General features: G+C 42.1%; 7 protein-coding genes and 2 long non-coding RNA genes across 22 annotated transcripts; 4 read left to right on the top strand and 5 right to left on the bottom strand.

Moving 5' to 3' along the window:
• The first annotated feature begins 4,586 nt into the window (after positions 1-4,586).
• Positions 4,587-108,374, top strand: abca2 (ATP-binding cassette, sub-family A (ABC1), member 2). Of its 2 annotated transcripts, none has more exons than XM_084946047.1 (48): positions 4,587-4,955; positions 21,779-21,872; positions 31,728-31,839; positions 32,253-32,416; positions 33,196-33,302; positions 34,828-34,941; positions 41,042-41,260; positions 52,227-52,597; positions 55,227-55,386; positions 56,034-56,162; positions 56,323-56,490; positions 58,495-58,591; positions 59,376-59,549; positions 60,872-60,974; positions 61,219-61,333; positions 65,129-65,319; positions 67,787-67,937; positions 68,067-68,271; positions 68,361-68,525; positions 69,019-69,199; positions 69,536-69,748; positions 70,008-70,204; positions 70,450-70,623; positions 71,217-71,410; positions 73,580-73,700; positions 73,804-74,094; positions 76,184-76,405; positions 77,949-78,051; positions 78,821-79,146; positions 80,621-80,834; positions 83,645-83,750; positions 83,831-83,942; positions 84,038-84,098; positions 85,804-85,978; positions 86,073-86,188; positions 86,746-86,893; positions 87,142-87,265; positions 87,568-87,700; positions 91,717-91,837; positions 91,980-92,158; positions 92,343-92,484; positions 99,314-99,448; positions 100,155-100,258; positions 100,361-100,453; positions 104,694-104,796; positions 105,769-105,906; positions 105,990-106,199; positions 106,978-108,374. In XM_084946047.1, the coding sequence occupies exons 1-48, from the start codon at positions 4,890-4,892 to the stop codon at positions 107,011-107,013; spliced, it is 7,377 nt and encodes a 2,458-aa protein (XP_084802173.1). In that variant the 5' UTR covers positions 4,587-4,889; the 3' UTR covers positions 107,014-108,374. The 2 variants fall into 2 exon arrangements, with proteins under 2 accessions (XP_084802173.1, XP_084802172.1); XM_084946046.1 differs by having other exon boundaries at positions 33,196-33,317.
• On the bottom strand, positions 12,319-24,224 carry LOC146375548 (uncharacterized). Of its 6 annotated transcripts, none has more exons than XM_084946052.1 (3): positions 21,035-24,224; positions 20,846-20,934; positions 12,319-12,560 (listed from the first exon to the last, which is right to left on the bottom strand). In XM_084946052.1, the coding sequence occupies exon 1, from the start codon at positions 24,207-24,209 to the stop codon at positions 22,971-22,973; it is 1,239 nt and encodes a 412-aa protein (XP_084802178.1). In that variant the 5' UTR covers positions 24,210-24,224; the 3' UTR covers positions 12,319-12,560; positions 20,846-20,934; positions 21,035-22,970. The 6 variants fall into 6 exon arrangements, with proteins under 6 accessions (XP_084802178.1, XP_084802180.1, XP_084802174.1 ...); XM_084946054.1 differs by having other exon boundaries at positions 21,693-24,224; XM_084946048.1 differs by having other exon boundaries at positions 20,846-24,224.
• On the bottom strand, positions 12,319-26,679 carry LOC146375547 (uncharacterized). Its single transcript, XR_014801805.1, has 2 exons — positions 25,865-26,679; positions 12,319-21,860 (listed from the first exon to the last, which is right to left on the bottom strand). It is a non-coding gene; the product is annotated as an uncharacterized LOC146375547 (long non-coding RNA).
• Positions 108,375-115,851: 7,477 nt separating the features above from the next.
• On the bottom strand, positions 115,852-117,008 carry LOC146375545 (uncharacterized). The gene is made up of 2 exons (XR_014801771.1): positions 116,876-117,008; positions 115,852-116,267 (listed from the first exon to the last, which is right to left on the bottom strand). It is a non-coding gene; the product is annotated as an uncharacterized LOC146375545 (long non-coding RNA).
• Positions 117,009-122,375: 5,367 nt separating this feature from the next.
• Positions 122,376-135,907, top strand: hmgcra (3-hydroxy-3-methylglutaryl-CoA reductase a). Its single transcript, XM_084946594.1, has 20 exons — positions 122,376-122,556; positions 122,855-123,028; positions 123,122-123,233; positions 123,318-123,405; positions 123,489-123,573; positions 123,655-123,760; positions 124,284-124,390; positions 124,476-124,592; positions 124,672-124,832; positions 125,105-125,358; positions 125,433-125,593; positions 126,915-127,109; positions 128,020-128,178; positions 128,294-128,451; positions 128,655-128,760; positions 129,232-129,402; positions 130,531-130,671; positions 130,758-130,916; positions 131,942-132,096; positions 135,602-135,907. The coding sequence occupies exons 2-20, from the start codon at positions 122,867-122,869 to the stop codon at positions 135,651-135,653; spliced, it is 2,649 nt and encodes an 882-aa protein (XP_084802720.1). The 5' UTR covers positions 122,376-122,556; positions 122,855-122,866; the 3' UTR covers positions 135,654-135,907.
• A 6,486-nt stretch (positions 135,908-142,393) lies between these two features.
• Positions 142,394-158,708, top strand: fxn (frataxin). Of its 2 annotated transcripts, XM_084947122.1 has the most exons (6): positions 142,397-142,611; positions 142,696-142,776; positions 144,388-144,479; positions 144,574-144,694; positions 150,833-150,930; positions 157,763-158,708. In XM_084947122.1, the coding sequence occupies exons 1-6, from the start codon at positions 142,405-142,407 to the stop codon at positions 157,899-157,901; spliced, it is 738 nt and encodes a 245-aa protein (XP_084803248.1). In that variant the 5' UTR covers positions 142,397-142,404; the 3' UTR covers positions 157,902-158,708. The 2 variants fall into 2 exon arrangements, with proteins under 2 accessions (XP_084803249.1, XP_084803248.1); XM_084947123.1 differs by lacking the exon at positions 142,696-142,776 and having other exon boundaries at positions 142,394-142,611.
• A 2,847-nt stretch (positions 158,709-161,555) lies between these two features.
• apba1a (amyloid beta (A4) precursor protein-binding, family A, member 1a) lies at positions 161,556-211,884 on the bottom strand. 3 transcript variants are annotated; one of them, XM_084947119.1, is made up of 13 exons: positions 211,759-211,884; positions 204,954-206,564; positions 194,248-194,346; positions 194,127-194,166; positions 190,230-190,375; positions 184,547-184,579; positions 180,846-180,932; positions 180,223-180,408; positions 179,970-180,149; positions 179,514-179,726; positions 173,942-174,061; positions 173,698-173,838; positions 161,556-166,420 (listed from the first exon to the last, which is right to left on the bottom strand). In XM_084947119.1, the coding sequence occupies exons 2-13, from the start codon at positions 206,484-206,486 to the stop codon at positions 166,349-166,351; spliced, it is 2,850 nt and encodes a 949-aa protein (XP_084803245.1). In that variant the 5' UTR covers positions 206,487-206,564; positions 211,759-211,884; the 3' UTR covers positions 161,556-166,348. The 3 variants fall into 3 exon arrangements, with proteins under 3 accessions (XP_084803245.1, XP_084803246.1, XP_084803247.1); XM_084947120.1 differs by lacking the exon at positions 211,759-211,884 and adding an exon at positions 211,398-211,717; XM_084947121.1 differs by lacking the exon at positions 184,547-184,579.
• A 6,191-nt stretch (positions 211,885-218,075) lies between these two features.
• ptar1 (protein prenyltransferase alpha subunit repeat containing 1) lies at positions 218,076-233,276 on the bottom strand. The gene is made up of 7 exons (XM_084946533.1): positions 233,141-233,276; positions 226,663-226,832; positions 226,364-226,430; positions 224,471-224,575; positions 223,782-224,025; positions 221,921-222,276; positions 218,076-221,599 (listed from the first exon to the last, which is right to left on the bottom strand). The coding sequence occupies exons 1-7, from the start codon at positions 233,224-233,226 to the stop codon at positions 221,221-221,223; spliced, it is 1,407 nt and encodes a 468-aa protein (XP_084802659.1). The 5' UTR covers positions 233,227-233,276; the 3' UTR covers positions 218,076-221,220.
• Positions 233,277-253,716: 20,440 nt separating this feature from the next.
• LOC146375540 (ubiquitin carboxyl-terminal hydrolase 37-like) lies at positions 253,717-261,425 on the top strand. 5 transcript variants are annotated; one of them, XM_084947223.1, is made up of 19 exons: positions 253,717-253,870; positions 253,971-254,148; positions 254,238-254,322; positions 255,886-256,220; positions 256,519-256,784; positions 257,274-257,329; positions 257,649-257,739; positions 257,849-257,932; positions 258,027-258,127; positions 258,251-258,307; positions 258,408-258,539; positions 258,632-258,755; positions 258,841-258,992; positions 259,098-259,197; positions 259,338-259,414; positions 259,592-259,700; positions 260,310-260,367; positions 260,537-260,694; positions 260,781-261,425. In XM_084947223.1, exons 5-19 carry the CDS (start codon positions 256,680-256,682, stop codon positions 260,784-260,786), a joined length of 1,410 nt encoding a protein of 469 aa, XP_084803349.1. In that variant the 5' UTR covers positions 253,717-253,870; positions 253,971-254,148; positions 254,238-254,322; positions 255,886-256,220; positions 256,519-256,679; the 3' UTR covers positions 260,787-261,425. The 5 variants fall into 5 exon arrangements, with proteins under 5 accessions (XP_084803349.1, XP_084803351.1, XP_084803350.1 ...); XM_084947225.1 differs by having other exon boundaries at positions 254,231-254,322; XM_084947224.1 differs by having other exon boundaries at positions 253,717-254,148.
• Positions 261,426-278,905: the final 17,480 nt, after the last annotated feature.

Here is a 278,905-nt window from a genome sequence, read left to right as displayed (position 1 = left end):
GTGAGCACACTGCTCCGATGTGCTACGGTTATGAGCTGAGTTATGTCGCAAGTTTTGTGAGGTGCGTTTTTGATATTTAATGGATCGATTACATTTTTTATTTCTCTCCGATATCCGATCCAGTAATTTAGGTCAGTATCGGACCGATACCGATACGTAATATCGGATCGGTCCATCTCTAGTTGAGGCAGGGTAAGTGATGTCAGCCCTTTTTAGCCATAGCCAGTGACTGGTCCTCTCAGCAGTGGTAGCTAATTCTCTCGTTGCACCTGTCCTCTGACCCCAGTCTCTCTAAGCATTTTTGCTGTTGTACTGGCAACAAAGCCTCCTAGTAAAAAATAGGTTTAAACGTTTTGTGTAAATGAAAGATGCAACAATGTGATTATTTCCTTATTACAAAAGAAGAGTTAAAGTTAAGTTAGACTTGTGGTTGTAAATGAACCGTCCCATGTTGTGTAGCTTTCTGGATTTCAGGAGTCTCAGCTGACTGCTGGTTTCCAACCTTATGAACAGGACATTTGCACAATAAGTGAAATAAGCCCAATGAATCAACAGTGGGGTGTGAGGTCAGTTTAGGATCATTAATATGATAACTGTCATGACCATTGATCAACAACTAGGGATTTACAGGAACATTATGTTAATACTTTATTGAGAGGGATGAGCTGAAAGTGTTGAAACCCTTCTCCTACGTCACAGGTGAAACTTGAACATGAACATTAACACACATATTTTGGCAGGAATCCATTGTGCTTTATATATTTTCATAAATGTCACCAACACTTGAAACACTGTCTGAAATTCTGAGGCTTCAGAGTCATTGCCTCAGTGTGCACGTGATGAAACACTTCCTGGATTTCTTGACACATGCTCTGCAGCCTCTGCACAGCGCGTCCAATCACTGCATCTCAGCTCCTTCACTCACTCACCTGGCTGTCTCCCCCACAATCACTGCTCTATTCTACAGCCCTCAGTCCTCAGAGAATGTCCTCCCAACCCAACTGTTCAAATTAAGTGGAGTAATCTGCCTCTGCTGTTTTTCAGTGAACTCCTCCCCTGTGATGCTCACTCCCTGCATTTCCCTGTAAACCAAGTCTTCTGTGTTTAATAAAATCCTCATTCAGAGCAATCAGCTGCTCATTGTGTCTGCATTTGAGTCCAGACTGTGTTATCAGCCTTCAGGGGCCCTGACATTTTATGTTTTTGGTTTGTTTTGAAATGCAAATGTCATTTTGGTCATTGTTCTGTTAAAGCCTTTGTAATAATGTTGTGATGCTGCACTGGGCTCACGGCCATGACAACATACACATATAGAGATTTTGGCTTCTGAACAGTTTTCCAGCCCCTTGAAATAAGAAATTTTAAACTTTTTAAAAACCTTTTCAGTCAATAAAAATGCAGATGTGTTTGAAGTGTTTTCAGTGCTACAAACACACAGATTTGGACAAACAGTGAGAAAGAAGTGTGCAGAAACTGAGCAACAGTTTCCCTCTGATTAAGTCTTCTTCTGGCTGAGCAAGCTGTCATGTCTGCGATTTGTTTCTATGACTTTAAAAGACGCAGGATTTTTACTGTCTCGTTCCTTTTAATGGAGTCAAACTGTAAAAGGACTATTTTGATTCCAGTTAGTAAATAATTTCAAATTAAATGATTTTGGATATTAGTTTAATTATGTTAATGTGGAAAGTGGACTAATACGTGTGTGTGTGTGTGTGTGTGTTTGATTCAATTCAATTCACTTTTATTTATATCACGCCAAATCACAACAACAGTCGCCTCAAGGGTGTGTGTGTGTGTGTGTGTGAGAGAGACATCACTTTGTAAAACTGACTTCAGTTTTCATTTAAATGTAATAATTTCCATAAATCTGATTTTGGAATAAAAATGTAAAATAATGACAAAAACCAGTTACATGTTCCACATTTAAAGAACTACCTAAAACTTAACTGCTGTATCTTCTTCTTCTTGTTCTTATTATTATTATTAGTATTATTATTATTGTTGCCTAAGAAGAAAATAAATTTTTTGTTTGTTTGTTTTTTTGGTCCTGTTTGTGTGTGTTTGCGTCATCATTATGTCAGCGCACAATAGCTCAAAGCGTTTTGAGTTATTTTTGATAAAACTTTGAGGACATATAGAGATGGGTGATGTCAACCATCCACTAACATCTGGCTTATGTCCACAGAGGTCTTCAGGGTCTTTTACTTAGAAACACATATGTTAGAAGTGTGTATGGATGTAGAAAGAACCGTGTCCTGTGTCAGGCTACTTAAAACTACATGTGTCATTGTTTGTATTGTCAACATACAGGAATATGTAGGGAATGATAAATTGGGATTTGAAATAGCACATAACTTTATTATAGCTTTGTTATGTACATTACAGTAACAGGTTATAATTGTTTAAATACGAAACTATTTCACATGTTTACTTAATATTTAATAATAAACATATGAAAGAACTTACTAAACAATGAAATGAATGCTACACATGTTCTACAGGGTGGGCCATTTATATGGATACACCGTAATAACATGGGAATGGTTGGTGATATTAAAGTCCTGTTTGTGGCACATTAGTATATGTGAGGGGGCAAACTCCTCAAGGTGGGAGGTGACCACAGTGGCCATTTAGAAGTCGGCCATCTTGGATACAACTTTTGTTTTTTCAATAGGAAGAGGGTCATGTGACACATCAAACTTATTGGTAATGTCACAAGAACAACAATGGTGTGCTTGGTTTCAACGTAACTTTATTCTGTCATGAGTTATTTACAAGTTTCTGACCACTTATAAAATGTGTTCAATGTGCCGCCCATTGTGTTGGATTGTCAATGCAACCCTCTTCTCCCACGCTTCACACACTGATAGCAACACCGCAGGAGAAATGCCAGCACAGGCATCCAGTATCCATAATTTCAGAAACCAAGCACACCATTGTTTTTCTTGTGACATTACCAAGCGGCATTGTGGTGGGGGCGGCATCACGGGCATCGGCAAAAAAATAAATAAAAAATAAACAATTGCTCGTACTCATGCTGCCCCGACATCAGCCAGCGCATATTGGGAATGGCATAGGCACCGATCGGTTTTCTATCGCCCATTTGCGGGCAGTAAGGGCGCCCTCCGTTTGCGAGGTGCGCCTGCTGCTTGCGGCACAGGGAGGAGAGGGCGGGGCGGTGGGGGATTCACTGGCTGGCTGGAGCAGCATCTAATAACCAACTCGCAAAATAAAACAAAATAAAAACAAAACAACAAACACGAAAACACCAGACATCCTGATACAGACTTATAATTTACACCGATTTTTTTTTTCCGAAATTCTATACGCGAAAAGTGAGCGCGAGAGCCCTCGGTGCGCCTGCTCGCTGCTGAAGTCAAAGTAAACTTTATTGTCATCTCCGCTACATACAGTCCAGAGAGACGACGAAGCTTCAGTTACAGCAGTGCAAGTAAACAAACAATAAATATAAGAGTAAGAAAATAAATATACACTTTAGGACTCGAGGCAAAGGGATCAATAACAATTTAAAATTTATAATTTACAGTTTGATGATTTAAAGTCTCACACACAACTCGTTGAAAGGGGAGGGGCCGGCTGCTTCCAAATAGAGCACATTTCATTCATAATGATGTAAATCCAAGGCCATCATGTATTCATGATTTGAATCCTGGGTTGTGTGAAATCTCAGAAAAGCACCCTACACAAAGTGAATCTGTGAACTAAGGTGTAGGTCTATTAGGTCATGTTGTGGTGATCCTCGAGTTGGGGGATTTGTGTTCATACTGGAGTGCAAAATTAAAACCAATGTAAGATGGACAAGAAACATTCAAAGCCATCAGGTGCTCAGTTTAGAAAAAAGAGAAAAAAAGAGGAAGAGAAACGAGCAACAGATGCAGGTAAGCAGATGTGTGATTGGATAATGGCAGGTCATCCTGAAACAATCAGAATCAGAATACTTTATTAATCCCTAAGGAAATAATGTGGATTACAGTTGCTCCAAAAATAAATGGTAAAAATAGTAACAGTAACAGACTAAACTCCAAACAATACATTATGTTACAGATTTAATATTAATTAGTCATTGTCAGTTGTTGATTTGTCCTGTTCTCATTGTATGACGAATTATGATGGCTGTTTGGTAGCTGTTTGCATACAATGCATACTCTCTCTCTCTTCATGTGTGTGTGTGTGTTTCTCTGGCGAAATTCAGTATGGTTCCGACAACAGTTTTATGTTAATGTACAATCCTTAATATGTTTTATGTGCGTGTGTGTGTGGGGGGGGGCGCGCGCCAGAGGGAGTGTTCGCCGGGGCGCCAAACAGGCTAGGACCGCCACTGGTCAGAGGACAGATAAAAGGTTCGTCCAGTAAAGAGGATCTATTCACAACTTCTGTAGAGGGAAACAAGTGTAATCTTCACATTTTGACTTTTTAATCCAAATAGATTTGACTACTTTATTTTCGTAACGATGAACAGTCTTTCTTTTCGTAATGTGGCTCTAATGCTCCACCGTCCAAATCTGAGTCAAGAGGCTTTTGTTTTGAAAGGTCTATCGGAAGTCTGTGGTTTGGAGCTTGTCAGGCTGCTCCCAAACTGCTTTCCTGTTCCAACTCCAGCAGTTGCATGATAAAGCAAGACTGTGAAGTGTTTACAGAGGATGACACACAGTCCCGTCACGCATTTTGCCGCCGCTCTCGGATAAATGCTCATTTTTCCTTCCGCCTGCGCTAGAATAATAATAATAATATTGTTATTGGCTGAATCGGATCCAGGATGCCCAGAAACGGGATAGAAATCCCCTTGTTTTCTAAATCCAGCGTGACGTCACCGCCGTTATGCTAATTTGTTACATTTAGGACACCGTGAAGTAAAAGTGGAAAGGAAAATGGGATTCCTGCACCAACTCCATCTTCTGCTGTGGAAGAACATATCTCTGAAGAGGAGGGGGCCGGTAAGTGTGGCTGTGTTCTGCCCCGCTGCTGCATTGCCCACAGATGATATTTGGACTAATTCTACCTCCGCCCGCTTCGGTCTGCATATGTTCCCATCAGGCATTAGGATAATACCGCAGCGTGAGAGTGGCTGGGTGTTGCTGAGCAGGAACGTGTACTGTGCGTGTGCCCGTGCTGGCGAACAGGTTGCTTCGACATAAACAACTGTATGAATTGTGAGCAGGCCTATGCAGCGTCTGTGAGCCATGTTGGCGTGGACTGATCACGATTATGATTGTGATCATATTCAACAGCTGTTGTAGTATTTTAGAAATATTACAACATGTTTGATGTCAGCCTGAGAACGTAGGCTGTAACATGTTGTTGTCATTGTGGAGCTACTTCAGCACCACCCAATGAAACATAGATTTCATATGAACTTTTCTCACATTAAGATTTATGGCAACAGGAATATTGTGAAGCTTAATTTTGACTGCAGTGTTCAGGTAATTCATATATGCTGTGTGTGACATAATGGTGATGAAATCATTCTGCTCGAGCAGGGACAGATATTTCAGCTTCTTGTTCGTGGAGTCAAACTCTGGAGTTGCTTTTGCAGTATGCTTTAGGTCGTTGATCATCACCAAATCACAACAGCAGTTCCCTGAAGTGCACTTGCACTCAGACAATCCCTTCTGAGTAAGTATTTGGCAATGAAAGACGAACTGGGACAGAACCAGGCTTAGGGAGGGCCCAGGACCGTACTCTACTCTTTATCAGTTATATCATGTATACACACCTGTAACCCAGTTCCACTGGCGGCCATACCTGTCCATGTCACAATAACGCATCCATCATGTTTGACAGATAATGGGGTTTGCTTCTGGCCTTTTTGTCATCATTCAGGTACAAACTAATCTTGGCTCCATCGGTCCGAAGCTTTCCTGTGCTAAATGTGCTGGTTATTACAAAGCTTTTCAACTTGAGCACTCAAACCACTTGGAGTACAACACACACGTACACTGTGTTATGAAACCTTCTGTATTTACATTTTTACACTTGATAATGATACTCCCACCTCCTTCAGAGTGTTCTTGACTTGGACAGTGTGTTTTGAAGGGGTTTTCTTAACCATGGAAACATTTTTGCTGTTGTCCACTATATTTGTCTCACATGGTCTTTTTGGTGTTGCTGGAAGACACCAACAAAATGTAGCCATGTCACTGATAGGTCTGAAGGGAAGCGGGCCTCGCCTGGTCACAGAACTGCTTGATCAGTCGGTAGTTTTAAACTTTAAACGTAGCCGAGGCACCACGCGGCAACAACTCACAATCTTACCGATTATATTTGACTTATTTCTAGTCAAAATAATCTCATGACACTTAAAATTAAAATTCCAAACAGCACAAATTATATTCAAAGCAAAAAATAAAGAACTGCCAGGAAATATTCAGAGTATGTTTTTTTTGAAAGAAGGAAGTTATAATTTAAGGGGTTTTTGTAACTTCAAAACAGGGAAGGTACGTACTACAAGAAAAAGCTTTTGTGTTTCTGTGCATGGAGTGAAACTGTGGAACAGTCTGAAAATGGAATTAAAGCAACGTCCAAACATAAAACTGTTCAAAAAGAGTTATAAAAATATGATCTTCTCGAACTATAAAGAAAAGGAAAATATTTAAATTAATTGAATGTCTCTATTTAAAAAAAAAACAAAAACCCTCATGTGATATTATAGTATATAGTATATCAGAAATCTGTTCACTATTTTTATTACAAATTATAAGTAAGGAAGCTGACTAAATATTAACTGATAATTTATGGTAAAGGGGTGGGATTAAATAAGTGTTTACTTCCTCCCTTTCAACATGTAAATTAATCAGGACGTTTTTTTGTATGTATTTTGTATAGTATTTTTTTCTCTCTTATTTTATTTTCTAAATGTACCTGTATATTGTTCACATGTTGAAATAAATTACCAATCAATCAATCAATCAATCAATCAATCAATCAAAATAAGACACAATCAGCTACAGAGAAACATTTCAGTAAGATATAGGAACTTGTTTTTAGACGGTGCATCTTGTATTAAGTGAAAAAAATCAGCCAATGGAATAAGTGAAAACTCTCCAGTTTCGAGATGCACCTTTGTGTAGATGCACAATATAGAAGGCATACATACATGTGACAGTAATGAAACCCAGAGCTCTGCTGTAATGTGGTGTCAGTCTGTGGTACCAGCAGCTAGCAGTGTGTCTGACCTAGATCTAGTAAACAGAAGTGGGCTGGCATGGTATCTATGAAGACCACGAATAGCTGAGGACTCGTAGAAAAAGATTTTAAATGAAGAGATAACACAAAAACGGAAACACAACAGGAAAGGGATAAACCATCTGCACAAGAGAAAGGAGAGGATACGAGAGAGAAAGACTTTAGAGATGGAGGGATGAGGAATGAAGCTCCTGACTGATAACAGAGCGAATCTGTAGAGGAACGTTTTAAGGACCACCGAGGGCTTGCACCGGAGACGTGACATGACCTCGAAATCCTTGGGTTTCAAAGTTCGACTCGACTTCAGGGCATTTAGATGCAGTTTGAGCTTCTGATTGTTCTGCTCCACACATGGATGAGGTTACTGAAGAGGTTCGGATCTCCTTCACCAACTGTGTGTAATTTACATGCTTACAGATGAGGCTGTGTTCCTTACACAGACACATCCACAAGGCCTGACAGTGTGGTATAGGAATATTAACAGATCTGCAGTGTGTGCTATGTAATACATACAGGGAGTGCAGAATTATTAGGCAAATGAGTATTTTGTCCACTTCATCCTCTTCATGCATGTTGTCTTACTCCAAGCTGTATAGGCTCGAAAGCCTACTACCAATTAAGCATATTAGGTGATGTGCATCTCTGTAATGAGAAGGGGTGTGGTCTAATGACATCAACACCCTATATCAGGTGTGCATAATTATTAGGCAACGTCCTTTCCTTTGGCAAAACGGGTCAAAAGAAGGACTTGACGGGCTCAGAAAAGTCAAAAATAGTGAGATATCTTGCAGAGGGATGCAGCAGTCTCAAAATTGCAAAGCTTCTGAAGCGTGATCATCGAACAATCAAGCGTTTCATTCAAAATAGTCAACAGGGTCACAAGAAGCGTGTGGAAAAACCAAGGCGCAAAATAACTGCCCATGAACTGAGAAAAGTCAAGCGTGCAGCTGCCAAGATGCCACTTGCCACCAGTTTGGCCATATTTCAGAGCTGCAACATCACTGGAGTGCCCAAAAGCACAAGGTGTGCAATACTCAGAGACATGGCCAAGGTAAGAAAGGCTGAAAGACGACCACCACTGAACAAGACACACAAGCTGAAACGTCAAGACTGGGCCAAGAAATATCTCAAGACTGATTTTTCTAAGGTTTTATGGACTGATGACATGAGAGTGAGTCTTGATGGGCCAGATGGATGGGCCCGTGGCTGGATTGGTAAAGGGCAGAGAGCTCCAGTCCGACTCAGACGCCAGCAAGGTGGAGGTGGAGTACTGGTTTGGGCTGGTATCATCAAAGATGAGCTTGTGGGGCCTTTTCGGGTTGAGGATGGAGTCAAGCTCAACTCCCAGTCCTACTGCCAGTTTCTGGAAGACACCTTCTTCAAGCAGTGGTACAGGAAGAGGTCTGCATCCTTCAAGAAAAACATGATTTTCATGCAGGACAATGCTCCATCACACGCGTCCAAGTACTCCACAGCGTGGCTGGCAAGAAAGGGTATAATAGAAGAAAAACTAATGACATGGCCTCCTTGTTCACCTGATCTGAACCCCATTGAGAACCTGTGGTCCATCATCAAATGTGAGATTTACAAGGAGGGAAAACAGTACACCTCTCTGAACAGTGTCTGGGAGGCTGTGGTTGCTGCTGCACGCAATGTTGATGGTGAACAGATCAAAACACTGACAGAATCCATGGATGGCAGGCTTTTGAGTGTCCTTGCAAAGAAAGGTGGCTATATTGGTCGCTGATTTGTTTTTGTTTTGTTTTTGAATGTCAGAAATGTATATTTGTGAATGTGGAGATGTTATATTGGTTTCACTGGTAAAAATAAATCATTGAAATGGGTATATATTTGTTTTTTGTTAAGTTGCCTAATAATTATGCACAGTAATAGTCACCTGCACACACAGATATCCCCCTAAAATAGCTAAAACTAAAAACAAACTAAAAACTACTTCCAAAAACATTCAGCTTTGATATTAATGAGTTTTTTGGGTTCATTGAGAACATGGTTGTTGTTCAATAATAAAATTATTCCTCAAAAATACAACTTGCCTAATAATTCTGCACTCCCTGTATTAAATACTCATTCCTGATCAAAACTAAATATAAACCTGTCCTTAAATACTGAAAACCTGGTTTCACAGAGAGAGTGCAGCACTGAACTTTCCTGCATCCAGGTGTTTGTTGGTCTGATCAGATCAGATCTGATATCTAAATATCAATGGTCAATAACGGTGACGTGAGAACACATTCGGGTTCTGGTTGGACTAAAATGTGAGGAATTAATTGTGAATTTCTGTTTAAAGTTTTGTGCACAATGAAAGAAGTGTGTAATTTTTCAGTTTGTTTGCTGTTTTTTGGATTTATCACAGTTAATTGTTAAAAGGACAGTTAACCTAAAAAATATCTAAATATCTCTTTTCTGACAAATATCGAGCTTGTTCCAAATGGGTTAAATGAAGACTTGGTTATTTTTAAATATTCACACCAGGCTGTCCACAAGGTGTTTATGCTAAGACTATTAAAGCAGTTCTGATGCAAAATACTGGAGACAATGAAAGGCAGCTCAGAGCTTTGTCCACAGAGTGCCTGTTGTGAATGGACGCTGAGTTTCAGGAGCTTGATATGATCCGTTATGAAACGTACTGCAATCTGTTGGTGAAGAAGTGATGAGAACAATTTGGTAGTTCTGGACCATCATCATCTTTTGCCTTTTGTGATGGTTTGCTTTTCCACAGAAATGTTAAGATGTTTCAGTCAGGTGACTTAAACCAAGAACTGGAGGATTTATTAGGGGTCAGTGAGAGTTGATTTTAGGCTGAAGGTAAAGACTTCAGTTTTAACTGTTCAAATATCAGAAATTCAAAGTCAAGCAAGGAAAAAATGCATGGAACCAACATTTTGGGGGGTTTCTACAGTATGGAAGAAGTATAAGTGGCAGTTATGTTATGTTTGTGGAGTGCATGGATGAGGCCAGAAATAGGTATATAAAATAAACAACATAGCAATTGATGAAATAAAACTGTCAGCACTGAACCACCTGACTGCCTTTCCAAGTATGCCAGCCCTGTCTCATAGCCTGTTGAGGAAAACTGCATGATCAGCTGTGTCAAACACTGAAGTCAAGTCATGTTACTTAAGTATTGATTAAAATCCTATTCATAATCCTAAGCTTCTTGTGAACTGTTTTTAATAGTCAGACTGAAATGAATCAGTACGTTTCTGTGTTCCACTAGCTCTATAAGCTGCCTGCTAATTATGTTTTAGGGGTAATTTGCAGATTGGAAGGTAGATATGATAGAATATATAATCGATTTCCAATTAAATATTACAGAAACCTCTCAGTCTTCAACAGAGGTGGCACTGACATTCGCTGGAACATGGTTAACTAGATTTTTAATGTTGTTGAAGACAAGTTACAGGTTACGTTTCATAGTGGGAACCATTTGATGTTAGTTACTTAGTCATTAAAAAAAACACAACTGTCTCATATAAAAGGAGGTAGAGCAGGTCATCTGCTGATCAGAAGAACATGTCTATGCAGGTTCTCAGTCATCCACATCATCGTAGTCTAAGGACCTTGGACATGAAAGCAACTGGACTTCTTTAAGGTTCTTGAAGACATTTCAGCTCTCCTCCGAGAAACATCTTCAGTTCTAAAACCAAACGGTGCAGAGTCCCAGGCTTTTAAACCCTAGTGGGAGTTTTACCTATTGATCATGTACCTCATCACATGAGCCAAGGTGTGAAAAAAGGGTGTGGGTTATTATGGGCAGAGGTTTCGGGTGCAACCATTGTGAGACCTTCCCTCACTCTATCATGTGATCACCTGATGATGTAGATGTGAGTGGATATTAAAGCGTGTGGGTAGTGATCTCAAAACTGCATTGTTGGTAGCAGACAGTTGTTGTTGGTTTAGATTAGGGCTGCCACGATTAGTCGACTACTCACGATTACGTCGACTATCAAAATCGTCGACGACTAATTTAATAGTCGTCGCGTCGTTTGAAGCTTTGTAAGATCCCAAAAGACGCAGGAATAAGTAGTTTGGCTGAGATTAAAGTTATAGTTTTCACACAGCTGAATAAACGTCAAGCTACAGCTGATTATCAGAAGTGTGAGATGCTCAAGAATTTACTCCGGTGTCCTGTTATATTTTAGATAGCAAGGAGTTTATTAAACTTCACCGAAACAATCTGCAAATTTCATTACAATTTAATAAACTATCATCTTGTCTTTATTTTTAGTTAGCACATACCTGAAACACTTAAAGCTGTAAGCTAATGATAGATATATAAGAGCAGATGCTGCTGGTGCAATAAGCTGTACGTTTTACGTCCAATGGATGATGATCTGATTAGTCGACTAATCACAAAAATAATCGGTGACTAGTCGACTATCAAAATAATCGTTTGTGGCAGCCCTAGTTTAGATGCAGATGAACAGCTGAGTCTTGTCCTGTCACGGGGCTCTTCTATGTTGTGCCATGAGTTCATGCAGTGGCTGTTTGGTTTCTCTGAGGTCTGAGTACTACTTGTTGTACTGCACAGCATACACTGTCTATATTAGGTTATGTTTGGGAGATTTGTTCTTGGGATGAACCAGTGTTTGTCTGAGGGTGTGGCTGGGTGACCAGGATGTCATGTATGAGCTTCTCTGATAAACCTGTTACATAAGGGATGACAGTGTTATTCCTTTGCATGGTCCTAAATTACTCCCAGTTTGTTTTCCAGAGGGTGGTGGGAGTGAAAGAGGAGGTACTGGTTTGTGTGTCTGGGCTTCCGGTAAACTTCAGTGTTGAAGTTTCCATTCTCCTCAATGTTTACAGCACAGTCCATAAACAGGAAACTGTTATCTTTATGTCTTCCTGGTGAACTTTATGTTTCTATCCACTGAGTTGATGTGAGCAGTGAAGAATTCCACTTTTTGAGTTTTTATTTTGACACAGGTGCCATCCATGTATCTGTACCAGTGGCTGGGTACTCTCCCTTTAGAAGAGCCAAGAGCCTTTCTTTCCTTTTTATTTATTTATTTATTTATTTATTTGCCTGTCCCGTTTGGCTCTTTTGCCATCAGAATTATTGTTTAAAGGCGAAGAAAGATGCCCAACGGATTTACTTTACCAAATGGACCATCCCAGCCTTGCCGTAATGGTCTATTTGATTCATCTTTTATTGTTTTTTTTAATTTTATTTTCACTTGTTAAATACGGGACAGATTTGACTGGGGAAAAGAAAAGGGAGAAAGAAAGAGGGAAAGAAAAACAGCAGGGAAGAGGGATGGAGATAAAGGGCAAAAAACAAAAACCAACAAAATAAACAGACAAAAAATACATCTATCAATCACCTGGATCACCTGTTGAGAAAGAAAAGAAAACAAGCATTAGAAAAAAAAAGAGCAACATAATAAACAACATCACGATGATCTATGTGAATATAACAGTAAATACTAAATATTAAACATTATTGTGCAGCACGTAAGATCGACAGCGCAGTTTGCTTTGAGGTAGGAGCCAAAAAGGGTGTAGTTTGTGTGTGTGAGCACCCGTGTGTACACCTGTGAGCATGGACGCGCTTGTTTTTAAAAGATTCCTTCATGTAATGATCTGCTAGAGGGTGTGGGGGGGCCACAGCCCCGTCCTCCAGGGCATGAAGCAGGTATGGAGGAGATCAAAACTCCAGACATCCAGAGGCCCTCAGAACACAAGAGACCAAGGAAGACCAACAGAGGGGCAGCCGCGCCACTATCCCAGAAAGAGCTGAGGAGAGTCCCAGATGAGGGGTCGCTCAGCAGCCGCGGAGCAGAAGCCAGGGGGGGTTGCAGTGACGTGCCCGTGAGCTCCGTCGGCAGCCAGCTGTGCCTGAGTGACCGAGCCCCAGGCCGAGAGGCCGAGGGCACCCCACCCCCGAAGTGGCCCGAGCGAGCCCCAGGCTCCAGGCCCCGATAAGCAGCCACCAAGGAGTGAGCCGGTGTGTACCTGGACGCCCATCCCCGGACACAAAGAACCACCAACGCCCCAATTTCTGAGGGAGTCCGCCACTGGCAGGGGAAGTGGTGGGGGGAGATAGGCCTCCAAACCTTGGAGGGCCGAGATGTCCCCAGAGAGGTGGCGTCTGATACCCAACCTGACATATAGACACAGACAAACAGGCACACACAGATACAGACATGCTCTCATATGCAATTACTCCACACTCAACCAACGTGGAGACAGACATAGAGAGACACTGTACACACAATCACACTCCCCAAGCGTACTCTACGAACCGGGTCTAGTACCCTTGCCCCTGGAGGGGGAAACTGCACCAGACCCAGGTGGTGTTACCCTGGGGTGGAGAGAAGCAGACCGCCCCGACTCGGCAGCAGCAGGGAGGCCCCACACTCCAGACCCCAATCGGACGGCCAACTTCTCCTCCAAGCCCCCCCGCTCCAGCAGGCCGCAGAGAAGACTCCAAACCTCCCTCCGCCCGCTCATATGTAGTGTTGATGCATGTGTGTTCTAAGGTGCATTTATAATGGATTGCATTTATATAGCGCTTTTCAGGACCCCTCAAAGCGCTTTTACAATACCACTATTCATTCACTCTCACATTCACACACTGGTGGAGGCAGCTACAGTTGTAGCCACAGCTGCCCTGGGGCAGACTGACAGAAGCGAGGCTGCCATATCGCGCCATCGGCCCCTCTGGCCAACACCAGTAGGCGGTAGGTGAAGTGTCTTGCCCAAGGACACAACGACCGAGACTGTCCGAGCCGGGGCTCGAACCGGCAACCTTCCGATTACAAGACGAACACACAACTCTTGAGCCACGATATTTAAAACCCAGGAGGGCATGGAGCTACCTGCCAGAGAGCAGCAGGTAAGCGCATAGCCCCTCCTGATAGCCCTCAATGTCTACGTGTATTTAAAATTGAGAGGTGGGCAACGACACCAGGGGTGAGGTGTACACCCTGATGGTCTTTTGGAGTCCGTGTGGCGTGCCCACCCCCAAGATCCTATATGTATGTGTTATGAGAGTGTGAGTAATGTGAATGTCTAAGTTGTGAGATAAAATTGAGGCACAGACAGCCAGAAGGGGACGGGGACGGGGGGGGGGGGGTGCCTCCCCTGCACCCTGGTGACACACCTTTACCCCAAGGCCCTGCATGTGTGGGTGATTGTGGTGGAGCGGGAAGAGGGAGGCAGCTGGAGATGGGGAGGGAAGGAAGGGAGGGGCAAGTGACCCCTCCCTGGGGCCAGCTCCCCCGCTGACCCCAGTAGGCACCCCCATACTCTGCAACCCACCAGGGAAAGGGGGCCCAGGCCCATCCGGACCGGGGCCCAGTACAGCAGCACCGCCCGGCCCCACAGAGCCCGGGACAGCCCACCCGACCCCACCTCAGAGAAAACTGCACCCACCCCGTCATCCACTCATCTTCCAGACTACATAAGACAATCGACGCCCAGGCTGAGATCTTCCTCCACCTCTCCTGTATCTCCCCCTCCTGCAGAGAGAGTTCCTGAAGAGAGGAGAGCTCCTGCAAGATGTAACAACCTCCCCCACCAGTTGAAGAGCCCCCCAGGTGGCTCGATGCACCGGCGGCACCCTGCGCCAGGGCTGGGCCCCCATACACCCACCCGCCCATAACCCCGGCAACACACCAACCAGGACCCAAGCCCCCGATGCCCATCCAGGGCCCCAGCCCAGAGACGGAGCGCCCCCAGAACCTCACGCCCATCTCGGACCCACCCAGGGGCAGCCAGGCTACCAGGTCAGTAACCCACGTCCGTCAGCACAGACCCTCCCCTAGCCCCGCTGCACGCAGCCACGAGGAAACCGTCACCTAAGAGCCAACAGAGCCCTTAATAGTCCATGACTGCTACCCCGGGTTGACCCCTCCAAGGAAGATGCCTCCGGGGAACCCCCCGACGCCCTAAGCCTGTCCCTACCCCCACACCAATCACAACAGTGAAGGCGGGACCAAACTATGACCCCCCACCCCCACTAGGTGATGGAGCTGATCAAAGGAGCCCAGAGCAATTGATCTGATGTGGTGGCAGAGGCTGTATCAGGACTAATGTAATCTAATAGATAATTTCTATATTGGTTAGAATTAAGATTATTTTTATTTTTCCAGTTCATGAGGACTGTTTTCTTGGCTATGCATAGGGCAGTGAAAACCATATGGGCTATATTCTTATCTGTAGTGACATTATCTAAGCTGCCCAGCAAACACACTAAAGGGGAAGTTGGAATGTTACATTTCAGACACTTTGATAAGTCTTCACATATCTCGCGCCAAAACTTCTGAACTGGTGGACAGAACCAAAGAGCGTGGATATAATTGTCCGGTGAATTGGTTTGACAGTGTGAGCAGTTGTTGGTAGACGTAAAGCCCATCTTGAACATCCGAGGACCTGTATAGTGCACTCTATGTAGTATTTTGCATTGAATTAATTGAAGACTGGGATTTCTGATTAGATGAAAGGTTTTTAAGCAAATCTGAGACCAGAAGTTTTGGTCTAAGTTAACTGATAAATCCGCTTCCCATTTTGCAATAGGAAGTGATATTGATTCATCCGTTTTAGAAAGCATTCTGTATATTTTGGAAAGTAATTTGGGGGTTTTAAGAGTAAGAAATTGAACCACACTTGGTGGTGTTTGTAGTTCAACTTGACCCGGTTTAAATTTCTTTTATACTATGGATTTAATTTGTTGATATTCTAAAAATCTTTTCTTGTTGATCCCATATTGTGTAACTAGTCTGTCAAATGGAATAAATTCTGTTCCTTCTAATATATGTTCTAAATATTGGATTCCTTTACCACTCCAAGCTGAAAAGTTTATCATATTATTGTTTTGTAATATGTCAGGGTTGTTCCAGATAGGTGTACGTTTGCATGGGATTAATGAACTCAATTTTAGAAACTCCCACCATGCTGTCAGAGAAGAGCTGATGCTGACGCTTTTAAAGCATTCATGTCGTTGGATGTTTGAGCTGATAAATGGTAGATCTGAAATCTCTAGATTATTGCAAAGTGCTTGTTCTACATCTAGCCAAGGTTCATCTAAGAGGGTATGTTTTAGCCATCCTGAGATAAACTGAAGCCTGTCGGCTAAGAAGTAGTGCTGAAAGTTAGGTAGTTCTAATCCTCCTTTATCCTTGGTCTTTTGTAGTGTTTTTAAGCTTATACGTGGGGGCTTATTTTTCCAAAGGAATTTGGACATATATGAATCTAGAGATCTGAACCAATCTTGTGGCGGTTTAGTTGGGATCATTGAGAATAAATAATTTATTTTTGGTAAGACCATCATTTTTATAGCGGCAACCCTTCCCATAAGTGATATGGGTAAACATTTCCATCGAGCCAGATCACCTTCTACTTTCTTTAAAAGTGGGATATGGTTTAATTTAGTTAGGTCTGCAAGCTTGGGAGAAACATTAATACCTAAATATTTTATATTTCCCGAATGCAGTGGTGTAGAAGAAGAATTATGAAAGGAGCAATTAATCGGAAGGACTGTAGATTTTGACCAGTAATCTGATATTCTTGCAAAAGAGTTTATCAATTCAATCACCCCAGAGATATTGGTTTGTGAGTTTTGGAGAAAGAGTAACACATCATCCGCATAAAGGCTGATTTTATGTTCCACGTTCTTGCATTTTATGCCCTTAATTACTGAATTCTGTCTAATTGCTGCTGCTAGTGGTTCGATAAAAATTGCAAACAGTGAAGGGGAGAGTGGGCATCCCTGCCTGGTGCCCCTCAGGAGACAGAAGCTGGAGGATGTCTGGTCATTTGTTCTGACACAAGCTGTTGGGGAATTATATAATATTTTTAACCAGTTAATGAAAGAGGATCCAAAACCAAATTTGTGTAAAGTTGCAAATAGAAATTTCCAGTTAACTCTGTCAAATGCTTTTTCTGCATCTAAAGAAAATATTGTAGTTTCAAGGTTTTTACTGCATGAGTAGTCTATCAAATTACATAATCTACGTGTATTTGTTGATGAGTGCCTACCTTTTATGAAACCTGGGCCGCGAGAGTTGAGGCTCGGGTGTGAAATGTATGGTTTTCAGGGTTTTCAGCATTATTTTGTTATCGTTTTTATCATTAACTCGGTTTTCCTGGGTCTTTTCACGTGTGTTATGAATAAATCTTCTTTTTTTCGGTACCGGTACTAGTTTTATTTTGTTGTATTTATCCGCGACACTTTAAAGGCCGGTCCGTGAAAATATTGTCGGGCATAAACCGGTCCGTGGCGCAAAAAAGGTTGGGGACCGCTGCTCTAGGGCAAGATACTAACCCCAAGTTGCTCACTGATGCATCCATCAGAGTATGAATGTGTTTGAATGTTAGATAGAAAGCACTTAAGTATAGAAAAAAGTGCCTTTGTGAATGAGGCATGTTGTCTAAAGTGCTTTGAGTGCTCTGGGAGAGTAGAAAAGTGCTGTTTAATTGATGATGTTGACTATATAAATTCATTGACGCATCATATACTTATACCAAAAATGTTTTTTTGTAACTGCAGTACACTACAGGTAATATTACAGTAAACCTTTTACACCTAACGTTGTTAATCTGTGGGTTGGACTATATCAATATTCAATTAAATAGTTTAATTGGCACTGAACAGTGCTCCACCTGAGAAACTATAATATACAGACATTAGTATAATTAGTTTTTGTAGTAACATGTAGATGAGACTGTCCTGTATAGGCGCATGCACCTCTCAAAGTGCTGAAGTCATGACAGAGAGCATCTTTAGCATGTTATCAGCAGCTGGGAACATCACCTCAAAGATAAGAGCACGCCTCACTCCAGGGCATGTCCACTGCAATCGTGAATTCATGAACTGAATCATCTGTAAGCTTCGGAAAATTGTTTCTTTGGACTGGAAAATAAAATCTTTTTGATTCCATTTAAAGCTTTATTTGAACTTATGGACAGAACCCATTTTAGTTTCCTATTATTTTTTTTGTTTGAATACTACTAGCACTTTAATTTGTATTACCTGATATTTTTATTTATTTCATTCTTAGTGTGGCGGTCCTATTGAGATGTTAAAAGTACATTTGATTATTTTTAAATTCATGTGTTTCCTGTTTTAATTTGCTGTGGGATGAGACAACATGGTGATATTCACAGGTGGGCAGACGTGAGCAGATGAGTCTTATTTTAGAATCAATCCTTTTACACTTCCCTTTTGAACAAGCATGTGGCAACAGTCGGAAAGGCAAACTTCCTTTTAACAGGACGAAACCCCGGGTAGAACCAGGCTCAGGGAGGGGCAGCCATCTGCCACCACTGGTTGGAAACATAGTTGGTAAAAAAGAAGTAGTGCATCATGGGATGTGCCCAGCAACGTCTTGCGCTAAATAACTAAGAGAGAATTTAGGATCACCCGATCCAGCCCTAACTATATGCTTTAGCAAAAGGTAAAGTTTTAACTCTAATCAGAAAGCAGAGATAGTGTCTGTCTCCTGAATCCAAACTAGGAGATGGTTCCATAGAAGAGGGGCCTGTAGAGTGTGGGGTTAAATGCTTTGGTTTATCCTGCCTCTTGCTCAAACAGGAATAAAAGTGCAACCTTTATGACAGCATCTTTTTTTGTAGGATGAATCGAACACTGCTCTGTTTCCTGTGCAGCCAAAAGTGCCGTAAAAGCACCGCATTGATTCTGATAGTACAGGGTGAGCCATTTATATGGATACACCGTAATAACATGGGAATGGTTGGTGATATTAAAGTCCTGTTTGTGGCACATTAGTATATGTGAGGGGGAAAACTCCTCAAGATGGGTGGTGACCACGGTGGCCATTTAGAAGTCGGCCATCTTGGATACAACTTTCAATAGGAAGAGGGCCATGTGACACATCAAACTTATTGGTAATGTCACAAGAAAAACAATGGTGTGCTTGGTTTCAACGTAACTTTATTCTTTCATGAGTTATTTACAAGTTTCTGACCACTTATAAAATGTGTTCAATGTGCTGCCCATTGTGTTGGATTGTCAATGCAACCCTCTTCTCCCACTCTTCACACACTGATAGCAACACCGCAGGAGAAATGCCAGCACAGGCATCCAGTATCCGTAGTTTCAGGTGCTGCACATCTCGTATCTTCACACCATAGACAATTGCCTTCAGATGACCCCAAAGATAAAAGTCTAAGGGGGTCAGATCGGGAGACCTTGGGGGCCATTCAACTGGCCCACGTCGACCAATCCACTTTCCAGGAAACTGTTCATCTAGGAATGCTCGGACCTGGCACCCATAATGTGGTGGTGCACCATCTTGCTGGAAAGACTCAGGGAACGTGCCAGCTTCAGTGCATAAAGAGGGAAACACATCATCATGTAGCAATTTCAAATATCCAGTGGCCTTGAGGTTTCCATTGATGAAGAATGGACCCACTATGGTTGTATCCCATATACCACACCAAACCATCACTTTTGTTGTTCCAACAGTCTTGGAGGGATCCATCCAATGTGGGTTAGTGTCAGACCAATAGCGGTGGTTTTGTTTGTAAACTTCACCATTCACATAAAAGTTAAAATCTTCTGCGTGAACTGAGGGTCCTGTTCCAATTTTTGTTTTGCCCATTCTGCAAATTCTGTGCGCCGATCTGGGTCATCCTCGTTGAGATGCTGCTGTAGCTGGAGTTTGTGAGGGTGCCATTTGTGAGTAGCTAATATCTGCCGAAGGGATGTTCGACTAATGCCACTCTCCAGTGACATGCGGCGAGTGCTACGCTGTGGGCTCTTGCTGAATGAAGCTAGGACAGCCACTGATGTTTCTTCATTAGTGACAGTTTCCTTGCGTCCACATTTTGACAAATCCAACACTGAACCAGTTACTGCGTTCACCAGATATCAGCACAATTTCGATCCGCTCCATTGTTGTTCTTGTGACATTACCAATAAGTTTGATGTGTCACATGGCCCTCTTCCTATTGAAAAAACAAAAGTTGTATCCAAGATGGCCGACTTCTAAATGGCCACCATGGTCACCACCCATCTTGAGGAGTTTGCCCCCTCACATATACTAATGTGCCACAAACAGGACTTTAATATCACCAACCATTCCCATGTTATTATGGTGTATCCATATAAATGGCCCACCCTGTACTATACTTGTTAGAACCAACAGTCACTTGTGAGGACACACAACCCGGTCCTCACAAATTTGAAGGCATTTAAAGGCATTTTTGAGGCTCAAAATGTGGTTTCAGTGTGGTTTACCATTAGGTTATGGTTAGGTTTAGGGTAAGGGGTAGGCATTCATTTTTAATGGTTAGGGTTAGGTTAAAGGGCAAGGGAAAGCATTATATCAATGAAGGTCCTCACTAAGATAGCTGAACGGGGTTGCCTGTGTTTGTGTGTGTGTGTAGACTCAGACACTCTGAGAAAAAAACCTGTTGTTTTGTTCTCCAAGAAATGAAAAGTAATACAGTTTTAAAATCACATTAAAATCTCCTTATTTCTAGCATTTTTATTTTCAAGTGTACCAAAGTTGAGATGTATGAGAGTGCTGTCAGATTAAATGGATCATCTATAACAGAACTTGATATGTGAGAAGAGACATTTTTGTTTATTGTAACCTGTGTGTCAGTGGACTCTTGTGTCTGTCTAAAGGGCCTCTTTGTCTGCACTAACCTTCACAAACAGAACGCACACGCAGCAGCTGGGTGTGTATCTGTGGGCATCCAAGACAGAAGCACAAAGACATCATGGTTCCAGTAGTTCTGTGTGGACAGTGTTACGAAAGAGGAGGCTGTCAGATTCAAGATGATTCATGATTCCTGGAAAGAATTGAGGCCTTCATTTGGCTTTGTTAGCACACACCTTTGTTTTAGATTTCATTAAATGAAATGCACTGCAGCTGCAAGAGGTCCATGTCCAGGTGAAATTCAGGAGTGTTGAAAGAGAAGATGACAAGAAGTTGCCCTAGATGCCAAAGAGCTTGATGAAATTGCCTTGAAAATTTCTGGAGTAATTTCTGAGAATTATTCTGGTGGTCAGAATGCACCCTGATCATCTCACATTTGTAAAGAAATGTGAGGTGATAAGCACGCAATCTACTGTGAACCTTTGTTTTAAACTATGGTAGTTTTGTCAGCATCTTTTCATCTCATCTCCTCCTCTGATTGTGAGGCACATATCTTGCAATGGACTGTACAGCAAACGTGGCCTATCAGCCTGTCTCTGATGGTGTCTTTAATCTGTAACGCGGCCACAGAGCAAACTAAACTGCACTGCACAGCCTGCTTTAGAGTAACGGCCACATAAAAAGGGTTTGGCATTGCAATGAAGAGGAGCTGTGCAGGCTGGACATCTTTCTCACTCCCTCACCGATGTAAAAGATTGATATCTTAAAGTAAGCAAACTCTTACTTTAAGATATCATTTTTTGTGAAACATTGTGAAACATGATGTATGAACTGTGTGATGGGAACTGACAAGGAGAGTGTAATGGTAAAGACCCATGACTCAAGATCACTGACCTGAAACTGGGCTAGGTTTAGCCCAGATTTCATTGAAATGGAGTGAAAAAATAATCCTGTAAATTATCTTTCTTGTTCCGATTCAGTGGGTGCTGGCTTTTGAGATTTTCATCCCGCTCGTCCTTTTCTTCATCCTCCTGGGTCTGAGGCAGAAGAAGCCAGCAATTCCTGTCAAGGAAGGTAAGCAGAGTGTTTGAGAACTGTTGAAACTTGTTCGATTTGGGTAAGAGAAGTAAGCAGACTGAATCCAGGTAGGTGGCCAAAAATAGTGATCTTTATTTTACACACTTGCGCAGAGTGTGGGAAGAAACTTGCAACAACAATCTTACAATCTTCCTCGAGCAGACCGCTCCCCATCCTTATATTACCCTGATGACATCACAGTTAGATCTTACTGGAAATGATAACAGTTCAAAAAGTTCTCCTTATATAGACATCCGAGGCTACTTTAGAGACAAACAAGTGTGTGATATGTTGTGCAATTTTGTGAGACTGTGTGTCCAACCGAGAGACTGTCCTGAGACGACCTCCCTGTTCTTAATACGTGCGGGTGTGAACGTGCGTGTTTTCCATGACTCTCTATGTGCATGTTGGTGTAGGCCTGAATATGTGTGTAAGTGAATGTAGAAGGCCCTACTGGACCCACAGCTTCGAGAGGTGTGAATACAATGATATGGATACCATTTGCAACAGCTTAAGCAGATAGAAAGAATGATAGAGAACAACAATAGACTAATTAAAGTGATCAGATTACCATAGATATAATTCCAAGGCCATAATCCAAGGTTTCCACAGCTGATACAGTCTCAGAATGCCTTCATCCACCAACCGACCCCAGTAAATGTCAGCTGTCGTTTGTTCACAGTCTTTCAGCAAGTACTGGTTCTTTGAAAGTGTCCCCAGACACAGAAACTCTTTTCCTCCTGGAAGTGTAACTGTTAATCCATCAGCTGAGCACATGACAGTGGCTCCCAATTTAATGAGCAGGTCCCTGTCCATCAAATTCACTGGCACCTGAGGAGACACCACATAGCTGTGCTTCAATGTCTGATTTCCCAGCACCGTCCGGGCTGGATTGGTTATTGGCAGAGTCATTGGAACCCCAGAGAAACCCACCACACTAACCGTGTGTTCGGAAAGTGTGACACTGCTTGGTCTTTGTCTCAGCGTTGAGTAAGTAGCTCCAGTGTCCACAAGGAAGGTCATTTCAGTCCCTTCCACACTCATTGACAACATCGGATCTGCCATTCCCATGTCGTCTTGTCTCTGTGGGTCCCGTCAGTACAGCTCCTCCTCTCCGCCCCAGTAGGCCAGGGGATACTGAGCCACCGGCGCCATGCCTGGGTTTGGAGCTTGATGTCCCCTTGTCTGGACCACTCTGCCTCGAAGAGCTCCCTGTGCCTGGGGTGGAGATGGATAACCAAGTTCTAGCTGTCGTGGTGTAGGACAATCACGAGCCCAATGTCCTCGTCCTCCACACCTTCTGCATACATTCGGGTCCAGCATAGGTCCCCCCAGACCACAGCCCCTTGGTCCGCCTCCTCTTTGAGATCCACCACGCCCCCTCAACGACCTAGTAGCCCCCCAATTCCCCGCGGGTCTTCCTTGCCTTGGTCCATTGGCGGGCCATCGGTCATCAGGGTACAGAACCGGATCCAAATCTGGCCAATCAGGCCCCGGATTGCCCTGTGGCTGCGCCACCAGCATCTCCTTAGCTCCATCTTTGTTTTCCTTTTTCTTTTCGTTTAGTTTTTCTCTCGCCTCAGCCAATTTCAATTTTACTAACTGCCCTTGCGCCTCCTCCAGCTCCTGTTTTTTCTTGTTCACCTCATCTCTTTCCAGCTCAAGTCGATGTATGATATGCCTCTCCCATTTTGCTGAATCCGCCACCGCAAAGTCTGGATTCTTCTGTAGATCTGCTCTCACTCGTTCTGGCAGACCTGCTAACACCGCACATCGGAACCACGCCCGGGGTTCCCCTTCCTGTACCCAAAGAGTGCCACCCTCCAGGGTCAGCACTGGACAGATGTAAGGAGGGGGTGGTGCACTGGGGAATTCCTTCAAGCTGGGATATAATGTTCCCTCAGCCTCGGCTTCCTCTGCCAGCCCTGGCGTGGGGTCCTTGACCTTGTCTTTCATCGAGGGGGAGACACCTCGGCAGACAATCACATACTTGCAGTACTTACTCTGTTTCTCCATCATCAGTTTCTTTTCTACCTTCACTTTTCTCCCCTTAAAACGTCCCAAGTGTTCCTCTTCAAGCTCTTTGATCCTCTTCTCACATTTCTCACCTTCAACTTGGAAGATGGAATGAAGAGGGATTCTGTCCTCCAATGTCTTCTGTTGATTTTCACATAATTCCTTCACTTCTCTTTCCAGATCTTGACACTGGCGGGCAATCTCCTTTGAAGTCCCCTCAGCAGTAATTTTAATTGCTTTCTTCAATTGCTGTATTTGCTCCTTCAGTGGCTTGTATCTCTTTCCCCCATCAGGGGTCGCCTTTTCCTCTTCAGCCATTTTGCTTTTCGACCTCACTTACCTTACCAAAATGGCCACTCTTAGGCTCCTCCCTTTGGGGTTGCCTCACTGTAGTTCCCCTTTCGGCAGTCAGAATCCCACAAGCTGGTCAAGCTTAACATCCGCTAGGCTCTAGCCGGGGAGAGACCGCCCACAGACACACATACACACACTCTCTAATCCTCCTTTCAAGACAAAACTTCACAAACGTCTACTGCAACAATTTAAGCACCCAAGGCCAGCAAAAATTCACTCTCACATTCACTTCCCTAGCAACTACAAAGTTTTCACACATGAGAATAATCCAATCAATCTACTATGCACGCCGTTTCCCTCCTTATAGCGAGAGACTCAACCGATCTTTAAAAGACTTTATATACACAACATCAAAAATAAAGCACACACCTCTGCCTTCTCCAGGCCGAGGAGGAAATATGACCCAACTCACATTAGGAAATCACAAACACAAGACTACAAGGTTTAGTTTATTTAATATACTGAAAATCCTTTAACCACACTTCTGAAACACACCTTCACCTACCCAAAAAGGAAACTGAGAAGCAGAGAAATGGAGAAGTAGGGAGATGGAACAAAGCCAGCAGCTACACACACACACACACACACACACACACACACACACACACACACACACACACACACAGCTCCCCACAGAGCCCCCTCGCCTCCTCTCAGAGAGAGAAAAGAAAGAGTTTTCCTTTTTTCACTCTGCAACCACACAGGAGAAATTCAACAGACAGTTTATACCACTAATTTACACTTTATTTACACACACACACGGGCCCATATAAACGTATGAAAACACCAGCTTATCTTCTTTATTTCTCTACTGATATTCCTAAGTTTTTCGACTAATTTAAAAGCATCTTTCAGCCCAGGGCCGCGCCTTGCTAATCAATTAAACCCGCTTCGAGGACGCCCCCGCCGAGAGCGGTCAGATTCCTAAGCCCTACTTAATTTATAACTGCTTCCCGCCAGGCAACAAGGACCTCCACCAGCCGCGTGAAATATCACAGTTCACGCTTTTGGCTTTACTTAAAGTTCACAAGTCCCCGACGTTAAATAGTCGCAGCCGGGTCGCACCCTGTCAATCAAAACAGCACAGTAAGGAAAGTGATCCCCTTGATCACTTTAGTTTTTAAGGGGGGCTCGAAATCCCCCGGGTACCACCCGAGCTTTTAACCTGACCGTGCGTCCACGATCAGGGGTCGCCGCTACACGCTGAGCAACTGCGCTCTTAGGGGCCACGCCCCAGTCCTAAGACAATTTATTCAAGTGTATTATAAGCATCACTGCGGGGTCTTAGCCCGTGGTTATTTCGACGCCCGAACCGCGTTCTGCTGATCAATCAGACCGAATACCCTAAACTACTGGTTGGCTGGCTGGCCTCCCCAGTCAACCCACATCACTTTAAACACACACCGTATTGACTTAGACACATAACCTCTTAACTCAAAATTCGCCCCCAAAATAAACAGCAATAAATTTAGTCAGTCCAATATTCCCTGCTTTTAGCACTAATTACCCCAAGATCACTATGGACAGACACCAGAAGCCTATACTGAGTGAATATTATTAAATTTAGTTTTAACTTCCAATTTAGCGCCTTTGGATAAAAATCAACAGGTGGCACTCACCTTCTATTTCGCCTGGCGTGTCACTCAGATAAGCTGCTGGCCTTCTGTCCCTTTGGCACCTCCAAGCCGCACGCTCCTCTCTTCCCCAACCGGGTTTTCGGCACCAAGAATTGTTGAAAACTGTCCCGGGTTTCGGCACCAAGAATTGTTGAAACTTGTTCGATTTGGGTAAGAGAAGTAAGCAGACTGAATCCAGGTAGGTGGCCAAAAATAGTGATCTTTATTTTACACACTTGCGCAGAGTGTGGGAAGAAACTTGCAACAACAATCTTACAATCTTCCTCGAGCAGACCGCTCCCCATCCTTATATTACCCTGATGACATCACAGTTAGATCTTACTGGAAATGATAACAGTTCAAAAAGTTCTCCTTATATAGACATCCGAGGCTACTTTAGAGACAAACAAGTGTGTGATATGTTGTGCAATTTTGTGAGACTGTGTGTCCAACCGAGAGACTGTCCTGAGACGACCTCCCTGTTCTTAATACGTGCGGGTGTGAACGTGCGTGTTTTCCATGACTCTCTATGTGCATGTTGGTGTGGGCCTGAATATGTGTGTAAGTGAATGTAGAAGGCCCTACTGGACCCACAGCTTCGAGAGGTGTGAATACAATGATATGGATACCATTTGCAACAGCTTAAGCAGATAGAAAGAACGATAGAGAACAACAATAGACTAATTAAAGTGATCAGATTACCATAGATATAATTCAGAGATTATTCTATCAACAGATTCGACAATGATGAATGATTGATCAATGATAGTTCTGATTATAAATTGTCACCATAAGAATACAAAATAAAATATCTCTTGTCCACAGAACCTAAAGACAGCAGTGGGAAAATTGTATTACCAGTAGACATGGGGGTGGAAGCAATACATTTGACTGAAGTTGCTAATAAGCAGGATTAAATGTCTACTGTATCTATCCTCAGAATCAACAACATTTCAGCTCTCGTACTGCATCCTGCTGTTTACAGCAGTGATTGCAGCACAGGTATTCTTAGTGTCTCCATGATTAGGTTAATCTAGTCTGTCAAAGCTACACAAACATTTCATATTCAAGTTCAAATTATTTTTACTTTCAGCATGTTTAGAGAATATTTTTATATATATTATCAATTATAATAATCAAAAAATGTTAACCTAAAGATACATAAAAATGACTAGACCAGCATAATAACTGTGTGAACAAAAAGTGCAGGTATCTACCAGACAAAGCAAATCTTTGAAGCTTCCTGTCGGTTATTTCATTGGTTAATCGAGTAATTGGATAAGAAATGTTTTTGTTTTATTAATGAACATAAAATAAATATTTAAAGAGAAAAAAACCAGCTATTTCAAAATGAACTGCTTATTGGTTTCCAAATTAGAAACTGGTCATAAAGGACTGATTTTACAATTCACTCCGTGTATATATATACATATATATTATACATATTTTTTTATGTGGGCGAAACTTGTTTTTACATGATGATGACTGAACACGGTCGTGCATGAAACACAGCACTGAGGATTTTGTATAATTGAGTTACTCTAATTACTCGATGAATCATTGCAGCCTTAGAATAAAGTATGCCAGTGAAGTGGCCAATACTGACTAGAATAAATGTGTTTCTATTTATGGCTTAAGTTTACCGTAAAGGGGGTGGAGTTATGTGCACTGCCTTAATTCTCCTCATTTTTGGTCAGTACTATTACCAGGAGGAACTTAAGTAAACTTGATATCATTATTCAGCTCCTGCTTCGTGGTGAGGCAGCAGCTGCTGTACCTCACTGCCTTCAAAGGTAAAACATGCAACATGAAACGGCTTTTACTAAATAAAAAACGTTGGAAAGGAAGCTGCAGACCACCCGACAGTAATACCTGCAGCATCATACCAGCAGCTAATTTAGTCTTATATGGACCCTTTATACTGTCCTCCCACTCGATCCACCAAAAGTATGAGATCAACTTCTGCAACATTTCCTGTTTTTGTGTTTTTAGTTCATCTCCTAGTCTGTCTGCTCAGCTGTTAGCTGGTTTTTCATGTGTAACTGTTCCCTGTAGCTGTCAGAGAACCCAGTTTATTTGATTTCTTTGTCTTTTATTCTTTTATTTTACATTTCTTTCTTTCTTTTTTCTGTCTTCCTTTCTTTCTTCTGCATGATGCATGTTCTCAACATTTTGGATGGACCAGTGTGTAAGTGTCATTGTGCATTTGTTTTATGCTAACAGATTATATAACATATACTCTGTATATTGGAAGGCCGAGCTCTTCCCGGGACCCGGATTGATTCTTTGGCTGTTGGAGATTTCTTTCACTTTGATTTAAATCGCTGTCAGATTTGTTTGAGTGATCATCTTAAACTGTCCCTTCTGTTATCTCTTAAGGTTGATTTTTGATACAAAGTCAAGAAACGAATTCATGGTTTAACTATAAATGGAGCATTTTAAATGCAACACAGAGAAAAGAGTGATATTTGCACCACAGAATAAAAGACTGAACAGGCAGCCAAGTTTGATGCATCTTAAATGTAGTGATGTATAATCATGTCTCATAAAGGAAACAAATGAGCAGGTGTACACACACATTGGTGTATATAGTTGTGGTTGCAGTTGGGCACACTACACACAAAACCAAAGGATGTAGATTGAAAAAGCCAGTTTCATATTCCCTCTGAATCTGTACATTGGACACATTTACAGGCTACTCACCACATTAGATGGTAAACAGTATTGTTGCCCAGTCAGGAGCCGGTACGGATAATTCCAACAGTGCCTTTTAAAATAACATGAATAACGAGCATGATGTATTTGCTCCAGGTGCATAAATGAATGAGCTCAGCACATACAGAGTCGGTAAAACAGTGCAGATGAGTCTGATGTCTAAAACTTGGATTGCAGAGTGACTTCAGTCCCCAACATGATGGTTTAGTCCTAGCATAGTGGATGTTACCGTTCTCAGTCGGGACTTTACGTCTGCTCGCTGGAACGTTTTCAACTTTATAAGATGCAAAACAAAAAAAGGTAATGAAGGGAGTTCATCTTACTTTTTATCTCATGAGCTCCTGAATTATCTGGGTTGTAATTTAGTGCGTGCACTCAGGTAAAAAAGCTCACCTGGCTCCTGTGAGTGTGCTCCGCTCAGGCTTACTTAGTTCCTCTCAGAACCAGCACTGTGATGCACACTGCTGGTTGGCGGACACAGAGAAGCACATCTGTATTGTTATCCAATGGAATTACGAGAAGTGATCTAATCCACAACAGCGCTAACAAATATTTCTGTAATTACTGTTGAATCTTTTCACCATGTTCAGTGTTTCTGACCAGGCTATGAAAACTTAATGAGCTGCTGTTTAGTACATGCTAATTCTGTTTCCTACACCATGCTGTGCACCTAACACTCCCTCAGTAAATCTACCAGCTTGTGACCTGATCAGAGAGGACAGATGTCAGTGAGCTGAAGAATGAACTGAACTGTAGGGCACATTTTACATACTTATATTTTCACACTTCCATTATAGAAATGCATGATGGCATTATTCACTGTGGACTCATCACTGAATAAATGATGTCTATATATACTTGGTGACCTGTGACATGTAAAGACAATCTTTGCTGTTGCCTGGATCTCGTATTGACCCTGTGATCTCCACACAACCTGTGGACTGGCAGTTAAATGCAGTCATGAGTTTAAGGGGGACTCCATAGTTTCTTCACCTTTTGTTTCATCGATTTTTCATTTGAAAAGGGAACATCTGTAAAAGTCAGCTTTTTGTGTAGTTAAAATGTTCCCACTGCGTCAAAGGGACATCTTTTATGTCATTTTGGACATACGATTTTAGTCCACTGACGAGGTTGTTTTGTAGCTCCAGGTGACGTCTTTTTTTATACATCTATTACACTTCTAGTGTTGATGTCAGTAGGACCTCTGTGGACGGGCTTTTTATAGTCCAAATCTGGTGGCTGTGGACGTCGTTTCAATGTCAAACTTAGACTTAAATTAGATGGAGTTTTTATAAAGCTTCCACCTGTATAGGCTCTGTAGTCCCATGTTTCCACAGGTAGAGGGCACTGTACTGAAACAGTAAGCAAATGTACTGTTTATGAGAAACCTGCAGTCAGCTGAGACTGAAGAAGTCACCTGGATGATGATGAAACATTTCTCCCACTGAAGACGTCCAGATGAACAGAATCAACCTTTTTGGATGGATTTCAATGTTTTTAATATTTCACATTTTTTAAATAAATGGTCGTTTTAACCTAATTACAAACAAATAAGTTGAATAATTAAAATAAATAAACCAGTTAAGGAAAAACTGGAAAACTTAAAATAACAAACAAAACAAAAACCCCACATGTTGTGAATAATTTGAGTAACACAGAATAAATCGTGTTTGTTTATCTATCTTACGTCCAATGTTTAGTGGGTTAGGTTAATAAAACTATTCTGGAAAAACTATTTTTAGTCAAGTCAAAGGAGCTTGCAAAGAAAAGCGTCTGGACTTCTTTAAGTTGCTTGAAGATGTTTCACCTGTCATCCGAGAAGCTTCTTCAGTTCTAAGGTCAAATGGTGGAGAGTCCCAGGTTTATTTTTAGCTAAAACAATCATAATATGATGATTATAGTTTTTACTATAATCAGTCCGGTAGTTTATTTTAATGCTGTAGAGTGTATTTGGGCACACAAAAGGAAAAGGATAAAGGGGTGGAGCAAGACATTGAACGATGCTTCTTCTTGGTCAGACTCAGTTTGTTACAAATGAAACCATATTTCACTGTGGGTTTGTCTTCAACCCACCATGATATTCTGTGAAGTGTGTTAGTTTACATTTTTCTTTTTCTTTTGACTTTTTTGTAGCTATAAAGCGTAGTGTTTCAGGGGATTTCCCTAAACGTAAACTTTTAAATGCAATACAAATGAAACATTCAGCTTTAGACCTGCAGTGACACCAGGGTAAAACAACGAAGGCTACAAACTGGCAATAGACACCTTTCTTTATGAGGGCAGCAGGTGTAAGAGTATGTAATCCAGAGACTACGACAGCCGAAGGCAACCGTTAAAGAGAGAAGTTCAATTCAATATAATTCACTTTTATTTGTATAGCACCAAATTGCAACAGTCACCTCAAGGTGCTTTATATTTCCTTCCAAGGTGCCAGGACCTTCCAATAATAGAGAGAAACCCCAACAACCAGAAGAATCCCCACCCCTATGAGCTAGCACTTTGGGGAAGGAAAAAAGAGGAAAAACTCCCTTTTAACAGGAAGAAACCTCAGACAGAACCAGGCTCAGGGAGGGGCGGCCAACCGCGACCGGTCGGGGTGAGAACAGGATAAAAGACATGCAGAGTGGTTATAAACATGTGGTAAGAAAGAGAAACTGTAAGAATGGCATAGCTGGACAATACAGATATGAGAGTGAGCAGGAGGACAGTGGGAAGTGTTTCTGTGGGTAGGATGAATCCACACCCACAGGCAAGCTTCAGGAGCAGAGTAACCATGGAAACCTGGAGCAATTAGCAGGAACCAAATTTTCTTTTATCTGTGAGATGGTCGAGCTAGCATTTATGAACAGAAGTGGGAAAATATCACAGACCATGACAACATGATGAAAGGCTTCATATTCAGCATTGACATGTGGGAGCCTCTTTGGCCATTAACTGCTGTGCTGCCTGACAGCTTTCCTCCTTTCTGACTCTAACACAATCTCTCCTTCTCCTTTTTCATGCTCATTGTCCTGTTTGGTGTCTGATTTTCTTTACCAACCCTTCATATTTACTCCCTCTGTTTCCCTCGTCCCTCTCACTCTCTGTCTGTGACTGTGTCTTTTTCTCCTTCTGTGGCACCTGTCCCATTTTTTCCCTCCCTCATGTCCAGCCTTTTACAGCGCTGCGCCGCTCACCTCGGCTGGCATCATTCCCATCATGCAGTCGCTCTGCCCAGATGGACAGAGAGATGAATTTGGTTTCCTGCAATATAAGAACTCCACGTGAGTAGGGCTCTTCCACAGTCACTTGTTCATTTGTGTTTTGGCTGACTTGTGAGAAATACGTTCACTGCTTCTCGAGCACACTCTAAGGTCAGTTCTTCTACATATGATGGTTCCAGTGCAAAGGCCTCTGACCCCCCCAAGCCCCTCACATTTCCCAGCACTGAAACTAGGCCTTGCTGCAGCTGAAGAGGCTTGAATTGAACGCTCACTTTTGTGATCAATGTTGCTAGAATGTTACAACATTATACATTTTTATTTATGTTAATAGTTATTTTAGATTTGAAAGATCATAAATGTAGCATATTTTCTGCTGAGGCAACATGTACAACACTGTTAACTCCTGCCTGTAGAGAGACTGTGTTCTTCTTCTTTTGAGGTGTGAGAATGTTTCATGTCTGAATCTGTTTCAGTGTGACCCAGCTGCTGGAGCGGATAAGTGAAGTGGTTGAACAGAATCAGCTCTTCACATCTGATAGACCTGGTTTAGGTCAAGAGCTGGAGACCCTGCAGCAGCACCTGGAGAGCCTCAGCTCCACCCCATTACCACATGACCACAACTTTAACAACAGCCAAGGTGTGACTTTTACACTTTAGACTTTAGAGCTGTTATTGTCATTGTGCAAAGGTGCAAAGTAAAGAAAACAATATACAACAAGGAAAAAGCAATATATATGTATACATATATGTGAGTAAACTATATACATGGTGTATGCGTAGAAACATTGAAACAGACACATTGTGGGGCTGTACACAAGCAGTTATATGATATCATAAATAAATAAGGGTGGAGGGGCTATGGTCATTCAGGGTGGGGGTGGTAATTCCACTGAGACCAAAAATATAAATAAAAGGAAAGACTGAGATATTGATCATGGGATGGCAGCAACATAGTTGATCAATAGCAGCGTCACAGTGACTTCCAGCTGTACTAAATCCAGTTTGACTGTTGCTTTGTGGAAGTCTGTGCTTCACCATTTCGGAACAGTTCTTGTGTTTTGAATTTCCTTTTGAGAAAGAGGACAAAGTGTTAGCGAGTCGGTGCAAGATCCTGCATTGGGACAAGCCACAGTGTGTTTTCTTCTTCCAGCGATGACCCTCAAAATGAAGATGAACTCAGTTTAGCTCCACAGTGAAATTTCAAACCGACATATGCACAGTTGGGAATCTAATCTTATGTAGCAGGAGAGCCATGAGCAGAATGATGGCGCTCGAGAAGAAGAAACTCGTTTCCTCTGAGTGCAGTAGTAGAACGTCTCGATCATACATCATACATATATACATGTTACTTTCAAAACTCTTGTTTTACTGAATGACATGAAAGCGTTGACATGATTTCGTGTGTTTTGGGTGCAGGCTTCACTCTGGCCAGCGTGTTGAAGAATGAATCAGTTTTCCAACAGTTCCTGATCAAGAACCTTTCCTTGTCTGACTCCATAGCCAACCTTCTGCTCAACACTCCGGTGAGCCTCGCAGAGGTAATTTACCATTACTAACAGAAAGTCTTCACTCGGTCTGTTTGGTTTATTCAGTTCATCTCAGCTCAGGTAAATTGCTGTTATTTTATAATATGTCATGCGACCCTTTTGGGTTTGTTTTTTCCGAGTTGCTATGGTAATTTTTCCCATCCCATTACAAAATCAATTTAAAAAGCAGCCAACGTCCAAAGGACAAAACCTTCATAATGCCCAGAAGGCAGCTATAAAATAATTACAGTAGGTAAAAGTCTGGGAAGATAAACATGAATCTTCAAGACTTTTTGAAGTTTAAAGAAATGTAAAGGATAAATCCAAATATAAAGTTGTAAACTAAACGATAGGTGATGCTCAAAATTCATCAAAATGTTTTTGTGATGCTTTTGAATAATCATACAATATAATCCTGAATTAAGTGAAGGGTTGGATGGCATTGGTGCAGTAAACTCATGAACAGCTGTTGCTTAATGTTTGTTGTAATCATTGTGTTCTGCTTTGATGAGAAACTGCAGTTTCTGTATCCACCAGATAACTCATCCATATCACCTGAAACACCTTCTCAGTTATTTCAACTACTATTCAGACAGTATGTTGTGCTGGTGTGTTCATGAGTTCATTGTTGCATTGTTAGCTTTAGTACTTTAAAGAACTCTGTTAGTGTCCTGAGAGGGAGTCAGAGGATGGATGGATGAAGGATGCTTCCTTCAGTCAGGCATTAGCATGTGGCTGCAGAGGGGAACTGGATTCCAGTAACACACTGGTCTCTAACTCTTCAGAAGGATATGCACTGCAGGGAATCCAGTTAGCTCACACAATACTCCTGCAAATGTGTGTGCAATTAATAAGCTAGTTTAGAGTAAATGTCTTTAAGCCAACCCAGCTTCAAGTGCTGGATTGAAGCTGGAAAGAGCAAAGAAATATCCCGAGATCAAACGTCCATTACAAAGTTGTTCAGTAAAGATGGATAGCTGGTAGTGTCCACGATCTGCAAAGTCTGTGCAAATTACACCTGTGAAGACTTGGCTGTGAAGCCCCTCCTCTCAGTCCCTCCCAAACATGCCAGAGGAGTTCCACGGAGCATAAAAAGAAACTGTTTTGCACAAAAGTAAAAATAAATAAATAAATAAATGTATTTTAAAAATCCCAAAACAACATTTTTGTATTATTAACGTTTGCTTTTTAAGTTTTATCTTATCCTTCTATACCAGTTTGTTTTGCAATGCCGAAATCAAGTCACACAATTCTGGCCATCAGTTTGTGGCCTGAAGTTCAAGCACACAAAGGCTCTGCAGCACGAGAGTGATTGGAAACACACCAACAACTCCACGGCTGAGTGGTTAAAAAAACAAAAAGTTTTTGAGTTGCTTAGTCAAAGTCCATACTTAAATTTGGCTTGACGTTTAACGGGCCTTTCATACTCAAAAACCCTCCGGTGTGGCTGAACAGAAAGCACTAGAACAGTGATCCAGAAGCTCCGCAGTGACTCACTGACAGTTTTGTGTGTGATCTGTAGGTTTACAGCCTTATCGTCGGTACACATTTCGGAGATGGCGGAGGAGCCCACAGCTGGATTCAACAGGCCAAGGGCACCACACAAAAACCTAGAGACAGAGTCCTTCAGTTAGAAGTAAGTGCTTCAAGACTTCAAGGCTCATGTGGGCAACGACAGTGAGACCTGGAGGGGTGTAACTGGGAGGAATGGTCTGCTTTATCTGCACCCAAGCGGTGTTGCATTATCTGACTTCTGTGCAAACAGTTTGTCCATAACAAACACCATCTTCCATCATTATGGTGTCCATACATGCACATGGCCCCAGGACATCCTAGGCTGCAGGTTAATGATCGATTTTGTAATCGCATCATCAGGTCTGAGGCCGTATGTTCTGGAGCAGTCATTCTCAAACTGTGGTACGCATACCACTGGTGGTACGTGGGCTCCCTCTAGTGGTATGAGGGAAGTTTTCCCCAAAAAATTAAGATTAAATAAAATGCCATGTTCTGATTTTTGAAAAATTTAATCGTACAGCTCTGCTATCACTTTAACATAAATTAAGACTAAACAGCAGTGGCGTTTGTAGGGTTACTGAGGTTGGGCTAGCTGGGCTAGCTGCTTCACTGAGTGAATGGGTTAAATGCAGAGAATAATTTCCCTACAGGGGATTAATAAAGTATACAAAAAAATGTGCTACAGATGGTTAGCTACAGAGCTGCTGCCCCAGCATGTAACAGCATACAGGATGGCACTGGTCACAAAGATGATGTTTTAAACACTTCAGCTGCCTCAGAAAATAGACACGACTCTGGCCCGTCCTGTAAAGTGCAGTGGTTTTCTAAACCCCGTCCAGTTTATTATCTATGTGCACTCCAATGTATTTATAGTCCTCCACAATCTCCACATCAACCCCCTGGATTGTAACAGGGTTCAAGGTTTCCTGGTCTTCCTAAAGTCCACAGTCAATTCTTTAGTCTCTCTACTCGCACCACGTGACAAAGGAGTCCTCCGTCTTATCAACCTCAGTGATGCATCCAGCCATCCCAGAGTCATCAGAAAACTTCTGAAGATGGCAGGTCTCTGTGCAGTCTCCAGAAGTTCTCTGAAGGATGCATGACAGACCTGGCGCAACTGAACGTATAGTGACGGTGCTCTGGAAACACCAAGCAGAGGCCTCGGTCCACAAGATCTTCAACTTGCACCTCCGGAAGAGCTACAACAGCGTTCTGAGAGAGACAGGGGACACTGAGTCCGAATGGACCATATTCAGCACCTCCATTGCTGAGGCTGCTGCACTGAGCTGCAGCTGCAAGGTATCTGGTGCCTGTCATTATGGTAACTCCCGAGCTAGATGGTAGACACTGGAGGTGAAAGGAGCCACCAGGCTGAAGAAAGAGTCCTATCGGGCTTGGTTAACCTGTGGGGCTGGAGGCAGCCAGGAGGTACCGGCAGGCCAAGTGGAACGTGGCTCTGGCAGTGGCTGAAGAAAAAACTCGGGGGTGGGAGGAGTTTGACGAGACTTTCAGACTGCCTCAAGGCAATTTTGGCAAATTGTCAGGTATCTCAGGAGGGGAAAGCAGTGCTTTATCAACACTGTGTTTGGTGCTTTGAACATATTGTCACACTGTGGAAGGAAAACTTTGAGGACCTCCCTAATCCCACTGGCACGTCCTTCATAGAGGAAGCAGACTGCGGCAGTTAAACAACAACTTGGAGGCAGAGCCCCTGGGGTCGATGAGGTGTATCCTGAGTTCCTGAAGGCTCTGGGTGTTGAAGGGCTGTCCGGGTTGACACGCCTCTACAATATTGCTTGGCAATCCAGAGGCAGTACCTCTAGATTGGCAAACCGGGGTGGTGGTTCCTATCATTAAACAGGGAGACGGGAGGGTGTGCTCCCACTATAGCTCCTCAGCCTCCCTGGTAAAGTCTATGCCAGGGTGCTTGAAAGGAGAATCCATCCGTTTGTCAAACTTCAGATACAGGAGGAACAATGCGGTTTTCGTCCGGTCGTGGAACACCGGACCAGCTCTTCACCCTCGCGGGGATATTTGAGGGTGCATGGGGGTCTATCCAACCAGACGACGTGTTTTGTGGACTTGGAGAAGGTATTAGACTGTGCAAAAGAAAAAGTAGTCAATCTGACCTGTGTCCTGGAGAAAACTCCGACCTAGATGAATTCCCTAGCATGAGTAGCGGTCACATGTAAGCAAAAAAGTGTATTTGAATTGGCTCGGGACAAACCGAGCCAATTCTGTTATGCCTGGCGAGCGGGGAAAATTGTCAATATGGTGTTTGTGACATTTTGTATGGTGGTGTGCCGTGTGATTTTTCTAAGGTGAAATATGTGCCGTGGCTATGAAAGGTTGGGAAACAGTGGACAAATCTGTCAATTATTCCATGGATTGGAAAATCATTGGAAAATGGTTTACTATAAGATACTATTACTCCTCAGTCTACAAATGATGGGTGCACTAGTAGAGTGTGTCTGTAGTTTACTGTAGAATGTGGTATTGCACACATCGCCTCAGCAGAGTTTGTGTTGTCACCTGGAATCTCCGCCTGCCGGGTCGTGCATCCCCCGCCGGCCTCCGGCCCAATCTTGATTAGCTTGGCTCTGATTAACACTAGATCACTAGCTAACAAGACCTTCATCCGTCCTGATTTCTTCACCTCCCGTTACTTCGATTTTTTATTCTTGACTGAAAATTGTCGAGTTATTGAAGTGAGTTAAGCCCTTTCTCTGAACTCATGCCCACTCCTGTGGGAAATTGGTTGCATCTGTTTTTTAAAACTGTTTAAATGCCGACAGCTCACTGCTGATATTTATGGCAGCTTTGAACTATTATTTTGATGGATCTGTCTTCTCCTGTGCTGTGTGCACTTTTGTATCATCCTCCCAAGTTTAACAGGGATTTTATTTAAGGCTTTTCCACCTTTTTATCTGGATTAATATCAATATTTGACAGAATTCTTGGGGATTTTTATATTCATGTTTGCTGTCCCACAAAACCTCTTGTGAAAAACTTCCTGAATCTTATTGACTCTTTTAATCTTGTTCAATCAGCCAGGGGCCCCACCAATGAGCAGTGACATACTTTGGACTCTGTGCCATGTCCACCAGTTAAACCTCTTTTGCAATCTCAGCATCATCACTCCTGCTACTGCTGGAAATGTTTCTGCTGTTTGTTAAAATGTTAGTGCCCCTCCCTCGGATGGTCACTCTCTTAAGCTGAGTGCTGATCATCTGCTCACTTTGTTCAGATGTTCTCCATCCTTTTGCTCCTTTTAAAGCTAAGTGTGTTAAACCTAAAATAGATCCCTGGCTAAACGATGTAACTCGGACCGAGCACAAAGAAAATGGAAAAAAGATAAACTTCAGATCTCCTGTGAATGTTAAGGGAAGCGCTGCTTCTTTACCAGGATGCTGCTAGACAAGCAACAAGCTATGTATTAGATATCATCTCTAATAACCGTCACAGACGCTGTTCACCCACCACACTTACCAGTGTCTCCAGCCACCTGTGAAAACATCTGATAGATTTTTGTCAGTAAGGTTGCTACCATCTCATATCACTCCTCCAGCTTACGATTCTTCTGTTCCCCCAAATTTATCAGCTGTATTAGCATCTACCCCAGTCCCCCACCAACCAAGCCGGACACACAGACACCCTAAAACAGCAGCTGCAGCTCTCCAGGCCCCAGGAAGCCACCACAGACAGTCCCAGAGACCACCTTCATCCACCAGCAAGGCGACAGGGAGACAGAGCCTTAGCCGACCACGTGTACTCATGGAATTGCTCAGTGGTCGAGATAAACATCATCCAGTTGTTATTTTGAGGAGGCAGATATTCTCTGCAAACTTATGTGATCTAGGAAGAGATTTTTGTACTTCTTCAGAATAGTTTTCTATTCTGAGAGAGCGACCGGTGCATGATCACTGATAGTTCCAGGATAAATCTGAGTGCCTATAATAGCCCTCATCATGGAGCTGCCAACTAAAAAGTAGTAAAGTAAAAGTGTGAGTGGTGTACTGGATGACCCTGAGAGAGGTCAAGGTCAAATTTATTTATATAGCACATTTCCAGACAAACAATGCTGCACAAAGTGCTTAACAATATAAAATGCCATTAAAAAGAGACAATGTAAAACAATAATAACAATATAAAACAATGATAGGACAATAAAATAATTAAATCAATAACTAAGAATTTTAAAATAAGACCAGAATGTTTGGGTCATAGTGTGTTAAAAGCCAGGGCATAGAAATGTGTCTTTACTAGTGATTTAAATTTGCTCAAGTGTTTGTGCAGATCTAATATTTAGGGGGAGACTATTCCAAAGTCTGGGACCTGCCACAGAGAAGGATCTATCACCACGAGATTTGAGACTAGTCCGTGGCATGGAAAGCATTAATCTTGAGCTAGACACGATGGTTTTTCCTGGAGCATAAACAGAGAGGAGCTCAGACACATAAGAAGGGGCTCGGGCATTAAGCGACTTAAAAACAAACAAGTGAAAGTTTAAACTGGATCCTGTAGGAGACAGGAAGCCAGTGTAGAGAAGCTAAAACTGGGGTTATATGCTCTCTCCGTTTGGTACCAGTTAGCAGGCGAGCAGCTGGATCTGAAGACGATGGATGGAGGCCTGGTCAAGACCAAAATACAATGAATTGCAGTAGTCCAACCTGCAAGTAAGGAAAATGTGAATAACACATTGAAAGACGTTAGCTGGGAGGTATGGCTTTACCTTGGCCAGCTGTCTTAACTGAAAGAAGCAGGACTGAACTACTGCACTCACCTGCTTATTCACTTTAAAAGAACCATCAAGGTAGACACCGAGGTTTTTGACGTGTGTTTTACAATACGAGGAAAAGGGGCCCAGAGAGCTATCGAAAATGACAACATCAGCTTTATTTTCATTTAGCGTTAGAAATTTAACGACATCCACTGTTTGATGTCGTTAAGGCAGCGTAATAAGAGCTGCGGATGGTCTGACCCTGCTTTTAAAGGGAGATAAATCTGCAAATCATCAGCAAAACAGTGAAATGAAATGCTGTACCGCGAGAAGATGGAGCCCAATGGCAGCAAATAGAGGGCGAATAGGGCAGGACCCAAAATAGAGCCTTGAGGTGTGATGATCTTAGGTTACTAACTACCGCAGTCAAGTCATTCAGGGAGACGGGATCAAAGACAGCTGAGCACACAGGAGAAAGACTCGGATCTGAGGCAGCAGACGACGAGACAAGAGCCCTGATGGATAGGATCTTGTCATTAAAAAATGCTAAAAAATCATTGCACATACTTGGTGAAGAAATGACTCCAGCATTATCACGTGAACTAAGAAAACGATTAAGGACATTAGAAAGTACCTGAGGCCTGTGACTGTTTACTGACACCAAGTTTGAGACAAACTGTGTCTTTGCAGCTTTTACAGCTTCTTGGTAAGCAGAAAGACGAGACCTTTAAATCTGTAGGGAAACGTGCAATCTGTCCTTTTTCCATCTCCGTTCGGCGCGTCTACAGTCACGTCTAAGGGAGCGCGTATGTTCATTCAACCACGGCTCTGATAATTGCTTAGTGCGCACAGTCCTGAGCGGAGCAATAGAGTCCAAATTATCAGTGCAGGTAGAATGAAGAATGTCCGAAAGGTCCTCAACACTTTTACAGTTGGAGTTCATTATTCCAGAGTCCATAAAGGCAGCAGAAAAAGCGGCGCTGTTAGAGCATTAAGCGCTCGCTTTTTGTGCGCTGGGGCGCACGGCTTATCTACCGAGCAGCGCAGCGTCAGAGTGAACAACACAGGAAGATGATCAGAGATGCGCAACTCAGATATTTCCGTGATGCACACATCCAGCCCGTGGGAAAGCACCAAGTCCAGTGTGTGACCTTTTTCTTGCCTCTGAGAGGGATGTGGACGCCACATCGCAAAGACCAAAATCACATGTGTGCTGTTCGAGTGTAGACTGTCAGTTCCTCTGACTCTTGCTGTCAGAGTGAAGGTGAAGAGAAGAAGGTATGAAAAAAGGAGGGGTCATCAACATTTGGCCCACATATACTAACAATGAACAGATCCATATTTTCAATACATATATTAAATATTAATACTTGCCTTCTTGTGTGTGTGTGTGTGTGTGTGTGTGTGTGTGTGTCACGCAGAGCCTGAAAGTCTTTATGAAGACTTTACCGACTAACGTATCAGGACCTTTGGACATGTAAAGTGTTTCTGTTGTTCACAGGACAGCCTCTTAACTGCATCCACACTTGAGGACCTCACCTGTGGGGACAGGTCCTCTGAGCTGAGCAAGATTCTGCTGGTACCTGAGAAGCAGCGACCCGTGATCCAGGCGTATCGCAATTCTGTGTGTAGCGAAGGGGCGGAGCAAAAGTCAGCACGCTTCAGGCAGCTGAGCCTGGAGCTGAGAAAGCAGATCAACATGCAGAGTGTCACCGAGAAGGTAACATGGAGGACATTGTCCATCAGGCCATTTTTAAACATTGGTATACTTACAGTTATCATTGAGAAATAATATTGTTAACTATATGCATGTTTTTCATTTCCAAGACCTACTCTACTTACTGTTTTGAGACCTCCAGCCCTGGAGTTTAGGGATAGGAATTGATAAGAATTTAGCGCTTCCGAATCCATTATCGATATCACTTATTGATTTGATTCCTTATTGATTCTCATTGGGTTCTCATTGGCTCTGTTTTCAGAGTACAATGATTGCTAAGCAGTAATAAAGAAATTACATTGATGCAAATTAATTGCATGACAGTCTTTCTGCTTTAGAAACATGAACAGGTAGAACGGGAGTTTTCAGCTGCTCATCAGCTTGTTACCTGTTGAAGTTCAGGGTCTGGCTGCTAGGGTCGGCATTCACTTAGCTTTCACTCTGGGCTCTTGGCTAGCTTAGCATTAGCATGCTGTCTGTGCAGAAGCTTGCAAAGAACCAGAGTTGTGTTAGCAACATAATGCGGTTGTTTATGTCCTGGATGAAATTGCAAGAACCCTATTGTATCCTATTGTATCTGATCCATTTAGTGCGAAACCCCTATTCTGTCCGCTTCATTCAGTTTTAGGTCTTCAGCACAAAGTGCAGAGGCGTTATTGTGTCTGCTCCGTGGATTATTATTATTTTATGGAATGAATCAACTTTCTAAAGTCATGACCGTGTGTGCACATGCTTCAGTAACAGAGAAAATGTTCATATTTTATAGGTTTCACATACTGAGACTACAGGATGCTTTTTTTGAACTTTTTGAACTATATTTGCTCAGTTTCACATACATCATCCATCTGGACCAAACCTGTCATATGGGTCCATCCCTGAACCCAGTACTATGTTAGCTTTTAACAATAGTCACAGCACCACATAGTGGTGACAGAAACTGTCATGTTTTATATTTTGAGGTACAGTTTCATGGTGGTTTAGCAGAATCATATAACATTTGGTCAGGAAAGCCTTAATGAGTTGATGTTACTTGATTTTAAAAACAACTGTTTTTGTTTGGTTTTTTGCCACAGGACACTACATGGTTTCTCAATTGTCAAGTCTGTCAAAAACTGGGCATGCTTGAGTCCAAACTGTCAGATGTCTAATATTGGTCACTATTATGGCGCCACCTAGTGGCAACAGAAAATATGCAGTAGATTATAATCATCATACCATCCATCCATCTGTCCATTTTCTTCCACTTATCCGGGGCCGGGTCGCGGGGGCAGCAGCCCAAGCAGAGAAGCCCAGACCTCCCTCCCTCTCTCCCTCTCCCCCAGCCACCTCCTCCAGTTTATCTGGGGGAACACCAAGGCATTCCCAGGCCAGCCGAGAGATATAATCTCTCCAGCGTGTCCTGGGTCTGCCCCAGGGCCTCCTCCCGGTGGGACATGCCCGGAAAACCTCGCTTAGGAGGCGCCCAGGGGGCATCCTTGTCAGATGCCCGAACCACCTCAACTGACTCCTTTCGATGTGGAGGAGCAGCGGCTCTACTCTGAGCCCCTCCTGGATGGCTGAACTTCTCACCCTGTCTCTAAGGGAGAGGCCAGCCACCCTTCGGAGGAAGCTCATTTCCGCCGCTTGTATTCGCAATCTCATTCTTTCGGTCACTACCCACAGCTCGTGACCATAGGTGAGGGTAGGGACGTAGATCGACTGGTAAATTGAGAGCTACGGAACGGGTACTGTCACTGCAGCCGCTGCACCAATTCGTCTGTCGATCTCCCGCTCCCCCCTCTGCGAATCGCTACCTTATCGTGGTGGAGAGGTTTGTGTGTCCCAGGGATCCCAGGGGCTATGTTGTCTGGGGGCTTTTGCCCCCTGGTAGGGTCTCCCATGGATGAGGACCAGACAAAGAGTAATTCAGAAGACCCCTATGAAAAGACCATCAAGGGAACAGTTCACCCTTCCCGGGATAGGGTTACCGGGGCACCGGCCTGGAGCCAGGCCCGGGGAGAGTGGCTGAGGGCAAGCATCTGGTGGCCGGGCCCGAAAAAGGGACATAGGCCCATCTTCCTGCAGACCCACCACCTGCAGGAGGCACCGTAGGGGTCGGGTGCAATGTGAGTCGGGCAGCGGCCAGGAGCGGAGGTCCTGGCGGACCAATTCCCGGCTACCAATACTGGCAATTGGGTAATCATCATCCCATGTAGGTGAAATTTTAGTTGGTGCTTCAACACGATATAGATCAGCAAGACATGCAATAGTGAGTATTCTCCATTGCACCTAGTAGTAGTAACATAACAGGAAGTTATGTTGATTTTAGTCATTTTACCATTAGGACCTGATAGAGACAGCCAATCAAGTACTCAAAAGCAAAGGAAGTAGCTGTATGGCAGGAACTGGAGACGACCTAAACTACATTCTTCACTCACTACGTCTAAAGATTTTAGAAACCAGTACTGTGATCACCCAAAGGGGGATTTGGCTAGAACCTGGGAGGAGCATGTACTGCAGAGCTCTTAAATGGATGTAACGTCTGAAGATAATTAAAGTCTCCGATCGTATATAACTGGTTCCACATATAAGTGTGCATGTGTGACCCCCATAACTAGCACCTTTGCTCATGTATCTTGGGCTGGCCTCTGCCTCCTCCTTTTAATTGATGTGTTTTAAGGTTTTATTCTGGTACCTGTGATTTCATGTAATCTGAATAAAAACCTGCTGAAAGTGTATTTTTTTATACAAATTATATATTTATATATATTCAATATTAAGGTACTAAGCTCAATGCCATATTTAAATGCCATATGTATAAAATAATAGATGTCTGTTAATTAACTTCTATTTTATCATGTGTGACAAGTATTCTGGGCTTCAGTCTCAGTTTATGCAAATTGGAATTATTTCAATCAAATGGAGGATGCTTTAATTAATTTTGCTTTATCCTGAGGCTAGGGAGAATTAATCCTTATTTAAATATTTACATTTTGGATGATTAAATCTCTATAACTTGCTATTGTGGATTGGTAGTACTACTTGTATTTAGACTGTGATCTGAATGGCACGTTTAACTGGCAGATATAAGTTTTTTATTAGTCATACTAAGCGTGGGTGTGGACTCTTCCAACTGTACGATTTGATTTGATTTTTGTCTGGATCCTTTTCTTTATTTTGTAATTCTCTGGGAACCATGAAGACCCAAGCTGCTGCTACAAGTTTTTTTCACTGTCCAGGAGTGTGAATGTGGACTAGCAGCACTGTCATTGAGGTCAGCGTGAGGTTGTGTGGGTCCAGTTTGCAGAAAGACCAGTTGATGCCTGAATGTGTGTCAAAGAGGCACACGACTACAGAACAGACTTTGTTACTTACACAAAGAGTTTCTGAAAGTCGGCCTTGCGAAAGACAGTTGTAACAGTACTGTGTGGTTCTCTGCCCCGAGACATCCACAGTGCTGTCAGATGGTAAGCATGTCTATTATAGTCTACGCTTCATAATTGTCTAGCAGCCTTTGGACATGCATTTGAAATGCAACAAGTCTCCTAATCAGATAGAAATATTAACAAATTTACCATCTAGTCAAAGGAAAGAAAAAGCAACTAAAAGCTATTAAACAATGACGATGTTCAAAAATTTAAATAAACATGCATTGAAGTCAAAGTTAGTGTTGAATCATTCCTTAATTTGTAGAAGCGCAAAGACTTTACATTTGTCTTTGGTTGAATATAAACCTGCTGTAATGATCGTCGTTGAGTCATTTTTGTTATCTGTTTGTGCTACTTTTTGAAGGAACAATCAGATTGGTTATTATTGCCAACATTTTGGGCTGCTTCTTCTTCCAACTGTTGTTTCGGTTGGTCAGTTTCTCTCTGTTTAACTACTAAAAGCTCCTGGACCTGGTTCAGTGTAGTTTCTTCATCTTCTCTCTATGGTTGAGGTGAGTTCATTAATCATTTGACAGATTGTTATCATTGTCACCAGAAGATCTCTCGTTATATGAGCAACAGGCAACTTAAACAGGCTCGTTATAAGGAAAAAAATAAACCCAGAATAATACAGCTCACGTGACCCCAAGTGTTCGCAAACCCACTGGTTAATACCAGGAGGTCCATGCCTTGTCTTACCCATCCCGCATTGAAGACAGCGGGGAGACTGCGCACAATGATTTTAGTGAGAGGTAATCGAGAATATATGCTGACTGCACCTGTGCTGCTAAATAGTGAAGTCAGTGGTCACCCTTCCCTTTTGTTTGACTGTTTGGCCTTGAGACATGCATCCACATGTGTGTGGAATATCTGGATGCCTGTGTGCAAGCCCACATCCATGATTTTTGGGACTCCCAAGATTGGGAGTTAATTATTTTGTTACCTTTTGCTAGCAGATTACCTCTCCAGGTTGCCGCACTTCACCAACCTGGAGAGGTAATCTGCCACTATATTACACTTGCTGAATCTAAAAGGCTGACGTGAGAGTTACCATTGTAACAGGCAGCTGTTGTAATTCTGTTAGAATTGATCCAAGTGGCTGCTTGGTGGTCAGTTTCCAGATCAAATTCCTATCTACACAAATAATATTGGAGTTTCTCCAGTGCACACTTAATGGCCAAGGCTTCCTTCTTCACAGTGGAATACATTGTGTCATGTGGCTTCCGGCCAAGATATAGGACTGGATGTTCTTTTCCATGGTCTCCTCGGGCCAGGACTGCTCTAGAGTGATCTGTGGAAGCATCAACAATCTTCAGCTTAAGTCAGGACTCCTGCAGAGAGGTCTCTTAACACATAGTGAGTGAGAAAGGTGACTAAAAAGGAAAAACTCAATGCATCATGGGAATCCCCCAGCAGCCTACGTCTATTGCAGCATAACTAAGGGAGGATTCAGGGTCACCTGGTCCAGCCCTAACTATATGCTTTAGCAAAAAGGAAAGTTTGAAGCCTAATCTTGAAAGTAGAGATAGTGTCTGTCTCCTGAATCCAAACTGGAAGCTGGTTCCACAGAAGAGGGGCCTGAAAACTGAAGGTTCTGCCTCCCATTCTACTTTTAAATACTCTAGGAACAACAAGTAGGCCTGCAGTGTGAGAGCGAAGTGCTCTAATAGGGTGATATGGTACTACAAGGTCATTAAGATAAGATGGGGCCTGATGATTTAAGACCTTGTATGTGAGGAGCAGGATTTTGAATTCTGGATTTAACAGGAAGCCAATGAAGGGAAGCCAAAACAGGAGAAATCTGCTCTCTCTTTCTAGTCCCTGTCAGGACTCTTGCTGCAGCATTTTGGATTAACTGAAGGCTTTTCAGGGAGTTTTTAGGACTTCCTGATAATAATGAATTGCAGTCGTCCAGCCTGGAAGTAATAAATGCATGAACTAGTTTTTCAGCGTCACTCTGAGACAGGATATTTCTAACTTTAGAGATGTTGCACAAATGGAAGAAAGCAGTCTTACATATTTGTTTAATATGTGCGTTGAAGGACATGTCCTGGTCAAAAATGACTCCAAGGTCCCTCTCAGGGTTACTGGAGGCCAAGGTAATGCCATCCAGAGGAAGAATCTGGTTAGATATTATATTTCTAAGATTTATAGTAACTTCAGTTTCGTGTAAATTTGAGAAAATTAGAGGTCTTCTAGTTTAACTAATTGCTGTGTGTTAATTGACTTGGATAGATAAATTTGGGTATCATCTGCACAGCAGTGAAAATGTGTGCTATGCCTTCTAATGATACTGCCAAGGGGAAGCATGTATAATGTAACCTTTTACATTTTTGGAGTACACATAGATAATAAACACCAATGCACTCTACAGGAAGGGCAAGCGTCGTCTTTATTTTCTTAGGCAGCTGAGGTCTTTTAAACATCTGTTGGAAAATGCTCAGGATTTTCTATGAGTCTATTGTGGCCATGCTATCCTTCGTGAGGTTGCATGATGGAGCTTCAGGTTGAGGGTCGCAGATGCCAACGGACTCAAACTGGTCCGCAAGGCCAGTAATGTTGTGGGGATGGAGCTGGACTGCCTTAAGGTGGCGTGTGAGAGGCAAATGTTGTCCAAGATAAGGACAATGCTGGAAAATACCTCCCACCTACTCAATGACGTGCTGGCCAGTCGCAGGGGCACGCTCAGTAAGAGGCTGGGATTACCCAAATGCAGATTTAACAACACAGGAAATCATTCCTGCCTGCAGTAGCACTGCATTGGTACAAGATGATAACAGTGGAGAATTATACCCTTTAGTTAGTTACAGCACTTTCAGAAAGACGTCTACTGTGAGAATATCTGTTCTCAATGGTGTGTAATCTCTTATTGTAAATTTATTAAGAAGTGATCAGAGAAAAGAAGGACATTAGGGAATGTTGTTAAATATTCAGTTTCTATGTCAGAACAAGATCTCTATTGTGATTAAAGTGGTGGGTGGGTTCTTTTACATTTTGAGAGAAGCCAATAGAATCTAAGAACACATTAAATGCCATGTTGAGGCTGTCATTACATTGGAGATTATGTATCGGAATTTCAGGAGCGGGACCACGCCTCCAAACATGCTCCTTCCGGTTGTCATCTATATAGGTTCCCCCCAGTTCTGCAAACTGTTCATTCTCGTTTACGTGCAAACAGGGTCCATTCTCGGCAAATACCTTTAAACACAGCTCATCTCTCAGGAGTAACGTAGTTTTACTCACCCTTTGCTACAATCACCCTCTCGTCCGTCAGCGCGTCAGACAAACAACTACTCAAGCTCTGCATCCATCGCTTTTCCTCCGGCAATCCCAGAAACACACCAAACGTCACAGCGGCGCTTCCAAAAAACCGAATCCTGATGACCTTCTAGCAGTTTTCTCTACGTCCATCCATCCAGTTGGTTTATCTCCGCTAAATCCAGTCATGAAGTAACTCCGGCCGCCCGCCACTTCAGTGAAAACCAGCGAGGTCGCCCGCCAGCAGAACTCACAGTTCCTCTCACGTTGCTCCGAAACGGGTCACAGGCCGGGCGAGTTAGCCATCAGCGCCAAACCCACGCTTCCAAACAAATCGCAGCTCCAACAGCAAAAGCTACAGCGTACTTCGTAGCTCCACCCACCGGCCAGCGCCAGGTAGCAGGGAGAAGTTCAGCTCTGTTCTCCATCCTACTAACACCATTTAATGCAAGCTGGAAATCTGTCGCTAGCTCCATACTCTACTGTTCTCCATCATCGTGATGTTTCCATCCCTCCTTTCGCTAAATGCTTATGCATAACCCTATCCGCCATTCGCAAACGCAGCAGCAAGCTCCCTACCACCGAACTGCCAGTTTCTCAGGAAAGACGACACACAAAACAAAAAAACAAACTCTGCAGCAAACGTCGGCACCGAGTTGCCAGGTTCTCGGCCACCCATCTCTCCTTCGCAATTTTCTGCAGCAAACCTTGGCGCAGAGTTTCCAGGTTCCCAGCCTCTCATCCCTCCTTGGCTAAACTCTGCAGCAAACGCTGGCACCGAGTTTCCAGGTGCTCAGCAACTCAGCCCCCCCCCGCCTCCCCTTCGCAAATTCTCCACCTAACCTCGGCACCGGGTTGCCAGGTACCTTTCTCCTTCATTCGCAAAAGCAGCAGCAAGCTTTTCGACCATCGGGTTGCCAGTTTCTCAGCATAGTTAAGGGAAAAAAAAAAAAGGGGCACAGAGTTGCCAGTACTCCTTCCCTCCGTAGCAAATGCAGCATGCTTCGGCACCGGGTTGCCAGGCTCTCAGCCACTCATCCCTCCTTTGTAAAATTCTGCAGCAAACCTTGGCACCAAGTTGCCAGGTTCCCAGCCTCTTCCATCTGTGGCTAAACTCCGTAGCAAACGTTGGCACCGGGTTGCCAGGTTCCTTTATCCCTCATTCGTGAGAGCAGCAGCAGCTTTTCTACCATCGGGTTGGCAGTTGTCTGCATGGACAAATAAATAAAAAGGCACCAGGTTGCCAGGTTTTCTTTCATCCCCCATTTGCATGCAGCATCTAGCATCCCTACTACCGAACTGCCAGTTTCTCCACTTCTATCATTGCAAGCAGCAGCAAACCCTTCTAGCACAGTGGTGTCAGGCTCTTGCTATATCTGCCATGTGCAAACCGCAGTGACAAGCTTCTTACCCCTGAGTTTCCAGTTCCTGTCCATCCAGCATGGCTAAAGCAGCAGAGAATCCTTCTAGGTGGTTCCTTCTATATCCATCATTCGTAATCGCAGCAGCAATCTTCTTCCACCACGTTGCTAGTTTCTCGGCATCCGTTATTGCAAAGCAGCAGTAAACCTCTCTGGCATCGAGATGCCAGGTTCTCTCTTTATCCCTCATTCGCAAACGCAGCAGCACGCTTTTTAATATAGAGTTGCAAGTTTCTCTGCTCGGCACCGAGATGCTAGATTCACTGCCATCTTTCCTGCCTTCGTAAAGCACCGGCGAACCCCGTGGCACCAAGATGACAGGTTCTCTCTTTATCCCTCATTCGCAAATGTAACAGCATGCCTCCGGCACCGAGATGCCAGTTTCGCTGCCATCTTTCCTGCCTTTGCAAAACAAAGGTGAACCTTTGTGGCACAGAGATGCCAGGTTCTGTCCTCTATCGCTCCTTTTAAGACATCCAAACTGCGTCATGCGCATAATTCTTCATGGCGTGCCTTCACATCTCATGTGCTTTCACCAGCATCATCAGGCATCCACCCTCGACACAATCATTCGAGACCACTCTCTAAGTCGACTCACGGTTCTGACCGCGTCTGAACGACTTATCATCTCCCATGAAGTCCAGTGGACTCGCACTCTGCTCTCGGACGATTTTGGGGGTTATTATTGCAGAGATTATTTTCCTCTAATCAGTCTTTCAATTCATCAACTCTTCCCAAGCTGCTGCTGTCACTTCTGTTAATTCAGAAATCAGCTCAGGCGTTATTGCTACCTTATCTGAAGTAATTAACCAGCTAAGCACCCCCTCTCCATCTTCTACTCAAAGACAGGCTTTTTGAGCCGCCGAGCCCTACCTCAAATCTCAAATCCAGCATTCTTCTCTGTCAGAGCTTCAGCTCAAAGTTGAGCCACGTCGCTACCCGATCGAGGGTTCCCCTCATTCATCCATTAAGATTTCCGTTGTTTGCAACTTCCTTTGATCTCTCCTCCTGCCATTCCTTCCTAATTGTCCGAGCTCATCCTCTCCACAACACGGAGCGACGTTCGCTTTCCATGCGATCATCTTTGTCCTCTTCTCCTTCTCTCTCCCCAACCAATCACAGCAGATGGCCCCGCCCCTCCCTGAGCCTGGTTCTGTTGGAGGTTTCTTCCTGTTAAAAGGGCGTTTTTCCTTCCCACTGTCACCAAAGTGTTTGCTCATAGGGGGTCATATGATTGTTGGGTTTTTCTCTAGACATCATTGCAGGGTCTTGAGGCGTTTGTCACTGTGGCTCGGTGCTGTATAAATAAGTCGAATCGAAAATCAAATTATTCCGCTGACGTCTTCGACCTTCGTATCGCACAGTTATTACTGCTTCTAGGGGATGCCTTCTTTGGGGATCTGCCAGGCCCGGGAACTGTCGCCAGGCCCCTTCGTGGCCTTCCCCAAACCGCAGCTCAATTAATGTCCAAGCATTCACCTTTACCTACTAAAAAGCTGCCAAACCTAAAATGAGGACGTGGGTCCAGCTAGTGAATTGGAGATTATGTATCGGAATTTCAGAAGCGGGACCACGCCTCCAAACACGCTCCTTCCGGATGTCATCTATATAGGTTCCCCTCAGTTCTGCAAACTGTTCATTCTCGTTTACGTGACCCACCCTCCCTCCCTCCTTGTTCTCAATTCTTTAACTCCTTCACTCCTATTTAGTACATGGGGATCTGCCAGGCCCGGGAGCCGTCGCCAGTCCCCTTCGAGGCCTTCCCAAACCGCAGCTCAATTAATGTCCAAGCTTCACCCACTAAAACGCTGCCAAACCTAAAATGAGGACATGGGCCTAGCTAGTGAATGGCCCACAATAATTATTTTATCTGAGCTGAGCACTAAGTCAGATAAAAAGTCCCGGAAATCAGACAGAAACTCTGTGTAAGGCCCAGGTGGACAATAGATGATAATAAATAAAACTGGTTTTTGAGTTTTACAGCTGTGGTGGACAAGACTAACCATCAGGCTTTCAAATGAATTAAAAGTCTGTCTGGGTCTTTGGTTAATAAGCTTGAGTGGACGATTGATGCCAAACCCTTCTGGATTCTGATGATTACTATGACTGAGGGACATTCATTCATCTAAATTAACATTATGTTGAAACCAGGTTTCTGTAAGGCAGACTAAATCAGTTTATTGATCAATTGTTAATTTATGTACTAACAGGGACTTAACGGGAGACCAAATATTAATCCAGATTTGACTGTTTTACTCTTTGGTGCAGTCATGGATACTGTATTGTTCTTTCTTTGTGATTTCTTTATGTTTAAATCATTTTTTCCGGATTTTTGGTGATTTGGGAGTAGACATAGTCTTTAAGGGGATTTTGGAGGGATAAGGGATAGAGAGAAGCTGCAGACAGCTCTGTAAGACTCTGTCGCTTTTCTGGTAAAGATGTTGGACAAATCAGTTCATCTGTTTGAAGCACCTCTTGCACCTCTAGTTCTTCGGCATCTCTGGCTCCACACTCATAATCCAAACATTGATTGGTCACATAACAGCATTTCTGGTTAGATCACATGGCATCAACCCAACTGCATAAAATCTGCATCGCCACCCTTATTCTCTTTCACCTCCTGCCGAACCACCAACTGATGTGAAACTTTCAAAATGTTTTCAGTTCAGGTATAGTGACAGCACAGGGAGGATTAAATTCATGAATTTAGTTATTCATCTACATCAGCAGGGGGTCTGGAGCAGATTGCAGTTGTGTTTTCAGGCAGCTTCAGTCTTTATTTTGAGTAAAAATGTGCATTGACATTTGAAAACAGGGTCCTTTGTCATATGTCTGCTGTAGCCATCATGTAATTTGCCCATTTCCTCCTTTCTTCCCATCCAGCTTCACCTGCAGCCCAGCTCTTCGGCTCTTCTCTCTCAGTCTAACGTTGGGGCTCTGTTGAAGGAACTGGCTGATGTAGAGAGGCTTCTGAAGGATGTGGACCTGCTTTCTAGTCTGGCTCGCCTGCTGCCCAAAGGAGCCTGTGCTGGTCGAACTCCAGCATCGCCAGCAAACACAACATGGCCTCTCAATGCCACCACATGGGGCCCCAACACAACTGACATTCCCGGAGAGGGTGATGAAGGAGGAGAGGAAGGTGGAGGAGCAGGAAGTGGGAAAGGGAAGAAGGAAACGGAGAATCCTCATTCTCAGTTTTCAGCATTTGTACAGTTATGGGCTGGACTGCAGCCCATTCTGTGTGGGAATAACAGGTGGGTATGACGAAAACTGTCTTTAATTGTATGAGGAATGCTTTTGTCATGTTGTTTTAAATGAACATACATTTAAAGAAGTGCCCACGTGTTTAGACTACTCCTTTTTACAAAAAAGCTATCCAACAGAAGAGAAACAGAAGCAGCCACAGGTTTTATCTTTATATGAACAATGGTCAGAGTACAAAGTATATGCAATGAGTAACCTCCTCCTCAGCTTCTCAACATAATAAAGTTCTAGCACATAAATTAAATACCAATCACATCAAGAATATAAGAACAGAGAGATTGTTAACAGCTTAAATGGGAAGAAATTAAAATACCAAAATACCTGGATATCAGCATCAGCAAGAATGTCAATTAACTGTTTGTGAAAGTGAAATAAGAGGATTACTAGACTTGTAGACAGTAAACTGTGTGGAATTAAATGAACTACAACTGAGCTCTAAAAGGTTAAACACTTTCTAACATTCACACACACTCATACTCTGATGGATGCATGGGAGAGCACCTTGGGGTTAGTATCTTGCCCAAAGATATTTAACATGCAGACTGGAGAAGCCAGGGATCAAACCACCAACCTTCCCATTAGTAGATGACCTGCTGGATCTCCTGAGCTACAGCTGCCCCACCTCTAACTGATATAATTGTTGTAAATCAAAGAAATTATTGCTAAAACCACAAAATACTATGATAATAAAAAAAACATTTAATTATTTTCAAACTACTCTGCTGTCCATGCACTCTATCGGCATACCGTTCTTTATGTAGTAAACAAAGAAAGTGTGAAATATCTCAAAACATGCTTTATATTTTAGATTCTTCTAAATAGCCAACCTTTGCTTTGATTACTGCTTTGCACTGTGGCATTTATCTGGGCTCTAATCTGAGCTGTTAACTTGTGATTTCTGAGGCTGGTGACTGATGAATGTGTCCTCAGCAGCAGAGGGACTCTTGGTCTTCCCTTCCTGGGGCGTCCTCATGTCAGACAGTTTCATCGTAGAGCTTGATGATTTTTGCGACTCCACTTGGGGACACATTCAAAGTTTTAGCAACTTTTTGACTGACTGACTTTCAGTCCTTAAAGTAATGATGGACTGTTGTTTCTTTTTACTTAGCTGATTGGTTCTTGCCATAATATGAATTCTAACAGTTGTCAAATAGCGCTGTCAGCTGTGTCCCAACCTGACTGCTGCACAAAACAACTGATGGGCCCAGTGGCATTAAGAAGGCAATAAATGAACAAATGGACCCTGACAGGCACACCTGTGAGGTGACTACATCATGAAGCTCACTGAGAGAAGGCCGAGGGTTTGCAGCGCTGTCAACAAGACGAATGGTGGAATCTAAAATATAAACATATTTAGAGTTATTTATCATTTTTTCTTTGCTTCCATATATCTGGCTTCATCTATTTGATGTCTTCAGTTTGTATCTACAATGTAGGAAGGGTAGTAAAAATAAAGAAAAAACATTCAATGAGTAGGTGTGTCCAACTTTTTACCTGTAGTGTATAACCTAGAAGATACAGATCAAATTCCAAAGTACTGTCAGTTATAGTAGGGCTGTCTTGGTCGACACGCCTCTACAATGTTCCATGGAGATCAGGGGTGGTAGCTCTGGATTGGCAGACCTGGTGGTGGTTTCCATCTTCAAAGAAAGGGATCGAACGGTGTGTTCCCACTACAGGGGAGTCACACCCCTCAGCCTCCCTGGGAAAGTCTATGCCAGGGTGCTGGAAAGGAGAGTCTGTCCGTTAGTCGAACCTCGGATACAGGAGGAACAATGTGGTTTTCGTCCTGGTTGTGGAACACTGGACCAGCTCTTTACCCTCTCAAGGATACTTGAGGGTGCATGGGAGTTTGCAAACCAGTCTACATGTGTTTCGTGGACTTGTAGAAGGCATTTGACCGTGTCCCTCGGACTGTCCTGTGGGAGGTGCTCCGAGAATATGGGGTGTCTGGCCCATTGCTACGGGCCATTCGATCCTTATACAACCGTTGCAAGAGCTTGGTCCAACATAACCGACAATAAGTCGGACTCGTTCCTGGTGGGTGATGGGCTCCGCCAGGGCTGCCCTTTGTCACCGATTCTGTTCGTAATTTTTGTGGACAGAATTTCTAGGCGCAGCCAAGTGGCCGAAGGCTTCACTTGATTGGTCTCAGAATCTCATCTCTTTGAGTGATGGCCTCCAGCTCGCAGTGGAACGGTTCACAGCTGAGTGTGAAGCAGTGGGAATCAGATGAGACACGCATCCAGTTCAGCCATCCGGGAGGGACTCAGAGTAGAGCAGCTCCTCTGCATCGAAAGGAGTCAGTTGAGGTGGTTCGGGCATCTGACAAGGACACTGCCTGGACGCCTCCTGGGTGAGGTGTTCCGGGCATGTCCCATTGGGATGATGCCCTGGGGCAGACCCAGGACGTGCTGGAGAGATTATATCTCTCGGCTAGCCTGGGAATGCCTTGGTGTTCCCCCAGACAAGCCGCAGGAGGTGGTGGAGGAGAGGGAGGTCTTGGCTTCTCTGCATAGGCTGCTGCCCCCGCAACCCTGCCCCAGATAAGCGGAAGAAAATGGATAGATGTTACTTAGCAGTACAGTCTGTGCTCTTTAACCATAGATCTTGTTGCAGGATAATTGAACCGGAGGCTTTGAAGCAGGGAAACATGAGCTCTCTGGGATTCACCAGCAAAGAACAAAGGAATTTGGGCCTACTGGTTCACTTGATGACTACAAATCCCAAGATCCTCTACTCTCCTATTGGCTCCCAGGTGGACAAAGTGATTCAGAAGGCATGTAAACAGCACTCTCTTTCGTGTATATGTACAAACAGATTTGCATTATCAATCAAGTATGAACAAAGCTTTTGTCATAACCAGCAAAAATACACTGTCCAAGCTATTAGTGTGTTTTCTTCCAAAACACTGGGAGGCAGAATGGACTGAATGAGTATTATGTAGATCACCACCATCTAATTTTTAACCCTAACCTGATACAATGTTCATTCAGAACATTTTCAATGTGTTTGTGCAACATGATCTGTGCAACACTCCATAATGACAAAGCAAAAGATGTTTCCATTCACTTAGAATTGTTGAAAAAAAGGCTGATATTTTGCATTCATACTATTAATACTTGGATATGACTGCGCTCTGTTGTCTGTGAAATGCTTTTAGAATTGGATTGGAGTCCACCTGTCATAGAACATAATTGAAAAGGCCAGTGAGACAGGGCTGTGTCCAAGCACAGATCTGGGGAAAAATATATTTAGGATGTTTAAGACCACGGTACCCTCCACTACTGTAAGAACTGTGTTACTGTATTGGAAGAAGAAGAAATATAATAGAAGACATTTTATTTATAGATATACATATATTTGTTTATACAGATTCATACAGATTGTAATGAAAAACTAATGTGTTCACTTTTTTCTTTAAAGGCCAATGAGACATTTGCATTTGTTGGGAATGTGACACATTACACCCGGGTGTGGCTCAATATCTCCTCCCAGCTCAGGAATTTCCTGGAGGAGGGCCAGTTCCACAAGCACCTGGTGTGGCTGCAGCAGGTACATTTACAAAAGATCCCACTGACATGACGCTGCAGTACTGTCTGTGCTGTAACATTTTCCCTTTACATCCATCTTTTCCTAGAATTAGATTTTGAGTCAGGAGCCTTTTAATTGTGCTCTGCTTCTGCTTCATTCATCTTGTTTTTCCTTGCTCAAGTTGTTCTCAGATCTTCAGCAGCACCCTGAGTTGATAAATGGCACAGACACTGAGCTAATGCAAAGTCTGATGGAAGGAAACTACAGTCTTCCCAACACTTCCACCTTGCTAGAACAGCTGGACACCATTGACAATGCTGCCTGTGGCTGGACACACTTTATGTCTAAGGTCAGCACAGTTTTTATCTTAAATTTTACAAAGATAAAACAATGCATCACTTCAAAAACTTAGTTTTGACCTTATAAAAAAGCAGTACTATAAATTCAGCCACATGACCACATGAAAGCAGCGGCCCAGGTTTGAGTCTGATCCATGTATGTCTTCCCTCCCCCTCTTGCTCCGCTTTTCTGTCTATCTCTACTATTGCTATCCAATAAAGGCAAAAAAATAAAAACACTTATGCATCCTGGATAACTATGCATAGTGTGGATATCGAGTTCAGAAGAGAAAAAGAGTTCTCATTAAGAAGAAAAATACAACAGATGATTTAAGAAGGGGCCTCCTGGGCACTGAATATGGAGCTGGGACAGGTTTGGACCATAATCCCAGAACCAACTGGTGGACATGGGAGGTGATCAGGCTCAAGAAAGTCTTACCTGGCTTCGTTAGCCAATGGGACTGCTGATGCAAAAACGTGGGTGTGGGAGGAGTTTGGGGACATAAAACAAGACTTTTGGTCAGCATCAAGGTGATTCTGGCAAACGACTCAGGAGGGGGATGCAGTGTTCCACTCGCAATATATAAAGTGGTCGCAGAACACAGAACAAGCTCTCTATCCTCCTGAGGTTATTTGAGGGTGTGTGGGAGTTGTACAGTTGTCATCACGTCCCACGGGGTCAGCCCTGGGGTGTCTGGCCTGTTGCTGTGGGCCATTTGCTCCCTCTACCACTGCAGCGCGAGCTTGAACCATATTGTTGGCAATAAGTAGGACTCAGTGAGTGTTGAACCGTGCCAGTTCTGCCCTTGGTCACCAGTTTTGTTCATAGTTTTATGGACACATTATCTAGCCCTAGCAGGTGATGGAGGCTCTTGGGGTCTTGTTCATGAGGTCACAGATACAAGTGGTGGAAATTAGTTTCTTTCAAAGGGTGGCTGGGTTCTTCCCTTAGAGATAAGGTGAGATGTTTGTTCATCCGAGGGGGACTTGGAGTAAAGCCTCTGCTCCTCAACATCAGAAGGAGTCCTACTTGATGCCTCCTAGCCCAGGTGTTTCAGGCATATCGTACTGGGATGAGGCACCAGGCCATACCCAGGATATGCTGGAGAGATTATATCTGTCAGTTGACCAATGCAGTGTCCCTCTGGCTATGCTGGAAGAGGTGGTCAGGGTGAGGGAAGTCTGGGCTTCTCTGCAAAGACTGCTGCTCCTGCGAGCCAAACCTGAATGCAGGGCTGCAATAATAATGACAACAATATTCATTTTTATCTGCTTCACAACAACAACAACAAAGAAATAATCTTTCTTTATTAATGTTACTTATAGAGTGGGGTCATTATAAGACAAGTGACTGCTATCAGCTTATAGCTACGTCTTTCTTTTTCTGTTTAATCACGTACCAGTATTTCAAATGTTTGGATTACACATGAAAACACGACTGGTATGCTGGTTTGATATTCACGTGAATTAACTTCTTTTTTTGCTTGCTTGATTCCGGTGTCAGTCACAACAATCATGGATGACTCTTTGTGTTTATATTTTATTAAAATTGTTATTAGGAATCCACAGATAAATGCAAAGTCATTGCATTAAATCACACTGAGAAGTTTTTACATTCTATTTAATATCTTTGGACTTTGTAGAGAAAACAGAGACAACAACACACGATCCTACTGCGTGCTGTAAATATGTAAAGACTTTAATAAGCTCATATGATGGTTTCATCTTGGTGCTAAAACACCAACAGCCTTCTGCAGTAAAACATGATTTGAGTAGAATAGAATAGAATAATCCTTTAATTGTCCCACAAGGGGAAATGTGGTTGTAACAGCTGCAAAAAACAAAACAAAAAACCCACACATGTACAAACAGAACAGGACACAGGACAGACACACACAATTTTCACATATTTGCATCATGGACAATAGTTACCAAACAGAGCACTGTACAGTTCTTAAAATTAAAGTACAGATAAGTGGCAAACCCAGGTGTGTGTCTTTTACTTGTGTTTACAGGTCAGTGTTGATGTCTTCAAGGGCTTTCCTGATGAAGACAGCATTGTCAACTACACCCTGAATCAGGCTTACCGGGACAACGTTTCTGTGTTTGCCAGTGAGTCGCCTTTGCATGTCCGACTGTAATCATAGTATCTAATGCATTTAAAGTGCAGGAGTGAGGTGGACATGCTCTAGATTTTCACAATGTCCTGTTTGTGCTTTGCTTGCAAAAAGGTCACTTGCGTACCCACAGACCTTAGACTGCTTCCAGCTAGAGGTCAGCTGACAGGAGTCAGCTGACTTCCCTTTGGGCATATCTCATTCCACTGAAGAAGCTTCAGTTCTAAAACCAATCGCTCCCAGATTATTTGCCGTAGTGAGAGTTGTCCATTATGAGGGTCGTTGACCCCCTAATGATCCTCTAACTAATCACATGAGCCAAGGTGTGAAAACGAATGTAGGTCACAATCACCATTGTGGACCCACTGTGAAACCTGGCCCCACCCAATCGTGTGATTTCTGAGGTCAAAAGGCCCAGGATGTGAGTGGGCGTTAAGGCATCTGGGAAGGATCTCAAAACGTATATGAGTGTGCCCCACACTGCTCCCCCTGGTGGATACACATGACATTACCACTTGATTTCCTAATTGCCGTTTAGGGGCGTTACTACTCATGGTTGCATCATTCACATCACAGGCGGGGATATCACTGCGCTCACCCATCAACCAGCAATCAGTCAGGATTCCTCACAGTCCTGTCAGGGATGAGGCAGCTGTTTCAAGTTTCTGTTTCTATATTATTCAGTCTTTCATAATCAAATGAAGCATATTAAATGCCCACATCAGAGTTTTGATGCAAAATTAGATTTTCTTTACCATTCTAATGTTTTCTTTCCCCAGGTGTGATTTTCCAGACTAATAAAGATGGCTCCCTTCCACCACATGTTATGTACAAAATCAGACAAAATTCCAGCTTAACAGAGAAGACCAATGAAATCAGGAGGGCCTACTGGCGCCCTGGCCCCAACACTGGGGGGAAATTCTATTTCCTGTATGGCTTTGTTTGGATCCAAGGTAAGGAACTGAAATTCACTTACCTCCCCAGTGCTGAGCTTTTGATTGTTTGATTTGTTTCCCTCAGTGGTTGGAATGAGAATTCTCAGTCTTGTGTGGTTTTTGAACAGTATGTAGATCAACGGTTTTATGCACAGGACCCAAGGGGTGACGCACTGATATCAGTGCAGTTTCATTTGTTTTTATGAAGTAAAGGTAACATGCTTACCTTCCTTGTGTCAGATTGGCACCCTGTCCAGGATGTACCCTGCCTCTTGCCCTGTGGCAGCTGGGATGGGTTTCAAGCCCCCTGCAACCCTGACCTGGATAAGCAGAAGGGGATGGATTGATGGAACGTGCTTACAAAGCTGCAGCAGTAGCCTTTTCTAACTACAAATCATATTTTATTTAGGTTGCTGAAAGCAGGGAAGCCACTCAACTGACACAGAATATTGAATGATGAAATCAGAGTGATAGACGTGTCTGAAGACAGCCAACGCATGTAAGGCTGTTTAGCCAGGAGAGGTCACAGGCTCTGACAGGGTTGGATCATTATAAAAAGACTACAAATCAAACTTTCACGGTCACGTGTGTGGGAATGGAAGGAGAGGACCCAAATGCAGGACTCACGGGTTTATAAGTCAGACGACTTCCACCTCAGCTCTTCCTCCAGAAAGGAGAGTGGTGCCTGCTCCTGCTCGTAGAAGTCTTCATGGGTCTCATCAGGCTATAGCATAGAATGAAATTACAATAGACTTTTATTGGATGTCATTCCTATGAAAACTGGTCACACTACAAGTGTGGTAGCTCTTTAAGGGTCTGTGGTCTTTATTACTGCAGTTTATGTTAAAAGGAAACAGTTGTTTTAAGTTATTAGAATATTTCTACTTCAGTTCATCATCAGCCTGTTTAAAAAATGAGCTTTTAGCTGCTCTCTGTTTATTACCCTCATTCATAACTGAGTACAAGTCACGTGCTGATGTGTAAGCCTGCAGAAGACAGCAAATATATATATATACATATATATAATTGAGTCCCTTATATTTTATAATGTTCTAGCTCACTCTTTCTCCATATTTATGTCGAATATTGTCACTGAGTTTCCCATGAAAAATGTTTGAGCATAAATATAAAATAAAGGTTATATAATTCTACTGTATTTTATATTTCATCACGTGAATTAAAAAAAATCTTAATTTTTCTTAAAGTGATTAATTTGTAAATCAGTCTGACTCACAACATCCTTTATTACCCAAACCGTCACCATCAGCTGATATACAAGTATGTAACATGCACGCTGGAGAGAAATACGAACCCTGCCTCGATTTTTTTCTCTTTTCCAGATATGATAGAGAGAGCGATCATCAACACATTTGTGGGGCATGACGTGGTGGAGCCTGGCAACTACGTTCAGATGTTCCCCTATCCATGCTACACCAGAGACGAGTAAGGAACGGACTAACACGTAGCCCTGTACTTTATTTACTGTGATTCTGTTTATGTGATAATAATAAACAAAATAATGACACGTTACCATTAGAAAGTCGTGTAAAAAGAATGTCTTAAGCAGTTTGAAAAGCTCATTTAAACGTGACCAACGATCAGTTTGGATGAATATATTCCTCCATCATCACATCTGTCTGTTACTGTGATCATCAGCTCATACCCTGTGTTACTGTTGTCGTTGCAGTTTTCTCTTTGTGATTGAGCACATGATGCCTCTGTGTATGGTGATCTCTTGGGTTTACTCAGTGGCCATGATGATTCAGCATATTGTAGCTGAGAAAGAGCACAGGCTTAAAGAGGTGAGTGTTTGTTAGCGTGACTGGTCCACATGACAGCGTGCTCACTCAAAGATTATTGGGGATGGGAGCAAACAATTAGTTTTAAAACAAAGCAAAGATTGAAACTTTAAACAAACATTTGAAAAACAGGGCTTGTATTTACAAAAAACATACAGTGCAGCTCAGTGATAGAATCGCTCGCAGCATTTCATGCATGTCAACACCCCCCAAACAAGTCCAGCTTATTGCTGGTAATGTGGACCAGTGTCTCACAACAGTTGGACAGGGATGGACAGTGATTTCAGTAATGGGCCCAAGCACTCATGTACCTGAGGGACATGATCGAATGTCTCCATGTCCACACCCACCCTAAATAGATAAGAAGATAAAGAGCTGGTCCAGTGTTCTGCAACCAGGACAATAACTGCATGGTTCCTCCGGGATCTGAAGTCTGATAAGTAGACGAACTTTCCTGACCAGATCCCAGATGAAGCGACTCTCTCCTCCCCTGGTAGAAACCCGTCATACAAGCAGCAAGCTGAGGGAATACAAGGATACTCACCCTGCCTGTTACCTCTCACCAAGACCAGTGGAATAAATGTGCACGAGCAAGCAGCTGCAAAGAGTCACCAGTGAACTGCTCCCAGTATGTGTGCAGCTGTGTGGCTCCTTTATTTTTCCTTTAGTGTTGAAAAGCAGGGTTGCTCCAAAATCCATGGCAACATTGTTTCACGCTGTACATCAGCGTGCGGCCTTAGTGTTGCTCTTTGCTGCCTCCTCTCAGGCTACTGCGACCACGCCAGCCTTAAAAACACAAACATGGGTCCATGTTCTGCTTAGTAAACTTATTTCTGGATTTTGTGCCACTTTTTACATTTTCACATTTTTAATGATAAGATTATAATGGTTTTTTTTACATTGATTAATACCTTACACCAAATATCGTATTTCCCGGACTACAAAGCGCACCTGAATATTAGCCGCACAAGCTAAAATCAGGGGGAAATCCTGTTTTGTACATACATTAGCTGCACCTGACTAAAAGCCGCAGGTGTTTCAATGTTGACTTATCATATGTAAGAGAATATGCACAAAGGGAATTGTCAGGAAAGAGATGGCTGTTTGGAGACACGCCCCTTTTATTAATATTTTGAAAACAAGTTATGGGTACATATTTGCATAACTTTTTAGGTATATGTACAAGTAGCAGTAATTACAAGTACGAAGCATGTACTGTGCTTCATAAATGAGTAAGAAATGTAGTACATAACAATAACCTACAGCACACCAGAAAAATAGATCCGGCCTACCTTTTAGGCTCAGGTGCAGCGACACGGCTTTAACAAGAAGAAAAGTCAGTCATTCACCACCATCTTTCTCTTCTTCCTGCGCACTAAAACCACCAAAGTCCTCTTCTCCAGTGTCGGATACGAACAGGCTCAGGATGGCTTCGTCATCCACTCTCAGCTTCTTTCCTTCGTTGTCACTTTCAAAACCAAAGAAATCCTCGTTGTCAGTGTCAGAGTCGAACACCCTCAGAAGGGCCGTGGCGGTGTCCTCCTCTCCATCATGCAGCAGTCCAGCCCTTCGAAATCCGTTGGTGATCGTGGATGTTTTCACACTTTTCCACGCTGTCAGAATCCACTGGTGGAGTTGAGCATAACTTGCTTTTTGCAAGTTTATCGCCGCTCATCATCCACGCCTCCCGCTGAACGCGTAGCGCTACTTTGAAGTTTGTTTTTTCGCGCTACTTCGTACGGCACTACGTTGCCTGGTGGACGGACATGTGACCAACATACCACTCTTGAACCCCGATACTGTGTGTCTGATCACATGCCCTTCCGCCAGGCAACATAGTGCCGTACAACAGCGGAACAAACAAAACAAATCGTCTTACGATATGACAAAAATCATGGACAATCCATAGAAAAGCCGCACCTGACTAAAAGCCGCAGGGTTCAAAGCTTGTGCAAAAAGTAGCGGCTTATAGCCCGACAATTACGGTACATATTATATGTTAACTTGTTGAATGGAATTAAATTTTATAAAACAGTGTAAAAGTACTTTTACTGCTTAAGTACTTTTAAAACATGAGAAGTTTTATTCAATCTTACGCTGATAGGTTAATAAAAAAAAGACGAACTGCTGTTTCTCCCGGCAGTCAGGGACTCGTCATCACTTTCCTCCTGCTTACGGTGTCTCTGTCTGATCTTTGACTTCGGTTTATCGTACACTCGCTCACACGTCTCAGTGTGCGACAAATCCTCTCTGGGCACCAGCATAACTCAGTGGGCGACCATATGACACATGGACACAAGGCAGCAGCCTGGGCTCTCTCTGCTCACCTGTCTGTCGTCACTACTGGTGTCAAATAAAGACAAAATACCAAAAAACAGGGGGCGATCGTGGCTCAAGAGTTGGGCGTTCGTCTTGTAATCGGAAGGTTGCCGGTTCGAGCCCCGGCTCCAACAGTCTCGGTCGTTGTGTCCTTGGACAAGACACTTCACCCGTTGCCTACTGGTGGTGGTCAGAGGGCCCGGTGGCGCCAGTGTCCGGCAGCCTCGCCTCTGTCAGTGCGCCCCAGGGTGGCTGTGGCTGCAATGTAGCTGCCATCACCAGTGTGTGAATGTGTGGATGACTGAACGTGTAAAGCGCTTTGGGGTCCTTAGGGACGAGTAAAGTGCTATACAAATACAGGCCATTTACCAAAAAAACAACATTAAAAAACCAAAAACGCTCTGTGCAGACTGATCATGATGATGATCTGTCTTTATTTGCTTTGTTGTGAAGCAAACAATCCCTGCAGCATAAGTCGGGGCCCAAAACCAAAAGCCACCAGTGGAAATATGTAGAGAATGACCCAGAATTTACTTCAGCTTAGTGAAATACACTTGGACATTATCCTGAACTCTGTGTGTGTTACATTAAAAGACCTCAAAGTGCTGCAGGTGTGTGTGAGTGGGTAAACGTGGGTTATAGTGGTCACTAGAAAAATAACACCACTCCCATTACTTCACAAAATTCACTTTCACAAATTTTCCAAATTTATCATTAAAAAATAAGGATGTGTGTGAAACAATGAGTGACGGAACAAAGTTTCTCAGTCTGGAAAAGGTCAGAAAGCCGTTTCCAAAGTTGTGGGACTCCAGCGAACCACAAATGCCAGAAACACACAATAGTGGTGAACAGTGTTGGTCAAGTTACTTGAAAAAAGTAATCAGATTACAGTAACGCAGTAACGCATTACTTGTAACGCGTTACTGCCCATCTCTGGTGGTGACCCCTCCCGGGAGGAGCCGACCAACCAGAGTTAACCCTGTTTTTCTGTCTCAGGACCTGAAGACTTGCTGTGGTAAACGGAAACAGGATTTCTGCCGTCTGCCAAAACATCCAATAAGGAAAATGTCTGTCCATCTGTTTGTGACCTCAAGCTGAAGCACGCTTCAGCAGGACAATGATCCAAAACACAGCAGCAAGTCCACCTCTGGATGGTCTAAGAAACACAACTCTGACCTGACTGAGATGCTCAAAAACCCTCCAGTGTGGCTGAGTTACAACAATTCTGCAAAGACGAGCCAAAATTCCTCCACAGAGTGTAAAACACTCACTGCCAGTTATCACAAACACCTGAGTGCAGTTGTTGCTGCTGAGGCCCAACCAGGTTTAGGGGCCGTGTAGCTTTGGGGGTTTTGTCCACTTATTCATAAATACTTTTATTTAGAAACTGCATTTTGTGTTTAGTGTGTTGTATAAGGGTCAAAGACTTTTTCACACTACTGTGCATACTTGCAAGTAACCATAGTGTCTCTGTCTCAGGTGATGAAGATGATGGGTCTGAACAATGCAGTCCACTGGGTGGCGTGGTTCATCACGGGCTTTGTCCAGCTGTCCATCTCCGTCACTGCTCTCACGGCCATTTTAAAGTACGGCCGGGTGTTGCTCCACAGCGATCCCTTCATCATCTGGCTGTTCCTTACCATCTATGCCGTGGCTACTATCATGTTCTGGTAAGACTTTGTAAATTCCTCACTTCTGGCTCAATGCCTCAGTGTGCACAGCTTCACGGATAATGTTTAGTACAGTTCAGAATAGGAAGGGGATACTCTCACCACAGGGTCAAAGGTCAGTTTTGCCCAGACCTCCAATATATCTACTGGTGTGCATGAGATAAACTGCTGAATTTATGAATTGAAATGCTATGTGAATATAGCTTGTAAAGCATGGTGCATTTAAGCCTAGAAAAATAAAACTCATTGAAAACAATTAGGTTAGTTAGCATTTATCGGTACAGTGGAGAACGCATAATTTAATTTTTACCTCTGACAGCAGTTTGATAAAATTAAGCACTTCCTTCCTACAATCTGCAATCAAATCTTATTTGATACTCGCTGGTCATTCTCACTTAAACAAAAGAGTGAATGAACTTTAACATGTGTAAGTCTGGCAGTGTTTTCATTAGTTACAAGAAGCACTCTGAGCACAAACCTCCACCAAGGCAGCTCACTCTTTAGGTTTCAGGGAACAAGATTATAATATGCATTTATTATTTTTACTTTATTCTTTTAAAGAATACTTTAAGACATTTGCAGTGCATGAAGAGTGCAGGCGTTTGTTATTTGTCCTGTTGAAACCCACTTATACTATTTTATTATTTATTTATGTAGCAAGTACATGTGTAGCATTCATTACACATTTAAATGTTTCGTTGACCTTGACGAAGAGGTCAGACGTCAAATGATATTTAAATATTAATTAGATATTTTCTATTTGTTGACAATACACACGACTGTGAATATAAACTCTCCACCCATTTAACGTTTCATTTTAATTGATTCAGGACTTATCGAGGCATCATGTTTACAGACATAATGACAGGATGAGATGCATGCAAACTCTACCAGGGAGGTACTTCATTACCTGAAGTAACTTTATTACCATATACCAAATAAAATGTCCATCCTTCCTGCGAGCAGTCTTTATCCTCGGGTCCTCTGCCAGAGGCCTGGGAGCTTGAGGGTCCTGTGCAGTATCTTTGCTGTTCCTGGGCTCTGCTGAGGCCACGCTCCCTGTTGGGGATCACTGCCCTGAGCGCTCCGATTAGGACTGGAGACCTTCACCCTCCAAAACTTCTATTCAGTTTTATTTATACGGCAACAACAGTCGCCTCAAAGTGCTTTATATTGTAAGGCAGACCCTACAATAATACAAAGAACACAGAAAATCCCAACAGTTAGATGACCCCTGTGAGTAAGTGCTTTGGCGACGGTGGGAAGGAAAAACTCCCTATTAACAGGAAGAAACCTCCAGCAGAACCAGGCTCAGGGAGGAACTCACATCTGCTGCTATTCGATGGGGATGAGGGGAGGAAGACAGGACGAAGACATGATATAGAAGCGAGACAGAGATTAATAATAACTAAATGCAGGGAGGAATGAGAAAGGTGACTTAAGAAGAAACACCCAGTGCATCATGGGAATCCTCCAGCAGCCTACACCTATTGCAGCATAACTAAGGGAGGATCCAGGGTCACCTGGTCCAGCCCTAACTATATGCTTTATCAAAAAGGAAAGTTTGAAGCCTAATCTTGAAAGTAGAGATAGTGTCTGTCTCCTGAATCCAAACTGGAAGCTGGTTCCACAGAAGAGGGGCCTGAAAACTGAAGGCTCTGCCTCCCATTCTACTTTTAAATACTCTAGGAACAACAAGTAGGCCTGCAGAGTGAGAGCGAAGTGCTCTAATGGGGTGATATGGTACTACAAGGTCATTAAGATAAGATGGGGCCTGATTATTTAAGACCTTGTATGTAGGGTCTACCTTACAAGGCGCCTTGAGGTGGCTGTTGTTGTGTTTTGGCACTACATGTAGACTGACTGGGCTCCCAGTTGGATTTTTGCAAAAAGGTGGTGTTCCCACCAGGGAAGAGTTGCTGTCCCAAGTGGAGGAATTGAAGTATCTTGGCGTCTGTGATGGAAAACAAAAGATTGACGGATAGATTGGGGCCATTTTTGCATGTAGTCCTACCTGGAGGAGGCTCAGGGCACGCTGGAGAAATGTCCCTCCAATGGCCCGATAATCCCCTCAGTGTTTCCTGAGATGAGATAGACGAGGTTTCTGGGGTGAGTTAGGTCTGTGTTTCTCTTGTTAGGCTGCTGTCCTTGAGACATGGTTATTCATGGACGGATGGATGGATACTAAGCTGTCAGTATGTCAGTGTAAGAGGAGTTTGTAGTCAGCCTCCTGTGGTCAGGACTTTTGGTTCTCAATGGCTTTTTTTCGATCAGTGCTGGAGGTTTCTGCCAGACATGGAAAACCTGGTGTCTTGAGTTTTAATGTTAGTGAACATTGAGTGATGATTATTTTTGTAAAATTGTGAACCTTGTCTTTATATTTAGTGATTTTGCTGCACATCTCATTGTATTTTAAAAACTTGTGGAATATGTCATGAAACAAATGAAGCGTACCTTTTTTTCCCAGTTTCCTGGTGTCAGTAATCTACTCCAAAGCTAAGCTGGCTTCTGCCTGCGGAGGAATCATCTATTTCCTCAGCTATGTGCCCTATATGTATGTGGCCATTAGGGAGGAGGTGGCTCACGACAAGATCACTGCCTTCGAGAAATGCATTGCTGTAAGGCATTTTACATGTTTTTCCTTTTTCACCAATCAAAACTCTTTGAATTTGTGGTGCGTTGGTAAAATGTTCTTTATCTGTTGTTCTGTGAAATCAGATAATCCACATTGTTTCCTTCTCTTTTAGTCTCTGATGTCTACCACAGCTTTTGGCCTTGGTTCCAAGTATTTTGCTCTATACGAGGTAGCAGGTGTTGGCATTCAGTGGCAGACCATAAGCCAGTCACCTGTAGAAGGCGATGACTTTAACCTCGGTCTCTCCATGATGATGCTCATCATTGATGCTGGCGTGTACGGTGTGCTGACCTGGTACATAGAGGCTGTGCATCCAGGTGTGAAATCCTTGCTCTCTCAGGTTTTCTCCCAACAAACGTTATTTAGGAATCTTCTGCTGATTAGATTTTCCCTAATTTTCCATTAGGAATGTATGGGCTGCCGCGCCCATGGTACTTCCCACTGCAGAGGTCCTACTGGTCTGGCAGTGGCCGTGTCGAGACCTGGGACTGGCCTTGGTGCGGAGGTGGAGCTGCCAGGCTCAGTGTGATGGAGGAGGATCAGGCTTGTGCGATGGACCACCGGAGGAATGGTAAAAACCAACAACATGGTGCTCGAGGACATATTCTGTCAATCAGCTTAAAAACACTGTAATACACACCATCCTAAACTTTAGTAGAAGGATAAATATTATTTATCCCTCCATAATATCATAATAATATTAAATATTATTATTTCCTTACACAGGAACCTTTCCAAGTTTGCATGTTTGACCAGGATTATGAATTTCCAGATTCCAATGTGACACACGAGACAGTTCAGTTCAAGATGACATGAAGCCACGCCCCTTTTATTTCCTTATTTGTCCCGAGTAAATAATAGTGCTGAGTTCAAATCGCCATGCAGAAACCACAGGGTCTCTCCCTGTTTCAAGCATGTGATTATTTGCCTCTCCTCTTAGTGCTTTTAACAAAAGAAGTGGAATTAACGATGGAGAAAAACTGAACACTTTTTAAATCGATATTTTTATAAATGTTTCCGATTTTGTTCTCACTGCTTTTTCTTCTGTGTCATTCCAACTCCAGAGGAGATCCGCGGGATAGAGGAGGAGCCCAACCACCTTCCCCTGGTGGTGTGTATAGACAAACTGACCAAGGTGTACAAGACAGGCAGTAAACTGGCCCTGAACAAACTGAGCCTCAACCTCCATGAAAACCAGGTGGTTTCCTTCTTGGGACACAATGGAGCTGGGAAGACGACTACAATGTGAGAGGCAGTGTGCAGCATGTAGTAATGGTTTTTATTGTGCAGCTCCGGCACTGGAGAGCTCAACGATTTACTCTTGCATGGTTTTTTAGATCACACTGAGACATGCAGGTTTTATAAGACTTATATATATAATGAAATATAAACATCCATGATCTGTTCCTAAATGTTCAGCCTGCTGTAGCTACACACAAACAAACAAAAAAAGAAGAAAATAAAAATATGATATTTTTTAAAGTTAATCATCACTAAGATATATTGGACCAAACAACATTTAAGCAACACATCCTGGTTAATGTATCACTGTGACCTGTAATCTCAACTGTATGTTCATAGGTCCATCCTGACAGGTTTGTTCCCGCCCACGTCTGGCTCTGCCACCATCTATGGCCACGATATCCGCACTGAGATGGAGCGTATTCGACAGAACCTCGGGATGTGTCCGCAGCACAACGTCCTGTTTGACAAGCTGAGTGTGGAGGAGCATCTGTGGTTCTACTCTAGGCTCAAAGGCATGGCTGAAGAAGACATCTGCAAGGAGATGGACAAGTCAGCTGCTTTTATTCAATTCAGTTTTATTTATGTAGCGCCAAATTACAACAGCAGTTGCCCAGAGGCACCTTGTATTGTAAGATAAAGAGCCTATCCTGAACCTTTATGGAAATTCAAACTGTGCATATGTAAAGGCACTGAGGTCACAGCACAGGCTTAATGCTGTTTAGTTGTTTGGGACTCATTAGGGTTTAACTTGCCTCACAACTTTTCACCAATCAACAGAACACAACTCTCTCTGTCTGTGTGTGTCCAGGATGATTGTTGACCTGGAGTTGTCCAATAAGCGTCACAGCTTGGTGCAGACATTGTCTGGTGGGATGAAGAGAAAGTTGTCTGTCGCCATTGCCTTTGTTGGTGGTTCCAGGGCCGTCATCCTAGACGAACCAACCGCAGGGGTGGACCCCTACGCCCGCCGAGCCATCTGGGATCTCATTCTCAAGTACAAACAAGGTGAGTGACTCCTAGGTATCGTGCAGAGTGACATGACATCAATCCAGGGATTTAATCCTCACCAAAGATATTTAAGTGTTGTTCAGTCTGTTCATATTTCTTGTATGCACGTGGGAAAAAATGTCCTCTGCGTTCAGTTTTCAGAATATTGTTGCAGAGGCACGCTCTATCCTTTTTTTGATGTCCTGCATGGTAAATGTAACCCAAACCACCTCCTACATATGTGTGTGGCTCCTCTGCCCTAGGCCGCACAATTCTGCTGTCTACCCACCACATGGATGAAGCAGACCTTCTGGGAGATCGCATTGCCATCATCTCACATGGGAAACTCAAATGCTGTGGCTCCCCACTCTTTCTCAAGAGCACTTATGGAGATGGATACAAGCTGACACTGGTCAAAAAGCAGAGCGAAGGCCGAGGTGTGTGTGTGTGTGTGTGTGTGGGGAGCCCCTTAATGATACATATGGTCATGATTTATGAATGCATGTGTGCATTGGTATACACAGAAGTGCAATCATATACACTGCATACATTGTTTGTCTACTATATGATTTGTACATTTGGGATTTTATTGATTTTATTTAACATATGTACAACCTTTGTCTATATTTTGGTGAATTACAGTAGAAAATACTTACTGGCATGGTGTTCTGGAATCATCACAAATGTACATCCAGCATTCACTTCAATAATCTGATTATAATATAATAATGTATGAGGTGAGAGTTCAGTTAAAGGAGCCCCTCATAAATGATGTTCATTTTATTCAGTGTGTGCGTGGAGTTGAACTACACACAGCAGAAAGATGTTAGAAGCAGAGCAGTAACACGATTACTAAACCTTCAACCAAAACTGCTTTTAATAGAAAGGCAAAACAAAACCACACAAGCAGAAGAGCCCTACACTATGCAAATATGACCACAACAAACATGTGCCCACCACCCCCACCTACCCACCACCATGCAAAAAACCAAAAGTCTTCATGCTTTGTGTTTTTTCTTTCAATGCTAAGGCCAGGCCAGCCAGTTCCAGCCTCCGTCTCTGTCTCCGTCCTCCTCTCTGTCGCCTTGCTCAGAAGTTCAGGTCACTCGGTTTATTCGTCAGTTTGTGGCTTCCTGCCTGCTGGTGTCCGACTCCAACACTGAGCTGTCCTACGTGCTGCCTTCTGAGGCTGTCAAGAAGGGCTGTTTTGAGAGGCTGTTTCAGGTACATTTACACAAGCAAAGAAAACTCTTCTGTTACAGAATAAACTCACAGCTATTGATCGCAAGGTTGGTAGTTTGATCCCTGGTTGCTCCCAGTCTGTATGCCAAATATCCTTGGCCAAGATACTAACCTCAAGTTGCTCATCAATGCATCCATCAGGGTGTGAATGTTTGATAAAAAACATGTAGAAAAAGAATAGAAAAAAGTGCTGGTGTGAATGATGAGTAGAAAAGCAGGTCATTTACATCTTTTCTGATGCTGCTGCTGATATGTTTAAGTTTGTTAGCATTCTATATATGGTCTGGCTAATTGCATAAAAGACAATGTGTTTTAAATGTAATCTAATTCAATTCAGTTTTATTTATATAGCACCAAATTACAACCACGGTTACTTCAAGGTGCTTTTGTAAACTAACAACTCTACAATAATACAAAAAACAACTGCCTTGGTGGCTGTGGGAAGGAGAACTCCCTTTTAACAGGAAGTAGCTTCCTGCAGAACCAGGTTCAGCCAGGAGCAGTGATACTCTGTGATAGGTCGGCCGTGCAGGGAGGAAGACAGTAGAACTGTGGAAGAGGGCCGTGGATTAATAATCGATGGATGGATGAATGGGTGGATTTGGCCTGCACCAAGCAGACCCCCCACCGGGCACCAAAGAGGCCCAAGCCAGGGGAAGCAACTACAAATGAGTAGCAGTAGGGAGGGGAAACCCCCAACCTCCATGACCATGGCCTGCAGTGGGCAGGGCTCAGCAAGGCCCAGGCTCAGGCCTAGCCAAATATACATGTTCCCAAAAGGAGACGAGCAAAACTGAGAATGAAAAAACTAAATGGGATATAATAAAAACTTAAAATGACATAAATAAAGGACAAAGATGTGGAAACCACACAAGTAGTACTAAAATGTTGAACTCAAAATGCTAGTACAAAGACCCAGGACTATCCCTGTAAGTGTGACATAAAAAAAACCTTTTTAACAGTGTTGTAGTACCCCAAACCTTGGCAGATCTTAGCATGGTGTGCAGTGTCCTCAAAGAAGTGGACAAAAGAAGACCCATAAAGGCCGACAAACTTCAATTCAATTCAGTTTTATTTATATAGAACCAAACAACAGTCGCCTCAAGGTGCTTTATACTGTAAGGTAGACCCAACAATCATATGACCCCCTATGAGCAAGCACTTTGGTGACAGTGGGAAGGAAAAACTCCCTTTTAACAGGAAGAAGCGTCCGTCAGACGCTCAGGGAGGGGCGGGGCCATCTGCTGCGATTGGTTGGGGTGAGAGAAGGAAGACAGGATAAAGACATGCTGTGGAAGAGAGATTAACAACAAGTGTGAAAACCTCCCGGAGCAGATAACCAGTATCTAAAAGCCACGTCCTTTAGAAACGGGGAAAAATACAGCACCTGACACAGGACCACGTGCACCCGGCCCTTCATTTGACCTACTGTTTGCTGAAGTCTCATCAGAAATGATCTAACTGTAAGAGTGGCTGTCAAGAAGCCATTCTTAAGGAAGTATGCCAAGTTGTGCAAGAACTAGACTGAAACAGGCCTTAAGAATGAAGTGTTTCATTTTTGTATCAAATCCTCAGTTTGTAGCAATCAAAAGAAAGCTGAGCATATTTATCGACCTTTAAAACATCTTGACATAAATGTGTTATGATGTTTTACGGGTCGATCTCATAGTTTAATGTGACAATTAAGCCAGCAGTGTTGCCGATATTGTTCAAATAGATGGAAATATGAAAGGGAAAAAGTACTGACAGGTTGTGATCTATCATGGAGTACCGTCTGGTAAGCATTGGCTTCATTTTTTAGTGATCCCAAACACACTGCAGTGCAGTAAAAGCATATCTGGGTAGACAAATTCCCAGTGAAACACTATCAGCCATTCACTGACCTGCCCAGGAACTCAATGTTATTGTAGCGGTGTGGAATCATCTTGACAGAGAATGAAGCAAAAGGCAGCAAACAGCCACAGATAAGCTTTGGAATATCCTTCAAAAAGCCTGAATAAGTATACATGAAGACTGCTTCAAAATAAAATTCATTCTTCATTCTGTGCTGAAGAATAAAGGCGGTCATACATAAAGACAGACTTTGTACACTTCTAACAATCTTCAAACTCTCATTTTGCCTTATTTACTAATTTGCCATTGTGCCTCCAGGCTTTAGAGAAGAGCTTGGACTCCCTGGCACTGACTAGTTTTGGGGTAATGGACACCACCTTAGAGGAGGTCTTTCTCAAAGTGTCTGAAGAGGACCAGTCTCTTGAAAACAGCGATGCTGGTGAGCACATGTTTCTTATATGTTCATATGTGTGTTTTGACTTCATCAGTTGGCACATGGCTGACATGATTACCTTCTTCCCACCCCTATTATCTCTGAGCAGACATAAAGGGTTCGCCAGGGGGGAGCTCTGTAGGGAAATCATCAATCGGTTCAGAAGGTTTGGGGGGACCACAGGGTGAGACAGGATCCCAAGTGGAGCCTGAAAAGCCAACGGTGGAACTAAACAATCTGGTGAAGTGTTCCACACTAAGCCAGAGCCAGTCTTCTCTAATGTCCTCCTCATCTGTCGGCTCAGTAAGAGGCGATGAAGGAGGGCTATATACCGACTTCTATGGAGATTACTGTCCGCTCTTTGACAACAGACAGGGGGCTGACTCTGCTAGCCTCCAGGGTAAGACAACAACAACAGCAGATGTACTCTTGTTTGATCGTTCTTTGCCACATCTTTCATGAATTTATACACAAATTAAAAACATTTTTGTTTGTTTGTTTTTTGCTAGTTTATTAAAAAAAATCTTTACAAAACCATTCTCTTACTCTGCTGAGGCAAATGATGGTGTGGTGCACTCTATTGGTTTGAGCATCTTTAAAATGTGTCAAGAAATGATGGTTGGAGAGCAGATGATGCAGAGTGACAGTGAATCCAAAATTTGGGAAAAAATGACCTTAATAAAAGAACAAGTCAATCATCCGTCCATCCTTCCCTCCCTCGTTATGGGGGCAACAGCCTAAGCAGAAAAGCCCTGATCTCCCTCTCCCCAGCCACCTCACCCCACCAGTGTGTTATGGACTTGCACCAAAGCCTCCTGCAGATGGGTCATGCTGACAATATCTAACCTAGGAGGCACCCAGGCAGCGTCTTGCTCTTGTTCCATCCTGCATCTGAGGTTTGACTAATGGACAAGCTGTCCCTGAGAATAGACCTTTCTAGGGAAGCTGAGGAGTGTGACCCCCTTGTAATTATCCACAGCATGTCTTTATCCTGTCTTCCTTCTCTCACCCCAACCGGTCGCAGCAGATGGCCCCGCCCCTCCCTGAGCCTGGTTCTGACGGACGTTTCTTCCTGTTAAAAGGGAGTTTTTCCTTCCCACTGTCACCAAAGTGCTGCTCATAGGGGGTCATATGAATGTTGGATTTTTCTCTGTAGGTATCATTGTAGGGTCGACCTTACAGTATAAAGTGCCCTGAGGCGACTGTTGTTGTGATTGGGCACTGTATAAATAAAATTGAATTGAATTGAAAGAAACCCTCTGACCCCCCCCCTTCTTAAAGATGGGACTCACCACCCCAGATCTCCCAGAGCGGAGCCTCTGCCAGGCATTCCCAGGGCACTCTCACAATACATTTAGGCGTGCCAGGTTCAATATCCTCCCCCACCACCTGATCCTACTCATTACCAGGCGGTGGTCAGTTGACGGCTCTAGCCCTCTCTTCATGCAAATGTTCTGGATAGATCAGAAATCTGATTATACAATAAGACAACTGATCATCAACCTACGGTGTCCTGGTACCGTGTTTGTGTATGGGCACCCTTATATTCAAAAATAGTGTTTGTATGAACAAACTGTGATTTGCACAGAAGCCAAAAACAGAACCCTGATCTGGTTCGGATCAGGCCATTCCTCCCAGTCACCCCCCTTCAGGTCTCACTGTCCACGTGAGTGTTGAAGTCTCCCAGTAAGAAGACAGAGTCACTAGATGGAGCAGTGACTTGAACAGTCCAGGACCTCTCCAGGAGACTGGTTCCAAACCAAAGCCATGTGTTGAGCCTGCTATAGCCAATATCTCTCAACCTCACACACTAACTCAGACTCCTTCCCCACCAGAGAGGTGGCATTTCATGTCCCAGCAGCCAGCCTCGATATCTAGGGATCAGACTGCCACAGCCTCCATCCCTGACCACTGCCTGACACATGCGATGTTTGAATGGATAAAATGTCAGCCAAGGCACGGACAGAATATCTGTGGAGGGATATAAAGATGGGATTCACAGGCACTTCCATGCATGTCAAACAGAATTTAAGATAACTGAACAAACAGGTGGTAAATATTTATCTAAGATGACTTAAAGTTGAACACGTTTTTAAAGGAAAGAACAGACTTTTTGTTTTAAAAACACACAGTTATCACTCTCATCATGAGTTTAGATGCTTCCATCAGAAAAGACGTTTGTGCTCGAACCCATGACTCTCATGGCTCGTTTCAGGTTTTAGTGACTTATATTGTCAAAATTTAGATGAATATTTTCATCAGTTTATTAGTTAATAAATGCAAGTGACAATGCTACAACATTAAATGTGTTTTTCTTAGTTTTTGTTTTTCTTTAGATCTTTTTTCTTTTCATGCTTCTTGAATAAAAATGCTCATAGTGAGCAGAATAGTGTGAGCACTAAAGAATCATACAGACCAGTGTTGTGATTACTGTTCTCATCCAGATTTTGTCAGTTTGTCTATTTCATGTTTTAACTTTTTCACTTTAGGAGATGCAGAGAACCCCTCGTCACCAGAGCCGGAGGTGCTGGAAGGGCAGGGCACGTTCAAGCTGGAGGGTTGGTGGTTGAAACTGAGCCAGTTTCACGGACTTATTATCAAGAGGTTTCACTGTGCCAAGAGGAACACCAAGGGTCTCTTCTCTCAGATCCTCCTGCCTGCCTTCTTTGTCTGTGTGGCCATGACCGTGGCCTTATCTGTGCCCGAGATCGGTGAGATTTTACTCGTCCTTTGGTGGTTTTAATATTGCTGCCGTCCTGCCTTACCAAGAAGATGAACAGGATTGCAGAAGTTGTCTGTATACTGTTAAACAGTTCAGTATTTAGATTATGGTGAATACAGTTTTGTACAGCGCTCTTAATACTTTAACAGTCTATTACAAATAAACTGCTGAGCGGGCTCTCAGCAGTTTAGATGATATAAGTTGTTGTGATTTGGCCACATGTAAATAAAACTGTATTGAATTTCACATTCATCGAACAGTCTTTGCTCATAAACATCTTCCTAAAATAGAAAAACTTAAAATACGTGGATCAAACTTTACAAGACAAATGTTTGAACCAAAGTATTAAAATGAATCATGAAGGTGGTACACTAAGATTAGCAGCAAAGAAACCGAGCAATAGAATAGAATAGAATAGAATAGAATAGAATAGCCCTTTACTCCTGCACGATTGACAATGACAATAAAGTATCAATGGTAAGACAGCAGGAACAAATATATACAAACAAGAGAAAGGCACATATTGGAGAACAGGTTGCAAAGCGCTTAGAAGTAGTGATAAGGACTCTGAGTCCACGAGTGATGACTGATGAGGGTTACTCAGACCAGATTGTTGAGCTGGGTTGGCAGGGTGGGGTGTGGGGGGATGGTGTCTGAACGGCACAGGGGAAGCAGCTGTTTGTGAGTCTGGAGCGAGGAGGAGTTTTACACACAGTGCCAGAGATTCATGTCCGTGTCCTGCAGCGATCACCTGAAATATTCAGAAAAGAGCCCCCATATTTGTAGCAGAAACACATACATATGTGAGTGTGTTTCATGTTTAAATTTCACATTTTATATAAGAACAGAGCAGCGTAGTTAAATAATCATTTTATGCTTTCATGCTTAGAAACGGAGGGCATCAATAATCATAGACTGAAAGCGTCACTTTGTCGTCTTGTTGTTAAGTTTGGCTCATTGTGACTCGTGTTGCTTTTTGTGGAGCTCCTGCAGCCAGCTATGAAGAATGTGTGATATACCAGGGTGGAGGGTAGCAGTAGCTGGTGAGCATGCTCACTTCAGTCGATATTGAAATTATTTGTTTATTTTATTCATTCAACAGTTAAAACAGTGGAGCTACTAAACTAATGAAATACATGGTAAATGGACTGGTTCTTATACAGCGCTTTTCTACTCTTCTGAGCACTCAAAGCTCAGAAGAGTAGCACTAACCCTAAGTTTATACAACTTGTGCATTCACCCATTCAAATTTTTCTAGGTGCTTTCTAAGTAACATTCACACACATTCATACTCCGATGGATGCATCGGAGAGCAATTTGGGGTTAGTATCTTGCCCAAGGATATTTGGCATGCAGACTAGGGGAAGCCAGGAACCTTCTGATCAGTAGATGACCTGCTCTACCACCTGAGCTACAGCCACCCCAAGCGGGTTTCTAGAGCTCATTGCACTTTATTTTTACAATTAGCTGTAAAATCTATGTAAAAAGATCCCTGATTAATGGATGAATGTTCTGTGTGGATTATTTTACAGGAGATTTGCCACCCCTGATCTTGTCCCCATCTCAGTATCATAACTATACCCAACCAAGAGGCAACTTCATCCCTTATGCCAATGAAGACAGACCCCAGTACAGGTAGAATGATGTTTAATTTACTGATAAACTTATATAACTCATGCAGATTTTTATCATTAAAACTAAATATTGCAGATGTTTCTTTCATGTTTTCAGCAAATAAAAATTCAACATGCTTGATATTATTTATACTAAACTGTCTGTCAGGTTTAATTAGCGTAGATGCCGTGATTGTAACTGTCCACACTGCTGTAGCAACTTGTCTTTTGCTTAGTAAACAGCTGCATATAAGAAAGCTCTACCAAGACCTATAAAGGGTTTCTGGTAGTGAATCATCTCCACATCAGTAATGAAAGGATTAGTTTCAGTATATGTGGCTAAATTGTCAAGTTGTGTGATGGTTGCAGTGAGACCAGGGAACTGATTTCATCTCATTTTTATGATTGAAGATGTATGTGCTGATTGTTTATGCCTGCTACTGTCACCCTTACACACAACAGCCAAAGTGACCTGTGTTAAAAACGATATAGCCTTGTGTTAGCAGGACTGTCAGCGATGAGTGTGCCAAGCATAACTATGGTTCAGGGTCATGGACTAACTCAATCACCTTATATATTATTCCATGGAGTCCTGTCACCTCGACCTGTAGCAGAGCTTAGCAAGGTTGACCAAAAGAGATCTTATTAGTCCAAATACTGGAGCCTTTAGACGCTGAAATAAGCTGTTACTTTAAACAGAATCCTGGTGCACAGCAGCATTTTGCTCAAGTCAACATTGACACAGTGGAATAGAAAGAAATGTGACTGACACATCTTTGGTCCACTCTCAGGAACAAGCTGTCACCAGACGCCAGCCCACAGAAGATCATCAACACCTTCCGCCTGCCCTCGGGTATCGGTGCTACTTGTATCCTCAAAACCCCCTTCAACAGCACCCTGGACCAGCTAGCACAAACCCTCAACCCCAATGCCAATAACTCCAAAACCCTAGCTGCCAAATACTTTGATTCTATGTGTCTGGACTCCTTCACTCAGGGCGTCCCCCTCTCCAACTTTGTCCCCCCACCACCTTCGCCAGCACCTTCAGATGACCCAGACTCTAATTTTGAGGACGGTCTGTGGAACCAAACAGTCACTCCTCCAATTACAGTTCATAGTAAGTGCTTCCATAATGTGCATGCGGCCCATTTAACATATGTAGCTCTATATCTGAAAATCAAGACTTGACTTGAAACAAAAAATAAATAAAGGAACATTTTGGAAACACATCATCATGCTGCATGTCTAAGGTGATGTGGTCCAGGTAATATATTAGGAATGAAGGATGACACATCATTTGATGAAAATGATCAATCTACAGAGGGCTGAAGTCAGAGTGAAAAAATGATGCAGCATGCGAGTCTGTTTGGTGGAAAAATTAATTGCAGCAAATGCATGCATGTATGCATGCCTGACAATGTCGAAATATGCTTCTAATGAGATGACAGTCTCCTGGAAGATCTCCTCCCAGATCTGGACCAAGGCATCAGTGAGCTCTTGGACAGTCTATTTGAAGGGAAGACTGGGGACCACTAAGTAGTATCAGTTCCTCTGGGAATTGCCTGGATGCACCAGGAGGAACCCAGGACCCAGTGTCAATGACAGCTGCCTAGCCTGCGTAGGCTTGTGTATCTGCCTGACCATCACTGACTAACCAGCAAACTGGTCATACTGGTTGATGTTACAGATTGCATAACTTTCTCTATGGCTTCTCCAGACCCGTTCACGTCTGTCTCACAGTAATAATAACAGGGCACCACTGCTGGACCTGCCAGTTCTGGTATGGTTAAAGGCCAGTCAGGCTCCACAGTGCTGGGCAGTGACCACAGGGCCCCACTAAAGGACCTCGGGCTCTCAGGCCCTGCTTATGATTGTTGGGTTAGAGACACTGACAGCAGTGGGCTGCTGGCTGTCACTTGTAGGTCTCTGGCAGCACTCATCCTGTTCCACCTGCAGAAAGGAGCAGATACTGGTACAGCTGATGGGTTAAGGACTTTGTGCGGTCCTGTCCAGCTATCCTAGCCTGTGTCTCACAGCATGCTGAGACACAGATAACCTCTGATAATGAAATGTATTGATGTGCCTCGCTGTAGGAGTTGGCCTGCCTGTGCAGCCTCTGTAGGGTGCAGGTAGTACTTCATGCCACCAGTAATGACGCTGCAGTCAGAAAAGATAAGGAGACAAACACTGTCAGTGGCCTTAATCTGAAAACCATTTCTGTTTGGGGGTTGTCTCGTTGTTGCCCATCTAGTCCACCTGTTGTTAATATTATCAGCTGAAACTGATCCCCCCTCTGCTCCTTACCTGACCAGATCACCAAGTTTAATTTATGTGATGCCAAACTGTGATTACAAAGTGTTCCTTTCACGTTTTTAAGCAGAATATTGTTATTGTCTTATTATGTTTTGCTAATATGGACCAATAGACTGATGCCTACATTTCACTTTGGACAGTGTCTTGGCTCATTGGGAGAGCTAATAAATAATTTCTAACGCAGTTTATTCCCCCTGTGTTTTCCCTGTTTTGAGAAGTCCACGTGGACTAAGAAAAAGATCAGCTGAATGAATGATGACTCTTTCACTTTTGCTTAGAGCCTGTTACATCTCCACCTACCTTTCCCTTGTCCATCCATGAGCCGGTGCGCTGCGTCTGCTCTATGCAGGGGACAGGCTTCTCCTGTCCCAGTGGGGTAGGAGGACAACCCCCTCTCATGAAGGTGGTGACCGGTGACATTATGGTGGACATCACAGGCCGGAACGTCTCTGAATATCTGCTTTTCACATCAGACAGAGTGCGGCTGCACAGGTAGGACTGCTGCTGGAGCAACTCTAAGGAAACAGCCACACAACAGAAATACTGACAACATACTGCAAACTGATGCTTTGACTTTTCAGTGTAGAATCTAATTACACAAAATACTAGTTGGATCACCTTAGTTTAAACAGAATTATAACTTTGGGCTGCTACTGGGACCTCCTGAGCCTGAGTAGCTGCGAGCTCCCCTCAGAGTACACAGCAGGCATCATTGTTGAAACGTGTGAACACAGAGACACAGCATATAAGGCAAAAACAGAGTTTGTACAGTTCTTTATTCTTCCACACAGCCTAAGCTCTCTTAGGTAATCTTCAGGAACAGTTCTCCAGGCTTCTTGAAGGATATAGCAAAGCTCTTCTTTGGCTGTTGGCTGTTTTCATCATGTTCTCTCTTCCAATTTTTGTCAAGATGATCCCACATTGCTTCAGTAATGCCGGGCTCCGGTTAGTGTTTTTTCTATTAAGGTTTGCTTAGTGCTCTGGCAGTGTTTGGGATCATTTTGATGTCTGTGAAGGTTCTCAGTTCAGGTCATTATAGTCTAAGGAGCTCAGAAAGAAAAACATCTGGACTTTTTTAACTTGCTTGAAGACGTTTTATCTCCCATCTGAGAAGCTTCTTTAGTTCTAAGAGCAACTGGTGGAGAGTCCCAGATTTTTAAGCCCTATGGGAGTGTCTCTGAGAGAGTCATGGACCCGGTATTGATCCTCTGCCTAATCACACAAGCCAAGGTGTGAAAACGGATGTGGATGAACCAGTTTGTGTCTGAGTGTGTGGCTGGGTCTGAAGTACACTGGGATGTCGTGCTTGGAGAAAACTCCTGAATTTCTCTAATAAACGCGCTACATGAGGGCTGACAGTGCTGTTCTGTTTGTCCTTCCGATTTTCTCTAGCTGGTGTCTGATCTTCTTTTCTGTGCATCTTTGCTGACTTGATGAGCTTCCTTTACATGTGTGTGTTCCTTCTTTTTCCCTTCAGGCTTAGGGCTGTGGTGGCTGTGGCTCAGGTGGTAGAGCAGATCAGCTACTGGTTGGAAGGTTGGTGCCTTCCCCAGTCTGCATGTCAAATATCCTTGGACAAGATACTAACCGCAAGTTGCCCTCCGAAGTGTTCATCAGAGTGTGAATGTGTGTGAATGTAGATTAGTTTGCACTTGTGTTTAGAAGTGCTTGTGTGAATGGGTGAATGAGGCATGTTGTATACAGGGCTTTGAGTACTCTGGGAGAGTAGAAAAGTACTCTATACGAATCAGTCCATTTACCATCAGGCTTAGAGGGAACATGTTCTGCCCGGTGGTGTAGGGTCCTGATTACTCCAAGTTTGTGTTCCAGAGGGTGATGGGAGTCAGAGAGGAGGTACTGGTCCGTGTGTGTGGGCTTCCGGTAAACCTCGATGCTGAGGTTGCCGTTCTCTTCAATGTGCACAGCGCAGTCCAGGAAAGGCAAACAGTCGTCCTTTGTGTCTTCCCTGGTGAACTTGATGTTTTTATCCACAGCGTTGATGTGCGCAGTGAAGGATTCCACTTCTTGTGTCTTGATTTTGACCCAGGTGTCGTCTACATATCTGTACCAGTGGCTGGGTACTCTTCCTTTGAAAGAGCCAAGAGCCTTCCTTTCCACTTCCTCCATGTAAAGGTTGCTGCAATAGGTGACGCCGGGGGGACGATCTGATATCCTCGTGTTGTTCCCTCGTCATCATAAATAATGTTGTTCCAGGTTCAACATTGCAAGTGACCAATCACCTTCTGCTGACGTCATCCGCGACCTCGAAAAAAACAAACGCCTTAAAAAAATCTACTTCACTTGCGAGAAGAGAAAGCGCCTCTGTAAGGACAATATAATGCTTACCGTTTATGAAAGGAAAGTATCCTGAAATGCAAAGAATTCAAGTCCCTGGATCGGCGGACAGAAGCGGTTTCTCTTCTCGCAAGTGAAGTTGATTTTTTTAAGGTGGTATTTTTCAAAGGCATAAAAGGGGGACGTCACAACAATGTGATTGGTCACTTGCAATGTTAAACCTGGAACAACATTTATTATGATGATGTGGGAACAACACTGACACGAGGATATCAGATCATCCGACACCAGGGAGCCCATGGCACAGCCATGTTTTTGTCTGTAGAAACCCTGTGGTGGTAAAGCAGAGCTCTAACACTGTGCAAATCTGATCGGGGGTGAAGCTGGTTCTGTTTTCTAAGCAGGCGTCTTCCTGTAGTCGTTTTTTGACTGTCTCCACTGCCTCTGTTGTAGGTATGCAAGTGAAGGACACCATGGTTTCATCTGGGTCATGTGTAAGTTTCTGGACCTTGTTGATGAAGTCGGTGGAGTTCTTGATGTGATGGTGGTGTTCCCTACAAGGGGCGCTAGGATGGTGAGGTGAGGTGTTTGGCAGTGTTGTATGTGGCTGAGTTTATGCTGCTATCAATGGGTCTGAGTGGGACTCCTTTGTGGATCTTTGGAAGTCTACAGGGTATTACATCCCCTTCGTCATGTATGATGAAGAAGCTTCTCGGATGAAACGTCTTCAAGAAGCTTAAAGATGTCCAGATGCTTTTCTTTCCGAGCTCCTGAGATCATTGTCATGCTGAAAAGTAAATCCGTTATCAATCAGACACTTTCCAGATGTTATTAATGGTGGATCAGTATTTGCTGGTACTTTTCTGAATTCCTAAGTCCATTAATTTTGCAAGTCATACGCTCTTATTGTAATTGTGCATTGCTCTTTGGCTACATTTCGTCTTGATTTCACATGGATACAGTAACATGCACATACTGGTTTTTCTGTCAAATTAATTTTGTTACAGATATGGTGGTTTAACAGTGGGCAACATTCAGAAATCAATCCCAACATCTTTTGGGAGAAATCTTCCACCTATGGTTCGCAAAATAGCGGTGCGCAGATCAGCTCAGGTAAAGACAAAGACGCAATGACTCTACACTGGACAGGTACAGTATACAATACTGCTAACAGTGCAACTTACTGTGTCCAGGTTCTCTACAACAATAAAGGCTACCACAGCATGCCAACGTATCTGAATGTCCTCAACAATGCCATCCTGCGTGCCAACATGCCTCCCTCCAAGGGCAATCCTGCTGCCTACGGTAGACACGCCAGATATAGCTGCTGAATAAAGTTGTGCCAGTTTGGTTGGTTATTTTTAACTACACAACGGATTGTTTGTTCTGTTTGTTTGCAGGAATCACAGTAACAAACCACCCGATGAATCGCACCAGTGCCAGCCTTTCTTTAGACTATTTGTAAGTGTCTGTGGCTTTACCTCATATGTTTATGTGATATATTCACATTTCTGTTCACGTAAACGATGAGTCTTCATTGTTGGTAGCTCTGGAAGAAGAGCAGACCATCTACTAATCAGAAAGTTGGTGGTTCGATTCCTGGCTCCTCTAGTCTGCATGCCAAGAATCCTTGGGCAAGATACTAAGTTGTTCTCCCATGCATCCAACAGAGTATGACTGTGTCAATGTTATATAGAAAGCACTTCAATAGATGAAGCACAGAAAAAGTGTTTGTGTGAATGCGGCAGGTTGTATAAAGTGCTTTGAGTGTTCAGATCGAATAGAAAACCCCGATGTCAGAACCAGTCCATTCACCATTCATCAAACAGAAAAGTTAGTCATAGACTTCCTTAACCCTCAGCTGTAAAACACTGGGGGTCGTCACCCTTCATGGACACGCTACTTTGTGAACACGATAACTCAAGAACAAGGCGACATATGATTTTCAAATTGATACCATAGGTGCATCTCCTAAAAATCTCAGATGAGTTTGGATCCTGTTGACCTTGACCTCAAGTTCTGCTAGGAGGCGTAGGAGTAGCGCTGGCAGCTGCTGGTGTTTTGTCTCTTCTCTTCATTGGAGTTAAAGTATCTGAATTTTAGGAGCAGGACCACGCCTCCAAACAAGCTCCTTTAGCTTCTTATCTATACGTGCTCCCCCAGCTCTACAAGCTGTTCTTCTCGTTTTCGTGCCCCACCCTCCCTCCCCTTTTTCAATTCTTTCACTTCTCATTGGTTCATGGGGGATCTGCCAGGCCCGGGAGCCGCCACCTGTCCCCTCTGAAGCATTCCCCGAACTGCAGCTCAGTTCATGTTTAAGCCATTCACCTTTATCTACTACAAACACTGTCAAACCTAAAATGAGGACGTGGGTCCAGCGAGTGAATCCAGCCATATGGCTGATAGCTGCTAGTCCCTGAGCCTGGTTCTGCTAGGCCTCTCTTCCTGTTGAAAAGAAGTTCTCCTAAAAGGGAATGCTTCTCCTGGGCTATTGTCTATTAAACCCCTTTTCCATTCGTATCTACTCAGATCGACTCGGCGCGGTTTTCAGGGTTTTCGGTTAGGTTGTAGTACCTGGTACCAGGTATGTTTTTAGTATCTGCTCACCCGGGTTCCAAGCAATCCGAGCAGGTACTAAAATGTGACATCATCAGACTGAATGCCACCGATTGGCTGGTCAGTAGTATCACTTAATGAGTCATGAGAGCGTCAGTTTCTATCACATTTAACTTAGCCTACTCACAGACGAAATGCTGGTTTGGCAGCACGAGGCTCCAGATGCTTTCAGTGTGAAGTAACTCCAGACGTCTCACACACCACAGCTGCTCTATCACGTGACGCATACTGCTCCGACGTGCTGAGGTCACTACCTGGGTTACGCCATGTCGCGAGTTATGTGAGGTACTGATATCAGATCATTCCATCGCAGTTATAACTGTGCTTCGGAAAAACAAATAGCAGAGGAGCCACAAAGAGGCCTGAGAAGAGGACAGAGACAGAGAGAGATTCCTCCTTTACTGTAAAGATTGGTGTATAGCTTTAACTTCAGAGAGTTTTGCATAACTTTATGAATTTTTCTGTCAAAGGTGCTTTGAAATGACTGTTGAGAACCAAATACTGTAAACTGAAATTGAACTAGCTCTTCTCCTTGTTTTTGTACCTGCAGGCTCCAGGGCACAGATGTAGTGATTGCCATCTTCATTATTGTAGCCATGTCCTTTGTCCCAGCCAGCTTTGTGGTTTTCCTAGTAGCAGAAAAATCCACAAAGGCCAAACACCTGCAGTTTGTCAGTGGCTGTGACCCAGTCATCTACTGGCTAGCCAACTATATTTGGGATATGGTGAGGATGTGATGTTGCAGATGTGAATGTCTTACTAAATGCTTTAACGTGTGTGCAGCTCCTGAACACGGTTTCTCCTTTTATCTGTCCTCAGCTGAACTACCTGGTACCTGCTACATGCTGTGTTATTATTCTGTTTGTGTTTGACCTGCCAGCCTACACCTCTCCAACAAACTTCCCTGCTGTCCTCTCCCTCTTTCTTCTCTACGGGTGAGACATCTGTCTGCACACACGATTTTTCACCTTGGTTCTGAGTCTCTGCTCACATTGTTATGTAGTTTAGTTGTATACTGACTTCCATTAAATAGACAATATACAGAAGTCAGTCCACTTCCACCACCTGCACTTTTCCTTGTAATTGTTTTAGCGCACAGTTCAGATGATTGGTGCTAATGCATTATATAAAGTAACATTTATAGGGATGCTTTTATTACTGCTAACATATTATCATCACTTTGCCTTTCTCTGATATCAGCTGCACACTTGTATTTTTAACAGCTGTAATTTTATAGCATTAGCAAACTATTTTCACAAACAGGGAAAAATATTAAAAATCACATGTTGTGGTGGTTCCGGTACAGTGGATGTCTCCAGGAGCATATTTTGTCATACTGACATGCAAACTCAACTCTAGTATCATGCTAGGTAATGTCCTGTTTAGGTGCAGTTTTCACAAAACTCTACTAATTGTCTAAATGTAAATTAAATACTAAGATCTTTTTATAAACATGAAAACATATAGCAAGTTTCTTTCTTCCCCTTTCCAGTTGGTCGATCACTCCCATAATGTATCCTGCATCCTTCTGGTTTAAGGTTCCCAGTACAGCCTATGTCTTTCTCATAGTCATCAACCTCTTCATAGGCATCACTGCAACTGTTGCAACCTTCCTTCTACAGCTCTTTGAACATGACAAGGTCTGTTGGATTCTTATATCTTACCTCAGACACATCTTGACAAACATTCTGTGAGCTCAAAGCCAAACGCCATCACTCGTTTCCCCTTCAACAGCAAAAGTACAAATTTGGAAGAGATGGTGATCTTTGAGTTAGATCACCTGCTCTTCCACATACTGGAATAAATACTACAAAATGGAAAAGTATCTGACATGACCTTTGCTTTTTACTGTATTTCTTTCTTTTACTTCTTTTTTTTCTTTTTGCAGGATTTGAAAAAAGTGAACAGTTACCTAAAGTCCTGTTTCCTCATCTTCCCCAACTACAACCTGGGTCATGGCCTGATGCAGATGGCCTACAACGAGTACATCAATGAATACTACGCTAAAATAGGTACACTAAGCACCGAGCTGGCTAATTACAATAAAGTTAAGAGAAAATCTTAAACTACTACGATTTATTTAACAGAGATGAACCAAGATGAACTTGCAAGAACCTAAAAGTTGTGCTATACATACTTAAAGATTTATAGGGGTATTCAGAACACATTCTTAGTTTGGTGCTACAGATTTTATCACAAGATTTGTTGACAACAAAGATTTACAGTCTTGCAGGCTTTTTTGTTTTATTCATAATGATTTTAGGAGATTGAAGTGCAAAGCTGCACATTAAGTTGTTGTAATTATGTGTTTTAGGGCAGTTTGACAAGATGAAATCACCATTTGAGTGGGATATTGTGACTCGAGGACTTGTTGCAATGACAGTCGAAGGCTTTGTTGGCTTCCTCATCACCATCCTCTGTCAGTACAACTTTCTGAGGAACCCCCCGTGAGTTTTCTATATATAGTTTTGAACTGGATGCCTACCACTTAGTTACACAGAGGATCGTATGCTGAGAGATCTACAGTTATAGTTGGCTGAGGACTGTACTAAAAATGTACTTACAATATAAACAAAGGGTACGTTAAAAACACAACTAACCATGAATGACTTAACAACAGGAAAAAGGGGGAAAAACCCCCAGAACTTATGTACTGTACCAAGCCGGCACCAAAGCAGCTTTCAGATTGATGCTTCGTATATAAGACAAATAATGTAGTAGGGTTTCCTGCTGTTACACAGCTTTAAAATATCAGTGTGGCAGGGCGTGGTCTGAGGCACAGCTGCTTAAAAAAATAAAACAAAATAATTCCCCTCTCGCCCCTGTGAGCGGTCCAGCCTTCATGCTCGGGTCCTCTACCAGAGGCCTGGGAGCTTGAGGGTCCAATCCAAATTTATTTATAAAGCAATTTAAAATACCCAGCACAGGACCAAAGTGCTGTACAGAAAATAAGTTAAAAACAATAGAATAACAGAAAACAGCAAAAATAAGTAAATAAAACACAGGGTCCTGCGCAGTATCTTAGCTGTTCCCAGGACTGCGCTATTCTGGACAGACAGGATCTTAGCTCGCACCCTAGGGGGCGTCTCCCATTTTGACTGCCAGTCCATATTCGGCACAGATGTTTCTGTACACTGTGCCGGCCACTTGGTTATGGCGTTCCACGTATGTCCTGTCTGCTAGCATCTTGCACCCTGCTGTTATGTGCTGGATTGTCTCATCTTTACACAGCCTGCACCTGGGGTCTTGCCTGGTGTGATAGACCCCAGCCTCTATGGATCTTGTGCTCAGAGCTTGTTCCTGTGCTGCCATGATTAGTGCCTCTGTGCTGTCTTTCAGTCCAGCTTTGTCCAGCCACTGGTAGGATTTCTGGATGTCAGCCACCTCCTCTGCTTTCTACCAGTGGTACATAACGTGCACCCTTCGCAGAGAGCTCATTTCCGCCACTTGTATCTGCAATCTCGTTCTTTCGTTCACTACCCAAAGCTTGTGACCATAGTTGAAGGTAGGGACACAGAGAGCTGAAGGCAGGACATAATTAAGAGCTTCACTTTAATGCTCAGCTCTCTCTTCACCACAATGGACTGGTACAGCATCCGCATCACTGCAACGTTTGTCAATTGGATTGACTGCAGCACTCCCCTCGCTTGTGGATAATTATTATTAAACCTTTATTTAACCTGGAAAATAGCACTATACCCTAAACAAGACCTCAAACAGCTGCAAACAGCTGAGCTGGAGGCCACCACCTGATGAAGCTAACAGAAACACATCGTCTGCGAAAAGCAGAGATGAGATTCTGAGACCACAAAACGTGAAAGCCTTCTGCCACTTGGCTACACCTAGAAATTCTGTCCATAACAACTATGAAAAGAATCGGTGACAAAGGGCAACCAAGTCCATCACCCACCGGAAACAAGTAAAACAAATTGCCGGCAATGCAGACCAAGCTCTTGCAACAGTTGTATAAGGATCGAATGGCCCGTAGCAATGGGCCAGACACCCCATATTCTCAGAGCACTTCCAACAGGACAGTCCGAGGGACACGGTCGACAAAACACATGTAGACTGGTTGGGCAAACTCCCATGCACCCTCAAGTATCCTTGAGAGGGTAAAGAGCTGGTCTAGTGTTCCACGACCAGGACAAAAACCGCATTGTCCTTCTGTATCTGAGGTTCGACTAGCGGACAGACTCTCCTTTCCAGCACCCTGGCATAGACTTTCCCAGGGAGGCTGAGGAGTGCGATCCCCCTATAATTGAAGCAAACCCTCCAGTCCCCTTTCTTGAAGATGGGAACCACCATCCCAGTTTGCCAGTCTAGAGCTACCGCCCCTGATCTCCACACAACATTGTATAGGCGTGTCGACAAAGACAGTCCTACAACAACATCAACTCAGGCCAAAGCTTATTTACCCCAGGGGCCACCAAGGAATTGTTTAACTGCCTCAGTGACCTCGCCCACGGTGATAGACGACTCATCCCCCTGGTCCCCAGACTCTGCTTCCTCTATGGAAGGAAGAGGTGGGATTAAAGAGGTCACTGAAGTTTTCCTTCCACCGTCCGACGGTCCAAATCAGCAGTGCTCCACCCACGCTATGCAGAGTGTGGGTGGAGCATTGTTTTCCCCTCCTGAGTCACCTGACAGTTTGCCAGAATCTCTTTGAGGCAATCTGAAAGTCTTTTTCCATGGCCTCTCCAAACTCCTCCTACAGTTTAAGTTTTTGCTTCAGCCACTGTTAGGTTTAAATTGTTAAATGTTATCATTGTGTTACTTAAACTTGTAAGTCTTGGTTCAAACTGTATGATCAAAGACATTCCTTTGTTTCTATTGACCTCCCCAGCCTGTTGACTGGTGGGGGAGGCTGTAGTGTTTATTATAGGCACATCCTATGTGAGGGTTCTGTTTTCTTGTTTAGTAAGCTTCCTGCTTTTATGATCCTTTTGGGGGCAGGAGGTCACACAAACGCACCCCCAAACACAAACACACACACTCACATGCAAACACACACATTTTCGCACATGCATACACACACACACATTCTCACACAGGCATACACACACACACACGTGCTTACACACATATGGTACCTTATCTTTTATAACCATAGGGGGGTTTACAATGGGTGGTGCTGTGTGTACTGTAACTGTTTTCAATAAAAGGCGGCAAGCGGAGGCCGGTTCTTCGAAGTGGTCTGAACGAGGGCAGAAGGGCTGCTCTGAGATCCTCCCTTGCGCAAGTAAAATCGCTGTTCGTCTTGCTTCCTTGCTTCGTTAATGGGAATAAGTCTCTAAACCAGTGGGGCCTGTGGAAGCACAGACCCAACAGCCGCTGCCCGAGCCAAGTTCTGCTTGGCCTTAATCTGTGTAATTTGAGAAGCCAAAATCAAAATCTCAATGAAATTGATTTTCACTTTTCTTTGCTTCTCACGAGAAGTGGCTAACGTGAACAGAGATGGCACGATACCACTTTTTTATGTCCGATACCGATATCATAAATTTGGATATCTCCCAATAGTGATATAAATCCGATAGAGCATATTTTATAATCAATGAAACGTTTGGGTATTTTTTCAATATCTTGCTGCATTTTGCATAAATTCATACTTAAGTTTAAAAAAACTAAACTAAACTAAACTAAAGCTATTCTGTTATACCTGTATGCAAAAAATACACTGCAGCCAAAATCTTTCATAGTTCAGCAACACTGATCAATCCAATTTACTTAAACCTGCACCTCCTCCTCATTCTGGTATTTTAAAGAGTACTTAGTGGAAATATTAAACAACCTAACTAACATGGTTGCCAACTCCCAGCAAAAAAATGAATTAAAAAAAGGGAACCACCCCCCACCCTCTGCCTTATAATGCTTAATTGACGTAATCGAATTTAATTTAATGCACATGTAAAAGAAAATGCACAGAAATCAATTATTTTTCTACAATAATTAAATAGATTCAACATCTTTCTTCAACAGAACTGCAGACGGCACAGATGGTTCCCAAAGGAAAAAGTACTATAGCTTACTAGGGTATATTAGACTTAATAGTTCCTACACAATAATAATATTATAATGGTCTCGCATGCCACAGCCGCTCTATCACGTGACGCATACTGCTTCGACGTGCTACGGTTCTGAGCTGAGTTACGCCGTGTCGCAAGTTTTGTGAGGTACTTTTGGGATATTTAATAGATCGGATTACATTTTTTATTTCTCTCCGATATCCGATCCAGTAATTTAGGTCAGATCGGTCCATCTAATTACACATACTTTTAAAATACAGATACATTTAAAAAATGTTGTTGTAAAAGTCTTCACAATACAGTTCTGTAACCGCAGATCAAGGAGGAACTATGCTCATATCCCCCTTCTTGTAGTTGATAAAAGATATGTAAAGACAAGTGGAATTACTGGCTGACATAGAGTGAATACGCTAAAAGATGACTGGAGTATATGTGCTTAGGAGGGTGCCGGTCAGCTGCAAGCCTATCGATGACGATGATGTAGACGTGGCCTGTGAGAGACAAAGAGTGCTGCGTGGAGACGCTGACAATGACATGCTGAAGATCAAGAACCTAACCAAGGTTAAACTTTAATATGTACTTTGCTAACTTTTACACAACTACATATCTTAAACTATTCGTTCAGTTATGCCATTACTCTAAAATGATCCTACTCTGTTAAAGTGGTCATTACTATCAAAAAGTTACATTGCTTGATCCTCAGGTATACAAATCCAGAAAGATGGGACGTATCCTTGCAGTGGACCGCCTGTGTCTGGGTGTCCGGCCCGGAGAGTGCTTTGGATTGCTCGGAGTAAATGGAGCTGGGAAAACCAGCACCTTTAAGATGCTGACAGGAGACGAGTGTACTACTGGAGGAGAGGCTTTCATTAACAGAAACAGGCTAGTGGCTGAAATCACAGAGTGCACTGTAAATGTTACTGTAACATTCTTAGCAGATACTTTAGCAGCAAATGACATCAGACATCAAATACATGGGCACTGACTATAGTCTGGGTTTGTACTGCAGGACCACTGCTGAAGTGATGCCAAGTGTGCTTGTGTGTGTGTGTGTGCATGTGTGCAGTATCCTGAAGGACCTGTTACGTGTGCAACAAAGTATCGGCTACTGTCCACAGTTTGATGCTCTGTTTGATGACCTGACAGCCAGGGAGCATCTGCAGCTTTACACTCGCCTCCGTGGCATTCCTTGGAAAGACCAAGAAAGGGTTAGTCTCTCCCTCTCTCTCTCTCTCACACACACACACACACACACACACACACAACTTTAGGTTTACTAACAGAAACTGTAATCAAAATCGTAATAATAGAAAAAAAAGTATCAGAAAGTGAGGATACGCCAGCATGTTGATCATGAAGATTTTGGCCAGTCCTCACTTTCTCAGTGAAGAGGATAATGCCTCATATTCATGACCAAACTCATTCTGGGTCCGGGATTTCATAACCTTCCTACACACAGTTAAAGTATCACTGGCTAACTTGGAAACATGGATATATTTCCTCGGGCAGTCGCTGACCCACTGCTAAAGCCATGGTGAATGTAAAATGGACTGGTTCTGATATAAAGCTTTTCTATTCTACCTGAGCACCCAAAGCAGTTTCAACAACTTGCCCCATTTACCCATTTATACAAGCACGTTTTTCTGTGTGTGCAGGCTGTGTAACATTCACACACATACAGTTGTGTTCAAAATAATAGCAGTGTGTTTTAAAACATGAGTAAAGCTCAAAATATAATAACGTTTTTTTATTTCCATTCATTGGGAACACTGCACATTCCTGTGAATCACTAAGCTAATATTTAGTTGTATAACCACTGTTTTTGAGAACTGCTTCACATCTGTCCTGCATGGGGCGATCGTGCCTCAAGAGTTGGGCGTTCGTCTTGCCGGTTCGAGCCCCGGCTCCGACAGTCTCGGTCGTTGTGTCCTTGGGCAAGACACTTCACCCGTTGCCTACTGGTGGTGGTCAGAGGGCCCGGTGGCGCCAGTGTCCGGCAGCCTCGCCTCTGTCAGTGCGCCCCAGGGTGGCTGTGGCTACAATGTAGCTGCCATCACCAGTGTGTGAATGAGTGGATGATTGTGTATAGTGTAAAGCGCTTTGGGGTCCTTAGGACCAAGTAAAGCGCTATACAAATACAGACCATTTACCATGCATGGAGTTGCCCGGCTTCTTGCACCTGTGAACAGGTGCGGCAGCCCAGGATGGTTGGACAACTTTCCACAATTCCTCTGCATTTCTTTGTTTTGCCTAAGAAGCAGCATTTTTGAATGTTTTAAATGTGTTTGGGTTCGTTGTCTTGTTGAAACACCCATTTCAAGGGCATTTCCTCTTCAGCATAAGGCAGCATGACCTCTTCAAGTGTTTTGATATAAGCAAATTGATCCATGATCCCTGGTAAGTGATCAATAGGCCCGACACCTTAATAAGAGAAACAGCTCTATATCATGATGCTCGCACCGCCATGCTTCACGGTCTTCAGAGTGTTCTGTGGCTTGATTTCAGTGTCTGTGGCCCTTGGACCCAAAAGGAACAATCTTACTTTCATCAGTCCAGCAAACGTTTCTATATTTCTCTTTAGGCCAGTCCATATGTTCTTTGGCAAATTGTAGATTAGTTTCACACAAGCATTTTCTAATTGTCACAGTACTCACAGGTAATTTCAGACCGCCTCTGATGTCCCTGGAGCTGATTATTGGCTTAGTCTTTGCCGTTCTGGTGTTTGTTCCATCCATTCGAATGGTAATCTTCTGTTTTCTTCCACGTCTCTCTGGTTTGGCTTTCCTTTTTAAAGCATTGGAGATCATTTTAGCTGAGCAGCCTATCATTTTCTCCTCTCCTCAATGTTTTAATTAAATCTCACTGTTCTCCTGAACACTGTCTGGCACGACCCATGTTTCTCAGGTTTTCAGAGACGATTGCATGTACAACATGTGCTGGCTTCATCCTTAAATAAGGGCCGCATGAATGACACCTGTTTCTTCACATAGTGAATGACCTCACTGATTGGACTCTGCTATTACTTTGAACACGCCCCTTTCACTTCATTATTCAGTTACACAGACTCAGGTGCATTCATGTCATGCATCGATTTCAAGTTGAGGTGAGTGTCTTGCTCAATAATACGGCACAGAAACCAAACCAGTCTGCATGGAGGGATAAGAAAAGATGATCTGTGCCACTGCTTGAAAAAGCATTCTCTTTTCTTGTTTCCTCTCCCACGCACCTGCTGTCCTCCATCTTTGAACCAAGGCAGGTGTTCTTAATGGTTTATATTTTTGTATCTGGACAGATTGACATCCATCTGTTTATCATTCATTTTCTGCTGTGGCAACAGCAGAGATGCCCCGACCTCCAACTACACAGTCACCTCTGAGGGGACATCAAGATGTTTCCAAGCCAGCAGAGACATCAGCTCTGTAGCGTGGGTTTACCCCGGGACCTCTGCCCAGTAGGACATTAGGGCTGTTCGATATAACGATGTATATCGGATGACGATATAAAAACATCTGTCGTTTGTTTCGTGGTGTCGCAAATTAAACTGTTTACAGCAATATTTTTCATGGTTTTGATGGTCACTGTAGTATTAATTTCCTAAAGTTCTCTCTTTCTCTTATATTTAATATAACCCCACTACAGACCGACAAGCACCTGTTTTTACGTGTTGTCGTTAGCAACAATGACGGTAAAACCATCGCGTGGCTCCGCTGTCCGCTTGTTTGTTTTCCACGTAAACCTTTCACAATAAAGCTCAAGATCCTGTTGAGATTTTTCAAAATAAACTGAATCAGGTGAAAGGGTATGCAGAGTGTTTACGGATGAGAAGCAAAAAAGAGCCGTCAGGTGCTAAAAAATAAATCTTAGACTCAAACTTTGAAAGAAAATGGTGGAAAGAAAACACTCGACTCCAGGTAAAGGACACGCAGCTGGAGACACTTCACACAAGTCGAGCTGCCCGAGATTCACAGAATTTACAGAAAATGTTACATTTTTGTGATTTATGTAGTTGTCAGGACGATAAATGTCTTATATCGGGATATGAGATTTTGGTCATATCGCACAGCCCTATAGGACATACCCTAAACCCTTTACTAAGGGGGCATCAAACCAGCTCATCTGGCTTATTTTGATGTGTAGGAGTAGCAGCTTTGGTGGAACCGTACCCACAGCTTGTGACCGTGGTTGAGGGTAGAAATGTAGATGAAACAGGTGATCACTTTTATCCTCATCTTTCTCTCCACTACAGTGTCCATCCGCTTGATGTTGTCAAATTAACCACAACGTCATCTACAAAAAACAGAGATTATCTCATGACCACCAACATGCAAACCCCTCTGCCACTTTCCTGCGCCTTGAAATGCTGCCTGTAAAAGTTATGGCAAAGAGCAGCCCTGGTGGAGTCTGACTTCAGTGTCCCACAAACAGCATGAACACCACATTGGGTCCTCCTAGTTCCAAGATTTGACTAACTGGTAGTCTCTTCTTTCCAGCACACTAGCATAGATATTACTGGGAAGGTTGAGAAATAAGTTCCCTCTGAAAGCTCAACCTCTGGTACAGTTTTTTTGAAAAGGGAACCACCAGAGCAGAATGGTTCACTTGGACTTGATGCCTCCAGCCTCCCTCGAAATGCTGTCAGATCTCTGCCGATGGTCTTAATTGAAGCTCTCATACAGCAAGTCCGCTGTCATACTCTCCCAGCTTACCCACACTATGCCACACCATGCTTTTGGGATCACCATGCCATGTTCAGCATCCTCTCCTGCCCCCTGATTCACAACCAGGTGGTACAGCAGGGGCTAGGCATTGGCATTGAGCCCTGGCACCACCTGTCACCTCTCGGCCACCACCCAGTCACAACTAGTCGTGGGGGGATGTGGCGGTCCCACTTTAGAAATCCAATATATTAAGCCTGAAGGGTTCTAATGTTATATTTATACTTTTCATGCTTTTTAAAGTTCTGCTCAGTTAAAGTTCTGTAAACTCGCGTTTGATTTGTTTTGTTTTTGGTATTTTTTTTGTGAAGCACTCTGTGATGTTTGTCTTGAAAGCTGTTATACAAATAACATTTTACTTCCATCAGGCATCACTTTGAGCAAGATAAGTGAGGCGTGCAACAGCAACAACAGCTGATGATATGCTTCCCATTTCCATTGAGATTAATAAACAGGTTCTTTTGGTGTTACAGAACTTATCGCTTCTTTTGTTTGTACTTGAGCAGAGACAGAAATCAGAGCTAGTTACATACCTGCTATCTGGTTGTGTATCATTGTACAACTTAAGGTTGAAATTAAGGTTTGTACTAATCCAGATCTCTTTCACATATGTTACATATATGTTACATATTACATGTACAGCGTATGACCCTCCTTTTAGAAAGGCCAGTAGATACTTGTTTAAGGGTTGCCCAGCTACATCTTTCAGCTTATCCATAAAACAGGTGTGAAATCACTGATTGGTTGATCTCCACCTAGCAGTCAACTGCCCCGTGTGTTCAGTCTCTGTCATTACAAATGTGGGTGACAGCATTTAGTCCTTCCAAGATTGCTGTTTGTTTCCTGTGTTGACTCTGGCTGTGATAGCGTACCAGCGTATTGCTCGCGTGCTGTGTGGGAGCTGACTGTGGTGTAGACGTTGGTGGGTCAGAGTTTCTCTCTAGCTTATAAAGAGAGCCCAGTGGGTTGCTCATGGAGTCACGCGTTTGCAGCCTTAGAGTCTTCTGTAACCTGTGGTCCTTACTGGCGTGTTGCTCGTGGGTTATGAGTTTACATGCTGGGTGGGACCTTGATTTGGTTCAGTAATCTGTTGGTCAGTGAGGGTTCCTCTCCAGCCTGCGAAAAGAGCCCAGTGTGTAGCTCAGGGAGACACAAGTTTGCTCAGCACCTCCTAACATTTAATATAGGTTGGTTGTGGCCCCTTACCAGCGTATTGCTCGTAGGTTGCACGCTAACACACTCAGTGTGGTGCTGGAGTTCTGGATTTGGACCCAGATATATTAGTTTGTATGTTTGAGAAGCTTGTAGATTCACGTGGTTGGTCGGATGGTGAACAGACTTTGTTTCTACAGAGTCTCAGCATCTGTTTGTGCTGTTTAAATGTTAATGTGTGGTGATACAGGGATGTTTGGTAAAGCCTTAGATTCAGCACCAAGACTCCTCTTTCACAAGACTGCGGCCTCTACCTCATCTTAGGTGGTGCTTGAGAGGAAGGAGGAGTATTGGAAGATAGGATGCTGCAACATCATCTTAAAAAAATTGGTGGGAAGCTCTGAGCAGCTTGTACATTTGGATGAAGATAAACCCGAACAACTGATTGACATCAGACAGTTACATACACTGAAAACGCTGCATCCAGATGAACAGAATAAACTTTTTGGGAACATTATAGAGTCTTATCTGTCTCTGTTCTCAGGTACACCATCTTGTGGTCATTTAGTGGACCATGATATTGATGATGCTCAGCCTATTAAACAGCATTTTTACCGGTCATCTCCTGATAAGCGACAGATATTAGAATCTGAGGTAAATGGTAGAAAATGGTGTTGCCTTCTTCCTCTACTTGTTCATCTCTGTGTTTGCTGATGTAGAAGTCAGATTTCAAATTTAGGTCTTGCACTGACTTTTGCTAAATTAATGGCATCATACAGCCAGGTGCATATCCTCTTCCCAGAATGAAAGATTGTATTGACCAGGTAGCCACGACAAACTTTGTGAGCAAGTTTGACCTTTTGAAAGGGCATCGGCAGGTTCGTCTATCTCAGAGAGCCAAATACATTTGTTCTGTCATCACTCCTTCAGGTCTGTATTTATATGCTGTCATACCATTTGGTCTTTGAAATGCAGTTGTGTCAGGATTATAAAGCAGTGCAGTTGATTTAGATGATGTAGGTGTTTACAGTGAAACCTGGGAGGAGCATGTAGAGCAAATGAAGACACCTGAACTGGTTTGACCATCAGTCTAGCTAAATGTAAATCTGCTAGAGCCACTATTACATGTTGTTTTTGGTTTTTGTTTTCTGCCCATGGAGAAAACAAAAACCAAGAACATGAAGGCTCAGTAAGCTGAACTATAATCACAGACACCAGTCAGGATCCAATCCCTGACATGAAGGGGAAATAACTCTTTCCTCCACTAGGTTGAACCCCAATTCTCTACTGAATCAGGGGTACTCAGAGACCCTCGACCTCAGGCTCTTGTCCTGCCAAAGAGGTGATGTTAAATGGTCATGTTTGCTAACTGGCCAGCCTACCGTCAGAGCCTCAGCTCCTGACAGCCACCGAATTCACAAAGCCCCGACCCCCTCCTGTAGTCATGTGTCTGCAGCCGGTGAGGTCCATCTAAACTGATAAAACTTAATTGCAACTTTTTTGTGATGACTGAGTGTTCGGTTCATTTTTCGAGCAGGTGAAACCTGAGTTGACTCATTGAGCTAAAAACGACTTCACATTGTGACGGCAGTTGTTGGACTTTGTGCAGTAAGATAATGAAAAGAATATCCTGTGCATGATAAACTTGCTCACTCTGTGTTACTGACGCGGACATTTAGAATGTGAAGCGTGTTTTATCACCGTTTTTTGTGAAGTAATTACAAAGAAAAAGAGCTAAAGTTTAGTCTTATGCAGTAATCTTCTTCCTCTGACCTTTATTTCCCAATAACTTTTATAACTGCTGTTTTATACAACAGTTAGTTATTTTAATTGTGTTATTTTTTTTTTATCAGACTCCACAGGACTCTGTGTAGCTTGTAACTTTTTGGTGTCTTGTAATTATCCACTTAACACAGCCAGCAAAACATGGAGACATGTTAACCTACAAGAACTTTTGCTGATTGCGCAGTTATTTAGTAAAAGACCAATACTTACGGTCAAGAGTCAGACCCAAAATGTTGGACAGAGAATACAAACTGAGGATCAAATATTGGAACAATTCAGCAAATGTTATGCAGTTCCACATTAAGGGGGGATATCCTACCGTTGTCTCCTTCATCGCCTGAACAGCAGAATTTCAACGGCTCACATTACTCTTTACCCCCTGCAGGTGGTGCAGTGGGCATTGGAAAAGCTGGAGCTGTCCAAGTATGCAGACAAACCAGCTGGCACTTACAGTGGAGGAAACAAACGCAAGCTCTCCACTGCCATTGCTCTCATCGGGTACCCATCACTCATCTTCCTGGTAAGAAGAATAGATGCTCTCTGTGCTCGAGGCAGCGTAACAAAGATCAGAGGGTCAATCCGCCGGTTTCTTCACATTCTGTTTGAAGCTTTAGTTCATTTTTGGAAGCACGTTTAACATTGAAATGGAGCCGTTAAAAGTACCTTTGACACAGTTTGTGATAGAAGTCATAGAATGAAGGACGATGTGAATGTGTGACTATGGGGCTTGTAGTAAAGTTTCTAATCAGTAATCTGAGTGATCATTTATAAATATTTTTATAAAAACTTGATAGTTTTGCATGCATGTATACAAAGTATTACAAAAGTAGTGATAGTATTATATAAGTTAGTTACTCTGCGAGTTCTACTCGTACCTTGGATTATATTTTAATGTCTGTGTGCAACACAGTAATCTTTTGATATAAACATCATAATATATGATCATTTTTAATGATTAAGTGTAACATGGATACAGAAAATATGCAACCAGTTTTACTTAAAGACTGCAGTGAGTGTCCCTGAACAGCCTGTGGAGACAGCATCAACCCAACATCCAGTTGGTCAAATAGTAAAAAAGTCCAGATTAAAAAAACCAAACAAACATCAGAGTTGTCCAACATTTCTACATCACACATGCCAGCCTATCAACGTCCCAGGCAGTAAGGTTCAGAGTCCATCCAGAGTCTATCGCTGTTTTAAACATTGTTGTGTTTGCTTGTGTTTAGGATGAGCCCACCACTGGGATGGACCCGAAGGCCCGCAGGTTCCTCTGGAATTTAATCCTGGACATAATCAAGACCGGACGTTCTGTAGTGCTGACGTCACACAGGTTATAAAGCTTAGTAATGACATGCATGTTCCTCTGGAAAACCTCCTGTTATACCATCTGTGTTACAAATGTTTCACCAAAGTGTTTTCACTACATCTGCAGCATGGAGGAGTGTGAGGCCTTGTGTACCAGACTGGGCATTATGGTGAATGGCAGGTTTAAATGCCTGGGGAGCATCCAGCACCTAAAGAACAGGTCAGGACCTTCTTTAATCATAGTTACTCATAGTTATATAGTCCAGGTTTCTGAAGACACGGTTACTCAGGACCTGCAGCGCTGAGATTTGGCACATCCAGAGGTTTGATGTGTGACATCTCGAGGGTGCAGCAACACATCAAAGAGTCGTCGTCGTTAAAGATTCAGCTCTGCAGGAGAAACCAGTGGACACCTGAACAGCTGCATTTAGGGCAAACTGGGAGTCATGAATTTGTCCCACTGTTTATGTCTGGTTTCAGTGTAAGAGTCTCTTTTTTAAGGTGCAGTTTACTCTTTCCACAGCACTGCTCCGAGGATGTGTTCATTTGCAGGCAAAATTCCATGTTTGGGAATTTTGTTTTGAGGAGACAAACTGGGTTTCATGACTTCCAGGAGGACAAATCATGGATCAGATAGGGGCCACTGTGTCAGAGCTTCTGATGTTACTTTCTTAAAGAGAATAATCCTACTTACCTGGAGTCGTGTCAACAAAGACACTTTGGTTGATCTTCTTGGGGGATGGACCCATCACATACACCCCTAGCAGCCTTTGGACCATCGTTTGTTGGTGTTTGCCTGCTGGTTTCTGGTTTTGAAGTTTGTACAATAGAACACATTACAGTTTTGCACATTCTCCTGAACATCCCAGCTCGGTTTTAGCCAGCAGACCATTTCTGCAATCGTCAGTAGGTTTGGTGTCTTCCCAGATGTCCTGGGGAAGGATTGTGGCTGGCACATGGTCTTGTAGGGAAGCTTGAGAACACGATAGATAAGGCCCTTTGTGGTGGTTTGGGATGAGGTGGAGTAAATCTGAGGTGAGACACTGTTCTCCTGTGATCTCATCTTTTTCCAGCTGTTTTTACAACCTGACCATGCTCATCCACAGCTCTAACTTATCATTTTAAAATCAGCTTGAGTACTGTGAGGTCATTAATATCAGGTTTCTACCTTTGGTATAATGAACAGTACATATAAGCTTTCCTCCTGCACTCTAGCCCTGTCTCCACTAGTTCATCCTCACAGTCCATGGAAAAACAGGCAGTCCTTAAAATCAGATGAGGTTTATGTGGCAGCTGCACCAGATCCTGCCGTCTGTTCTGTCCAGGACATTGCACACAGCTGCCATCATTTCTTTAGCTATCAGAGGATGCAAGGACAGAAAATCTTTACATTTGTCCACATTTAGAAGCAGCTCTGCTTCATCATCCATACTCCCATAGAAACTGAAGCTTAATTGGGTATTTTCCAGGGAATCCCACAGGCAACCGCAAAAGACCACCCTTAACCTCAGGTCTCATAGTCAAAGGAGCTTGCAAAGAAAAGCGTCTGGACTTCTTTAAGTTGCTTGAAGACGTTTCACCTCTCATCCGAGAAGTTTCTTCAGTTCTTTTTTTTTTTTTTTTTTTGCCTGTCCCATTTGGTCCTTTAGCCGTCAGAATTGTTGTCTGAATACCAACAAGGATACCCGATGGATTTATTTTGCCAAATGGATCATCATGGCATTGCCGTATTGGTCCATTTGATTGACCTTTGTTTTTATTTTTTATTTTATTTTATTTTCAGTTGTTACAGACGGGACAGACATGAGTGAGGGATAGGAAAGGGAGAGAGAAAGATGAAGGAAAAGAAAAACAGAGGGGAAGAGGGACAGTGAGAAAGGGGAAAAAAAAATCTCCTGGGTCACCTGTTGAGAGAAAGAATAGAAAACAAGCAAAAAAAACCAAAGCAACATACTAAACACAACACCATCGCATTAATCTAGCTAAGTGTAAACAGCAGTAAATACTAAATATTGAATGTTGTTGTGCAGCACGCAGGACCGACAGCGCACAATGTGCTTTGAAGTAGCAGCCAAGAAAGGTGTGATTTAAGTCTACGAACAGTAAACACCCGTGTGCACACCTGTGTGGATCAGCGTGCTTGTATTCAAAAGGTTTCCCCATGTAACGGTCTGCAAGAGGATGTAGAGGGCCATAGCCCGTCCTCCAGGGCATGAAGCAGGCATGGAGGAGATCCAGGCTCCAGACATCCAGAGGCCCCAGAGTGCGAGAGCCCAAGGAGGACCACCGGAGGGGCATCCGTGCCACCCTCCTGGGAAGAGCTGAGGATCCCCAGACGAGGGGTCACCCAGTAGCCACCGAGCAGAAGCTAGAGGGGGCTGCACCGGTGTGCCCGCCAGCTCTGCCAGCAGCCAGTTGTGCCAGAGTGAACCGAGCCGCAGGCCCAGAGGCCAGAGGCCCGAGGGCCCCCCGCGCCCCGGAAGAGGCCTGACCGAGCAACAGGCGCCAGGCCCCGCCAAGTAGCCACCGGGAGTGAGCTGGTACATACCTGAGCGCCCAGCCCCGGACACCAAGAACCACCAACGCACCGACCCCTGAGGGCATCAGTCACCAGCAGGGAGTGTGGTGAGGGGAGATAGGCCTCCACACTTTGGAGGGCCTGGGAGTTCCCAGAGAGGTGGAGTCTAAGACCCGACCTGACATATAGACACAGACAAACAGGCACACACAGACACAAACATGCATTCCCACCCTCATGCACACATATACAAATACTCAGCACTCACCCAACGTAAAGATTGATATAAATGGACATGTACACACAATCACACTCCCCAAACATACTCTATACCCCGGGTCCAGGTACCCTCGCCCCCAGAGGGGGAAACGGCACCTAGACCCAAGAGATGTTACCCTTCCCCCCGGGGTGGAGGCAAGCAGACCGTCCCAGGCTCCGCAGCAGCAGGGAGGCCAATCGGACAGCCAACATCTCCTCCCAGCCCCCCCGCCCCGATGGCTAGTAGAGAACGGGGGTGTGTGAGGACCCCATACCTCCCTCTTCCCGCTCATGTGTTGTGTTGCTGCGTGTTGCTCTAAAGTGCATTTAAAACAAGGGAGAGCATGGTGCTGCTGCCAGAGAGCAGCAGGTGTTAGCACGGCCCCTCCCGAGAACCCTCAATGTCTACATGGATTTAAAATTGAGAGGTGGGGGCACCGGCGCCAGAGGTAGGTTTGAATACACAGACCGTCCACTGGACGCCGTTAACGTGGCCACCCTCAAGGCCCTATATATATATATATATATATATATATATGTGTGTGTGTGTGTTATGAGAGTGTAAGTAATGTGGATGTCTAAGTTGTGGGATAAAATTGAGGCACAGGTGGCCAGAAGAGGACAGTGGGGGGGATGTCTCCCCTGCACCCTGGTGACACACCCGCACCCCAAGGCCCTACCTGTGTGGGTGGGTGTGGTGGAACGGAAGAAGGAGACAGCCAGGGATGGGGAGGAGTTTCTTCAGTTCTAAGGTCAAAATGGTGGGGAGTCCCAGATTTAAACCCAGTGGGAGTTTCCCCCCACAGAGGGACAAAAGGACCCCCTGATGATCCTCTAATCACCTGAGCCAAGGTGTGAAACTGGGTGTGGGTCCCAATCAGCCAGGGTTTCGGGTAAGCTCATTGTGAAACCTGGCCCCACCTTATCATGCGAATTCCTGAGGTCAGATGGCCCAGGATGTGAGTGGGCGTTAAGGCGTCTGGGCAGGATCTCAAAACTGGATTATAGATGGCAGAGAGTTGGTGTCATAAACCACCGCCTCTGTTCAAAGATGGTCGCTCACAGTGGACATAGATGCTTCTTTCACTCCTCTTTCAAACCATCTGTCCTCTCTGTCCAAAATGTGAAATTTCTTCAAGCAACTTAAAGAAGTCCAGACGCTTTTCTTTGCAAGCTCCTTTGACTACGATGACCTGGATGACTGAGAACCTTCACAGACTCAGGTCTCATAGTTGACTACAGATGTGCCAGCTGTCAAAGGGTGAGAGCCAGGGTGCACCCCAGTCAGGTCGCCAGTCTGTCTGACAGACAACCATTCACACCCATGAGCAATTTGGGATTCCCCATTAAGCTGTTCCCCACTAACTGCATGTGTTTGGACTGTGGGAGGAAGCCAGAGTACCCAGAGAGAACCCAGCAAACACTGGGAGAACATGCAAAGTTCTTGCTGTGAGGCAACAGCGCTAATCACCACGGCACAGTGCTGCCCACGTTCATGAGGTTAAAAAAGACAAAGGTATATTAAAAAAATCCTAATTAGAAAAAAGTTTACAGTTCTGTCTCGCTCAGTACTCATATAACATATGTTGGGGCGCTTTTTTTAAATGGGCAGAGTTGGAGAACTTTATGATCGTACCATTATGTCCTGACTTGGCACAGTCATGTTTCTCTTAACATGTTATAGGTTTGGAGATGGCTACATGATCACAGTGAGGACAAAGAGCAGCTCCAGCGTCAAAGAGGTGGTTCGATTTTTCAACAGAAACTTCCCCGAGGCTCTGCTGAAGGTACGTTACAGCAACTCTCCAGTGTCGTCATTTTACCCACAGAGCACCAACCTGACAGACGTAGCACCAGACTAAACCTCACTATCAGTTCAGTTGTGTTTTCATGATATAGTGTAAATTCACACCAACAGCTGCTTTATACTGTAGATCTAAAGATCCTCATCAAAGAGAAAATAATACCACTGTTTAATAAATATAATAAAGAGCAAATATTACCTGAATAGTGTGGTTATATACCAAAACTGGTGGTAGATCTTTAGCATCGGCATAGAATCGATTCAAGAATGTGAAGTTTTGTGTGGTTTAATTAGAAGATCTGTATTGTTTCCTTAAGCTACTTTGCCTGTGCTATATCACTGTGATAAAATCTCTGCACATAAAGTCTGACGATGTGGACATTCACCAAAGTACTTACCTGTCCATTCAACAAGTGCAAGGAGCCTCCTACAACTGGTACAGCTGTTGACTGTCCCTAACTTTAGGTTCTAGTGGGGTGCATCTTTGGCTGGCTGTAGCTCAGGATGTAGATGATCAGAAGGTTGGTGGTTCAGTCCCTGGCTGCCCCAGTCTGCATGCCTTCAGCAAGATACTAACCCTAAGTTGCTCGCCGATGCATCCATCCGACTATGAATGTGTGTGAATGTTAGATAGTAAGCACTTAAAGCATAGAAGAGAGTGCTTGTGTGGATGTGGCATGTTGTATAGAGCGCTGTGAGTACTCTGTACTCTTTATATAAGAATCAGTCCATGTACCAGTCTGCTGAAACAGGGCAGGCATCCGGTCGTAGGCAGTTAAAGCTAGGCCAGTATCCTCAACACCAGCTTGAGTTAGCTACTAATTACTAACCTAATAGGTAATACCCACAGGATCAAGAGCTGGTCCATATCCCTATAATTGGAGTCACTGGCCACAGTTACAATACCACAGCTGAAAAATGTGGTAAACTGTAAACCGTGTTATCATATTTGCAGGAGCGTCACCACACCAAGGTGCAGTACCAGCTGAAGTCTGAGCGCATGTCCCTGGCTCAGGTCTTTAGTAAGATGGAGCAGGTGGTGGAGGTGCTGGGTATTGAGGACTACTCTGTCAGTCAGACTACTCTGGATAATGTGAGTGACTCAGTTTCATCCAAGACTTCAAAAAGGAATATCTTAAATAAAAAATTAAATACAGGATCTCTTTTTCCATCCAGGTGTTTGTTAACTTTGCCAAGAAACAAAGCGATAACCTTGAGCAGCAGGATGTGTCGCCCCTGGGCAGTGGAAAGTCCCCCCTGCAGCGCATCTTCAGCCTTCTAAAGTCTCGAACGGCCAACACAGAACTCAACGCTCTGATCAGTGAGGCGCCAGAAGAGCTGGAGAGCGATGATGATGAAGGTCTCATTAGCTTCGAAGAGGAACGGGTGAGCAGATCCTGCCTAGAGTTTTCTGTTTCTCTGTTCATTGAAGTTCAGAGGGAGGGGTACACAGGTGAAGGTGCAGCAAGCCCCACATCTGTGAAACAGTCTGGAAGGTCAGTAACATGAGACAAACAGAGATATCGTGTGTGGAAGAGATATCACCCAGAACTTGGGCTAGGAAATACTTTAATGTTACCACGAGATGTTGTAGCATCACTGTAGCTTGCAGCAAGCAATGGAAACACTGCTACTGCTAGGACAGGTACTCAGTGACCCTCATCACCACAGCACAAACCTCAGGAGACAACAGTGAAGAGTTAACACTGGAGTAGCTTTTCACCAGCAGAGTAAACAAATGTGCTTAACCAGCATGGTTTCCTCTACACGTGTAAAAGCTAATGATTTAAACACATTCAGCCTGTTTTCAATGCAGCAATGGCCTCTAAAGGAGCGAACCATCTAACGCTGACAGTGTTACATGAATGTAAGTGTTCACACAGGATCTCAGCCCATCTATCATCAGGTAACAGAACAGGATTGCACCCTAAACAGGTGGTTAGTCTGTCAGACTTCAGACTGTGGAACAACACCGAGCAGGTAGTATGTGCAGACTCTGCAGATGAGCTGCAGGTCTGAACAAAGAACATTCTCACACTGTTCTCAAACAAACACTGGATTTTCTTATGCACGCTCCCATCATTGTGAGCTGACAAAGACATCACCACTACGTGTTAGCACATGTAGTGATTTTCTGGTGTGTATATTTGTGTGTGTTTGGCAGGTGCAGCTCTCTTTCAATACAGACACCCTCTGTTAAAATGAGCTACTTTCACATCAGAGAGCAGAGGGGAGGGCAGAGGGGGGACCCCTGATCCCACTGGTCTGAGCTATGCGTTCCTGAGAGTATGGCACCGCGACCCTGAAGAGGACCAAAACTCTCTGAACACAGCACCTGAGGTTCAGTATTTCAGGCTTCAGATGGACTCTGCACTAGGACGGCAACATTATACTTTGAGTGTGTGAATTTGAACCCTTTATGAAATGTTAAAAACCAAGTCTTTGATTCCACTGGTGTCTCTGAGCTGACTGGAATCACCCCCTAATCACAAAGGATCCTTGTTACTTTGTAGACCTGCCTTGAGAGCATGCTGTGATGATGATAATACACCCTGTTTTTCTGTGGTAAGATTTATTTTGAAGGCAGCTACAAACTGCTGGGCTTTTGGTTTGTTTGTTTAAATCTTTTTTTTTTGCGGGGGGGTGCACCCTGTAAGGGGGCGTGAGTGGACCTGTGGGGGGGCAGGAGGCCTTGCCTTCTTTGATGTTACCAGGTGAATGTACACGAATGTTGTCATGGTGATGCCTCCTCCTCTCGGTTTGTTCTGACACTGTACACGTGGTCGCTTTCTTTTCTGTTTTACATATTAGTATTTTTATTTAGATTGTTATTATTTTTATGAATATTATTATACATGTTATTATGTTGTGCATTCTGGTGAGAAGATCCTCTGTAAATGGGGCACTGTGTATAATAAGAACAATAACTCCACCTGCAGTGAACATGAGCAGCATTGTAACAGCCTGAATGGTGGATTTGAATTCCTGACAACAACTGCACTCCTATCACTGTGACACTAACAGGGACCTTCAGATCACATTTGCAGTAATATGTGGGTACGCTCCATGTTTTATGATTTGCAGATGAACTTGTAATTTTTTTATGGCTTCTGGAATCAGCACATTACAAAAATATGGCTCTCTCACTGACCGTGTGTTGATATGTTCTTTAAACTGATCTCTCATGTTTCGTGATAACTGAGTTGTCCTGTCATCAACAACTCCTGTGTTGCTTCTTCTTTCACAGCTAGCTGCAGTCCTGGTTTGGTTATTACTCTGGTACTGGTGGGCTTTTTTCCCTGTTGCAGATGTTATCATTAAAAAAGAGTAACTGTCATCCTTTCATGTCTGAGATTGTGAGCTTGACGGATAAAAGCAAGTCTGTCATGGACTTTAACAACTGTATGTCACCTACAGCCACTGGAGTTTTGAGCATTCATAGTTTAAAATAAATCTAAACTGTATGTTTTGGGATGTAAACATCAGATTCATATGTGAACTTAACCTTTAATAACGCCATTGAAGCGTATGTCTGATTAAACGACTGTTTCTGAACTGTAACTTACACTGAACAGATGCTCTTCTTATGCTTTGTGTTTGTTGCAACAGTGAGCTTCGTCCCACACATCTGCAGCTCTGCTGCTGTGAACCTCTCGCTCTGATTATAAAAACGAGTCACGTGCCCAATGGAGTCAAATATTTTGAGCTTCTTCAAGACACAAGTCATCTTTTCTTGGACTTTTCTAAAGTCTTCACTCCTGGACTGTGTGAAAGCTACACCACGTTTGCATGTTCCTTGTCATGCATCCATATTTTGATGAAATATGATGTCATCAAACATCCTTTTAGTCGTTTGATGACATCATATTTCATTCTAGTTCATCGAACTGGTGCAGGCCAGTCGCATTCTTCTAGTTTTGGCCTTTTGCACATTATTGGACTTATTTATTCTTTTATTTAATTCACTTTTTCTTTCTTACTCTTGTGATGCCTGTAACAAAGCATCCTCCCAGATCTGGGATTATACCTTTCTTTTGGTTGAACATTTTGAATATTGATATAAATATGATGAGCTGGGCTCCACTGGGAGAAGACAGCAGAGAGAGAAGAGAACAATATTTTTTTATTAACTCTGTACTATGAAATGTAAATTTGCTATTGTTGTTTTAATAGTGAGAATTAATTAGGCGATTACACGGACTGAGACGGAGACTGCCACGTGGGTAATCTGTTGGTGTCTGTCTCCCTCACTCTGTCCTTTACAGTGTCAGCATTCAGCTATGGCGCAGCTTTCACACAGTCCAGGAGTGAATAATGCAATAAATGAATGGCAGCATTCAGTTGTTGCATCTCTTCACTGCTCTCCGATTTTAGGTCTTTGCTTTTTTTAATGAAAAGCAACAAAAGTGCTAATCTGATTAGTAACTTGAAAAGAACTAATACTTTAAACATGACACCTTATAATATGTTTAAATAGCATAACAAAACACAATAAAATGTGGGGTTCCTATTTTGGCATGATACCACCTGCGACTAAGGCCCTAAGTACGCTTTAATTATTTGTAATTCCAGCATATTACAGAAATTACAGTATAACTATATTTACCTACTAATACTAAGGTATTTACATTCAAATAAGGGAATCGAGTCGTTTAACCCTATCTAACGTCCAGATGTTTTACTGCCTCCTTTAGTTCATCCCTTTGTGTTCTGAGTCCTGCGTTTGCGTCCTATTCCTGTCGCCTGCACAGCACATCATGACAGTGATCAGTAAAGCAGATAAAAGGTCTGGAGCTGGTTTGAGGTGTGGTGCTTGCATGTGGAAGATTTTACTGTGAACAGACAACACGGAGTGGAACAAGCCATCCGTAAACTGCCAAAACAGAGAAAATGCATCCAAGAAACTGCTGCAATATTAGAGTAGCAAACTCTACAGGTTGGTACATCCTGAGAAAGAAAGAAAGAAAGACGTTTGACCTTTAACAAACACGTTTATTCATATCACAATTCAATAATACAAACAAAACACTCACAAAGTCAAAGGAAGCATCACAAAAACACCACCCAAAAACCACACACACTTAGATCCACGTGTAGTTATCAAAACAAATACACTGAATAATAATATTACTCTAAAAATGCAAAACAAGTGCACCATCCTCCCTCAATGAACATAAAACATTTTGAATACACCACAAATCTGTACACATCTGTAGATTACAAGTAACACTATAAAAAGCATCCACTTTCAATCTTGATGCAACTAACCCCTTAAAACTAAGTGCTGCATCAGTCCAACCCTGTCCAAGCATTTCATTTTTCCTCGTTTTCCAAATTGCGAATTTTGCCATACCAAGAAGGAAATTGATTAAGACACGAGTCTTCTTTTTCAAAGCTCTGTACTTAAGACTAAAAACAAAAACTGCCATAGAAAAACGCTCACCCAGGGCTTCCACCCATTCCTGCAATAAACTAAACAGGCTTTTTAACCTTACACAGTACAAAAACAAGTGTTCCAGCGACTCCTGTTCTTCACAAAATAGACATCCACCCCTAGTAGTCGGGTCAAAGTGAGCTGTGTGTCTGTTCGTAGCTATAAATCCATGTATAATCCTCCAGTGGAGGTCACCAACCTGTTTCTCAACAGGTGGCTTATACAGGACCCTCCATCTGCCCTTCGGGGCAAGGTCTGAACCAAAAACCTGTGTCCACCTCGACTCCCTGACCCCCCGAGCACAAGTTCAGCACCTTGGCACAACTTTGATACAAGTGCTTCTTCCCACATGAATTGAGAACACCCAACACCAGTGTTCTCAGAGAGAGAAGCAGTCCATTCTCCTCATGCCATCCATCAAAAGCTGGCGCAGCTGAAAGTACTGGAAATGCGTACTCGTACCCATTATGCCACCGGTCAGCTAGATTGCAATTTTCAGCAAATACTTTCAGTGACACAGGTAAGGACTCCAAGACCTCTTCCAGGATCCTCTTTAAGATTCTGGTGGACTTGATGTTAGTAAGGTCGCACATCCTTTCTATCGATAGTTTTGCGAGGTGACCCAGTTTCACAATCCCAGCTTGAATGAACTTGGTCCTTATTGTAGGTGATGACAGCAAACGAAAAGTCATTGTGAAACAATGGTTCCTCAAAAATCCCCAGCCAGGTCTAGGGTCAGGATCACGGAAAATCTTCAGCGTTTTCCAAGCATCCAACACTGAATGATAAAGAGGTGTTAAACCCATCATATCAAGCTCTGCTGTTTTAAGCAAAAACAGATGCTTATCCAGTCCAGGATTTCCAGCTTTCTGGGGAAGCAGCCGAGCAAAGGGCAGCCAACAGTAACTACTTCCATAAAGCAGCTTCTGAGCAGTTTGTAATCTGAAGGCAGTGGCCTTGGCCATGATATCCACAAGTCCTTGACCTCCCTCTGACACGGCAAGAAACAGTACAGATGCCTTAAACCAATGCTGCCCGGACCAGAAAAAATCCACAATGAGACGCTGAACAGCCCAGCAGGTGGAACCAACACCACAAGCTTGTGCCACAGGGACGAGGCAACCAGATTATTGGCAATCAGAGCCCTACCCCTATATGACAGCTGGGGTAGCAACCATGTCCATTTACACAACTTGGACTCAACTTTTTCCTGTACGCCCCTCAGTTCTTTTTCTGAAATTGTTCGTTACCTATAAAAAGTCCCAGTGTCTTAATACCATTCCTTCCCCAGCACATATTTCCTGGCAGGGTTGGACTGTTCTCTACGCACCAGTTACCCACCAATAAGTCCGGGACAATCACCTGGACGCCGAAACTCCTGGTAGCCAGGAGGATGCGATCCGCCTCTTCCGCAAGGGAGCGGTAATCCTTCGTGGCCAATAGCGGGGAGTCTGTAAGGCCAGCGCGCACTGGAGCCGGCAGCTGTCGGAGAAAGAGGTGGGTGAAGAGGAATCCTCCGTCATCCGCGCCCAGTAAGGACAGCATGCTCTCCATGAGCTCGAGAGCGGTGCCGTCGCCCAGGCCCGCGACGGAAAGGAGTTTCTCGGCCCGCTCAGCATCAGAGAGGGAGTAACGCCGCAGCAGCGCCTTGAGGGCGGTGTACTTGCCTTGGGCTGGGGGGTCCCGGAGGAGAGTCATCACGCGGCGGTTTGACAGCGGGTCAAGTGAGGCCACCACATGGTGGTATTTAGCAGAGGTGTGGACTCGAGTCACATGACTTGGACTCGAGTCAGACTCGAGTCATTAATTTTATGACTTTAGATGTTCTAAGACTGTGACTTGACTTGGACTTTTACACCAGTGACCTGGGACTTGAATTGGACTTGAACCGGTTTACTTGAAAAGACTTGATATTTCACCCCAAATATAAAAGTTAACATGCATATTATATAGAAAGTGTGCACCATTAATTCAATTCATTCATTCATTTATTCAAACCACACTCCGTACATATGTGTGCGTGAGCTGTAGCACAGCCAATCAAATTAACCAGATTTTTTTTTTTAAAGAAAAAAAAAAACGCTCAAAAATGCTGCAAAGAGTTATTTTTTTCAAGTACATAAACTATGAAGTAGTCAACAAAAAACCGAAATGCAATATGCAAAACATGTAAGAAGAGAATCACAGACAGAGATGGAACTTCCAACTTTGTCCGACAGTTGAAGTTGCATAAAGAACGGTAGGTGGTGCTTCTCTTTTGCTACGATGAGATAGCTGACTTCATCTAACTAGCAAATGTTGTCCAGGCTCCGTTGGTGATACAGTTTTTTTTAAATGTGTATGATATTTTTGTCATGCAATTTTAAAGCCGGTCCTACAAGCGCATCCAAGAATAACATGCAGCTTATCTCAGAACTGTCGGTGAAAATTATTCTTGGAGCTAAGTTTAATTGAGCTGCATTTTATAGAGGTGCAATTTCACAATTTGTGTATATTTTCTAAGTTCACTATTTCGTCATGTGTTGAGAAAAACACAGATTTAAAAATTACATGGTCCAACCTTTTTTGCGCCACGGACCGGTTTATGCCCTACAATATTTTCATGGACCGGCCTTTAAGGTGTCGCGGATAAATACAACAAAATAAAACTAGTACCAGTACCGAAAAAAAGAAGATTTATTCATAACACACGTGAAAAGACCCAGGAAAACCGAGTAAACGATAAGAACGATAACAAAATAATGCTGAAAACCAATAAAAACCCTGAAAACTATACATTTCACACCTGAGCCTCAACTCTCGCGGCCCGGTACCAAACGACTCACGGACCGGTACCGGTCCGAGGCCCGGGGGTTGGGGACCGCTGGTCTAACATTTACATTTAGCATATAACTGCAACATGCTTTTTTCTTTTTTTTTAAAGACTCGAAAGGACTTGAAATTCAAAGTTTCAGACTTGTGACTTTACTCGGACTTTTACACCAGTGACTTGAGATTCAGCCATCAGCGGAGGTGGAAGTCCGGCAGCAGCCGATGCTTCCAGGCCGGAGCTGGCTTCGTCGTCGAGCCTTAGCATGTTCGCCACAGGGGTCACCAATGTGGAGGTATGTAATAACGACAGGAGAGGTCTCAATGTCTCACTCCAACTTTATTAACTGACTCTGTAGCAGAGGCGGAGCCAGACATTTGAAACACCCGGGGCTTAGCCCTAAAGGGTAGTATGCATGTGGGATTTTTTTTTTTTTTAGAATAGGTAGAATAGGTAGAAATGACTGAAAGATTAATTGGCTCTGTTTTGAGTTTTGTTCAAAAAAGAATGACTTTATATAGGGAAAAATATATATCACATGTGCAGGACACCTTAAACTAGTTTTTTAATTAAGCAGCAAGGCAGAACAAAATCAGGGCTGTATCAAGACACGAGGACTAAACCCCAATTCAACCAGACCAAGAACTGATCCTGAATTAAAACAGGACTACAACAGTTCAAAATCAGGACTACTTAGGACTTAACCAAGACAGAACCAGAATCAGAACTAGATGATAGTAGCACTAAAAATCATCATAGACCTGCACTACACTTATTTTTTAATTCTACCAAAGTCCACTATTTAGATTTAGAAAAGTTTATATAATTATTTAGCCTTGTTGTGCAAACAAGCCTGCATAACTTAATAAATATAGAATTTGAAAAATAACAAACCTAACAAGAAACACTAGGTACGAGATACATGAGGACCTATGATACGGTGATACTTTTGGTAAACAACCATTTGACTAACATGTCTGTCTCTCCCTCTCTGTTCCTCTCTCTCCCTCTTTGTGCTGACAATCATCAAATATACAGTTGAAACCAGATATTTACAAACTCTTCAGATAAAAACACTTTTTTAATTGTAACATCAAATCAGACTAAATGTTTATTTTTTTTAGATTGATAAATATAAAAACATATTTGTTAACTTTAAGAGTAAAGAGAGAAACTGTCTGTATTTCTTAATTGTAAATGGCACCAAATTGTATTCAAAATTGAGCCACACTTATGGAGCTCCACAATTCTTTTCCTGGTGTTTTGGTTGACATCTCTTGATTTTCCCATGTCACAGAAACAAGCTCTGTGTTTTGCCTTATATGCATCCACAGCTGTATGGGCAGAAATCTGTGCCATCAGAAACTGAATTTGAATAAGTTCAATTTGAATTTGAATTGCTCAGATTGAATCTGAATTGTAACTTGAATAAATGCTTTTGAAAACTGAATTTGAATTAGTCTAATTTGAAATTGAATTTATGGTTTGAAAATGAATTGATTTGCTTTGAAACTGCATTTTATCCTTTAAAAATTCAGCTCTCGAATAATTTCAGTTTCACTTCTCACCATTCAGTTTCAGTTCTACAATTCAGTTTTTTGGAACTTACATCCGGTTCAAGCGCAGATTAATAGAACTACGTTTTACTAGCGGACCGAAAGTGTTACTGACGGGAATCTACAGCGTCTTGAGCTGAATTAAGACTTCAGAAGTCATCCGTCATGTCGAATGACCAGCGGATAAACTCTCAGGTTGGTAATAAATGTATTACATGTATAAGAACAAGCGTCATGTTAACAAATGATAGCCGTAAGGTAACTTTTATGCTTATTGTAGCTGTTAGCTAAAAACGCTAATTTAGCGTAGTTTGCCCTGAATTCAGCTTTGACAAACAAATATGATCGACTGTTTCTAGTAGAATTCCAGAGTTGTCATCTTGGACCCTCTCAGAGTACCCCCTCTGTATGCTTGCAGAGACCCCTACAGTAGGGAAACATGCAAAACGGTGCCCAAACCTTTGTATTTTAGCTTTATTTATGTCTTACACAGCATCCCAACTCTTTAGCTAACTTAATAACTTTAGCTAAAGTGAATAGTTAGTCTAATTCATTAGTGCAGCATTACTGGATCATCTCTGTTTGAAGTGATATAATATGATATACAACTATCACTGTGTTTAACTACCATAATAATTCTTAGGGTACTGAGTGCATGCTTAATTAGATTTTTTTTTTAATTTATTTCTTTTTTTAAACATACTGCTCCATTAATATGTTTGACAGGCTGAAGTTGTCGGGTCACCTCCTAAATCGACCATCTCTTACAGGTGTTTTGTGCCAGAAATGGAGTGTCCACTGAAGACTGAAGATACTGAATCTCTACGCCTTGCCATTGATCCCTCTTGTGCCTTCATCTAGACAAGAGACATTAACTTAACCACTCTCACATGCTCTGTACCTACATCACCTTCCCTGACAGTTGTAGCTTGGCTCATCTGAGGGTGAAATTATAAGAATGTGTTATTTTGCAAAGTGCTCTCTAGGGTTCCTAAATAAAATATGGCATTGAGGTCATTTCTTTTGAATTAATCCCTTCTTCTGAAATATAAGAACCTCTCCTGGTTTTAATGGCACTTTGGATTTCCTTACTTTCTGTTCCACTCCCAACCCCAAATAGATGCTGACAAGCTGACACAGTAACATGGAAGAGGGAAAGAAGTTGGAAAGGACTACTACAAATAAACCTAATGCCTAACAATGTAAAATAAGAACAATAATAATAATAAAGATAAAAGATGAAGTAACAAGTTTTTAGTTTATTCCAAATGATCATCCAGATGTCTGTGACATGTGATGACAAACACCATAATGGAAGGCCTTAGTCATCTCATGCTTAAACTCATCATATATTTTTGCATATGCTGAACAGGCAGTCAGACATGCTGTAACTGTGGGGTAGAAAACAGCATGAACACCATACGGCAGGGGTCTCAAACTCCAGTCCTCGAGGGCATGGAAAAATTGCATGACACTGGCCCTTGAGGACTGGAGTTTGAGACCCCTGTCAGATGGAATATGACAGGTATGGTTGAACTGCATGAAGAAGTTTCTCTTCTCTTCTGACAGGACAGGAATGTGGCCTTGTCCTGTGAGCCACTGTAAGGATGTACTTAGAGTAGAACTGGACTGTCACCGGCCTCAGGCTCTTCACCCTTTTCAAAGACAAAGCAGTCATTTAGATAAAATATTAGATATTGTTTACCTGTAAATGCACAAAGAGAATTTAGAAATGTTATTATTGTCAAGAGTGAACAAGCACTGATAGTGTAATCTACAGCTGTGGCCAAACGTTTAGAGACTGAGAAGTGTTATTTGTTTATTTACAAAGTTTGCTGTTTCAGTGATAGTTGTATATCATATTATATCACTTCAAACAGAGGTGATCCAGTAATGCTGCACTAATGAATTAGACTAACTATTCACTTTAGCTAAAGTTATTAAGTTAGCTAAAGAGTTGGGATGCTGTGTAAGACATAAATAAAGCTAAAATACAAAGGTTTGGACACTGTTTTGCATGTTTCCCTACTGTAGGGGTCTCTGCAAGCATACAGAGGGGGTACTCTGAGAGGGTCCAAGATGACAACTCTGGAATTCTACTAGAAACAGTCGATCATATTTGTTTGTCAAAGCTGAATCCAGGGCAAACTACGCTAAATTAGCGTTTTTAGCTAACAGCTACAATAAGCATAAAAGTTACTGTACGGCTATCATTTGTTAACATGACGCTTGTTCTTATACATGTAATACATTTATTACCAACCTGAGAGTTTATCCGCTGGTCATTCGACATGACGAATGACTTCTGAAGTCTTAATTCAGCTCAAGACGCTGTAGATTCCCGTCAGTAACACTTTCGGTCCGCTAGTAAAACGTAGTTCTATTAATCTGCGCTTGAACCGGACGTAAGTTCCAAAAAACTGAATTGTAGAACTGAAACTGAATGGTGAGAAGTGAAACTGAAATTATTCGAGAGCTGAATTTTTAAAGGATAAAATGCAGTTTCAAAGCAAATCAATTCATTTTCAAAATATAAAATTCAATTTCAATTTAGTGATGATCATTTTCAAACCATAAATTCAATTTCAAATTAGACTAATTCAAATTCAGTTTTCAAAAGCATTTATTCAAGTTACAATTCAGATTCAATCTGAGCAATTCAAATTCAAATTTAACTTATTCAAATTCAGTTTCTGATGGCACAGATTTCTGCCCATACAGGTGTGCCACCAATTTACTCACATGGACTCTACTAACCTATCAGAAGCTTCTTCAGCTCAGAATGGAATCGTCTGGAGGTTTCTTATTAATTAACAATAAACTTAGTGTATATGTACTCCTACATTTGATGAAAGTGATAAAAATAGACAGCTCTGTCTCTCTTTATTCTGACATTTAACTAATTCAAAAGATATTTCAATATTTATTTAACCAAAACAAAACAAGTTTACTCTAAATTGATGTTGTACAGTAAAAAAATGTTCTTGTGTTTTCCATAAAGTGTATGTAAATATCTAGTTTCAACTGTGAATATACAGGGAGTGCAGAATTATTAGGCAAGTTGTATTTCTGAGGAATAATTTTATTATTGAACAACAACCATGTTCTCAATGAACCCAAAAAACTCATTAATATCAAAGCTGAATGTTTTTGGAAGTAGTTTTTAGTTTGTTTTTAGTTTGAGCTATTTTAGGGGGATATCTGTGTGTGCAGGTGACTATTACTGTGCATAATTATTATGCAACTTAACAAAAAACAAATATATACCCATTTCAATGATTTATTTTTACCAGTGAAACCAATATAACATCTCCACATTCACAAATATACATTTCTGACATTCAAAAACAAAACAAAAACAAATCAGCGACCAATATAGCCACCTTTCTTTGCAAGGACACTCAAAAGCCTGCCATCCATGGATTCTGTCAGTGTTTTGATCTGTTCACCATCAACATTGCGTGCAGCAGCAACCACAGCCTCCCAGACACTGTTCAGAGAGGTGTACTGTTTTCCCTCCTTGTAAATCTCACATTTGATGATGGACCACAGGTTCTCAATGGGGTTCAGATCAGGTGAACAAGGAGGCCATGTCATTAGTTTTTCTTCTTTTATACCCTTTCTTGCCAGCCACGCTGTGGAGTACTTGGACGCGTGTGATGGAGCATTGTCCTGCATGAAAATCATGTTTTTCTTGAAGGATGCAGACTTCTTCCTGTACCACTGCTTGAAGAAGGTGTCTTCCAGAAACTGGCAGTAGGACTGGGAGTTGAGCTTGACTCCATCCTCAACCCGAAAAGGCCCCACAAGCTCATCTTTGATGATACCAGCCCAAACCAGTACTCCACCTCCACCTTGCTGGCGTCTGAGTCGGACTGGAGCTCTCTGCCCTTTACCAATCCAGCCACGGGCCCATCCATCTGGCCCATCAAGACTCACTCTCATTTCATCAGTCCATAAAACCTTAGAAAAATCAGTCTTGAGATATTTCTTGGCCCAGTCTTGACGTTTCAGCTTGTGTGTCTTGTTCAGTGGTGGTCGTCTTTCAGCCTTTCTTACCTTGGCCATGTCTCTGAGTATTGCACACCTTGTGCTTTTGGGCACTCCAGTGATGTTGCAGCTCTGAAATATGGCCAAATTGGTGGCAAGTAGCATCTTGGCAGCTGCACGCTTGACTTTTCTCAGTTCATGGGCAGTTATTTTGCGCCTTGGTTTTTCCACACGCTTCTTGTGACCCTGTTGACTATTTTGAATGAAACGCTTGATTGTTCGATGATCACGCTTCAGAAGCTTTGCAATTTTGAGACTGCTGCATCCCTCTGCAAGATATCTCACTATTTTTGACTTTTCTGAGCCTGTCAAGTCCTTCTTTTGACCCATTTTGCCAAAGGAAAGGACGTTGCCTAATAATTATGCACACCTGATATAGGGTGTTGATGTCATTAGACCACACCCCTTCTCATTACAGAGATGCACATCACCTAATATGCTTAATTGGCAGTAGGCTTTCGAGCCTATACAGCTTGGAGTAAGACAACATGCATGAAGAGGATGATGTGGACAAAATACTCATTTGCCTAATAATTCTGCACTCCCTGTACTGCTGTGTATATACTGCTGTGTATTGAAGTTCCTCTTGTTTTGCATAGAAATATACTGAACAACATACAAAGCATAATATATAAAATACTACCTGAGTTTTTTCTTTGAAAGAAGCCCCTTATGTACATTCTTGTATATCAGCGCATTACTGAAACCGATTTATTCAGCCGTGGAGGGAAACAACTGAAAATATGAAATAAACACACATGTAAGCTAAGACTCTCTAAAGAAACAGCGTTGTTGTTGTTCGGCTTTTCATTTCGCCATTTGTTGATTCACTTGAAGAGCGAGTAACATAATATGGGTCAAGTGATCCGTTTGATATCAATCTTTGGTGATTCACCGTCATATTTACATTATTTGTACAGTACGAATGATTTGCTTTGGTACCTGGTCGAACTTCAGTTCTCCTCTGTCTGCCTGGCTGCGTTTCTCTAACAGCGCGCTCGCAGGCAGCAGCTGCCCCGCCCCCTCGCTCAGTCGCTTAGTGCCTGAGCTCGGATCATACCAATATCAGGGGGGATTCACGCACAGTCGTAAATTCCCACAGTGTACACTATGTGCTTCGAATATTGTGTGTAGTTTTTGTTTTATACAGTTGTCAGCCAGGCATCTAACTATGAAAAAATTACACTCCAAAAGACCCCGGGCTTCTGAAAAAACAACCGGGACTTAAGCCCAGTAAGCCACACCCCCGCTCCGCCACTGCTCTGTAGAACTTCACATACAGTAAGCGCCAAAATCTCCACCCCAGCACTTCCCTTCAACTTGGGTGTGAGTGGAGCCACCTGGTGGTCCGCCACAGTCTAACATAAATGTAAATGCTGTAATTTGATTATTTTAATAAACCATGTGACTTGGATGGATTCGACGCTGGCGTGAGCACAGTGCACACGTCTGCTGTTGCTCACAGTGGTCCAAGGGGCCGCTCAGGGAGTTTGTGTGTTCGCCCACACACATGAAACATTAGAGGGAACATTGGTGGCACCGTGACACTAGTGTTTATGGATGATGTGACACAGGACAGAAGCAGCCGAGTGACTCTGAGGTGCTCAGAGACAGACTGTCTGCTCACATCCAGCTAAATGCAGTCAGACTGGTTGGGCAGAGTTTCATAATGCAGATGGACAATGACTGAAAACACACAGCCAAAGAAACCCAGCACTTTGTTAAAGCAGAGAAGTGGAAAATTCTTGTATGGGCAGCTCAGTCACCTGATCTTAACTCAGCTGAGCATTGAGACTGACCTTTGGACAGAAAGGCCCACAAACAAACAGCAACTGAAGGCCGCTGCAGTAAAGGCCCGGCAGAGCATTAAAAAGGAGGAAACCAGCATCTGGCGACGTCCATGAGCTCAACACTTCACGCTGTCACTGCCAGCAAAGGGTTTCCAACCAAGGATTGGAAATGAACATTTTATCTTCACTTATTTAATTTGTCCAATTACCTTTGAGCCCGGAAATGAAGGGCTCACTGACAATTAAAATAAATCAACAAAATTACTTACAGTATAATCTGTGTGTCCTTCCCAGTACTTAAAATGACTTACACAGTAATTAAGATTACTGCATTTAGAGTTACTCTAGAAAAAGGATTGTTTTGTTTGGCACTGTGTAGTTAAAGCTCGTTTTCCGGTTAAGAAGTATTTCATGTTCTTTGTTTTTCATTAAAGGTGAATAAAAACAGGCTCAGATATAATAATGAGAACTATCAAAGTATCATTTTTATATTTCATATAAAAAGACAATTGAATAAGATAAGAGATAAGATAAGATAAAACTTTATTAATCCCTCGGTTTCCCTCTCGGAAATTCGGTTTCCAAAAAGCACAGCACCGACAGAAGTTACAGAGTTACAGAATATTATATATATATACACACATATATAAATACAGAGACATATATAAATAAAATATACAAAGGGGATAAATAGAATAAATAGGAATAAAAATAAAAATACAAGTGAATTGCACATTTCAAGTATTGAAGTCTATTGCACCGTTGACTATTAACAAAAAGTATTGCACAAAAGGTAATTGCACAGTGAAGTGAAGAGGCACTACAGCTTAGTTGTTCCCCCCTCCTTTGTCCTCCTGTTTCCCCTCCCTCTCCCCTCCAGAGAGGAGTTAAACAGTCTGATGGCGTGTGGGACAAAGGAGAATATGCACAAACCTAAGCAGTACTTACTCAGTAATTCCTTACAATTTGTGTCTCCTTTCCTGTTAAACACCTGGATGTAGATAAGGTAAAATAACTCTATTCCCTTCTTTTAATGTAAATACCTTAGTATTAGTAGGTAAATATAGTTATACTGTAATTTCAGATAAAATAGGGACCCCACATTTTATGTTCTGTTGTGCTATTCAAACATATACAAAAGATTATATATATGAAATACATTACATTTAGAGCAATACAGTGCAGTGACAAAAACTGTAAACAGGACAGTGGTTAATGAAATACTGCAAAATGAAATACCAAACGTAAATCAGCTGAAGTGGAAGTGACATGACTGTGAAGACTGATGTGATGAAGTGGAAACAGAATCCAGTAGGATTAACACAACGCTGTAGCTGCCAGTTCATATTGACTTTACTATTTAGCTCTTGTGGCAAGAAAGAGTGAATTTGCTCTTCTGTAATCTGACACACACACACACACATACATATATATGTGTGTGTGTGTGTGTGTGTGTGTGTGTGCGTGTGTGTGTGTGTGTGTGTGTGTGTGTGTGTGTGTGTGTGTGTGTGTGTGTGAACGTCAAAAGCTTTAGAGCTTTGTCAACTTTTTTGCTTAAAATAAAAAACAAAGAAGAAGACTTCAGCCTTCAGGTATGAGCGGACTAGGTTCATTCATGTCTTCCTCCTGTATTTAGGGTCGCTCCATAACCCCGGTCCGTTGGATTCAAATGGTGCCGCTATATTGGCACTACATCGCGGTTAGAATGTGTTATTTAAAATGTATTTTATCATTATTTTTATTATTATATATATGTGTTTTGTTTTTTTAATTTATTTAAAATAAATAAAAGGGGGACTCTAAAGCCTAACAGCTAACTAACATGCCGTGATCTTTACATACAGCCTGGTGTGTGTGGCGAGATTAGTCGTTTTAGCTTTGGCCATGCCCTAGTACTACTGTCGCCTAGGAAACGGGGCGGGGAAACGACGCTAGCGAAGCGTCAGACGGACCTGATAGGTGGAAGTGCTGCATGACACCATAGCGTGCCATGGTTCCATCGGTGTGGTGACACCGGGAGGTGAAGCGCAGTGTAATCTGCAGCTTTACATCTCCTGCACGGCGGGCTGTGTTAATCAGACCTCCATAATCATCTTCTTACCAAGTAAGTCAGTCACTCACACAACGACATTTTACTAGCAAAATAATAATAACTTGCAGGTTTATATGAGTAATTGACTTATTGAAATAGTATAAATAAAGTTTCTTATTTAGCACTTTAAAATAGCTGTGGTGTAAAACCGAACCCTGTCAGTAACCATTTCTACGGGCTGTTATCTTAACGTATTAAGCGCGTTTGACCAGACGCTGTAGAAATCAAACGAATCCATCCCGTTTCAAACTGTCAGATTATCATCGGACATCCTCGGAAAGCTCTTCAGTTTACATGTGTTATGTTGTAGCCCCGCTGCAGCATGCTGACCCGCGTGTTCCGTGCCCACGGCCTCGTGGTGGCCTCTCACCCCTGGGAGGTGATTGTGGGGACAGTCACCCTCACTGTCTGCATGATGTCCATGAACATGTTCACTGGGAATGACCAGATATGTGGCTGGAACTTTGACTGCCCCAAAACAGAGGTGAGCAAAGGATCAGTGTCAATAATAACAAGTGGTGCCACACATATGTTTGTATTGTTAGTCTATTCATTCTATTGTTTTTTATTATTGCAGGAGATTCTGAGCAGTGACGTCATCATCCTCACCATTACACGTTGTATCGCCATCGTCTATATTTACTTTCAGTTCCAGAACCTAAGACAGCTGGGGTCCAAATATATTTTAGGTACATTATCAGTGCTCATGTGTTTGTAGGACATGTCAGTGATGTTTCTTCCTTTTGACCTGACTCCATCTGCGTTTCCTGTAGGCATTGCTGGCCTTTTCACCATCTTCTCCAGCTTTGTATTCAGCACAGTTGTCATTCACTTTCTTGATAAGGAGCTCACTGGCCTCAAGTAAGGACACACTCGATAAAAAGGCCCTTTTTTCAGGAGCTCTTTCAGAAACGTGCGATAAAGAGTTTGATCCTGTCTTTCAGTGAGGCTTTGCCCTTCTTTCTGCTTCTCATCGACCTCTCCAAAGCATGCGCTCTCGCCAAGTTTGCCTTAAGCTCTAGTTCTCAGGTATGCACTATTATATTTTGGTTTTTATTGCCACATCCTAACAGCAGCTGAGAAACTGATATATCACTCATATGTTTTCAGGATGAAGTGAGGGATAACATTGCTCATGGGATGGCGGTACTTGGACCTGCCTTTACTTTGGATGCTCTGGTGGAATGCTTAGTGATCGGAGTGGGAACCATGTCAGGTATGTGCTCCTGTTGGGTGTTCGCATTAGGAGAGACTAGCTTGTGGGTTCCTGAGCTTGTTTTCCACAGTTTCCATGAACCGATGTCAGATACTGACACAAACATACTGTTTTACATGTAACCTGAAGCCACCTTTACGTTGCTGTGAAGTAAGCACTGTTTGAATCATCTGTTTTCACAGCTTGCTGGAAGCTGTCGTGTATTTATGTCTGGTCACTTTAGCACCAGTTGAGTTTCCCACATGTTTGACTATTAATCACAAGTTTTCTTCTATTTGTGAAATCATTTGGACATATTAGTGTCGACTGAAGTGACATCAGCCAGGTGTGGTTTCTTCCCCCACAGGTCACCAAGCTGGCCACTACACTGAATTTATCATTGCTGTTATAATAGTGGACAGACTTTAGAAACTGAGTGTTGTTTGTAGAAAGTGAATAACGCCTTTCTATTTTCATAATTATGATGCTATAGAGGTGTGACTTGTTGTCGAGCATTGTCGGATATCTGTGTGGTGTCTTGCAGGTGTAAGGCAGTTGGAAATCATGTGCTGCTTTGGATGCATGTCTGTCTTGGCCAACTACTTTGTGTTCATGACTTTCTTCCCAGCATGTGTTTCCCTGTTGCTGGAGGTAAGGGCACAGCTTTCCTGCATTTGTCTGACATGTTGATGTTTGTGCGGGTTTCTTTGATTGTTCCTGTTATTTGTTCGTTCAGCTGTCCCGCGAGAGTCAGGGGGGCCATCCTATCTGGCAGCTCAACGATTTGTCCAGAGCAATGGAGGAGGAGGACAACAAACCCAATCCTGTAACACAGAGGGTCAAAATGATCATGGTAAACTTCTAACGGGTTACTTAGTGTCTTTGTCTTTATTTGAAGAATTGTGTAATGTTTGTCTCTGCTCCACGTTCAGTCTCTTGGCCTGGTCATGGTTCATGCTCACAGCCGCTGGATTGCTGAACCATTGTCCATAAACTCTGCAGTGGACATGCTCGGGGTCGGCATGGAGCTGGACCACTTCTCACCCAGGAGAATTGAGCCGGATAAACCTCTTTGGCAGTTCTACCTCACGAGGTGATGCAATAGTTTAGGTTGTTTTAATTTAACGTTCGCACAGTTGTGATGACTGCCCCATGGAGCATTGCACATGTTGTTGAGCTGCTGAACGTATGAGACTTTCTATGTGAGACATAAAGGGCAAAAACTCTGTTCTGTGAAGAGATGGATGGTCAGGGTCATCTGTGCTTTGTGTTTGTGTTTATAATGGAATTGCAGAGTTTTCCTGGACATTCCTGTTGTCGTGCTTTTTTGAAGTGAAACATGTTCCTCTTCATCTTACCTTACAGGATGATAACTATGGACATAGAGCAAATGATCTGTCTGCTCTTGGCCCTGCTGCTAGCTATCAAGTACATCTTCTTTGAACAGGCTGAGATGGAATCCACGCTGTCACTGAAGAACCCCATCTCCCTTTCCACACACACCCTAAATCCTCCATCCCCATCCGAGCCCTGCTGCAGGGAGGATCTAGTTACGTCACGATGCCACACCCCTGCTCACACCATGGCTGTTCCAGGACCTGCCCATAAGGAGGAGAGAGGTGTGTCTACTGATAGTGGTAAAACAGACGGACTTGTTAGCGCTTTGTTATCAAATTCAACCTTGTTATCCTAGATGAGGTTATCCGGCCCCTGTCTGCTGCCGACAACAATCATCATCCAAGGAGCTTCTTTGTAATGAGGGAAGAAGAATCCAAGTCTGAGAGCACGGAGAACACGCTCCCCCAAAAGCCCAGAGACCTGAACGACTGTGTGGCCATCCTCAACGACCCTAAGGTCAGCCGTTAGACGCAAATCGCTGAAGCCCGTCTTCGAAAGCTGAGAACTCGTTCCACAAACGTTTAGTCATTTTCTTTATTTTGAATCATGCGATATTAAAACTGTTGCCATCAGTTGTGATCTTTTAAAGAATGCTAATAATTTCCCGCACATATCTGCTCAGGCATCAGTTATATATGTGCTGGACTTCAGGGTCGTTATGTTGCTTTGAACGCAGTTATGCTGACATAACATGTTATGTTGTTGGTAATGAAAGGAGCTCGTTTCAATCAGAGTATAGAATCAACTCAGTTAAACTCCTGACCTCATCAGTTAGGTAGTCGAGGGTGTCGGCCTCAGCGGCTTTGGTGTTAATGTGGAGAAGAGGGGAAAACAATGGCCCCCAAGCAGGAAGTGTTTCCAGGTGGAGGCCATTGACATGTTTGTCCTTCCTCATCTTTTCTGACTCATGTCGTTTCCCTTTCAGTTGAAATGGTTCGGCTTTATCACGGGAAGACTGACAAGCCCACAAAAAGTTTCAACTTTCGATAATTTAGTAAGAGCAGCTAACTGCAGCTACAAGATGGGACTGCCTTCACTTTAAAGCAGACCTGACCCCGCCTACCTCCACCTCGTTCAGTTGCAGTTTGATAAGTTAAACAGATCACCTCTACTTAAAGAAACAATACCTGCACAAAGGTGTGATCTGCAGTGATTGTAGAGCTGCAGTTTACACACACTCGTCACGGACGCCACGGTAACCTCAGACGCATTGATGTCTTTGAACTGTTCTTTTTCCAACGTGGAAAGATTTTCAAAAACAAGAATTTGGTTCACAAGTTTGAATTTTCTGTCATTTTTGTGGTAAAAGTACAAATACGGGGTCAAAAGTATTTATACACACAGCAGCTACTTTAAATAAACTCTGCCAATGATGCCAGAATCATTTGGCCGACGTGCAGCTTACAAAGTAACATTAAACCAAATTACCATGAAATTCAATGAATTAGTGAATGTTTGACCACAGCATGCATGTAGTCCACAGCATTTACCACTGAGTTATGACTGTGTAGATATTTATATAAGCAGCGTGTATGCTAAACTATAAATGGTGTCAATGCCAACAGTCATCATCATTTAATGAACTGGCTATGACCTGTTTTCCATAATGTTTATTTGTTGTGGGGGGAAAATGACATGTTTATGAAGACATAATTATTTCTCTGTCTTTTAGTTATTTTATCTTACTGTATATTATTTATTATCATGTATTTAAAGTAAATCCCCAGCGACTGGTCTGCGCAGACTATATAACTGATCGTGAGTCTGGTTGTTGCAGCTGGGCCCTCGTTTCCTGAGTGATGCTGAGGTGATGCTCCTGGTCAGCTCTAAACACATCCCTGCCTACAAACTGGAAGCCATCATGGAGACCGCAGAGCGAGGCGTGGCGATTAGAAGAAAAATGTTATCAACCAAGCTTCCCTGTTCCTCTGCGCTCTCCTCTTTACCGTACACAAACTATGACTACTCGAAGGTGAGACACAACTGCGTTCTCCACTGTTGTAGTCTAATTTCTGCCTGAACTGCTCCAAACTTACCTCAACATTTCAAGCAAAGGGCCTTACCACGGGGCAAGGAAAGGAGGAAGACTTTAGTAGAGTGTTGTACCTGTTACACATTCTTTGTTATAAGCTATCACCACACAACTGTAATGACTGTGTTCACACACATCATAGCAAAGTCCTGTTAAGGAAGTAAAGTTTATTTTGATAAACAGGAAGTCACAAAGCGCTGGGTAAAACAAAGAAAACAGGCACCAAACAGATCAAACAAAAGGTCAAAGGTCATTTAAGGTTAAAAAAACTAAACAGAAGCTTTATTAAAACAAACATTTGTAACTGCAACATCTGACCATGTGAGCCTAGTTATACTGATCATTACCATTTATAATTACTAATATAACTGTAACATTAATGAACACAGAACTTTGCAGCCTGACCCACAGAGCAGTGGGAGGAAAGCTCAGGTGTATTTACAGTCGTACAGGTGACAACATGATGGAGCATCACGTCATACAGGAGAAGCACACGTACACACTACAATAACTGTACACACTGAAAAGTACACAGTCAGTATAATGAGAGGGGCGTCTCAGTGTGAGCTACTGTCTATGTTAGCTGTGTGTAATATATTGGGACATTTATGATTACAGCTGCTCTGTTGTATCTGTGTTATTTATTTTAGTTACTGTTCTTACTGTCCTGAAGCACCTGTGAGATTAATAAAGTTTTCACATTCTTGTCTCTCACCTTATTTCCTGGGATGTAGTGGTAATTTCCAGTACAGTATTAATTTTCTAAGAAACTATTTTGGTAAAAACATCAATTCTTAGATTTAAAATAAAATGTCAGTAAGTTATTTTGAACACAGCCATTGTTTTCCAGGTTGTCGGCACCTGCTGTGAGAACGTGATTGGCTATGTGCCCATACCTGTGGGTGTGGCTGGACCACTACTTCTGGATGGGAAACAGTTCCAAGTTCCCATGGCAACTACGGAAGGCTGCTTGGTCGCCAGCACCAACCGCGGCTGTCGAGCAATCGCAGTGAGTGTTGCATGTGTTGTTACTGCTACTCTGCATGTGCTGCAGGACCAGTTACAGCATGAACGCAGTATATGAAAACACTGTGAACCATATATATGTGTGTGTGTGTGTGTAGCTGGGTGGGGGAGCCCGTAGTCGTATCTTGGCTGACAGCATGACTCGGGGCCCTGTAGTCAGACTACCCTCTGCCTGCCGTGCTGCTGAAGTCAAAGCCTGGCTGGAGAGCACCGACGGTTTTCAGGCCATCAAAGCCGCCTTTGACAACACCAGCAGGTAAACTGGTCTGCAGTGTCTGTTTGTGTGTCTGCAGTCTATGTTTGTGTGTCTGCAGTGTCTGTTTGTGTGTCTGCAGTCTATGTTTGTGTGTCTGCAGTGTCTGTTTGTGTGTCTGCAGTCTATGTTTGTGTGTCTGCAGTGTCTGTTTGTGTGTCTGCAGTGTGTATTGTTCCTGTGTGACGGAGGATTGCTGTCTGCAGGTTTGCGAGGCTTCAGAAGCTGCTGGTGGGTCTGGCAGGGAGAAATCTTTATATCCGCTTCCATTCAAAGACTGGAGATGCGATGGGGATGAACATGATCTCTAAGGTGACTGTGGTCGTGTCTGCAGCTTTGTTTAATGTGGAGAAACACACGTGTTGTTTTGTTAAAGGGATTTCTGCCTGACTCTGCGACATCACCCGTTGCCTACTGGTGGTGGTCAGAGGGCCCGGTGGCGCCAGTGTCCGGCAGCCTCGCCTCTGTCAGTGCGCCCCAGGGTGGCTGTGGCTACAATGTAGCTGCCATCACCAGTGTGTGAATGTGTGGATGACTGGATGTAGTGTAAAGCGCTTTGGGGTCCATAGGGACTAGTAAAGCGCTATACAAATACAGGCCATTTACCGTTTACTTACACCATCACCCAGTGCTCACTCATACTGGATTAACAATGGTTCTTATTCAGCACTTCTGGAAACACTGTTTTAGATGGATCAGCGTTTATCAGCATGAAACTGCGTCGCTGTGTCAGATGCATTTATGACGTAGCAACCATACGTGAGGAATCTGATCTACCCGCAGGGCACAGAGGAGGCTCTGAGGTTACTGCAGCAGCACTTCCCAGAGCTGCAGGTGGTGGCTGTTAGTGGGAACTACTGCACAGACAAGAAGCCAGCTGCCATCAACTGGATCGAAGGCCGGGGAAAGTCTGCTGTCTGCGAAGCCACCATCCCTGCCAAGGTGGTCAGAGAGGTAGGAAACACTGTGTAACCTTTACTGGGACTAACTGTCTGCCAATAGAGTTTCAGCAGAAACCTGCAGTGAAGCAAACTTTCACTTTAAAGACTTGGAGAGTCGTAGAAGATGCACGTACTGACTCTGCTTTTTAGAGAATTATATTCTAAGCACAACCTTAAGGGTTGGGTTGGGTTAAAAACAGTATGACAGAAAACAGGATTAAATTTGTCACACAAAACTGAAGAAACAGGATATAAGTTATTGATCATAACACTCAGAAGTCTGATGGACCTTTATCGTCTCTCTCACAGGATGACGTCACAGAGCACAACTGTGTGGTTTTACCCACCAGGTGCAGTTAGAGTTCTTTACCTGTGCTACCTATGAGTCACTGGGTGTGTCCCATCTGGAGACTCCAGTGTCCTACTGGGGGACCTGCTTGAGCTGAACCACCGTTTGTTCACAGGAAAAAACCAATTTGAATGTCCAGAAGAGTTTCGAGGACTTGGAAAATGACCCTGATATTTAAACTATCTGCTGTTCTTAGTCTTAAAGGATCTTACTCCACAGGTTTGAGTCAAACATGTTGATCTGATCAATCATTCAGTGCTTTTTTATTTTCTGCGGCACAAAACACTGAACTTCAGAATCACATTCTTTATAACACAATACTGTAAGAGTGCACACAGTACTGTGTTACAAAGAATCACTACAGTACTGTGTGCACAGTGGTGTGAGAAGTGTTTGGCCCTCGTGTATTTATGTTTGTCACACCCGAATGTTTCCGATCATTAAACAAATGTAAACTTTAGACAAAGACAACATGCAGTTTGTAAATGAAGGTGTTTATGATTTAACCTACATGAAGCACATCTTTCTGGCAGAGACTCGTCTTTAATCTAAACACTCCACTCACATTTAAAATTCTATTTTCATTTGAAAAGATTTGAATTTTAAAAAGTATTTAAAGTATTTCCTGTTGTCATTTAACAACGACTCGATGTTTGAGAACGGCTCCACCTGTCAGGTCTCTGATGTAGCTCATTGGAAGCAAACCGTGGCTGCACTTCTCATAAATCACTTTGATGGATGGTAAAATGACGACAGCGTTTCATGCTGCTGTCTCGGTCTCGCTCCCTTCAGGTTTTGAAAACAAGCACAGAGGCTCTGGTGGAAGTTAACATCAACAAGAACCTGGTGGGTTCAGCCATGGCAGGAAGCATCGGAGGTTTTAATGCACATTCAGCCAACCTGGTCACAGCCATCTACATAGCATGTGGACAGGTAAATGACCTGTGAGGAAATGCTGTGCATCAGAGTTATTCCCATGTGTCCTGTGTTAATGTGTGTGTGTGTGTGTGTGCATACAGGACCCAGCTCAGTCAGTGGGCAGCAGTAACTGCATCACCCTCATGGAGCCGTCAGGCCCAGCAGGAGACGACCTGCACATCTGCTGTACTATGCCATCTATAGAGCTGGGCACTGTAGGAGGAGGAACCAACCTGCCTCCACAACAGGCCTGTCTGCAGGTACAAGCACATCAAGCATGTCAAGCAACCGAAGATCAACAGTTAACACTGGGCAGTCCTTTTCATTTTGAAGTGGTTACACAACTGTTATATGTTTAGGATCATGTAATATTGTTCAGTTAGAGGTGTCAGTAATGACAATGACGAGAAAGACTGATGGATGTGTGGTGCACGGTCTGAGTGTATGAAGAGCTCAGCAGGAGGGAAACCTGCAGGGTGAGCACAAAGTAAGAGGCCGTAAAACTGTCAGTCATGTAACTCGCTGCTGTAACAGTAGATCAGTGAGTTGTCCTGAGTCACTGAGTCACGTGAAAAGAGTTTAGCAGGCTGCTAGCTAAAGTGACGGGAGAGAAACAAAGCAAACCCGTTTACAGTCGATCATCTGCAGCAGAAAAAGTGAAAACAATGATGTTACGCTGAAGCAGGCGTAGCTTCCTCAACAATCCTTTTAAAGCTCTTTTTAAAAAGACTTTGATTCAATAAATACAGTTTTTATTTCTGCTTCCCTCCCAGTTCATGTCTGTCTGGCCTGGACGATTACAAATCAGTGACACGTGTCCCCGAGGACTTTTTATTAAACACACGCAGTGAACACGCGACACATTTACTTTATGCAGATGTTAAATGTCCAGCAGTGTCCGTAAAAATAAAACATTTTGGATTTCAGCTTGGACCGTGTCTCCATGACGACTGTTTTTAGTTTGCACAGTCGTGTTGTTGTACCTGTGCGTCTGCAGTGAGTCACAACTAAAAACTTTGTTCTTAGATTTGATTTTAGGAAAAACGCTAGGAGAGTAAATATTTCAAGAGGATGCACCAAGTGCAAGTGTGAGCAGAAATATATGGCGTGCTGGTGCACAGTGACACAAACATGTCACAGTCGTGTGGTTTTTAGATCCTTACAGATCTCTTAAATGACAAAGATTACACAGTCAAAAATGGATTAGCAGCACTGTTTCATTCAAAGCTGCATCAGTGGAAGGATTTGGTTGCCATATAACTTGTGCGTTCACATGTGTGTGTAGATGCTGGGTGTGCAAGGAGCCAGTCAGGACTGTCCAGGTGAGAACGCCCGACAGCTGGCCAGGATCGTGTGTGCCACCGTACTTGCTGGAGAGCTCTCACTGATGGCTGCTCTGGCTGCTGGGCATCTGGTCAAGAGTCACATGACCCACAACAGGTAAGAGCCTATAATCCAGTGTTGGAGTTACGTTATTATTAACGTAGTATTCAGATAGAAGCAGTAATCAACCTATATTTTGTTATACTGCAAATCCAAAAAGTATTCACAGTACTTCACTTATTCCACATGGGAGGGTCTTGTCTAGGTATAGATATAGATATACCTAGATATATATATATATAGATATAGATATATATATATAGATATATATAAACTTCCTGATGATATTTTATAAAGGCAAATTATATATATAAAAAAAAAAAACACCCATCTCGCCCCTGCGGGCGGTTTATCCTTCAAGCTCGGGTCCTCTACCAGAGGCCTGGGAGCTTGAGGGTCCTGCAGTATCTTAGCTGTTCCTAGGACTGCGCTCTTCTGGACAGAGATCTCCGATGTTGTTCCCGGGATCTGCTGGAGCCACTCGCCTAGCTTGGGAGTCACCGCACCTAGTGCTCCGATTACCACGGGGACCACCGTCACCTTCACCCTCCACATCCTCTCGAGCTCTTCTCTGAGCCCTTGGTATTTCTCCAGCTTCTCGTGTTCCTTCTTCCTGATGTTGCTGTCATTCGGAACCGCTACATCGATCACTACGGCCGTCTTCTTCTGTTTGTCTACCACCACTATGTCCGGTTGGTTAGCCACCACCATTTTGTCCGTCTGTATCTGGAAGTCCCACAGGATCTTAACTCGGTCATTCTCCACCACCCTTGGGGGCATCTCCCATTTTGACCTCGGGACTTCCAGGTTATACTCGGCACACATGTTCCTGTACACTATGCCGGCCACTTGGTTATGGCGTTCCATGTATGCCTTGCCTGCTAGCATCTTGCACCCTGCTGTTATGTGCTGGATTGTCTCTGGAGCATCTTTACACAGCCTGCACCTGGGGTCTTGCCTGGTATGATAGACCCCAGCCTCTATGGATCTTGTACTCAGAGCTTGTTCTTGTGCTGCCATGATTAGTGCCTCTGTGCTGTCTTTCAGTCCAGCTTTGTCCAGCCACTGGTAGGACTTCTGGATATCAGCCACCTCCTCTATCTGCCGGTGGTACATACCGTGCAGGGCCCTGTCCTTCCATGATGGTTCCTCGTCTCCCTCCTCTTTCTTGGGTTTCTGCTGCCTGAGGTATTCACTGAGCACTCGGTCAGTTGGGGCCATCTTCCCAATGTATTCTTGGATGTTCGTTGTCTCATCCTGGACTGTGGTGCTGACACTCACCAGTCCCCGGCCCCCTTCCTTCCGCTTAGCGTACAGCCTCAGGGTGCTGGACTTGGGGTGAAACCCTCCATGCATGGTAAGGAGCTTTCTTGTCTTTATGTCAGTGGCTTCTATCTCCTCCTTTGGCCAGCCTATTACCCCAGCAGGTTACCTGATCACGGGCAGGGCGTAGGTGTTGATGGCCCGGATCTTGTTCTTACCGTTCAGCTGACTCCTCAGGACTTGCCTGACCCTCTGCAGGTACTTGGTGGTTGCAGCCTTTCTAGCGGCCTCTTCATGGTTCCCATTCGCCTGCGGGATCCCCAGGTACTTGTAACTGTCCTCTATGTTTGCAATGTTGCCTTCTGGTAGTTCAATCCCCTCAGTTCTGACTACCTTCCCTCTCTTCGTTACCATTCGACTACACTTCTCCAGTCCGAACGACATTCCAATGTCATTGCTGTATAGCCTGGTAGTGTGGATCAGTGAATCGATGTCTCGTTCACTCTTGGCATACAGCTTGATGTCATCCATGTACAGGAGGTGGCTGACAACTGCTCTGTTCCGTAGTCGGTATCCGTAGCCAGTCTTGTTAATGATGTCACTGAGGGGGTTCAGGCCTATGCAGAACAGCAGTGGGGACAGAGCATCTCCTTGGTAGATCCCGCACTTGATGGTGACTTGTGCTATGGGCTTGGAGTTGGCCTCTAGTGTTGTACGCCACATCCCCATTGAGTTCCTGATGAAGGCTCTTAGGGTCCTGTTGATCTTGTACAATTCTAAGCATTCCAGGATCCAGCTGTGGGGCATTGAGTCATAGGCCTTCTTGTAATCAATCCAGGCAGTGCACAGGTTGGTCAGTCTGGTCTTGCAGTCTCGGCTGACTGTTCTGTCTACCAGTAGCTGGTGTTTTGCACCTCTGGTATTCTTGCCAATCCCTTTCTGTGCCCCACTCATGTATTGACCCATGTGCCTGTTCATCTTAGCCGATATGATGCCTGACAGGAGCTTCCATGTAGTACTGAGGCAGGTTATTGGTCGGTAGTTGGATGGGACCGGTCCCTTCTTGGGGTCCTTGGGGATCAGGACCGTTCGACCTTCGGTTAGCCATTCCGGGTGTCTCTCGTTAACTAGCAGCTGGTTCATTTGTGCTGTCAGACGCTCGTGGAGTGCAGTCAGCTTCTTCAGCCAGTAGGCGTGAACCATGTCGGGCCCTGGTGCTGTCCAACTCTTCATACTGGAGACCCTTTCTTGGATATCTGCCACTGTGATGGTTACTGGTCCCTGTTCAGGGAGGTCGCTATGGTCTGCCCTCAGATCCACTAGCCACTGAGCATTGCCGTTATGGGTTGCGTCCTTCTCCCATATGCTCTTCCAGTATTGCTCCGTCTCCAGCCTTGGTGGTGCTGTTCTCTTATTGTTCCCTTGCCACTGAGAGTACACCTTTGCTGGTTCTGTGGAGAACAGCTGGTTTATTCTCCTGCCTTCTATCTCTCTGGTGTACCTCCTCAAGCGGCTGGCCAAGGCTGTGAGTCTTTGCTTGGCAGTTTCCAAGGCCTCAGGTATGGACAGTTTGCTGTATTTCTTATGCACCTTCTTTGCCGCACCTTTCTGCAACTCCGTTAGTTGGCTAACCTCCCTCCGTGCTGCTTTTATCTTGCTCTCTAGAGCATCTCTCTCTCTCTCTCTCTCTCTCTATATATATATATATATATATGTAGGTAGCAGTTTATTTTATTCCTACCTGTAATTTAATGCAATTTGCAATTGCAAAATTTTATTTGTTTCATTGTTTACAAACCAAGAGGTGTGAAATAAACTGCAATGGAATTTAAAAACAAAATCTGGGTGTGTGTGGTTGGAGGATGTGTTTGTGCCAATGGGGGGGTTCTTGTAGAACAAAGGGGGGCCTTGCAAAAACAGTTTGGGAACCACCTTCTTAGACTAATTTGTATTTGTATGTATTTGTGTTTGTACAAACTCTTACCTAATGATTCTTTATCTACAGCCAGTCAAACAGAAGAGCTGCACTTCACTGAAGCAAGCAGACTGATTTGTGTTATTGAGCTGATCCTGATATTTGCAGGGCTGTCACAGTGTCACATTGTCAAAATCAGAAGAATTCCCTATAATGAATTGTAATAATGAATAATTCATTTAAATTATTGTGTTATACTTAAAATGTGAATGTCAATAATCATTATTTAATTCTACCAACCGCAAAGATCTAATGAATCTATTCTGTCTTTGTTTTGGTGCAACGATGCCATGATGGCACCTGTTCTGACTCTTCTGTTCACAGGTCGAAGGTAAACCTGCAGGAGACAGGAACGTGCACCAGGGAAGCATCGTGAAAGAACAGCTGGGTCTGCTGGGAAAACTCAGGTTACTGGAAACATGTGGCCAGTCGGAAAGCGGCGAGTGATTCATCGATGACCTTAAAGACGATTCAAATCAAAGAGACTTTCTGCTGAGCAGTTTCTATTCTGACATTAAAGGATGAATCAGTATGTTTACATGAACAATCAGTTCATGACTTCTTTTATTTCAGCAGAATGATGTAAGCTTTACAGCCCACTGGATTCAAATTAAAATTCCTCCCCTCCTACGTCCAGTCTTAGAGCTGTGAATACAAATACCATCATACTTGTAACTGATGTGTGAGACATGCTGTTTATCACACTTTATGCTTCATAATTATTTCATTTCTTTGTCTAACAAGGACACGGTTCAGCTGTTAAACATTCAGTCTGCACTTCAGTCTTCGAGAACTACTGATTACATTTTGCTGGTTTTATAAAAACGTGTCCACATCCTGACACAAACACTACAATACTACACAAAAGTAAAAGCACATTTGTGGTAATGCAACAGTAGCTGACTGCCTTTGACCATAATAGCACACGTGGCAGCAACATTAGCACTGCTGCTGCAGACATGTGTGGATCCAGCAGAAGAAATCATCACACAGAAGCTTAACCACAGCTTTATGTGCTGGAAATGGCAAAGCAACAAAACTGGAACGAAGCTGAGTTATAGGCTGACAGAAGGTCACGTACCACGAGGGAGCTCACAACAGACAACAAAGGGAACAGCCCACAGCTGACACTAATCCAGATTAAAGGAAGCAAAATTACAGATTAAAATTACAGAGGAGACTATCAAAATAAAACAGGGAAACAGCAGAGATACCCAGGCTGAAACACAGGGACTGGGAATCAGTGGACTCAGATGAACTCAGGACCAAACCCGTACAGAGAACCAGAACAGCAACATCTCCCCAGCCCCAAGGACTCAGGACCATGACAAACTCCATCACACATCACTCATGGTGCTGGTTGTGGAGGTCAGTCAGTTGGCCTGTTGTTTCTTCTTCTTTCAGCTGCTCTCTGTAGGGTCGCCCACAGAGGGTCATCACCCTCTTCCTCACCCACTGCATGCCCTTCATCACTGCATCCACGAGCCTCCTCATTGGTCTGTTTCTTTTCCTCATTTCTGAGAGCTCCATTTTCTGGATCCCTTAAGTAATTTAAGCAGATGAAAATCTGAAAATTGTGTTGTGTATTCAGCCTGTACTCTGATACCCCTAAACAAAATCCAGTGATATCAATTGCCTTTAGAAGTCACCTAATTAGATAATCAAGTTGGATGGAGCTAAACACATGGCAGAAAAACCTGTAGGAGGCTGCAAAGGACTTGAGCTTGGGATGAAGACATGCAGACAATGACCCTAAACATACGTTAGAGCTCCAATGTAATGGTTTATATCAAAGAATATCCACGTGACTGGGTCTAAATCACACCGAACATCTGTGGCAAGACTCGAAAACTGCTGTTCACAGACGCTCAACATCCAATCTGACTGAGCTGTTTTACAACAAAGTAGTATTGACCCCATGGATCAATATTACAAAGTATGATGTAATAGTAAAGTTTGTGGTCATAAGGTGACAAAATGTGTTCAGGGGGTGTGAAGTTAGAGGTACTAACCCACACTGAAGGCCTTATAACATGATGTAGTGATAAAAGTTAAATACAACGATGAGTAAGTAAGACTGAGAGTGTGCAAAAGAGGATTCTTAAATCATGTACATCAGACACTAAAGTGTGAAGAGATCCTGCAGGGTCCCGACAGCCGGGGACCACGGGACTGCAGGACCCTGCAGGACTGATGCCAGCTGGGAGGAGGGATGTGATGCACCTTATGTCGAACCCTGATTTATGATGGGAAAGTAACTAAAGGTTATGACAGCCATAGTTTTTATGAATATGATACAATCATGGCAACGCGGTGGTGTGGTGATCAGCACTGTTGCCTCACAGTAAGAAGGTCCTGAGTACTCTCTGATGCTGTAGGAATAGGGCTTTTATTTTAAACGCACATACAGTGCAGGCATATATAGAGCGGTGTTACAGTTATGTCAAAATCTACACAGATGCATCAAAGAAGACAGACGACCAAAGCGGGATATATTTATTGTTCCTGAGTTTCATGTCAAAGTAAGGAAAAGGGTCAGTGACAGTTTATTAGTGCACAGAAATAGTTTCAGTTCTGTCAGCTGTCCAGTGGACTGAAGACGCAAGACCAGTAAGATCAGTGATATGTTCACACTCATCATTGGCTAGTTTGCAAGACAGTGACTCAGACAGCAGGTCAGACATTCTGATAGAGATTCAGCAAACACTGTACAGAGTCAACGAGATGGAGCTTATAGTCACCACCTTATGGGTACCATGGGTATCAGTGGATTGGTTATCAGTGTTAGCAGGACAGAGATTAAGAGCAGAATACAGCAGAAAATGGAAGAAAGATGTCAAAAGTAATGGGAGGAAAACATGTTTTAATGTCAGAAATATGATGCTGAAAGAAGACAGCTGATCCAGAAGCTCGGTGATATGGAAGTGGAGATGGATGGATTTATTTTTAAGAACTCGAGTATTATCAGGCCATATTTAGTTTAAGACAAACTCATTCTCCACACCAGCAGGGGGCGGTAAGACACCATTTTGCTGTTTGCCAACCGCCAACAAATGACGAAAAAGAAAGAAGGAAGCAGACGAGGCAGAAGCAGTGTCGCTGTCACTACCCGATCCGTACCGAGCAAAAATTCCTTTTGGAACATTATTCCCAGTGTGATTTTTGGCAAAATGGGTGGAATAGACTTTTTGTTACGTTGTGACTTTGATTGCAGTTCGTTACCTGTTAAACTCTCAGCTTTCCATCAGCAGGTCCCTCTCTACTGGAAATTAATCTACAAACATAACTTTACTCCTCACAATACCCCTATATGGAACAACAGGTATATCCGTTTGTGTAGGAAATCTGTGTACATGGATGAATGGAGATCTAAAGGGATTTGGGCTGTAGCTCATTTTATGGATGATAATGGGGTCTTATTAAAACATGAGACGTTTTGTGAGAAATTTGATGTAAGATGTACTGCTAAGAGATATAAATCCCTAGTGAAAGCCATTCCAGTCCCTTTGAGATCAATGATAAAAGAAGATATTGTGCACTCTAAAATTTCTCCTGGACTGAGGCAGCTCTGCATAGTTGGAGTTGAATTTGGTGACAGCAGGTTTACAAACAAAGTGATCAGGAATATTTTGATAAACGAAATTTGCCCTAATCCGGTTAAAAGAAATTATATCCTTAAAGAATTTGAGACCATGGAGGTTAAGGCGATAAGGAAAAAGTATATTTCACTTCCTCTTTCCCCTAAAGTAAAAGAGGTTCACTTTAAAATCATTAACGAGGTTTATCCAACCAATGAATTCTTAAGACGGAAATTTAACTTAGATGTGAACGCCTGCACATTTTGTGAAAATGATATTGAAAGTCTGGATCACTTGTTTTTCAACTGTGAATCAGTGCACTCCTGGACTGACATGTGGAGCTGGCTACAGTCCAGGAGAATTCAGTTACCACATTTGACCGTGACAGTAATAAAATTTGGAATACTTGCTGAGAATGCAGATTTTGACCTGTTGATTAGGACGTTTTTGTTAATGGGAAAATTTTTTATTCACAAATGCAGATACTTTAAAGCTAAACCATGTATAAACAGATGGCTGAATGACTTTAGACTCTGGGCTAAATCGCTGAAACTTGTGAATAACAGGAAAGCCCATAAACTTGTTGTTTTATTTAAAGAATTTAACCTATGTTAAAAAAAACCCCTCCCTATTTTATAATCATGACTGCCCTTTTTTTGCACGTTATTTTTTGCCTTTGGTTCAAATCCTTCAATGACTGTTCTTTCTTTTTGTGCTAACTATTTTAGCTTTGTGCTTATTGTTGTTGTTTTTTTGTTCGTTTTGTTTGTTTGTTTGTTTTTTGATATAATGCTCAACCGAGGATGTAACATAATCGGATTAATGATGGTGCCTTGTATGTTATACTGTTGTTTGTAAATAAAGTTTAATTTAAAAACAAAATAAAAACAAAAAACTACCCGATCCGTACCGGAAACCCGATCGGTACCCCGCATGCGCGAAAGATGTCTACTTCCGGTCGAAGCATTTTACGATAGTTACAGGTCAGAGTATCTGTTAAGATGTTAAGAATAACAAGTATCTCTTAAAATGTTTCCGATAATGAAACATTTAATATAATTTATACAAAAACAAAAAAATAAAAAGCTAGTGACAGATCTGGACTCCCGATCCTTACTGCGCATGTGCAAAGTCGGACCGTACAAATCGGGTCTACCCTTGTACAAGGAATCACCATAGCTGATAAGGAGCTCGTCATCAGCCAGTTAGCCGATGACACCACACTCTTCTTGAAGAATGCAAACCAAATCCCACCAGCCCTTACTGTGATTAGTGATTTCTCTGAGGCCTCTGGTTTATGCCTAAATCTAAAAAAGTGTGAGTTACTAGCAATTAAAGACTGCCCTGCAAATACTATCTGTAATATCTCTGTTAAACAATAAGTCACATACTTGGGACTGTTAATATCCAAAGACCAAAAATCAAGATGCTCTTCAAACTTCACTCCAATTATACAGAAAACCCTAAAAAAGTTCAACCAGTGGCTGCAAAGGGACTTGTCTTTGAAAGGTAGAGTGTTAATTACTAAAGCTGAAGGGATATCCCGATTAACATATGCTGCTCTCTCCTTACATCTGGATAAAAAAATTAGTAAAGATATTGACCGTATGCTCTTTAATTTTATATGGAAAAACCGTACGCATTATATTAGAAAAACTGTTGTGATGAATAAGTACGAATCAGGTGGGCTTAACGTCCTAGACTTTTCTACTTTAAATAACACTTTCAAAATTAATTGGGCTAAACATTTTCTTAAAAACCCTACCTCTAACTGGAACTTTATACCATATTTTATTTTCTCTCGTTTTGGTGGCTTTAATTTTATTTTAAATTGTAATTACAATGTTGAGAAACTCCCTGTAAAGCTTTCATCCTTCCATAAGCAGGTCCTCTTAGCGTGGACCCTCATTTATAAACACAACTTCTCACCTCACAAATACCTTATCTGGAACAACAGAGATATTTTATATAAAAATAAATCACTTTTCCTGGAAACTTGGATCCAAAATGGGATCCTATTGGTGGCTCAGCTGGTTAGTAAAGAGGGACAACTACTTACTTACGACGACTTTATTGCACTATATAATTTTCCAATCAGTGTTCAGGAATTCTCAATGGTGCTTGGTGCCATACCCTCAGGGACTTTAATGTTATATAAAAACACTGACAGCTCAATATCTACCTCAGTCACTCTCCCTGATCCAGCTGAGTCACCAATAGGAAAAATCTGCTTTTCACAGGAACTTGGAAACAGCAATAAGAGAATACGTAGTTTATTCCAAGAAGATATCGTCTCTCTCCCATATATAATATCTTATTGGAACCGCTTTGTTCCAGATATCAAGTGGAAGACAGTCTGGATGGTCCCCCATAAATATTTGATTGTAAATAAGGTGAAAGAAGTCTCATTTAAAATTCTACATAAATGTTATCCAGCCAGTCACTACATGGTAAAATTTAAAAGGGACATAAATACTAATTGTACTTTCTGTGGGGATCATCCAGAAACTGTGACACATCTTTTTTGGTACTGTTCTTTTACACAGAGATTCTGGAAGGAATTTAGCAGGTTTGTTATTGTCCATATTTTAAGGGAGTTTTCTTTACGATGGGAAAATGTTTTATTCTGTTTCTTTAAGTTCCCCAAGAAGTATGATAAATGTTTTTTTATGATAAATTTGTTAATACTTTTAGCTAAATTTTTTATCTATAAATGTAAGTTTACTAACAAAACACCATATTTCTGTCATTATTTTAAGGATGTGGAAATGTACATACAATCAATATCAGACTCCACCAACAAAAAGGCTCTCAAAACAATATATGTATGTGAATTTTTGCGTGTATTCTTATAATTGTTACCTTTTTCTTTTACCCTTGTCTTTTTGTGTTCATGTTCTGTTGTTTTGTATACTTCATCTGTTCGTATGTTGTATACTCATTGTTTGTTAAATAAAGTTTAAAAAAAATAAATAAAAAAAAATCGGGTCTACCCGATCCGTATCGCGCATGTGCAGGGGTTTTCTTCTTCTTCTGTTCGTTTAATGGCAGTTTACTCCCAGTGTACGAGGACACCGCCACCTGCTGACTGAGCGAATGAACCCTTTTGTAAACCGAATTAGCGTCATTACAAACGTGTGTTAAATTTGATTTAGTGATAGTCGAGTGTGTTTATGCTTGTCTGTGTGGAGAGGATTGTTGGAATAGTGATGATAATGTCCGCTATCACTGTCAATTGCCAGTAAACACTTCATCTGGCTGCTGAATCTTCACGTGACATATTACAAAGTCTGTATTATTAACTCTGTCATTAGGCACCATTCTTCTTATTTGACGGCGCTGTTGTTCAATCGGGGGACGCTCTCTGTTGAGGAGAAAAGCAAAAATTTGTTGCGGATACGGATTATCCATTGTTTAAATGTCCCGGTAGTCGAAAAGGAGGCAGAGCTGTTGAGAAATGCTGAGAGCTAACTGGGCGCTAACCGTGTCATTCAAATATATTGAATGTCGCAATGTTGGCAAAGAGAGAAAGTGACGTAAGATTTGCGCATGCGGGGTACCGATCGGGTTTCCGGTACGGATCGGGTAGTGACAAGCAGCGTTGGCTGTCAACACACCGGGAGTGTTTATCGGGACCGTCAGTACACCATGCGTCTGCTCTGTAAGACACCGGGGATTTACTCTCACGTGTGTCAGCTCGCGAGCTCACAGCTCAACATGCTGACACAGCAGAGGAAGAAGGATCTGGCGAACCAGGTACGAGCTGAGTCCAGCATGACTGAACATGATGCTAATGGTAGATACGAGCCACACTCACAGTGACCTTTATGTCCACTGTAGTTTTGGAGATTATCTCACCTCCCGGGGCTTCGTCCGTTCGTTAACCACACGCTGCATCCCCCCTGCCGGCCTTCACACAGCGTAAGTTCAGCTTTTACTCGGTGGTGATTAGTTTAAACTGTAACATACTTAATGACGGGTTGTAGTTCTCACCGAGCTTCTCGACCATCTCCAGTTTATCTACAAATGTTCGGTCTGGTTCTTACAGAGACGGTACACACACACACACACACACACACACACACACACACACACACACACACACAGAGACACACACACAGACACACACACACACACACACACACACACACACACACAGAGACACACAGACACACACACACACACACACACAGAGACACACACACACACACACAGAGACACACACACACACACACAGAGACACACACACACACACACACAGAGACACACACACACACACACACAGAGACACACTAAACTGTCTTTCTTCACTATGTGACAAACCAATATGAATTGTATCAAATTAAAACACAACCTGTTGTGAGGCCTGTTTAAACTCTCCATCCTGACTGAAGAGTTGTTCAAATATTATTACTTCTATAGTTGAATATTATTACAGATATTGACTGTTTGATGATGTAGCGGCTATTGGAGCCTTTTCCTGGACCTGTTGAGCACGAAATAAATACTATTGTTGGCCCTGCAGGAGAGCTTTAATTTCTGCTCTGGCTCAGCACCAGTGTAGGATGCATAGGCCTGATGTTTGGTTTCATAATGACGTCGTACATTATACTCTTTCATAACTGCCACAGTCTCAGTGCAGATCAAACAGACACACGTCCCCTTGAATTCTTTGAAGAAATATTCACTCTCCCACCGTGTCTGAAAATGTCTGCACTCACTTTTCTACCTTTCGCTTCTTTGGTTCTGACCTGTTTAGTAACTTGGGGTAAATTTCTTCTGTGATTGTCGTTTTTGGTGGAGCAACTGCCTTGATCAACAGCAGCTCCCCCTGGTGTTAAAACTAAGAAGTGCAATACACTCAGGCAAAAGTTGAAGTGCAGCCTTATTCTATTCTATTTATAAAATTACTTGCAGGCCAATTAAAAATGGACTGCGGGCCGGAGTTTGGACACCCCTGCTATAAACCATATTAATGGAAAATTCAGCTTAAATGAGTAATGTTGTAATACAATAAACATCCTCTTTATTGCAAGAGTGTGTTGCATCTGTTTGGAACAAATTTTTGACAAGCCTGTGAAATACTGGGAGAATATAGTCTGGAAAGATGACACCAAAGTTGAACTCTGCCACAGGCTGCCAGAATGGCTCAGCCAATCACCTGACCCGAATCCAACTGGAAAACCTATGGAAAGACCTGATGCTCAGAGTTCATAGAAGGGCCACAGAACCTTTGAAGAAGTAAACAAAGTTTAATACAGAGGCTTACAGTTAGAATTAGCTTATGTCTCAGTCCAAAATCAGGGAGTGCCTTGCACCTCCAAATTCAACACTTTATTAAGGATAAAAGTACGTGTCACAAATGTTTCACATCGAGTGATTTCATGATTTGTCTTCAAATGGGAAAATATACAAACTATAAATTTCAAAGTTGGCCATAAATACTCTATAAGGTGCATAAATGTCAGAAACCAGCTGAGCATAAAGGAGAAGAGTAATTAAACAAGTTTGTTGGTTTTTTTTCTATTTCAGTGGTTCGGGAGCAGAATTAATGGCTGCAGGTGGAGCAAAACCATCTACCTGAATTCACAGAGCCAGAAAAAAGTCACCCTCGCCTATGTAAGGTAACCAATATTTTGGTTTTTGTTTTTCTCCTTAAGCATTGCTTAAGCTTTGACTACTTGAACTAATTTATAACTTTCTGTCATTCTCTAAAAGTGAACTGTCTGCGGCAGCATATGAGAAGCTGGCCGATGAGACATTGGACGCTCTGGCTGATTACTTTGAAGACCTCACAGATGAAGATTTTACTGGGGCCGACTATGATGTTGTCTTCTCTGTAAGTCTATGGATGTTGTAAAGGTTGCTAAAAGCAAAGTGAACTTTAATGGTAGCCGTAATAAATGATGGCAGAATGATCTAAATGCTTATTTACAGAAACTAAATGATGAACATACAATTACACTAAGGCTGCCACAAACGATTATTTTGATAGTCGACTAGTCACCGATTATTTTTGCGATTAGTCACTAATCAGATCATCATCCATTGGACGTAAAACGTACAGCTTATTGCACCAGCAGCATCTGCTCTTATATAACTATCATCAGCTTACAGCTTTAAGTGTTTAAGGTATGTGCTAACTAAAAATAAAGACAAGATGATAGTTTATTAAATTTTAATGACATTTGCAGATTGTTTCGGTGAAGTTTAATAAACTCCTTGCTATCTAAAATATAACAGGACACCGGAGTAAATTCTCGAGCATCTCACACTTCTGATGATCAGCTGTCTGCTTGACGTTTATTCAGCTGTGTAAAAACTTTAACTTTAATCTCAGCCAAACCGATTTACTCAGGAACAAATAAAATACTAAAAAAAGCCAAACAATAACATTTTTAAGTTATCTAAGTGACTTATATATCATGTATATATCACGGCGGTGGGTCTGAAAGCGACGTGCTGGGAGTTCGGTGTTCTCACCGGCTCTAGTGAACCTTGACCTCCCCGTCAGCTCGTCTCTGAAAACGTCAGAGCACTTTTGCAAATATGTGGTGTCTTGATAAACTGAGCAGATATTTGAGGTTTACACAGCTACATTCTCGCCTGAAAATATGTTAAAAGTTTACTTTGTGACCCAGAAAGAATAATAAGAGTAATATTAAAACTAAGTTTTAATAATTTGGACAGTCTCCGTTGCGTCGCTGTAATGTAATCGGCCTACAAATGTGGGCACAGGAGGATGTGGTCCCTGAATTTGGACACAGCTACGATACTGGACACAGCTGCTTCTTCTTCGGGGTTTAACGGCAGCTGGCATCCTTGTACATGCAGTGCTGCCATCTTCTGTTTCAGCCCGTTATTACACTCTTAAATCCTACTACTTATTCCTGCGTCTTTCAGGATCTTACAAAGCTTCAAACGACGCGTCGACTATTAAATTAGTTGTCAATGATTTTGATAGTCGACTAATCGTGGCAGCCCTAAATTAAATATTACAAATTAGCTCTAAGAAGTACAAATGGCTCTAATATATATATATCCCAGTATATTACACACATTGAATATGGATCCATTTGAAACTGAGGTGCCCCTCTTATTATTACTGACTTGGTTATTTTGTTAATAGAGGACGTGATAACTCTTCAACTACTGCAGGGTGTACCTGTGCTCTTAGAGGAATCGTTCGGAGAGGAAGCCACAGACAGGAAAGATGTCTTGTGTCATTCAGTGGTGACTCTGGGTAATCTCTCACAGAATGTGCTCCTGTGACTTGCTGTGGAGTGGGTGGGAGGTATTGTTGGCATCTTGAAGATGGAAGTCACTGAGGTAAACACTCCTGACTCCATGGAAGAGTGGATGATGTCAACTGTAAGGGGGGCACAGAGAAGGTAGACATGGAGCTTGGAAAGAAAAGCGTCTGGACTTCTTTAAGTTGCTTGAAGACGTTTCACCTCTCATCCGAGAAGCTTCTTCAGTTCTAAGGTCAAATGGTGGAGAGTCCCAGATTTAAACCCAGTGGGAGTTTCCCCCCACAGAGGGACAAAAGGACCCCCTGATGATCCTCTAATCACATGAGCCAAGGTGTGAAACTGGGTGTGGGTCCCAATTAGCCAGAGTTTCAGGTGAGCTCATTGTGAAACCTGGCCCCACCTTATCATGTGATTTCCTGAGGTCAGATGGCCCAGGATGTGAGTGGGCGTTAAGGCGTCTGGGAAGGATCTCAAAACTGGATTATAGATGGCAGAGAGTTGGTGTCGTAAACCCCCGCCTCTGTTCAAAGATGGTCGCTCACAGTGGACATAGATGCTTCTTTCACTCCTCTTTCAAACCATCTGTCCTCTCTGTCCAAAATGTGAACGTTGGCATCCTCGAAAGAGTGACCTTTGACCTTAAGATGCAGATGGACAGCTGAGTCTTGTCCTGTGGAGGTGGCTCTTCTATGGTAATAATAATAATAATACATTTTATTTAAAAATAGCACCTTTCAAAGCACCCAAGGACGCTGTACAACAGATAAAAACACAGAACTGGAAATATACACAATAATAAGAATAACAGATAAAAGTTAAGAGCATACAGAGGTTTAAACATAAGCAATTTTAAACAGATGAGTTTTGAGGGTGGACTTAAAAAGAGGGAATGAACTAATATTTCTGAGGTCAGGGGGTAAGGAATACCAAAGTCGAGGGGCAGAGCACCTAAAAGCCCCGCCCCCCATTGTAATCAGACGAGCGGAAGGAACAGAGAGAGAAAGAGAAGATGAAGATCTGAGGCACCGGGATGGGAAGTTCATCTGTACTAAATCGGAGAGGTATGGTGGAGAGAGAGAATGAATAGCCTTAAATGTATAGAGGATTATTTTAAAATGGATGCGAAATTTAACCGGGAGCCAGTGAAGCTGCTTCAGGATTGGGGAGATGTGGTGGGTAGAGGAAGTCCTAGTAATAATACGGGCAGCAGAGTTCTGGACACGTTGGAGCTTGTTAATAGATTTTTGTGCCATGCGCTTGTGAAGTGGCTGTTTGGTCTCTCCGATGTAGAGGTCTGGGCATTCCTCGCTGCACTGTACAGCATACACCACATTGTTAAGTCTGTGTTTTGGAGTTTTGTCTTTCGGGTGAACCAGTTTGTGTCTGAGCGTGTTGCTGGGTCTGAAATGCACCGGGATGTCGTGCTTGGAGAAAACTCTCCTGAGTTTCTCTGATACACCGGCTACATAGGGGATGACAATGTTGTTGCGTCTGTCCTTCTTATCCTCCCTCGTTGGTGTCTGATCTTCTTTTCTGTGCCTCTTTGCTGACTTTAAGAACGCCCATTTAGGATAACCGCATGTTTTGAGTGCTTCCTTTACATGTGTGTGTTCCTTCTTTTTCCCTTCAGGCTTAGAGGGAACATGTTCTGCCCGGTGGTGTAGGGTCCTGATTACTCCAAGTTTGTGTTCCAGAGGGTGATGGGAGTCAGAGAGGAGGTACTGGTCCGTGTGTGTGGGCTTCCAGTAAACCTCGATGCTGAGGTTGCCGTTCTCTTCAATGTGCACAGCGCAGTCCAGGAAAGGCAAACAGTCGTCCTTTGTGTCTTCCCTGGTGAACTTGATGTTTTTATCCACAGCGTTGATGTGCGCAGTGAAGGATTCCACTTCTTGTGTCTTGATTTTGACCCAGGTGTCGTCCACATATCTGTACCAGTGGCTGGGTACTCTTCCTTTGAAAGAGCCAAGAGCCTTCCTTTCCACTTCCTCCATGTAAAGGTTGCTGCAATAGGTGACACGGGGAGCCCATGACACCGCCATGTTTTTGTCTGTAGAAGCCTTCGTTGTATTTGAAGTATGTGGTGGTGAGGCAGAGGTCTAACAGTGTGCATGTCTGATCGGGTGTGAAGTTGGTCCTGTCTTCCAAGGAGCTGTCTTCTTGTAGTCGTTTTCTGACAGTCTCCACGGCCTCCGTGGTGGGTATGAAGAGAGAGACTACATCAAAGGACACCATGGTTTCATCTGGATCCAGGGGAAGTTTCTGGACCTTGTCGGTGAAGTCGGTGGAGTTCTTGATGTGGTGTGGGGTGTTCCCCACGAGAGGAGCAAGGATGGTAGCAAGGTGTTTTCATTCAGGAATTTTCTGACTTTCTGTCTGTGACGTTGCCGACCACTGATAGGTTGCCAATCCTTGGTGATTTAAATATCCACATGTTGTCCCTCCAAACCTTTGGTTTGGTTAACTCTTGGAATCATGTAACTTAACCCAGTCTGTCAATGGCCCCACACACAAACAGGGACACACTCTAGACCAGTGATTCTTAACCATGCCTATTTTTGGGCTATGAGCCACACCTTGAGGGCTGCAAAAAAATGTTAGTTTTAGACCTGTGGGCTGCGAGGGCCACAGGACATCATATGTTGTTAACTGAAGACACCATGGACTACTGTTGTCCATGAAAATCTCAGTTACAATACAGCGTCCCACTGCTTGGTGGGAGGAGTTTAATCAGCCTCAATAAGCAAGCAGAAGAAGACACCTGTTTGCAGTTAGCAAAAGATATGGAGAAGTTATTTATTCATTCATATAATTAGAAACTATTTTGAATGTCTTTATTTGATCACCACATTATTTATCCAGTTTCTTTTCTCCCTTTTTTCTCGTCTCTTTTGCTGTAGTAAAATTGAATTATTAATTATTTTTGTGTTATTAAGCCTGACTTGAGCCTTTCAGTTTCTACTTGCAGTTTGGTTTGTTCTATGAATTGTTATCCTGTTTGGCATTCTTTTATGTGCAGGTTCACATGCACATAATAAATAAATGTCTTTGTGATTATTACATTGCTTGATGTCCTCATCATATTTATTTGACAAGGTTTTAGCTGTTAAATGAAGTAGATTTGATTTAGTTATTAAATATAAATCAAACCAAAAGCAACATCAACTTATTCAGTATAGTGTTAATATCTGAATGAGGCCCCGGGGCCACTTTGTAGTGGAAAGGTTGGGCCCCGAGGTAAAAAAGGTTAAGAACCCCCATCTTGTCATCTGGTCTTTCAGTGATCAGTGTTGAAGTGATTGATGTGTCCATCTAATCATAATCTCATTTTGTTTGATATCCCCATTCCTCACTCATCTCCTAAACAAACCCAGACCGCCTCTTTTCTGCACCCTATGACGTCTGAAATCTCCTTTAACCACCTTTGAATGAAACTTCTCCTTGTCGCAGTAACCGTGATGAGCTACTTGCATGCTTTAGTTCAGCTTGTACCAACAATGCACAGACTGCATCAATTAGAAACTCAGCCTTGGTTAAATAAAGTCCCTCGTGCTGTCAAACAGAAAGAAAGGAAAGCAGAATGAAAATGGAAGAAGGCTCAGCTCCGTCTCTCTCAGCAAGTGTTTAGAGATTGTCTGAATAACTATCAGGCAGAACGAGTAAACTATTTTTATTACAAAGAAGTCTGGTAATCCTAAAGTCCTATCCAACACAATCAACTCTGTCCTGCATCCCACCATTACAGCCATGTCTGACACCTCCACACACACCTGTGAGGATTTTCAAAGGTTCTTCACTGGAAAAATGAATAATATCAGAGAACGTCTTCTGCTCCCATCCCCACAGCCTTCTGAACCACCTACATGTTCATCCTTTCTCACCTACTTCAAACCAGTCTCATTATCCCATCTTACTGATATAATAATGCACATGACACTTGCCCTGTGAATGTGTTACCTACACCATTTCTCAGAGAAGACAGTCGTCATCACATTTCTAACATCCTTTGTTCGTAGCAGCGTCTGAAATGGAACTGTTCCTCTTCTGAACAAGCTGCTGTCCAGCTGCTGGTTTGGACCCGTCAGTTCTCAGTCATTTTTAGATACACGCAGTATTCTGGATAAATTTCAGTCTGGCTTCAGAGCACAACACAGTCTGCTCTACTGAAGGTGCTCAATGCTTTCAGCTGCTTTAATTCTTCTAGACCTGAGTGCAGCGTTTGACACAGCTGATCACACAATCCTATTAAACCATTTGAAGACGTGCGTCGGCATTCAAGGCCCTGCTGTAAGATGGTTTGCCTCTTAGAGAGCAGAACATACTCTGTGATGCTGGGTAACACGTATTACCCTGCTACACTCGCTTGTGGAGTTCCTGTTTTATTCTCCCTTTACATGCTCCCATCAGGCTTCATTTCTCAAAAAACAGAATTTCTTATTACTGTTATGCAGACGATACATAGTTGTATCTCTGTCTAAAACCAGGCGTTGATGGCACATCTGGTAAATTGCTACAGTAATTTTAAGAGCAAAAAACAGCTTTTCAGTCATCGTCACCAAAATCAAACAGAAAGGGATTGAAACAATTTACGTTTATTGCAATAAACTTTACATACATGTTAAATAAATAAAATTAAGATTAGTTATATTCCATGTAGATGTTTGGTCAAAATTGCTTTGTTAACGGATGAAAACAACCGTTTTCTTCTATTGTTTCTTGTTTAACAGAGTGGTGTTCTGACAGTGAAGCTGGGTGGAGACCACGGCACCTATGTGATCAACAAACAGGCACCAAACAAACAAATCTGGCTTTCTTCTCCTACCAGGTAAGACTCAAGCTTTGTATCACTTCATGGTAATATGAGTAACTGGAACCCAACAATGTCTCTGTTCAATTTAATTAATACAGTTCTGTCAACATTTTCCACTAAGCTGAGTTTTGTTTTTTATAATTCTAAATGATTATTAAGATGCCAATAAGTGACTTATGTGTTACCAACATAACCAATCTGGTCAGCTTTGATTTAAGTAATAAATCTGTGTTCACTTAATTAAAGTGACCGAAAAATGCTAAACTTGTTGAATAACACAGACATGAAAATATTTCATTATTGTGGCAATTAAATCCTATATTTTGACGCTCTGGTTGCTAATTGTTTGTTAGTACGTGCACTCAAAGTTCACCGTATTCATGTGTCATTTATTTCCTTTGCAATGTCTGGTTTTCTTGACATTTCCATTCACACAAACACAACAGGTAACTACATTAAGCACAGTAGAAACCGTTTGGCCCTTCTCATCAGCAACAGCTGAACAGAATTACCTTTGACCTTAAATAACCCCGCCCCTGCCTCTTGCATAATCACGCCACCTGTAAGCAAAAGTCCTTTCCATTTTCTCCGTCACCACCTGTTAGTTGTAGCTCTCTTGCACATCAGCCAATAGTGCCAACCTCTCTTCCTCTACACAGCAAAATCACCACTGTGAAATTGACACTATGTGTCCACACTTGAGTTTTAAATGAGCACTTTTCAACGTGTTATATTTTTAACACTGACCTAGTGTTTTTATAACACTAACACTGAGCAGTGTCAACAATATTCTACACTGGTGTGTAGGGCTGTTCGATATAACGATATATATCGTGTGACGATATAAAAACGTCTGTCGTTTCATGTTCCGCTGTCGTTTGTTTCATGGTGTCACAAAATAAACTGTTTACAGCAATATTTTTTTCATCATTTTGATGGTCACTGTAGAATTTCTTAAAGTTCTCCCTTTCTCTTATATTTAAAAAACCACACTACAGACGGACAAAGGACTGTTTTTACGCGTTGTCGTTAGCAACAACGACGCTGTCCGCTTCTTTATTTTCCACATGGACCTTTCACAATAAAGCTGAAGAGCCTGTTGAGATTTTCAAAATAAACTGAATCACGTGAAATAGTATGCAGAGTGTTTACGGTTTCAACTTGACTCCAGGTACACGACGCCCAGCTGAAAACACTTCACGCAAGTTCAGTTGCCCGAGATTCACAGAATTGACAGAAAATGTAAAATTTTTGTGATAAATATCGTTGTCGGGACGATAGAGGTCTTATATCGGGATATGAGAGTTCGGTCATATCGCACAGCCCTAGTTTTAAGTGTTAAAAGATTAGCACTGAATAGTGTTGGTTGTACTTTACACTAAACCTGGTGTTTAAAAATTTAACACTGAACAGCACTGATTTTCTAACACTAGCGTCTGACATCTCTACTACTGCAATTAAATAGGACGTATTTACAACCACTGTACCCACCACAGCCATCAATGACAAATACCCATTAAAAATGTAAGAGATTAATTTACAAAAATGTATTCAAACAGTAAATCATCCAGTTTGTTTACTGGTGTAACTTATACAAAATATGGGACAATGTACATTTAGACAACAGTGTCATTTGAAAATTGCCTATTGTAAAGTCTATAGTACACCAGATCATCTACACAGATGAGTGTGAAGGCATCCAATCCATCCTCAATCCGGTCGTTAAGTGATGACGTGACAAATCCTACTTCCGGGCCTAAAGTAGTCTGCGTTTAATATGGCTTTTGTGTTGTTAACATGTTTAATGTTTTGTATTTTCTTCTATTTAATCTCAAAAAGCTCCTAAAACAGTCAGTGATCACTGTTGACCTCCCTCGGCTTTTATCTAATCATTTATTTAAGCTCAGTTTTTAAAACCTTAGGATGTAACTACAGCCCAGCCCATGCAGCAGTATATGAATGACTAACCTCGTATTGTGGATGGATTATCTCAGTTGTTCTCCTGGCTGAAGTTTGGTCCTTTTACAGCATCCTGCCATGCGATTACATTTGTTCCTGACCACCCAGAACACTCACGTTAACTTTTATCGAGTGGAAAAAAAGTTAGCTTGTTTATATTATGCTAACATAGCTGTGTCGCTAGCGGTCACGTAGCACATCATTATATACCAGCTAGCCAAACTTCAGTAACCCTACAAACGTCACTGCTGTTTAGTTTTCTGTCTTCATTTATGTTGGAAGTGATAACAGAGCTGTACGTTTGAATTTGTTTCCAAAACCCCGCAGTCAGGACATGCTATATTGTATTTAGATAGAAGCTAGCGAGCTAACTTCCTGCTAACTTCTAACTCCGTTAAATGTCATAAATTCCGTTTTCATGGATGCCTGGATGTTAAACTCAATTGTTACACCTGGTAGAGCAGAACGCTGATCATTTTATTAAAGATGAAAAACTTTAGACAGTTTTCCAACTCTCAGTAATGCCATAGTGATCGTTTGATATATGGACCTGCAGCGGAGTTTAGGCCCAGACACAGCTAGTGACGTCAGACTTAACGACCGGATACTAAATGCATTTAAGTGATCATTGTAATACATTGTTGAGACCTTAAAAGTCAGAAGATAAGCATTATTAGTGTAATTGTTAGAGATGCAATCTTACTCCTTTTCAACATCAGAACAAAAATACATCCCGACTTGATATTCTATTGTTCTGTCTCTGCATACATCAAAACGCACACCGAGAACATGGATTCAGCTATTTTCCATTTTTGCTCACATCGTCTGTATTAAGACATTAAAATGGTTTTTCAAGTTGATCCAGATACAGACGGACAAATTGGTGGTGACATAGTATCTGTAGACAAGCAGAAGAAGACGGCCATAGTGATCGATGTAGCGATACCGAATGACAGCAACATCAGGAAGAAGGAACAGAAGCTGGAGAAGTACCAAGGGCTCAGAGAAGAGCTGGAGAAGATGTGGAGGCTGAAGGTAACGGTGGTCCCAGTGGTAATCGGAACAGTTGGTGATCCCAGGAACAACATCTAAGATCTCTGTCCAGAAGAGCGCAGTCCTAGGAACAGCTAAAATACTGTGCAGGACCCTTGTTGTGGAAGTTTTCCATTAAATAAAGCCTGCAGACGAGCGGAGAGCGGTAGCTAACATTCTTTAATCAAAACACACAAAGAACAGACAACCAGGCTTGATGGAGAGCCTGCATGTCCGCGGGGCAGGGTCAGCAGAGTCTCCCTGGTTCACACTCCCTTGCTACCTCCCAGAGTCCTCAAAGAGACAAAAGACTCTTCCTGTGGAGTTGTCTGCTTCCCCCCAACTTCCTTACTACACCCCCACCATTTGTCTTACTGTATGAGTGTGAGACTTGTTAAAATCCAGTGGCACCAAGGCATCATACAATAAAATAATGTGATTAATACATAAATAAAAGAAATTCCTGTACAATCCCACCCTTTGATTCTTAAATCAAGAATCACATTTAATACCAGAATTTCTTTCCTGACATTCTGTTCATCACATCAACATTATTGTTCACTTAAAGGAGTTTCACACTGTGTATCCTCACTTCACTGTTCTCTCACCACCCTTTGTTCATCTTTAATCATCCCCACAATCTAAGCTCTCACATGCACAATAAAATTGTGCATTGTCTCTTAAAAATTCCAGGGATTCTCCCCTGGAGTAGCTTCACTCCAGGCCTGTAACTAAAAACATTAGCCAGTGGTGTGTCCTGCTGTAAATCATGTGATTAGATCACATGATCAACCCTCTGCTGTGGAAAAAGTGATGTAGATGTTAGCGCAGCGCATCTGTATGCAGACTTTCTCACAGTGACCTCTGCACTGTAAACAATACAAGGTCATGAATAACACACTGCTGGTAAATTCACAAAGACACAGAAAGTGGCAATTAAAAGGTTAATTCAGCACGGCCCAAAAGCTCATGCAACCTGCTGCTGTCACCTTTCTGCTCCTGTAAAAAGAAACATACATACATACATCCACCCTTTTGTCAGGTCGAGGTGGAGATGCAATCTTGCATAGTGGTGTCAAGTCAGTCAAGCTTTTGTCAGTCCAGTCAGTCCCCATTTGTTATTTGCTGACAGTAGAACCTCTCGTGACGCAATAAGTTTCTACTGCCAGCAATGACGCCATTTCAAAAAAGAAAAAAATAATTTACACTGGATTACCTCGCTGAATCCTTTTTGGCAGGGACTTGTTTTCTGATTGTCCCAAATAAGTGGCTTTCTCCAAAATTAAAATGGGCTCAGGAGAAGCTCACTTGCGATTGATCAACATGTTGTGTAGCGCTTTCGATCCCGATCTTGCAGCCTGCTTGAAAAAGAGAAAATTGCCAAACAAAAATCTGCACTGTTAAAATCAAAAAGTATGAAGGCCTCTTTTTAGAAGTTGTCTAAGCGTACTCTCTTAGAATGACAGATCAAAACTGGCAGGTTCAAAGTGGTACCAAAAGAAAATGCATCAGTAAATCCCCAAAACTTTCATCCACCAGTCACACCTCACACAACAACAATATTCTATTAGATAATGAGTTTTGTTTTCCCCCATGTAACCAGATGTGCGTCATGATAAGACCTCCCTCACACATCAGAAACAAGAAACTCAATAATCTATTAGTCTCCACTCATCTGACCCTCCTGCATCATTCTGTTCACCCCTGCTATGATTCAATCATCCTTCCCCAAAAATAATACTAGTTCACTAGTCTATGTATCACTTCTTAACCTGCTAAGTGAACTGGACAAGATGATGTTAACAGAAATGCATGCTTAATACTGTTTGGTCTTCATGAGCTTCATTGCATGTGTGTGTGTGTTAGTAGGATTAATGCATTTTTCTGTTTGTGTAATTTTTGTGTGCCTCTCCTCTTTGCGGTGCTCCAGACACTTTTCAATCCTCCACGCGAGGCAGTCATTTTTTCTTCCCGGTTTCCTAAACCCAAATTTCATTCCCACACTACAACAGCTTCCTCCATGTCCTCGCCTGCTCCTTCCACTGTGGACTCCTCTCATCTCCCCCCCTTGCAGCAGTCCAGTGAGAGTCAGTTGTCCTGTTTTCCACTGTCTCATTTTGCCATTTTGCTCCAAAAGTGGCAAATGTCCAACTCAGGCAGTCTTTTCAAAGGTCCATTTACACTCAGTGAAGTTGCAGCTCGTTGGAAATGCACATCCATCCATCCAGTCATGATGATGCCATTTTTCTCCTTGCTGCCGCTGTCTTGCACAGCTGCTGCTGCTGGACCTTTTCTTCACTGCTCAGGATGCTGCTGTGAGCTCTTGAGATCCATCTCGTTGTTCCGGAACTGCATTTCTTGTCTTCAGGGAGAGATTCTTGGAGCTTGTGTTCTCAGGGTGACAAACATGTGGAAGTTAAGCTGTAAAACAATTCAGCCAAAACCTGGCTTGAGTGTTTCTAATGATGTTAACCTATAATTTTCTTCCGACTGCTGCACGTGGAAAATTGATCCAGGTCTGCTCTTCACCTGCAAGTGACACACTGAGACATTTTGATCATTAAACACAAAACCCTAATTTTATTGCTTATTTTCATCAACAATTTTTTCATCAACTGCTAATTTTGTGTGTGTGTGTGTGTGTGTGTGTGTGTGTGTGTGTGTGTGTGTGTGTGGTAGCCTGCAGTACCACCTTCTTCCGCTAGTTGGAAACAACTTTTACACACATTTCTACACTCCTCTCTTTTTTGTTTGTTTTCCTTGTTTTTTGTTCCCCATTTTCAACATTTTAACCCTGTTTTTCACTCTTTTTACACGCACACATCAACCTATTAACTCACTTGTTCAACATTTCTTTTCCTTTCTCCCCAACTCACACAGCCATCCTCTGCAATCTTACACACCACACATTTACTCAGTTCTTACCATACAGTCACGTATTGAGTTTTGTCTCTGGCCGCCTGGTGGAAGGCCTGCCGCTCTACTGGATCCAGTTTCCCACGAGGCGTCCCCCATGAGGTTCCTTGCCTTCTACGGACCAAGGAACGAACACCGCCACTCTGCGCACTGTAGTACGCAGAAATGGACTCCGACAGTGTACCCAAACGGCTGTCCCTGTGACGTGCTTGGACCGAACACAGGTCTGGGCCGGCTTCTCCCCAACAGCACGCACGAGCCAATGTTCTTGTGATGGACCGTACCCAACACAAGCCTGGGGCCTCAAACCGCCAGGATTTTCCCTCCGGAGACTCGAACTCCGGAGTCAGCCAGCGTCCCCCCCCCAGCCAGACAAAAACTCTCCATGACTGTATACAAGTTAGCTACAACTCACCCATCTGCAGGAGTCCCCTTAAAGTCGATGGTCTCGGTGGTGACTGAAACACACGGCTCCATGACTCCTCCATTTCCTTTGCTTCATCAGCCGGTAGGACAAAGGTACCTTTTCCCTCAGGGGTCATCAGCCTGTCCACGAAACCATTGTTCAGCGACCACACGGACCTTCCTGTTCGTGACGCCATTTTGTTGTGGACGTTTTCCATTTAAATAAAGCCTGCAGACGAGCGGTGAGCGGTAGCTAACCATTTGTCTTACTGTATGAGTGTGAGACATGTTAAAATCCAGTGGCACCAAGGCATTATACAATAAAATAATGTGATTAATACATAAATAAAAGAAATTCCTGTACACCCTCAAACTCCCAGGTAGAGCTTGAAGGACAGACCGCCCTCAGGGACGAGAGGGGAACTTTTATTTATATATATATTTCTCTGTTGACAAACTGGTATAATAAGAATCTGTTATAAGTCAGTATAGAGTAATGTTACTTCCCTCTTCCTTTCTTCTCTTGTGCTTACAGCGGACCCAAGCGCTACGGCTGGACAGGTGAAAGCTGGATATATACTCATGATGGCATCAGCCTTCACCAGCTGCTGTCTAAGGAGTTTTCCATTATCTTTAATAAGAACATTGACCTGTGTGACTTGCCCTATTCCTAAAACCCTGTTAAATGCTGGGAGTATTCACAGACTCAGTGACTCACACTGCACACTGTCTGTGAAAGTAAATAATGAAGTTATGTATGAAATGCTGTTTCTGTTGCATTCTTCATTCTCTCAGCTGAATGACGTCATCACATTGAGCTTTTTCACCGGTTGTGAAGAAATATTGGAGTTAATGGTTTATTTGATCAGGCTCTAATCTTGGCATCTGGGTAACTGATGTTTTCAAAGACCAACTTCTCAGTAGCAGAATTCACACTAACTGGCCACTTTATTAGGTATTCAACTGCTTTTTCACAGAATATCTAATCATGCAGCTGCATAGCAGCAACTCATTTAGGTATTAATATGCCCTGCTGAAATCCAGAATCAGAATGGGGAAGAAAGGTGATTTAATTACCTTTTAAACACGGCCTGGTTCGTGGTACCAGATCAGTTTGTATGAATATTTGAGAAACTGCTGTTCTTCTGGGACTTTCTCCCTGGGGCTTGTTGATACTACAGGTCAGTGGAGAGTGTGAAGACTTCATGTGTTTCCCACACCTTGTTGAATCTGTGCCACAGAAAACTAGTGTACTGCTAAGGTTTAACTGATAAAGTGACCAGTGAGTGTACATTAGATTACTGCAGAGATCATAGTTCAATTATTTAGACACCACAGCATCAGATTAAGCTCAGAAATGTCCATCATTTGAAGTCTTGTAAGAGTTCAGTAGTTGTGGTCAGTGTGGCCACTGGAATCCAATGTTAATTCTGTGAGTTTTTCAATGAAAGTAATTAAATACTTTACCTGTCACTTGTCAACTTCTGTCTGTGAACATGTCTTTGTAGAGTCTCAGTCATCCAGGTCATCTTAAAAGCATCTGGAGTTTCTAAACGCATCGTTTTCTCTCCGTCCACACTGAGACGGTGTTTTCCCCGAAAACGCAGCGTTTGGAAAACGCTCTCGAAAACGAATACATTTGAAGACGGTGCTTTCGCGTTGCAGTGTGGACAGTGAAAACGGAGACTTTCGGAGACGGAGAGCATGTTAGTCATATGATGCAGTCATGTGACCAATTAAACAAAGATAGCGGAGGGCATTATACAGCAGTTGTTTTGTCTGACAGCCCTATTAAAGATTAATATCAGTCTGTACGTGCTCCAGAGAGCTTTTCTTCAAATTCTTTAACTCTCACTCGCTTTTGCAACTTTGTACTTTTGTGTTATTCGCAGCAACAACTCCACCTCATTGTTAGTCCATTTAAAAAACTCGGTGGTTTTCCTCCACATTTTGCCGCGACGTTTCGAAGAGCAGGAAAGTAAATAAACGGCAGACAGAAATGAGGCAGGTCGAATCTTCTTGCATTTCACGCATGCGTAAGACTGGAACATAAGCGTTTTCTGGCCATTTCAATGTGGACGCACAACTCTGTGAAAACAACTGAAAACACTAGTGTGGACGCGGAGCGTTTTCAGGCGAAAATGCCGTTTTCAAATCTGTCCGGGCTAGTGTGGACGCAGCCCAAGTTCATGAATATGTTTCACTTGTTTCAGAGGTTTCTGCAGAACTGCAGGATGAATTGACATCAATGTCAGTGATGTTTGATGACATTTTGTGTAATATTTTAAAGTTTGATTATGATCTATATCAGGGGTCGGCAACCTTTCTGACGACGAGTGCATCTAAAATTTCCTCAGAAGTCAGTGTGCCATATGACTGCATTAGCAATAAATGTAATAACGCTCTACATGAACAGTTACACATTATATAGAACAACCCTATAGGATTATGTGTTTCATTCAGACGGCTACCTGAGGACACTCATGTGAGTGTATAAACACCTTTCATTGCTTATACCGTTACAAAAAATAAATAAATAAATAATAATAATAATTCATCAGCCCATAAAAACTAAAAATCACCATCGGCCCACCAATGCCCCGTATGCCCGATGGCCAGTCCAGCTATGGTTGTGCCATCAGTTAACCCTTCGCGTGCCAGCTGTGGCATGCGTGCCTAGGGTTGACGACCCCTGGCATAGACAAATGAATTAAAAGGCACCGGGTTGCCAGGTTTTCCTTCATCCCCTATTTGCATGCAGCATCTAGCATCCCTACTACCGAACTGCCAGTTTCTCTGCTTCTATCACTGCAAGCAGCAGCAAACCCTTCTAGCACAGTGGTGTCAGGCTCTTGCTATATCTGCCATGTGCAAACCGCAGTGACAAGCTTCTTACCCCTGAGTTGCCAGTTCCTGTCCATCCAGCATGCCTTGGCCACCGACACACTTATCTCTGTGTTCAAAATGCAAATCCTCTTGGATTTATAACCCAATATGGCAAAAATCATGAAACCAGTTTGTGGGTCCAGAGTGTTCTGGTGGTGGTGGGGGCTCCTCTAGCATTGCATGCTGTAGTTTTTAACTGTGGACCCTCAAGATGTCTTAAGAGGATGTCTTCATCTCATTGAAAGAACTACAGAAAAAAAACAACCAGAATATTCTGAATATTTCTCTTTTATATTTACCTCCCTCTCTCTCACCTCCTATCTGGACATCCAATCATCATCACTTATACAGAATCACCTGATATCTAGCCACACCCTATACTCTCACCTTACCCACTTTTAACTAAGGCACAAATTACTTCATGAAAAACCACTTCATTACATTTGTCTTATTTTCCACGTGACATAGAAAATTCCATTACATATGAACATCCAGTCACATACATATGGGCATGAAATGATTGGAACACCTGAATTCAGTGATTTGTATGGGTAAGTTAATATGTTTGGTAATATAGACACATCTGTGCTTGTGTGTTGATTGTACAGGTTAGAGACTGCACAGCTTGCCTCACAGGTTTGTGAAGGCAGGCGTACTGTTCCCTGTTCAATTCAATTTATTTATTTACACAGCGCCAAATCACAACAGCAGTCGCCTCAAAGCGCTTTATATTGTAAGGTAGACCCTACAATAATACATACAGAGAAAAACCCAACAATCAAGTGACCCCCAATAAGCAAACACTTTGGCAACAGTGGGAAGGAAAAACTCCCTTTTTACAGGAAGAAACCTCCAACAGACCCGTGGCTAAAGGAGGGGCGGAGCCATCTGCTGCGATTGGCTGGAGGTAGGGGAGGAAGACAGGACAAAGACACGCTGTGGAAGAGAGCCAGAGATTAATAATAACTAACAATTAAAAGCAGAGAGGTGTTTTCATTTATTGCCTATAATAAAAACAAACCTTGTATATGTGCTGTTTGTTTGTTTACTGTCTCGTAACCCCTCCCTTAGGATAACAGCAGGAACAGGTGATATAGGGGTGTGATGTGTCCCTGCAGCTTTACTGTAGAGCTCCATAAGGAGCGAAGAGCACAGCCAGTGTGCTGTGTTGATGACCCTGAGCAGTGTAGCAAAAGACAGCACTCCAAAATGATAAATAAATAAATATATTTGGTTCATTTTAAAGACAAACCTAGTGAGCAGCTGAAGGGTCTGCACATGACAGATTTAGCCGAAGCATGGTGGAGCTTGTTGGGACTGGTCAGTCTTAGCCGAGATATCTAATAGAAACATTGTGATTGGGATGGTGATCAATCAGGTGTATAGAGAGGCTGCAAGAAGTGTTGTTTATTTCACTTATCACAAAATGGCAGAGGCTAGAATTCTTTATTCATATTTATATTTTGAATAGTAGAATATTTGAGCTTTATTGTTTTTGTACAAGCAAGGTATAGTGTACATTCTTTAGGCAATGCAGAGTCCCCTCAAACCAAAAACAGACAGTTGTACATCCTGCTGCTGCTTGTACATTCACACACAGCCACAGTCGTCACATTTGTGGGTTACGTTATACAGACATCTTTGTACATTACTGACTGTTTGATATAAAAGCCAAAATGAAACAGAAACTGGTACTGTATTTTTCTTTCTGTATTCAAGGGTAACAGGGTAAGACATAAGGTAATATCTGCCCACAGATATTATCTGCATTCATTATCTCAGGATAATTAATACAGATGCAACTCATATTTATTTATACAATGTATTTGCATGAAATGCATCTTATGGAAAAAGCTTGACATAGATTGATTTTCATCACTATAAAGAAACATAACCTCATATTAATTTAAATTGATTTATTTAACAAAAACTAAAAATGCAGAAGCAATGTGTAAAAAGTTAAGTATACTCGAGCTTGTAGAACGACCTAAGCAGCGCTCTAGAGTGTGTCCGCAACTCTGAGTCTCCGTGTGGTCATCAGCTGACACACATCGTGCCCCTATCGTGTGTCCCAATCAGAGATAGTCAGGGGCGGGACCTCTGTAGTTGTCCCGTAGTCCTTTTGTGTGTATTTGAAAGTGCAGGCAGATAGAGAGGTGAGTAGTTTGAATAAAGCATATCGATTCATTAAATCCTGAATCGACTTTTAAATATAAATGTCGAAACGCCAGAATCTCAGGTTAAAGCTCTCAAAACTATTTCAACAACCACCAAACAGTAAATGAGAGCAGGTACACCGACTCCACACAAAGACGTAAACACAGCGTGGACGCATCAGAATCAGCTTTCTCTTTCTCGGCTTTCTCACCTGACGGCCCGTACACGGACACGCCGTCGGGGCTGAAAGCCGGCAGCTCACCGACTCTGATGCGTCGGGTCCGCTCTGTGTTTACGTCTTTTTGTGCTCGATTCTGATGCTGCAGGTTTTATTTCTCTCCAACCAAAATTCACTGAACCAGCAGCAAAAGAAGATCCAAACTACGTTTCACATTTGATAAATGTCGTCATTAATTCCCTCTGACCTTTGCTGTTTTGCTTCCAGCACGATAAAATCACACAGCTCTCTCTCTGTACTTCAGGAACAGTTTCCCGTCTCAAATCTCTGTTTATCACCCACCAGTCTACCGTTGTTTACAGCGCTGTCGGCTGCTGTCTTTTTCTTTTGTTTTTTTTGTTAATAAATGTCCTCGGACAAGAAAGACTCATTTCTGCTGTTCAATACTGAAGAAATTTATACTTTTTAAAATTATGTAAAATTGCAGAATATTTTTAAGGTTATCTGCTATAAAAAGCCAGACCAGGAAAATCTCCTTCGTTTTCTGTTTTATTCTCAGTTACTTTGACACAAAGGCCTCTGCTGTGATGTTCACACCTCTGATGAAGTCTCACAGTGTCAGTACTGATAAATCATCAGAATTATAATATTTCTGACTATTTGAGGCAAAACTGAATCGAATCGAATGGATTATAGAAGTCAGTGACGATACCCAGCCCTAGTGAGCAGCCTAGGCCCGACAGAAGTGGATGTAGCTGTGGGTGATGAGAAAAGATGAAAAGAACAATTGATAACTTATTTGTCAAGTTAAGGCCTGATCCTTCTGAAATTCATAGCCAGCTCTGACACGGAGCCATCAACCCCTGAATGCTGAAAAAGCAGCAGTGTATCCAGAAACACATTATATGCTGCGATAAAAGTGTCCTCTCTCCCCGCTGCCTTTCAGCAGCAAGCAGGTCGTCAGAGGAGCCGATGTGATGATTAAGTTTAACATTTTCTACAATATTGCCAAAGAGTGGCAACGCTCTTTAAACACAAGCACTTTTTCAGTGTTGACAAGATTGTTAGTTAATCATTTACACATCAATGTTGTCTGTATAGACAGCAATTCCCCCCCCAAAAAGTGCACATGTAAAACTGCGGTGTTAAGCGATGCGGTTGAAAAATTTGGGTGCGCCTAACGCTTGTGCTGGTGCGCCTTGCAACCGTGGCAAAAAAGTTAGTCTAGAGCTTTGCCTAAGCAACCAAAAACGTTAGTAATCTTTTGTGTGTCACGTCATCAGTCACTCAGGTGTCTCGTTGTCCTTCACACAGCTGCTTCCATGCTTTGTCATTTATGAACAGCTCTCTTAAGGTCCACTACAGCATTTCACCCAGCTTGAGGGGGGACTGGGCCATTGCAACACCTTCACTCTTTGCTTTTTCACATTTTACTCTAGAATACTTTGGTATACCGAGGAGTTTACTCAATGATTGCAAGGTGCCCAGGTCTTGTTGCTGCACAAGAAGCCAACGAGTTAGTTCAGATGCAGTTTTGCAAAGCTAAGCCATGCTGGTATATTCTTTTTAGGCTCTTTTTCTCAGAAACAAATGCAAAGATGCCATACTTGTTCCATGTTTTTTTTTACTGTATTATATTTAACATGGCTAACTGAGGCATGTGGAGTCTGAGTGTAGCTCTGAGTATTGCAAGAGCTGGAATGAATTTGCTGAGACATCCACTGAGACGAGACGACAGGAAACTGCCGTGAATGTTTTCCACTTGTGAAAAGTCTTTGTCACTGTAGAATGATGGATTTGAAACTGTTTGGAAATGCCCTCAAGAGCCTTATGGGCAATAATTGCTTTTTAGGTAACTGCTGATGTCTTTTCTCCATGGCAGTGAAGATACCAGATAAGCGAGTGCTCCAGATCCACAAACTGCTAAAACTTTTCCTTTTCTAGAGGTGATCAAATCTACTGATAATCAATAATCACTGATTATGCTCATGCAGGATAAATAGGTGTATTTACCCACTTAATTCCTACAGGAAACAGTAGTTAATTTTTCACACATGCTTCTGCATTTGGGCTGAATTTATATGAAGTGAATAATGATGTTGTAACATGTCATGGTCTGTTGTTCCTCTGAGGTTATATTTACCTCATTTTAAAATGTGGTGACGGATCATTTCGGGTTGCTGTAGCTCAGGAGGTGGTGCAGGTCATCTACTAATTGAAATGTTCATGGTTCAATCCCTGGCTGTTTGCCAAATATCGTTGGGCAAGATACTAGCCCCGAGCTGCTCTCCGGGGAATCCACCGAGTATGAATGTGTGCGATTGTTAGATCGAACACAACCCCCAGAAAGAAGTGCTTGTAAAAATGGATGAATGAGGCAAGTTGTATAAAGCGCTGTGAGTGCTGGGATAAAGTAGAAAAGTGCTATATAGGAATGAGTTAATTTACCATTAAATTTTGGTAATAAACAAGAATAATCTGCTCAAAATACTGTGATTCTGAGCTGAGAGTAGAAACACGACTGAGCCCACAAAGTGAAACCTACGTAATTTAATTCTACATAAACGAGGATTTTTTTCATACATGGGTTTGGTGTAGAAAATGTAACTAGACATCGGCAGTGCCCTGTGGTGAAAATCGGGGTACTAGTAGCAGATACAGTTATGTTCAGAAGTTTACATACAGCCATCATGTGCATGAACGTTACATTTATTTTGGGCCTTTAAAATAAACTTAAAAAAATAAGAATGAGGTGAAAAAGTTTGAATTTGTTTTGGATTTTCTCTCATCCATGCTGGGTCAAAAGTATACGTACATGCAGGCTCTCTCACTCTCTATACATAATGTTTAATAACTTATGCTGATTATAGATTATAGATTAGAATAATAGTAGTCAGATTGATTGATCAATACTCACAAATTTAAAGGAACTCACTAAAGCACAAAGGACTGTAGATTTACACACCATCTTACAATGCTGTGATGGTAGACATTCCCCATCTCTGTGAATGGTACTCATGGCCACTGATCAATGGTTGTTGATTAACGGTCATGGCAATTTGCATACTAATGATCATAAGCTGACCTCCCAGCCCAGTGTTCATTCAGTGCTGCTGGTGTCAGTCATTGTGCAAATGTCCTGTTTCTAAGAAACCTGCAGTCAGCTGAGACTGAAGACGTCACCTGATGATGACGAAACGTTTCTCCCACTGAAAACTCTACGGCCAGACTTTTTGGGATTTCTTTACCTGGATGATTGAGCATCAAGACAGACAACATCAAGTAATGTTTCATCTACTTCTGGAATAGCTTTCCCCAGCATGTTTGGGCCTAGCATGGGTCCATGCCAGGAAAGCAACCAATTTAAATGAACTTGACTAATTGTGGCAAGAAGAGTGATCAAATATTCAGCTGGAATTTCACCAGAGGTTTGTTGATGGCTACCAAAAGCATCTAGTGACCCACAATGTCATGAAAGTATGTAAACTTTTGCCCACAACTGTGTCTGCATGTGCTTCATGTGTAAGATTGGAAATAAGATTTTTACTGTGCAAAACAAACATCATTCCTCTAATTTAACAATGAGGAAACTGATTTAGTTTCATGAACTAAGCGGCAATACACGTTATTATATATTATGTTTCAAAATATCAACAGTAAACCATAAAGAAACTCTGCAGACTCTGGGGCACTACTAGGTACTGAAAACGTATCAGGTGTGAACATCTTTTTATTGTAATAATAAAAGCCTACATACACATGGATAATATTGGTTTTTGTGTTGCAGCTAGATGAGTTTGAGCAACAGAACAATCTTAACAACTCACTACAATTCATCAGCTATACAGGATGAGGTCCGGGCTGGGTTGAGGGAGTTGATCTGTGAGGTCAGTTTGTGGGTTAAATGTAAACAGGCTGCTCCTGGGCGGTCAGCAGGCGATACATAGCAGCAGGCATGGTCTTCATATGAATCTAAGGCAGACAGAACAGAACAAAGTAATCATCATGGAATTCTGATATAAAGGTTTTTATTTATATCATTACATATCTAATGGTATAATGGTATATAATAGAAATTCGGGTAGGAAAGGGTGCCCAAGAATCAGAGATGCCTGAAGCCCTGAAACGATTGTCAAGAATAGTCAACACAAGAACCGTGCAGAAGTAATAAAAGGGGCTACATCCTGACATCAAGCCACTCGTGGACCACAAACAACATCAGACTAAGGAATGGTAAATGGACTGGTTCTTATATAGCACAGTTCTACTCTGAGCAAAGCGCTTTATACAACTAATTCGTTCACCCAATTACTTCCCATTCACACAAGCACTTATTCTACACTGTTAATTGCTCACTGTCTAACATTCATACGCATTCACATTCCGATGGATGCATCGGAGAGCAACATGGGGTTAATATCTTGCCCAAGGATATTTGGCTGGTGGAGCCTGGGATCGAACCTTCCAGTGAGCAGCTGACCTGCTCTACCCCCTGAGCTACAGCCACCCCACAAAGACTGTTGTTCAATTGTCCAAAGTCCTCTTTTCAGATAAAATTAAATTTTGGATTTTAATTGGAAGTCAAGGTTGTAAAAAAGGCACATGAAAGTCCCACCCACAGTGTCCTAAAGCTACTGTCAAATGGCACTGTTGTTGACCGTGACCACATGGGGTCTTGGAGTAAAAGGAATAGGAGAAACACCTGACCCAACGATACAGACAAGCTGAAGGCTGCTATCAAAGCAACATGGGCCTCATTAACAACCTCATAAACCACCATAAGTTGATCAATAACAACACCTGCGCCAGAATGCTGTTTATAGACTTCAGTTCAGCGTTCAATACAACCCTCCCCTCACAACTCATCAGGAAACTGACAGACCTGGGCATCAGTTCCCTCATCTGCAAATGGTTACTGGACTTCCTGACCAACCGCCCCCAACATGTCCGGCTGGATAACCGCTGCTCATCTACAATCACAGTGAACACCGGTGTACCACAAGGCTGTGTGATGAGCCCTTTCCTCTACTCCCTCTTCTCCCACGACTGCAGACCTGCTGATGGTTCCAACACCATCATTAAGTTTGCAGATGACACCACGGTGATTGGCCTCGATGAGGCCGCCTACAGGGAGGAGGTGGATCGTCTGGCTGAGTGGTGCGACACAAACAACCTGCTGCTCAACACTGAGAAGACCAAGGAGCTCATCGTGGACTACAGGAGGAATGCTGACCCACATCCACCCATCTATATTAAAGGGACGGCTGTGGAGCGTGTGAGCAGCTTCAAGTTCCTGGGAGTCCACATCTCCGAGGATCTCACCTGGACGACCAGCTGCTCCAAGCTGGTCAAGAAGGCTCACCAGCGCCTCTTCTTCTTGAGGACTCTGAGGAAGAACCACCTGTCCTCAGACATCCTGGTGAACTTCTATCGCTGCACCATCGAGAGCATCCTGACCAACTGTATAACAGTCTGGTACGGGACCTGCTCTGCCTCGGACCGGAAGGCGTTGCAGAGGGTCGTGAAAACTGCCCAGCGCATCGCCGGAGCACCACTTCCTGCCATAAAGGACATCTACAGGAAGCGGTGTCTGAAAAGGGCTGGGAAAATCATCAGAGACCCCAGTCACCCATCACATGGACTCTTCACCCTCCTGCCCTCTGGGAGGCGCTACAGGAGCCTCCGGACTAAGACCACCAGGTACCGGAACAGCTTCTTCCCCACAGCTGTCAGACTCCTGAACTCTGCCTCCTGACATCTGACCCACGTTAACACATGGACTGGACATACACACACCCACAACCACCTACACACACACACAATGGACAACTGTACCCTCAAACACACAATAATATAGGGGTGGGTTTTTATAATCGATTTATCGATTAAAATCGATTCTGGCTTGGATAACGTAAAATCGATTCATTAAAATTCTGAATCGATTTTTTAATATAAATTTATTTTGCCCGAAATGCCAGAATCTCAGGTGAAACCTCACAAAATTTCGACAACCACCAAACAGCTAAGACAGTAAATGAGAGCAGGTACACGGATTCTGCACAGACTTAAAAACACAGCGCGACCCTCGGATCAGAATCAGTGAGATGTCGCCTTTCTCACCCGACAGCACGTCGGAGCTGAAAGCCGACAGCTCGCTGATTCTGATGTTTCGGTGGGTCCGCGCTTTGTGTTCACGCCGTTTTTGCGCTGATTCTAAAGCTGTTAGTTTTATCTCTCTCCAAACAATATTGACCGAACCAGCAGCAAAAGAAGATCCAAACTACGCTTCACATAAACATCGTCATGAATTCACTCTGACTTCTGCTGTTTTGCTTCGACCACGATGCACAGCTCTCTCTCTCTCTCTGTACTTCAAGAACAGTTTCCCATCTAAAAATCTGTTTTCTTCATTATTCGCTTGCTTGTTACTCACAAGTCTACCGTTGTTTACAGGCTGTCGCCGCAGTTTTTTTCCTTTTACCTACTTCCGAAAAGAAAACCTAATTTCTGCCGTTCAATACTGAACCAATTTAAACTTTTTAAAATTATACAAAATGCAAAACGCTGTGTCTCTAATAAAACCGCTGTAACTTCAGAGGCAATGTTCATAAGTTGATTAATGGTTTTCTTTCGTTTTTGATGTACTGCAGAATATTTTTATAAAATCCCAGAACAGGAAAACCACCTTCATGTTTTTCTGTGTTTTATCTTCAGCTACTTTGACACAAAGGCCTCTGCTGTGATGCTCACACCTTTGATAAAGTCTTGCTGTGTCAGCTTCCTTTTTATTGATACAAAAATATGTAAATGTACTGATCTGAATTATAATATTTCTGACTGTCAAAATTTCCCAGATTTAAATCGAATTGAATCGAATCATGGATCGAATCGATTCGGGACCTTGTGAATCGGAATCGAATCGATTCTAGAAATCAGTGACGATACCCAGCCCTACAATAATAACATGGACTGAACCACCACTAACAACCACTAGCACTTTATATAGCCTCTGTAGAAATTATCCACATATCTCACTTATCTTAACTGCACTACTGTAAATGCTGTATAGACAATCACTCTGTACAACACGATAATTATAATTCTACAACAGTTTACAACTGTTTATAACTTGCATAGTTCATATTTCTGTATAGTTTTCATGTTTATATCCTGTTCATAGCCTGTACATACTTATGGTTATAGCATATTCATAACATACCTTCATACCGTGGACACTGTAACATACCCATAATAGACCCATATTTTGTACCCTCATACCTATAACAGACCCATTTCTGTAACATATCTATATTACTGCTAATATATATTTGTAATATATCTATATCATGGCTAAAGCACTTCTGGATCGATGCAAACTGCATTTTGTTGCCTTGTAAGTACATGTCACAAGTGTGACATGTGCAATGACAATAAAGTTGAATTCTATTCTATTCTATTCTATTCTATTCTATTCAAATGCATCTAATGCATCTAATGCATCACTCTGTAGCGTTCACTTACATCTGTAACTAAAAACAGACCAGCAATAGAACCGTATCTGGGAGCAGGGTTGTGGGCTCAAATTGCTTTCATAAATATTTTGTACTTTTAAATCAAATGCGTAGTTGTGAAGTTTTGTAACCTTGAAAACCAAAATATCTGAACCTTTGATGTTTGTGCATCGATTGATGAGAATTTGTGTTTGTAAAAAAAATATTTACACAAGTTACTTTTTTCCCGTTAAGGTCTGGTTACAGATACAAAGCAAAAAAAAGAACAGCTGTGTCCCAAAACCGCATCCTTTGGAGGACCCGGCCTTCGCGGTCTATGTGGGCCGCGTCCTTCGAAGGCCGGAAGTGCGAGGCTGTGAAATTGGACAGTCTAGCCTTCAGATTTGCGTCACCAGCTGTCTCAGTGGAGTTTAATAAACTCAGCCGTCTGCTCCTTGCTATCTAAAATATAACAGCACACTGGCATAGATTCTCGACTGTCTCACACTTCTGCTTAATCAGTTTTCTGTTTGACTTTTATTCAGCTGTGTGAAAACTATAACTTTAATCTGAGCCAAACTGATTTACTGAGGAACAAATAAAATACAAAAAAAAAGCTAAACAATAACATTAGTAAGTTATCTAAGTGACTTATATATCATGTTTAACCTGAGTAACAAAAGACCGCGGGGGGGTTGAAAACGATGTGCTGGAAGTTGGCTGCTTTTGCCGGCTCTAGTGACCCTTGACCTCCTGGTCAGCTATCGAGCTGGTGGGTAACAACGTCTCCGAAAACGTTGCAGGACTTTGGCAAATATGTGATGTCTTGATAAACCGAGCAGATATTTGAAGTTTACACAGCTACATTCTCAAAATATGTTAAAAGTTTAATAAGAGTAATATTAAAACTAAGGAGCTGCCGCCATTGTTGGAATCCTGAATCCTGCAACACGTTCTCACTCCAAAAGCATAATATTTTACGCTAGGTGACAAATCGTCAACATATTACGCTTCCAGGCACCCAACACATCCCTAAATGACGAGATCGGAAAAATGAGGAAACATGAGAACCATTTGGAATCTACACATGTTCATTCATTTTACTTAAATCACTTTGGAAAACACTATTTGAAGTCATTAAAGTGCTTGTTAAGGTTACGGATAAGGTTAGGGTTAGACCCAATTTGACCCATTCCAGTTTTTGTGTTGACCAAAGTACTGGTCATCCTTTCTTTTTCTTCATGACAGTTTATGACTTTTCCTTATCTGGGGTCATGAACTGGTGTGTAAAATATGGACACTTTGATGTGTCCTGGAAAGTCTTTGCAGTGTTTGTATATAAAGATGATGTTGCGGGTCATTTTGACCCGCACACTTTTATGTAAGTAAAAAGCTGTTCAGATCCAAAATAAACATTTCTCTTTGATGTACTTTGTTTTGATTGCCTCTGAATATACATCAGACCCAGGTGTGTATGTGAGAAACTTTCTCTCCCCTGTTCTTGTCACTGTTCTCGTGTCATTTCAACACACCAAAAATGAGCTCCTGAAGGTTGACGACTGAAGAAGCTTTATCACTGCTTTTGAACTGGGATAGTGATGAAGAAGAAGGTGTTTCAGAGACAGAGGATCTTTCAAGACAAAGACTACAACTCGCTCCAAAGGAGGAGTAGACAATCTTGACAAAGTCACAGCGACATACAGCTGCCAGTGCAACACAGCTCGTTGGCCCTTGGTAATTTTCTACAACATTTTGGATGTGTCTGCTTACAATGCCTATGTCCTGTGGACTAAAATCAACCAACACTGGAATGCCGGCATATTGTACCGACGTCGGCTTTTCCTGGAAGAACTGGGCAAAAGTCTTGTCACTCCCAAGACCCAGAGGCGAGTCAGACCAGCTCGATCCCCAGCAGCAGCAGCTGTCATTGAAAAGGTCAAGTGTGCACCATCCAACCAATCTGCAGTGGATCCAGTGGATACAGGTGTAAAGAAACGGGAAAGATGCCAGGTCTGTTTAGGTGGACGGCCTTGTCTTGGTAGGTTTACAGCTGTGCCATACTCCTTCCATTTCTGAATGATGGCTTGAACAGTGCTCCGTGGGATGTTCAAGGCTTGGGAAATCTTTGTGTAGCCTAAGCCTGCTTTAAATTTCTCAATAACTTTATCCCTGACCTGTCTGGTGTGTTCTTTGGACTTCATGGTGTTGTTGCTCCCAATATTCTCTTAGACAACCTCTGAGGCCGTCACAGAGCAGCTGTATTTGTACTGACATTAGATTACACACAGGTGCACTCTGTTTAGTCATTAGCACTCATCAGGCAACGTCTATGTGCAGCTGACTGCACTCAGACCAAAGGGGCTGAATAATTACGCACACCCCACTTTGCAGTTATTTATTTGTAAAAAATGTTTGGAATCATGTATGATTTTCGTTCCACTTCTCACGTGTGCACCCCTTTGTGTTGGTCTTTCACGTGGAAGTCCAATAACATTGATTCATGTTTGTGGCTGTAATGTGACAAAATGTGGGAAAGTTCAAGGGGGCCGAATACTTTTGCAAGCCTCTGTAGATCATGGAAAGGGAATACCCTTTAATGGTATTCCCTCATGCCTGTGCCCTCTTTCAACAGGACAATGTGCCCTGAGACAAAGCAAAACTGGTTCAGGAATGAGCACAACAGTGAGTCTGAGGTGTTCACTGGCTTCCAAATTTCCCACATTTGACCCCAATCAAGCATCTTTGGGAGGTGCTGGGCAATCCAGTCTGATGCATGGAGGCACCCACCTAGCAGCTTAAAGGACTTAAAGAATCTATTCACTTCAGTTTTATTCAATTTTATTTATTTATACAGTGCTGAATTACAACAACAGTTGAGGTGCTTTATGTTGTAAGGTAGACCCTAAAATAACAGAGAAAAACCCAACAATCATATGACCCCCTATGAGCAAGCACTTTGGTGACAGTGGGAAGGAAAAACTCCCTTTTAACAGGAAGAGTCTGCCATGACCGGTTGTGGTGAGCGAAGGAAGTCAGGATTAAAGACATGCTGTGGCAGAGAGCCAGAGATTAATAATAAGTTATTATTCAATGCAGAGTGGTGTATAACATCTTGGTGCCAGATACTCCATGGCTCAACGGGTGAGAGCTGTTTTGGTAGCAACAGGGGGACTAAAATAATATTAGGCAGGTTGTCATAATGTTATGCCTGATCAGTGTATATAAAGCTTTTTCCCACATACTGATAAAGTACTCTATCCTATAGATGTAAGTGCTGTGTGCACCTTGGATTCATACCTATGATCGATTTAGAATAACCAGTTAACTTTATATGCATGTCGTTGGACCAGGAAGGAAGCCAGAGTACCTATAGGGTGGCTGTAGGAGGTAGAGCAGGTCACCAACTGATCGGAAGGTTGGTGGTTCGATCCCTGGCAGTCTGCATGTCAAGTATTCTTGGGCAAGACACTAACTCCAATTTGCTCTCCGATGTGTCCATCGGAGTATGAATGTACTTAGAAAGCACTGAGTGTAGATTGGGTGAATGAGGCATGTTATATAGAGAGCTTTGAGTACTCCGGGAGAGTAGAAAAGCGCTATATAAGAATCAGTCCATTTACCATAGTACCCAGAGGAAACCCACAAATGCACCACCCAGAAAGGCCTTAGGCACAATAGACTGCAGTGTTTCACTTTTAATTGTTGTGCATCGAAAGATCCTGATTTCCTTGTTATGTATAATGTGATGCAATGTCTTACCTCTCCCACAGCACTGGACAGGATGTGGACAATTTTTTCATGGGGTGTGGCCACCACACTCTGGCTGTTGATCTCGATGATGCGGTGACCAACTCTGACCCCGCCCCGTTCGGCAATGCCCCCACGCATTAGGCTGCAAATCTGTTGAAGAGATGTCACTTTTTCTTTAAAAATAACAAATAAAAATCACTCAAGAAATGTAACAAAATTGCAGTTATCATGTAACAGAGCAGACACTACTCACAATGCCATTCTGGACACTGAAACCCAGCTGGTAGCGCAGGTCTGGCCGTCTGATGAGTACAGTAGTCACTGGGGGACATCTCACAATATTCAGCTTGATATGAGACTGGTTCTTCAGACCCTACAGGAAAGAGAAGCAGGAAAGAGCAAGTATTGGGATGAACTAAATTCAGCAGCAAATAATATGTGTATACATATTATACATCAGCGGTCCCCAACCCCCGGGCCTCGGACCGGTACCGGTCCGTGAGTCGTTTGGTACCGGGCCGCGAGAGTTGAGGCTCAGGTGTGAAATGTATAGTTTTCAGGGTTTTTATCGGTTTTCAGCGTTATTTTGTTATCGTTTTTATCGTTTACTCGGTTTTCCTGGGTCTTTTCACGTGTGTTATGAATATTTTTTCTTTTTTTCGGTACCGGTACTAGTTTTATTTTGTTGTATTTATCCGCAACACCTTAAAGGCCGGTCTGTGAAAATATTGTCGGGCATAAACCGGTCCGTGGTGCAAAAAAGGTTGGGGACCGCTGTTATACATAATATACACACACACACATATATATATATATATGTGGTAGCAAGCGCTCTCTCCTATGCAGTGGTCACTGCAGGGCAGCTTAAATAATGGGAAAAAGGCAGAGAATTCGAGCATTTGTCCCATACAGGACACCGTAGTTCAAGCTTCTCATTCGTCCAGGCACCATCTTGGCTCAGTGTTTACTGTGTTTGCTTTGCAAGGCCCAGCAGCAGACTCGGAGTGGTTTATGCCCCAGTGTGTAAATGGTGCGGTCCAAGCCACAAATTGAACGCTTGTGTTCGATCACACAACGCAGAGTCCTGCACTGGTAGTTTTACATATACACACACTAATATATACATATATATGTGATATATATGTGTAAAAAATAAAAATAAAAATAAAAATATATATACATATATATAAAATTTTAATGTTTTCTCTTTATTTTTACTACTTTCTACATTGTAGATACAAACTGAAGGCATCAAGTATTTGAAGCAAGATATATGGAATTATGTAGCAAAGAAATAATTAATAAATATGTCTTATATTTTAGATTTCTGAAAGTAGCCCCCTTGTCAAGGTTCATTTGTGAATTTATTGCCTTCTTAATGATGTTGGGACCATCAGTTGTGTTGTGCAGCAGTCAGGTTGGTGCACAGCTGACAGCGCTATTTGACAATTGTTAGAATTCATATTATGGCAAGAACCAATCAGCTAAGTAAAGAGAAACAACAGCCCATCATTACTTTAAGAACTGAAGGTCAGTCAGTCTGGGAAGTTGATAAAACTTTGAATGTGTCCCTGAGTGCAGTCACAAAAACCATCAAGCGCTACGTTAAAACTGTCTCACATGTCTCAGAGAACCTGGCACACCTGTTACCCTTCAGGCACTTTCTTCTGAAGCGTTCTTTAGGAGCTGCCCCACAGACGACTAGTGTCGGAGTATCGACTTTTCTGGAGTGCCTGTAAATCTGCCAGCCTGCCTACTGGAGCCTGTGGATTATTTTCGCTGGTGACTGTACGGAGTTTTGTTTCCTCCCCAGGATTTTCGTCTGTCTGTTTCTCCGGGTCGCCTCGTTTGGTTTGTTTCCCTTCTGGAGGTTTTTGGCAAACAGTACCAAGTAAGCTCTCCAACTCTCGGTAAAGTCTCTTTTATGCTTTTCTCAGTTTCGGCCAAGACCCTCCTAATTCTCCTGTTCCACTCAGATCGAGTGCGCTACCAGTGTGCGTCTCCTCACCTGCACATCCCGGCTCCACATTCACATTTTATTGTATATCAGTGTCCCTGAAAATTCACCCCCTTCACTGTAAACAAACTGTTTCAACTCTGCCTCTGTGCGTTCTGCTCTCTGAGTCCACCGGTATTTTTCATAACACTGGAGGATACATTCATTCAAGTCAGCCTCAGAAATAACAAGTTAACAGCATGCCTACCACAGCATGCTGCAGCAACATGTCATCCCATCAGGTTTGCATTTAGTTGGACCATCATTTATTTTTCAACAGCACAATGAGTGCAAACACACCTCCAGGCTGTGTAAGAGCTATTTGAGAGTGATGGAGTGCTGACCAGATGATCTGGCCTCCACAGTCACCTGACCTAAACTCAGTGGAGATGGTTTGTGATGAGATGGAGCTCAGAGTGAAGGCCAAAGGACCAACAAGAGCTCAGCATCTCTGGGAACTCCTTCAAGACTGTTGGAAACAATTTCAGGAGACGACCTCATGAAGCTCATGGAGAGAACGCCAAGAGTGAGCAAAGCAGGAATCAAAGCAAAGGGTGGATATTTAGAAGAATCTAAAATATCAAACATGTTTTGAGTTATTTCACACTTTTTTGTTTACTACATAATTCCACATGTGTTCATTCATAGTGTCGATGCCTTCAATGAGAATCTACAATGTAAATAGTCATGAAAATAAAGACAAATCACTAAATGAGAAGGTGTGTCCAAACTTTTCGATAATAGTGTATATTGTACATTATTAGATGTGCACAATAAGGCTTGTAAGACAGCTCAAACTCATCCTGTCTATCTGCCTATTAATGGGCTATTACTACATGCCTTCAGGTTGGCAGTAAAACCATCACAATGTCTGTGAGAAGTCACTATGATCCCTGAAAAGGGTGAAGGCCGGCAGCAAAACTGCAGCCTATGACCCTGGGACATCATTTTTAAAACCTATGTGTGAAAGGACCGTGACACACTGGCTGCTTTTATTTCCTTTTTATTTATGACACACAGTTCTTTTGGTTTTGCAGCTTCTCCGTTGCACTTCACCACACTTCCCCACTTTCTGAAGGGAAAAAGCTACAGGATCAGCCCAGCAGCTCTCCCAGAAAGGCAGGTGAGGGAGGAGGGAGGTGCAGGAGGTGGAAGGCCTGCTGTTTTAGAGTAGGGTTTCCACCTGACACAGCCTCTCATTTCTCACTGAAAGTATCAAAATGCTGCAGTTAATGCATGGGTCACACAAAGCATCTCTCAGGTGATCTACTCCAAAACAGCTGGGGTATAAATCATGGACAAAGCTTAGGTTTTCAAATAAATTAAAACCCTGTCTGAGTCTTCGGTTGATTAATAAGCTGGAGTGAAAGATTGCTGCCTCGACACCTTCTCCTCGGCCTGTGCTTTCAGGAGACTATTCCTATGACTCAGCGGTGTTGATTCATTTACATTAACATAATCATCCTGCTGTAACCCAGTTTCTGTAAGGCAGAGAATCCATTTGTTTAACAATTATTAATTTATGTAAAAGGACTTAGAAGAGAAGGAGCTAATCCCCATTTCACTGTTTTACTCTTTGGTGCAGTGGTAGATACTATATAGTTCCTTCTGTGTGATTTTCTATGTTAGGTTTGTTTTTTGGTGGTCTGGGAGCTGACACAGTCTCTCAGAGGATGGGGTTTTATGGACATAACAAGAGAAGCTGCAAAGAGGTGTGTAAGACTGGAACTCCTGGTCCCAACTGTGGATAGTCACGTTTTAATAAATTTGATCAGATTTTTAGAAACGAGAGCTGCTCAGTCCAAAGTTGTATTGATGCTCTACCTTCAGCTGCACCGACTACAGGGCCCTTGCTAGCTGTAGGTTTTTCATAGGTGTGAAGCTGACTCTCCAATTCCGTGATCCTTGCCTCTAGAACTGTAAACAGGTTACATTCATTACAAATATAGTTATTACTAAATGAGGCTGTAACTAAACATCTGACACAATCTCCAGGAAAGTGCAGCAGGGACCGCTGAAGAGGCTAATGCTGCAAGTAAGTCGGCTACAAGCTAAGCTAGCGAGTCTCTAGCATCACAGTGACTCACTACTGTGAATGTAATTAGCAGGTAAGAAACACAACTAAACAAGTTCATCTGACCAATGAAACCGGGGGAGAACTTTGAATCCAAAGAGCATCTTCAAGCACAAGATAAATCCCAACATTTGTAAAAATAAGCTGCTTCAACAGACGTCATTGCAGCTTTTACGTGTCGCCAGGTATTAGACCCCTAAGTTCCAGGAAAGCTCTGAACGCTGTGAAGTTGTACTGGATACACCCCTGCCCCAAATTGGGGGTAGTTCCTCTGGACTGGCAGATGTGGAGATGGTCTCTCTTATATATGAAATGCTTGCTGTAACTTCAGCAGATCATACTCAGTCTCGGAGAATGTGTCCATTTGTCAAAACTCAGTTCAGAAGGAGCAACTTCTGTCTAGTCCTGGGACACTTGCACTACGTGCTCTGTGGTCTTGGTGCAGACACATAATCATGTTGCTGGAATGTTCTGTGGTTAGTTTGGGAGCACAGATTATAAATCCTGTTGCTTCAGACTATTTGGTCCCTGTACAGCTGTAACATCAGCATGGTTGCTTTGCTAGAGTCAGACTCTTTCCCTGTGAATGCCAAGGTTGTATTTTGTCACCAATTCTGTTCATAATTTTAATGGAGAATATAATAGAGAGTAGCCAAGAATGAGGAGATTTCTGGTTCTGTGGCTTCAGGGTCTTGCTTTTCTAAAGAAGGCCCAACAGCGTCTCCACTTTCTGAGAATCCTCAGAAAAATGGACCTGAAGAAGGAGCTGCTGACCGTCTTCTACCGCTGCTCCATTGAAAGTGTGCTGACATACTGCATCGGTGTGTGGTTCTCCAGCTGCACCACAGCACACAGAAAGACACTCCAGAGGGTCATTAATATGGCCCAAAAAATCACTGGACATCCTCTTCCCTCCCTGAAGGACCTGTACAGCACTCGCTGTCTCAAGAGGGCACGCAGCATCCTACGGGACTGCACACACCCAGGACACCGGGTGTTTAAGCTGCTGCCGTCTGGCAGGAGGTTCAGGCTGCTGAGGTCCTGAACAAATAGACTCAAGGACAGCTTTTACAACAGGGCAACAGCCCTGATCAATGCTAACAGCTGACCTGACTGGATACCTCCCTGGACTTTTTTAGGGGGGAGGTAACAATGTTTAAAACAATAACAATAATAATATTTATATTTATAACAAGGTGCAATAATAATTAATGTGCAATAATAACAGTGTGCAATACACATACACTTATTCTTCTTTTTTTATTACTAAGTTAATATACTGTGTTGCGTTGTGATGTGTCATATCGTGTCGTGCTGTGTTATATGTAGTGCCGACATAGGACAGTTTTCCAATTTCATTGTACTATTGTACTATGTATGACTGTGCAATGACAATAAAGAGTTATCCTATCTTATCTTATCTTTGCAAATGATGTGGTCCTGCTGGTCTTATCATTTGGTGACCTTCAGCTTATTTGCAGCCAAATTCAGTGCAGGGAGATGGGAATTAACACCTCTGTTTTTGAGGCAATGATTCTTAGCAAGCAGTGGGTGGAGAACACGCTCAAGGTAGGGGATGGGTTGTTGTATCTCATGGAATTACACATGAGAGGAGGAAGTGTGGAGATGGAGAGACTGAATGGTGCACAGAGTGCTGAGCATGAAGCCAAATGAGATTGAGAAACAAAATAATAAGAACACAAATACAAATGCTGGAAATGAGCCTCCACCAATGGGTGCACATACCATACATACCTTTATAATGCTTTGGCAGGTGGACAGTGGCAGTCCCACCAAACTGGTTCCATTGATTGACATGATCTGGTCTCCTATGTTCAGTCTGCCAGACCTCTCAGCTGGCCCAGCATGCATCATGTTGGCAATAATGACTGTAGGTAGGATGGAGCCCCATCCACTCTCCACAATGACCACGCCCAGAATCTCCCCCTTAGCTTTCTCTACAAACACCTGTGGTCACAGCAGGCAGTCGACAGGCAGAGAGAAACAAAAAAAATCATTTTAAATTACGTTTCATTGGAATTCATTTTTCTGAACTATCATGAAAAAAGGATGCCATATTAATTTGTCATTCTAATCTCTACTACATATTCAGCAGTACAGACGTGATTATGCCAACCTGTGGATGGAAAGCAGAATAAAAAATACTGTTATGAAACCAGAAATGTTTGAAAATACATGCAGCCCTCTCACGTTTTTGCAGTTCTCAGATTTGGAGAAGTGCACGAGGTCATCATTGTACATGTCCTGAGTGTTCAGCAGGTCACTGTATTCCTTTTGGCTAAGGTCCTCAGGGTTAATGCCATTGGCCCGTAAGAATTCTTGATAGGCCACACTAAAGGCCTGTCCAATAGACTGGGCAATTAACTGGGCCTAGAGGACATGGCAGAGTTAGAAGATATTGGAAAAAAAGTTTTCAAAGACAGAAGTATGTTGTTGGACTCACATCCTCAGACTCAAACACGTGGCAGATCATCTTATACTGGCGCTTGCTGTCTTGACTTGGCTCTGAGGTTTCCACGTTCTCCTCAGAATCAGTGCGAGGCATCCTGCGCCGGGCCATCAGAACCACTATGTTGCCAATGTCAGCAATGTAGGAGATAGTCCGCAAAGGGTGGTCCATCATAGTTTCCTTAAAGGCATAGAAACATTTACAGCCCTCCTCATGTGTACAAGACGCAGATTTTCTGCATTTGTTGTAAGTACTTTAGAATCTAACAATATATGTTAGCAATTAATTGCATTTAAACCCCATAAACAGTGGGTGTAGGAAAGTGAGGTAACGTTTGCAAACAATATAAAAATGATAGATAAACGATATACACGAGCTTCTTGCTTTGTCCACTGTTATGCATCACAGTAATATGAGGCGCCAAACGTGTCAACTGTTGCAAAACAACCCATCTTTGATTCATCTGTTCAGAGAACATTATTACCAATAATCTAACATACGGACCATCCGATGTTAACACAATGTTACCACAACACTACACAAACTGCAGAATATGCAAAAAATTAAACGGTAATATAGATGAAAGGGAAACGTGTGCCTGCAGTGTGAATGCGTACCTGAGAGTCAGCGTTGAGCACTTTTATTCTCTGGGTAGAGATGAAAAGATCCACCTCTGTGAGAGGCTGAGGCTCACCCTCAGGTTCCTACACATATACACAAACACAGTCAGAAAGCAGTATTAGACACGGTGACATGTCTCAAAACCAGTACAGCACACGCGATTAGGCAAACATGACCAAACAGCTGAAGTGGTCAGTAAAAGCAGAGAAGTGCACTGCCTTAAGTTCTGGGTTGAAACTGGTCACAAACCGGCTGTGTGCAGGCAGGAATAGGACCCAAACACTAGCTCACAGATGAAAACGTGAACGCCAAGTAACACAGCTTTATTGCTGAATGCAAACCAATACAAAACTAAACCGGGAACATTCTAATAATAATACAGTCCAGGAAACACGGAGAGCCACGAGGGACACGGAGCAACACGTGACTGAGGGCGACGCTGGCATAAATACACAGATAAGGACGGACGTGGGAGCACACGGGGAACACAGCTGACACGAATAATCATAACAAGACAGGGGAAGCCAGACTGAACAGAGTGAACATGAAAACACGGGACCTTCACAATAAAAAAGGAAACACGATGCAGGAGAGGCAGACGAGAGGGAACACGAGGGAACACGAGGGAACGCGAGGGAACATGAGGGAACACGAGGGAACGCGAGGGAACACGAGGGAGAGCACAGACATGACGGGCGGGGGAAACATGGATAACATGAAGGAATAGAAAGCAGAAGAACTCACACAAATAAACAGTGACACACAGAGGGCAAAGACACAAGGGGAGCCTAAATGTACAAAGGTTAACATAGAATAAACTCAGGATACCACTAAGAGTAATAGACCATAACACAACAGAAACACAAGGAACTCAAAACGCTTCAAAAGGACCCCGAACCATGACAAAACTGAACAATCATTAATATTTATTAATCGTTTTAGTTTCACGCCACAAATTAGGTTCCTGCAGTTGCCAAATCTCACTGTAACCTCTGATTTTATTACATTAAATTAATAAATAAACTTGTGCTCATCCTGGAGTATAATTAAACTCCACAAACTACAAACTACAACAAATCACATGAGTTATTTTGTCCCAGCTAAGAAAAACGAGGGTATATACTGTGCTGCCAAAAATATTTGCCCCTTCATGATTTTTTGGTTTTTGAATATTATTTGTTTTATTTATGTTTTATCAATAAAATGTTAATTTTAACCAGTGATAAACAAAATAAATGCAAAATGCAGTTTTTAAATGATGTTTCCTTTAAGATCATGAAGTATTCCAGGTCTGGTCCTATGTGGAAAAGTCATTTTCCCTTAAATCTAATAACTGTTGTTCCACCCACGGCAGCAAGAACTGCAATCAAGCATTTACAGCGTGTCTTTTGTATCACGCAAAGATTGGCTCAGTCTTCTTTGCGTCTTTATTTGGTTTCTGAGCATGAAAAATCTGTTTAAAGTCAGACCAAAGCATCTCTTCTTCTTGGTGTATTTTGGTTCATTGTCTTGTGATCGTTGCTCCACCTGAGCTCACAAACTCTTGGCTGGACATTTTCATTCTGTTAACAGGGCAGAATTCATGGTTCCATCAATTACTGCAAGTCATCCGGGTCCTAAAGCAGCAAAGAATCCAGAGGCTTTCACACCAACAATACCTGCAGTTTGCAGTGGTTTCTCATGAATATCACGGCGCACAGTGTGCTGTTGAATGTTGTTTTGAGTTTTTGTGCCCTCCTGGTTGATGTGCTCGTGGAGTTTTTTTTCTATTTGTGGATGATGAACTGTTGTTTGCTGGAGTTACTACACTTTTATTCCTATCCTTAATCCTCCTGCTGCACATCATTTGGACCTAAATCTTTCTGTCAAGCCAACTGACACAAGTCATTTTTGAGTGAGTGAATCTAACCAGCATCATCAACTTAAATTAAAATGATGTTCTCAAGCAAGTTGATACTTCATGTTGCCCTCCACACCGTCTAGTCTCACATTCAGCTCATGATAAGCCTTTTCTAGTGCTTTTGCCTCCTTTGTCTTTATTCTAGACTCTAACTACTCCTGACTATTCATCTTTGTCTTTGTCAGCCTCGTCCTCTAAATACTTTCCAGTACTTCCTCCTTCCACCACCAAGTCTCGCCTTCTTTGCTACCTTTACTCATCTACTTAATGTCTAAGTTCATTTATTATTTGCTATTTTAATGAACAATAAAAAGAATCATAAAAGCACTTCTAAAAGAACAATGAATCCATTAACAGACAGTAAAAAATAGAAAGTGGACTTGCAGAAATAAAGCTAAACACTTCTTTGCAAGACACAGAACGTTCTGAACTCTGAAGAGAAAAAAAGAAATCAAGAGGTGAAGCTCCTGTGAAGATACAGTGGTTTTCAGGCATGTTGAAATTCAAGGAAAAAACTGTTCGAGACGTCAAATATTTGTCAAAAAAAAGAAAAAGTGCTTTGGATGTTTTTAACCAGGACATCAGTCAAAAAGCTGCAAAAGAAGAAGTCTTTGTGAAACATGTTTAGGAAAACAAAGTTTTTACAGGAAGATCACAAAAAGGCAAAGAGAGGAGAGAAGCGCAGTGATGAGCATGGGGAGAGTGTAAAAACTCAAAAAATGCTGAGTCAACAGAAGGAACAAATGAAGCTACATTAAACAGATCAAAGCATGGAGCATGTACTCCTCTACAGTTGTCCCAGTATGGATATCTACATCAAGTGACCCAGAGAATGAAATCCTCGTATATGCACTACATGATAACCAAAGCGTTACCACATTCATCATGCGAGAGGCAGAAGCTCTGGGAACAAAGCGTGAGCCAGTGGAGTTAAAGCTCTCCACACTTTCATCCCGAAACACAATCATCCCAAGTCAGAGCTGAGCTGCACTGCAGGTGAGAGGTTTCTGTTCGTCAAAGGTTTCTCTCCCTGTAACCTACTCAGTGCAGTTCATTCCTGCCAATCTAAGTCACATTCCTACACCACTGGGAAACAGTGGTCTCGACTATGCATCCATCGGAGTGTGAATGTTAGCTAAGCAGCACTGAAGTATAGAAGAAAGTGCTTGTATGAATGGTGAATGGCTGTGATTGAGGCATGAGGCAATACTGTTGCTGTCTAATGTTAAGTACATTCAATATATGCTCCGTTCAGTACAAAGACTGGGACCAAATGTTAAATTATAATGTTTCTAATTCAACATTATGCAGGTCATCTATTGTGCGACCTGTAGTCAGGTTGTTGACTCCTAAAAAGAGACACAGAGCACATACCACAGATCACAGTTGTGGCCATGTGCTCTTTAGCTGCCATGATGCCAGGTCTCTCTCTGGATAAATAATAACTAACTAATAACAGGGCCTACAAGGCCAAACCCCACAAACCCCAATAGTGTCAGAAGATTCAGACTGTTACCTGCATCGAACACATGGATTTCTTACATGACAAAAACTTTTCTATTTTACCAAGAATGAGATTTTCCAGGTTACATAGACAGTCCAACGTGTCCAATGTCCAACATAAAACATGCAACGTTGGCATTTAGGTTCAGCAAAACGATAATTCATCAGAATGACATTTTAAAAGTATCAAAGGACAACGATAATCATATAGACACTGAAATGGACAGAGAGTAAAACACATGAAAAGCTGCACTCAGCAGTGATAAGGATAAGACAGACATGTAGGTACTGCACCTTCTTCTTGTTCTGGGCCAATTTCTGAGCCATCTGCCAAGCATGGAATAAAGCAGACAGGACAATCACGGGTTAGGTCAATACACAGTAAAACATGGATTTGTGTATTAAATAACTGTCAATGGTGCGCCAAAAGGCTAATGCTCCAGCCTTTCAACAACCTCTATATATACAGAATATTAATGATTAACAAACAAGGCTTGTCTACGTCACCCAGGCTTGTAAGCAGCACAGTAAAACTGATTTAATGCAGTCGGTTCCCTAGATTTCCCAATGCATGCTAACCATGTGCATTGGAAAATATCCATATGGAGATTTTACTGTTTATTTGTGGATAATGAATTGGATGCATAATATTTATTCCCTGTATATAGTAAATAATACACCTTATGTAGTGTGAACTTCCACAGCCCACAGTGCTTTATTTATAGTGCCTTTTGTGTGCACCAGTAGTCGAGCAGCTCTTGAGCCACTTTGGCGGACTCACACTCCGTCACTTGCTCTGTCCACTCTTCCCCCTGTAAGGTCCCAGCACCCTACTCAAACAGGGGAGACATGATGAGATGATGGAGATCAGCCTCCCCTGACACCACACCCTGAACCCGCTGCTCAACCCCTCCCCTGCAGTCGAGCCATAAACCACAGCCCGCCACGTACCCCCATCACTTGACATAGAGCGGGGAGCCTAGATTAAATCTAGCTCTGGCTTTAGCGCTGGGCAATTGCCCAGGAGCTTGTTTCCATTCTCTCATCCGCAAGCCTTAACATGCTCCCATCAGCAAGTTTTGCCACCGGGAGCAGGCGATAGCCTGCTTCAGCAACAGCACGCAAATTTCTCCCATTTGTGTCTTTAATATTCGCACAAGTGTCGAAGAATCAGAAAAGTAAAGTCCAGTTTAAATTGTGAAGGGTAAAATGAAGGGACTGGGGACGACTTGTTGCAGTCCCTTCATTTTACCCCGAGCACTCGGCTATGACGAATCTCTTATCTCTTGCTGTTTTGCAATCATCTTACTTTTAGCTGAAATTTTCTTTTGTTAACACTAAATCCAGACTCCATATATTTCAGATCATACTTGGGGGCCCGGACAGTCCCTGTTGATGAGCTCAAATTCCCAGTCTAACCAGCCCATTTATTTCAGCAGCCCAATCATTCAATCAGTCATGTGTGGTAATATTATTTAAGCCTGTATGACCAAATCAACTTCCAGCAGTTATAAAATCCATTCTCTCACCTGCAGAGTGGTTTTTCTTCACTAAAGTGTTAACTGTATGCACTCAGCATTTGCTTATACCCCATTGGTTTAAAGTTGATCAGTTTTTTTAAAGCATAACCCAACTGAAAACTATAAATGTTTTTAGCTCTAACACTCATACCGCCACAGTCCTGGGTCAGTCAGTGTTTTGAGTTTTGCATTATTACTGAACTTTGATTTTGTCAGTATTTATCATTTCTAGTCTTTTGGTTTCTGTGTTAGTGTTCTTTGTGTTCTTGCCCTGAGTCTGTGGACGCAGTGATTTGGGGCTTGGTGTATTATTATTATTATCATTTGTGGACTCATGTTCTAGCTTTGGGATGGTTTGTGTTCTGGTTCTGGGATTCTGGGCTGGTGCTCCCTAGTGATGTGACGTTCTGTATCGAGGCTTCAAAGCTTGTGTCGAGTAATTGAGGGGGCGTTTCCGCGATGCGCGTATCGAGGCTTGCTTCATTTACGGGAGGAGCTGAAAATGATGACGTCCGAAGCCTCGCTGCCCGGCTGTACCACGTGACTGGTTCATGAAGCGGTTCGAACTTTGCCGCGAGCTATGACAGCGATATAAACCCCTCAGACTTCATTCAAAATGTGGGTGTTTGATGGAAAGTTGCGGTTAGTGAGAGTTTGGAGGTTTATGAGCGTGAGGAGAGAAAGTCAGGAGAGAATGGAGCCAGCTAAGAAGAGGAGGACGTCCTCCCCTGTGTGGGAACATTTTGATTTTATTCCTCCCAACAAGGTATGTAAATCTCTACAGAAGATGTATTTTCATAATACTGATGGTGCAATACAATTTATGTTAAGCAGCTTTACTTTTGTACAAGGTGAAGTGTTTGCTATGTGCCAGGGAGCTGGGATATAACAACAACACCTCATCCATGCTTAGGCACTACAGAGCTTTGCATGAGAATAAGGGGAACACCGATTGTGGAGCAAGACCAGGTGAGCCATCAAATGTCATGATAATATAGCATGCAGTAATGTTACTAGATGATATAACAATATTATACAACTGTAATAAGTTACGTGTGTGATATTTATATTTGTGCTTTGTCTTTATTGTCTTTCCTCAGGAGAAGAATCTCAAATAGATGAAGACCTGGTTAGCATGGTGACTGAGGACTCCCAGCCATTTAGCATTGTGGAGGACAAAGGATTTAAAAGATTTGTTAAATCATTAAATCCTAGCTATGTTCTCCCCACTAAAGGGTCATAAAAGCAGTGAAAATTTAGTTTTTACAGAATAAAATGTGAACAGGCAGGACTGAGGCCTCAGTGTGTAGCTGTCCATACCTCAACGTTACAAAAGCACAACTACTGTCCACACCCCAACCACACCTCACCTCACAGTAAATGATCGTTTTCCATACTGCCAGTATAAATATACACAGTATACTGCATCACTACAATATAGATGTTTTACACACTCCTTTTGTTGTTGACATTTACAGGCTGTGTGCAAAAGGCCACACTCTTCAAATTCATGCCAAATAATATTTTTACGTCCAGCAGGTGTCCTACTAGAGCAAATGAAGCTCCAAGAAGCTTTGCGCTGGGGGAACCAATTGGATGAAAAGCTTCAGTGCTTCATGGAGCTTCATCTGCCCATCACTAGTGCTCCCCCTGTTGGTCCCTGGTGTTTCCCCTGTCTCGTCAGGTTAATCAGGTCCAGCTGTGTCTCATACCTGTGTGTGATTTCCCAGTGTCCCTCTGTGTGTATTTCATGTGCTCGTTACTGGTCCATCTGTGTTCGTCTCCTGGAAAACTGTCTGTGAACTTCTTGTGAATCCACTGTGTGCCCTCCCTGCTGTCCCCCTTTGTGTTCCAGTTGCCGTTCAATAGTTTAGTTTCTCCCAGTTTAGATTATCCTTAGTTCTGTTTTTGCCATCCCCACTTTGTGTTTGCCTTTTGCAATAAACCTCCCTCACAACTCCAGTAAATGCCTGCAGTCGAGTCCTCTTTCCCACACGACAATTTGGGTTTTTGTCTCTGTGTTCCATGGTTGCTCTGTCTCCCCTGTCAGCTGTCTGCGTCTATGTCTTGTGTTTCCTGTTTTACTTTGTAAGTCTGTGTCTCATGTCAGAGTGTCTAGTTTGGCTTGCCCTGGTCTTATTGTGTGTGATTACTCCCAGCTGTGCTCTCCGCCTGTGTCCCATTCCCTCGTTATCCCTCTGTGTATTTTAGCCCTGTGTTTCTCTCAGTCAGTGTCTCATCGTCCCCTCATGCTGTGTGTGGTTCTCCCTGAGATCGCCGCCCCTAGTTTCTTGGTTTCGCAGTGTTTTGTATTTAGTTCCCAGTTCTTAGTTTTTGGTTTTGCAAGTATTATTTTGGGTCCTACATCCTGCCTGCCACAGCTGTTTCATGACAGAACGACGCAACCACACAATGGACCCAGCAGCACTCGCTCCATCTGAAGAGCTGGATCAGACGTGGATCAGCTATGCACCCAGTGGCTGGATTTTCCTGAGGAGGAGTATCGTCGCGCTGTAGCTAGCCGGCTACAGCGACTGGTTTCTGGTCTCTTCTGGCTACTGAATTCTCTTCACCTGCTTATACAGGACTTTCTTCTTAATACACTGCATCTTCACCCCCCAACTGCAACCGCTCACCTGCCCAGCCTGCAGGAGGACGAATCAGGCGATTCGCAGGGTCCTCCCTCTTTCTGGAGAAAACGGCCTTCACGCCGCCGTCACCCCTCGCTTGCTGAGCAATTTCAAGTGGTGAGTGATAATGACTGTTTTACGCGCACACAGCTCACACCAGCACAGGCTTTTTATAAAGCACTGGGGATAATTATCGTTCCACCCAGCATTTCCACACCACAGCAGGAGCAGCCACATCAGAACTTCTCCACATCACCATCAGTTTCCCCAGCCTCTCCACCTCCTTCTCGGTGGAAGCGATGTCCATGCATGATGTGGTGAATCAAAAAGACTGTGTTCATTCTGCTCCTTCCGAGCCGGGACTTAATAACCGTGTGTCAGTCATTCCTGAGTCTATAAACTGTCTGCTAACTCCAGATTTATAAAGTTAGAAATCATCAATTTCTTCCGAGGCCACATTTTCTGGCTCCATGGATTGTAGAGGAGTTTGTCCTGCTCCTTCTGAGCCCAGGAATATAATAACACATACAGTTAATGTTGGCTTCGAGTCTGGGAGACTGATTTTCCCCAGGGCTTCCCCTGACTTGAGTTGCTGACCTCAGCTGGCTCTGGACCCCCGGAGGTAACAGAATCTGCACAGATTCAGTTATTTGGGCTTAAATCTTTTCTGTATGACAGATTTCAGATTCTGATATTTAAGACATTTTCTGTTGTGATTCCATAATTTAATATAAGTTCTTGAACTGAAGTAAAGTTTTCATCTTAAAGAACATGTTCTAGGTTTTTGTTATCCCCTTCCTATGCCCTGACAGAAAAGGTAGTATTTTCTATATGTACTGATCCAAATAGGAATCAGTTTACATGGGATAAGTTATTTTTAAATTCCCATAAGGCTGTCAGGGAGGTGTTTAAGTTAAAGCTTTATTATTATAAAGCAGTTACGATGCTTAATACTGGAACTTATGAAGGCAGATTATATATTTTACTTTTCAAAATAGTGCTTGTTGTAGGTCCAGCCATCGGCTGTCTAAGAAGCCTGATTTAATCCAGTTTGGGTCCTCCTGGTTCCCCATCAACAGGACCCAAAGGTCCAGATGAACACAATCAACTTTTTGGGATCTACTTACCTGAAACATTGAGCGTGCACCCAGACACAGGCTTCAGTCAACACTGCATCGTCATGCTCGGTGCTGCCCAGATTCATGTTGGGTCTTTGTTATTAGAACATAGTTTTAAATGACTGAGCCCAAACTTTCAAAATGACAATAAATTACTGATCAGCTTTCATAGTGATGTTTTTTATTCAAATACAGATAAATTATAAAAATATTTCACTGTTTATCAAAACAGGGAATGATATTTTCCCCACTGCTGGATGTTATTCTTGCTGGTCTCTCTATGAACACTGTGAATGTTTGTAAATAAACAACTCTGCCCTTCAAACAGGCAAAAGTCATTTGATTTGCACAAGCCGGACTTTGAGAGTAAAGAGCTACATGCAGGGGTTTGGAGCTGCTGCAATGCTTGCGATGCAACACTTTCATGTGCACGGTGCCTTCTTTGTGCTCGTGGAAAGTGGACGCAGTAAATTCTGCACGTAGAAAATTATTTTTTTTTCTCATGCTGAAGTTTTGAACTATAAATAATTCCATCCACACAATGCTGCAAGTCGTCAGAGTTGTTCTGGAGCGAGGTCGATACAATGTTACTCGTGGTTTTGATGTTTTGGCTGGTTTATATACACAGACACTGAATTACTGAGTCTGGGACTCTGTGCAGACAACTTCACACTACAGTGTGTCTGAGCCTGAACTATGTGTGTTTTACCTTAATCCGACTGACAGCTTCCTGTGCCTGCATCATTCGGATGTTCTTCGATGGTGTCTTATCTGACAGCAGCTGAGTGGAGCCAAGGTAGTTGGCTGCAAAGATGATTCCATCAATTAGGTCATCTGGGTCACAGGGACCTGGAACTGGAGTATGACACAGAGTTCAGATTCACTACATGAGACACACACACGCACACGCACACACGCATAAAGGCTATACATAAGTGATTTTTCCTTCAGATAGGAACAGCTTCTCCTCAGGCTGAGTTTGACTTTTTATAGGATTAAAGTCCTGAGGAAACATTAAGCACCCTTACTGCTTCCATAGGAATGAACAGGGTACAGCAAGGTGATGATAATGACGCGCACGTGATTAAATGATCAACAGCAAGTGTAACCCCATCATTAAAAATAGAACTTTTGACAGTTTGGGGCTCTGAAGCAGTCAGAGCTGAACAAACCAAAGTGGAAATGTTTGGTCACATCTAGCAAAACCACACACAGCATATCAGTACATAAAGTCACACTAACTGCCAGCCACAGTGGTGATTTGGACTTGTAGCCATAGGAACTAGGCAGCTTGCAGTCACTAAGTCATCCATGAACTCCTCTGTATACTGAAATCAGACGGGAAACAATCTGTCCAATAGCTGATGCTTGGCCAAAGCTGGGTCAGCGAACAGCTGATAAAGAAAAGGTGCTGCTATAGGCCGGGCAAAGTCCTGACCTCAACTCAACAGCTGTTCACAAGCAAATGCCAGCAAGCTACAATGAACTAAAGATCCACAATGATGTAACAGTGTCGTAAAGTCATACAGAAAAAATATTTAAAGTCATTGCTGCTAAATGTTGTGGTAGAGAACAGACTCATTGGGTGTATTTGTTTTCTCATCACTGCAACAGTATCCATATTTCCAATATGTAACAACAACATCGTCGACCTCTGTGGGAGCAGAGTTCATGTAGCTGCTCTGCTCTGTGTCGGTACATGGCATAGACCAGTGGCTCCAAACTGTTTTTGCTGGGCCCCCTTTGTTTTACAAGAAAAATGTTCACGCTCCCCCCACCACCACCACGCAAACACATCCTCCAGCCACACACACATATTTTGCTCCACTGCGGTTTATTTCACACCTCAAACATTTAGTAAACAATTAAGCAAATAAAAGTAAACTGCAATAAATTACAGGTAGTAAGAAAATAAACTACTAACTCTTTTACGCTGCGTCTGCACCTACACGGGTATTTTTGAACACGCAGCTGTTTCGTCCACGTAAACGCCGTTTCGAATCACCGAAAACTGAGATTTTTTAAAACTCCTTTTTTGTGTTTAAGTGTGGACGAGGAATACAGAGTTCGTCACGCAACATCAAAGCTATGTGCCTTTATCACGTCACGCTGTGGCCACGTTATTGTTTACATGAGATGAATTGCAGAATGGAGATAGAGACGAAATACTGTTAATCTGACTGTCTGCAGGTTTTACACGCTTACATACACAGGCAGTTACTGTCCCTCCATTAGAAAGGCAGAGGTGTCACAATTATTTTACATGTAGTTGTTTTGTTCCTGTGTAATAATATTCAACATTGCATCAATACATTTTTCAAAAATGTCTCTCTGTGCAAAATGGGTTTAAAAACATAAACAGCTGTGGGATCCTGTTTGTCTGTGATTTGAACCGGGGGAACAAATCGTGGCAGGATCAGCCTGATGTTATTTGTATCCCGCTGTAACTTTACTGTATAAAGAGCAAACATCTCCAACATGTTGTCATTACAACAAGTGTTTGTGAACTAAAAATCAAGAATGTGGGATCCTGTTTGTCCGTGATTTAAACAGCCCAGCGCTGCTCCCGACGAAGGGAAAACCAATCCTGCAGGGAGACCTACCTCGGCACTTGTGCAGGTGAAGCCAAAGGGAAGATTTGCTTCACCGTATTTTCTAGTCTTTGGCTTAGAATGAAGTTGGTTTGGAAACATATTTGTTGATGCTTCATCTCCTGCTTTGCGTTTGTGTGGGCGCCCCGTCAAAAACATGTCCGTTATGCTAGCAGTGTCCAAGAGTTCTTTTTTCTTTTCATACCGCGCCCCCAATTATTACAATAATACAGCCTTGAGGCGACTGTTGCTGTGATTTGGCGCTTTATTAATAAATTTAATTGAATATATGAGAGTTGTGTTTTTAATTTTTCAAGGACGTCCTTGAAAATTCCTTTTCGCCTTGTATACAGCAGACTCCAAGTACAATTCGTAATCCTGCCACATCCAGAAATACTTGGATGACACTGTCATTGAAGTGTGTGTTAGAAATGGACAGGAATCTGAAAATAGGGATCTTCTAAAAGTTTTCAGCCACCAGAGTCTTCCCAGAGATGCCTCTTCACACACTGATGCGCCATCCTGGAGTATTTTATCCTTTGTTTTACCTACTTTTGAAATCTTTGGACTTGTCCTGCACTTTGGGCTCTCTCACTTTCACACTTAATACAAATTATTTGTGACAGTATTGTTGTAATTTTTATTAAAAACTGGAAAACAAAGCATTTTAACTTTTGGTCTTTTTTCCCTGTGGTATCAAAGAGTTTGACTCATCTTTGCCCAAAAGTGGAATAAAAGCACTTAACATCCAGGTTTTTGGTTAAACTGATGTCATGTTAAAACAAAGTTTATCTGCATGTTATTTAATAGTTAATCAAGCTTGATTCTAATCAAAGTATAGTCATGAATAAACGGATCAATATGATGAATAATACAATGTAGTTTGAGTTATGATGTGTTCTTGGCTCTCTGTGTGTGGGAGTAAAAGACAGAGATGTGAGACTCTCTGACTTTAACGTGTATGATTTAAAAAGGAAATAATACAGAGTGCACTGTGATTGTGAAAGTGTTCCTGTGTAACTGAGACGTCAGGTTGGAATTATAAAGACGCATGACATTCATGTGTGACTGAGCTGCAGCGTGCAAATGTATATGCAGCATACAAACAGGAAAATGTATTGTTGTGTTGAAATGAGTATAATGGTTGAATTTTGCTCCAGTTGATCTGAGTGAAAGATCAGAGCAGGAACGACAGAGTGGCTCAACATCGCACCGTGTGAATGTCACACAGGGTGACGCTGGTGCTGAGGAGGGGAGGCAGAAAGAACTAAAGACTAACCAACTAGTCTAAACTAAGAAACACTCAGATATTGAGTTAAATGTAAGAACCATTATCAAAAACGAATGAAGGCATTTTAAACCATGAATCGCATTCTTCAGTGATGAATGATGCTGCTTAACTGTGCAGGCGTTAAATATGGCATGTTACTACAAAAGATGTTCACGTATTACTAAAGTACAACAAAATAACAAAATCATTTAAATAATAATTTAAAAAGAAAAAAAGAATAAATCACAACTGAAAAGTGTGGTGCACTGTGCCGTGGAAAATTCATGACAACCACTTCAATAAAAGTTAAACAACAACACAATAAATAATCCAGACATTTTCTTCTGCTTATCTGAAATCAGGTCGCTGAGGCAACAGCCTAAGAAGACCTCCCTCTTACTCCCTCTGTTACCAGCACATCTGTCCAGCATGTCCTGGGTCTACGCTGGGGGCTCCTCCCAGTAGGACATGCCCAGCTGGAATACCTTACCAGGAGGCGACAGCCTCAGCTGGCTCCTTTCAATGTGGAGGAGCAGGCAGCTCTACTCTGAGCCCCTCCCCAAAAACTGAGCTCCTCACCCTAACACTAAAGGAGAGTCCCTCAGACAAAGATCATTTTCTTTGTTTGTATCTGTGGTCATATTCCCATAGTGTTAACAAAAAGATCAGGCTTAGCCTGGGCCATTAATGACTGACATATGAAATGATCTCATATCATGGAATTGTGGGGCAATTTCAAACTCACCTTCTACATATGTGGGAAAGGACGCAAGGCTTCTCCTGGACTGTAAATGAAAAGACAAAAATATGTTAATTGTTAACTGTGTGAGTTGACTACTGAACGAGTAATCCAGTGTTGACCTCACCTCTTTACTGGTGGGAGAGGTTTCAAAGCTGTCGTGCTGTAGCAGGTGCTGACTGGAGGACTCTGCTCCTGGTGGAGAAGGTGACGCTGAACCAGGAGACTGCAAAAGAGAATGAAAACAAGCACAATAACAAACACATTTTAATGCAGATCTGTGATTTCTTACTACGTAGAACAACATTCAATTCAGTCTTAATTACAGTGCTAACTTTACATTGTAAGGTAAAGAGCCTACAGTTTAATAAAGAAATCTGACCAGTCACACAACCCCTATGAGCAAGAATTTGGCAGTGGGAAAGAAAAACTCCTTTTACCTTTAATAACCTTTATTAGTCCCACACGTAGGGATGGGTACCGGTATCGTTCTGACATAAACGGTAGTAACCAGACCGAAAAGCAGCGCACATTTCGGTGCTTTTTTCCCCTGAGCTGTCACACACTTTGGATTCTAGCCAATCATTTTACGTTTCCGAGGATAGTAGGCGGGTCCAGGTACGTACGTTCTTTTAGAGCAGAGCTACAGATTAAAATGCCCAAGGCGAAGCGGTCAAAGTCTGGCTGTACTTCACAGCAAAAGATGCAAACTCAGCAGCCTGCAACAAGTGCTTTAAGGTGATACTGTGATACTGTGCAAAGGAGGTAACACCTCGAATCTGATGAAACATCTGGCGACGCATAGCGGGTTTTTTTAAAGCCGAGAAATGCGCCGTATTTGATAGCTTGCTGCGAGACCTCACACCGAGCACATCTACTGCGGGTGTGGTGCCTGTTATCGGACCCGGAGTTAGCAACATCCCCCAAAAACCCGAAGAGGAGAGTCCTGGCCCCTAGCCCTGCCAGTGTAGCAGAAATGATGAGGATGATGATGCAGCAGCAGCCGTTCTTCTCTGCGTGAGTAGCTTAATGTTGTTCGTGTGTAATTTACGTTGAGTAGGCTAACCACGTTATTACATTAATGCATGTAAGGTGAACTAGCAAACACCGTCATAGCTACATGCGGCTGTCTTCTTGTTTGATAGAGTGAAACCATATATGCCCCATAGCTGCAGAAAAGGCTAACATTGTTATCTTTTTACAAAAAAAAAACAGCTGAACATGAGAGGTTTTTGGACAAAGTTTGTGTTCTCCATTCTTTAAGCACCGGTTCGAGCACCGTTTAAGCACCGGCACTGTTTCAAAAGTACCGGTTTGGCACCGGTATCGGATAAAACCTAAACGATACCCATCCCTACCCACACGTGGGAAATTAGTTTTGTTACAGCAGAAACAGGATGAAACCAGGCTCAACAAGGGGCGGTCATCTGACACTACTGATTGGGTGTGAGGGGACAGAGAAGAGAGCGAGAGACGGCATATAGTCCAGGAATATTTTCAGTCATGGAGTCTCTGAGCACTTCATGAAATCATCATTAAATCTCAGTATTTTTTCTTCACCACCTTTTTTATTCTCACAGTTAGTATGTGTGGATTATTTCTTCCTTGGGTTTTAAAGATAATCAGTTAATACATTTTCTTTTTCTCTGGCCGATCGTTCAAATGTCACCAGTTAGTGTTGGTTGCTGAAAGTCAGGGAATCTGTGTTGGTATTACCATCAAAGAGTATCGGCAGAAAAAAAACCAAAACTTAAAGTGATTCACAGGAAATTCAAAAAATGCAGGTTCAGAATTCACATTGAAGCAGGTTAACAGTATTCATTAAATAAATAAAATAATAGAATCCATTAGAATTAAATGCACACTTCATGTACATCTTCAAAACCCTTCAGCTGTTCGTTTCTTATTCATAGAAACACACAAGAGCTCATCATGGAGGCGCAATGACTGCCTCTGATCAGGATAAAAGAGACACTCGGACAAGAAGGTTATAAAAAACTAACTAAATGTAAGTAATAAAAAATAAAAAAATAGACACAGATATGACATTTTGTGTAGTTCAAAATTGCAGTAAAAAGTTGAATGTAGAATTCATATCTTTTGACACGTAGTTTCTTTTCAAAAATGTTAATGCACAAATAATAATTATGCAGTAAGAAAAGCTGCAAACCACGTGTGTTGCATGGACAGCAGATACGTTTTGTTCCTTCTCAGCAGCTTTTCTTGCTGTGCGAACGAGGTGTGTGGACAGATTGCTCAAACTGCCCCCAAAACACATAAAGTGATGGTCACACATCACAGAGTAATATTACATGTGAGTTGGGTTAAACTGTGTAACGTGTCTCGCTAGCTCGGGTGTACTGGCTGACACTGAGTAGACTCTAACGCTATCATCGGATCCAGCAAATCCGACTGAATTTTGAGTTCCTGCATCTTTTATCTTAATGCTTCTGTTTTTTCTTTTAACTAAATGTTTTCAGTTACTGCCTGAAAAAGTCCGCAGCAGGACTGCCTTCCATGGGCTGCTCATCTTCTGCTGGTCAGCTAGCTCAGGATCCCGTACACTCGGTCTTCTTGGCTGAATGGAGTGATCATTCCACTGTACTTCTTTTTCCCTTTAGATGTTTTCAGCTGAATGATCTGATCTGGAGTGAAGTGCAAACTGTAGATGTCGCTGTGAGCAGTGACAGTGAAACTGTTACAACGAATACTCACTCACCACTGTCTTCTTTATTCAGGACCGCCTGGAAAGGCAGGCAAACTTAAAACTCCAGTATATTTGGAGTATGATATGCATTTATACAGAATTCTGACAGCTGAGAACAGCACCACCACCTGGCAGCACCTGGGAATTGCAGTTATGGCATTTATCATGGCAGTGGAGTTGGTCATGCTGGCGTCTCGGGGCAACGCAACATTATGTAAAATTATTATTCTGTGTAACTTCTGTATATTTTTACATTTCAGTTAGTTTTAAAATCCCACAATATCTTATTGAGTTTAATAGATTCATTTGTTTAGTCTTCTTGTTTATTCACACCTACAGTGAGATTTGCCTCATTCATGATTTTTTGCATATTTGTGACACTTCAAGCTTTAGATCATCAAACAAATAACACAATAAATGCAAAATGCAATTTTTAAATGAGGATTTTATTTTTTAAGGGAAAACTGTTGAAGGAGAAAATTCCCTTAAACCTAGCAACATAAATTAGTTTAAATTCAGCCACACTGCAGGGTTGTTGAGAATAACTGGATCACCAAAATCTCTTTCGGCAAAATGTTCAGGTATTTTTGTGAGACAAGCATTTGTGGAGGGGGTGGCATTGGGTTTGTATTAGAACATTTGTTTTTCACACAGGCCCAGGTCGGTTTGATTAGCGGAATAAATCACCACTTAAAATGGATTACTGTGACTAATATTAACATTTGTTTGATGATTTGAAACATTTAAATCATACAATTAAGCAAAAAAGTAACAAATCAGGAAGGATACAAATGCTTTTCACAGTAGTGCACATTAGTTTCATTTAGGAAATATTCACCTTCAGATGCCTCCCTAAAAATCTTAAATCTGTGTCTTTCTTCTTCCAGAGGTTTGACTTTTAAATCTGAACACTGTTAAAACAACTTTATCTGGTGTTCAATCCTCTTTTTGTTTTTGCAGGATGCTTGCTGGGTCTGTGTTCACTAACATTTTGAATCAGTACATTTTTGTTAGACACTCAATACCTGTATGTATGTAAAGTACATGAAAATATTGGAGGAAAACACTGTTAGAATGAACATTAATGCTCTCACGTCCTGCATGTGTTCGCAGAAAATACAAATTTTCCATCAGAAATACTCTTAGATTATTCCAGTGAAACTCAACAAAAAACATACCTCATCCTCATCATGTCGGAGAGTTGGATGTTTCTGCTTTGCTTGTTCCTCCTCAAACTTTTCTTCCTGATACATCCAAAAATTTTCCATGACTTTCAGTAAATGAACTAATTCTGGTGAAGTTCCACAGATGAACGAGCATGTAGAGTGTCGTCGTGTGGGTACACGCACAGCTCTATCAGACAGACCCGACAGACGGTCGGGTTTCACCGGGATATCAGGATTCACCATGGGATCAACGCTGCGAGTGTATCTACATGGATCAGTAATGACATCGTGTTCGTGCCAGCCACCAAAATGTATTCCAACATAACTGTTCTTGTGGATATTTGAAAAAGTGACATTTAAAACAGAAGTGCGATCAAACATTGACTTTATCTATATAGGAAAACAGCTGTGGTCACGCTGCAACTCGATCCACACTGAATTATTTAGCCAGTCTTACCTTTCTCACTCTAACCCACGATAAATAAATCATTTCAACAGGAATGGCAGAAGCAGAGAACACAATCACTATCATGTTTGGATTCATCGCCATTAGCAATACAGCTGCATCTTCTTCTTCTTCCAGATCCTCTTCCTCCATCTCACTTGTTTCCTAGCATGCTGCTCTGTTACACCACCCTCTTCCTTTTTCTCCTGCCTGATATTTAACATCTGACTCTTGCCTTTCAAACTCCAAACTGCCCAACCTCAGATGCTTATCTACCAAAACATGAGGAGTTTTAAGGGCTGTAAAAGATTAGGGTACTGTTAGTACGCCACATGTAAATATTGGTAATCAATGTATATATAGAATAATAATTACCAAAAACTTAAAATTACTCTCTCTCCAGTTGAACACAGGACACACACACAGATCTGTCATGTACACTGGCACAGACACACACACACCCCCCCCCGGCGGATCTGTCCCGCACCGGAAGCAGGACGGGGCTGCTGGTTACCAGGGTAACTCCTGCACCTCAGAGATGTGGGAGTCATTTCAAGGTTCAAGGTTCGTTATTCGTCACATGCATAGTTATACAAGTATAAATTCTCTGTGGAGGGAGAAGGCTGCGCTTTGGTATCAGTTATGTGAGAACTATAAAATCATATCACAATCAGAATAACACTGGATGAAAGAGGACGATGGTGGTTATGTTTTGATGTGTATATTTACATGTTGACAGGTTATTCTCCAGGCTCAGAATTTACAGAGAGTAATGTGTCGGGCAGTAGCGGGAAGACTCCATGAAAAATCCAATTCTTCATAAAACTACAAGTGCTCTTGTGAAAAAAACATAAAAGATATCAAAACACGGGTTCAGTCAATTAAAGTCCAAAGTCTTGTGATCCATGTTTGATTTGTTCTGCCATAAAAGCGTGGCTGAGCAGGACGGCTCCCAAGTGGTCTTTGTTGGTGCACTATTAAAGACGCTGTGTCAGTGCTGTCGCTGCAGCTGTTAGATCGACTGAAGGGTTTCAGGAGATTTTAGACCAACCTGACGCATGAACTGGTTTATCGAGCATCACTCTGAACCAGTATATATCTAATGTTTGGGATACTGCAAAACACACACACGGAAGTCAAGAGTGTGTTTGTACACAGCTGACCAGATCCTGTCCAGATCTGATCATATTTTATCAGGACCAAAGGTCAATTAATATTGATTCATATTAATTAATTTTACACAGCATTAAGCTTTACAGTGAGACGACTACATGATTAAAACCACCAACATCATCTCTGTTAATAAAAAGATTATGCGTGTATACAGGGAGTGCAGAATTATTAGGCAAGTTGTATTTCTGAGGAATAATGTTATTATTGAACGACAACCATGTTCTCAATGAACCCAAAAAACTCATTAATATCAAAGCTGAATGTTTTTGGAAGTAGTTTTTAGTTTGTTTTTAGTTTGAGCTATTTTAGGGGGATATCTGTGTGTGCAGGTGACTATTACTGTGCAGAATTATTAGGCAACTTAACAAAAAACAAATATATACCCATTTCAATGATTTATTTTTACCAGTGAAACCAATATAACATCTCCACATTCACAAATATACATTTCTGACATTCAAAAACAAAACAAAAACAAATCAGCGACCAATATAGCCACCTTTCTTTGCAAGGACACTCAAAAGCCTGCCATCCATGGATTCTGTCAGTGTTTTGATCTGTTCACCATCAACATTGCGTGCAGCAGCAACCACAGCCTCCCAGACACTGTTCAGAGAGGTGTACTGTTTTCCCTCCTTGTAAATCTCACATTTGATGATGGACCACAGGTTCTCAATGGGGTTCAGATCAGGTGAACAAGGAGGCCATGTCATTAGTTTTTCTTCTTTTATACCCTTTCTTGCCAGCCACGCTGTGGAGTACTTGGACGCGTGTGATGGAGCATTGTCCTGCATGAAAATCATGTTTTTCTTGAAGGATGCAGACTTCTTCCTGTACCACTGCTTGAAGAAGGTGTCTTCCAGAAACTGGCAGTAGGACTGGGAGTTGAGCTTGACTCCATCCTCAACCCGAAAAGGCCCCACAAGCTCATCTTTGATGATACCAGCCCAAACCAGTACTCCACCTCCACCTTGCTGGCGTCTGAGTCGGACTGGAGCTCTCTGCCCTTTACCAATCCAGCCACGGGCCCATCCATCTGGCCCATCAAGGCTCACTCTCATTTCATCAGTCCATAAAACCTTAGAAAAACCAGTCTTGAGATATTTCTTGGCCCAGTCTTGACGTTTCAGCTTGTGTGTCTTGTTCAGTGGTGGTCGTCTTTCAGCCTTTCTTACCTTGGCCATGTCTCTGAGTATTGCACACCTTGTGCTTTTGGGCACTCCAGTGATGTTGCAGCTCTGAAATATGGCCAAACTGGTGGCAAGTGGCATCTTGGCAGCTGCACGCTTGACTTTTCTCAGTTCATGGGCAGTTATTTTGTGCCTTGGTTTTTCCACACGCTTCTTGCGACCCTGTTGACTATTTTGAATGAAACGCTTGATTGTTCGATGATCACGCTTCAGAAGCTTTGCAATTTTGAGACTGCTGCATCCCTCTGCAAGATATCTCACTATTTTTGACTTTTCTGAGCCTGTCAAGTCCTTCTTTTGACCCATTTTGCCAAAGGAAAGGACGTTGCCTAATAATTATGCACACCTGATATAGGGTGTTGATGTCATTAGACCACACCCCTTCTCATTACAGAGATGCACATCACCTAATATGCTTAATTGGTAGTAGGCTTTCGAGCCTATACAGCTTGGAGTAAGACAACATGCATGCAGAGGATGATGTGGACAAAATACTCATTTGCCTAATAATTCTGCACTCCCTGTACACACACACACACAAATCAAAAGTTAATCTGATTTTATTCTAATAGACTTATTAGAAATTTATAACAGAGAGCTCATGTTTAGAAAACAGAGGAATAAATAAATATATTTTTTAAAAAATAGATCTTTTTCATTATATCTGGGCAGGACACACATCAGTCTTTTGTATATCTACGAACAGCAACAACACACTAGGTCACACGTCTCTGGTCCCGTGTTTAAGTGGTGAGGGTCAGCAGTAAGGCGGCTGTTACACTAGTGGGAACGGACATCTCCAAAAACACAGGCACACTTTGGCAAACGGGCTCCAGATCAACCAGATATTTGAAGATTACACCAAACTGAATATTTAAAAAGTGTATTCAAAGAAACTGTGGTATTTGAAAACGTGACTTATAGTTTGGGTAAAAAACAAAAATAAACAAAGGTTTTGACTCCGTCAGTGTTTGATGGGTGAGGATGACACGAACACAGGAACCATGAAATAATTACGGAAATTGGAACTAAATACACAATTTATTAAATGGATCAAATTAATTTCTATTTAATATATATGTCATTATTAAATGGGATATTTCCAAATTGTAATGAATGAATGAGTTCTTTAATTCATTTGGACACACTTGGTCCTGCAGATTGGATTCAAACTCGGGCCCACCGCCTCACTAATTCAATTCAGTTTGATTTTCTTTATGTAGCACCAAATTACAACAGTCACCTCAAAGCCTTTGATGTTGTAAGGTAAAGACCCTACAGTAATAAAGATCAAGCCCTTTGGCAAAAGTGGGAATGAAAAACTCCCTTTGAACAGGAAGAAACCTCCAGCAGAACCAGGCTGAGGGGAGCGAGACGGGACTAAAGACATGCTGTGGACGAGAGCCAGAGATTAATAATAACTCAGAATTAAATGCAGATTGATGTATGAACACGTGGTGAGTGAAAAAGAGGACAGAAGGAGAAACAGTGCATCATGGGAATCCCTGAGCCATCACCCTCCTCACTGCTGCCCTCCCCTCCTTCTTACTTTGGACTTCCTGTTTCCTGACGGTTAGTTTTCTATGTAAAACTGCTTCAGTGTCTCTTTATTTTTCTGCAGCCAGACAAATACAAACAGTAAAAACAGTGTGGTTTCTCTTGCCTGCACATTTGCAGTACACGTTGACCCGGTACAGTACATGAAAATAAAGGCCCCAGTAAACATCGGACACTGAGTCTACATTGGCACTGGCCATCACTTTCCTTAACGGCATCAGGTGATGTTTAGTTTTGCTACCAAACAAAGTGATTTGCATCCCTTAACGCTGGCATCAAACGTGTGACGGCAGCAGCATGATTGTAACTGCACGACCTGAAACTGAAGCCAAACCAACTAGAACGCAGATAAACCTTATTACCGTCTCTTTCTGTGGACGTTTCCACACTTTCCACAGAAAGAGACGTAATAAGGTTTATCTGCGTTAACTGGAATCAACCACAACACAAGGACCACCGACCCAATGCTGTCAGCAGGTCTCTGCCACACAACCAAAACAGCTGCAGTGCACTGGAGAATGGAGACAGCACCCTTGGGTGTCCTGTTCTATCTGGCATCATACAATGAGGGCAGAGCCCTGGTGGACTGGGTCACTGAGTAGACTGGGATCTGGGAAGTTTGGAAGCTGTTTACCGAACTGTTCCTGAGGACTTTTGGCTTGGGGGCAGAGATGGGCTGGTCTGCAGAGAGTGGTTGTTAGATGGCTATAGCCACCAGTCATCTTAACGCGACTCACTGAGCATCTTTGGCACTTTTTTTCCTGCAGCTGTGAACCAGTCTCACCACTACCCAAGCCTGCACTGCACGGTCTCATTAAAGGACAGGCATGCACGGCATGATGACCACACGTTTCTCAAGCTTCTCTGAATTACACCCCGCACAGCGATAACGTGCAAAAAAGTCCAAACACTTTATCTATGATGATTTCTCGTTTTAACAGAATCTATTACAACACACTGCACTCAATATTTACTTCCCAAATGAGTGGAGTTAATGTTGCAGCTGATCAGTGTTAATAAACAAAGAAGAAATTCAGGAACAAAACCCCACTCTTCAGTGCAGGAGTCCACTCAGCAGTCTAGCTCTTCATTAGTGTTTCAGGGGTTTCTGGGGCCTTCAGCCTGGCTCCACTCAGCCTTACACCCACCTCCTCCTTACAGGTAACTGACTGACTGAGCACCAGTGCCTGAAGGATGTCCGACAGGGAAACAATTCCCTCAGTACTGGAGCGCTCGCCCACCATCAGCAACATTTGATTACAAATAGTTTAAAGCTCACAAAAATCATTGCTTCTATCTTTGGAGATTGTGGGGCTTATTTGCTCCAAACTAAACATGTGGCCGTTCAATTCATTTCAATCAGCAGCTGACATTTTCATAATATTTTCAACTTAGCATAAAAGTCATTATGCAATGACACATCTAAAACACGGACTCTGCCCTATTCTCACCCACTAGACCCATGCACACATGTTTTATATCATAGCTTTTGTTTTATGACATTTACAAAACCATTTTCCGCACATGCCTGTGTTTGTGTCATTGACTATAAAGATTTAATCATAAAACTGTTTACATCATTTCATGTCATGTTTATTAGCCAAAGTTGTGATTTAGAGTCATAATTTGAGCATTTAAATGACTAAATCATAAGAGTGTAGAAGACTAAATCTAAAGGTAACTCGTGCTGTGATTTGGCAGCATGTGAATAAAACTGAAACTTGACTAAAACATAAAGTGGCTTGTTGTGATTTTACTGGTGAGTTTTGCTGAAGACCATTTAAAAAGCATCTGGTTTCCCTTCAAATGTGGAATGTGTCCCCATGTCTACGGCGCTCCCCCGGGGAGGGAACAGGGAGAATGGGATGCAGCTTTCTACCACTTTTCTACACAACTTAATTCGTTTTGATTTGGATCTCGTCTCTCCAGAATATTTTCATCTTGTTTTTATTCTTTGATAAACTTGTCAGCAGATGGCCCCGCCCCTCCCTGAGCCTGCTGGAGGTTTCTTCCTGTTAAAAGGGAGTTTTTCCTTCCCACTGTCGCCAAAGTGCTGCTCATAGGGGTCATATGATTGTTGCATTATTGTAAGGTCTACACTACAATATAAAGTGCCTTGAGGCGACTGTTGTTGTGATTTGGTGCTGTATAAATAAAACTGAATTAAATTTTGTCATCATTTTGTGCATTAGTTTCCTCTATGCGGTTACATGCTGGGGCAGCAGGTTGAGGCTCGCAAATGGCAACAGCCAGTAATGTTATGGGGATGGAGGTGGACGTCTTTAGGGTGGTGTCACAGAGGCGCGTGTTGTCCAACATAAGGACGATGCTGGACAATACCTCCCACCCACTCCATGACGTGCTGGCCGGTCACAGGAGCACGCTCAGTGAGAGACCCAGATTACCCAAACGCACCCCTGATCGGCACATTGTCATCTCATCAAAAAGGATTGGTCAAAGAAAGTGACATTGGACATGTTGAAAGTAAAAGGCAACTCTGTATGTTCCTGATGCTCGAGTTTCATTCACATCCAAAGAACAGTTAATACTGGACAATATAACTTGATGAATAACAGTCAGAGCTTTTGTACTTACATCGGCCCCAAGTGATGTCGGCAGGTCACATTCAGCAGTGGGGCTTAAGTCCTGCCGCATTACCCAAATGGGTTCCTTTGGCTCATCAGGTGTGTAAGGAGATCTGACTGTTCTATTCTTCACCTCCTCTATGGCCTCCTTAATGTCTTTGATGGCTAAAGATATAGCATCCCTCTTCTCCACACTGTTCCTCACTGGCTCCTTTACAGGAGTCTCAGCCTGCTGCTTGGCCGACTTCCCTCGACTGGCAGTCTTGTTGCTTTTGTGAGAGAATTTGTCTGGTTGGCGTTTTTCTTCTTTGTCTGTGGAATCTTTTGGATCAAAGCTTTGTGAGCCTCTTTTAGCCCCGTTAACACTGTTATCAGTATCGTCTTCTTGGTCGCAGCTGTCAACACGAGGATACGGAGCAAACTCTGCCTCCTTTTCTGGACTGTCTGACTCACCATCTGAACGTTCATCGTAGTGCCGCAGACGGGAGCCCACGGCCTCCTGCTGATGGTAATCGCCTTTTCCTGCCCCGCTCTGCAACAGCTGCAAGCCGGTCGCCGTCTGCTGTCGAGACTCTCTATCGTTTGCCACACTTGCAGAAGTTGACACTGAGGTTGGAGCGTCACATATTTCCTCATACACATGCTCAGAGAGCGAATACGTGTCATATGGCTCAGAGTACGCTTCAAGTCCAGCATCTAAACTTTCCAAGTCCTGACTGGATGAGACACAGGTTCTCGGCCCCGATTGGCTGTAGGATTGGGTGTAGACACAGTTAGAGTAGCCACCATTTAGTGTCTCCTCTGCTTTATCTTCTCTTTGGGAATTCTGGATATTAAGTAAGGATTCACGCGGCAGCATTAGGAACTGAAGAGCATAGTTAGGATGTGAATGGAGATGCTGCTGTTCAGCCTCTGCACTTTCAGTGTACTCTTCTGCCTCAGGCCGTAGCGGGAGGCTGTAGCTGTTTGCATCATCCTCGGACTCTCGCTGGGCCTCAGGCTCCAGAGACATCATCACTGGGATATCGTCTCCCTCTGCACGGTCAGTATGGGTGTGAAAGCCGCTCTCAGTACTTGCTGAGCGGGCCAGCATAGAATCCTCCCTCTCACGTTCAGCTTCCTTGGTCATCTTAGCGTGCTGCTCCCTTTCCTGCTGTGCTCTCTCTGCCTCCCTCTGCTGCTTCATCCTGTTCCTCTGTTGTTGAGTTCTGAGCCGGGCCTCACTGTCGCCCTGTCTGCGATAACGTGTCACAGCAGGTCGGGGAATGGGCTGGATCTCTTGGGGCTTAGAAGACGGATCTCCATGTTGCAGCTCCGCGTCTTGCTCCTCCTGTGGCTTGTGGTGCTGTAGCATCCCAACTCTGCTTTCAGCATTTGCACCACTGGCCATTTCTGTTGTGACACCAGCTGAAGTCTCACAGCATCTGTAGCGCTTGTCCTGGTTGCTGTGGTTATGGGACAGGCTGGGGTGGTGTTGATGGCGAGAAGGACCATCCATCGCCTCCATAACGTCCTGAACAAACTCTGTCTTTTGGGGGTTCATGGCTGTCTGGTTGGTAAAGTGGTGTCAGAGAACGGCTTAGGAATCCATCATCAACAGAGCGAAGGCTGCTGGAAACGACTGCAATGGGTAAACAGAAAGAAAGAAAATGTGAGTAAACAAAAATGTAACAATATGAGCGAAACATGTGTCTGATCCTACGTTCTTGCTGGAAGTGATACGGCGAGGACTTGCATGGTTAACAGGCAAAAACAGTAACTGACAAGCTAAAGATTCACACTTTTATTAACCCAACACGTGTTAAAACTTCAGTTTTCTCTCTTGAATCTGTACAGATCAATACTCTGTCTGGGTATCTGCTTATCTCTGAAAGAGAAGGATTGAATAGCGCCCCATCTAACAGGTAACGATACCTTACTCTGTTTGGGACTCTTTGCTTTGGCTGTTTCTGCCCAAGTACCTGAAACAGTTTGAAGGAACTAAAAGGAGCTATACTGCAAATATTAGCTGTCAAAATGTTCTCCTGTAACAGTAAGCATGTGTTCTACCAATACCACTTTTCATCCAGGTTAGTGCAGTTCAAAGAGCCTTAAAATCCAATAGAATAAAAACAATCTCTAATTATATAAAATTATAATAATTACATAATATAAATATAATTAAGCCACTTAAACTAAAAAGGTGCGACATGAGTAAAAGCACATTGTATGTCCTACCACAGCTCGGTATCTTTTAAACCTTTATTTCAGGAATATCAGTATGGGCTCAAAATGTGGTCATAAATATTTTGTACTTGTAAAAAAGATTTGTGTGTGTAAAAAAGATTTGTGTGTGTAAAAAGATTTGTGTGTGTAAAAAGATTTGTGTGTGTGTAAAAAAGATTTGTGTGTGTAAAAAGAATTTGTGTGTGTGTAAAAAGAATTTGTGTGTGTGTAAAAAAGATTTGTGTGTGTAAAAAGAATTTGTGTGTGTGTAAAAAGAATTTGTGTGTGTGTAAAAAAGATTTGTGTGTGTAAAAAGAATTTGTGTGTGTGTAAAAAAGATTTGTGTGTGTAAAAAAGATTTGTGTGTGTAAAAAGATTTGTGTGTGTGTAAAAAAGATTTGTGTGTGTAAAAAGAATTTGTGTGTGTGTAAAAAGAATTTGTGTGTGTGTAAAAAAGATTTGTGTGTGGACTTAGCCCAAAAAAACCCTGCAAGTTACAAGAACGAATTTTGACCCTATTTTTCTTCCTTTCATCTGATTGGCCAATGTCATGTCAATCACAAATGTAACAATCCAATCAGAGAACAGATGGGTTTGGCTGTCGGAGGGGCGCTTTTTTGAACTGCAGGTCCTTGAAGGGTGATACAGTTTGAAGCTGGAGGATCTCTATATAAATATCCGATAGCAGCTAGGTCCCCTAACTTTCAGCAGCTGTTGAAAGGATAAAGTTGTGCTATATCAGTGGTTAGAAATACATTATTACTTCAGGATTAGTTTAACACAAAGTCAGGGCTGACCCAGGACCATTGCTGTGAGTCACAGTGCGCAGCATAAAAGTCCTTTCACATCGGACGCAGGATGTGCTGCTAATGCTAACTGCTAACTAAAAGCAAAGGATCCAGAATTTGTTGCGCTGGCTGCTGAGCTCTGTGGGTTTTTGCAGCAGCTCTACCTGCACTAGATGCACCTGCTCCTTGTCGTTTCTATCTCTGACTTTATGTCCTCTACAAGAGTTTCTGTTTTTTTTGCTGGTTCTTCAAATGTTCAATAAAAACATGTATGCTAATTCATAACGAAGAAAGCTTTGTAATGAAGACTGTCATTTCCAAAACACTGCCCGCCCCCACCCCGCGGTCCGCAGCGCTGTTGAAAAGGCTGTGGAAGTCCCTGTATTAAACACGTAGACCTGTGACACAAAAATCACCAAACTCGGACGACCACAGACTGTTTTCCTTCGTGGTGATGAAGGAAAACGCTGGGTTGGCATGTAAAAGGGCATTTATTCCCTTCAAAGACCTGCAGTTCAAAAAAAGCGCCCCTCCGACAGCCAAACCCATCTGTTCTCTGATTGGATTGTTACATTTGTGATTGACATGACATTGACCAATCAGATGAAAGGAAGAAAAATAGGGTCAAAATTCGTACTTGTAACTTGCAGGGTTTTTTTGGGCTAAGTCCACACACAAATCTTTTTTACACATACAAATCTTTTTTACAAGTACAAAATATTTATGACCACATTTTGAGCCCATATATCAGAGCCAAAGTGAGTGAACATCTTTCCTACAAGAATGACGTGGTACGAGGAAGCCCCTCCCCCCTCCCCGCTCCTCGAGCACCACAAGTCTTTTCCTCAGGTAATCTTGTCACGGAGCCCAAAGTATGCTGAAAAGAATCCAACACCAAAAATAGAAAAGTACAAGAAGTTTTGTAGCCACTGGTAGGCCTGTGCGATACGACCACAATCTCATATCCCAATATGACATTTCTAATCCCGATAACGATATAAATCTCAAAATAGTTTATTTTCAGTAAATTCAGTGAATCTCAGGCAACTCGCCTTATGTGAAGTGTTTTCAGCTGGGTGTCGACTGTAAGTGCCATTTACCTCGTGTTTTTATTGGAGGTCATCTGTTTGATGCATATTCAGAAATTTGATGTTAGAGAATAATGTCGATCATTTCTGTTTATTTTGAAAAGTCTCGATGGGATTTTGAGCTTTATTGTGAAAGTTTATGAGGAAAATAAAGAAGCGGACGGTGGAGCCACGCGATGGTTTTACCGTCGTTGTTGGTAACGAAAGTACACGTAAAAACAGACGCTTGTCCCCCCATAGTGTGGTTATTTTAAATATAAGAGAAAGAGAGAACTTTAAGAAATTAATATAGCCACTCTAAATCTTCCCCATGGTAACGAAAACTATTTTAAAGAGTATTTTCCTAAGTTTGAAATTCTAATACTGTGACTACCCTACCTGTCACGTTACCCACTGAGACATAAGCCTGGCCGAACTGAATTTCACATCATTACTTAAAAGTATAAATGAGTAACTTCCACAGTGTACGCACTTACCAGTGTCCATGTAGTCAAAATCCCAATATTTAAAAAAAGGAACGCATGAATAAAACTGTACAGAAACAAAAATACATTTTTAGAGTTTGTAAAGACTTTTCAGTTTCAGAAGCAGCATTCCTGCTCAGGCCATCAAACAGCATCCTTGTTTGAAATCATTAACAATATGATCCACAGCCGGGTGGAAATTTCACCAACACTCCTTCAGTAGCTTTCATATGCACTCCTATCTGGAACAACCCCAGTGCTGCGATCAGCAAGAAACCACTATACTGTTGGAAATGGATTAAAAAAGATCTGGAAATGATTTCTCACGATAATACTGTTGGCATCCCAGCATTGCCCCAGCCCCATACTCGTGGATGGGGGCAGTTCCAGATTCCAGTAATGGGAACCACGCCACTATTTCCATTTTATTTACTATTTATTTCTTCATTTCTTTTCCATCCCCCTCTTGGCTCACCCTTCTGGTAATCCATCTATAAAAACACATATACACAGGACTTAGTGAGATCCGTAGAGGTTTCATTATACATTTGGTCTGCTTGTTATGTTGCTTATGTTAAATATTAGTTTTTAATTTCTTGTCTTCATGAACGCTGAAACGAACACGTATAACTCGGGTGGACAAATACAGACACTGTATGTTTATTTTCTGATTACATTTATGGCAGATCTAATAATCAGCAGTGTGTGTATTTTAAAGATTTACAGTGGCCTCTATGAGCCTTTTCCTCTGTTCTTTAAGGACGATGATCTACATTTTAAAAATGTGTTTTCAAAGATACTTAGATAAAGTATAAAGATAAAGATAAAGAGACCTCTGTTAGCATGTTAAATGCTAAAGTTCACCACAGTACAAAGACTGAACTTGTCTGTCTTATTTGGAACGGTTGCCATGGCAAAGCTTTTCCTCTCTAAGAATGTGGCAGGTTTAGGTGTGCAAAGTTGTATCTGGACAAACCAAAAAACATCTGGAACAATGTTCCTTGGACAGACAAGACTGAGACGTCTGACCACAATGAGACTGCTGCGCTCGGGGAAACCAAACAGCTACAAAAACCTCATAGCAGCTGTCGAGCACGGTGGAGGAGGGGTGATGACTGAATATGATTCACTCAATGAATATCAAAGTATGATCAGATAAGAGCTCGTCTATTCAGCAGCTAAAGCTTGGGCCAAATCGGGTCAAAGACGCTGAACACACCAGCAAAATCTGCAACAGAATATCTGAAAAAGAAAAGAATCAAGTGTTGCAACAGGCCTACGTCCAGATTTCAGATCAATACGATGTGTGCATAAACAAATGACTGCAAAGCTCAACAAACTGAAACAACAGTGTGAAAAAGAGTAAGCTGAAATTCCTCCTCAGCAATGTGAGCGACTGACAAAATGATACAGAAAACACTTCAAACTACAAGCGCCTGTACGCACTGTTAAATGATTAGAAGCATTATTCTCAGCGGTGCACAAAGTCCTGTGGGAACTTTTTTCTTACATAAAGATTTGACACTGTGTCTTATTTGTTATGAGATTTGTGTTTGGGAACATGAGCCACCCGGAGCTGGCCTCAGTTTTCCTCCTCACACGTGGCTCCATGTGTGCGGACTATTGTACTTTAATATTTCCAACATCACTTTATCTTTTTCTAAAACACTACAGTTTCGTGTGTTTGGTAGAAGTCACCTTCAGGAGGAATGAAGAAAAACTACCCAAATTTTCCAATTTCATCCAGGTTTTCTGAATTTTCTACGCAACCAGCAGCTTTCCTGTCAACAACTACATCAGCAAAACATCTGTTTGATTTCAGCTTCTGCTTTTACAAAAGCTCAGCTGAAGTCCTGCTTTGAACGAAGCACGCAATAAGAAACATCGAGAAACCATCTACCCATCGCACCGAGCTGGATGGACTGGTTAGCCCCGCCGTGGCTCTGCACCTGGAGACAACAGGGCCTCTATGTGCCGATTTATTCATGTCCGCTCTGCGTGGGTCCGACACACAGCCTCACAAAGACACTGCCATTTTCCTTCACTCTGAATCCTGGTTTGACGTTTCATCTACGGAGCGCAGTTTTCCGTCGAACCACTCCTCAGTGAACAGACCGCGTAGCGAAGCTCCACAGAACAACAATAACAACAATAATGATGATGATGATGATGATGATGAGAACAACAGCCCAGCCCGGAGACGTTTGCTTTGTCCGCATCTCGCTCGGTGGGTCAGGCCTACAGCGAGCAGCCTGGTACTGAACACGAACCTGCTCACAGGAGTGATGTTGCTAAAGGATGCAGGTCCTCTGCGCTGCGGCCACACCGTCCTCCATCTTCCCTGTAGCGGTGCGCGCGTGTGTGTGCGCGCGCGCGCGTGCTCCGCAGCCGTTCAGCACCTCCTTCCGCTCACCGCCACCGTCACATTACCATAAAGCACAACAAATAACAACGTTTATGCGTTTTTAAAAGAGAACAATGTCCGGGTGAAAAAGATTCATATAGTCACACCGGTCAATATAAAATATATATGAAAAATATATAAATATATACATAATATATTATAATAATACATTTTATATATATATATATATATATATATACACATAATATATATATATATATTATGTATATATATATATAAATAATATTTAATATATTTAATATATATATATAAATATACATAATATATATATAATAATATATATATTATAATAATATTATAATATATAATATTTAACATATATATTTAATCAAAGATGCTGCGCCTCTTTGTCACTCTGCTTTTGTGTGTTCTCTGTGACTCAGCTGTAACACTACAACTGTAAGACCGACAGACTTCGTAACATTGATGTCTGCTTCTTCTTCTTAGGTGCTGATGGGTGTTTATGTTTGCTGATATACTTTGTGACATTTTTGTGAACCTCTACCAACAGACTATAGATGCAAATGAGCTTTGAGCTGTTTGTGAAGCTGTGCATTGTGTGCCCAGGTGAGACAGCAGAGGTGTGGGTGAAGGTAGAGACAGCTTCTGTTTATAAGGAGAGGCGAGCAGGCCTGTCTGTGCCTAATGACGTCCACGATGAGTTCAAAAACAAAAAGACAACAAACTACTTAAATGAAATAAATATTAAATAATGATTTGAACTGACTAACATTTTAGTAACACGTGTGCATGTGCCATATAAACTATATGAATGTATTATTATTGTATCACCTCTCTGCCTTTAGTCCTGTTCATTACTGTTATTAGTTGATATTGTTAGAGAGGTATGATTTGTTTCATGGTGTCTAACAAGCTTCTAACAGCTTGTTGCTGCTCTCAGTGAAAATACTCACACTTTCTTTGTGTATTAAAACATTTTAATGTTAATTTTAATTCATAATAAGTTGTATAAACAAGTATAGCTCATTTCTACATTAGAGCACAAACACGAGTGAAAGATTCATTTCCACACATAAGAAGCTCTTCAGTAACACAATAAAGTGAAATCAAACTATCCAGTTATGAACTGTAGATTAATGTCAGCTAAATCCGTTTGCTCAGGAACAAATGAAACACTAAAATAATTCTCATGTTTAACTTCCACTCATTGATTCTGTGACCATTTTCCAAACAAATTCGCAAATAGGCAATGTCTTAAATTTAAAAAAGGGAATTATCAGAATCAGGATACTTTAATAATCCCTGATGAAATTCTGTGATTATAAAGACAATAGACAACAAAGACAGTAACAGAGAGCAAACAACGCCACCCTCAGGTGTGACGAGCAACGACAACACACAAAATCATGACCTGAGTCAGACCAGCTCTCCACTGTCAATTTCTACCATAATTCTGTTGATTTCTTCTTCTTTCATTTTTCCTGTAAATTGTTGGTTGTTTTAAACATCAGTATCCAGCCTCCATAATCCATTTCTTAGATTGTTATTAATTTGCAACAGTAACAGTAGAGGTGCACGATCACATAAGTCAATACACCCTATTTGGCAGTTGGGTATTCTGGGACAGTCTGTCTTAAATTAGAAACTCAGTCCTGGAATGCAGCACATGTGTGAGTGTAGTCTGGTCCCTAAATCTCTCCTGAGGTTCACTCACTTATTCTGACATGAGTTTCTAATGTAGGAGGGTGAAGGTGCAGTGGTTTGTATCATATCTATCTAATAGACTCCAGTTTGTGCATGTAAATGGAGAGTCCTCTTCACACACTGAGGTTAATTATGGAGTTCCACAGGGTTCAGTGCTAGGACCAATTCTGTTTACATTATACATGCTTCCCTTAGGCAGCATCATTAGAAGACATAGCATACATTTACACTGCTATGCAGATGACACCCAGCTCTATCTGTCCATGAAGCCAGATAACACACACCAATGAGTTAAACTGCAGGAATGTCTTAAAGACATAAAGACCTGGATGGCCGCTAACTTTCTGCTTCTTACTTCAGATCAAACTGAGGTTATTGTACTCGGCCCTTAAAAGCTTAGAAATATGGTATCTAAGCAGATTCTTCCTCTGGATGGCATTACCTTGGCCTCCAGTAACACTGTGAGGAACCTTGGAGTCATTTTGACCAGGACATGTCCTTCAACGCACATATTAAACAAATATGTAAGACTGCTTTCTTCCATTTGTGCAACATCTCTAAAGTTAGAAATATCCTGTCTCAGAGTGACGCTGAAAAACTAGTTCATGCATTTATTACTTCCAGGCTGGACGACTGTAATTCATTATTATCAGGAAGTCCTAAAAACTCCCTGAAAAGCCTTCAGCTAATCCAAAATGCTGCAGCAAGAGTCCTGACAGGGACTAGAAAGAGAGAGCAGATTTCTCCTGTTTTGGCTTCCCTTCATTGGCTTCCTGTTAAATCCAGAATTCAAAATCCTGCTCCTCACATACAAGGTCTTAAATAATCAGCCCCATCTTATCTTAATGACCTTGTAGTACCATATCACCCTATCAGAGCACTTCGCTCTCGCTCTGCAGGCCTACTTGTTGTTCCTCGAGTATTTAAAAGTAGAATGGGAGGCAGAGCCTTCAGTTTTCAGGCCCCTCTTCTGTGGAACCAGCTTCCAGTTTGGATTCAGGAGACAGACACTATCTCTACTTTCAAGATTAGGCTTCAAACTTTCCTTTTTGCTAAAGCATATAGTTAGGGCTGGACCAGGTGACCCTGAATCCTCCCTTAGTTATGCTGCAATAGACGTAGGCTGCCGGGGGATTCCCATGATGCATTGAGTTTTTCCTTTCCAGTCACCTTTCTCACTCACTATGTGTTAACAGACCTCTCTGCACTGAATCATACCTGTTATTAACCTCTGTCTCTCTTCCACAGCATGTCTTCATCCTGTCTTCCTTCTCTCACCCCAACCAATCACAGCAGATGGCCCCGCCCCTCCCTGAGCCTGGTTCTGCCGGAGGTTTCTTCCTGTTAAAAGGGAGTTTTTCCTTCCCACTGTTGCCAAAGTGCTTGCTCATAGGGGGTCATATGATTGTTGGGTTTCTCTCTGTATCTATGAAGCGCCTTGAGGCGACTTTTGTTGTGATTTGGTGCTATATAAATAAAATTGAATTGAATTGAACTGAATTGAAGGGACTGCTGTGAAGGAGTCTAATCTGGGATTAAGCCGTATGTTCCAGTCTCCTCCACAAACGACAATACCTCTTGAACCAACCAGCAAATCAAAAATATTTCTGTAAAAATGGAAATCATTACCTGCTGAGGCACATGCAGTCAAGAAGCTCATTTCCACTCCCTCAGTTTTCCCAGAAACTAGAACATACCATCCATCCTCATCTTTAGTTTCTGCAAATGGTTCAAATGGGACTTTATAGAAAATCAGGATGGCTACTCCTCATCTATGACCAGATTTGGAGACTTTAGGCTTACTTCTTACTTCTGCTAATTGAGGTCAGGATCCCATTTACAGTTAGAGATATTACTTTGATATTATTTACACTTTGTACAGTTGTAATGAAATAAATGGAGCTCCAAGAAGCAAAAATATAGTTTTTATTGAAATAACAAGAATTACAAAATACATTCTTGTGTTCAGGGCAAAACACCAAACTGTGGAACATACATTGAGATTTTTAGATTTCACAATTATCTGAGAGATAAAATGCATCTGAAATATTATGTTGTTACAAACTTGGTCACTGCACACGCGATGCGTACGATGTTATCAGGTGTGGTAAACTCCATTGTTTAGTTGTAGGGACTGGCTCCTGTAGCACAGTGATGCCAGTTTTGAGTGTTCTCAGGTTCCACTATCCAAGCTGCTTCCTGAATGTTGAATCTGCTGGTACCACATCACCAGCTAGGAGTTTGTGATGTGACAGTCTGTGGTCCTGTCCTGTCACAATGACTGAAATACATTTGGGAAAGTTCACACAGGCAGTGAAGTCTGTATGTGTTCCCGCTCAGGCTAAATCAATCCAAGTGTGATGAATACGTGTGAGACTTTTAAAGCATGCACCCCAAACACGAAACCAAGGAACTGCACGGTTGCTTTGAACCTGAGTAGTATGCAGGTGAGCTGCTGAAAGGCTGAGATTGAATATCCTCCAGGTGTGTCTTGATAAACATGAATACTGTTAGTAATATGTTGTATTCGGGTAAACCAGTGAAGCATTTATCTGCATCGTGTATGAAGCAGGAACATCTGCTGTTCATATCGAGATGGTAAATCAAACCTCTCCGTCCTGAGATTTTGGCATTCTCTGATTGGTTGATGTCATTTACAGTCATATCGGATTGAGTTGATACACTTTGAGAGTATCTCGAAGGAGAATCAGACACAGAGGGCACAGCGAGGTGGTCTTCTTCCTGTTGAATCTCCTGAACTAATGCTGTGTTGTCTTGCTGTCCAGATAAGCCAACAATTCAATTCAATTCAATTCAATTTTATTTATATAGCGCCAAATCACAACAAAAGTCGCCTCAAGGCGCTTCATAGATACAGAGAAAAACCCAACAATCACATGACCCCCTATGAGCAAGCACTTTGGCGACAGTGGGAAGGAAAAACTCCCTTTTAACAGGAAGAAACCTCCGGCAGAACCAGGCTCAGGGAGGGGCGGGGCCATCTGCGGCGACCGGTTGGGGTGAGAGAAGGAAGACAGGATAAAGACATGCTGTGGAAGAGAGACAGAGGTTAATAACAGATATGATTCAATGCAGAGAGGTCTGTTAACACATAGTGAGTGAGAAAGGTGACTGGAAAGGAAAAACTCAATGCATCATGGGAATCCCCCGGCAGCCTACGTCTATTGCAGCATAACTAAGGGAGGATTCAGGGTCACCTGGTCCAGCCGCGTGAGCTGCTCCTTGCTCATCATTACGTTCTTTTTTCTTCCAGGTCTGTTTTGTGCCCGCCTCTTCTGGGGTGACGTGTTTGAAAACATTAGTCACACAGTCAGGTGAAAGGAGGACACACAGGAAGGCATGATGAAGTAAAACAATGTGTTCAAGGAGAAAAACAGTTTGACCAATGTGATGAACATTTTCAAACTGTAATCCCTTTCAGTAGATGCTGCACGCCATGCGTTAGATCCACCAACAACAAATGATTCAACCTACAGTGTCAAAGTCTCCTCACGTAGCTACAGTTCTGTTCCAAGGACTGAGACGTTGTCAGCTATAAAGAGCGTCCGAGCCGTAGTTCTCTGAAGCTCTTTCAAACTTTCCACTCGTTTTCAGTCCAACACTTGTATCTTTCAGGACTTTATTACTGACAGACTGTAAACTAATTGCTTTAAGAAAATAAGAGGTGGGAGGCTGCAACCAGCAACATTGTTATGACCCCAAGTGGTTATCACGTCCAATATGGCGGACAGCTCTTGAACGACACGTGCATGACGTCATGTGTAAAACCTCTATAGCAACCACGGCAGTTTGCCTTGAAACGAACTGTAATCATCGCATTTCAACTTCCTTCTCAAAAAAGAACGGATCGAAACATTTGGACTTTTTTCTCAGAATGACCTGATCTGTACATTTGTATTTATTACTTATTAGCATCTAAACACACGTACGTCTTCACTTGGTCCAGTTTACTGGTGAATTCCTCACTGTCACTTTGAAACTGTTGTGGCTTTGGAAAGTAAAGCTTGACCTCTCAGCTCCTGCTCTCTGGGGCAAGTTTCTGTGGCTGCAGCGGTCACGAGGACCCGGCGCGCCTGTTTCACAGCAAGTCAGTCAGTAGAATCAAACTTGAAATCAGCCTCATGAGAACTACTAATAATGTCAGAAAGCATTTTTGGGAGAAATCTGAGAGGAGATCTTATTTTAGTTTGACCCCACTCACATCTGTTAACATGGAGCAGGAGGTCATGACCTGCAGACAGCAGGCGACAGAGACGGCGTTGTTTCCTACACTCACTGCTCCAGTCTAAACATCCTTGGGCAGGATACTAATGAAATCAAAATGAAATCAAGGATGTAAATATTTTATTTTATACATAATGAACATAAAATAATGGACCCCCCTCCCCCACACCGTTTCCTCTATATGCTAATTACCCGAGATTATCTGAGATACATGCAGATAAATATGTGCAGTAATTACAACAGATCAGAGCGTTCAGTGGACATGAAGAGATGAGCTTTATTATCTTGTTTAGCAGATGACAGAAGCACTGGAAGATAATATACTTTCACTCCTGAAATAAATAGTAATTAAGATCACAAGGATTATTCATTAGGGAATATCACAACAAAGTAAAAGGAGCAGGTTGAACCTCTAAAACAAACATTTCTGCATAGATAGTCTTGGATCAAAGCTCGTGTCAGCAGTTCAGCGCACAGCCTGATATGATATCACCACCTATCATCCTCCTTAACACACGACAGAGTGCGTGACAGAGGAAAAAGCTTTGAGATAATTAATGATGTGATTATGTACAGTGTTTAGAGGTGATCGCACACGCACACGCACACACACACACACACACACACCTGACCTTTAAAAAAGTAACAATGTGTCCAAGGGCAGAGTTATGAAACATCAGCTGTGTAAATTGAAGCTATTTGGCCTCCGTGTGTTGACACAAAAGTTTATGGTTGCTACGGTGACCATAAGCTATGACAATACTGGATAGACAAGAAAAATAAGATTGTCGATCAAACTGCAACGTTTACAAAAGGAAAACAGAAATCAGGTTTGACAGATACACGTTGAGGATTAGTCCCTTCACAATAAAAGACGAGGCATAGTAGCATAAATAAACTCCCAGGAGCTGCTGAAGTAGTGTTACTGACTCTTCCTTTAAACAGATGTGTTGTGTTACTTCCTTCTATGTAGCAGAGCTCTATCAGTCAGTGCAAGCAGCTGTTTTCTAAAGCGTTGCAAACATGAGCGTGTACGCCAGAAGTTTCCGGCTGTTTGCGAGCTGTGGTTCTGACAATGATTACGTGTTAGAGTAACAGTAACTCTTCTTATACATTAAAAAGACATAAAAACAGACAAAAGAAGAAGAAGAAGAAGAATGTGTTATACTTGGTCAACGTGTCAGTGAAAAGTGACGAGCCTTTAACTCGCTGTCACCAGGTAGATGTTAAAAAAGCAAACGTAGCTGCTGGTCAAGCTCACACTGACACTACAAATCAGGCAGCTTCTGTAAATGCATCAGATGTAAATGTCACTCTCATCATTTCTGCTTCACACAAACCTGTATTTTCATAAATAACATAAAAGAAATAAAGTTCAGCCCGAGGAGAAACGACATCGACGGAGAGGAAGGTACCGATGACAAACCTGAACATCTGTAGCAGTCGTGTGTGTTTATATGGTCATTTAGCTTTTTGATTTCATTCATGTTAAAAGTTTTAATGCTATCAAACAAAAACAATCACATACACTGTGTAATTCTGTGAAACCTGGCCTCCTGCAGGTGTGAGTACGTGTGAGACTGTACCTGTTCACTTCCTTCAGTCAGAAAACTTTCAGGAAATGCCTTTAAAAAGTCTTTAGGACAAGTTAAAGTTCATCGGAACTTTAAAACTGTTTCAAATGAGGCACTGATGCGAAAATAACAACGGGGAAAAAATAGTTAATACCAATATTTTGGTCTAGATCAGGGAGTCAAACTGAAACGAGCTGAGAGCCGCTGCTGGCGCTGTCGTCTCATTGGAGGACACGTTAGTGTTCAGCTAGAACAAAACAAACAAATATTTCCTAAAATGTTTCGCTTGTTATTTTTCAATTTCAAATCTTGTATAAGACAAAACTGCAAACTTAGCTGAAGCCTTTCAAACAAACACACTGGTCCTCTGTGTGCGCACACGTTGTGTTTGTATAGAGCAGAATAAATAAGTGCACACAGTGTGCGACTGTCACTGACAGCCTCAGCAGGTTTGTGCTCTCTGCTCATGTCGTCTTCATATTCAGTCATGTTGTGCTTTTGATTTTAAACTGCGTCATGCTTCTTCTCAGTATACGGGCCGCTGCGACCCCGGACCGCGAGTTTGAGCCCCCTGGTGTAGACCGATTACCCTCGCTAAACAAAACTACACCAATCATTTTAAAAGTGCTGTTTAATTTTCACTTGTTGCAGTTTCTAGCTGTAACAAATCAAACTGTTGTAACAGCAGCAGCAGGGAGCACCGGTGAATGTTCTGCTACAGATCGACAAACGTCCAAAGTCAAACATCAGGACCAATAAATGTTCATTGCTGCTCAGGTTGGAGGAGAGTTTGTGATGACCTCTGAACACAAATCAAACTTCTCTATAACCGACTGGCTTTTTGGTTTCCTGTTACTCTAACTTTGCATCAGCTACAAAGAGAGCTGCTGACTATAACCAGTGAAGTTAAAGGGTAGAAAATCAACCGAGAGCAGTAACATGTTTAACACGTGTTACCACCTTCAGAATGGAAATCCAGAGTCAGGAGCTGTGCTTTAACCTGCTGTTACAGCTGACGCTCAGGTCAGTATTACCCGACGACTGAGGGAAGTCTAATATAAAGTAGAGCTAAGACAGAAAAGTGATGCAGTGATAATCCGATACAAGAAGAGTTTCTACAAGTCGTTAACCTGCAGCAGGCCAAAGCAAACCTGAAGGTTCTGCAGCTTCATACCTGCTCAAGTCACTGCTTACTGTTTGCTTCACATATGTCTCTGTTTATGTGTCTATTAAAGACCATTTCACCAGACTTCATGCTTATACAGGCTGAAAGCCAGAGTCCAGTTCAGCGCCAGGACACTTCAATATGCCGTAAAGTATTTTTGGACTTTAGTTGAGTCCAATGATGCCACAAACTCGTGCCTACACAGAACCTTACACGTGTATAAAGTGGTTACGCTGTGTAAGTGTAAGTGACTGATTCCAATCAGAAAAGATTTATGTTTGTTTGTTTAATATATATAGAAGCAGGAAAAGAAGATATGCACATGAAACCTCACACACATACAAACAACTAGAAATCTGAGGTACCTGAGGTATTGAAACACCTGAAGATAACAGTGAGCCCACAGGTGGTGTGAGGGCTGATTTCCATTCTGAAGGGATACTGGCTCAGAGGATCCAGATCCAGATGTTTCTGAGAAGGAACATCCAGTCCTCTCCTATTAATTGTTAGGAAACAGATTCCAAGTCAGCTGCTCAATGACCGCTTTTCTAAACTCATCACTGGCTTTGAAGTACTGGTTATTTAAGTCTGCACTATGTGTAGGCAAGCTGATCCTAACTCTTTGTCTGTAGGCAGAAGAAGGAGGTCAGCATCTCTCTCAGGACTGCAGCCCAATGACGGTATCCAACCACTTCCTGTAGGCCAGGGCAAAGTGTCTCTGCTCGGTGTTACAGCAGCCGCCCAAAACACTGCTTACAAAGCTGAGTTCAGTAGGCAGGGTGGGGGGGCAAGGCAGCAGGACGCCTCTCTTCAGTCTCTTACTATTGTGAGGGTCTGGCAGCCCATCTACTTCCATAGGTTCACTAGCGTGCTTCTGTCCGTTCACACCGTGGCCCTGACCTGCACAGCTCTGAGAGCTGATCTCTGGCACTCCTGGGTCTGGATCCGTCACATGGTTTAACTTGCAGTCGGATCCTCTGCTGTAGGAATGCTGATGCTCCCTCACCCACTGGTCCCACAAGTAAAAGACATGCCGCCTGAGAGACACGGGGGGGTATATCAATATCATTATTACAAACGCTGAACATGTCTGTGCACAAAGTATTTTTATGGGCTCAGGGATAAACAGCCCCAGAATGTGAAAATGTTTTAATGCAAAAGAAATATTTAAATGATTTATCAGGACAATTCATTGTTTTACTTGTTTCTCACAAATGATGTTTGCAATCAGCGACAGGGCAAAACCTGCCACAGACTGTGCAGCAGGAACAGACAACACATTCGTTTTACCCGACTTCCTTGTTTAAATATGACGTCTGTGTCCATTCTGCAGTCACTGTGAACCAACAGTCTCTCACCTGTGACTCCAGAGTGTTTCATGTCCAGGGAAGGACTGGATCAGATCTGAGCAAAGGTCCATCTCCTGGTGGAAGAGTTGAAGGACTGTAGTGAAGTCAGCGTGGCTGTCTTCCTCGCCGCCCGCCTCTTGTCCTGAAGGCTCTCCGTTACTGTGAGAGCGGCTGTGTGGGCGGCTGCCCTCTGGGACTGTGCTGCACCCACGCTGGGGTGAACAGCTGGTGGAGGTGCGAGCTGGCCTCTTGCAGATTTCAGCTATTAGCTCCTTAAGGAGGAACTGGCGGTAGTGGAAGCCACTGTGGTCAGAGACATGCATGGACACCCAGAGGCGCATAGAGGACAGCTCATCGTGGAACACCTGCCAGAATCACGACGACAAAGGTACGTGTGAAGGAGTAGAAGCAACAAACCAGCTGAGAGATTCTCACTTCATTTATTAGCTAATCAATAAAGTTGAACGTGGGGGGCCTTGAATGGTCGTTCAACAGCTCGCAGAAAGAACAAGACAATAAGAAAATTAATCCATAAATGCAACTTTTCAAGAAATATGTCTCTATAAGCACACCTGCATGTGGTCGGGTCTGTCATTCCCCAATTCTGGGTGTCGGCACCGCTGCCAACGACGCACGACAGACCCGACTAGGGCTGTTCGATATAACGACATCGGATGACGATATAAAAACGTCTCTCGTTTCATTTTACGCTGTCGTTTGTTTCGTGGTGTCGCAAAATAAACTGTTTACAGCAATATTTTTCATGGTTCTGATGGTCACTGTAGTGGCTACATTCATTTATTAAAGTTCTCTCTTTCTCTTATATTTAATATAACCACACTACGGACGGACAAGCACCTGTTTTTATGCGTTGTCGTTAGCAACAACGACGGCAACAGCATTGCGTGTCCGCTTGTTTATGTTCCACATAAACCTTTCACAATAAAGCTCAAGATCCTGTTGAGACTTTTCAAAATAAACTGGATCACGTGAAAGAGCAGATTATTTACGGATGAGAATTAAAAAAGAGCCGCCAGGTGCTAAAAAATAAACCTTAGACTCAAACGTTAGAACAGGCTTTCCCCCGCAGCACGCCGTGTAATAAATACTCACAAAGAAAACGGCGGCTGTTACAACTTATGTCTAAAATGTATCGTTTCATGCATCGGTTAAAACACTCGACTCCAGCTACATGACGCGCAGCTGGAAACACTTCACGCAAGTCGAGCTGCCCGAGATTCACAGAACTTACAGAAAATGTTACATTTTTGTGATTTATATCGTTAACAGGACGATAGATGTCTTATATCGAGAGATGAGATTTTGGTCATATCGCCCTAGACCCGACCACATGTTCACACTTTCCAGTCCACTTCTTTATTGCGGCTGTCGACGTACACACGCCGCTGCAGCTTTTCAGTGGGTGTGCATATTATTAACGTAACTGCTGCAAAAAGACTTATGTTATGTTAAATATTCGTTCCGCATGACTTTTCTCCCAGGTAACGTGCGCCCCACCAGTGGGGTGCACCACACTTTGAGAAGCGCTGGTTTAAAGACAGAAACCTCCCTTACTCATGTAGTTACACAGAGTTCCTCTGTAGTGACTGTGCCAGCTGATTTCAACCATAAGTGCTATATGACATCCAGCTGGGATCATTTTGATTCATTTAAATTTCTTAGCGAGTGTTTATTTAGTTGCATCACATTATTTTTGGTTTGCACAGCTTATGGACAGCAGCTCCACTTTTATACCACCAGGCATCAGTAATATAACTACATTAAATAAAAAGAGAGAACATGTGTGATGAGGGAAGAAAATAATAATCTAATTACTGCTGAAAAGCTAAATGAGTAACTGAAATGCTACCTTGACATTGCCCCTGGCCATGTGCTGCAGCACCCAGATGCGGTGTGACCAGGCATTGTAGTTGCTGGGATAGCGGCCGGCTGCGTCAGAGCACACCTTCATCTCTTGGCGGAGCGTCCTGGCCAAGCGGTCACTGAGCTGCTCGTTTCTCTCAGCGTCAGCCTGCACTGCTTCAGCCTGCTGCTGATTCTTATTGTGGTCCAAAGTAGAGACCTGATTCAGGACCTGCTGCAGCACCCAGCGTCTGCAGGAAGACATCAGCCGCTGGGTTACAAAGCTTCACTCACTCTGTACACAGTTACTGCTTTTACAGGAAGAACAGCATCCCACATGAGCCTCGGTGCTCGTTATAAGCCTTAGAACATCGTTGTTGTTTTTCAGTGGGATTTAAACACCTTTCTCCACCTAGGAATGATCTCAGGAAATCTATCACCAGTCATTTACATCGACAAGGTCTGAATGTAGCTGCCCTCAGCTCCCTGTTCAGCCTACAGTGTTTAGCACAAACAGTGCTACTGTTAGAAAACTGTTCAAAATATGTTAGAAAAAAATCAAAGAAAATAAAGTGCAGTCTAAGAATCCATACATGCTGATCAGAGCAGCCTCAGGAGTTTGAATAGCTCCCCACACAAAGAAAGCAGCTCGGAACATCTGAGTGTTTACAGCAGGAGAAGCGTAAGCGGCTTTACCGATGTATCCAGGTCTCTGGGCTCTTGGGAAATTTGGTCAAAGCCAGCTTGCCCAGGTAGAGGTCCTTCTCTGGGTTAAGGACTCCACACTGCAGTAACTCCTTCCTGCAATAACAAGAAAGCACGATGACAGTAAATACATCACTATAAAGACTCACTATCACCCACAGATTCAGTTAGAGCACCTGCATGCTGTGATCTCTTATCAAAGATGGTTTCTGACACTCTGCAGAGCAACGTCCACATTTTGTCTCCATCATTTCTTTTATCTTTTAGTTCGTTTCGAGGGGACGACTCTGATCGTGCTTTAATTCTGACTCTTCTAAAAAGCAGGATGTGCTTAAGTAAGACCATCCGTGATATCCCATAATGGACATAATCTAATGCCTGTGAATAAATATAAAAATGGTAACTGTTGCAACAGACTTTGATGAGCTGCAAACAGGAAAATGATTTTTGTTCACGTTTGGTCTAAATGAGTTGAACAAACTACAAATGTGTCTCTGTTACAAACAGATGGTCACACGGTCGGTGTTGATCTGAAAGTCTGACACATGAAACTCTGTGGAGTTTGTTTCTATCCTGGAAAACTAAAGAGATGACAGGAAACAGGAGAGCGCAGAGTGAAGACATGCAGCAGTTTCAAACCCAGGCACCAGGTTAGCAGGCCTAACCTGGTGAGTTACACTGCAGCCCGTTTAACCAGTATACTGATAATGGTCACATAGTAACTGGACTGGTAGTCTAGAGCCTTTCTACTCAGATGAGCACTCAGAGCACTTTGTACTGCGAGTCACACTGACCCATTACACAAAGATGCACACACACCACTCATCTATTCTTAACTTCTTTATGAAAGCCACAGTCCACCCATACACATATCCAAATATGCTCCATCCATGTACTCCAATGGATGCGTCGGTGGGTTGGGCATCTGGCCCAGGGTTACCTCAGAATGCTGACTGGACGAGTCAGGAACCAATCTGCTGACCTTCTGATTCGTCGACACACCACAGCCGCCCCAATCAAACACAAATTTATCACAGTTGAACTGTTAAAAGCATTAGCTTTGTTATGTGTGCTGACAGATCCTTACATCCTGACACTATTCATTATTAGTATTAGTGGTATGGACACAGTGGGACAGCACAGCAGTCAGGAGGATGCCAAACTGCCAGGATTGTCTAAACCAGCGGTCCCCAACCCCCGGGCCTCGGACCGGTACCGGTCTGTTAGTCGTTTGGTACCGGGCCGCGAGAGTTGAGGCTCAGGTGTGAAATGTATAGTTTTCAGGGTTTTTATCGGTTTTCAGCGTTATTTTGTTATCGTTTTTATCGTTAACTCGGTTTTCCTGGGTCTTTTCACGTGTGTTATGAATAAATCTTCTTTTTTTCGGTACCGGTACTAGTTTTATTTTGTTGTATTTATCCGCGACACCTTAAAGGCCGGTCCGTGAAAATATTGTCGGGCATAAACCGGTCCGTGGCGCAAAAAAGGTTGGAGACCGCTGGTCTAAGGAAAGAAAGTGACTGGACTCTCTAAACAAAGAAGCTTCTTCAGTTCTAAAGCCAAGCGGTGGAGAGTCCCAGTATTTAATCCCTAGTGGGAATTGTTCCTTTTGAGGGTCGTTGGAACACTATTGATGACGTGCCTCGGTGTGAAAGAAGGTGTGCGTCATTATCACTGCCTCACCCCAATATGTGACCCACTGAGATCACCTGACAGACGACGTGAGTGGGGTCTGGTTTCACCTGAGACCTCTGCTGTTAGCTAATGTTGCCTGACATCAAGAAAACCTTCCTGTGTGACAGGCAGGGAAAAACACGCTGGAAAAGATGAAAGGAAAGCATCGCTCTCACTATAACCACATTTATCAGAACATTTATCCTGTACCTGACATTCCACGCAGTGGTGAAGTCTGGGTTCAGCAGCAGCAGAGTGCAGGTGATATCCACTAAAGCTGGGACAGAAGGAAACACAGGATGTTGCTTCACTTTGATGTTCACTTGTGGAAAAAACAGGAGCATAAAACACGTTTAAAACTAAGCAGGATGAAACAAGGAGGTCATTAACTGACCACGACTGGAAGCTCAAACCTTTATCAACTTTAAAATAAACACATTAAATAAACAAAACAAATGTTACAGACTACTTTTACTCGACCTCTGGGATTGCTTTTGTTATCGAGCTACCTTCTCTGTCCAGCCAGTGCTTGCGTTGGCGGTACAGCAGCAGCTTGTTGTGGACGTACGGCAGCAGGAATTTAACACACCAGCTTTCCACACCAAGCTTGTTCTCCACCAGCACTATGGGACTGCGGTTGTAGCGAGCCTCTGGACACGGGATCACACCGATCTCATCACTGAGGGAGCAGAGAGTGACAATGAGGGTGAACAAGGGAAAAACATTACAGTAACCAACCAGTCGAAAATTAGGAAAGACCACAATTAGATTACCACAATATCAACCAGTGTAAGTGGACCAGGTAGCAGTACCCAAAGTAATGAGTAAACAAAAAAAGCACCTTTAATGAACTTAATCTGCTGAAATTTGACTTTTCAAAAATGTAGAAAAAACAAAGTTGGAGCTGAAGCTCATCAAACTGAAGCAGTGCTGAAATAAACGCAGTACGACAGAAACATGGCAACCTGCCACACAGGGTCACGTTGCAGTACATCAGCTGAAGCTTCGACAGCCCACTCACATCTCCCAGCTTACATGTGACGTATGCATATGATGATACTATGACATGTGGTTAGTGCTGTGAGATCTACAGAGCTGTCACCGTGCAGTGGCTTGTTTGGGATCCATCTCTATTATAACAAACAATAACATACTGCTGGGACAACATAGCAATCAATACATCACAGATACCTGACACAAGGTCAAGTTCAGGTAAGTTATTAGATGATTAATGATGTAATGATTGATCCTGTACACATCTGCAGCCGTTTAGAGTCGTCCATTTAAAACACTGGATAGTTCACTTTGTCATTTCCAAGAAATTATCTCGTGTTTTCTTTCAAGTTGCTTGTTTCTGATCTTGGTCCCAATGTACACTTTGGGGGGTGTTAAACATACTATGTCACCACACTGCCGGTCATGCCTCTCCAGTGTCCTTTGCTCAAAGTTTCCTCATCAAATGAGTTTGTGCATCATTAAACGAACATCGACAACAAGCAAAACAAACACCGACGTTCATGCTGAGCTGAAGTGTCTCCACAGATACAAACTACAGTTCACGTTCACCATCCCAGTCTGAATTTTAACACTGTTATGTAGTATTACTAAGTCCTCGCTCCACCTTCCAGAATTATTTTTATTTCTGGAAGCATGAAACCAGAGTGGCTCGCAGGTTTCAAAGCTGGGCAGAAAATAAAGGGTGTGATTTCAGAAGCACCCATATTTGAATTTCTGTGGTTCATCAATCATATGCAAGACTTTTGGATGGGACATTAACTGTTCAAGATTTTTTTTCTTTTTAGAATCAGTAATGCAAAAATCCATTTAGTTCAACGTGTGTCGTTTCATAGTTTTGATGTTTTCAGCGTTTCACCACAATGCAGAAAAAAATCTAAATAGAAAAACATAGAAATGCTCTGCTTGGGTGGGGGAGGAGTTCAGAGAGGCCACGGAAAAAGACTTTCGGACTGCCTCGAAGAGATTCTGGCAAACCAGCAGGCGACTCAGGAGGGGAGAGTGGTGCTCTACCTGCACTGTGTATAGTGCGGGTGGAGCGCTGCTGACTTTGACTGAGAACACTGTCAGGTGGTGGAAGGAATACTTCGAGGACCTCCTTAATCCCACTGTCTTTCATGACGAAAACAAAGTCTGGGGACAAAAGGGACGACTCGTCTATCCCCGGGGGCGAGGTCACTGAGGCAGTTAAACAACTCCTTGGTGGCAGAGCTCCTCAGGTGGATAAGCGTCGCCCTGAGTTCCTGAAGGTTCTGGATATTGTAGGGCTGTCTTGGTGGACAGGATTTCTAGGCGTGGTGGAAGGCTTTCACTTGGGTGGTCTCAGGATCTCATCTCTGCTTTTTGTGGATGAGGTGGTTCTGTTGGCTTCATCGGGTGGTGGCCTCCAGCTCACACTGCCGAGTGTGAAGTTGCAGGAATGAGAATCAGCACCTCCAATCAGAGGCCATGGTCCTCAGCCAGAAAAGGGTGGAGCGCCCACTCCAGGTCAGGGAGGAGTTCCTCTGAGTTTTGTTCACGAGTGACGGGAGAAGGGAGACCGTCAGACGGATTGGTGCAGCGGCCGCAGTGATGTGGACGCTGCACCGGTCCGTCGTCGTGAAGAGAGAGCTGAGTGTAAAAGAGAAGCTCCCAATTTACCGGTCGATCCACATGCCTACCCTCACCTATGGTCACGAGCTGTGGGTAGTGACGGAAAGAATGAGATCGCGAATACAAGCGGCGGAAATGAGCTTCCTCCAAAGGGTGGCTGGCCTCTCCCTTAGAGATAGGGTGAGAAGTTTGGACATCCGGGAGGGGCTCAGAGTAGAGCCGCTGCTGCTCCTTCACACCAAAAGGAGCCAGTTGAAGTGGTTTGGGCATCTGACAAGGATGCACCCTGAGGGAGGTGTTCTGGGCATGTCCCACCGGGAGGAGGCCCCGGGGCAGACCCAGGACATGCTGGAGAGATTATATCTCTTGGCTGGCCTTGGAACGCCTTGGTGTTCCCCTGAACAAGCTGGAGGAGGTGGCTGGGGAGAGGGAGGTCTGGGCTTCTGTGCTTAGGCTGCTGCGACCCGGCCCCGGATAAAGCGCAAGAAGATGGATGGATGGACAAAACAAAGAGCACGTGAAGAAGATATTCTCCATTTATTTGGATGGAAAATATATATAAGTACAAAAGTTACACAAAAGTAAAAACAGTAATGTCTTGATGCACATGCAATCATCCAGGTAAATCAATCTCCAAAAGTTGATTCTGTTCATCTGGACGTAGCGTTTTGTGGGAGAAACGTTTCATCATCATCCAGGTGACGTCTTCAGTCTCAGCTGACTGCAGGTTTCAATCTTATAAACAGGACATTTGCATAATGACTGAAACCAGCCCACTGAAGGAACAATGGGCTGGGAGGGCAGTTCCTTAATCTTAATTATGCAAATTCTCATGACCATTGATCAACAACCACTGATCAAAGACCACTGAGTCCCATTCACAGAGAGTTGGGGAATGGCTGCAATCACAGCATGTAAGATGGTGACAGATGTACCCTTAGGCCCCCTCCTCGATTCCTCAGCATAACCATGTATAATATCAACAACACTTCGTGGCTCAAGAGTTGGGAGTTCGCCTTGTAATCGGAAGGTTGCTGGTTCGAGCCCCGGCTTGGACAGTCTCGGTCGTTGTGTCCTTGGGCAAGACACTTCACCCGTTGCCTGCTGGTGGTGGTCAGAGGGCCCGGTGGCGCCAGTGTCCGGCAGCCTCGCCTCTGTCAGTGCGCCCCAGGGTGGCTGTGGCTACAATGTAGCCAGTGTCACCCACACACACAGTGTGTGAATGTGTGGATGTGTAAAGCGCTATACAAATACAGGCCATTTACCAAGAAGAGGTTATACACACACAATATGGTATACTATATATATTATACTATTATACTATAATAATATTATGTTGAAGCACAGAACGTTTTACTCCTGCCTACGATAGCTCCGACAATCCATCAAGCAGTGCGGCTTCGTAGCTTAGCAAACTCGTACAAACAGATTTTCGAGCGCCGTGTACAAAAAATCGTTTCGAGGTCAGTAAACACAACCAGAGTTCATACATAAGGCTCACGGGATTATAAGGGGCTCTGTCGACTTTCAGAAAAATCAAAGGATTGATTCAAGTGTGCCGTATTTTCCAAACAACACGGTAATAACGATGGCCCGCTAGCATGCGCTACCAAAAATAGTGCTTTGTTGTGTATCTGACGGACGAAAGCTAAACCAGTTCCACCACTGAAGCTGCAGCATTTTTACAAACCAGTTCTGGTTCATTCAACGATCCGCTTCCGCTCTTCTCATTCTGCGTCGCCGCCATATGTGTATGGAAACAAAGGCACTGCGCATGCGCGTTTTACCCATGTTCTATCACGATATTTTCTTATCGTTGCCCAACATTATACCGGTATCACTGTGAACAGTATGATATGGCCCAGCCCAACTGCTCACTACGTACGACTCTGGATACTGTAGCTCCTGTGAAAACTAAGGTCTCTAATCAGAAGTACCTGACTCCGTGGTATAATTCTCAAACACGTACCCTAAAGCAGATGACTCGTAATCTGGAGAGGAAATGGCGTGTCACAAATTTAGAGGATCATCATTTAGCCTGGAGAAATAGTTTGCTGCTTTATAAGAAAGCCCTCCGCAAAGCCAGAACATCTTACTATTCATCACTGATTGAAGAAAATAAGAACAACCCCAGGTTTCTCTTCAGCTCTGTAGCCAGGCTGACAAACAGTCAGAGCTCTGTTGAGCCAACCATCCCTTTAACGTTAACTAGTAATGACTATTTAAATATGTTTTCTCTAATGGGCAAAAAGTCCTTCTCTCATCCCGACTGTTTGCGGCAGATGGCCCCGCCCCTCCCTGAGCCTGGTTCTGTCAGAGGTTTCTTCCTATTAAAAGGATGTTTTTCCTTACAACTGTTACATTTTTATTTTGAATGAATTACAAATAAAAGTTAAGAAAACATGTGTTACTGCTGTCATCCATTCTGCCACTAACACCCAGAAAACTTAAAAGTAGGGACGGGTATCGAAACCCGATTCTTGTTGAGAACCGGTTCCCACTGTCTCAGTTCCTTGGAATTGTTTTCCATTTTTGCAAACGATTCCCTTATCGATTCCAGTCGCCCCGAATGACGTCACCACGTTGCGGAGCGTCATTTACCTGGCAGGAAACACGGCACGTAAGCGGCTCAAACGCTCAAAAGTTTGGTCATACTTTATGAGAACGGATGACAACAGGGCAACTTGCAATACTTGCAAAGCAGATATTTCATTTAAGGGAGGAAACACTACGAATATGCAAAAGCATTTGCTCACAAAACACGCGATGACCTTAAATGAATGTCGTGTTTTTAATTCGCTCCGGACTCGTGAATCTCAGCCCAGCAGCAGCGGTAACGTTTGCACGTCCTCTCCCGTTAACGCGGCAGGTAAATAATCAACAACAGTGCATATTATGTTAGCGCGATCTGCCTTATTACAAAACCTGCCATTACTGTGCATTTAGTGACCATGATGAGACAGACAGAGTCTGGCTCAGATGCTGGCAGTTCTCGCTGCAGTCTACCGGTAGCGTCTCCTTTCAGGCCAGGATAGACGAACGTCACCGAGCAGTGACTCAGTTTGTGGTCAAAGGCTTGCACCTATTTGCCACAGCAGATGATTTTCAGTAAGTGAATGTGTTTAATTGTAGGCAGGGACATTACTGGATATTCTTGTGTAATTGCTACAGAATAATTTATCTTATACTTTGTTATTGCTACAGAAGAATATTTATTTTACATTTACAATTGTTTTTCCCGGGGACCCTGTGACACCCCATTGAAGAGCCGTAGGCTGGATCTCTTAAGATCTCACTGTTGGGTTTGTAAGGCCATGTTACTGCTAAATTTCTATCTTGTTCAAAGAGAAGATATAAAACAAAGTTCTAAGCTAATCGACCTTAGTGTTCTCCTTTTTTAAAAGAATCGATAAAGAATCGAATCATGAAACAGAATCGAAAATGGAATCGGAATCGTGAAAATCTTATCAATACCCATCCCTACTTAAAAGTGAACCAAACACATCCAAACTGGGGGGTTCTTCTTCCCCCAAAGCAGCTGAAAATCTGTGGTTATCACACTAAACTAGAAGCTACAATGCTTCATCGAGTACATTTTAAAAATCCTTGTCTCAAATTCTGTACTTTGATATCTTATTTAAGCCACATGTCATTTTACACACATTTTCGCAGCATCTCAAAAAGCGACACTTGTTCCTGTTGTCACCATTAAAACCTTTACTGGGAAGAATCAGTGCGAGTCCTTTTAAAACACAGCAAATTCTAAACCAGTGAGTAGTTTTGAAAACCCTAATTTTTTCCTGTTTGGAATATTGATTAGTGCTCATTAATAAGAGAAAAGTATCAGATTACTCGATTAATCGACAGAATAGTCATCAGAATATTTGATTGCCAAAGTAACTGATAGCTGCAGCCTTAAAATTCTTAACATACTATCACACAGGATTGACCTAACGTCACGTGCTTCTCATAGCATGCAAATATTCGGTACCATCATAAACACAACTGTTAAGCATCCCAGTTCAGTCACCGGCGAAATAAATAATAACACCATTAATGAAACAACATGATCGGGATGTCGCATTTTCAAAGCTGCATAGCTCAGCTCGCTAAAGTCGTGAAATATCCCGCTGATGCATGTTTTAAGTTATTTAACTGTAAGTAAACAGTAATCCCCACGACATCGTGTCTCACATACTGAACAGAACAAACAAAACTAAGTGTCTAAAATGTGAACTTCATCTAGACAGTTCCGATTCCAGGTAATAGTCCACGCCCATAATTTAAACCCTGAATCAGCCGTGGCCTAGCCTTGGACCCGCTGGGTGTGAAACAGGCCTCCGGGCCCAGCGCAGTTTGTTCGCAGCCGGCTGTACTCACATGCTGGGGTTCTTCTTGAATGCATTCGCGATGTCTTTGACAACTCTCTGGACCAAGACGTCTACCTCCTCCTCCGACTCCGCCATTTTTAGAGCACCGTCTTCTTCTGCTGCTTCTTCTTCTTCCTCGTTGTTTTTATTGGCGGTTAGCAAACAACGAATTGGTGCATTACCGCCACCAACTGGTGTGGAGTGTTGACCGTCATATATTTTAGTGAATCTGCAAGTATTGTGAAATCAGTCGCTGATTCCAAACCTGTTCTCGTATTAACTCTTGTGCCCCTCCGATCATTTCAACACGATTTTTTATTGTCCATTAATGCTGTAATTACTGTTCTATTGTGATCATTATTCGTACACCACGATGAGATGTTTCCATTTCCATTCAAATAGAAATGAAGTTCATTGGTTCAGATGAAAGCCTTTTGCATGGGTTGATGCTGTCCTTTCTATTCCAAACTTGGACTAATCTATATTCTAACTGTTACACATCCTCCTCCCTGAACCTCACCTCTGTCTCTGCATACACTGCTATATCCTCTGACTACAAAAAGTTGGTTTGAGACAAGTTTCCTGAATACAGATCATTTCTGGTTTCATGAATCCTTTAAATTCTTGTTCATTTGCTATTAAACGTCGAGTTTTCTTATGATCCTCGCTCCTGATGTCCTGGCTCCCTCCAGTCCTTTGTTAATATGTTTACACCAAAGATCTTCTCTGTTCCTTTGATTATCATTTTGATTTGATCTGTTTTGTACTTTACTCGAGCTGCACAGTTAATGACAACTAACAACAACATCTTCTCAACTGTAACTGTAGATTCCGTTTTCCCACTCTGTGCCCAGGGTCAGGTTGAATTTGGTTGAACACTCGTCTCTCTCCCTCTCTGCGCTTGCACTCCCCTCACAGCATCAGCAGAATGAGGCCATTCTAGTCCAGCCACGAACCAGTTTATGCCAAACTGCCCTCCCAGAGCACCGACTCCTTTTTCTTGGTCATTTTTCTTGGCGGTTGGTAAATATCAAAAAAGGTGCATTACTGCCACCCACTGGTTCGACTATTGAATAAACTCTCGTTCACAAAGACAAACAAATAAACAAAAAACAAAACAAATATATCAAACTACAGATTTTACTCAAAACATTTATCTGTCTTTAAAAAACAAATATGTAAATATGGCCTGATAGTTTTATTTCTCGTGTTCTTTTAAAATACATATGACCGAGTTTCACTTTGACATTATTAAGGTTTTTATCAGCTGTCTCATATTTGTGACGGTGCAGTAGAGTACACTATGGTGCCGTCTTCTGCAGTCACATTTCCCCGTACATGTTTCCTTCGATTTGAAACAGCTGTGATATCATCGTCTCCTCTCTCTGTTCCTTCCTGCACCTTTTCTTTCTTCCTCCCACTGCTTTTGGCACCTTTCCTTCATCTTCTGCCTTTTTTAATTCAATTCAATTTTGTTGTTATAGCGCCAACAACAGTTGTCTCAAAGTGTCGTAAGGTGAAGACTCTACACTAGCACCCTTACTACACCTTTAATCTCTGTCCAACTGAAAAACGTTTTTGTGGCTTCATCTGTGAGCTTCTCTTCTGTTATGTGATCATCATAATGTGATGTTATTAAACTGCAGGCCCTGTTATACTGTCTCTGTCTGGCCTGCTGAATGAATGCACAGTAAAGCTTTTGAAAGTACTGCTGCACCAGTGTTAGAAAAATGATCTGCTTATTATTTAAGCTGATTTTAGTTCATACTTTTAACTGTTGTAATTTATTCTGATCTTTAATCATCACAAACATGACGCATCTATAATGAAGCTACTGTGAGTAAAGCCCAGTCCTTTATAGAGCCTGGTTAGGTTTACTGTGTCATCAGGACCTGCTCTTGAATCAAACAGTGTTCACTGAAGCCCATTTTAAAGGAGTGAGAGAATCACTGTTTTGATCAGTGTAACTATTTTTAATGACTGTTGTTGCAAATGATCCACATTTTTGTGTTCACCTGTCTGTACTGAATATTATTATGTGATGTATATGTTGTGATGATTTTAATCTCAGTGAGGATTTTACCTGGATAAAGGACAATGACAGGCAAAAACAAATGCTCCACACTGTTGGTTGACCCTGCCATCCAAAAGAAAAACAATGATAAGATAAGAAGTGCGACGTGAGCTGTGAAGTTCTTATTTTATAAATACAGAAAAGGTTTACAGTAGACATTAACATGCTGACTTGTAGAGCTGTAACAGACCATTCTTAATGTTGTCTTTGATTAAACACTACAACACTTCTTTGTCCCAGCTGCTGAATGGATTGTGTGTAATGAACTTCAGACTTTCACAGGCTTGGATCTTATAGTAGAAACAATGAGCTTTGTCAATTATGTTAACACTAAAGGACTAATTAGAACAGAGAGAGGTTTCATTTTGAATTTGTTAAAATAAAGTAGGTACTATATTCCCTTTATTGCGTTTATGCTCATTGTCTTTCATTTTCAGAATTACCGCAGGCTTAACATGGTTAAAGGAAACACAGTTTTGTTTGCATTACCCTGCAGAGTTTTGTGTGATAATTAAAATGTTCAGATCAGTCAGAGTGGACACTAAACTGTATTTAATTTGCAAGCTTGCTGATAGAAATGAGGGTCATGAGTCCCACCTCCTGCATGCTTTCCCTGGGTGCCAACATTAACAGTCTCCTCATATATGTTCACACTGGACACTGTGAAGACTCCACTTCCTCCACAATGAATACAGTTCATTCGTAAAAACTACACAACTACAACTACACAACTCATTCAGATAAGAATATTGATCTTTCTTTTCATGAAACCCCCCCAAAATCTAATGTAATAGGGCCATGGTCATCAGTAGACCTGTAATAGAATAAAACATGTTTCTATTGGTGAAACACAAGCGCTCGCTTTGCAAGGCTGGAATAAACCAGACATATTGCAGCTTTATGTGCAGTTCAGCATTATGAACGGATTGAAGATCTCACAGACCACCACAGACCAGACTGTGACAGCTGCTGCACACCACATCTGTTCATCATTCCCGCCTCACCACTAGGTGGTGATGTGGTGACAGCTTATCTCATTTCTTTGCCCAAGTGCCCCAGACCTATGGCTTCAGGTCTAACAGTATCACAACATCAGCCTTTAAAATAACTATGTAACAGTCGTCTGTAGTATTCATTTTACATTTGTGCTTTTGCATTATTGGTTGGTTGCTCCCTCTGATCTCGGGGCACAGTCAAGTTCAAAAGTGTTTCAAACATTAAACATTATTTTGCCATTTGCCTCAGTGTATCACCACACTGGACTTTCAATCAAACAAACAACATCTGACTAAAAACTTTAGACTATCAGCTTTAATTCAACATTTTGTGAACGTGTAACTTGAAAACAGGGTTTGTAAAGGAGTGCTTCTTGGATTCATCACTGCTTGTCAGAGGTGCTCTTTGGAATTGTTTTAAAAAGACACGTTTCAGACGCGTGTTACATGTGTGTTACTATTTAATGTCAAAGGTTTAGTTTGAATGTTTAGAAGTCATGTTCTGTGAACAAATACACACACAAGCCACATTTGACTGGTCTTCAGCTACCAGTGACACTGTTCTGTAGTTCTGCCTGGTTACTGGTTTGGGGTTGGATGAATAATGGGACTTGGAAGGTCAGGATGCTTCTTGAAATGCACGTGTGGATGTGTCGAATGTTCAGGATATTACAGACATGTTGTAAATGTTGTTCATTTTTATGGAGTCAAAACAGGGTTTGTGCCAAACTGCAAGACTGCACAATGTTATGTTTCACTATTTTGTAAAATGAATGCGTCTTTTTTGAACATTAATGTTTTATTACTTTTCTTCCAGCTTTGTTTTAAGGTTTTGTTTTGGGGTTTTTTTTTTTTAGAAAAATTACATTTGGAGAAACGTAATTATTTATATTAACAAATGAATACAAGTAGTAATAAATACAGTGTATATGTAAGTTAAACTTAAGATATATGTATATATTTAAAAAAATAAAAAATTCCCTGCTCGCCCCTGCGGGCGGTCTATCCTTCAAGCTCGGGTCCTCTACCAGAGGCCTGGGAGCTTGAGGGTCCTGCAGTATCTTAGCTGTTCCTAGGACTGCGCTCTTCTGGACAGAGATCTCCGATGTTGTTCCCGGGATCTGCTGGAGCCACTCGCCTAGCTTGGGAGTCACCGCACCGAGTGCTCCGATTACCACGGGGACCACTGTTACCTTCACCCTCCACATCTTTTCCTTGGTATTTCTCCAGCTTCTCATGTTCTTTCTTCCTGATGTTGCTGTCATTGGGAACCGCTACATCAGTACAGCCATCTTCTTCTGTTTGTCTCTCTCTCTCTCTCTCTCTATATATATATATATATATGTATTTATATTATAATTATTATATATATTATAATTAATTTTAGATCACTTTAATAGTTAATTGCACTACTGAGCTCTCAGAATAAAATACATTCCCATGATCGACGGTTGTTTGTGTTTGTGCAGGAATGTGGTAGTGAACCAGAGCAAGGTCACGAAACAATAGCTCTCACAGAGATGCTGCCTCAGACTCATGAAAGTGGGTAACAGGTCAAGGTGTGTGTGTGTGGCTAAGTCTAAACCACGCCCCCTTCTCAACAGTTTTTGACCAACCAGATAGATGCCCGTTCTCTTTTCTAAGTATGGGTACTACTAAGGTAGAGGGATCTCTGTGCCGGTAGCTGGCTACAGAAAACTGTGGTTTTCTAACCAAAGGGAGATCCATGTATATGGTCTTGATGCACGTTCAATCATCCAGGTAAGTAAAGCTCCAAAAGTTGATTCTGTTCATCTGGACGTTTTCAGTGGAAGAAACGTTTCGTCACTCATTCAAGTGACGAAATGTTCACCATCTTACAAGTGTCTGACTTTGATTTATATCTGCTGCCTGAATTTAAATTTCTCTTTTGAACTGGAAGTGATGCATTTGTAGCTGTATATTTGCACTCTTTCCTACTTTGTACTGTTGGACAATAACTGACTGTTTTTAGTGCAGACAGGAGAAAAGAAACGAAAAACATGAACAGAACTGCACAGCAGTATATTGGCAAACTTGGAGTTTTTTAGTGTTACACTCCTATAAACATAAAGACTGTAAAGATATATTTTTCATGTTCAGATATTATTTTAAATTTGATATTTTTTTTTTATTTGTGGGGGGAATTTATTTAATCCTAGAATGCAATTAATGTAGATCTCCCTCCATTCCTTCTCTTCCACTTATTAACTTAGAAAGTGAGCCGAGAGCACGAACTCAGGGTGTTTAACATCCCAGCGATGAGCTGCTCAGAGCCACAACCTTAACCTCCTCAGACCCGAACTCTTGCACGGCATGCATTTTTAATTTCCCTTTGATATTTGGGCTGATTGGGACCTGATGAATGTAGAAACAAAGAATTACCAGATGTTTTTTCTTTTTCACCTTAGTTTTGTTTCTAAGAAAAATGAGAGCCACATGTGAGGATATTCGTTTAAAATGTCGATAGAACAGTAGCAGCATAATGTCCTCGTGAGTGGATATCAGGCTCCTGTAGAGCAAAATTGAGTATTTTGGTCTAAATAACCCAAAATGTGATGTCCACATATGTGGACGCCAGGTCCTAGGAGGTTAAATAGTTCTCATTCATTCATCCAGTTCAGGATGGGGGTCTGGAGCCTATCCCAGCTGTCATTGGGAGAGTGTGTGTCAGCAGGACAGGTCGTCAGTCTGTTGCAGGCCTAACACACAGAGAGACACACACAACCATTTACACTCACATTCACAACTATGGCTCATTTAGAATCACCAGTTAACCCAACCCCACTAACTGCCTTTTCACTGTGGGAGGAAACCCGAGTACCCGGAGAACCCACGCAGACACGGGGAGAACATGCACGTGTAGCCACTAAGACTGGTGGGCCTAAATCTTCACCACCACGTCTGTATACATACAAGCGAAAAGGGGAGTGAGTGGGTCAGCGCTCAGAGCATAGAAACTTAGCTGGCTTCAAACACACCATTTATTTTCATAAAAAAAACAAACCACAGCCAGAATCACAGATACAAACTAAAATCCCCGCTATACAATAAAAACAGTGTTTGCAACCCGCTAAAAACCCTGCCGGCAGAAATAACTATACAATAAAAAAACAAAGCTAAATGAATGTTTTTCATATGCTAAAAACTTCCCCCCAGAGTCCTATATTCCCACCGTCCAGCCGCACACACGCGGGCAAATGTTCCTGAGCCGAACGAGACAGGAGAGGAACTCCTCTTCCGGTATGGTAAAACTCGCCAGCAGCAGACCAGGGAGGAGGCCCCTATCTCCGCCTGACGGTGCGCGGCCGTGCAGCCACTCTCCACACCTGCACACGTTTCCCTCGTAGCCCCGCCAGATGCAGGCAGAGGCGTCCCCCTGCCCCGCTGTGGATTTCACGCATCGCCTCCCACGGTCGCTATTCTGTCCGTCGGGACTGGATCGCCGGGTTATGCTGGCCGATCGCCGAATGTCTCGTGGCGCCCCACAGTCAGGCCGGAGGTCCTTCTTTTCATATGCGGGGTTTTGGTTCCAGCTCTTCACTTTTCGTGTGTCTCTCCTCCAGTCTTTGCGCTCACTATCTCCCTTAAGTCAGTTTGGCGGCTGATAGGCCACCTCGGGGAACGCCCCCACCTCACAGGTGCCTACAATTGTCCGCTTAATCCACAGTGAAATAAAAAGAATATTGTACAACAACACCAAACACACACTAAAAATATGGGGGATAAAATCATGCAATAGGAATATCAGTAAACAAACATGCAATATCACTATTACAATAAAATCATGCAAATAAAATCGACACTATGTACCAACACAGTCTGATCCAAAACAAAATATAAAAACAATTTTCCACTGTGTGACACACGCTCCACGCAGAAAGACCCCGGCCTGAAGGTGGATTCAAACCCAGAACCCTGGTGCTGTGAGGCAACAGTGCTAACCACTGCACCATGAACTCATATTTTATTTACTGTATAACATAGTAAACATATTGTTGTTTCAACAAAAACAAATGTATGATTTGAAGAAAAACATTAGTTTTTGTGAATTTGATGGCAGCAACACAGCTCAACAACCTGCAACAGGACCAGTGTGATTTCTATGTTCATTTAAAAAACAAATACGGGTTTCTGGGATTCTTTAAATGACATTTCAAACAAAGCCCAAACTAGGTCGTAAACTGTAAAGTACAGCATGATTAAATTAAAACACAAAGTTTAAAACAAATGTGTGAAATGTTTATCGCAAAAAATTAAATATGTTCAAATTACTTAAAATATTTCTAAGCCACTCTTCTGGTTTACATTACAAAAGCTAACTTACACTGTGGGGTCCTGTTCTCAAACACAGTCATGGAACTCCACCTCTCTCAGAACATTCAGCCAGTAACAGTATAATCGTACAAATATAACATCTAAACACATTCCTACTCTGAATGATGTCACCTTGACCTCCAGTTACACTTTAAAGACTCTTAGAGCCATTTCTGACCAGGATATTCAATTCAATTCAATTTACAGCAGCAAATCACAACAACAGTTGCCTCAGAGCACTCAAGATTGTAAAGTAAAGATCCTCCAATGTGGACATTAAACAAATGTGTAGGACTGCTTTCTTGCATTTGCACAATATCTCTAAAATTGTAAACATCCTGTCTCAGAGTGATAAGAAGTAGTTCACGCATTTATTACTTCCAGGCCAGGTTTATTTACGATGAAGTTTACAGAGTCTGTGGTTACACAAGTTCCAAGATTGTACAGAGGAGTGGAGATTCTATCGATTTTCATGCTACACGCTAACTTCAACTGAACCAAGACAAGAGTGGTCAGAGCTTTGATTTCAAATGGGTCGATTTAACTAGAAGTGAGTTTTTTGGATTGGGTCATAAAAGGATGTGTTTAGTAGAGAGCCAAACAGGTAGTTTGGAGCAGGACTACAGTCCACCAGCTGTTTGTTTTGCTGCTTGGTCCATAACACAGCAGCCTGAATTACTCTCCAGATCCTATGGCAATGATGTTGGACAGGAACTGGTGGCCGATAATCAAGGGATGCTTTGAATGGAGAGAAACCAGTAGCAGAGGAGTTAAAGGCATATTCTGTCCAGTTAAGTTCCATGCTCCAGGTGCACTGGTACGAAGAAGCATCACACTGCTTCAAACTCTAAATTTGACCTTTAAGCTTGTCCATTAGTCTGGATGTGCAAACCAAAGCAAAGGCTCACCTGGGCATTGAGAACAGAGCAGAACTTCCAGACTACAGTGGGCCACCCAAACACATGCTCAAGAAAAAGAAATTGCATGGTTCTCACCACAGTGGCTGTTTGTCCAGCGGATTACTTGTTGGATCTTGGTGGAGCTTTTCTTCATTCAGTTCAGTTCATTTTTATTTATATAGTGCAAAACAACAACAACAGCTGCCTCAAAGCGCTTTATATTGTAAAGTATAAATGCTACAATAATGCAGAGAAAGCTTCAACAATTACATGTTATTCTGCTAAGAGCAAGCACTTTGGTGACAGTGGGAAGGAAAAACTCCCCTTTATCAAAATCAAATCACTTTTATTGTCACATCACATGTGCAGCTACACTGGTACAACACATGCGAGTGAAATTCTTGTGTTCAAGCTTCACAAGCAACAGAGGAGTGCAAAATACAAGAACAGAAGAACAAGCAAAATATAAGAATGGGAATCTGAGAATTATAAGAATAAATATATGTACAAATATGAGAGTGTATGCTCATTACTGAATATGTATACTGAATGTGTGTGTGTGTGTGTGTGTGTGTGTGTGTGTGTGTGTGTGTGTGTGTGTGTGTATTCAGAGGTCAGGAGTTGGATATTGTGCAAAACATGGCATCACAAAGAAACCTCCGGAAAAACCAGGCTCAGGGATCTGCAGCAATCAGCTGCTGTGGAAGTGTGCCAGAGATCAATAATAAGTAATGATTAAATGCAGAGTGGCATATAAACACATAGTGTTTAAGCCTAATCTTAAAAATAGAAAGGGTGTCCGTCTCCCAAACCCAAGCTGGGAGTTGGTTCCACAGAAGAGGGGCCTGGTAAGCTGAAGGCGCTGCCTCCCATTCTACTTTGAAATGCTCTAGGAACAACGAGTAAGCCTGCAGTGCGAGTGAGATTGTACGATATCACTCTATTGGGGTGGTACGGTGTTATGAGCTCTTTAAGATAAAATGGGGTCCTGTTGGGCGAGGCCCAAACAGCGACAATGAGCCTGCCACTGCCTCTTGAGGGGCAGTTTTGCGGACGTCGGGAGGGCCATCTAGGACCGACTGAGGCTCTGCCCAGAGGACCACCATCGCTGCCTGGATGGCAGAGAAGGTTTGGCCCTCCACTTTTGCTTGGCGCCTCCTGGACACAAAGGGGAGGTGTCTGGCACGGCTGCTGGAGGCGGTCCTACTGGAGCAGTTTGTAGAGGGGCTCTCAGGGGGAATGGTAGACTGGGTCAGGTGTTACTGGCCGCTGAATCTGGATGCAGCCATGGCACTGGCGGAAGACCACCTCGCGGCGCAGCTGAAGAACCGTGTGAGATCGATGGGTGGGGCGAGGTCAGCTGGTCCCGGCCCAGAGGAGGAAACTCCCTGGGCCCGAACCAGTGACACAGACCAGAAAGAGATACTGATTGACCAGGGCACGTTGTTCATGTCTTGCACACTAAACGAGCTGTATGAGTTATTGGGCATTAAATTTGTTCGGACCAGCGTCTACCACCCTCAGACTGATGGGATGGTGGATCAGTAGAATCAGAATTTAATTCCATGATTTATGAGTTCATTCACGAAGATGAATGCAATTGGTTAGACCCTCTGTTATTTGCAGTGCAGGAGGTGCCCCAGGCCCAATGTTCCCTCTAAGCTGCGCACGTGCGCAATTGCGCTGCTGGCACGGTCTCTGCGCACAGAAAATCTGCGTTGTGCACAAAAAAAATCTAACCTGAATTGAAATTAACATTAAAACTTTAACAATTCTGTTTTGCAGTGTTAGTCAGTGAGTGACTGGCTGCTCCAGTATGGGATTAGAACGATGCCACCTTATCCCACAGTCCAGCCAATGATGCGATTCACATTCGTATATACGCAGCTAATCCACGTGGTTGACAGGCTATGACAGCGTCCTTATGTGCCGACACCGGTGTTTTAGCAAAGCGGCTGATGTGGAGTGAAGCCACGTTAATGACAACGTGTACAACCATTGGAGATGTGAGCAGGACAGACGGAACAACTGACGGGAAAAGTGTTGACTTTATACCAATTTTTAAATTGTGTTGATCGGCCACGTAAAACCAGAGTTATGATAAAATATCTGCAATGTTTGGTTTTCTTCCTGAATACTGTCGTTGTTTATATTTACTGCAGGAAGAAACGGTAAAAACGGCGTTTTATAAGGAAAACGCTCGAAAGCCTGTGAGCAAAACCAAACGCCCCAGCCTTTCCTATTGGTGGAAAAATGTACCATGTGGACCAATCAAAAAATGATATGGCAACATGGCATTTAGTTTAGGGAGGGGGAAGTTTTAGGAGTGACGGCGGTGTTTTGAGATGTGAGAGATTTGCGACATTTAGCGCAAATCTTGGTCGTGTCCAAATTCATGGGCTGCATCCTCCTGAGGACCCGGCCTTTCGCGGTCTACGTGGGCCGGGTCCTCAGAAGGTCGGGTAGGCCGGAAGTAAACGGTTGTGAAATTGGACGGTCCAGCCTTCAGATCTGCGTCACCGCTGTCTCGGTGGAGTTTAATAAACTCAGCCGTCTGCTCCTTGCTTTTTTTTTAATCTAATCTAATCTAATAACTTTAATCTCAGCCAAACCGATTTATTCACAAACAAATAAAACACTGAAAAATAGAATAGAATTAGAATAGAATTCAACTGAATTCTGAATTCAATTCAATTTGAATTCAAGAATTCAAAAAAGCCCAACAATAACATTTTAGGTTGTCTAAGTGACTTATATATTACGTTTAACCTGAGTAGCGAAAGTCCGACCTGAACATGATGTGCCGGGAGTTGTGCCGTTCTCGGCGGCTCCAGTGACCCTCGAGCTCCCGGCTAGCTATCGAGCTGGTGGGTAGCAGACGTCTCCGAAAACGTCGAAGCACTTTTGCAAATATGCGATATCTTGATAAACCGAGCAGATATTTGATGTTTACACAGCTACTTTCTCCTCTGAAAATATGTTAAAAGTTTATTTTGTGACCCAGAAAGATTAGTAAGAGTAATTTTAAAACTTAGTAGCGGCTGCCATTGCCGGAAACTGGAGTTTGGCTGGGCCGCGCTATGAATTCTGGGATATGGTAGGCCACGAAGGACATACCCGACCCATCCTTCAAATTCGGGGAAAAGGAGGACGCATTTGTCGGCGCGTCGCTGTGACGTAATTGGTCTACAAATGCGGCCTCAGGAGGATGCAGCCCATGAATTTGGACACAACCCTTGTGTAGTTAGTGTGCAGTGTAGTCAATAGTTTTGTTGTGTGTGTCAGAACAATGAGGCGACTGCTGAGTGTTACAGGTGTTACAGCAGTGATACATCTGCTGCTGTCAGGCCTGCAGGTATCAGGCTGTTGTTCTCCTTCATCTCATAGTGGACAGAAATTATTTTTGGAGTGGCACAAATAATTTGTGTGGCATCAGATTTGATGCAGAACAGCTGATTGTTCTGTAAATAGTTTGAAATGTTTATTTAAAAAAATGCCTTGGCTGCATTTTTAGGTAAACAGCTGCAAAAAACTTTGTTACTTTTTTGAAGAAGTAACTATATAATTAATTGCCCAGCATTGGTCATTATATCCTGTATTTTGCAGACAGAGAGTTACAGACTCTCTCCCAGTGTCACGGCGAGTGAGATGAGCCGTGTGGAGATGATAAAGGAGGATCCAATTGCAGGCACTTGTAAAGGTGTGAAGGTGGTTTATTGAATAAACGGCAAAGGGAAAATGGCAAACGAAGACAAACTAAACTATAGTGGAAAACAACTGAACTACAGCGCAGAAACCAGAACGCGAACATGAAAGAGGGCGAGCAGAGGCAGACGATGGTAGACAGCAGGGAAACGCACAGATGAAGCAGGGTGGATACACAGAGGGACCAGCAACTACAATGACAGAAGACGCGACTTAAATACACACAGAGAAACAGAAGGAGATTATACACAGGTGGGGAACACAGCTGGGAGTAATCAACAAGACGAGACAGAGGTAAAACTGAACACACACTCACATGAGATGCAGACCTTCACAATAAAACAGGAAACAAGAACACTACACAAAGACGCAGACTCGACACTGAGAGACAGACAGAAAATGACACATTGAACTAAACCCACACAAAACATGAGAACACAAATCTTAAACACAAATAAACAGAAACATGGAACTCTAATAATCATCATCATCATCATCATCATCGCACCCAAAACCACAACAATCATTCAAAAATAAACTAACAATCAAAACTCAAAATACTGGTTCGAAACTGACCCAGAACGAACCGTGACACCCAGACCACAGACTCATAATACAGTCAGAGCTTTATTTAAAAAAACAGAAAGTTGTGTTTTCAAAATTGGAGTTCAAGTTATTTTTACTTCCAATAGTGTTAACATGCTACAGGTCATGACCAAGATTTTTTACATTTTCATTGTAAGTGGGCTAAAGCAGTTAATTAAAAGTCGTCTAACATAAATGTAAATGCTGTAATTAGATTATTTTAATAAACATGTAACATGGATGGATTGGATGCTGCCGTGACCACAGTGCACACGTCTGCTGTCGCTCACAGTGGTCCAAGTGTCCGCTCAGGGAGTTTGTGTTCGCTCAGACACATGAAACATTAGAGGGAACATTGCTCAGGCCTCCACAGGATTTTCTCCCTTTGATTTACTGTTCAGCAGGAAGCAAAGTGAGTGCTTGACCTTAATAAAGAAAACTGGGAGGAAGGTCCAACACCGGCTAAAAATGAGATTTTGTATGTCCTGGACCTGAGAGCAAAGCTGCAAACTTTGGGGGAGGCTATCACGAGAAAATTTGCTCCAGGCTTAGGAATGTCAGCAGTGCCTGTACAACAGAGGGGCTCAACTCGGGCAATTTGCACCGGAGGATAAAGTGTTTGTATTGCTTCCATCTTCTAGCTCGAAATTACAAACCAAGTGGCAAGGACCCTTTGTGGTAACACGGCAAGTGGGGGACGTTGAGTATGAAGTGGTACGGCCGGAGAGGTGAGGCACCACTTTATCAGCTCAACCTTCTTAAAGCATGGACAGAGGCTGAAACCAGTTTTGCGTCACAGCTGATACTTATCCCATGCCCCGGGTCGACGAGCTCCTGCTGGTTAGGCACGGCTCTTTCACGACACTGGATTTAACCAAGGGCTACTGGCAGATTCCCTTGTCTGCAAATTCCAAGGAAATTGTACCAATTGTGTCACACTTCTGTTCGGTTGGTTAGGAGTTCCATCCCCTTTCCACTGCCTTATGGACAGGGTGCTGCATCCACACTCTGCATATGCTGCCACGTACCTGGATGATGTTATCATCCATAGTGACACCTGGGTGGTGCAGGTGTGGTGAGTGGATGTGGTCCTGGAGTCCCTGAGGGAGGCGGGGCTTGCGACCAACCTGAAGAAGTGTGCAGCTGGATGGAGGGAGGTACAGTATCTGGGATACCACTTGGGAGGCGGGCAGGTGTGGCCACATATGGATAAAACAACCGCCATCACACCCTGCCCACGTCCCAAGACCACAAAAGAAGTGATCTTGGGACATTCTAGTGGACGGAGCAGTGCCAGGCGGCGTTTGTGCAGGTAAAGAAGGCTCTCTGTGGGGAACCCCTGCCCTACACTCCTTCTACTTCTCCCTCCCTTTTATTCTGTAGATTGATGCCTCGAACAGAGGGCTGGGGGTGTTTTTGTCAGAGCAGGTAGGAGGGGGTCGACCACCCCGTGGTCTATATCAGCCGTAAGCTCTCAGAACCTGAAGCTCGATATAGCACGGTGGAGCAGGAGTGCTTGGGGATCCAGCGCTTGACTCTCTTTGCTATTACCTCCTGTGCTGCCCTTTTACCCTCTGTTTGGATCATGACCAAATCACCAATTGGTACCTGGGTGATGGAGATATGTGGCAGGGTTCAAGGGACAGCGTCAGGGTTGAGACAGCTGATGCTGTTCGGACTGATTGTTTCTTCCTCTTCTTATTTTAGTAGCTCCTGGGGCCTGGAGGGGACGGATCAGTCCAAGGCTGAGGAAGTGCCAGGCAGGCCGGAGTTCAGCAGAGCGGACACATCTAATTAAATGTATAGTCACCTAAAGAAAAAGAAAAAATATATATAATATATATTATCTAATATATTTGATATATATTTCTTGTGTGAATGAGAAAATGCGTTCATCTGGCGTGTGTGTGTGGAGGTGTCGTGCCACAAAGAGTGGTCAAAAGCGTACCCACTTCATGTGTCGTTGGCTGCCTTTCCTCGGAGACTGAGTCAATCCTCCACCCAGCACAATAAAACGAACTAGATCGTTGAGAGGTGGTTAGCTTCCAGCCCATTGTTTGATGGCATTAGTGCCCGGTGTGGCCAGATAAACCTCGGCTTTAGAATAGAATAGAATAGAATAGAATAGGATAGATTAGCCCCTTTTTGTCCCTCAGTGGGGAAATTCAGGTGTTCCAGCAGCAAAGTGACAGGCAGATCAAGCATGTAGATTCACACTAAAGTAAAGAATAAATAAAAACTAGAAAGTGCATTTTCTGAAGAAACTGCAGTGTGAATGCTTGAATCTGAATGTATGCACTGAAATGAATTAATTGCTTAATTCTAAGTTAAAAATGTTGAATGAGATGAAAAAAACAGAAATTTTAACCTGAAAACAAAAGTGCTGAAGTGCTAAAAGCTGACGTTTACACAGAAGAAGAAGTTGGAAAATAGCTGAAAATGTTTTAAATGTAAATTAGAAAAACCTAAGAAATGAGAAAAGAAAATTTAGAGTCAGAAAACATCTGAATGAATATTAAAAGTTCATATTCTTTGAATCACTGAATGACTCAAACGTGATCCCTCCACTTGGATCCACACAGTTTAAAAAGTTGACATTTCTGAGCTTTGAAAGACACTGTGTTGGAAAGAGAACAACGATGGCGACGTTTTGAGGGTAAAATGATGGTTGTAGAGCAAACACTGTGGACACAGCAGCAGTTGAAAGAGAAGTGTTTAAGATGAATCTTGGCACAGTGGCAGGCAGAGCTCGTTAAGCAGGCAGGTGTGAGCCTGTTAGCTCCATACACACGGACACAGACATGCACCTCACTTTTGCTGCTTAAAATGAACAGAAAAGTCAGGCCGAAACAAATCGTTCCCAAATGAAAAGTACAAGTCGTATTGACGAAATTCTTTCACCGTGCGCGACAGCAATGTCTAGTCTACTGAATTCTCAGTTTTCATGCCTGTGGAGTTTATTATATGGACGTGGTGACAGTGGAAAGACACCATGCTCTTCTGATTTTCAAACGAACCTTCTGAGCCATTTTAACATTAGAGTCTATGGAAGAGTTGGAGGGAGGAGGCTGTGCATTGGTGACATTTACGAAAGAACCATAACACCTAGTACAATAATAAACACATTGGATGAAAGAGGACAGCGATGGCTACGTTTTGAGGGTAAAAGCATACCTGTAGAGCAAACACTGTGGACACAGCAGCAGTTTTAAAAAAGATTTTAAGATTAATTTTTTTGCTCCTCTCACTCTAGCAGTTGGGCTGTCTCACTCTAGCGGCAACATTCCGTCCCATACACACCCATTATAAACTCTGAAACGGGTGAAAAAACATCATGAAACTTAAACTGGAACTGAAGAAAAAGTATAATAGATATTGAAAAGATAAATACAAGTTGAATAGTTGAATGTCTTGTCTTTGTTTTAAAGTTTGAATGGAGGCTCTACGTCAATGTATGTGGAAGTAGATACAGTTTAAAGAGGAGTAAGTTGAATGAGAATTTGAAGGGTCTCTCCATTGAAATACATGGGAAATTTTTGTTGAATAAAGTTGAATAATTTGAAAATTATAAATGTTAAAAATGAGAAAAATAGAAGCAGTCATGTCCAAAAGAAGAGGAATCTAACGGTGTTTGAATGGTTTTTCTAAGTTGAACGGTTTTGAAGGAGTAGGAGTACAAAAAACGTATGGAATATATAATAATAAAATAGAAAAACTAGAATGTGCATTTTCTGAAGAAACTGCAGTGTGAATGCTTGAATCTGAATGTATGCACTGAAATGAATTAATTGCTGAATTAAGTTAAAAATTTTGAATGAAATGAAAAATACAGAAATTTTCGCCTGAAAACAAAAGTGCTGAACTGCTAAAAGCTGATATCCACACAGAAGAAGTTGGAAAATAGCTGAAAATGTTTTAAATGTAAATTAGAAAAATCTAAGAAATGAGAAAAGAAATTTAGAGTCAGAAAACATCTGAATGAATATTAAAAGTTCATATACTTTGAATCACTGAATGACTCAAATGTGATCCCTCCACTTGGATCCACACAGTTTAAAAATTTTACATTTCTGAGCTTTCAAAGACATTGTGTTGGAAAGAGAACAACGATGGCGACGTTTTGAGGGTAAAATGATGGTTGTAGAGCAAACACTGTGGACACAGCAGCAGTTGAAAGAGAAGTGTTTAAGATGAATCTTGGCACAGTGGCAGGCAGAGCTCGTTAAGCAGGCAGGTGTGAGCCTGGTTGCTATAGTGACTGCACCCAATGGCTCCATACACAGGGACACAGACATGCACCTCACTTTTGCTGCTTAAAATGAACAGAAAAGTCAGGCCGAAACAAATCGTTCCCAAATGAAAAGTACAAGTCGTATTGACGAAATTCTTTCACCGTGAGCGGCAGCAATGTCTAGTCTACTGAATTCTCAGTTTTCATGCCTGTGGAGTTTATTATATGGACGTGGTGACAGTGGAAAGACACCATGCTCTTCTGATTTTCAAACGAACCTTCTGAGCCATTTTAACATTAGAGTCTATGGAAGAGTTGGAGGGAGGAGGCTGTGCATTGGTGACATTTACGAAAGAACCATAACACCTAGTACAATAATAAACACATTGGATGAAAGAGGACAGCGATGGCTACGTTTTGAGGGTAAAATCATACCTGTAGAGCAAACGCTGCGGACACAGCAGCAGTTTTAAAAAAGATTTTAAGATTAATTTTTTTGCTCCTCTCACTCTAGCAGTTGAGCTGTCTCACTCTAGCCCCAATATTCCGTCCCATACACCCCCATTATAAACTCTGAAACGGGTGAAAAAACATCATGAAACTTAAACTGGAACTGAAGAAAAAGTATAATAGATATTGAAAAGATAAATACAAGTTGAATAGTTGAATGTCTTGTCTTCGTTTTAAAGTTTGAATGGTGGCTCTATGTCAACGTATATTGAAGTAGTAAGAGTTTAAAAATGAGTAAGTTGAATGAGGATTTGAAGGGTCTCCCCATTGAAATACATGGGAAATTTTTGTTGAATAAAGTTGAATAAAATTAAAAATATAAATGTTAAAAATGAGAAAAATAGAAGCAGTCATGTCCAAAAGAAGAGGAATCTAACGGTGTTTGAATGGTTTTTCTAAGTTGAACGGTTTTGAAGGAGATGGATGCCAAAAAACGTACGGAATATGATATAATAACTAGAAAAATATGCATTTCCTGCGAAAATGCAGTGTGGATGCTTTAAAGCTGAAGCTGTATGCAAAAACTAGCTGAAAAAGCTCAAAAGTTGCAGAAATTGTAAAAACTTTGCAGAAGCAAAGGAACTTTGCTAAAATGGAATAACTTAGCAGAACTGCAATATCTTAGAGGAAACATAATACTTGGCAGAAATGCAATAGCATAGCAGAACTTAGCAGAAATATTGTAACTTACCAGAAACATGATAACTTCTCAAAAATAGAAGAATTTAGGAGAAATAGTATAAGATAACAGAACGAATATATTTAGCCAAAAATACTTAAGCATTACAGAAACACTATGATTTAGAAAAATAGTACAACATAGCAGAAATACTGTGATTTACCAGAGACACTGTGATGAACTATGAATATTGTAATTTTAAATTAATACTATGTTTTAGCACAAATACTATAATTTGACAGAAATACTATCATTTGGCAGAAATACTATGTTTCAGCACAAATACTCTGGTTTAGCACAAATATTATAACATAGCAGAAATACAATTATATAGCAGAAATGCTATATTTAGAGAGAAAAATATAATACAGTAGAAATAGTATGATTTAGCAGAAATACTACAATATAGCATAATAACAATGATTTAGAACAAATACTATGATTGAGCAGAATAGTAATAACTTAAGTGAAAATACTGGAAAAGTAAGATGACAAGCTGAAAAAAAAACGGAACATGGTTAAATTCCCTCAAAACTAATTGTTGTTCACCTGTGAAAAAAAAATAAAGAAATAAAAATAAATTTAAAAAACAAGAAGGAACAGCCAACAGATACACACAAAATCAAAAATGTATAGACAAATGCACAGAGAGAGAGAGACACGGAGGGTCTATGCCAGTCAACCAGTCTGAATATATTATACTTTTTTCCAACAATGAAATGCTGCCCTAAAGAGGGTCTCTCTCTCTCTCTCTCTCTCATGCACACACACACACACACACACACACACACACACACACACACACACACACACACACACACAAGATCCAATTCAGTCAACCAGTCTAAATATATTGAATTTAAATCTTACAATGAGATCATCCCATAAAAAGGCTTTCTCTGTCTCTCTCTCTCTGTCACACACACACACACACAAACACACACACACACACACACACACAAGATCCAATTCAGTCAACCAGTCTAAATATATTGAATTTAAATCTTACAATGAGATCATCCCATAAAAAGGCTTTTTCTCTCTCTCTCTCTCTCTCTCTCTCTCTCTCTCTCTCTCTGTCACACACACACACACACACAGACACACACACACACACACAGAGGGAGAGAGAAGTAAGTTTCTAGCTCAGTCAAGCAGCCTGGGAGCTGCTGAATTTGAATCCACCAATCAGAGAGCCTGTGCACTTTTTCCCGCCAAAACAGGTGCACGCAGCACAGAGAGACACAGGATTTTTGCAGTCTATTTCTCATAATGACGACTCCCCTCAAACAAATGACCATAATTTCCTAACCGTAGGGGCCAGAACGGTCATTCTTACACCGTTTTGTTCAGAAGAGATGGGGGAATCTTAAAGTGTTGACAATTTATCATTAAAATATGAATTATTAAAGATATTTGACTTCTAATGCACCATAACTGAGTAGAGCAAAGCAAAAACTGCCTTGACTTGCCCTCAAACAACGCTTTCTAACTCTAAATCTATTTGGAGTATCAATATCATTCTTTCACCATAAGAGACAGCAGGCTTTGGTGAACAATCATGGAAATTTTCAGGTCTCTGTGGAAATCCATTAAAAAGATATGACGAGAGAAAAAAGTGGTTCATTTCCAGAGTTTGAAATCTGAAGAAATCTGAGCGAAGGACGAATTTCCTACCCTCAAACAAGTCTAACTCATTTCAGAACGGTAATAGGTGAGAAAATAATTCTTGAATTGTGAGCGTCAGGAGTGTCTGAAGATATACTGGGACAAGCCTTATGTCTTAACTTTGCTTCGTTAAGGAGATATGACGATTCGAATATGCCTCTCATTACAGAAATCAAGCGGTGATTTTGAACAAGCTCTCCATTGACTTTCTATGGAGAGTTTTGCGACTTTGTGTTGGTCTGAGGAGATTTGCCAAAATTCTATAAATCCCACAACAATGATAGTGACATTTTAGGAAAGCCAGCAAAAATACCTACGTTTTGATGTATAATTTGTGGAAGTTGAGTGAAAATTGAGCAAGTAGCAAGAAGTTGTTCGGACATGAAGAGAAGACTGCAAAACCTTCAGTGGCACACTGGAAGCCAAGTGCATAGCAATCATAACAACGCATGTATTTTGTGAAAAATCACAATTTTGCAACTGAAAACTTTAAGAGGCATAAAAGTAAAACGGTAAAAGATTTGAAAAAGCTGATTTATACCTGAATAGCCCAATAATTTGAGAACATTTTAAAGTTTGAATGGTTGTTCTACGTGAAAATATGAGGAAGTAGTTAAGTTTCAAAAACAAGCAAATTTTAGCAGAATTACAGAAGTTTCCCATTCATTTCAATGGGACAAATTAAGCTTAATATTTTAAAAAGTATAATAGTGAAAAATACCAAAAGACATAGCACACATTAGCAGAAATAGCAGAATAGTTTAAAATTTGAACGGTGAAAATCGGCTGAAAATTGTGGAAGTAGTTAAGTGCCAAAAAGTGTACGGAAGTCCTAAGAGGAACTCAATAGTGTGGATGCTTAAAGCATCCACACAATAAATAAAAATTGTTGATGATAAAAAAAAAAAGTTTAAACTTCAAAGCTCATGCATACATGCACATCCAGTGCTCAGTGTCTAATTGTGTGTTTGTGTTTTTACCTTTTCGCAGTAGCGTAGTGAAACATTTGGGCGGTGGATAAATAATGGAAAATAAAATTCAGACTACAGACGGCTTCAGGTGAGTACACGTGGTGCACAAGGACCAAAGCTCACCTTCTCAACCTGGACAAAATGAATTATTTTACACTGATACTGTAAACTTTGTGTTTGTGTGTCAGGTTTCCATACATCGGAAACAGCTGCTGCATCTGTAGTTCTGTCCATCCTGAGGAGAGTCCACACTCTACATCAGATCCTTGGCTCACCTATAATGACGCACAGGTGCTGCACACAACTGGATCTGCAGCTTGTGAGGAACAGCAGCACTCAGCCTACATCCTGTTTTACAAGAGAAACGTAAGAAGACACAGCATCTCATCCTGAAGTGAGAGAATGGCACGCCAGCTGCAGCCTAATCCAATCTCTCTTCTTTTTTCAGTGCCCAGACACCCTTCAGTTTCATCATGTCATCCCTAACAATAGCTGTAGAGTTGGATGGAGGATGAAGACAGCAGAGAGCAAAAGAAACAGGTAAGAGCAGACAGGTAGTCAGAGTTAACAAAAACTTTTAAAGCCAGTGTAGCTTCTGTTTTGAACACATTTATTGATGACAATTTTACATAAATAAGCAGTGTGTTATACTGTTATCAGATGTGGAGTCTCACTAACCACTTTAATAGTGACTTGTGTCCCAAATACTGTTTATTTGTCTTAGTTACAGATAGTGAAATAAAAATGGAAAATGATTGTTTCATAATTGCATACTCAGCTTGGTCAAGACAATAATTCGAGAACGAGGGGCAGGATTTTGAATTGATGCCATTGGTGCATCTACTAAAGTTCTGGGGTCAGTTTGAATATCAGTGACCTTGACCTCAAGTTCAAAGGTCAAGTTTTCTGAAAATGTTGTGAATGCTACAACTCTGTGACGACACGTAAGTCTCCTAGGTCTTTAAATTTGTATATAGGTGCATCTACTAGGAAGCTGAAGGGTTGCACTGCGGGCCATCTGTAGAGGTGTAGAGTCAACAACCTGTCTCAGAACGTGGACAAAACAAAAGAGATTGTTGACTTCAGGAGAGCACAGTGGGATCACTGCCCACTTAAGATCAATGGATCCTCTGTGGAGGTCGTCAAGAAGAGGACCAGATTTCTTGGTGTCCACCTGGCGGAGAACCTCTCCTGCTCCCTCAACACCAGCTCCATAACCAAGAAGGCCCAGCAGCGTCTCTACTTCATGCAGAAGCTGAGGAAAGCCCATCTCCCACCATCCATTCTCACCACCTTTTACAGTGGGACTAACGAGAGCATCCTAAGTAGCTGCATCACTGTCTGGTATGGTAACTGCAGCGCATTGGATCGCAGTACCCTACAACGGATTGTGAGAGCAGCTGAGAAGATCATTGGAGCCCCTCTCCCCTCCTTATAACACCCGCTTGCTGGAGGACCCCACACAGCCTTCAAACACACTCTTCACCCTGCTGCCTTCTGGAAAGAGGTCCCAGAACATCCGGGCCCTCGCTACCAAACTACGGAAAAGTTTCTTCCCACAAGCCGTCAGACCCCTGAACACTCAGTGACTGCACTGGCACACGCACACCTTCACACACGTCACTACCAAGCACTTATCTGCAGTATCTCACACACACACACATACATACAGACACCAAGTTACTTTTGCACAATACTCAGCATTTTGCACATTTCCATTGTCTTGTGTCTGTATCGTCCTGTTCTGTCTAGTTTTGCACTGTTTTGTCTTGTTTATTTTTGCAGTTTATGCACACTGCACTTTATGTAGTCCTGGGTTTGTCCGTATATGTCATATATAGCACCAGGGTCTCGGAGGAACGCTGTCTCATTTCACTCTGTACAGTACCTCTGCACGTGGTTAAAATGACAATAAAAGCCACTTGACTTGACCTGTTTTTGTAGCAGTTGCTTGGAGACGAGTACCACACAGTTCAAATGAGCATACATTCCAAAATATGCAAATTAGCCCCATACATCATAATGATGATGTTTGCTGTTCAGGGTATGAACATTCTATGCTGAAAGTTTATAAATATACAACCTTGGACTGCTTGTTTTCAGTTGAACTTTTGCAAAGCTGAGGAGATTTTCGCTGCGATCGCATTAAGTCCAAAGATGTTTAAACTTCTTTTTCACAGAAAGGTAAGTTTGAAGAGACTCGCAGCACATTTCTCTGAATATTTTCTTATGGTAAACAAGCATTTTTGAAACTTTTAAGGAAGCTTCTTGGATGATTTCTGTAAAAACTGAATTTTGAATCCAAATGAAGGATTTTGTATTTTCATACCATATACTTTGTTTTATGCCATTACTGATGTTGGTTTTCTTGTTTCTAAACAGAAATCACACAAACAAAACGTGGCAGAGAAGGAAATTCCTTCTACGTCTCATCAGAGGTAAAGAAATGCGCCACTCTTTAATGCTGCTGGAGATATTTATAGCAGTGGTTTAGTTGGAGCTCTTTTATTTCCCTTTTATTGGTGTTTTGTATTTACATCTTTTTTACTACTTCTAGTCTTGTCTATAATTTATATTGATTCAGAGATTAGCGTTTGAAAATGTAGAGTGTAAATGTACAAAATACATGATTTTGTTCCATTACAGTTATTCATTTTTATTTGCAATCTCCAGCATGTACTTCTTGTTAAAAATTTCCACTTTGAAAAATAACATTTACACTTTTGTCCTCATCAGCATCCCGGATGCTTCTGTTGCTGAAAATGTTCAAAAGAAGAAGAGAAAATGGAGACACCTCTGCTGTTCCTCGGTTTGCTTTTACACAAAACATATGAAATGCACATTCTCTTTAAATTGCACTTGTTAATTTAAAGTGACTTTACTTTTTTAATAAACGTATGTTTGTTCGTCCTCTGCAGCAAACTGACAGCGATGCAGAGGCAGAGAGCAACACTGTGAAGACACAAAAAAAGTGTCGCTGGTTTCTTTTTAAATTCTGGAAGGTATGTTTTATGGAAAGAGTCACTGTCATCAAGCATTTACTCATCACAGTTAAATGAGAAGAATTAAGAGCAATTTAGCACACAGCTATGTCCTCAAATTAAGTTCAAAGATGTTTAAACGTTTTTTTTCACAGAAAGGTAAGTTCGAAGAGACTTGCAGGATGTTTCTCTAAATATTTTTTATGGTGAATAAGCATTTTTGAAGCTTCATGGATGATTTCTGTAAAAACTGAATTTTGATCAGAACCAAGTGAAGGATTTTGTATCTCATAGGACAAACTTTAAAACTCAATTTAAAGCATGAATAAATTGTTTTTATTTTATTTAAAGATATTCCTATATATCTGCTTCATGAGCTGACAGCTCACTAAAGTGATAAATAATATGAAATAATACCAAATTTTCTAACTGGACACTTTTCATGGAGAGACCCACTTGGTATGTTTGTTTTATGCCATTACTGATGTTGGTTTTCTTGTTTCTAAACAGAAATTACACAAACAAAACGTGGCAGAGAAGGAAATTCCTTCTACGTCTCATCAGAGGTAAAGAAATGCGCCACTCTTTAATGCTGCTGGAGATATTTATAGCAGTGGTTTAGTTGGAGCTCTTTTATTTCCCTTTTATTGGCATTTTTCTTCCACCTTGTGTATTTGCATCTTTTTTACTACTTCTAGTCTTGTCTATTATTTATATGGATGCAGAGATTAGCGTTTGAAAATGTAGAGTGTAAATGTATAAAATACATGATTTTGTTCATGTTGGTATTCCATTACAGTTATTCATTTTTATTAGCAATCTGTATTAGCAAAATGTACTCCTTCTTATAAATTTCCACAACATTTACACTTTTGTCCTCATCAGCATCCCGGATGCTTCTGTTGCTGCCACACCAGCTAACCCTGAAAATGGTCAAAAGAAGAGAAAATGGAGACACTTCTTCTGCTGTTCCTCGGTTTGCTTTTACACAAAACATATGAAATGCACATTCTCTTTAAATTGTACTTGTTAATTTTAAGTGACTTTACTTTTTTAATAACATTATGTTTGTTCGTCCTCTGCAGCAAACTGACAGCGATGCAGAGGCAGAGAGCAACACTGTGAAGACACAAAAAAGGTCTCGCTGGTCTCTTTTTAAATCCGGGAAGGTATGTTTTATGGAAAGAGTCACTGTCATCAAGCATTTAAATGAGAGCAATTAAGAGCAATGAGGCACACAGCTATGTCCTATATATATATCAGGTAAGAAGCACCACAGAAAAGATCCCAGCAGACCTGAGTTGGGACACTTGGATTATGGAGCTTCTGGACCAAGAGAGTGGATGGGAGCATGTGTTTAACAGGTAAGAGAAAGACGTCCTCCAAAATGTTTCAACTTCAAAGCTCATGCATACATGCACATACACTGCTCAGCATCCTGACATCTTTCCTAATTTTGTGTTCGTGTTTTTACCTTTTTGGAGCAGTGTAGCATGCGGTGGAAAAATAATAGAAAGTCAAACTGAGACTACAGACTGCTTCGGGTGAGTACACGTGGTGCACAAAGACCAAAGCTCACTTTGTCAAAGTGGAGAAAATGAATTCTTTTACACTGATACTGTAAACGTTGTGCGTGTGTGTCAGGTTTCCAAACATCGGAAACACCTGCTACATGAACTCCTGCCTGCAGAGCCTCCTCAACATTGAGGAGTTCATAAGAGACATCGGGCGTCAGGAGGTTTTGTGGAGCACAGATCCAGAAGCTCAGCTCTTAAGGTGCGCTACGTCAACCTTCTACTTTCTTCAAAAACCTGAAGAACAAAGAGATCTAACAGCAGAAATGTCTGTTTACCCTTTCCTTTCTACAGAAGGCTCATTGATGTCAGGGACTGTCATGAGTCAACAGATTATGGCCTTAAAGATCACCACCTAAGAGCTTTTAAGAAGGCATTCAGCAATCAAGCTCCTGAATACACCGGCAGTGCACAGAAAGTGCGTCAGCTATTTGGACATTTCGTTTTTTGCTTTACCTTCTGATTTTGATGTACTGTTTTAAATCTCTCTGCTTTTCTTTCAGGACGCTCATGAATTCCTAACATTGTTCCTCAATGAGGTCAAAAGGCTCGCACCTCACCTGGAGAGGAACGCAGCTCTCCTGGGCCAAAGTTATACCTGCCCAGTAGAAGACCATCACATTTTTAAAATGGAAAACATGAGGACATGCAAGAGGTAAGCCTGTCTTTCAGAAACGCAGAGCTGGTTGCAATATTTTCATATACCTCTTTTCCACCTACCTGATCTTTACTTTAACTACGTTACTCCTGAAATGTGTAGCTGCGGTCACCAATCGTCACAGCAAGAGGAATTCACCAGCTTGTCTCTTGACCTGGTTCCAGAGGGGTCTGTTATAAACATGTTAGAGACATACTTGAAGGTAAGATCACAAATTCCAATAGAGTTGTAGTGTCAGCGATCTTAACACACCTTTTTTGTTAGTGTTTGTGTGTATGTGTGTGTGCATATGTTGAGATTTCTTTCTACCATAAAGCCTGTTTTCTCTGTGCTGTTGTTCAGGAACAAGAAATAGAATTTCGCTGTGATTGTGGAGGGACGGCCTCAGAACTGAAGTCGTCTTTTGATACACTGCCAAGGTGAGTAAGGTCACATCAGAATTGATCGACTGACCAGGTTTCCAAACTGTGGCGCATCAAATATCAGAGTTTTTCGAGACAATACTTGAGCAGTCGTTTTCTCCCATCTTCTGTTTGTGTTTGACACTCATTCTTCTTATTGTCTACCTTGTTTGTGTTTTTTTTCTTTTCTGCCAGAGTTCTGATCTTGCATCTGAAGAGGTTTGGCTTTACACAAACCTACAAGATTCAGAAGGTGGATGACCCCGTCAGGCTGCAGAGGGACTTGGTGGTGCCATCCAATCAGGTAAAAACAGACTGCAGAACGTCTCAGGCTACGTCCACACTAGCCCGGATAGATTTGAAAACTCCGTGTCCACACTAGCGTTTTCAGTCATTTTCAAATAGTTGTGCGTCTGCATTGAAATGGCCGAAAACGCTTACGTTCCAGTCCTGCGCATGCGCAAAAGTGAGTGAGAATTACAGAATTTGAAGAAAAGCTATCCGGAGCATGTACAAACTGATATTAATCTTTTTTAGGGCTGTCAAAGTTGAGAGCAATCAAAACAACTGCTGTATAATGCACTCGGCTATCTTTGTTTAATTGCTCACATGACTGCATCACATGACTAAAATGCGTCATCGTTTTAGAAAGTCTGCGTTTTCGAGTGTCCACACTGCGACGGGACAGCTCCGTTTTCAAATGTATGCGTTTTCGAGAGCGTTTTCAAGATGCTGTGTTTTTACTCGAGGAAAACGCCGTCTCAGTGTGGACGGGAGGTCAAAGCGGAGAGAAAACGATGTGTTTTCAAACGAAAACGCATTTGTGTGGACGTAGCCTCAGCAAATCAGCTTAATTATGGCACTGTTGTGAGACTTTATGAAACTAACACTCTTTGGATTTGTTCCTTCTCAGGGTGGTGGCTGTTACAGTCTTGTCAGCATCATCAGTCATTATGGAGGCACAGAGTCAGGTAAAACAACAGACTTGTTACAAACAGAAAATGAAAACTTGCTACTTTTCAGTGAAGGACTCACACACAAAAGCTTTTGATGTTCTAAGAAGCACTAAGTCAAAATCACTGTTTGCTTGAATCAGTTGACTTCCAGAAGTTGGATTCATTTGTCTTAATGTGATTTCAGGACACTACATCTGTAGTTCTGTCCATCCTGAGGAGAGTCAGCACTCGACATCAGATCGCTGGCTCACCTATAATGACGCACAGGTGCTCCACACAACTGGATCTGCAGCTTGTGAGGAACAGCAGCACTCGGCCTACATCCTGTTTTACAAGAGAAACGTAAGAAGACACAGCATCTCATCCTGAAGTGAGAGAATTTTTAAATGTCCTGTTACCTTGTTAACCAGTTTTGTCTTCATTCTCAGTTCTGAAACAGGAAATGGAAGGAAGGAAGGAAGTTAAGGTCATCATCATGCTGAGAAGGAAAAGCAGTCGTCCCAGCCCACCATCGCACACTGGAGGACAAGTACTGGTAAGTATTGCCCTCAGGAGGAAGGGTCCTCCCAGAGAGCCTGGTTCCTCCCAAGATTTCTTCCTCCAGGAGGGAGTTTTTTCTTGCCACCGTCGCCCCACATTCACTGGTCTCATCAGCAGGGACATTTTTAACATCCTAAGACCTGAACTCTTTCATGGCATGCATTTTTAATTTCTCTGTGCCATTTGGGTTGATTGGGACCTGATCGATGTAAAAACAAAGACATCAGATTCGGACTATCTTTTTTTTGTTTCTCAAAACAATGAGATCCACATATGAGGACGTTCATTTTAAATTTCGATTGAACAGTGGCAGTGTAATGTCCTCCCTCATAAGTGGATATCAGGTTTTTGAAGAGCAAAATTTTGTATTTTGGTCTAGACAACCCAAAATGTTATGTTCACATATGTGGACACCAGGTCCTAGGAGGTTAAAACAAAATCTACTAGTAGTGCACCACTACTAGAGATCGTCCTTTTCTGGACCAGTGTTTGGCTTGCTCTCTGGGAACAACAAATTAGTGCTGTCAGCGTTAACGTCATTTTAACTAATGACGTTAACGCTGACATCACTAATTTGTTGTTATTATTATTAATATTATTATTAATTTATTTGTAAAATAAATTAAATTAAAAAATAAAGAAATTATTTAATTCTTTATTTTTTTTTGTTTTATTAAAATCAAAATAACAACAAAAACAAAAATAACTAATAAAAAAATATTAAAAGTATTCAGCAGTGTTTTGTGAAATTTGTAATGAGCCTTAGTTAAGTTGATGTCACAGAAGTTTCTGAATCATTTAGATTGTTCAACAAACTGATTCACTCAGGTAAAGATGGTAAGCTGGAGCAATGGTACCCTTGGAGTTCAGTTTAAGTTTTCAGACAAATATTCCCTCGATCAGTTGCAGCTTCTGCTTTTAAATAAATGATTTAGCTGCAAATGTTTAGCTGCAGGTAGCAAAGTCCAAAAGTGACAACATTTCCACTGCAGTCTCTCCAGAAATGGCTTATAAAATTTTGACCAAATTAGACATTTATCCTTGGATCAATTAAAGGGTGAAAATCTTTAATTGTACCTTTTATAACATTTTAACAAGTTACTGTCTCCTGCTGCATGTTTCCTGTTTTGGCTGAACTTCATCAGCTCAAAAAACTCACCGTGCTGTGGTGTACTAAATGACCTCATGTACAGGACACACTGAAGGCAGGTTTGCAACGTTTAATCAACAAAGTCAAGATCAGTTAACAACAGCTGAACTAAAGACTTTCTTTTTCTCATCGATAAAATGAGGTCCATGCCAATGCGCTCAAATGGGACCTCCATTAATGGTGAGGGGCATAAAGGCGCTTTTTGAATGACCAGCTGGTTCACCAGCTGACACCACTGGACGCACACCATCGGCGCACATCCAAACATGCCAAAAATGCAAGATGGTGGTGCGCACAGATACAGCGGCTCTATGCTCTCGACACACTGAACATGGTCTGTCCCTACTCGTTACAACGTGGAAATGTCAGTGCTATGTCAGGGCGCACTATTTGACTCTCAGCTCTCATCATTTGATCAAAGGGCCAGTTGCATAATGCCATTATCTTCTGTGTAGCGAATTGCTGGAACGGGCAACCCAAACGCCACGTGTCCCTGTTGGTGGTGTGTGCAGGCCTACATACTGTCCTATTGAGCTACTAAACCCCGACCAATCAGTTTTCAGATTTAAGGGGTATGATGGCCGTCAGCTAACCGCAGCTGTTACTCTTTGCATTTTCCCCCGATATTTCTTTTCCACCAGTACTATGGGGTATTTGTGAATATCCATGACTGACCCGGCCAGTTGGTCTTTGGACAGGGTCACGGCAGTTTCAAGGTTAAAAAAAAAATCCCTTTCACTGACAGACTGAAGGAAAGCTCCACAAAAATGGAGGGTCTTCAAGCTCCTCAGTGGCAGGAAAAGGTTTCCCGGACCCAGTGTTGTATATTTGTTTCCCAAAAGATTGAAATAGTGGAGAGAAATCAGGTTCTGAAACCATCCAGAAGACAAAGTCTCCAACTGGTTTGTGGAAGTCCAGTTTCTCCAAATTAATCAGCGGGTGAAATGTCTCTTCATGGATGGTTTTGATTCTGTTGTTGTTCACGAATAAAGCCCTCAAAGCAGCATATGAAAGAAAGTCATCTTTCATTGTTGTCTCCAGCGTGTTAAAAGAGAGATCGAGCTCAGTGATGAGTTTTGAAGCGGCTGCAGGGACTTCTCGAAGGTTTTGGCTCAAACGGTCGCAGGATGTTGTTCACAGTGGTGACACTGTTGACTGGTGATTGACAAGCACTGAGATACTAACATGACAAACACAAGAAACATCATGACTTATTCTCCTGAGTGCCTGCAAAACACAAAATCAAACTCAAAGCTTTTCTCTCAGGTGCTGGTGTGGCACAATCTAATGATAAGAAAGGTCATGCTAACAGCTTTTGGAGCACAGCTGCACAAAATAACAGCTTTTGGAGCACAAAATGCATTACAGGCAAACCCAGTACCCAAACATGTTAACAAGGATAAAGAAAAAATCTGAAACAAAAGCAGGTAGTGTGGTGATTTATGTTGTGAGGATGCTTTCACTCCCATCAAAGTCACCCAGTGTTGAGAACCCAAATGAGCCCAAAAACCTCAAGTGGCTGCAACCAACAGCGAACGTCAAGAAGTGGATACTTGCATGTTGAGCCAGAAACATGCAGAAAACCCAAAAGAGGCAAGACGGCACATCTTGGTCCCACTCAGGCAGTACGAACACCTGGAAAGAGGAGCCCACAGTTCAGACCCAAGGTCACTGGTAAGGACACCAGCCAGCCAGTTATAAGTCTAGTTTTAATTTTCATTTTAGTTAGTGTTATGGCCATTCTAGGGGTGGCCAGACCATAATATAAGGGTGATCCACCCCTGTCTGACCCCAAGCAGCACATCACACAACCAGTACAATTTTGATGGTGATTTATTTACAGTGATTGAATTCTAACAAAGGAAAGGAGCGAACTATAGCTTCGGGGTGGACCCCAAAACAACAAACAAAAGGGACCGTATCTAAAGGATGTACAAAACTTATTTATGAAAAGAATAAAACCAAATGACAATGTCTTATCTCCCTAACTAACAAAAACATGAGAAAAGGGTAATCAAATAAAAAGGCAGTCCACCCCTACATGCTCCTGTATAAAGAAACAGGTAACACAAAGCCTGCCGGTTGAGGTCCATGGCGGTGTCATCTTATATGTTGTCTCCAGGTCATGAGCCAATCTGTATGGGCCGTCCCATGGATGCACCAATCACGGAAAGGCACCTGCACACTCAGATTTACATATGAGACAACATTACAACAACAGTCGTAACATTAACTAAAAATGTTTTTCACCATCTCGTTTTAACTTCTGGTTTAGCTTCAGCTAACTAAAACTAAATGGGCCTTGGAAATAATCACATCTTAATAGAGTGAACCATAGACTGTATAAAAGATAGGACCATTGCAACTTTACTGCAGCACTTCACCCTTTCACATAGTCCCAGCTCTTCTCTGTCATGTTTTATGGTTCTGCAAATGTCTTCAGTTGGTGAAAGGTCTGGACTGCTGGTGTCTTGTTGTGCTTGCTATGCATCCCTGACTCGTTTCTTCTTTCTGCATCAAGTAAGGAATGTAGTGAAAGTTCCCAAGAGGTTAAAAACACCACTGAAAACATGCCATCAGACCTGAGTTGGGACACTTGGATTATGGAGCTTCTGGACCAAGAGAGTGGATGGGAGCATGTGTTTAACAAGTAAGAGTATAACGTCCCCCAAAATGTCCCTAACTAACAAAAACATGAGAAAAGGGTAATCAAATAAAAAGGCAGTCCACCCCTACATGCTCCTGTATAAAGAAACAGGTAACACAAAGCCTGCTGGTTGAGGTCCATGGCGGTGTCATCTTATGTTGTCTCCAGGTCAAGGAGACAACATATAACATGGATAGACAGACAGATTTCAAAATAGCCAGCTGGAATGTTAAGGGGTTGAATAACGGGATTAAGAGGAAGAAAATGTTAACATATCTAAAGTTATCAAGAGTTGATATAGCCTTTATTCAAGAAATGCACATGTGCAAGTCAGAAGCCTTAAAACTTAAATGTTCCTTGGTAGGTAAAGTCTTTTCCAGTCCTGGAACTGGTAAAAGTAGGGGAGTGTCGGTTCTGATTCATAAAGCAGTTAGCTTTACTGAAACAAAATTAATAACAGATAAGGAAGGTAGATTTATATTGGTTTATGGACAGCTACTGGACACACCAATAATTTTATGCAATATCTATGCACCTAATGCGGACATACTCGCCTTTTTTCATAACCTGTCACAGTATCTTTTGGAATTAGAAGGTGCACAAATAGTGGTAGGAGGAGATTTTAATCAAATACTGGATCAAGACCTAGATAGATCACTTCCTAGGAGAGGCACAGAGAGTAGATCTGTAGTTGCCATAAGGCAGATGACCTCAGATTTAGGTCTGAATGATATTTGGCGGACAATGCATCCAGAAGGCAGGGAATATTCCTTTTACTCTCCGCCTCATAATGTTTATACTAGAATCGACTACTTTCTTATTTCTGAAGCCTTAGTGAATAACTCTATAGATTCAAGTGTTGGTAATATAGTAATCTCGGACCATGTGCCAATTTTTCTATGTCTTGGAAATATTTTACAGATTCCTCAAAGCCGCAGATGGCGTTTAAATGTGTCCTTAATTAAAGACTCTGGGTTTATTAAATTGATAAGAGATGAAATACAATTTTACAAACAGACAAATAAGCGAGAGGACACTACATTGGCTACTTGGTGGGATGCTATGAAGGCATACTTAAGGGGGAGGATAATTTCTTACGCTTCCTTTAAAAAGAAGGCAGCTAACAAGAATATCATTACGTTAGAAGCCAAATTAAAGGCACTTGAGGCAGTACATTCCCATACAAAAGACAGAGTTACGTTGAATAAAATCGTTAAAGTTAAATATAAGTTGAATGTACTGTACAACAGAAAGGCAGAATACGCTTTATTTCGCATTAATCAAGCATATTGGGAAATGGGAGAAAAGCCGAGTTGTTTATTAGCATACCGTCTTAAACAGAAAGACGGTATGAACCATATCCCAGGCATACGACAATCAGATGGGGTTATTTCAACTTCTATTAGACATATAAATGATGGATTCAGGGCCTTTTACAATAATCTTTATTCTACACAAGGGAGTTTAGATGAACAGAAATTCGAAGCATTCTTTACTGATTTAAACCTGCCACAGCTTTCTACTACTGACCAGCAGATTATAAATGCTCCAATTACAGTGGAGGAGATTACCCGTGCAATTAACAGTATGCCACTTAATAAAGCTCCAGGATTAGATGGGTTACCATTGGATTTCTATAGAGCATTTGAGGATATGTTAAGTCCCCTGTTGCTCGATGTTTATAATGAGGCGTTCAAAGTAGGCTCATTACCTCAGTCAATGCACTCTGGACTTATAACATTTATTCCTAAAACTGGGAAAGACCCTTTAGACCCAAGTGGTTACCGCCCCATATCTTTGCTGAATTCTGACCAAAAAATCTTGGCAAAGGTCTTAGCGGGTCGATTAAAAGTAGTAATGGTGAAAATAATTCATGCAGACCAATCTGGTTTTGTTCCAAACCGCTATGGTTCAGATAATATTAGGCGGTTGGTTAATTTGCAAAATTATGTATATGATTCAGTATATCCAACAGTGGCCCTATCGCTGGATGCTGCAAAAGCTTTTGATTGTGTTGAGTGGGATTATCTGTTTAAGACATTATAAAAGTTTGGTTTTGGTGACAATTTTATTAGGTGGATAAAGATATTATATGATTCGCCTTCAGCGCGAGTATTGACGAATGGGCTCATATCAGACCTATTCCTTTTACAGAGATCCACAAGACAGGGTTGTCCCCTTAGCCCCGGTCTTTTTGTAATTGCTATAGAGCCTTTGGCACAAAAACTGAGAAATAATGTAAATATATTTGAAATTTCGATGGGTAATAGTCAACATAAGCTTCTATTATATGCAGATGATATGTTGTTACTCATGACCCAGCCTGGGAAGTCAATTCCAGCCCTATTAGAATGTATAGAAAGCTTTACGCTGCTTTCAGGGTATCGCGTCAACTGGGATAAATCAGAGGCAATGCCTAAGTCAGGACACTGCCCCCATACTTTATTTAAACAGTGGGAGTTTCGGTGGTCCGTGAATGGTTTGAGGTATTTGGGGATACAAATTACCTCGGATTACACTAAGATGGTTCGAGCAAATATGGAGCCAATGTTTGAAAGAATAAAAATGGAATTTGGTAGATGGTCCAGAGTACGTCTCACAATATGGGGTAAAATTAGTTGTATTAAGATGATGACTGCACCCATGATCTTTTATATTTTATCTAATATTCCATTACACATTCCAGATAAGTATTTCAAAGATCTAGACTTTTTAATCCGGCAGTTTCTTTGGGGTAGCTCACCGCATCGTTTAAGTATTAAGAAACTTCAAGCGAGTGCAAAACAAGGAGGTTTTTCATTGCCTAATTTCCAATGGTATTATTGGGTGATGAACGTGAAACAACTTAGAGCTTGGTTACCTACTGCACCAGTTAAACCCATCTGGTCCCATATAGAGACGGAAGTTAATGGCGGTATTTCTCCTTGGAGGGAGCTGTTTGATACCAGTCATAAAACTACCCATCCTATAATTGCAAAGACATTGTGGTTTAAATTACATAGGGCAGGTCGCTGGGACTTTATTAAATCACCTTCGGCAACCTTATGGAGTAATAAAAGAATTTTGATTGGAGGGACATCGGTTGACTGGTTACAGTGGCGTAAAGCAGGCATCCTTAATGTATCAGATTTATTTGACTGTGGGACTAAATGTTTTTTAAGCTTTGATAAAATTGTAGAGTTATATAAGTTGCAGCGTAATCAATTCTGGAGATATGTCCAAATACATAGTTCATTATCGAAGTGGCTGGGAACCCCCTTGAGTTGTCCTGTGGGCAGCCCTGTGGAAGTCCTGCTCTCAAGATCACCCTTGGGTAAAGGTACCAACGCTAAGATTTATCACTTATTGCAAGAACGGTCAGCTGACCCTCTCCTTAAAGTTAAGGGCTACTGGGCCCAGGACATGGCATTGGACATATCTTCAGTTGAATGGGATTCATTTTTTCAAAATGTTAATACTATGTGTAAAGAAACAGGCAGTAGATTTATTCAACTTAAGATAATCCATAGGTGGCATCGAACACCGCAACAATTGTATAAATGGAACCTGGCCTCTACGGACGAATGTTGGAGATGTGATGGTCAAAATGCTTCGATTTTACATATCTTATGGAGCTGTTCGGCACTTCGGGATTGGTGGGAAAATATAATGGAGGTAATTTTCAGTGTTTTAAAAAGGAGATTTGGTATCTCACCAAAACTGTCCATACTTGGTATAACCACAGAACTTTCTGATGGAGATTTTTCCAGTTATACAAAAAGATGGATTATTTTGGCTCTTACTACGGCCAAACGGGTCCTGCTAAGACATTGGCGGAAAAAGAACCCCCCTCCCTATGAAGAGTGGCTAAAGACAATGGCTAAGTTGGCGTCTTACGAAAAAGTGACTTATGGTTTATTAGACAAATTGCCTCAATATGATTGTATTTGGTCCCCTTTACAAGCTGGCTTTCTGTAACTTGAAGAACAGAGGAGTAATGACAGAGTGGTGGTGTGGGGATTGGTGTGCGAAGAAAGAATAGGATAACTTCCCTTTGTTTTGTTTGTTTGTTTTTTAAACTATTTATTTATGTAGTTATCCTTAAGCTCTGTTATTGAAGTTTAAAATGAAATAAATAAAAATTGTTGATGATAAAAAAAAAAGTTTAAACTTCAAAGCTCATGCATACATGCACATCCAGTGCTCAGTGTCTAATTGTGTGTTTGTGTTTTTACCTTTTTGCAGTAGCGTAGTGAAACATTTGGGCGGTGGATAAATAATGGAAACAAATCAAACAAATGACCATAATTTCCTAACCGTAGGGGCTAGAACGGTCATTCTTACACCGTTTTGTTCAGAAGAGATGGGGGAATCTTAAAGTGTTGACAATTTATCATTAAAATATGAATTATTAAAGATATTTGACTTCTAATGCACCATAACTGAGTAGAGCAAAGCAAAAACTGCCTTGACTTGCCCTCAAACAACGCTTTCTAACTCTAAATCTATTTGGAGTATCAATATCATTCTTTCACCGTAAGAGACAGCAGGCTTTGGTGAACAATCATGGAAATTTTCAGGTCTCTGTGGAAATCCATTAAAAAGATATGACGAGAGAAAAAAGTGGTTCATTTCCAGAGTTTGAAATCTGAAGAAATCTGAGCGAAGGACGAATTTCCTACCCTCAAACAAGTCTAACTCATTTCAGAACGGTAATAGGTGAGAAAGAAATTCTTGAATTGTGAGTGTCAGGAGTGTCTGAAGATATACTGGGACAAGCCTTATGTCTTAACTTTGCTTCGTTAAGGAGATATGACGATTCGAATATGCCTCTCATTACAGAAATCAAGCGGTGATTTTGAACAAGCTCTCCATTGACTTTCTATGGAGAGTTTTGCGACTTTGTGTTGGTCTGAGGAGATTTGCCAAAATTCTATAAATCCCACAACAATGATAGTGACATTTTAGGAAAGCCAGCAAAAATACCTACGTTTTGATGTATAATTTGTGGAAGTTGAGTGAAAATTGAGCAAGTAGCAAGAAGTTGTTCGGACATGAAGAGAAGACTGCAAAACCTTCAGTGGCACACTGGAATCCAAGTGCATAGCAACCATAACAACGCATGTATTTTGTGAAAAAATCACAATTTTGCAACTGAAAACTTTAAGAGGCATAAAAGTAAAACGGTAAAAGATTTGAAAAAGCTGATTTATACCTGAATAGCCCAATAATTTCAGAACATTTTAAAGTTTGAATGGTTGTTCTACGTGAAAATATGAGGAAGTAGTTAAGTTTCAAAAACAAGCAAATTTTAGCAGAATTGCAGAAGTTTCCCATTCATTTCAATGGGACAAATTAAGCTTAATATTTTAAAAAGTATAATAGTGAAAAATACCAAAAGACATAGCACACATTAGCAGAAATAGCAGAATAGTTTAAAATTTGAACGGTGAAAATCGGCTGAAAATTGTGGAAGTAGTTAAGTGCCAAAAAGTGTACGGAAGTCCTAAGAGGAACTCAATAGTGTGGATGCTTAAAGCATCCACACAACTAGAAAGTGCATTTTCTGAAGAAACTGCAGTGTGAATGCTTGAATCTGAATGTATGCACTGAAATGAATGAATTGCTGAATTTTAAGTAAAAAATTTTGAATGAGATGAAAAATACAGAAATGTCCGCCTGAAAACAAAAGTGCTGAACTGCTAAAAGCTGACAACCACAGAGAAGAAGTTGGAAAATAGCTGAAAATGTTTTAAATGTAAATTAGAAAAACCTAAGAAATGAGAAAAGAAAATTCAGAAAACATCTGGATGAATATTAAAAGTTCATATTCTTTAAATCACTGAATGACTAAAATGTGATCCCTCCACTTGGATCCACACAGTTTAAAAAGTTTACATCTCTGAGCTTTGAAAGACACAGTGTTGGAAAGAGAACAATGATGGCGACATTTTGAGGGTAAAATGATGGCTGTAGAGCAAACACTGTGGACACAGCAGCAGTTGAAAGAGAAGTTTAAGATGAATCTTGGCACAGTGGGAGAGAGCTCGTTAGGCAGGCAGGTGTGAGCCTGTTAGCTCCATACACACGGACACAGACATGCACCTCACTTTTGCTGCTTAAAATGAACAGAAAAGTCAGGCCGAAACAAATCGTTCCCAAATGAAAAGTACAAGTCGTATTGACGAAATTCTTTCACCGTGAGCGACAGCAATGTCTAGTTTACTGAATTCTCAGTTTTCATGCCTGTGGAGTTTATTATATGAACGTGGTGACAGTGGAAAGACACCATGCTCTTCTGATTTTTAAACGAACCTTCTGAGCCATTTTAACATTAGAGTCTATGGAAGAGTTGGAGGGAGCAGGCTGTGCATTGGTGACATTTACGAAAGAACCATAACACCTAGTACAATAATAAACACATTGGATGAAAGAGGACAGCGATGGCTACGTTTTCAGGGTAAAATCATACCTGTAGAGCAAACGCTGCGGACACAGCAGCAGTTTTCAAAAAAGATTTTAAGATTAATTTTTTTGCTCCTCTCACTCTAGCAGTTGAGCTGTCTCACTCTAGCCCCAACATTCCGTCCCATACACACCCATTATAAACTCTGAAACGGGTGAAAAAACATCATGAAACTTAAACTGGAACTGAAGAAAAAGTATAATAGATATTGAAAAGATAAATACAAGTTGAATAGTTGAATGTCTTGTCTTCGTTTTAAAGTTTGAATGGTGGCTCTATGTCAATGTATGTGGAAGTAGATACAGTTTAAAGAGGAGTAAGTTGAATGAGAATTTGAAGTGTCTCCCCATTGAAATACATGGGAAATTTTTGTTGAAAAAACTTGAATAATTTTAAAAATATAAATGTTAAAAATGAGAAAAGTAGAAGCATTCATGTCCAAAAGAAGAGGAATCTAACGGTGTTTGAATGGTTTTTCTAAGTTGAACGGTTTTGAAGGAATTAGATGCCAAAAAACGTACGGAATATATAATAATAATAACTAGAAAGTGCATTTTCTGAAGAAACTGCAGTGTGAATGCTTGAATCTGAATGTATGCACTGAAATGAAGTAATTGCTGAATTTTAAGTTAAAAATTTCGAATGAGATAAAAAAAAAATCTGAATTTTTAAACTGAAAACAAAAGTGCTGAACTGCTAAAAGCTGACAATCACACAGAAGAAGTTGGAAAATAGCTGAAAATGTTTTAAATGTAAATTAGAAAAACCTAAGAAATGAGAAAAGAAAATTTAGAGTCAGAAAACATCTGAATGAATATTAAAAGCTCATATTCTTTGAATCACTGAATGACTCAAATGTGATCCCTCCACTTGGATCCACACAGTTTAAAAAGTTGACATTTCTGAGCTTTCAAAGACACAGTGTTGGAAAGAGAACAACGATGGCGACGTTTTGAGGGTAAAATGATGGCTGTAGAGCAAACACTGTGGACACAGCAGCAGTTGAAAGAGAAGTTTAAGATGAATCTTGGCACAGTGGCAGGCAGAGCTCGTTAAGCAGGCAGGTGTGAGCCTGGTTGCTATAGTGACTGCACCCAATGGCTCCATACACACGGACACAGACATGCACCTCACTTTTGCTGCTTAAAATGAACAGAAAAGTCAGGCCGAAACAAATCCTTCCCAAATGAAAAGTACAAGTCGTATTGACGAAATTCTTTCACCGTGAGCGCCAGCAATGTCTAGTCTACTGAATTCTCAGTTTTCATGCCTGTGGAGTTTATAATATTGACGTGGTGACAGTGGAAAGACACCATGCTCTTCTGATTTTTAAACGAACCTTCTGAGCCATTTTAACATTAGAGTCTATGGAAGAGTTGGAGGGAGGAGGCTGTGCATTGGTGACATTTATGAAAGAACCATAACACATATTACAATAGTAAACACATTGGATGAAAGAGGACAACGATGGCTACGTTTTGAGGGTAAAATGATGGCTGTAGAGCAAACGCTGTGGACACAGCAGCAGTTTTAAAAAAGATTTTAAGATTAATTTTTTTGCTCCTCTCACTCTAGCAGTTGAGCTGTCTCACTCTAGCGGCAACATTCCGTCCCATACACACCCATTATAAACTCTGAAACGGGTGAAAAAACATCATGAAGCTTAAACTGGAACTGAAGAAAAAGTATAATAGATATTGAAAAGATAAATACAAGTTGAATAGTTGAATGTCTTGTCTTCGTTTTAAAGTTTGAATGGTGGCTCTATGTCAACGTATGTGGAAGTAGTAAGAGTTTAAAAATGAGTAAGTTGAATGAGGATTTGAAGGGTCTCCCCATTGAAATACATGGGAAATTTTTGTTGAAAAAAGTTAAATAAAACTAGAAAAATTTGCATTTCCTGCGAAAATGCAGTGTGGATGCTTTAAAGCTGAAGCTGTCTGCAAAAACTAGCTGAAAAAGCTGAAAAGTTGCAGAAATTGTAAAAACTTTGCAGAAGCAAAGGAACTTTGCTAAAATGGAATAACTTAGCAGAACTGCAATATCTTAGAGGAAATATAATACTTGGCAGAAATACAATAGCATAGCAGAACTTTGCAGAAATATTGTAACTTACCAGAAACATGATAACTTCTCAAAAATACAAGAATTTAGGAGAAATAGTATAAGATAACAGAAAGAATATATTTAGCCAAAAATACTTAAACATTACGGAAACACTATGATTTAGAAAAATAGTACAACATAGCAGAAATACTGTGTTTTACCAGAGACACTGTGATGAACTATGAATATTGTCATTTTAAATTAATACTATGTTTTAGCACAAATACTATAATTTGACAGAAATACTATCATTTGGCAGAAATACTATGTTTCAGCACAAATACTCTGTTTTAGCACAAATATTATAACATAGCAGAAATACAATTATATAGCAGAAATGCTTTATTTAGAAAGAAAAATATAATATAGTAGAAATACTATGATTTAGCAGAAATACTACAATATAGAATAATAACAATGATTTAGAACAAATACTATGATTGAGCAGAATAGTAATAACTTAAGTGAAAATACTGGAAAAGTAAGATGACAAGCTGAAAAAAAAAACAGAACATGGTTAAGTTCCCTCAAAACTAATTGTTGTTCACCTGTGAAAAAAAAATAAAGAAATAAAAATAAATTTAAAAAACAAGAAGGAAAAGCCAACAGATACACACAAAATCAAATATGTATACACAAATGCACAGAGAGAGAGACACACGGAGGGTCTATGCCAGTCAACCAGTCTGAATATATTATATGTTTTTCCAACAATGAGATGCTGCCCTAGAGAGGGTCTCTCTCGCTCTCTCTCTGTCACACAAACACACACACACACACGATCCAATTCAGTCAACCAGTCTAAATATATTGAATTTAAATGTTACAATGAGATCATCCCATAAAAAGGCTTTCTCTCTCTCTCTCTCTCTGTCACACACACACACACACACACACACACAAGATCCAATTCAGTCAACCAGTCTAAATATATTGAATTTGAATCTTACAATGAGATCATCCAATAAAAAGGCTTTCTCTCTCTCTCTCTCTCTCTCTCTGTCACACACACACACACACACACACAAGATCCAATTCAGTCAACCAGTCTAAATATATTGAATTTGAATCTTACAATGAGATCATCCCATAAAAAGGCTTTCTCTCTCTCTCTCTCTCTCTCTCTCTCTGTCACACACACACACACACACACACACACACACACACACTCACTCACTCACACACACAGAGGGAGAGAGAAGCAAGTTTCTAACTCAGTCAGGTAGCCTGGGAGCTGCTAAATTTGAATCCACCAATCAGAGAGGCTGTGCACTTTTTCCCGCCAAAACAGGTGCACGCAGCACAGAGAGACACAGGATTTTTGAAGTCTATTTCTCATAGTGAAGACTCCCCTCAAACAAATGACCATAATTTCCTAACCGTAGGGGCTAGAACGGTCATTCTTACACCGTTTTGTTCAGAAGAGATTGGGGAATCTTCAAGTGTTGACAATTTATCATTAAAATATGAATTTTTAGAGATATATGACATGGTTGACTTCTTGACTTAGAAGCCACGAATTCCCCAATATGTAAATTTGAATGCCTCAGCCCACATATATGATTGGCTGGCTGGGAAGCCATGAAGGCCCCAATATGCAAATTTGAATGCCTCAGCCCACATATATGATTGGCTGGGAAGCCTGATTTGAAAATTTGAATGTCTCAGTCCTCACAGAGGATTGGCTGCCTGGGGACCTGGCAGAAATATATAGAAATAGTATGATTAAGCATAAATACTACATTTAGTAGAAATACTATGTTTTAGCACAAATACTATAAAAAGAAGAAATACTATAATTTAGCAGAAATACTATATTAAGCACAAATCCTATAAAAAGCAGAAATACTATATTAAGCAATATAAATATCTTATAAAAATCCTATAAAAAGCAAAAATACTGTACTATGATTTGGTAGAAAAATTATAATTAATCAGAAATACTATATTTGGCACAAATCTTATAAAATAGCAGAAATAGTATGATTTGGCACAATAGTAATAACTTAAACAGAAAAATTGGAAAAGCAAAATGGACAGCTGAAAAAATGCTGAACATGCTGAGGGTCCCTCAAATATACTTGCTAAATGAAAAAAATCAGCAAAAAAATATATAACAGCCACACAATCACAAAAAATTGTCACATAAGGAAACACACATGCACAGAGAGACACACACACAAGATCCAATTCAGTCAACCAGTCTAAATATATTGAATTTGAATCTTACAATGAGATCATCCCATAAAAAGGCTTTCTCTCTCTCTCTCTCTCTCTCTCTGTAGCACACACACACACACACACACACACACACACACACACACGATCCAATTCAGTCAACCAGTCTAAATATATTGAATTTAAATCTTACAATGAGATCATCCCATAAAAAGGCTTTCTCTCTCTCTCTCTCTCTCTCTCGGTAGCACACACACACACACACACACACACACACACAACACCCAATTCAGTCAACCAGTCTAAATATATTGAATTTGAATCTTACAATGAGATCATCCAATAAAAAGGCTCTCTCTCTCTCTCTCTCTCTCTGTCACACACACACACACACACACACACACACACACACACAAGATCCAATTCAGTCAACCAGTCTAAATATATTGAATTTGAATCTTACAATGAGATCATCCAATAAAAAGGCTTTCTCTCTCTCTCTCTCTCTCTCTCTCTCTCTCTGTCACACACACACACACACAAGATCCAACTCAGTCAACCAGTCTAAATATATTGAATTTGAATCTTACAATGAGATCATCCCATAAAAAGGCTTTCTCTCTCTCTCTCTCTCTGTCACACACACACACACACACACACACACACACACACACACACACACAGACACACACACACACTCACTCACTCACACACACACAGAGGGAGAGAGAAGCAAGTTTCTAACTCAGTCAGGCAGCCTAGGAGCTGCTAAATTTGAATCCACCAATCAGAGAGGCTGTGCACTTTTTCCCGCCAAAACAGGTGCACGCAGCACAGAGAGACACACAGGATTTTTGCAGTCTATTTCTCATAGTGAAGACTCCCCTCAAACAAATGACCATAATTTCCTAACCGTAGGGGCTAGAACGGTCATTCTTACACCGTTTTGTTCAGAAGAGATTGGGGAATCTTCAAGTGTTGACAATTTATCATTAAAATATGAATTTTTAGAGATATATGACATGGTTGACTTCTTTACTTAGAAGCCACGAATTCCCCAATATGCAAATTTGAATGCCTCAGCCCACATATATGATTGGCTGGCTGGGAAGCCGTGCAGGCCCTGATTTGTGGATTTGAATTCCTCAGCCCTCAGATATGATTGGCTGGCTTAGAAGCCATGAAGGCCCCAATATGCAAATTTGAATGCCTCAGCCCACATATATGATTGGCTGGGAAGCCTGATTTGAAAATTTGAATGTCTCAGTCGTCACAGAGGATTGGCTGCCTGGGGACCTGGCAGAAATATATAGAAATAGTATGATTAAGCATAAATACTACATTTAGTAGAAATACTATGTTTTAGCACAAATACTATAAAAAGAAGAAATACTATAATTTAGCAGAAATACTATATTAAGCACAAATCCTATAAAAAGCAGAAATACTATATTAAGCAATATAAATATCCTATAAAAATCCTATAAAAAGCAAAAATACTGTACTATGATTTGGTAGAAAAATTATATTTAATCAGAAATACTATATTTGGCACAAATCTTATAAAATAGCAGAAATAGTATGATTTAGCACAATAGTAATAACTTAAACAGAAAAATTGGAAAAGAAAAATGGACAGCTGAAAAAATGCTGAACATGCTGAGGGTCCCTCAAATATACTTGCTAAATGAAAAACATCAGCAAAAAAATATATAACAGCCACACAATCACAAAAAATTGTCACATAAGGAAACACACATGCACAGAGAGACACACACACAAGATCCAATTCAGTCAACCAGTCTAAATATATTGAATTTGAATCTTACAATGAGATCATCCCATAAAAAGGCTCTCTCTCTCTCTCTCTCTCTGTAGCACACACACACACACACACACACACACACACACACACACACACACACACACATGGAGAGAGAAGCAAGTTTTCAGTCAAGCAGCCTGGGAGCTGCTGAATTTGAATCCACCAATCAGAGAGCCTGTGCACTTTTTCCCGCCAAAACAGGTGCACGCAGCACAGAGAGACACAGGATTTTTGCAGTCTATTTCTCATAATGACGACTCCCCTCAAACAAATGACCATAATTTCCTAACCGTAGGGGCTAGAACGGTCATTCTTACACCGTTTTGTTCAGAAGAGATGGGGCAATCTTCAAGTGTTGACAATTTATCATTAAAATATGAATTATTAAAGATATTTGACTTGTAATGCACCATAACTGAGTAGAGCCGAAGCAAAAACTGCCTTGACCTGCCCTCAAACAACGCTTTGTAACTCTAAATCTATTTGGAGTATCGATATCATTCTTTCACCGTAAGAGACAGCAGGCTTTGGTGAACAGTCATGGAAATTTTCAGGTCTTTGTGGAAATCCAAAAACAAGATATGACGAGAGAAAAAAGTGGTTCATTTCCAGAGTTTGAAATCTGAAGAAATCTGAGCGAAGGACGAATTTCCTACCCTCAAACAAGTCCAACTCATCTCAGAACGGTAATAGGTGAGAAAAAAATTCTTGAATTGTGAGCGTCAGGAGTGTCTGAAGATATACGGGGACAAGCCTCATGTTTGAACTTCGATTCGTTAAGGAGATATGACGATTCGAATATGCCTCTCATTACAGAAATCAAGCGGTGATTTTGAACAAACTCTCCATTGACTTTCTATGGAGAGTTTTGAGACCTTGTGTTGGTCTGAGGAGATTTGCCAAAATTTTATAAATCCCACAACAATGATAGTGACATTTTCTGAAAGCCAGCAAAAATACCTACGTTTTGATGTATAATTTGTGGAAGTTGAGTGAAAATTGAGCAAGTAGCAAGAAGTTGTTCGGACATGAAGAGAAGACTGCGAAACCCTCAGTGGCACACTGGAAGCCAAGAGCATAGCAACCATAACAACGCATGTATTTTGTGAAAAATCAAAAAGATGAAACTCAAAACTTGAAGAGGGATAAGATGAAAACGGTAACAGATATGAAAAAGCTGAATCATACATGAATAGCCCAATAATTTGTGAACATTTTAAAATTTGAATGGTTGTTCTAGGCGAAAGTATGAGGAAGTAGTTAAGTTTCAAAAACGAGCAAGTTTTAGCAGAATTGCGGAAGTTTCCCATTCATTTCAATGGGACAAATTAAAGGAAAAAAGCTTAATATTTTAAAAAGTATAATAGTAATAAATAGCAAAAATCATAGCAGAAATTAGCAGAAATAGCAGAATAGTTTAAAATTTGAACGGTGAAAATAGCACAAAAATTGAGGAAGTAGTTAATCGGCGAAATACGGAGCAACTAGAAGAATAACTAGAAAAATTTGCATTTCCTGCGAAAATGCAGTGTGGATGCCTTAAAGCTGAAGCTTTATGCAAAAACTAGCTGAAAAAGCTGAAAAGTTGCAGAAATTGTAAAAACTTTGCAGAAGCAAAGGAACTTTGCTAAAATGGAATAACTTAGCAGAACTGCAATATCT

This window comes from Perissodus microlepis, chromosome 12, assembly GCF_051167445.1.
Source record: "Perissodus microlepis isolate ML-2025 ecotype Zambia chromosome 12, ASM5116744v1, whole genome shotgun sequence".
NCBI classification, from domain to species: domain Eukaryota; kingdom Metazoa; phylum Chordata; class Actinopteri; order Cichliformes; family Cichlidae; genus Perissodus; species Perissodus microlepis.
This window is presented reverse-complemented; position numbering and strand designations above follow the sequence as displayed.

Coding starts and splice junctions, on each gene's coding strand:
- LOC146375540 (XM_084947222.1), top strand. CDS start 256,409: ATGATTTTGTTCCATTACAGTTATTCATTTTTATTTGCAATCTCCAGC. Junction 257,740..257,848: donor ACTTCTTCTGCTGTTCCTCG/GTTTGCTTTTAC, acceptor CGTCCTCTGCAG/CAAACTGACAGCGATGCAGA. Junction 259,415..259,591: donor TCTTTTGATACACTGCCAAG/GTGAGTAAGGTC, acceptor CTTTTCTGCCAG/AGTTCTGATCTTGCATCTGA.
- hmgcra (XM_084946594.1), top strand. CDS start 122,867: ATGCTGACCCGCGTGTTCCGTGCCCACGGCCTCGTGGTGGCCTCTCAC. Junction 128,452..128,654: donor GCCTTTGACAACACCAGCAG/GTAAACTGGTCT, acceptor TGCTGTCTGCAG/GTTTGCGAGGCTTCAGAAGC. Junction 130,917..131,941: donor CACAACAGGCCTGTCTGCAG/GTACAAGCACAT, acceptor ATGTGTGTGTAG/ATGCTGGGTGTGCAAGGAGC.
- LOC146375548 (XM_084946048.1), bottom strand. CDS start 24,209: ATGGCTGAAGAGGAAAAGGCGACCCCTGATGGGGGAAAGAGATACAAG.
- ptar1 (XM_084946533.1), bottom strand. CDS start 233,226: ATGGCGGAGTCGGAGGAGGAGGTAGACGTCTTGGTCCAGAGAGTTGTC. Junction 222,277..223,781: donor TGGCCAGGGGCAATGTCAAG/GTAGCATTTCAG, acceptor TGATTCTGGCAG/GTGTTCCACGATGAGCTGTC. Junction 221,600..221,920: donor GAAACACTCTGGAGTCACAG/GTGAGAGACTGT, acceptor CGTGTCTCTCAG/GCGGCATGTCTTTTACTTGT.
- fxn (XM_084947122.1), top strand. CDS start 142,405: ATGCGGGGTACCGATCGGGTTTCCGGTACGGATCGGGTAGTGACAAGC. Junction 142,612..142,695: donor AGAAGGATCTGGCGAACCAG/GTACGAGCTGAG, acceptor TGTCCACTGTAG/TTTTGGAGATTATCTCACCT. Junction 144,480..144,573: donor GTCACCCTCGCCTATGTAAG/GTAACCAATATT, acceptor ATTCTCTAAAAG/TGAACTGTCTGCGGCAGCAT.
- apba1a (XM_084947119.1), bottom strand. CDS start 206,486: ATGAACCCCCAAAAGACAGAGTTTGTTCAGGACGTTATGGAGGCGATG. Junction 184,580..190,229: donor AAGCTGTCAGTCGGATTAAG/GTAAAACACACA, acceptor CATGCTTGGCAG/ATGGCTCAGAAATTGGCCCA. Junction 173,839..173,941: donor TCAGTGTCCAGAATGGCATT/GTGAGTAGTGTC, acceptor TCTCTTCAACAG/ATTTGCAGCCTAATGCGTGG.
- abca2 (XM_084946046.1), top strand. CDS start 4,890: ATGGGATTCCTGCACCAACTCCATCTTCTGCTGTGGAAGAACATATCT. Junction 61,334..65,128: donor AAGAGCACAGGCTTAAAGAG/GTGAGTGTTTGT, acceptor TCTCTGTCTCAG/GTGATGAAGATGATGGGTCT. Junction 70,205..70,449: donor CATTCTCAAGTACAAACAAG/GTGAGTGACTCC, acceptor CCTCTGCCCTAG/GCCGCACAATTCTGCTGTCT.